Source organism: Sturnus vulgaris, chromosome 10, assembly GCF_052056855.1.
Source record: "Sturnus vulgaris isolate bStuVul1 chromosome 10, bStuVul1.hap1, whole genome shotgun sequence".
NCBI lineage: Eukaryota > Metazoa > Chordata > Aves > Passeriformes > Sturnidae > Sturnus > Sturnus vulgaris.
The window spans coordinates 6,511,093-6,725,781 of NC_142252.1; the positions used below are offsets into that span (position 1 = coordinate 6,511,093).

Consider the following 214,689-nt stretch of genomic DNA (forward strand, 5'->3'; position numbering starts at 1 on the left):
TCAACATGGCAGCAGAGCCACTCTCAAGATGGCGCCCGACTGGAGGACACAAAATGGCGCCGCGCGGGACCTTCTTGCTTTAGAAAGTGCCTGTTCTCCTACCTGAGGCTGCCCTCGCCTCTGCGTTTGCAGCGCGATCTCAAGCGGCGCTTTCTAGCCTGGGGACATTGGTGCTGGGGCTGGCAGTGCCGGAAGTGGGAGGACGGCGTCAGGCAGTGACGGGGCAGCCTCTGTCGCGGTCGCGGCGCGCCGCACAGTCGCGAGGGCCCCTGACGTAGCGCGGCGCCATGGCGGCTGTGGGGGCGCGGCCGCGGGCCCGGGCCTGGCTCTGAGGGGGCTCCCTCCGCCTCCGCCGCCTCCTCGCGCTCCCGCCGCCTCCCTGCTCCCCGCTCCGCCCGCCCCGGCCCGCTCCGTCCCTGCTGCCGCGGAGATGGCGTCGGGGCTGCGCGCCACCGGGTTCCCCCCTTGGAAGCGGCACATCGCGGAGGAGCTGCGGCGGCGGGACCGGCTGCAGCGCCAGGCTTTCGAGGAGATCATCGCCCAATGTAAGTGGGGCCCGGCGGGGGCGCGGCCGAAGTAGCGCTTCTCTTCTCCCTCACTGATGCCCATGAGTATTTGCAGGGAGACTCTGCTCAATGGGGAGGGTGTGGAGTCTTCCTCTCTGGAGGTATTCCAGAACTAGATTTTATCCGATGCCATGTGCTATGGGATAACACTGCTTGAGCAGGGAGCTGGGACCTGGTGACCCCCTGTGCTCCCTTCTAGCCCGAATCATTCTGAGATTCTTCCTCTTCTTCGAAATTGGGAAAGCCGTGGTGGCACAAGGTCCCCGAGCCGTTTTCTTGAGACTGTTTGGAACATGTCTGTAATGACAGGAAAGCTGTAATTTGTGCTTTATGGGGGAAAATACGTAGTTGTTTCAGTTCTCTCAGAGTCTGCAGCGCTTTGTGCTCTGGACAGTGATTGAATGTCTGAATTGTCTGCACAATTCCCGCCCAGTTGCTTGTGGAACCGAGAACAATGGTGCTATTGACCCTGCTCATGGTCTTTTGTAAAATTTGGAGCTATCCAGGGGCCAGCACTCTCTGTTCAGGGCTTTCCTGCCCGCTCCTCTCCTGCCTCTGGATGGAAGGGGGGGTCCCACACACTGTGGGGGAAAGCAGACGGCAGAGCTTGGTTTGGCCTCTCTGCCAGGCCTGTTCTCCTGGTTGCCGTCCTTTGGGGAGCTGTGAAGAGTAAACTTTGAACTCCTCTCTGTTTTAGGTGAAGATAGCAATGTACCTGAGCGCTTGCTCTCTCTTTCTCTATTAAGCTTTCATAAGACCAGTCCCACACAGGATCTGGATTAATGAGGAGTCCCTGGGGTTGTAGGTGGATGGTGCCTTAACCTGTTTAGATCAAAGAGGAGGAAGAACACGCTGATGTGGTGGAGGCTCATGTAGCATTTGGCTGTGTCAGAGTAATTAAAGGGTCTAAATCACAGCTAGTGGTCTAGGCAGGAGAAGATGGGAATCTGGATTTGGTTTCTGGTTGTCTTAAGTGCACTTTTTGCTCCTGCAGATAACAAGCTGCTGGAGAAGTCAGACCTCCATGCAGTGCTGGCTGATAAGCTTCAAGCAGAAAAATATGACATACAGAGCAGACATGAGATCAGGTATGTAACACTCCTTTTTTGTCAGCAGCTGTCTGTTGTACACCTTGTAACCTAAACCACTGTTTGATGCCTCACACAAACAGCTCCTGGATCTGTACAGTGATTTGGCACACAACAAACTGAAATTCTGTTGGACTAAATATAACTTAGAGCTGTGATAAAGTTACAGTATGTTTAAAGTATGCAGCACGGAAAGATCTGGCCAGGTTTGGGAAGGAAGCTGATTTAACATAAACTCATGGAACAGAAGTGGACCGCAATGAGCTGGTGCTCCTGGTCTGTTGGCCTTGTAGCATTTAGAGTGTTTGCCTGCTCTTTCTGATGAGTATGGGATGGTTTAATGACTTAGATTTTTTCATTCTGTATCATCACATGAAAGGAGAGAACAGAAATAAACCATGATTGTGAAGTGTGAGTCCTGAGTAAGCACCAGCTGCCGAAAGGAAGGGGTTTTGTGCCTGCTCTTTAATAGGTTTTCTTGGGAAGCAAGCTGGGAGCCAGCACTCGTGCTGAAGGCTGGGGTTATGCTGCTTGTTCTGCTGATGTTTGACTGCATAGCAAGCCCATGTGCCAGAAGTGTCCCTTGGACAGCCTGTCTGTTCCACAGGTGAAGGCTGGCCAGCTCTGCCTTCATTGTACCTGAAGAGAAGGCAGGGCTGAAGAGCTCAGAATTCCTACTTCTGTAAGAATTGCTTCCTCTGTTGAGGTTCTTTTTGCTCTTGTCCTGAAACCAGAACCTCTCTACAGCAGGGAACTGTGGGAGCCTGTCCAGTTGGGATACAAAAGAAATCAATATAGCAGAGAAGGAAGAACTGCTGGGTTTACGGGAATTGCAGGCAAAACTCCAGCAGGCTGGAGGTAACACCCATGTGAAAGTTTTCAAAAGCTTTCTGATGGCTATCGTTGTCTTGAACCATTTCAGGTTACGGGAATCGTGCTGTGGCTAAATGCCAGGTCTAAGAGATGAGGCTGGACTGAATGTGGATGGGAAGAAAGGCACAGAAGCAGCATCTGAAAGTGAATACTCAGCTGAACTCTGATGCTGTGCTCAATATATGACAGGTTTTTGAAACAGAATCACTTTTCTAATCCTAGATAGCCGAGGAAGTGTTTTTACTTCCCTCAAAGCCAAGGAGTAGTATCTAGTGCTGGCTGTAGGGGTATGCATGGCTGGAGCTATAGCATGTGTTGGATATTGCCACAGGACTTGGCTTCCTGTCTGTCTGCACACATTTTTTTGGAAATGCAGTAGTGCAGCATTAGTTCAGTGAAGGGTTGGTTGACTGTTTTTTGAGAAGAGCATTAGGTTACTGATAACACTGTGAGGCATTTGAATGGATTATCTGTTTCCCCTGGACTGTTACAACACAAAATGACTGCAGAAAGAGATGCAATTACCTTGTTCTGTTTGTCTGGTATAATAGTGTTGAAGTTAAAATTATGATTTTTAAAAAAGCTGTGATTCAAAATATAGCTGATAATATGCTCAGAGTCTGTGTGTGTTTATGCTTTTAAAAAAAGCTTGGTTTTCTCTGTTCCTGTCTCTGTGCTTTCAGAGACATGAGTGATAGTTGTTACACTCTATAGTTTGGGGCGGAGGGCGATACAAATGTTCTGATGTGTCAAAATTGAAGATTCTCACAGTAATAGTGTTGAAAAACACAATTAGTAACCACTTCAAAACTTACGCACTTAAAAAGAGTATAGTCAGGCCAATGGAGAAGTGACTTGTCACACCTGGGACTGGAAACCCAAGAGCTTGGAATACTCCCTTGGTTTCCTGGCTTTTAGTTCTGTACCCTCTCCAGACATCTTGCATCTTCAAGGTCCACCAGCTCCCTCCAGAACAAATCAGGGTGGTAAAATATTAGTAATTGTTCCAGAAGTTAGAGAGTGTACTGCTAAGACTCAGTCATCCTCATGCAAATTTAAACAAAGGCTAATTATCTTCCATTGGAGTTTGAATTCTGGTTTAGAAGTGTACAAAGAGTGAATGTAGTCCTCAGGAGATGTAATGTTCCAGTACTGTGTGATGGCCTTTTGGGTGGTAAAAAGCATGTGGTGTGGAAGCCAGCTGTGCCTTGGTTTGTTATGAACCACCTGTGTCCCTGGTGTACAAAGCATCCAAGAGAGGCAATGTCTGGACCCTGGCAAAGGCACAGAAACAACTGGATTCCAGTTTGGGACATCTCTTCCTCTTCTCTGTCCAATTGCAGCCCAGGACATGATAGCACATGGAACGATGCTCAGCTGCAGGAACTGGCCCAGCTGAAGATAAAGCACCAAGAGGAGCTGACTGAGCTGCACAAGAAACGTGGGGAGGTTGGAAAGTCCTCTTATGTTCTCTGTGGTCCATATGTGGCATTTTGGGAACCTGACCATGATTTTACCAGGCTCATTAATCATCATTTTTTCCTCCTTCCATCTAGAGCCTTTTTAAGCTTCCCCATTTTTTGATGATTAAAGTCAACCAGAGATGGGCTGGTCTGTAATTCTGTCACAGGAAATGAGAGCTTACATTGTCAGCATAGCATGATTTTTAAGTGCTGCATTTTCTGATTCATTAATAGGCATTTAGTTGTATTAGAGGAGGAATGAACTGATCTGGGCCACAAAGCTGTATATGACTACTAGTAACTTGAAAAAACTTAGAATGAGTGGGGCATAGGGGGCTGTGTGTGGTTTCAGTGGTCTCACTTTGCAGCACCACGTCTGTGTCAATGGACAAAGTAAACAAGCACCAGCCAAGGTTGAAAGAGCCATGGTGCTAGGCTGGAAAGGGAGTGCTTGCTCAGAGCCCAGGAGTTCTGTAACAATGACACTTAGGTCTGGAAGAGAGGAAAAGCCATGGGGTCTTGGATTTATGATTTGGGTTTGGTTTTTTTTCCCAGGAGATAGGGAATTTCAGTAGCAGAATTGGGTTTTTAAAAGCATAGCAGTGCGCTGAATGAGTCTGGAAGCTGAATGGGACTGCACACTTTCATAAGGAAAAGGTGTGAATGGCCTGGAAAATGCTATCACCTCCTTTGATCACATCCCACTGGAGGTGGGGAGATGCTCCAGTGTCAGCAATTCGGAGCTTTCCAAAGAGGAGAATGTTTTCTATAGAAGGTGTGCACCAAGTGCTTAGGGCACAGAATACTTTATTTGCTCCCAACCTGATGTCCTAAAACCACTTACACAGGCAGGTCCTTTTCCTGAAAATCAGTCTTCCTTCTTCCTGGGCAGCTGAGGCTGTGCTGCTGGGTAAGCTATGAGCTAGCAGCTGATGCTCGGCAGCACTGGCCTCTGCCTCTCTGTTCCCTGTGCTTTGCAGGCACTCCACCGGCAACATTCTCTGTGAGAAAACTCTTGGTGGCTACCTGTGTTCACAGTGTGAGCTGTGTGTCTCCTTAAATGGCTGTCCTGGCCATAACAGGGCGATTTGTTTTTCGTTTGTCACTACGCATTTGTTGTTTACTTACTTGACAATTTTTAGTTTCTGTATTGATTTTTCCACTACTAAAATTTCTTCCTAATATACTTTCTGTTTGATCTGACTATTAATGAAATTTTATGGGGGAACAGAGTGAGACATCAAAGGACAGCAGCTTTTTGACAATTTATTTTTGAAAGTGGATTCTCTGATTTAATGACCTGTGTACCAGATCGGCATAGAAAGCTGGGGTAAAAAAGACCTGAAATGTGTGATCCATGCTTTTAATGCTAGGTTAGTCTGTGCTTGCACTGAAGGCTGCTCAGTGTGTTATCCACTGACACCCCTGCAGTTTGTAATGCATTTTTTCCCCTCTCCCCAGCTCGCCCAGTCTGTAATTGATTTGAACAACCAAATGCAGCAGAAGGACAAAGAGATGCAGATGAACGAAGCCAAGTGAGTAAGAACTGTTTTGTCTGTGACCAGACTTCTGATGGAGTTGTTTATTGGAGTTATAATATTCTCTAGGAGTCTTAGCCCAGGGCTAAAAATGCTTTTGTGAGGCATTGTGCAAACATGACAAGGAAGATGGCACAGGTCCCAAAGGAAGTCCTCATGGTTTTGTATGTTTTGTTGCCATTCCAGGATTGCAGAGTATTTGCAAAGGATTTCTGAACTGGAAACAGAGTGCCAGGAATTGCGTAGCAAACTGCAAGATCTTGAGCGGGCTAATCAGACACTGAAAGATGAATATGATGCTCTCCAGATCACCTTCAATGCCTTGGAGGAGAAACTAAGGAAAACTACTGAAGACAACCAGGAGCTGGTCTCACGTTGGATGGCAGAGAAAGCACAAGAAGCCAATCGTTTGAATGCAGAAAATGAGAAGGATTCAAGGTGAGATCCATGACCTCTGCTTGATAAAACGGATACATTTTTCAGTTATGAGTGCATAGGATAAAACCAGATTTAGTTTTGACCTCTGAGGTCTCTGTTCTTACACAACACGGTGAGAGTCCAGAATGTTCTTTTTCCAGCCAACATAGACTGACACTTTGTGAAATCATTCCTGTCTTTTAAATTAATAAAACATCATCTTTTGTTTCTTCAGCAACATTTAGCTGTGTGCTGAAGATCATAAATCAGATAGAAACTGTGGAGTTTTGCTGGTATTAGATTTGGACTTCTCTTGTTCATATTGCATCTAATGCTGGTCCTAGTTTTATGCTTTTCTGACTTGACTGAGTTCAGTGTTTTTTGGATTCCTCTAGATTGAGCATCTGCCATAAGACTGAGCTGTGTAAAACTTACTGCAATAGTAGTTTGTGTGGCTTTTTTTCCTTGAGAAATAATTTTTGTTCTGAATTGTTTCATCTTACTTGCAAGCAAATGATACTGGAGACTGACCTATATTACAGTAGCTGGAAGTTTTGTATTAACTTCACTAACATAATCATTATTTCGGCAAGTTCTTGTCCTCCAAGCTAATGCATATTCGTATGGATCATAAAGGGCCATAGGTTCACTTTGCTTCATTGCCTCACTTGAGTGATCTCGTCCTTTGCTACTCACAGCAAGAAAACTGCCTCTCCTGCTCGGAGCATCTTGAAAATCAGGAAAAAATTAGAGCAGGGGACTGATTTTTAAATTATTTTTTAATCTTATGAAGCCAATCAAAACCGTGCAGGGTTGCCTTTGGAATGGGATTAAGGAAATGTTGTTTTTCTTTTTTAATAACCTTGAGTTCTCTTTCTTAGGAGACGCCAGGCCAGGCTGCAGAAGGAGCTGGCAGAAGCTGCCAAAGAGCCCTTGCCTGTTGAACCGTAAGCAGTCTTGATTTATATTTTCTTATATGAAAGGATCTCTTTCATCAGTTTGTGCCTCAGGTTTATGCAGATGCATGATAAATGGATCCTGAGTTGGGTGATGCAGAGGAGTGTTTGAACTTCTCATGTAAAGTCAGAAATGTGCAGTAAGTCTCCCTACCTGAACTTACAGAAGAAGGAGCTCTTTTAGTACTGAAAATAGATGCTTGGACTGAAAGTCCCACGAAGGGTTCATATGGTCAAGAGATGTTGTTATAAAGCATGTTTTAATGCTGAGATATCTGCCTTTGATCTTTAAGACAGTTTTTCATGAAATAGTGAAGTCATGAAACAATTACCCTGGAGGTGCCTGGATTTTAAAATGTTAGACTAGAAACGTGCTCAAGGATTTCCTGTAGGAACAGGTACTGAGTGGTTTAACCTGGGTGAAAATACGTGGCTTCCATACTGGCAGGGATTTATTGTCTAAGGGAAAAGCAGTGGAGTATTTTACCTGGTAAGCTGAAGAGAAATCCCTTGTTCTTGCCCTGCTGTATCTGCTCTGGGTAGTGTTGGATCAGGTGGCTGCAATGGGCAGTGGGAGCTCTGGGTGCTCTGAGCTGGGCTGATCAGGGTGGTTGTGTTTGCCCGATCCAGAACAGCTACATCTGATGCTGTGTTCCTGGGCCCTGCTGAGTGGTGCCACAGCAGCCTGCAGGCTTTATCTAGAGATCTTTTCGCTTTATGTTCACATCACAGAGTCACATTGAGTGCTATGCTGGAAGCCCTTGTGGGGGACAAGCACTGCATCCCTCTGGAAGAGGGTCTGTGCAAAGGGCTGGGAGAGGGAGGAAGGGCATGTGGAAAGGGAGTATGAGACACCCTATGGCATAATGACTTCTGTATACTACTCTAACTCTGCTTCAGAGGTGGCTTTGATTTCTTCTTCATGACTTTCTAGCTTGAGAGGGTTCATGCTGTGTAAATGTGCTGCTTACTGAAGGGAAAAACTGCACCACTTCAGGGTGTGTGCCCTGGTGTTTATATTTACTTAAAAATACGTTGTTAACGTGGAAAGTTCTGCCATACATAGTTTTAATAGCAGAAATATTAGATTTTTAAGAATAAGTATTGGCAGAACTTGATAATGTTTTATTGAAACACCAACCTGATACAGGCAATCAGTGAATATATTTTATGTAGTCTTTTCATGTATACTCTTCTCCAAATCTTAGAATTGAAAGTGCAGCTATATTCTGAAATGAGAGATTACAAATGGTTTCGTCCTTTTTAAATGCTTTTGCAGCTGAGTGTTATCTGATGGTACAAATTGGTTATTTAAATGCTGAATTTAAACTTCTCTTCAGTCAAATGGCATTAGTTAGTAAAGTGTGTTTAAAAATAGTTTGTCCTGCAAAATCAGCAGTGGAGGAAAAATCATCATTGAAGGAAAAAATACTGGGCTGTCAGAGCCCATGGTGACTAATGGGGGAAAACCTTCAGCATTAGCTGACTCATTTATCTGGATTAATTTATTGTACATAGGTTGGAACCTCACACTTACATTCAGTTCACCACCAACACTTTAATGAGCGAGCAAAAACAGCTCTCACACTTAATGGTGCAGCACCTGAAGTACAACAGTGTAGAAAGTTTAAGGGTATCTTTGGTGCAGGTGAAGCAGGAAAATTCAGTCCACTTCTTGTGCTTTTTTTAACACTTGCTTGTTTTAAAACAGCAAAAAAGGTGCTGATGTCATCTATACTTGGGGTTGCTACAGCTCCATAAACCTGGGGTGCACTGGGCATGGACACTGATAGGCCCTGGAACAGTGCCATCCTGTCAGTTCATGTCAGTTCAGTGGCAGATTGAAAAGGAGGTGTTTTCTCTCACTTCAGCAGGGATGATGATATAGAAGTGCTTGCAGATGAAACCTCTGACACAGCTGAAGAAACCTCTCCAGTGCGAGCTGTCAGCCGGACGTCCAGGTTTGTGACCAAAAGATTCTTGTGGCATGTCACTGAGGAAGAACAAAGGGCACAGGTAGAGCTAGAAAAATGTTGGGAATGTAACTTGGGTTTCTAGTTCCTTTCGGTGGAACACAGTTCAGTGCTTCTGCCAGAGCAGTAGGAAACTCATGTGCTGTGTTCTCTGTTGCCATGCTTTAGATGTGCTGGTTTTCCTTTGCTGTTTTAACTAAATTACCCTAGTGCCTGAAAAATCTTTGTTTAATCTTTAAAACAAATGTTCAAAAACTATATAGTTAATAACATGGGTATTGCAATGCCTGTTGTTTTATTCCTCCATTACTCCACAAGATGTCAATGTGTCTTTGCAAATAGTTGGGTTTATCTGAAACACTGAAAATAATCTTCCCCTAGATTATATGCATCTTATTCTTTCTCTAAAATAGCAATGAGTGGAAAGTAAGAGGTAGTTACATGAGATCATGAATTAATTGGATTGAAACTTCAGACTTGGCACACTGTTCTATCTAAACCCAGCAAGTCACAGGGTGAGGTTGAGGGATGCTGAAGAAACTTCACCCATAAAATGTGTTCAGAGTTGTAGTTACTGATGACTTTTGCACTGCTGCCTGCCTTGGTGTTCTGTCTCTGGGCTGGGTGTGAGGGGAGGGAGTCTTTCCAGAGACATGTTGATATGAAATGTGTTTGTATTGATCTTTATGTGGAGAAGCTATTCACAAGGTTTAAACCTGTCCTCCCCTCCTTCAGTAAGCGACTCTCCCAGCCAGCTGGAGGCCTTCTGGACTCTATCAGTAATATCTTTGGGTAGGTTAGAACACTTTCACCTCCTTGTTTTGTTTATTGATTTCAATGTACACCAGAATCTTGGTGATGCAGGGAATGCGAACAAATATTTTCAGCCTTCCTTCTAGCTTCTGCCTTTTTTTTTTTCTTTTTTGTTCTCCTCAACTTCCTGTTTCTTCCATCTTGCCGTGTGCTGACCTCTGACCTTTCCCTCCAGTCTGTCTGAGTCTCCCCTTTTGGGACATCAGTCTTCTGATACTGCCAGGTGAAAACATTATCCACTCTTAGTCCAGCATGTGATTGTATTCCATTGAAATAACATGGAACCCAGCTGCATTGTGCTGATTAGATTCTGCAGTTTATACTCTGGTTAGAAGCTACAGTGACAGAGGCAATGACCCCCTCTTTGTGGAGAGAATACATGGGGTTTGCTCTTACTTTCCACTGCACTTTGCTCATTTAGTAGGGTTATTTAAAATAAGTCGTTGGTTTAGTATTCAGAGTGGAGCCAGTCCTGAGCTAAGCTCTGCAGTAGGTGGATGTCTTTGCATAAATGGAGCAGCCCAGGGGCTTTGGAACAGAGCATTTTGCTGCCTGGGATGTAGTGCTGAAATGGTGTTGAGTCTTCCTAGACATAATGATGGAGCTGCAGCCAGTCCCATGTTTTCATCCTATTGAAAACATTAAAACACTGCTCCAAAATGAGGTCAATAATCAGTTCAGGTAACTCATGTGGTGAACTCTGTAATATCTAATGCCACAAGTTACTATAGTGTTACATGACATATGTAATTTTTGTAAGATGGGATGAAAAGATGTTAAAAGCACCTTCCCCATTTTTAACTTTCTATACAGAGTAGTTAATTGACAGGTACAGATCAGGATGAACTCAAGATAAACGGTGTTCATTTCTCATTTTAAAATGTTTCTGCTTTGTTTCATCTCAGGAGGCGTTCTCTGTCCTCATTCCCTGCACCCCAGGATAATGCAGAGCCACATCCAGGTGCCAGTAAAGAAGTGAGAGTGCCCACTACTGCCATATGTGTCTTTGTGAGTACAGAAGGAAATCTCTACTCTGCCATTCTTTCTCCTGGTTTTGGAGGAAGAGAGTCCTCTATGTGGGAACTGATATCCTGAGACTCTTCCTATTAGCACTGTCAAACAGGAAGGAATTCTGGTTTGGTAGAAGCATTCATTCTATTTAATTCTTAGCCCAAATGTTTCTCAGAGCCAGTGTGCTCGTTGTCTGTCTTGCCGAGGTCGATGATGAAAAAGAAGTTTTCTGAGGGCACAGGGAAATTCCACCCCATTACCTCCTTGGCTCCCAGCAGTCCCTATTCTATCATGCCATAGTAGGGCTATGATTGAGGAAGCGATTGCTGACAGTTTGGGATTAATTCAGTTCCAGATCTCCACAGTAAAGGGAGTTGTGGCACCAAATGTAATCCAACAAACCTGATGAAGAGGAGCTCATGGTGATGGGGTGTCCTCATTTGCTGTGCATGATCAAAGGTTTTCAACCTGAGACCTCCTTTGTGTTCTTTGGCCTCACAAAGACAAACTTAAGTTTCTGTGAAGGGCATTGTCTTGTGACTGAAAGGATGTTGTCTTGTAATGCAGCTGCTTGTTTGGCCATGCCTCTGGAGCTTTCTTGGGCACTCCAGAGCTGGATGTGGATTTTTCATGGATATTAAATGACTTATTTTCTTCATCCAGAGTATCAGTGTGGCTCATTGCAGCAGAGAAGCATGTGCATTCTTGCCTGCCCCATTGTCATATTCTGTAGTGGAAGTTGTGGATGGAGGGAGTAGCAATATCACTTCATGTGAGAATAGAGTCATGACTGAAATGGCAGCTGGAGCTGGCTTGAATGGGGGGCATCAGGGGAGGAGGTGTTAGGCTTTAGCTCCAGTTTTTTGAGGTGGAGGGTCAAGACATGTCTAGGTCTGGCAGAACATTCCAGGAATTAATGCAAGGGCTCTGTGGCAGAGGTTTGGCAAATACAGGGAGCAGACTAGACTCACCTTTGGAGAGGAAAGTAGGATGTGTAAAAGGTAGACACTTCAGGAATCATTCCCAGGTGTAGCTTCTAGGCAAGGCCTTTTGCCAGTTTTCTTATGAATGGCTCCTCTGCGTTTGCAGAAAGATCAGATTTGAACTGTGATTAGCCTTAAATATGAGCTGGCAGACCACATTCAAGAAACAAGTTTCATAAAAATGCAAGTTTCCAGGAAAAGCTGGTTTTGAAAGAGCAGTTTCTGAAAATATTTAAAAAATAATTAAGATTGTGGTGGTAACACTGTGTGGGTAAGTAGTAAAAAGCTGTGAAATTAATAGAGGAATAAAAAAGGGATGAATCTTAAAATCCTCATAGGTTTTAAAATTCAAGAATTCAGAACATTAAGCTGTGAGAAACAGGGGTGTTGGGAGGGTCAGTGCATCTGGAGAGAGGAGGCACAGCTTAAGCCCAAGTCCTCTCTAAGCAGGTGCTGTCACACTGCATAATCACCATCTTTCCTAGCAGACCTGTTCACCTCAAGGCTGACTTGATTGTTCCATAGTTGCATGAACTGATTGGATTATGTTCCATAGCTGTCTCTAGATGGAGGAATGAAAAGTTACTTTCCTTCTATAGCACATCACCTCTTACTGTTTTTTGTCCTGTCCTTTCCTTATTTTTTTTTCTTGGTGTGACTTTAACAGCCTAAGCTTAGAAAGCATTATAAGGCTTTTGGTAGTTTGTTATCGCTGCTGAGTCCTTGCTGCTGTTTTTCTTGATGTGCCTTTGTTTTTTCTTCAGATAAGAATCAGTCTTTTTTGCTGTCTGTACATCACCAGCCACAGCAGAGTTTCAGTCTGTGGCTTTATTTTCCTATTCACTGCTGAAAGATGCACAGCTGTGGTTCTGTGTAACTTTTAAGTTCTGTAACTTTCTGATCTGTGGGTTATGGGTGTGTGCTAATTCCCTTTTGGGTGGCTGTTCTGTTCCTTCCCCTCCTCAGGATGCACATGATGGGGAGGTGAATGCGGTGCAGTTCAGCCCTGGCTCTCGGTTACTAGCAACAGGAGGCATGGACCGGAGGGTTAAGCTTTGGGAAGTATTGGGAGGTAAACCTTTTTGCTTTGGGGTATGGTGGGATGCTAAATAAACTTGTATTGAGTCACTTTGTGTCAACTTCTGTTCTAATCCGTTGCTCAAGTTTTTATTCATCTTTCTCTGTGCAGATAGATGTGAGCCCAAAGGTTCCCTCTCTGGCAGTAATGCTGGGATTACAAGCATAGAATTTGATAGTGCTGTGAGTATCTGTGCAATATCCACTGTTCATAATTGGGAATAAATTAATGGAATTATCTTATTCTCTGCTATTGTTTCCATTCTAATTGAAAAGTTACCTAAGAAATGAGTTAAAGCATGAAAGTAACTGAAAGTAGTTAAAATTGTGCAAAAGATCTTTATTGGATAAGATGCAGTCTGTAATTTTAATCCTTGCTTTACAATTCACATGATGATATGCAGCTCAGACATTGATTACAGATTTTTGTTTAAGAAATTAGCTTTCTGCTGAAGCTGGCATAACAGCACAGAAGAAGCAAATATACTGAGGCTTTATTTCTGTGACGGTTTTTTTCTGTAAGTGTTTACTGAGGTCTGTGATGAATAGTAAAAGGTCTGATTATCCCAAGACTTGCAGTTCCATGCCCTCTTCTCCCAGCAGTTTCTCCCCAGCCACAGCACAGCAATGGTGTGGCTGGCAGAGTGTTTGCTGACAGTGTGAGATGTGCTCAGGTCGTGATCACCTGGAGTTAGCGGAGACATGACTGGGATCAGCATCCAACAGTCCTGCTTGAAGGAGTTTGGGGTCTTGGATTGGTCTAACTGGATATGTGATCTGACTTTTCTGCTGAGACCTCTTCCACAGCACAAAGCTGATAAAATTTCTGCCATTTGATGATTCTATGTGCTAAATTATGGTACACACCCAAGAGGATCCTTCTTTTGGACACTGTCCAGCTCATTGGAGACTCTTAATGTCTGTTAATCTGTAAATGTGCTGTTAATCTGCAGGAGAAACTAATCCTGAGGTTTGGCAAGTTGCTTGAATACATTTGCAGTGAGAATTGCCTGGGTGAGATGCCAAAGGATTACAAGAATTCAGGAAAGTCTTTTGTGATGAACAGGAGAGAAAGCATAAATTTTGTGGTGGCCATTCTCCATCATGGTTGACTTGTAGGAGCCCTAAGCATAAAGCCATGAACAAGTCGATTTCTCTCTACTCAGGTGGATTTAATTTTTGAAATCTTAGCTTAAAGTGCTGGAATTTTAATGAAAATGGCAAGAATCAGGCTAATTCCACTCTGAGACCTTTCTATGCAGTGGGGTAGATGATGTAGGGCTTTTTTCCTCTGAGAAAAAAAACTCCAAACAAACAAAAAAGAGGAAAACAACGGCACAACAGATGAGGGTGAACTACAATGCATTTTCTCACTGCAGCAGAAGGGAAAGATTAATGTCCTTTTTCTGGTCTGGTTATTGTTATATTGGTATACATTATTCTTGTTATAATCTATAGCCATGATTCTACAAACCCTCTCATTTTGGTAACAAACAGGTGCCATAGCCCTTTGGGAAGGGCTACATTAGCTTTCCATACTGGCATTTGCTACTGTGGTTAGTTTATTTCTTTTCTCCTTTGACAAAATAGCACTACTATGATTTTAATGGTTTGTTGGAAAGATTTCAATTTGGTTTGCATATCGACCAGCAGAAGGAATTTTAAAGGAATCTTGTGTTCACAGGGTTCTTACCTCTTAGCAGCTTCAAATGACTTTGCCAGCAGAATCTGGACAGTTGATGACAATCGATTACGGGTGAGTCTTGTGAGGCAAAGCAGTGCACAGGTTGTTTCTGTCTTGTATTCCCAGTTTTGTCTAGTGGGGACATATCAATTTTGGAAGTTGGGCATTTACAGACACTTAAAATAGTTCTTTTTGTTGAGAGGCTCTTTATCTCTTGAAGGTTTTCACAGCAAGACCTAAAATAATACAGTGTTGATCTCCACACAGCCTTGCAGGAAGCTCCAGTGTGTATTTTCCCAATACAACCTCCCACCAGGAAAACCTTGCCACATAAAGTGTATGTACACTTTTGTGTACATCTCTGGGGACCTTCAAATTCTTCTTAGGATTTATGGAGAGCCACTTCAATGTTTCAGCCTCCCTCAAAGGACAGGCTGCTGAAAAGGCTTGGTGGAAGACAAAGAGGGACTTTTGTTTTAAATCAGGAGCAGCATTGTTGAAAAGGAGCCCTCTGCCTGGCTGTCCAAGGCAGCAAACCTCCATATGGTGGACGTCATCTTCAATGTCTTTTGAAAGGTTCCTCCTTTCCTCCCAAGTATTTTGTACTCATATTCTTCTCTAACACTTGGTTCTGATTTGAAAGTAATCCTTTGATAAACCAAAAGAAGTTTCACAGCTTTCCAAGAGGTTTTTTTGGTTGTAATTTCCTATGTACACTTTTCCTCAACTTTTTATTTTAGTAAGATGCTACTTACTAAATTACAGAAGATGTTTAAATCTTCTCACATTTCAGTGTTGGTTATAACCAACAGATGCACTGTAATTCATTGGGTAGCTCTCAGTGTGGAGATGTCATATCTCAGGAAAATGAAGAGTATCAGTTCTTTTGCACCTTATCCTTGGCTGCAAAACCTACTATTGGATGTGAATTATAGTGAATACAAGTTTAGCAGACACAGATTACTCACTGCAAAAGGTTAGTTACATCTACAGACATTCACACAATCTTCCTGTAATTGTTTGGAGGGCATTCATTGTTTCTGAAATGAAATTGTGCTCTCTGTTTCATGTGTGAGCACTGTGAACTTTTCATGGCTTGCACATAAGCAGGAGGTAATAAAGCTAAAATCACTGTAAAACTCCCTGCCTAAATACAGATACCTGTATGTGATGTCTGTGCAACAAGAGTGGAAGAGAGATGCACAATGGAAGACAGATCCTTCTTGCTGGAGTTTGTGTTCCTTTCTTAAGGAAAGGTGGTCTTTTTGGGATGATATTTTGTGTATCAGATTTGGGGTTTTCTCCCAAGCTTAGCTCCCATTTCTTTCCATTTTTAAGGGCTTTTATTTTGTGTTTCCCCAAGCCCAGATTGCTTTGTGTAATTTGATATTCCACTGAGTATTTTTTAAAAATCTATCTACAAAGATTTCTGTCTTGTTTTTCATAACTCTTACTTTAGTAATTCATTGTCTGTTTTGGATTTAGTATGTAAATGTTGAGCAATTCTAAGTGAATGTGGTTTATATTCTCAGCCCCAGAGAGCCTCCCTCTGCACTTAGAGAAGCTGCTGTAAGGAGTTTTTCTGAAATCCCTGGTTGTCTCAGCTTTCAGGCTTTAAGATGTAATAACAGTTGAGACTCGAAACCCTGTTGTGTCCTTGAGGGAAGCTCCACGTGAGAGCAGAAAGGCACAATTTCCATTTTCAGCACGCTTTAACCCCTTGTCATTGATTTGTCCTGCAAGGCTGTGTTGCAGTTGCCACCTGTCCATGAAATGTAGGTGTACAGAGTGTTGAGGAAGGAGCTGGCAGGTTCCTGAATAACAAGAAACTGCAGCAAAAGGTGACCTGTGTTTCCCAGGTCCAGAATGGACTCTGATAATTAACATTCCTATTCAATGGTGATCTCTGTTTAACTGCAATAAATGTTTTTTTCTGCCAAGCAATGCAGAGGACATGCAAATTACAATTTGAGCAAGTGGAAATACTCAGTTTCACCATCTCAATCTCCTTTCCCCAGCACACCCTGACAGGTCACAGTGGCAAAGTTCTGTCAGCCAAGTTCTTGCTGGACAATGCACGTATTGTTTCGGGAAGTCATGACAGGACCCTCAAGCTCTGGGACCTCCGCAGCAAAGTTTGTAAGGAAGCCTAACTTCTGCCTTTCCTCCATGTTTTGTGCTTCTGCTCAATGTTCCTGGCAGTCTGGTGTCAGATCAATTATTGAATCTTTTTGCCAGTATAAAAATAGAAAAAGCTAGCAGTCATGCCATTTTCTGTTATTCTTTAAGTAACTGAATTCTTTCTGCCTGTTACCTGGAATAAGAAATCCTGTGTGTGCAGGAAGCACTGTTAATGCTATTACACTGAGAGCAGCTGTTTTTGGGAGTGCTCTTTGTTTACCAAGTCTGGGTATGGGTATTTTAGTCTTCCACTAAAAACTTGGAGGCAGGCCAGGTTTTTAACCCTGAGGTGGATGCAAGTGTCTATTGGAAAAAAATTCAACATCTCAAATGAAGGATTTGCTAGGATTCAGGCCTTTCTCTGGGAGAAACACCTTATTTCCTTGGCTTTTCTCCTACTGGGGGCTCTTAAACCTGCTTGCACTGAGAGAGCATTTGAGATTCAAAGTTACCTTGATACCTGAATTGCAAACATAGGTCAAGGAGACAGATTAATGTTGTTTAACAGTAGCAAATTATAGCTGGCTAAATATGAAGTGGAAGTGAAACAGCTGTCATGGGAACATTTAAAGTCCCAGCAAAGGAGATTGAGAAGGGCAGAGAGGTTGAAGACTTAATCAGGATTATTTTAAGACAGTTTGCCCTGTGCCACTCCTTGGGCACTCCTCTGTGTGGCCACTCTATGAGTGGGATAGGGTTTAGGGATTGTTTTCTGTCTCAATTTTCACTAGTTTGGACAATGTGAATTTAAGTGTGTCACCATTGGTTTCTCCTTTTTAGGTATAAAAACAGTGTTTGCAGGATCTAGCTGCAATGACATCGTGTGTACCGAGCAGTGTGTAATGAGTGGACATTTTGATAAGAAAATTCGGTTCTGGGACATCAGGTAAAACTATTGTAGGAGAGCTTATGGTATAGGAGTGGTTATGGGCTTGCTGTCAGGTTAATCTGACGTAGAGAGCTCTGCTTCCTGAGTTTGGCAGCTGGGGAGACTGTTATAAAAGTGGCAAAAGGCCATTAAAGAGACTTGTTAGTACTTTTATGCAGTTTGGTGTTACAGGTTTAGGCTTTGGAGGGATTTTTTGGGGGGTGGGTTTGTTTTGGTTTTTTTTCGTATGCCATTTCTTTAAAGACAGCCTGCTTGCTGGTAAATACTTTTCATTGGTCAGTACTTGCTGTTCTAGAGTGAGGTTATGAGGAAAGTAGTGTCTTAACTGTTTGCTGGAAATGCTATCCACAAGGTGGGATCTAGCTTGGGAAAGAGACAAAATGTAAGAATAAACCAGTAAGTTTTGATGTACTGGTTTGGCTTCTGGACCCTAGTTCACCGCCTTCTGTTTTGTTTTGGGTTTTTTTTTCCTCTTTCTGTCTTTAGGACTGAAAGCATAGTAAAAGAACTGGAGTTGTTTGGAAGAATCACAGCTCTGGACCTGAACCCAGAGCGAACAGAGCTCCTGACCTGTTCCCGTGATGATCTACTCAAGATCATTGATCTGCGGGTCAGTGCTGTCAAGCAGACGTTCAGGTGAGTGCATTCTTCACAGGAGCACTGTGAATTTCAGGACCGTGTATTGTGGGTTGCCCTTAGTGCTGGAGTGGTTTTCAGGACCTCTGCGAAGAGAGCAGTCTCCTCTTTTTTCTTTTTTTTCTACATGGCAGAGTTCTCTAGAATGTCTAGAAACAGCAAAGATCTGCTCTAGTGGATCTTCTCACATTTCTCTTTAAAGAAGGCAGCTTGGCTTAGTCTGTGTTCTAAAGGAAAGAATTTCTTCAGGTGCTGTTGAGAAAAGGGTGTATGAGAAACATGAATTGGGATAAAGGAATGCTGGAGTTTATTCTGAACCATGCAGAAATTCTTAACATTGTCTTTAGTAAGTATCTCTTCTCATAAAGGAGTTAACAGTTATCTGATTCTAACTTTCCAGTGCCCAGGGATTCAAATGTGGCTCTGACTGGACGAGAGTTGTGTTCAGGTAAGGTCAGACATAAACAAGATACTTGATGAACCTTTCCCCAGCTAAACTGAGTGATTCCTGATGCTTGGCTGCACTGGTCCCCAGTTACAGCTGGAAAAACTGGGGCAGAGTTTGTAATTTGTTCAAGATCACCTCTTGGTCAATCCAGAGTATAAAATAAATATTGATCCAATGTCTTGGAAATGCTCTGATTTCAAAGTGCTTTCACCTCTTAGTATTAGCAGGTGATAACACATAACTCCTAAAAGAATATGTAATGCCAAGTTGCTTGCTTGGGAAGTTGTGGGTGGGATGATGTGTGCTGATAATTGCTGACTTGAAAATTGTTCTTTGCTTTCTGCACCTGGTCTGATCTCACAGCCCTGATGGTAACTATGTGGCTGCTGGCTCAGCTGATGGGGCCCTCTACATTTGGAATGTGCTTACTGGGAAATTGGAGAGGACGCTTGCGAAGCATCACAGGTGAGGGAAGTGGGTCATGCAGCCTAGGGTGGGAATCTGGTTTGTGGATCTTGCTGAGCTATCAAAAAGTGGAGTTGTACAGCTTTGCAATTTTTATTGGCATGTGAGAATTATTAATATGCAAAGTCTTAATGCATTCATGGCAGTATTCTTCTAGATTTAATTAGATTAGGTTTGTTGTTGTCTTGTTAAACTGAGATATGATTCTAATAAAGTGCATTCAATACATTTTGAAGAAATTGTACCTCCCTCAGACTTATTAAAAGCCCAAGTCTCTTGAGATGTGAGAAAGTGGGTTTTTTGTTATTGGTAATAAGAGTATTATAGTATTTCATTTTCAGCTTTCTTGTAAACTTACTCTTGCCTTCTCTTTCAGTTCTTCTATCAATGCAGTGACGTGGTCACCAGCGGGTGCCCACGTGGTCAGTGTGGACAAAGGAAACAAGGCTGTGCTGTGGTCTGAGTTTTGACTGATGGAGGGTGCAAGGCTGTGTGTGGTGGTGCTGGTCCGTGGCTGCACAGCATGGAGACCCGAGCCCAGATCCTTCCAGAGTCAGGATACTGACAAGCACATGGGCTTTGCTTTCCAGAGGGAAGTTCTACAGCAATGGAGAAAGGAGAGTCAGAGACTTCTCACGGCCATAACTGCACTGTGGTACTTGGACTCAGAATGGGATTAGCTGTTGTAGATGGAGAATGCTACTTAGTCATGCCTTTACTTGCAGTATCTATGCACCACGTGGAGCTGAAGATACTAGCGGGATTCCTCACCAGACAGCTGTGCCAAATATCCTGTCACACAAATGTATCTACAGCACTTCTGAGGTGGAAACTTTGGAAAGAAGTCATTGTTTATGCTGACTTAAAGCATGTCCTGTCTCCTGTGTTCTATTCTGGTGTCCTAGTTCAGGCATGTGGTGGGAAGATCTTGAAACACATCCTAGGCAGTTTGAAGTGTTGGAACAGTTTTTAAAATGAGTCTCTTATGGCTCTGACAGCTCTGCCTTTGAGTCATCAACTCAGTTTGGATCTATTCTGATCCTGGCACAGGCTCTCCAGCACTGTCATGTGAACTCTGTGTATCAGTTCTTTAGGCAATGGTCTGTTCTTTAGGACTTCTGCACCCTTATATTGAAATGCCCTTCAACAGCTTGGGCGTCACAGAATAGGCGATTTTTTAATCTTTTTATACCACAGGCAGTTTGGTTACTGGGTATGAGAAGAGAGTTAAGCTTGTTGAGGTTGTTGTAGAAGTTGTGCTACAGTGATGAGGAATGTAGTAATCCTGTGACTTCAGTCCTGGAATACAGATGTTTGGTCCCTTTTTCTGTTCATCCGTCCTGTCCTGGCGGCTGTCAGTACACAGGGGAGCAGTGGCATCAAATCCCAAATCCATTGTTTTGGTGCTGGCAATTCCAGGCCACTTGCCCCGTTCTTGAGCACACGTGCAATATTCCCATTTGTGCTGAACCCCTCTGTGGTATGGAGCAGTGTCTTAGCTCTGTCCTGTTCTGGCACTAAACCATGATGTGACTGAGTGTGAGCTACCTGGCATATCTTTACCCAGCCAAACCTTTCCACATCATCTGGGCCTCAAGACAAGCCACCAGCGTTTTATTGCCTTTTTATTTGCACTTTATTTTCTTCTTTCCCGATAGTGTTTTACCATGGAAGTGTGTTCTTTGGAGGGGCTGGGTTGGGGAAGCTGCTCTGACAGGCTCCCTCTAACCCAGCCTTTCTTTCAGACACTTCTGCAGAGGGGAATTAGAGTATATGGGGCAAAGTTTTTATTTATTCAGCTGCCCATAAGAACTTGATTGTAAATAAACCTGTGTTCTGCTTTTAAAACCCCACAATGCTCTGATTTATTTATTTGTTCATCTGTGTGTGAGATCTTGTTTGGAATGAGTGCAGAGGGGGACCTGAAATACCATTTTCCAGGTGAATAGTGAGATTTGGTGTAGAGGGGGAAAAGGAGAATGCTCTTAGCTTGGGGCTATATGTCCTGCAGGTGCAGCCTGGGCTTGCCCTGTCTCAGTCCTGCTTTGAGACTGAAGGAAGTTCTTGCCTCATTGAACAAGTGCCTCTGTCTCTGTCCTTGAAAGGTTGATGTATTGTTGAATGATTTAGATAAACTACTGAACAGAGGAAATCGGGATGTGTATTTCAAACACTGCTGAAAATAGGCGTCTTTTTCTGCTGTGAGACTTTGCTGCCTTGTCAAGTTTTTAATACAGGAATAAGAGTTGCACGTTCCTTTAAAAACACAAAAACCCTGTTGAAGATGTTGCTCTGGTTCCAGCTTCAGAGTAATGAAGTGGAGTCTTCAGCTCTTCAGTGTACAGATTTCATAACTAATAGCCATCACTGGCCACCCTCCTTTTTTCATAAGAAAGTAAGCTTTTATCTAGCTCATGGAAGTGAGAACTGTAGCAAAAATAGAAAGTTGGCATTCTGAACAGTTTCTAAAGATCTTTTTTCTTCTGCCTGTTGCAGTGGCAGATGGTCCTTGCAAAAGCACCTGCCACGAGTCCAGGTGACCTTGGTTACTGCAGGAAAGCAGATCATGAAGTGGCAAGTCAGCATAATGAAAGATTATTGGGAGATTAGCATAATAAAAACTGCAGGGTCTGTTGAGGAGGATCAGAGTGGGTTTAGGATGTTTATAATTTAGACTGCTACACTTAGGGTTTTCTACAGCATGGACACAGATCTTGCCCAAAGGGCTTTATTAGGCCCATTGGTGCTGTTATGAAGCAGGTTAATAATGTTGAAGGATTATGGCTAGCTAGCTAAGTCCTTAAGCATTTTTAGATTGAAATTCCTTAGCACCAAGGTATGTAATAAATTCTTATGAGCAATTTTAGCTTTCCTTTTTTTCTTGTATTTTGATCTATTTCCTCCTTTTCTGCTTCAGCCTGCAGAGGGAAGAAAAGCAAATGAAGGTACCTGCAGTACAGAGGTAGCTGTAGCAGTTTTGCTGCCAGAGGTGGAGCTGCCCTTCAGGTGGATTTGGGGGTGGGTTGGGCATCTTTCTCTGGATTAAGGGTGCACTCAGAACCTGAGCATATGGAGAAGCTGTTTCCAAGATCCCCTGAAGATGTTTGCAATGGTACGTGTACCAACAGGGATGCTCATCCTCTCCTGGAAAATTAATGACCCTGCAGTGGCTGCAGCACAGATTTGTATAAAACCGGCTTCCTCCCTTTTGCTTTTGCGAAGTGTGACTGAGATTCATCTCTGGGGTTTCTTCCCTAATTCGTGCAATAAGGACCTGACTTTGCTTCTGCAGCACAGGCACGTGTGAATTTCTGTGGTTCCAGCCTGGCTGGTTTGTGTTTGCCGGAGTTGATTAGACAGAGTAGTGATTAAGCTCTCCAAATAACACACCTCCAGTTAATAAAATGTTGCTTGAACCCTGAAAGAGCTGAGGAACATTGCTTCTGTCATTCATTTTTTTTTTTGAGTAATTTGTGTAGCCCTGGACACTATTCAGGCAAATATCAATGATTGTGAAAAACAAGCTTGATCTGTGACTGCAAGGTTGTTTGAGCTGGAGGGAGCTGTTAGGCTGGCAAGTGGACAGGCTATCATGTGATCCTTGTAAAATGAACAGATGCAGCCAGAGGAAAGCTACAGCTGTTCCTGCAGCTCACAAGCCAAAAGTTAACACATACTGTTATGCAAAATACCAGGGCCAAATTCACTGGTGGGGAGAAAGCTACTCTTGGAAGATTAAGGAACAGAAAAGCTGAAGTTAATTGAAGTATCTGTGTTTCTTGAATCTCAGATGTTGTGTTTTTGTAAGTAAATTAAGAAGGGGATTGTACAAACCAGCAGAGTATTGTTTTGCATCAGCATGTCAGTTGGATGCTGGTGAAGCAGTAATAGATAAATTGCTTAGTGATCATGAGAATAGTGCATTGTTCTTGGTGTTTGGCAGTCCATCAATATGGCATTTTAGTGTTTTATAAACTCCCTTTTCATAAATGGCTCTTGTGTGTTCAGTTTGTTACCAGGCTGGATGTCTTGCAGCCTGGAAGGAGGAGATAGAGCTTTAGAATAAATTGGTTTCAATCCTGTGCCACATAAGTCTGAAGTCTTTGCAAAACAGGTGAATAGGACATTGTACACCTCTTCACTGACTACATGAGTGTCCTTAGGTAATGCCTTGTTGTTGCTGACTTAACCACTTCCCAGCTGAATCTTATCCCAGGTACAATATTTGCTCTTGGAGAGGGATTAATTCCTGAAATCCTGGATGTGCGCAACTAGAGACGAGCTTTCAAATCCCCTACAAATTGTCTTCCTTGTTTGTGAAGAGGGCAGAATTTCCTTCTGGTAGATGCAGAGAAGCATAGGACACAGCTGCCTTGAAAAATTCATCTTTCTTCAATAATTTAGAAGTTCCTATCACTGTCCGTGGAAGCTCCTGTGCCATTTGGAACACAGCAAGGTATTTAATGTTATTTGCTGGTGTGATTCTTTGAATCTACAGCATGAGTATCATGTCTAGTCAGCAACAAATACTGGTGTGGGTTTGAAAAGCATACTTAATAAAAATAGAAATGCTTACATGTGTATGATCTGTTTCTAATATCTGTCTTAGATTTTTTTCAGCTTTCCAAGAAGCCAAGTGTTTCCTTTTTCTATGCTTTGTTGTCCGCAAATAGGCCCTAGAAGCTATTTCACTCTTGAAGCAGTTTTAAAATGGGAAAGCAAGCGGAGAAGTAGAATGGGAAAAAATGACAAAGACAGTCATACTCCATCAGAGCTGGGCTCTGTCTAACACAGTACTGTCATTCACACAGCTCTGGTGGTGAGGAGTGTAAGGACAGGATATTTGTGGACTCATCCTTTCCTGATGCTGCTCTTCTGTTTCAGAATCTTACAGGGTTAAGGTTGCTCCTGGATTCTTGGCCAGCAGTTGCCAAAAGCCTTTTTCCCTTCAATGTGTCTAATCCTGTGGTTCAGTTAATATTGGTGATTTCTAGAGCCACCTTGAATCTTCTGTTAACTGGGGAAATGCTTCATCTTACTACTTACAACAAAATGAAAAGCTAATGCCTCTGCTTTGTACCACTTAGGTTTTCTGGACTTCTCTATCTGGATATCTCTTGTGCCCTTGTGCCCTCCCCTTTCTCTACCCCTTAGGTGCAAGCTGTTCCCTACCTCTAAGTATGATTGAATTGTTGCCTCTCTGGGCAGGTGGCTGGACTGTTCTGTCCTTATAGTGCATTCTGGTTTGAGCTCAATGCTACTCTGCCCATAATGGGTTGCACTGGGTTCTTATTGAGGAAAATGCAACAGGACAGATGAGTTCTCCTTTGGAGGCTGGTCTGACTCCTTATCAACACAAACCACCTTTGTAGCTTTTAGACAGAGCCACCATTTGGATGTGTGAGGGGTTCTGAAACAGCACAGGTGTACAGGGCTTCATCTGCTGCTTTTATCTCATCCACCTGTTTTTCCCAGGCATCTGGTGCAGGACATTTTGGGACAGAAAAGCTTCTTTCACCCACAGTCACATCCCTGTCTTTGACCATGAGCTGCCCTGAGTCTCAAAAGACTAAGACTGGTGGGAAGAATGCTGATTCTCCTCAAAAACAAGTTATCTTCAGGAAAAGCACCCGTGACAAAGCTGTGAGTACAGTAATAATGGGGTTATTTAGGTTTGTTTTACCTGTAGTCAGACTGGAGACTTATTAGAAAGCTCTTTCCTGTCCCCTTAATTCTTTTTCTGAAGAAGGAGTGTGAGCCATATTACCACCAAGTTTGAGGAGATGATGTAAACAGTTTCTAGGGCAAAATTTTCATGTGTTATACAAGAGAAGGCAGCTCACCTCACTCTCCTCCCAGGTTTTACCTCTGCTGATAAATGTTTAAAACAAAGCTGATTTATTGTCTTTCCAACCCGACAGCACCAAAAATCTTGAAATCTACACTTCTTTGTCCCATGCATGAGTATTTGTGTTGTACCTTTGGGAGTTGGTCTTGATCAGGTCTTCAGTTCTGATGTCCTGAAGAATATGTATAATCCTGTTGAGTCTGGTGGAGGTTGCATGTTTGCTGGAAAAAAATAAATATGCCGTTTAAAATGGAATTGTTCTAATCTCTGCAAGATTTATAGCTCTCTGGTGTGTGTCCCCCTTCCCTCAACAACCACAAACATTTTATAGTTCAGCTGTGGCCATCCTCTCCCCACAGCTGACCATCTACCTGGGAAAGCGAGACTTCATTGACAACATAGGGAATGTGGAACCTGTGGGTAAGTCCACAAGGTTATGTGCTGCTCTTCCTGCTCTCAACTCTGCTTATCCTCTAAGTCTTGATTTTTCCCTTTCTTTCAGATGGTGTTGTATTGGTGGATCCTGCTATTATCAAGGGGAAAAAAGGTTTGAGTTTTTTTGCAGTGTATGTCTCAGAAGTTGTTTGTCTTTCTGAGTGGGATGCTAAGGTAGAACCTTTTTAATCTTTTAAGGGTACAAATGTAACTCTCTTCCCCTGTGAATGGGCTTCTTATCAATGCAATGTTGTTACACGTGGGATGAGTACTCACTGGGTTATGCAAGTGTTGAAATGAATTTCCATGTCTCCTTGAGGCAGGAGATGTGTGGCTTCACTGTCCCCCTGCTGCATGTTTCACCTGTCCCGTGCTTCTCCGCAGTGTTTGTGTCCCTGACCTGCGCGTTCCGCTATGGCCAGGAAGACATTGATGTGATTGGCCTCACCTTCCGCCGGGACCTGTTCTTCTCCAGGGTCCAGGTGTACCCTCCTGCTGACAAGCCAGAGTCTCTCACTCTCTTGCAGGAATCTCTGCTAAAAAAGCTGGGGAAAAATGCTTATCCCTTTTTTTTTACAGTAAGTATCTCAGAATAGCCTCTGATTCTCTTCTTGTTTGTACTTACCAGGCTGTTGAGGCTTGGTGATGGACTGAAGATGGGAATTAACAGTGAATTCATGTTCTGCAAGTTCCAATTTTGAGTGACAAGTGGTGTTTTTCTTTCTTCTTGCAATCCTGAGAGGTGAAGTGCAAGAAGATCCTAACTGTGCAGTGATCACAGCACTGTGAGAAGTGTTTTCTTAAAAAAGGCAAGGAATTTGCAATGGCTTTATGCTAGTAACAGCCCCATATATCCTTGCCTTCCCCTTCCTGAGGGGCTGGAATACTTTTTACCATTGCCCCAGTGCCAAATTCTTTTCCTTTAAAAACATTGTGGATCAAATGAGATGAAAAGGTCTTTACCAGATGTTGTCAGCAAATGACAGCTGACTGCCAAATTCTAACAGGAAATCCTTCCAGTGCTGTCAGTCATATGTCTGTCTTAGTGTTCCTGATGAACATTCATGCTGTGCATGGACTTCTTTCCTCTTTCTTGACTTTTAAAGTATTTTTGGAAGAGAGGGATTTGTTCATACAAAGCAAGTATACTAGCCAGAATTCCAAAGGGTTACTGCTTTAGAATGTGTGACCCCTTGTCTTCAGGACAGCTTTTGTGAGCAGTATGTTACCTAAAACCTCTGTGTACTATTGCTTTGGGGCCTTTCCTCTTCTTCCTCCTACAGTTTCCAGATTACCTGCCTTGCTCAGTCTGTCTGCAGCCTGCACCTCGTGATGTTGATAAGGTGAGGTCAATGGGACACTTGTGCTTATCATGGTTTAGGAAAGTTAGATGGAAAAAATTAATGTGAATTTGTTTAGGTTGAGAGTAGGACAAGGTGATACTGATTTTACTGTGCTGTGCCACAGATGTCAAGAACTAAGGGCGACAAGTACGTGCCACAGAATTGGAGTTGAAATCCTCCAAATAAGAAAGGGAATCCAAACAAATGGCAACAAGACTACAAAATCTGCAGTGCTGTAGATTCTTTAAGTCTATCACGTGATTTGTCAGTTGGCTGCACATAAAATGATTGTGGCTGTGAGGTTACATGAAAGGAAAGGAGACTGAGTGCCTAAAATCTCACAGATTGCTATAAATAACATGTGTTAAGACCTGCCCTAAATTAAATGCAGAGAAGAGATGGCTTGTACGTATGTGTAAAGAGAACAAAAACCCTGTAGCAAAAATCACTAAATATTATATGTTCTGCAAGGTTTCTGATACTGTTAAAAATATTCCTTTTATACTTGACTGGCTGCTTGTCTGGACAGCAGAACTAGGCAATCAGCCAGGCAAAGTGGGATGAGGGTCATGGAATCTAGTGCAAAAAGGATAACCTGTGCTTTATGCCAGAGAATGATATTCTAGCAAAAATGTCTCTATAGAGAATTACCTGGGACTCAAACAGGTGCCACATGACACTATAACCCTGTTAAAGCAAAGGTTAGGTTGGCATGGTCACTTCCACTCCTTAGGTGCTGGTTTTGGCACTACAAAGCCAATTCAGAAATTCAGTTCAGAAAACCAGGGTGGGCCAGAGAGCATGGTATAACCTTTCCAGTACTGGTATCACAGGAAGCCTTTCAGGAGCAGGGATGTCATCTTTCAGAGGCTGGGATTAAGCCTCATTTATCAGAAGCACTGTAGAGCAGGTGGATATGCCAACACCAGTTGTCATGGATGTCTGTGACAGTGGTGGGAGGCCAGAATAATTTGCAGCTGGCAGGAGTCTGCCGATTTCTTGTGTGCAGAAAGATACTGAAACATCTGCAGACGTTCCTGTCTTCTGATCCTGATTTCACACTGTCCTCTCTCTCTCTGGCAGACTTGTGGGGTGGACTTTGAGGTGAAAGCTTTCTCAACAGAAAATGTGGAAGAGAGAGTTCATAGGAGGTAACAGGATGTGTCTCTCTTCAGCTTTGCCTTAAAGGGGATGGGTGGTCCAGTGATGCACCTTGGTTGTCTGTTCAGCTTTGTCCCCTGATTGTCAGTGACCTCTTGGGTGTGAGCACATGGGAATGCAGAGCTCCTGTCCCTGCCAAGCACTGGGTGTCACCTGTCACGTTGTCATGTTGTCCTCTGCTGCTTCCCAGGAACTCTGCACGCCTGCTGATCCGTAAGGTGCAGTATGCTCCGGAGAAGCCAGGACCCCAGCCTTGTGCAGAGACCACCTGGCAGTTCTTCATGTCCAACAAGCCCCTGCACCTGAAAGCTTGCCTCAGTAAAGAGGTGAGGGGGCATTTGCCTTGGGGCTGGGGACATCGTGATAATCTGCAGGCCAGTGGGCATTTTGCTGCTTTCTCAGCTGACTTGTCCCAGCACTCAAGGGCTCTAATGTAATTTCTGTCAGTGGCTACTGCTAGGGCTGGCCGAAACCTTGTTGCCAAACACATTTGAAGTCATTGAAGGAAGGGTCATGAATTGCTGGGAGGGATCATCTTCCCCTGCCTGGTCTCTGTGAGGTGTAATCTGAGGGAACAAGAGGGGTTTAGAGCTTGCAAGAAGTCTCCTGGCTGGATTTCTGAGCATCACATTCCTTCTAGGTATACTACCATGGTGAGCCCATTCCAGTCACTGTCACCATCAACAACAGCACAGAGAAAACAGTGAAGAAGATCAAAGTCCAGGGTATGTTTTTACTGTTGCTTGGGATTCTTGGAGCACAATAGGACTGAAAAAAGACAGAATTTAGTGCTTGTAACAACTTAAGCAGGCAGTTGGGATATCAGGAATTTGTCCCTCCCCGTGTGTGTTGCTGTTTCTTTGCTGTTCATCAAATGAAGTGCTGTAGCTTTTTTCCTGATTCTTGTGGTTACTAGTACGTCTTAATTTCAGGCACCAGATTGTCCCCCCTAGAAAAAGAGAAAGGGTCTGGCTCCTGCAGTGGGCAATGCAAGTGTGGGAAAAGTGAGGGAAAGTCCACCCTTTTTGGGAGGTCAGTGGGAAGGGCTCCCTGTCAGTATGGTGCTCCTGCTAACTGTGAATGAGCCTAGATAGCATACAGCTTTGCCTGGCGTTCCAGAAACCTCTGGCAGTGTGAGAAGCAGCCACTCTGCCAGCAGCAGTGTCATTCCTCCTGAGGAAGCTGAGGGCAGGGGTTGAGCTTCATTGCTGTGCCAGTGTTTTATATGTGACACTACATGTTTTCATCCCACAAACTGCAGAGCTGGGGAAGACAGTCTGAAAGACAAAGGATGGGAAAGAGAAAAGAAGGCAGGGAGGGAACAAAATGTCTGAGGTTCCTACAGAACTGTAGCAGAGAAAGGTGTTTCAGTGCCAGTCTGGGATGTACTGTGATTCACAAATATTTTTAGGCTCTTTTTTATGCCTCTGCTAGGCTTAAAAAAATCTTGTTGGCCCCAGATGCTCTCCTCTTCAGTCAGAATTACCCTAGGATTTTTGTGCAGGATTGGAGGATATAAGCCATTTGTTACCACAGGCTCTGCACTGATGCTGTCTCCTGAATGCACGTGCATGGGCTGTAGGCACACAAGAGATATCAGGACCAGAGACAAAAGAGAAGGAAGAGGGACATCTTTATAATGGAAAGAGAGGATCTCAAGAGAAATTGTGGGTTATTGACTTGCTGTTGTCTTCAAGTCAAGGCCATGTGCCTTTCAGGGAGGACAGACTTCAGCCATTGGTGTGCTGTTGGTCTCTGTCCAGGTCAGGCTATCTGACCTGGTGGTCCCTTCAGGCTCTAAATGGATGGGGTTTTCTGCTGTCTTCACCATGTTTCCCATACTTGGGACTTGGGGTGGGGGCAGCTGTGTTGTTTGTGGTGCATGCACACACCTGAGTGATTGCTTTCTTCTTTCTCCCTCAGTGGAGCAGGTGGCCAATGTGGTGCTGTACTCCAGTGACTTCTATACCAAAGTGGTGGCTACTGAGGAAGCACAGTGAGTGAATGCTCCTGCTCCTTCACACTCTTTTGATTACCTTTGTCATCAAAAAGGCTTTTCCAACCTTAACTATTCTGTTATTCTGTGGTTTTGACCTACTTTTCTGCCTTAATGTGAAATCAAGAATTTTCTATAAGTGCTTGTGTTTCTCTGCTGATTATAACGGGAATTTTGCTGACTAGATTAGAGGTGGACATCTGTATTGTTGACAACTGAATTTGAACAGATAAATTCCTCTCCTTTTGGGCAGCTTTGTAATCTCCTAGTTGGGTATGTAACAAACCACAGTGCAGCACTTCCCTTTTTATTTTCAGGGAGAAGGTGCAGCCAAACAGCAGCCTGACCAAGACACTGACACTTTTGCCCTTGCTTGCAAATAACCGGGAGACACGGGAAATAGCTCTGGATGGAAAATTGAAGGATGAGGACACCAACTTGGCTTCTAGTACTATGTGAGTGGTCCCAGGTAGTGAGTGAGTAATAGAGAAGGGGGGGAAGATGAAGGAGACGCTTGCCTCACTATTTTATGTAAAGTTGTGCCCAGATGGATACATGTAGCACTATTACTAATGCCGTCGTGTTCGTGCAGGGTGGACAGTGATCACAGATCTGGAGAAGTACTGGCTGTACCTGAGGCTTGCCTGCCCTCCCACTTTCAGGATGTTCCCCTAGTTCTTGCTGCATGTGTGTGTTGTTGCTATACTGCTGTGCCACCTCACACTGCTCTCTGTTTTCTCTGGCAGCATTAAGGATGGAATAGACAAGACAGTGATGGGGATTCTGGTTTCCTACAAAGTCAAAGTGAAGCTCACTGTTCCAGGGTAAGTGTAACACACTTTTTGCTACATCTGCCTGGAGTTAAAGGAGAGGAGTGTGTTTATGTCATTGATGGGTGAGAAGAGACGAGAACAGTCCACCCCAAGAGAAGGGGCACATGTTATGGGATATGGGGCTCCCTATAACGCATAAATGACCTGGAAAACGATCTTGGCCTGTCCATAGAACTTGTCCTGAGCCAAAGGGTATGTATTACTCTCCTTAGATACCATGTAACTTTATGGTTGAAGTAGGAACCTCTGGTTTGCATTGCAATTTTTGTTTCGAAGCCATAACCAATTCTGTGGGAAGTTAGGTGAGACTTTGTGTGAACCTTTATGTTGGCATTGCTGTTCTCTCACAGCAGAAGGTGAAAACATCTGCCTGAGAGTCATAAATACTATAGCTCAGGTTCTGTACTCAGCTAGCTTTCTGGGTAAAGCTGATGTTATCAACATGAGCTAGATCCAGGATACAGTGCAAAAAAGACAAGGACAGTGACTCTCAGTTGATGCTAGTCACCGTTTACATTGGTATTTAATTCATCTGTCCTTCATTCTAGTATAAAAATACATCAAAGATCTGCCTAAAGCATGATAAAATACCTGCTGCCTTCTGTGGTCATTCACTTGCTTTTTGGCTCTTGGAAAATGGGCCATGCCTAACACTTGGTCAGGAGTTCAAAAACTTAGACTCTTTCTCTATGGGAGTGACATGAAAAAGTAAGACTACCTTTTTTAAAAACAAGTTCAGATTGTGGCAAGGTAGAGAACAGTACATTAGGAAAGTGATTTCAGTAGTCCACCATTTAAATAGCACTTGCTGGAGCACCAGAATAGAAAGGCATTAAATATTCTTTATTTTTCTCCTTGTTTTCTTTTGTAGCATGCTGGGAGACCTCACTTCCAGGTAAATGTCATCTTTCTTTTCAGACCATGCAGTCCTAGTTGTTAGTTCATCTTTTTATTCTCTTTCTTACTGCCATTCCCACCTCCCTAAAAAAAGGAACTGTCCCTTGAGATGTTAGAAGCAAGTAGTTTGTGGTGAAAATGAAGCTATTACAAAAATATATTTTGATTTTATATACATACAAGTACATTCAGCACACAATAAACCCAGTCTATGTATGTGAATATGCCTGGGATATTTGTGAATAAATTAGAGCTTTATTTTTTTTGAGAGGAAAATTATGATTAGAAAAGTATGAAAGAATGGGTGAAACTGGAGCTGAGGGCTCAGGCTGGCCTAAGGAGGAAGGAGTCTGAACCAGGCATGTGTGTGGAGCTGTGGGTCTGATGCATTCTTTCTTCTCCCCAAAGTGAAGTGGGCACAGAGCTGCCATTTCGTCTCATGCACCCTAAACCTGAGGAAAAGAACCCAGCAGGTCAGTTACACCTGGTTTTTGCCTTTGTTCATTAACAGGCTCTGGTGAAATCTCACCATTGTAAAGTTTAGAGTGATTTGTGCTACAGGAAACCTTCAGAGCCTACAAGGCTCCAGTATGGAGCTATTCTGTGTGTTTGTGTGTCTATATATATGTATGTGTGTGTATGTATGTATATATGCATGTATCAACCTCCAGGCACTAAATAACAGAGCAGGGATGCAAAGGTGGGAGAAAAGGGAAAAGAGTTGTGTTTCCTTTCATCTTTCATGTAGGGAATCACAGCTCAGAGAACAGGGGTTTGAGGAAGTTCTGCACAGTTAAATCTCATGACTGCAGTGCAAAATATCCTACATGAAGCTGTCAGCAAGTCCCAGCCAAATTGCAGTATAAGCAAAAAAGAAAAAAAATCTGACACATAAAATACCTAACACTCATGAGCATTGTAGAAAGAAAGCCAAGTACTCTTAAGCAAAGTGGTGATAAAACTTCTGATGAGTCTTTAGTCCCTGTTACCTTGATGTGGCATTTGCCATGGTGTCTGTGATGTGGCCTTCTTGTTCAGTAGCTATCCAAGACGAGCATCTCTTCTATCACTTCTCTGTGTGGCAGTGGGGGAACTCTGTAAGTGTGAGGATCAAGCCTTACCCAGGCATCTTGAGGCTTAGGATCAGCTGCCAAAACCACAGAAGCATCCTCCCATTTCCTCAGGCCCTGGCTGGCTCTGTTGGCCAGTGGTGAGCACCAGAGATTGCAAGGTGCTCACACTAAATCAGCAGCTCCTGTACAGCATCCAAAGCCTCTCTTGACCACCAGACACAGCAGCCTTTTCCTGCTGGGGCTGTTCCAGATGAGCCATCTTGTCCTACCCTCTATACTGGGACAAAGTTTAGTGGGCTTCAGATAAAATCCATGGCTGCTTTTGTGCTCCTTTTTCTTTCTTTTTATTTTTCCCTTTATGTCCAAACTAATCTAAAGCTGCTGTTTCTAAGAACCTGAAACTGGAAAGTGACAGTAGAACCTTTGAGAAGAGTTATCTGAGATAGATGCTTTGGGGAAGAGTGGAAACATTAGAAAGGGGTGACTTGAGTCCTTACTGTGTGAAATAGTTGGAGGAATCAAGTGTGAGCAATGAGAAGACAGCTCCACTCCACATTCAGATGCTCTGGTTGGGAATCAGGCTTTGCTAATTACTGATGTGCTGGAGTGGGCAAAGGTAGGTTTTATCTCTCCTGTAACAGTTGCACTACAGGAAACTCATTTTCCCTGGGAAAACCCCTGCTGTGAGCAGTGCCAGCACATTCTCTTGGCACAGAAGTGGTGGGGGCTGGGATGGTACTGGTGATCCCAGGAGTGTGGCTGGTGAGGGCCATCTAGTGCCTCTGGGCAGCTCAGGAGCTTTCATGGGCACCAAGGAAAGCTTGAAAACTTCTAATAAGGCCCATCCAAAGGTTTAGGCAACAGTAAAGAATTTTACATTTTTAGAGTGGTGTGATTTTTGTTTTTTTAAACATTACTTTTTTGGTGTTAAAAATACTGATACTCCCTTTTATTACTTTCTACTTCTGACGGAAGCATTTGTAATATGAGGAAAAATGGAAGTCAGGAAATTCTCCCTTCTAAGATCATTTCAAAGGAGGGATTATGTACTCCATTATACAGTGCACTCAAAAGGATGTGGGCAGAAGACATTACAAGGAAAATGGAGACCTGCAATATTTCTCAGATTGCTTCCCCCAGCACATCCTCTTACCAGAGGCACAGCCCACATGTTGTTTGCTACATCAAAGTCTTCTAGGAGCTTGCTGTCAGAAGTGTCAGCTATGCTCCATGCATTTTGTACAGATGGAAATACCAGGTTTCTTATAAACTGAAAAAAAAAATGCAGGTAATTTCAGGAGCTGTCCCATGGGAAAGCCCTGCAAATGGTTAACACAGGAAATAAGCGCTTTCTCTTAAAAAAAGATACTCTAACACAACAGAAAATTCCTCTGAAGCCTGAATAGCTGACTTGAAAACTCTGCTGGAATGTGGTGTTTGAGCTTATTATAGGGAATAATACAGTCTCCCATATGAAGCTGGTAAACTGAAACACTTCTCAGCTTTATTGCTTGGTAGTTTTCCATGCACTGTGCTTCATCGCTTTTCCCAGTTGTGAGTTCAGGCTTTTTAATTTTTTCTTCTACCACTTTAGCTCATGAACTCTGAGAAACACAATGTGTTTCATTAGTGAAATACCATCTAATTTGGAATCAAGCAAATCCAGGCTTAATTGCAGAGATGGAGCTTCAACAAACAGTGTTTGGACTCTCGAAGGTCCCAAAAGATGGAATTTTTCTTTGTTGTCTTGTTCAGCAGCCTCTGCAGTGGGTGTAGGCAGAGGTACATGCACAAGGAGTTTTGAGATCGCTCCTTATCTTCTTTTTCCATTCCCTTTTGTTTTTACTGACGAGTCAGTAGTGACAAGTTTGCCTACTGCACCTTCCTGCTCACTTGACTGACTTAAGGCATAGCTGGCAGAATAGAAAGAAATCAGAGCAACCATCTTATGGAGTTAAAGCTAGAATGGGATTAAAAAATGCCACATATTGTGATATATTTTGCAGTGGGGGAATATCCTTTTCTCTAGTCAAGGTGATTTATAGCAGAAGTAAAATGTGTAGCATCAATGCATTTAACCATGTGGGGCTGACCTGAGTACAGAGAACCTCAGAAACATTCATTTCCCAAGAACATGATGTAATTCTTTCAGGGCCAAGCTGGGGCAAGTGTGAGCAAGTGCTGTGTGCTCTGTTTCACAGCAGATGGCTTTGCCCTCTCTAGTTGTCAGTGAGCAAGCTCTGAAGCATTCATCACTCAGTAACCAGCAGGTCTGTCAGTGCATGGCTATTGCACATCGCTTGATCTTTTATCCCTGTGCCTGCAGGACACAAAAAAGAAGCAGCTTGCTACCTTTCCTTTCCTGTGTTTATTGCTTCCTTCTCTTGCTCTTCTGCTAGGCCAGGATTTGCATGTTTCATGTGTGCTGTTTTTACAACTGTTTTTGGACCCATGTGGTTCACATGTGGTTATTTTTAGGCAAAGCAGCTCCTGTCACATTGGCAGTCTGTTCCGCCTGTTGACAAAAAATGTGTAGGGATCTGTTTCTTTTAAAGATAGATTCAAACTGGGCTGTGTCTCTTCATGCTTCCAAGACCTTTCCTGGTCAGCAGTTGGCCCAGAAGTTCCTGCTGAATTTTCCTCAAGACTGTGGTCTCAGCATGAGTTCTTCGCTGTGGAGTTTTCCTGCCAATCTTCTGATGTTTTACGTTTTGTGGGCCTATGTCTTGGACACTGGCCTTTGGTTTGGCTGTTGTTCAACAAATGGTCATTTATCTGCTCCCTGATTAAACTTGCAAACTTGCACAAAAGGGCTGTTTTCAAGAAACCCAGGAATGCTTTGTCACTCTAACAGTAAAGCAATACTTTCCCTGTTTTGGTATTGTGACTTTCAGAAATTAGGACATTTTAAAGCATTGAATGTCTTGGAAAATAACAAAACCTACTTTCTTTTTCTTTTCTCCCCCATCAAGTTAAGAGAGGTTGAAAGCAAATTTATACTGAAAATTACCACATGCTATGACTTGAATTATATGTAATAATTTCTGTGTCTGCATAATAAAAGCTTCCAGAATACCCTCCCCTGAGAGGACAATGGTATTCATCATGGTATTGGGACCCTCATCAATCCCCCTCCCATTCCAACCCTCAAAACAATTGCTGGAATGCTAATTAAAAGAAGCAAAGGTCTACCCATTTTCTGAGAATTTTTCAATATTATAATAAGCCAGAGGACAGTCAGAAAACTCTGGAGTGGACCTAACTCCTGCTAGGGTGCAATTGTAGTATGTTGGAGATAGTGTTGCAGCCTGAAGTGGTGCATCTTTGAATGCAATATTCCATCTGAGGTTTATTATAAGCACTACTCTGCTGCCACACTCTGTGTATTGACTTGGTAATCTTTTATCTGACAGTTAAGTATATGCCCAATTGAAACAATATCTATTTCCCCCCTCACTCCATTTTGTAAAATAAGTTTCAAATCACTGGTGGGGATCTTGCTCACTTCACCCACATCACTGACATCACTGCTCCCATAGTAATGAAAGGACCTCCAAGAGGAGAAAGAGAGCAGACTAAAGAATAAAAAGTTGGAGAAAAAATAGAATGAAAATGATGCTTTATATGTTGGAAATTTTAGAAGTTCTAAATGTTTCATTTTAAATCCATTTCAATCAAGCATACATGCCCTGAGACTTTCCAGACTTCATGTTGGCTTTTGTCCTCGTCTGGAGAGATGCCATCAGGAGTGTCATTACATGAGCCACCCTTTGAGACATTTTGGCTGGAGTGCCCCCCAGCCCCCCTTTAGCACACTTTTAATGACTTTTCCAGCAGTGCTTGTTGCCCTTGATTGCAGTGTGTGTTGTGGATGGGAAATCTCCAGGTAGTGAGTTATCCAGTCACTGAAGTGCCCCAGATTGTTGCTGACTTCTGTAGCACAAGGATGCTTTGCTCCCTGACCCAAAGCCATGAGAAATAAGCCAGTGAAGTGATTATGCCTTGTTAAAATAAGTGTGAGAATAATAAAATCCCTGCAAATACAGTCTTCTGCTTATTTTAGGCTGTGCTGAAACAGCTTTCAAGGAATCTTGCTAATAAGCAGGATTTGTTATAGTGTGGTTAGCAAAGATCCTACTAAAGAAACACAAATGCCAAAGGTTTTGAAACCATTTTTAGGGCAAGATGAAATCAGGAGTGTTGCCCCAAAGGCCTTAACCCATCTGATGAGAGATGCCTGAGGTGTTTCTGTACTTTGACCTCTAATTTTAATACCTTCATGTTTATTGAACAAGAGCATCATTTTCTCTTCAGCTGACTTCTTCAATCACAGCACTGTCAGCTCAGAGTTCAGGTGTGTGCACAGATGTCTCCCACAGCTGTGACCATGAGCAAATGTAGATGGGAAAATCTGTTTTTGTTCCTCAGCCCTTCAGACAGCTTGGGCAGCATTGCTGGAAAGCTTTTCCTTTTGGGAGCTCGAGTTTAGCCTCGTCAGGTGTATGTATGCACATTTTGAGACTTTCTGGAATTCAACTTGTACTGCTGCAAGTCCTGCTTCTTGTCACTGCTCTGACTTGTCAAGTCTATACATTTTTTGCATTAAACATTTGCAAATGTTTTAGTATGTGCTGTTCTGACTACTCGGTGTGTCTTTTTTCTTCTCTTGCTGCATGCTCATGACTGCAGGGAAGGATGGGTAAGTTCCATTTAGTATTTCACATTCTAGCTACACTTGTGCATTGACTCTTTAAAAAAAACCTCTTCAAAACTATCCAAAAATCCTCAGCTTAAAATCCAAAGTGAGCAAGTTACTGTGGCCTGACAAATGACTGTTCAGGGTTAAACAGCAGTGACTGACCATGTGAAGATAGGTTAAGAGATCATGTTCTGCCTAACAGCTCTATTGTGGGAAGTGTAAGGAACTTAAGAGGTTTGACCATGTGCCTCATTTTTTGTATAGAAGGAGTAAGGATGAAATGTTTCACATTTTATTCCCAGACAAAGCCCCTTGCAGGCTCTAGGCTATTCAGCTAGCTGATAAGCATTTATCTGGAATGGACATGATTCAGTACAGATGAAAATATCCTCAGTTTGTGCCCTGACTTACTCAATCAACTGCTTTTCATTTTAGCTAGAATAGCACGAGTGAAGAGGGTGCCTGTGGGAAAGTGATCTAAATCCCTTTGGAGACAAAGGAAACACTACCAGTCTGCTGCAGGCTTCTCTTCTTCCTCCTGTGTGTTGCCTCTAGTCTGCTGCTGTAAAAATAAGGTAACATCATTTTGAAAGACCTGTATTTCTTTCATTGCAGTGAAGCAGAGCTGGTATTTGAGGAGTTTGCTCGTCAGCAGCTAAAAAATACACCTGATGAAGAGGACAAGAATTCACCCTCAACTGATGAGTGATTAAAAGAACAGGCTGACAGAGGAGCTCTGTTGTCTGGCTTCAATTACAAATGTAGGACCTAAGTTTCTAGTAATCTGCACGTTCTCAGTTCATGCATGGTCTTCCAGGGATCAGCCCTGAGGTCAGTGGACATGACATCAGGAATCTCCATTGCTTATTACAAGATTCACCTCTGGAGGAATGCAGCAAACAAAACACCTGGTTCTTACTCGAGCTAGCAGAGGAGGACAGGATGTCTGCCATGTCATGACTTCTGCTTTCAGGACTGCCTAATAAAAAGTTTGGTCTCTTTCAGCACTGGTGAGAGCTTAAATGAGGGTTTATGCAGCCTGCCTGGACTTATTCAGTGTCAGAGTCTGTGACTTTGAAGTGCCAGTGAACCAAATCCTAGCCTGGAAGGCTGGCTTGCAGCCACGAGTGATTCATCAAAGTTTCTCAGCAGACTGTACAAAACTGATTTTATTTCCTTTAGGTTGCTTTTGCGTTGATGCTTTACCAAATTCAGCCAGTGATTGTTTTCAGTACTTGAACTGTCCCCGTGTGGCTTTTACATCCACTTTCTGTACCGGTAAATATCTTGCAAGTTGTCTCCCACAGCATGCACAATGCTGATACACAGTATTAGCTTTCTAGCAATATATTTAATAACCATGTTATTAAAGTTGAGATAAATGTGCACTGTCCATGAATTGCTTAAAGTTCCCTATATACAATGCCAAACAGAAATACACGTCCAGACAGAGCCTGTATTTAATCTAGTTTCGTGTAGGCAACTGCTTCAAAAGAGGGTGCAGGAAAATTAAGGAGGAAATTGTGGTGCAGCCTTCCCTGAGGAACCTTCACCAACATCTGCCAGCAGTTGGTTTATGCTCTAAGAAATGAGATTGCTTTTTGCAAACTTTGTTTTCTCTTGGTGATCTGGATATTCTCATTATCCATGTAAATGTCGGATATTTTCCTGAATCTCACTTAGGTTTTTGCTCAAGGGAGTTGTATCAGCTAATTACATTTAGCATGTAAAACAACTGGTGTTTTATTTTTCTCATTTTTGCTTTAAATCTTCTTTTCAGTGTCCCTGATTTAAATTCTCCTGGAAAAACCTGAATGCAAGTTATTAATATAGACTTATTTATTAATATAGACTTCTGTTTCCCACCCTACACTCTGGAAAATAGAATTAAGAACTTCACACTTATGTTTGCTCCTGTAAACTTGTCTTGATTAAGATGCTGGAAGCAGTTAATTAAGATCGCAGCTGACTTCAGGGTTCCATCAGTGCTCTCCCTTAATACACCTGTTTCTCAGTGCTGTCCATTAGTCACAGGTGTCTCACCTTAGCTTGAATTGCAAGAGCCACAATGTTTGCTCTGCAGCTAAAGGAACCTGGCCAGTTCCAGGTGCTTGTGATCAGGATCATTTCTGTGTGATTTCAGCTTTGGGAGTGGGTCAGGACAGACATTTGCACCTGGATGTCTGGCAAGGCTTTTCCCTCGTATTTTTATTACTAATTTGTTGGTGGCTCAAGAACACACAGAACATACAGTAGGGCTGAACAAATTGCTGGTTGTGAATATACTGGTCTTGGAGAGCAGAAGTTCGGAAAATCTTTTAAAGATCTAAAAGAAGGAAGGGGAAGAGGATTCCCTGTCTTACTTCAAAGTGTATCTTTCTCCACAATGGTATTTCCTACAGTTTTTCTGGCTACTAGACCTATAAGTATGGGACCAGTAAACTCAGAGATCTGATTCTTCTTTTTTTTTTTTTTTTTTCCTTTTTTAAACACTTCTTTTATGTCAGCTTTGTGAGGGACCTCTGTCACTGCCTGACTTTCCTCTCAAATTCAGCTGGGGTGATGACTTCTGTAAGCTAAGTGTGACAAAATCACAGTGCACTCTGTTGTGCAGTGGGAAGGAAATGGTTGTTAAATGGTTATTAAATCTTCTTTTGTCTGGGCTTGGGAAAGCACTTTGAGACATTATTTGTTCAGCTCATGCTGGTCATTTGATCAGAGAGAAATGAGGGCTTTCCTGCAGTTCCCTGTCCTGCAGGACAAGCTGGACTTTTCTCCGGCCCTTCACTCAGTAGATGTTGACTTCTGTCAGTAGAAAATAGGTCTCTAGCTAGAACTGTTTGCCTTTTATCTTCTCTTTCTTCTGGTTCTGGTGTTATGTTGATCTACCGAGTCAGACCTGTGGCCTGCTCCTCCTGTTTACCGCTTGGTGAGAGCAGATCCAATTTCCTGACTTCGCGGCTTTGATGTGGTGGGACTCTAGAGAGCTCGCCAGCTCCCGGAGAGCGATGGGTTCGGGGAGCGATGGCATCTCTGGACGTGCTGTGTTTGAATACAGCTTGGAGCAAATAGATGACAGGACGAGTTTCGTGACAGACGCTTTCCCCTCGCACATCTCCGAGAGATCCCAGCAGGAGCACTGAACTGCCCGTAGCCGATGGGTGTTAGGGAGGCGAGGGGAGGTACCTGCGAATGTTTCCTGCATCCCTTGCCAATGGAGCGGAGCGGAGCGGGCCCGGGCCGGGGGTGCTCGCCTCAGCGGGGTCCGGCATCAGCGCCCCTGGAGTGCCCTTCGGGGCGGGGGCTGCACGGCAGGTGGAGCCTGGGCGGTATGCTGTGCTCCAGCGTTTCATTAAATCCTGGGAACACGGGGAGAGCTTTGGGAGGGGGTGTTCAGGGAGTACTCGTCCGTGGAGGTGTCCAAGGAACGACGGGACGTGGCACTCAGTGCTCTGCTATGGTTGACAAGGTGGTGTTCGGTTATAGGTTGGGCTCGATGATGTGAGAGATCTTTTCCAACCTGAGCGATTCTGTGCTGCAGTAGCCACGAAGAACGGGAAGGAACGGGGACTGCGGTCCGGGCTGTCGGGCTCGCCTCAGCGGGAAGGGCTGCCCTCAACACCTTTGTCCAGGCTCCAGGGAGCCGCGGCCCGGCCGTTGCGATCGGCGCTCGGGCGGTTCGCAGGGAGCCGCGGAGGGGCAGGGCAGCCGTGACCGTCCCGTGAGGGCGGCCGGGCCCTTCCCCGCCCCGGCCCCTCCCGCCCCGCCGCAGCCGCCGCCGCCATGCGACGCGGCCGCCGCTGGGGGGCGCCGCGCGCGCGGAGCCGGTAGGGGGCGCCGGGCGCGCCGCCGGTCCGTGCAGCATGGCGGCGGCGGGGGCTGAGCAGACACAGCCAGAGCCGGCCGCCGGCGCCGCGCCCGAGGAGTCGTCGGACAGCGAGCCGGAGCAGGAGCCCGGCTCCCTGCAGAAGCTCATCCGCAAAGTCTCGACGTCTGGGCAGATCCGCCAGAAGGTGCGTGCGGCGGGAGGGGGCCGCGGGCAGGGCCTCGGGCTCCTGGCGGCGCTGCGGCCGGCGCTGCCTCCGCGTTACGCTCGGTGCCGCCGCCTCTCCCTCCCGCCTGGCACGGTCCGCGCCGCCTCCAGCCCGGGCCGCCGCTTTGGGAGTTGCCAGAGACCCCCGAAGCTTTCCCCTGGGGCCTGCCGCCGAGCCCGTCCCTCAGGGAGCTGCCGGCGATCCCCCACACATCCCGCTCCGCTCCCCTCACAACGACCCCTCAAGGGTCTGCCTGTGACCACCTCACATCCGCTAAAGCGCCCCTCAGGGACTCGGCCGTTTCCCCCTTTCCCCCTGCTGGGAAAATCTTAAATTGTAACAAATAGTGTCTGTGTTAGAAACGTTTATTTATCCTGTCGTTTTCGGTGACAGCCCAACCATCCCTCCGATCCTGCTGGCGACCCCCAGTCCACACCGCAGAGACCCCCCTGACAACACCCCCAACAGCTTTCTAGCCACTTGTGAACCCAAAAATGCCCCTCAGAGATCCCCATAATGAACTGTTTCTCAAGTGCCCGTTAACAGCTGCCCCCTAAATGCCCTTCAGCGTCTTCCAGCGCCCCACAAACTGCTCTTAGGGGCTCCTGGAGTTGTCCCCGCTGCCTCTCTGAACCTCTCCAGTTCCCCTCCCCAGTAGCCCGGCTTAGGCCACCTTCGCAGTGCCCAGGTTCAGGCCTCCCAGGGAGCTCTACCCAGCTCAGTGATCAAGGAGCTTTAGCCAGCTCAGTGATCAGTGTACCCAGGCTCAGCAGGGTACACTGTATTCTTTCTTTCCTTACCGTCTTTCCCTGTAATATTTGCCTGGAGTCATGGAGGTCAGATTTGGGCTCCTACTCCCTAATGCTGCTCCATTTACCTGGTATTTGAGTCCTCAAGGGCATCCTCACCCCATGAAGCTGCATCTCCCCTTTTCTCTTCGTGTCACAGTTGCCACAGGCTTCTTCCTCCTCTTCATGCTTTCCGTGAGAGCCTCTGCATATCCTAGCTATAGCGCCCTGTCAGTGTTCCATTATCACTTTCCAGCACCTCCCTCCTCCGTGGTCCTGTTTTACTTGGCACAAGTCACTGTCTTATCTTCAGAGCTTTGCTCTGGAAGGTGCAGCCCTCGTTATTCCCTGCAGTCATTGTGTGTGCCTCCCTCAGCATCTTCCCATCCTTTTTGTGCATCCTAATTTTCCCTATCTTGCACTGTGCTGTTTTACATTTCTGTAGCCATATAGCAATATTTAGCTTTCTGTCTGGTGAAGCAGTGATCTTACAGCTGGTTAGTCTTTGTTGTCATCTTTCTCTGTCCTGCTTTGCCATCCTGGTAAGGTAACAGTCCTTTTCACCCAGATTTCCCTGGCCCAGTCATATTTTATCCCTCTGTGGCTCATCCTGAAACAGTAACACCATTTTTATGGGCAGTAACAGCATTCTGCAACTACAACCCCAACTGTAGTTCTGCTATATTGTTGCTGTAAAAGAAGATGTGAAGGTTTCATTCAACCTTAGACTGGGAACCATGAATAGAGAATTTCTCTTTTCTGTACTCTTTATTATAGCAGCATGATTTTTCTTTGTAGCCACTAAGCTCCTGTGTAACTCTTGGACTGTTGTGTCATGTGTTTCTGCTTAGAAATACCAGGTTAGTTACTTTGTCATTGCCTGCCTTGTGCTCACCTTGTCTCTGCAGCATGGGCAAGCATGGAGCAGCTGTGGGGATGCAAAAGCTCGCTCAGCACTGGTGCTGCAGCTCAGTGTTGCTTCTCTTGTACTCATAGCAAAGGAGAGTAAATGTCTCTGCATGGTGCAATGTGTGAAGCCTTGTTCAAAGGGCTCTTTTTTGTGCTGGCTGGTTTGCCCTGCTTTCAAACACAGGACCTGCCATCATTCTGCTGCACATCCTTGTTTGGCTGCATTGGTCCCAGTTATGAAACCCCTGTGACAAAGTGCAGTCATACGTGAGGACGATGACAGGGCTGCTTCCTCCATCTGTGAGGTGCTGCTGGCACTGCCACTGGCTTCTTGGGCTGAGGCACTGCAAGGCTGGCCTGTGAGATGGTTCTTTTGACCACACCAAGAAACTCTGGAGCCCTCTAAACCTGTTGATGTTTTGTAACAAGCAGACCTCAGCTGTGCTGTAGCACCGGGTGACTTAAGCTAGTTTGTTATTCTGCTGTGAAAAAAAATAAGCCTTTTGAGATATTTTCCTGTGTCCAGAGTACTGAATATTAAGAATTTGGCTTGCTGGAGATTGGATGAACCTTGGGATTTTTTAACACGACCTGTGGCAGGGGTCTCATGTGGAAAGGAAGGAAGGATGCTATAGTCTTGTGGCCGTGGTGGTTTGTGATGAGAGCAGGGATACAGAAACCTTTCAAGTGCTAGAGTGGGAACTCTTGCTTATAGCAGAATGTTAGAGGTGCTAAGTTGAAAGGTGCATTGGGTTGTATTTTTGTTTCACTATAGCAGAACATGTCCTCCTGTTCCTACTTAATCGTTTTCCCTGTTTTATATCACTTCTTGTGTCAGCATGGCTGGAAAAAGGTGAAACCAGCCACTTGTGTATGCAAACATAAGCATATTAAGAACAAGGATTATAAACAGGTATTGTCTACAGCTGTTAAGCCTTCTGTGTGTTAACCTGCCAAAAACCTTTGACTAAATAGTGTCAAATTTTCCAAGTAATCCCAGGTATTATGGTATTCAGGATTGATTTGTTCTATTGCTCGTTGATGTCATTGTCTTTTCTGCATGCTGCTGCATGTATACTCTTTCCTTGCCCTCAGGGCAAGGAGCAAAGGCCACTTTGTGGGGTAATCATGGTTTTGATGAGACTTTGAGGAGCTTATTTCCTTTGTAAAGGCAGACCTAATTCTGAATTTGTCTGTTGAATGATAGAGTGCAGACTGCTGTAAGCTGTAGAAGCTGTTGGACAGGTCTGTCAGTGACAGTAAGAGATCCAGGCAGACTTTTACTGTAGCCTGAGGATATAAATCTCTTCTGACCACATCTTTTGCTGCAGTTAGCTTAAGCCCATGCCTGTAAGTACAGCTAAATCACCATGGAAACTTACTGTTACCACAGCTTGAGTGCAAAATCTGTTGTGCCCATGGAATTCCTCAGAATTTACTTGTCACAGTTGCAAGCGCTTTGAAGGTATGTTTTCCTTCCTCTGGTCCTGGCATCTGTTTTCCTAAGGAATGCTGTAAAGTAAAGCTGCTTGCTTGCAAGACCATAAAACTTGAGTGAATTTGTCTCAAAGCCCAGAGATTGTCCAGCTGTGTTTGACTGCAGTAGCTTGGTGTGATAGTAGTGGAGCAGGTGGAATAATTTGGATGTTTAAGGACTGAGGTGTTGATGTGCAGGGTCTAAAGGCAAATCACAGGTAACATCTGTTCAGCTAAAAAACCTGTCCCTTGGGAGGCAGAGGGCAGGGGAAGAAGTGGTGAAAGGCTCAGTGTTTGGAAAGTGAAGTACTGTGTTCTAACATACTTACTTGCTTTTAGCTACACAGAATTTTTGAGGCGGAGAAGAGGTATAAGGCAAGCATGTTTAGCAGTGTTTTAATGATTATTATTATGGGGAAAGAATAAAGCCTCACATGGTCAGGTATATCAGGTAATGTGAGTGCTCTTGTCTCAGCTGGCTGAGAAGCAGAGGCTGATTTGTGTGCTTGATCAGCCATTTCGAGACCTGACTGACTTGTACCAGCATAAGGCTTCAGAGCACACTGCTTTTAGCTCCTCTCTGATCTCAGGCTGGTGTTGGTGCAGCTTCAGAAACTGTTGGTCAGCTAAGATTAGGTATTTTTGAATGGATAGGAATTAGGAAAGAGATGAAATGATCTAAGAGAAGGAAGATGTGTGTGAGGAGAGGCAACAGCAGGACCTTGCTCTCATCTCTTAAACAGTGCTGAGACCTCAGCTGGAACCAGCTGAAGTGGCAGTGTCATCTCATCACTCAGCATGGACGGAGGCACAGGAATATCCGAAGTGATCCTGGGAGCTGAGGGTGTGAAGCCAAGTAGCACAGCACCTTTTATAAGTTCTGACAGTGAAGTGTGCTTCTTCCTTTGAACTTGACCTTTCATTTCCAGCGTCATATTACAACCGTCAGAAAGCTGGAGGGTGGATGAACATGCCATCTTCCCATTTCATTCATCAGTTCTGTGGGATTTCCAGCCCGCTAGCTTTGGTATGCTGAACTCAGTTTGTTTACCAGACAGGATTTCAGCACCGTCCTTGGGTGGCATCAAGAGAACTTCTTGTTTAGACTAGTTCAGTGTAAGTTCTGTTTACTTTCACAAGCAATTTCTCTGTGATATTTTCATTTTTATAAGCATTTACCATTGCCTTGAACTTTTTTAAGACAAGTTTGCAGTGTATATTTCACCAGAGTTGCAAACAGAGCAAGCAGCTCTCCAAACTTTCTGGGAAGCTGTCTAGCTCTGGTAGCAGAGATATGTCAAGTTAATTTATATTCTGAAAAGCAGTACAGATGAACTGGTGTTGAGCTTTATGCTGCAGTGGACAGACAGTTCAGTATCTGAACTAGCACATTTCCCATCTCTGTGCTGTGTACCAGATATAGGTGATGCCTTTTGTGTTATGGGAAGTTGTGATTCTCTTTCTGACCAGCAGCCTTGAGGTCTCGTAGCTACCCTTCAGCATAAAGGCAGAAAAACAGGGGGAAGCAAAATGTTTCTCTGGTTTTTGTGCAAGTTTCCAGAGCATACTATGCTGAGTCCTCAGACATATGGTGGGCAGCATGGGCAACTGAAGAAAACTCATTTTGTTTCTTCTTGTATTGCCTATTAGGTAAAATGTCCATTTCATAGGTAAAGAAGTGTTCTTTTTATTTCTGGAGGGCAAATGTTTTAAGATTTCCTGAGATTGGAGTGAGGAAAATCAGAAGTTTTTTTAGTTTGAAATACAAGTATTGAAAGAAGTATTATGATAAGAAGTAAAGCGACATTGTGAGAGAAATAAGCAAAAAATGAGAAAAGAATTTTCAGGAATTCATTACTTAATTCATGTTCTGTCTATGGCATTTCCACTAAAACATATTAAAATATCTGTCTGGTTTTGTTTTGCTGCCTTCTGTGACAGGCTGTCTGAAAGAGGACATTTTAGGATCTTCATGTGTCATAAATTTTAGTGGCTTATGCTTTAATTCAGGTAGAAACCAGGAACTCTTCACCTAAAAAAGAGCAAGAGCTGTTGAAAATGGGAAGTTTTTGTGATTGAACTGAAACTGAACATATTGATCACAGGTTTAAGGGCATGAATTTTCTTGGATTAACAGCATGAACATATTAGTTTCTTCTCTGAACACCAAGACACAGGTAGGATTTTAGGCTGTAGGAATGTTTCTGTCCCTTAATCTACATTCTGTTTCATGTGCACTTCAGACTCATCTGTTCTGACACAATTTGGGAAGCCTCCCAGCACTATTTCCACTGATGTACTCTAAATTTGCCTTGCTGCTGGAGAGTTTTGGATGCTGTATGAAAGCAACAGCTGTTACTTCCTTCTTAAAAAAAAAACCAAACAAAAACCAACAAACCCAAACTAAAAAACCCTACCGCACAACAAAACAAAGCACAAAACCACACGCACTTGAAGTGTTTCTCATTCCTTCTAACTATAGATCAGGTTCCAAGAACTAAAGAACTAACATTAAACTTTTGCATGTTTTGAGAGCATGGATTTACTTTTACCACATCACTAAAAAGTTTCCAGGCTACTAGTTATTCTCTCTAATAAAATTAGAGACAAAAAAATAGGTATTAAATGTTTTGGTTTGATTGCTTGGTTTTTAAAAATGAAACTTAAGTAAAATATTTAGAGTATTTTCCTCTACCCAAAACCTCTAGTTACAGAAAAATTATTGAGTTTTTACTTTGGAGGAATACAGGATTGTAAATGAAAACTGTAAAATGTCTATCTCAAGATGACCTGATTAGGAAATCCAGTATACCATGTGAGACATTGCATAACTTTACCTTCTTTAATTACAAATCCAGTCTGATTCTTTCTGAAGTAGCAGCTATACCTGCATATGTAAGAGAAAGCACATGTGAGAGAGAGTTTTTCCCTACTCCTGGAAAGCTTAAGGTTTACCCTAGATATTGGCACAGCATCATTGGAAATTTTGCTGCACACTACTGTCCCGTGTGAACAAGTGTTCCTCTTGGAACATGTTTTTTAAGGTCTCAAATGTACCAACCGTTATTTAAAGGATATTTTATTAACTCTCCACTGAAACAGTTTGTTCCCTGCTTTTTCTTCACTAAGTGGTTATTGCTTCACTAAGAATTTATGTGTCTCTTAAAGAAAGAAGATGCTGCTGTTTAGTACTGCAGCCCCGTGGGACAGTCATCCAGGAGTAGTTGAGCTTCAGGCAGAATAGCTGAGGCAGCAGCACTGTTCCACAGCAGCTCCCATGGTTTGTGGTTCCTCCTCACACATTTCATATAAAACACTTCAGAAAGTAACGAGCTTATCGTGTGTGCCCTGTTCAGTAGTGCTTCCACAGGCTATGGAGCTTGCAGTCTGCAGGACCACACCTGAACATGAGAGCACTTACGTAGAGGAGGAGGAGGTTTAAAACTGGCTGCCCTCCTCTCATTCAGAGAGGAAAAAGTTGGCTTGATGGCTACAACATTACCACTTCAATTAGGCAATTGATTAGTACAGGATTGTTTCACTTGGTTTTAGAGGAGAACATTTTGTTTCCTCACTGCCTCATTGCTAAGTTGAAAAGTTTTACATCTGATCACTGTTCTGATGTTGTGGTTTGCCTTTTTTGAGAAAGGAAATGCCCTCTTGATCACATAATGTTTGTATAGAGCACATTGCACTTGAGACTTTCAAGCTTTGGTAAATGTATCCATGTAATTTTCTAGTGAGGAGAGGTGATACCACCTGCAGTTTCCTATAGGGAAAATGTAGATACATACTTCCTGTATCAAATGCAAGAAATCACCCAAGGCATCCCCAGACCTTAGAGCTGAGGTGGGTGATGCAAGCTCCAGGTAATGTCTTACCCTGTGGGACAGTTGCCTTCAGTGGTATTTGAACGACAGAAATGTGTCTGATAAAACAGGGAGGGAGAGTGAGCTGCCTGCTCTTGGAATTGCTCTCAGCTGAGGCAGGGCAGAGCAGTCTCTAGAATGTGTTGATCTATTATTGAGGTTTTATTAAAAATCTGTATTCTGGGAACTCGCTCCAGCCCCTTCAGTTCTGTTCAGCTGAAAGTTAACAAAACGGTGTTCCCAGGGCTGTGCTCATCTTTTTTGTTGTTACTGGTGCTGATCAAGAAGTCTTGGCATGGTCAAAGGTATTTGCAGGACATTAAAACAGGGAAAGTGGAAAAACAAATTAAAACTTTGCAGTATCCTTTAAAAACTATGTTAAATAGATGAGGGAAAAAAAAACTTAAAAGCATAGGTTGTTTAATACATAAATATGGAAAATCTGATTGCACCAGTTGTTACAGATGAGATAAAAATAAATTCTAAGATACCTAAGTATTAATTAAATGGCCGAAGGCCAAAAGCCGCTTTCTGCTCTCAACCTATTTGAATACCAGTTGGAGTAAGAGGATGAGGATTTGGCTCTGCATCTACCAGTCCCTACCAAACAAGGCTCCTTGCAGAATTCAGTAGCAGAAGTGATGGAAATCCAGACACAGTGACAGTGGCAGGAAGCTGTCTTTCTTTCAGCCTCCTCAACACAAGGCCAAAGGATTCTGTGTTCTTCCTCAAGGTATAACTTTCACTTTCCCATATCCTGAAGTTCTCTTACTGGTACTTGCTGCTGACTTTTCCTTCCTACTTGGCCAAGTTCTCCATGACGTTCAGCGCTGTGGGAAGGATGGGGTGGTTATGAGTGTGAGGATGAGATCCGCAGCTGTACGCTGCTTTCCCATACATTCGCTGATCTCTCCTCGCACTGGTTGCACTCTCCAGTCTGGTACTGGCATGTCAAATGGCCCTGACAGCCTACTATGGTGAGTGTCTGGCTTCTTCTACCTGCTGGTAAAGTGGATGGGGGGGCTTAGACACCTGTATTTTGGTAGTAAGTTGTTTCTCTGAATGAATTAGAGTGTGACTTAAGCTATGGGGGTACAGCCTGCAGCATTAGAGGGTGCTATGTATAAACCGTGATTGCAAATGAGGTTCTATTACTGTGCCTCAACAGCAGAGCCATGTGATCCTGAGTTCAGACAGGGGATTCTGTGGTGCTGGTGCATAGCTTGTGACAGGAATGTCTCAAGCCTGTTTTTCAAGGTTTTACAGTAGGTAGCATTTTGACATTAAAAAATGCCCAAGGAAGGGATGTAGTCATGTATATATAATTTTAGGTGGTAGGAAAAATAACAGTCAGTTTTTTTGTGTTTGTCCTTAAAAGTATAAATTTCACATTTAATTAGTACCTTTTACAAATTTCTTCCATTCCAGAATTTTCAGGTAGCTATTAAACTGTTGCCCTTTTGTCTTTAGTTGTCTCTGTGGATGGGTTTGAGCCCTTATCTTCCAGCTCTGCTATCGTTTGACTGGCGTTTTGTGCTCAGTTTCCCTCTTGTGATAAATGTGTTTGGGAAGGATGCCGGGAGCCTATGGAAAGCATCCTGAGGCTTAAGCAGTTATTGTGCCAGGAGTTGTCCAGCTCCTAACTCATCCTGAATCACTGTTCTGGTGTGTTTTTTATTCTCTCTTCTAAGTAGCTGACCAGAATATTCATCTGTTTTAGTACTTGGAGCTCTCTGACAGAGCTCATTTTACCAAGGAGCTGTGCATTGATATGCTGTATGTTGTATTTCCTTCCCTATGTACATTTTTGTGTGCTCTCAAATTGTTTTTCATTTGTGAAAATGAAATGTATTTTTCATTTTCATTAGGTCTGTGATTGTGCATCCCTTTTAGGAGAGTCGTTCATAATAGCAGCAGCTGAAGCTGGTATTGAAAGAAGCTGGTTCAAAGACCTGTTATTTTTTAATTGGCTGCAACATTAACTAATGAAGAATGAAGTGTTTGACCATTTATCTGTGCCCTTTCAGTATTTATTTGATACCAGCTCCTGTTTTTTGCTGCAGATCCAGAGAATGAGCTTGCATTACCTGTTTTAGTGACATCTCAGCTACTCCATGGATAGGTTGCTGTGCTCTGCTCTGGATTCTGCTTTCTTGGGAGCTGCAGGAAGGCTGTAGGAGAGCTGTCAGCCGTGCTTGCCTCAGTCTCTCACTTTGTGTGCTGAGTCCAGCTCATTCAGCAGGGCTGGAGGTTACAACAGAGGATAATTGGGAGGATGATTGTTAGGAGAGTTTTTTCTCAGGCTTTCCAATGTGGTTGTACAAAGGTCTGTACTGTAACCCCCTCCATCAGTTGTAGTGCTCAGCTCCTTGTAGTGGGCCTCTGACTCACTGCCCCAGCTTCTATTTTGACATTTGATTCCAGCTCTGATTTTCTTTTCTCCTTTTCTGGCGTAATTTTTTTGTAGTGAGTTCTCATAATGTCTTGCTCTTTTGATACCAGTGAAAGATACCTTAATGCAATTTTCACATTTTCAAGAACAAAGTGCATTTAATGTAGAATTCACAAGCAGTACTATGCAACCTGTAATTACCTTGAGCTCCTCTATATATCTGTATAGCTCTCTGTGTGTCCCATCATTAGAATTGCTTTACTGATCCAGATTTCCCCTCTCTAAGCTTCCTGGAGTTCATTTCCAGGGTGTGACCACTGTCTGGTGGAAGGATGTTGCTCTCAGATTAGCTTGTTAACCCCTACCCTTTTGACATTTCATGTCTTATTCTGTGGAGTTGGTTAGATTTATTCCTGTAGGGGTTTTTTGGTTGTGTTTGGTTTTTTTTTCCCTGGATTTACTGTGTCTTATTTGATTTCTAAATATTAATTAGTTTCATGTTTATGACCATGGAGAGCTTTTATGACACCAGCTACTAAAACTGTTTTACCCACAAGGTACAGTACTCAGATTTGTACCTGCCCTAGCATGGCAAGACTGTCTGGCCAGACAGACTGACTGGTTAAGTGCCTGCAGACCTACTCCTATCCTTTTTGCCATGGCTTACTCCAAATCAGTGACTAGATGAGGTTGTTTGGTCTCCCTGAGGTTCAGCTTCCCTGGTAAGCATCTATAAAGATAGCCCAGTTCTGCATATACTTTTAGATTTTGTTTTTTCCTCCCTGCATTTGGTGCTTTGTTCAATTATTTGTTGTTTGACATCAGTGTTTTATGGTGCATACAAATAAAAACTGTGTGTGTCCTAAAGTTTTTACATTCTGAAGACTCATGATAAACAGAGAAATCCACATGCTGGGGACTTTGGGTTTGGGATTCTTTAGTTGCTATTTAGATAGCTTTGTATCATTTTGCTCTTACCTCGTACATAGTTCTTTTTCTGCATTGGAAAGACGTGTCAGTGAAGCATAATTCTTGTTTTAGATTTGCTGTACTGATTAATTGCCCCTAAGAATGTGTTATGATCTCAGCAGTGAAATAAGTTTCATTGTTCTTCCTCTGTCTCTATCAAACATAGTTTGGAGCCTCCCTGTGCTGAGGGACACTTGCCAGCCTGACAGCTGGACACACTTGATAGTCACCCTCAGTCTGGTTAATAGGGCTTGTTTTCCAGATTAGGAAATTAGTTTTATCAAGAGCCCTACTTCCAAATGGGGCAATACATTTAAGCTTCAGGAAAGGACTGTCTTCTCCTGTTTCACTTAGTGAGCATGTGCAGAAGAAAAAGGGAAGCAGTCTGAAAGTAGCTGAAATCTGATGTGATCCTTCCTAACTTCTAGTAGAATCACTCGTGTTATCAGTGTAGAAAGCACTTAATCTGTGTAGGCTGTCTCTGACCTCCTGGCATGGGCTACTGGGTGCAGAGACACCTCAGATGAGCAGTGCTGCCAAAAACACGACTGTGTCTTGCTGGTTTTCTGAACAGCTCCTGTTAATCTTTTGGCTTCTTGTTCTTAAAAGGCCGGAAGGGGAAACAGTGAAGCACAAGACTCTCTTTTAAGTTCTTTTTTTAAGTCCTCTGAGTTGTTTGAAACCATTCCTATTGAGGTGAGTGGCAAAACTTTTCTTTTGTCAGTTCTGGATTAGGCCTGAACCCTGCACCCATTTTGACAGGAGAAATCTGAGAGCATATTATTGCTCTTCCTAAATGTTAAGTTTTGAAAGGGGATGAGCTGGGGGGAGGGTTGTGTATTGCTTGCCATAAACTGATTTTTTTCTGCAGGAAGTTGCTGTTCTTCAAGGCCAAAGATAAATACTAAAATGTTAGAAATTTCCTAGGCCTTGCCTTTCAGTTATCTAATCTTGTTCTTTTCAGCCTTCTTAAGAACTCTGCTATGTGCAGTGTTGTTTTAAATTGTCAGTTTGTTCAGTAACCTTTTTTGCACTGACTTTCAATATGATAAAAGGGGTCAGTGTTGAAACCAGTAGCACATCATTTTACACTTGATCTAAGAAGATAATTCATTTTTTTGTAGTGTTATCTGCCCATGGAATGCCATGCCACACAACACCACACTGAAAAGGGACTCAGCTGGGTGGAAAACAGTCTGCATAGTTCCATCGTGGACAATTTTAGTATTTATTCTGGATAGGATGTGCATAATTAAACCTCATAATGTTTCAGGGTAGTAGCTTTTCCCGTAGGATCCAATATATGATACTAAAAATAGATTTAACACTCTCTTTTCATTATGGGAGAAGCAGTTTCACTTTTATCTTGATAAATTACATGCCCAGTAATCTGATCAGAGTAGATCTTCTGTTAAAAATCTGCAGAGAGACTGGGGAGCAGAAGTAGCTGTTCATCTCCTCCCTTTTATTTCATTTGTGTCACTTTGCAGTCAGGTCAGTTCGTTTTCTGCAGCTGCATTCCTCTGCAAGTAACAAGTCCTTTGGCTGTAAAATCAGCATAGAGGAGGAGAAAAGCAGTGATGTCTACATCATTTCATAAAGTCATCTTGATCTTATCTCTGGCCCTTTCCGCCCAAACCCACCAAACTGTGCTGAGTGCCTATAAATAGCCCAGCTGCTCTCGTGCAGGGATGGGCAGTGCTGAACCAGAGGCGTGTTTGCTGTGAGCAGAACGAGCACTCCTGCTCTGGCCTTTCATGTCTGAGCTGGGTAACTGTGAGGTTTTCTATAGACAGAGCCTGGCAATGACAGAAACTGCTGCATAGAGCAGGGCAAGGTGACCTCTGCAAGTGTTGCCTTTTGGTAAAAAAAAAAAAAGGGTTTAAAAGAGGAATGGAGGAATTCATGTCTTGTGCAGAGGTGAGTGAGCCCAACTGAGGTGAGGGAGCAGGCGGGAGCGCTGGGAGCTGAGGGAAAGCAGAGGCATTGTTTTGCTAAGAGTTACTGTGCTGGTGGGCTGGGCAAGAGCTTGGCTAAGGTGATGCTGCCTGAGCCTGGGGTGTATAAAGGCTCAGGCTGACCCCAGTTTAACCATAGCTGCAAATAAGCATAGCTCTGAAATCTCCTCCTGCAAGTTGCTGTTTTTTGTTCAGCTTCCTGGATATCTCGATATCTTTGGGATTTTCATCCCAGGAGTCTTCCCCAGGGTTTTTAGTTCCTCTCTGATTTTGGTTCAGGCTTTGCAGAGTTCAGTAGGTGCTTTCTCTGTCTCATTTTTTGTTTATATGTGTTGTTTCCCAGGGAATGCAAAAATCACTCCATATTTCTGTCTTGAGCTGGAAAATCTACTGCCACTTTCCCATTTTCTTCCCTGTAAAAAAATGAGCTGCAGAAATGTATGATTTCTTTAGCGTGATAATTTGGATGCTGGTACTTTACATTTCTCTTACATACTCAGGTGCCAGAGGTTAAAATAACTTGTGAAAGAAATATATGTTTTAGTGGGTTTCCACAGAGTTGGCAAGTGCTGTTTGTTCCACTTGACGGATGAGGGATGGAGACACACAGAGTGACAATTGCTTTATTGGGAACTCATAAAAAGTCCATGGCAGAATGCATGAATGCACCTTTCCTGGTTCCAGGTGAGTGCCTTCAGCTCTGGCCTTGCCTGCAGGGTTGTTTCAGCGAGGGATGTTGTTTGGTCAGTCCTTGCACTCCATTTTCTCTTACGCTGACGCTTCAGCTAAGATAATGTCTGAGTTTTGGATTATTTATGTAACACCAGCTCTAAGGTGGTTTAACATTTTGTTTCTGGGTATTGCTATGGTGTGTTTAACTTCTGGACCCTAAAGCCACTCCCAGATGCTTTATGGTTTCTTAGAGTGTATTCCTATTGCTGTGTTCTGTGAAAACGAGTGCCAGGATGCCTTTCAGTGACTGCTTCAGAGCCGTGGGGAGCTGGTGTGGCAAACAGCCATTTTCTTATAGGAGCTTAATACTCAATTGCTGCTTTTTTGTTTTCTCTTTCTGCTGGCAGTTCTGTGGAGTTTGGCAGTTCCCAGTTGAAGCAGGCACACTAAGTTGGTGTTTGCCTGAGCACTGGCAGGTATTTCTTCCAGTGTGCAGGTGGCTTTGTGAAACAGACCACTGGGAAGCATTGAGGCTTGGGGTTTGCTAACCTTGAAGCTGGCCAGGGCCCAGCATCCAAGCTAGATTATGTTCTTCCAGGAAACAGAGGAGATCTCCCACTTTTCTGTTTCCCAACACAGTGGAGGAAGATTGTAGTGGCTTCTATATCCAACAGCTCTCTTTAGGGTCTGGTGGAATGTGGAGCCTGCTCTTTCCCAGCTGATTTGTGAGTAGAGGCTTCACCATGGTGGTCCAGACCCTGTGATCTCTTAGGCCATTTTGAGGATAGCTCAGTCTAGCAAAAGAGAAGCGTATATTGTCAGACGGATGTTTCTCCTTATAGTCAGCATTTTTTTCGAAGTGGTTTTTGAGGAAGCTCTGAGCTTGGCAAGGGCCAGTGTATGTGGAACGTATCAAAATCCACAGCTGTTCCAAAAATTAAAGACACACATTAGAAATATATATAGCATTTTAAAAGCAAGTTTAATGCCCTGGAAAGGAGTTCTAAAATGAACTAAACCCTGTGGATTAGTAAGAGTATTTGTTTTGTGTGCTGTAGTAGCCTGGCAGTGTCCATTTGGTGCTGTTTGTGAATTGATACTTAGCAGTGATCTGGCTGTTACAAACCTGAATTCCACCTCTAGTATCTTAAAGCTGTGTCATTTTCCTGATTCAAGATACAGAATAACCTGTCTTACAAGATTGTCAGACCATTTGTGTCCTGTTTTAACTGAGTGTTTATTGTGTTGGGCACTCTGCGACTCTTTCGGGGAGAGAAGGAGGTTTCTTGTGGTACCAAGCCATGACATAGCACTGCTTGTAGCTCCTAGGCAGTATTTACAAACAGGAATTTGAGGTTGGACATTCAGCCCTGACTTTTCTGCTTTTTGTCTTTCTGAACTGCAGTTTTTGAGATTATTTTCATGTAGCTGTTGGTATTCAAACCTGAATGAAGTGCATGTGGATTAAATCCATACTCCCACATATGCACAATATGTGAACGAGCATATGAGCCTGTGTATGCTGGTATGTCAGTCTAGTTATAAAGCAGTTAAAGAAAAAAAGTCAGTGTGCATAGACAGTTTTGGCACTGCAGCCCTGGGAAATGGCAGCTGGCCAGAGAGTACCGAGGCAGGGCCAAGATATCTGAAGAATACCAAATGCTGATGTTGGATATAGCCCCTTCTTTGCTCTGGTTTCACTCTTCACCCCCTTGCAGCTTGCCACCGCTGTGCCAGGTAGATGCTGATTCACAAGGCACAGCTGGAGGTAGAGACATATATCTTGGGTGTGTATGTGCTGGTAATCAGATGCCAATTAAATGAAAGGTGCAATTACCTGTGACTGAAATCCGACCTTGGTGAGTTTAACTGTTAGACTCCCCGACTCGCTGTTAGATTTGAAATGCTCATTCAGTTTTAAGTTATTTATCTTCTTGGTTATCGTGATAGCACTGGAGACAAGGGTTAAACCGCACCGCAGTGTGGGTTGTGTGTTCATGAGTTTTATCTTGTGAAGGCTGCTCAGTTTTGCTGAATTAATCTGTGAAATGCTTCCAGCAGAGGGCACTGAGGTTATTCGTCTCCCGCTCCAGTTGTTCCGCTATGGTGTGTGCTGGGGGAGTGGAAAACGTGCCTGTCAGTAGAACCTGTGCCTCACCCCTCTCCTCTGATGCTTTTGTAGACTGTCATAAAAGAGGGGATGCTGATGAAACAGACCAGCTCCTTCCAGCGCTGGAAGAGACGATACTTTAAGCTTCGAGGACGAACTCTCTACTATGCAAAAACTGCTAAGGTAAGGTCCTGACAGTTCCCGTGAAGCCAAGGAAGGAAGAAGAGGCAGATGGGTGTCAGTGGGAAGGCAGCCCTCAGCAGAGAAAAGAACTCTTTAGGCACTGGTCTTCAGGCTTTGTAGCCAGTAGAAGATCCTTGTGTTTTGCCTCACATTTGGAAATCCATGGTTTTGAAGTGAAGCATTGTGTGGACCCATAATACTGATTTTTTCCACATTTTTTCTCCCTTTGGTGCATGTTAGTAAGGAATAGACTCTGAACCAATAGAAAGAAGAGAATATGAATGAAAAGAGAGTGCAGTAGACAAGCAAGGCTAGAATTTATTAAATTAGAGCTGCTATGCATCTGGTTTAGAATGCTGATAGTCAACTAGATATAAAACTGTCTCACAAGGAAAAAACCTACAGTTATTTGGTGTTCTTTTAAAATAATCCTTCAATAAAAATAAAGTCATTGTTTTCACTGTCTGAAGACAGGCCAGAGTGATCCCCAGTGGGATGGAACTAGATTTCCAGGTTCTTGATGTTGTTGGTGCTGTGTCTTTCCTTCAAATCTTAAAAGGCTGTGATATGGAGCATGCCCGGCAGACTCCTTTTGAGTCTGCTGCTTATACACTGGATTCAAGAATTTATTGAGATTTTGAACTTTTTCTCTCCAGTCCATTATTTTTGATGAGGTGGATCTGACAGATGCCAGCGTGGCAGAATCCAGCACAAAGAATGTCAACAACAGCTTCACGGTAGGACTTTTTACGTTATTTTCTGGTCTTGCATCTTTTCCCCACATCCCATCTCTTTTGGAAAGTTGAAAAACACATAAACAATCTTCACAGCATCTTTAACAGAAAAAAAAAATTATTAAACTTACTTTTCTTTACAATATGATAACTCATATTTGTGCACATGAGAAATTCCCTCAGGGAAATACCTCAGGTTACTATGTATTGTGCTAAGACTTGGCATTCAGGGATTTTCTTCCCTATAAGCTAAGAGGGTTTGATACAACCTGTTTGTACAGTGGGACAGAAAAATTTGTTCTGCTGAGAGTTAGAGGTGATGTGCATGTTTATGCTGGAGATCTTACTGAAGGAATTTAGTTTTTCCCATAGGCATTAAAATATGTAAACTTCTTTCTCTGACTTTATTTGTGTGTATCTGTGTGTGTGTTTATCTATGCATGCTATATATAGTGGGAAAGCAAAAGGAGGAGCAGAAAGAAATAGCACAGAAATAACTGTGGGATTGGTTCAGGCTCATTAGATGTGGAACGTGTGCTAAGTAGTTGCAGTCTGGAAACGTAGTGTCCCTGCTTCATTTTCTCTAGGCTGAGAAACTAGGAGGAAAATTGATTTCTAAGGTGCAGGTGTTCTTCAAGCTCCAATTTGGAGGAGCACCTGGTGTGCAGAAAAAAAAGCCATTAAGGTCAGCCCTGCAGGGTGAATGTCGAGCTGGTGAACAGCAACAGACCTCCACACAGCTCCTGAGGGGCTCAGAACAGAGGAGGAAGAGGCCTGGGGAAAGGAAATGTTGCTCTAAGGCAAGGTGAAGGGGGGAGCAATCCAGGTGGAGGGAGGAATCTCTCCTGGTCCTGCAGATGGTGATCAACACTGAGCAGTGTGCCATGTGCTGCAGCAGGAGTGATCTGCTGCTTTAAGCAGCTGCCAAAGGGCATTTCTGTTGTGTAGCTGTAGCTGTAGCTTTTGCCTTTGCAGTGCCTCTGTCCAGCTAAAACCCCAACACCTTCCCAAAGCTTAAAACCACTTTCTACATCCATAGTTGGACCGGTAGGAGGCACATCTGGGTATGGTAAGTAAATAATGATATCAAGTGTCAATGTGAGAGTACAGAGAGAAGGTTTATGCAGTGAGTTGAGTAGGAGGTATGTTTTCAAGAATGTGATGTTATTTACCTGTTAATAAAGCATTTTATCTTGGATCTTGCTTTAGTTTTCTCAAATATAAATAAGAACTGATTTGTCAGATAAGTTTACTGGTATTATGCTGCCTACTGTTGTAGTTGGGAGAAATCTAATATCCATTAGGAAGACTGTGTTAGGGACAGAAGGAAGTAGTGTGTTTACTCTCTCAGATTGCCCCATTCGAGTCAAACTGTGAAAAGTTATTTCCAAGACTCTGATATCAGGTTCTGCCAGTCACTGCCTTCTCTAAGTGATAAAAGGTAAAGGCTTGAAATTCAAGCAGGTACAGTTTGCACTGTCTCCTGCTGAGCAGTGTATCATGGTGCTTAGGTAAATTGAAGAAAAACATTTTTCCTCTTAATTTCTATCTGTTGTATCATGGCTTGTGGAGGTGCTTGACTCGTTTACCTTGAGCTCTAAAAACAGGAAACCAGGCCTAGTCTTGCTGTTACATCATTACTGTCAATGCTTTGGATTCCTTCCAGTCATGCAGTTTTTTGTCAGTTTTCTTTGAGACCACTCTGCTTCCCCTCTGTATCTTCCTTTCTAAATTTCAGAGTTCTTTGATGCATTTTTTTTTCCCTGTTTCAAATCAGTGGGTCATATGATTTGAGTTTTTCTCCTAAATTGAAAGTATGTAATGTTTGGTGCTGTAAGCAGAGTTTTAGATGTTCTGGTTTTCTTTTAGGTTTTCTGTTTTCTTCAATGGAGACTGGTACTTGTGGATTTATAAAAGAATGGTTTCTTTCTGAGAAAACTCAGCCCTTGTCCAGGCATCTGTACTGCCTAATGTATAGATTCTGCAGGTCAGGTTGCCTGAATGACACCCGTAAGTTCCTGACATAAAGACAAGCAGCAAAAACATCAGATAAACCACTTGGAGAAACAATGTTTATCCAAAACAAAGAGGTAAACAAAGACTGGCTCAGCAGTCAGAAGAGCAGCTGTTGAAAGTACATTGAGGAGCATGGTGAGGCAGCATCATGAGAGGAGAAAACCAGAGCATAAAGCCAGCAAAGGTTGTGCTGCATATATAGAGAGGAGTAAGGTTAAAAAATAGCTGCTAGTAAACCTTTGACATAGGACATGATTGACAGGTAATTTGTTTGCTCTCAGCAGAAAGGAGAGCAAGAAAAGTGAGTTTTAGGACACAGACTTCTTCCTCTAAAAAAAGTGTGTAATAACAAATTCCACTCTCATTACTCGGTTGTTCTTGCATAGATTTCCTCAGTAAGTATATCCTGTTTGCAATGGGGACAGTTTTCAGGACTGCTACCCAGAGTTAATGGATAGATGACTATAGAATGGGCTGGGAGCATGTGACATGGGGCATTTTTGAGCTTATGATGTTGTACAGCTCCATTCCCTGATGTGTAACGAAAAGCTTTATGCTTAGCTTTGTTCCTTTAGGTCAGGCAGTGTGGCTGCAGAGGTATTTAACAGGAAGCCTCTGGGAACAAATCATGTAGCAGCCCCATGCCAGAGCTCTCTTCTCTCATTAGGCCTCTAGGTGTGGTATTTGCTGGTTCTGTCACATCTCTGCCATCTCTGTCCTTGGGAGTCAGTTGTCTACAAGATAAATTCTTCTAGGCCGTGATAGATGCTTTCCATGTATGATCCCTTGGTACATGATGCACAGATCTCTTCCCTAGTGCCTTTTCCTAGCGTTGCTGTCTTGCACAGGGCCTTAGAGAATATCTGCTGTGGCACAAATGCAGTGATAAATGTGTTGTCCTGGTAGTTCAGGACCCTTTATTTCAAAGAGAGCCAGTCAAGTTTTAGCCTCAGCATTGGATGGGTCAGAGCCTGGCCCTGATTTTTGAGCAGCACTTTCTAGCCATACCCTCAAAACCTCTTGTGATTTCTAAACAGCAGATGATTTGTGATCACACTGGGTGCATTGGGTCTTCCCACTGAGACTTTAGCTCTTTCCATTAACAGCTTTTCTTGGACAGTGCAGTTTTGCCATAATGTGATTTGTTAAGGTGCCCACATGATGGACTAACTTGTAGTTCAGTGAGGAGCATTAAAACAAAATCTGCAGTGAGGATGACTTCCATACTTTAATCTGGGATAGTGATGCTGGGAAGCCTAGGTTTTACTTATCTCTGTCTCAAAATGATCTGCTTTACCTGTGTCATGGACTTGAGCCGTCCATAATACCTGTTCTCCCCTGCGACACCTGCAGGGTCTGGGGGACACCAGTCACTCTCTTGCCTGTTGCTCAGGTCAATACTTTTCCACCACAGCTGTCCCCTTGAAAGTCTTTGAAAAGACTTTGGATTGTCTTCTTTGGCTGGTTTTGTAAATGTTTGTGTGGTGAACAAATTCCTCCTCAGACTGGTGTGAGGGCTGTAGATCTGCGCTTTTCTGGAAGGTAACAACTGAATTAAGGCTGCTGCCTTCAGTGTAGTTGGTACAGTTAAAGAAGTAGTTCATTGACCCTTTCCTGCTTTGTGAAGGATTTGTATAAAGATAAGGTATAAATTCTTTAATACTAGTCAAAAATACCTGTCATCGTCAGGGCCTGGAAAGGACATCATATCTTCCCAGGTACGTATTTTGTGTTCCAGTATGATTCTCACATGGTGGTTTGGTAAATGTTTTCCAGTTATTGCTACCAAATGGTGGTGTGGACTTTCACCCTCATTCACATAACATGAATTGCATCTGATTCAGAACTTTGAGATCCCATAGGAGAAATATCCTCTGTGTGGAGAGGGAATTTTGTGTAGCTTGGTTCTTCTTTCTGGTGTTTTGGTGAAATGGAAGCTGGTTCAGAGCGCGTTTTTGCATGCCAGGAACCATGCTAGTGACCCCTCCTCCTTGGTTAAAGGCTCTTCGCTGGAAGAGGTGGAGCTTGAGCTCCTGAGCTCCTGCAAACCCTTTTTTGTTGGGAAGTACCTCTCAGCTCAGCCGCAGACAGGAAACAGCATATTATTACAGTCAGCGCCTGCCCCTCCACTTCATTGCCGTCAGAAGGAAACTTATCCCAGCTCCTCCTTAAGCAGGCAGCTAATCAGCTTCTGGCAAGTGGTACGTAGCTCAGAGAGACTGACCACAGACGAGACTAATCCTTGCATGTCAAGCAATCTGTTCAGGTGCTTTTCTGAGGGAGTAGGCTGCTCTGGACACTAGTTTAGAGGAAGATTGAACGTGAAAGGTAAGAGCAGGAGTGTGAGTTTTCTGGACTGAGCACTGGGAAACATGGCACCTGTGCCAGAATAACAGGTATCAGAAGCTCAGGTTCTTTGGAATACGTTTGCTACGAGCTCTTGCTGTTCAGGTGTTCCCTCCTGGGTGGATTTATGTGGATGTTTTCTCTAGAAGAGGAGTAAAGGGAAATGTGCCTGTGGTGCTGTTGGAAGTGCTGCACCCAGTTAAGAAATACTGTTTATTAACTGATGATTCACCCTGACCAATGTCCCAGGAGAGAGGAAGTATTCAGGTTAGAATAATACTTCTCTTACAGAGCACTTGCATGACTGGAGGCAACAGTGCTTGTGGTAGGCTGAGGAGCAGGGAGTTGCTGGTGCCCCTGAATGAAAGAGTGCAGTCATCTCTGAGAAGGAGTATGGATGTCATTCTCCAGCTGTATGGAAGCCTGAGGTGTGCTACAATTTTTTCATATTATAACCTTGTTACTTAGTACTGACTATTCAGCAGCAAAGTTGCCAGTTTCTGTCTTGTGAATTTTTACATTACTGATCTCTTCCAGGGCTTGCTGTGGAGAGATAGCATAAATTTTCATTTCTGAGTTAGTAACCCCTCTATAAACAGAGGGAAAAGTGTTTGAATTTGGGTAAAAAATAAAAATGCTGGACAGTCCGTCCTGGTTGGGAGAGTATGTTGTTGATGTTTGCAGTTCATTCACAATGAAGTGAAAGTGTCTTTGCCTCTTCATGATCTTGTGTCATATTGAGTTGTGTAGGTGCTTTTAAATTAAAATATATCATTTTCAGCAGAGAAGGCAGTAAACTCTTCTCTGAAGAGTTTGTTTTTGAAAGAAAATAGAGCTACTGAAACTACAGAAAGTTTGCTGCCTCTGCCTAGCACAGTAGCTGTGTGCCTGTAAGGCACTGTTGGAACAAGAGGAACCCAGATCAGCCAGATCAGAGGTTGGTTGTGATGGTTTGAAATACAGGCTTCGAGAAGGAGCATATCACTTATTTTTGTGAAGAGAAAGAATATAAGAACTTTTGTTGTGAGCTGTTTGCAGGAAGTACATAGTTGGACTTCAAGCTTTGGCTGATAAGGATCAGGAGAAATCTGTGTGGTTTGTCACTTGCACAGATTCCCCAAACTGCCCTGTGTAGCCTCAGCCTTCTGAAGAAAATGGAGTTGAACATATGCTCCAGGGAGTCACTGGGCTTCCTAGCAAGGGAGAGGATTTTCTTCCCCTGCTTTCTCAATAGGGGGGGTAAAGGCACCCGGAGAAAAGGGCTGGGTAAAAAGACTGATTGATCAACTGGCAAAAAGTCTGATTGATCCGGGTGACATGGTGACACAGGCCAGTCCCAGGTGTCCTGATTTCTTACACAGTCATGGATTGCCCTGTTAATGTTTGGAAAAGGGAAAGATTAGAAAAGAGGGACTTCTAAACCGGATGGTTCTTTCTTCCTTGTTTTTAAAATCTCGTCTCTAAACTGGGCAAAATTGGAGCACATGTTGGAAATTCAGTTTTTGCTGGGGGTTGTTGTCTTTTCCACACCCATGTGTGTACATGTTCAGGAACTGTGCACTCTTTGCTAGTGCTTGTACTCTGTTTATATTGGCAGCTGTCAGAATTTCCTTTAAAAGCAAGTGAAAAGATGAGTAGATGAGTAGATGTCTAGAATCACTCTGCTGGTTTTCCACCTTCCTTCATTAATGCAGTTCAGTCCCCATTTCCTGTCAGAACTGCTGCAGTTTCAAAATACTTTGCTATTTTAGTAGTTTGTAATGCAGACTTTAGTGCAGTTTTTTTTTCTCCTTGAGAAAAAGCCCTCTGGTAAACAGACCATTCTGAGTCACTGTTAGTCAGTGAAAATAGTAATTTAAAATCCTTTCATGTCAAGGATTTTTGGGACTCTTAATCCAGCCTCCTGTGGGAGCTGGTTATTAGTCTGCTGTCACGAAAGAAAGAAAAATCTGGAGAAAAACTACCAAAAAGAAGATGAACATGGAAGAAGAGTTAGAGAGTCTGGAAGAAGTTGCTGTGGGTGGAGAGATCTGGCGATTGCTACTGTACGTTACAGAGTGACTCAAAAATATGCGGGAGGTTTTGAGAGAGGTGAAACTACTGTAAGAAGTCAGAGCTTTAATTGTTTTACTGTGGGACAGGATAGACAGGGAGCTGAAAAGTGAAGGAGACTGAAGATCTTTTGCTTTCCTAGAGGGAAGTTTATAGCTTTGAAATCATGTCTGCCCTTGTGCCTGAACACTGGAAGCTTTTGTTTGATAATCTCTTTGCTCTTTGTAACGGTCATGATGAACTGGGGTTTCACCTACCTTTCTGAGCAAGACTGCAGATTTCAGCTTCTTCTCCCCTTCCAGGTGAGGGCACAAAGGCAGAACAATGTGTGATCATTTGAGAGCATGTTCAGCTTTACATGGAAACTGCTCTAGAAGGAAAAAGCTCCTTTTTATGCAAGGAGAGGCTTGCTAGCATTACTTGCAGAAATGCTGCCTCTCTATTTGTGGTGTTTGTGATAGTGCATGAACAGGACTTGTCTAAGTCTGGTGGCCCAGTGTGGAATGCTCCTGGGTTCATCAAGCTGTTGAAAGCTATTAATTTCCTTTTGTGCTAGCTACCAGCCTCCGTTCAACACTGCTGAAGTTAGGGGGCTATGAGGAGCTGCTACTAATAATAAACTCTCAGTAACAGGTAATTTTCCTACCACTGATAAGAATCTTTTGTTGCCCAGTGCTGTGACTTACTGGGTGCTCGCCTTGCCATGTGTGAGCCCACTGAGACAGCAGCTCCACCACTGGGGAACAGTCCTGCCCCTCTGTTCTTTATGGGTTTACTTCTGTTTGAGTGAGTAGGAAGCTTTCTCTGAAATATCATTTACCTTCCTAAATGGGCTGCCCTTTCTGAACAGAGTGGTTCTGTTTAGGAACTCTTCCTGGCAGGATTGTCCTTTGGAAAACAGGTAAAGGGATGCATGTGCATCTGCTGCATGAGGTGGGTGGGTGTGTGGGTAATGGGGCTGTGCTAATACTCTTTGCCACTTGGTACAGCCACCCTATCCACTCCCATTGGGTACTGCTCCATCCTTGGAGATCTCTAGGGATTAACTGGCCTGAACTACCAGGATAGTTGCTTTTCTCACCTTCTGACAGTGGCAAAGACCTTGCATGCTCTAGCTTTTGACATCTGTTAAGTTGTTGCTAAAGTCTTAAAATTCTCTTCTTGTCTGTGCTCCTCTTACCGATTGCCAAGAACAGGAATGTGTCTTGTTTAGGAACAGTTTCCAGAAGCCTGTAGGAATGTGACCCTGGTATGAGAGATGATAATTTTCCCAGGGATAACGCTGTGACTGGTCTAGTTTCCCGCTGCAGCATGGGGGAGGATAGAGACTGGGAGAAATCCCAGATGGAGGGTCAGCACGAGTTGAACTTGACCTGCGGCACAGCAGAGCGCAATAAGTGCCAGTGCTAATGCTCAGAGAAGATGCACTGCTGCCCTGGCTCAGGAGGGACAGACTGTAAGGTATGTGAACCTAATAATGTAAAAATGGTCCTAAAAAGACCACAATGCAAGCTGGACCTGCTTTCCTATGGAAGTGAGCGGTCCTGGATTTTATAGGTTGAAAATAAAGGTGAAACAGCCACATGGAAGTTGGGAATAAAATAGCTGGTGTATTGTGAACAGAGATTTGGGCACTTACGGCTTTGAGGAAAATCTTGTTATCGCTATTTAAAAAAAAAGGAGAAAGGAATTTGGCACAGCTATAAGAACATTTATGACTTCTTTCATTTGGTGGAAATGAGAGTTTCCATAGGTGGAAGATGGTAATTTTAGCAGGAAATTAAGATCTTGCACTATTAAAAAACCATACAAAACTGGTGCATTTTCCAGTGTTATATAAAAAGCTACTATTTCTTTCCTTTTTTTTTTCTTTCTTTTTCTTTTTCATGCAGGTTTTGGGGGAAGAGAATTGGTGCAGTTCTAGAGAGCTCTAACTGACGTCTGCAGTGAGTTAATGGGACTGGATTGGCAAAACTGGGTGAAAGATGAATTGCAAAACAGAATAGGACTGTAATCTGTGGAGGAAGGCAAGCCTTGGACCCTCATGAGTCTTTGATACTCATATTATTGTTCTCTTCCAAACTGTAGAGACCTACTAAAGTCATACTGACTCACTGCCTAAGGCTTTGCTCCCTTGATGCTGAGCTACAGATTGTTTCAGAAAAAAACATCATTCAGACAGACATTAAAGATTTTAACTGTTTTGGATCTCAAATTTGTGTTTTCTTCTCCCTTTATCAGTCTTCTTTTTTGTGTATTTGCTGAGGGAGTAGCACTTGTTAATCCACACTTAATCTATTTTGTCCTGTGTGAGTTCAGTAATAGTGATTGAAACACAGTAGATTGCTGGTTTGTGAACCTTGCTGATGAATACAGGTGAGGTGTCTTTCTGCATTCCAGTGTTCATTTCACTACTGCTGTCACTAAAACAGGAGCTGAAGTGGAGGAATGGCTGGATCCTCATTACAATCTCATCCAGTTTTCCTTCCTGAGTCTTGAGCTCTCAGGATGCCAAGATTGTTCTCCACCATACAGAGCAGACATAGCAGTTAGCTATAGATGGGAAATGTTTTCCCTACATTTGCCATATGTGATCAAACTGAAGGTTTTGCAGCTTTTAATTTTTTTTCTAGTTTCTAGGTCTCTAGAGCTCCAGAAATTCATGTTGTCTCTGTACTCAAGTCATTAACTGTTTGGAATAATGCAGGATCTCTTAGGGGGATTTATGGCTAACACCTCTGAATGTAAGTCTATATTGGAACAGGATATGAGTAAAAGGAAACAGTCAGAATGAGCAGGTGTTCTCATACCCCCACATTTGGCCATGAGAAATACACACATCAGGAAAATTATATTTAGCAAAGTTCAATGTCCCCCATTTCCCCCCACAGCATTTCTTCTGTCAGCTCTGTGATTGGGCCAGTGTGATCTTAACTTGTTTTGCCATCTTTTGTGGTCACTGAGCTCGCCAGATGTACTCTGATAACAAACAGTCCCAGGGCATGCTTGGCTAGACTGTCATTTTCTTGCTGAGAAGTTTCTGGGCAGCCAGAAAATGCCCCAGCTGAACAGAGATAATAAAGTTGTCTTGGGAGGCAGCAAGATAAGAGGATGAAGTTTATGCTCCACTGTTGGGGAGGGGAAGGTTGCTCAGTACAGCAAAGGGTGAAGTATATCAGATTTCTGTTTAAAATTTGGTCTAATATAGGAGTCTTTTTTGGACTGCCTTTTGAATCTTATTATTCACAGCTGTTCATCAGGGAAGGATATCCAGGGACATTAGTCCATTTTTAGAACGTGAAATGAGGAGTTTTCTTTGGTTGGCTCTGTTGTTTGTTAGCTGGCTGGATTTGAAATGTCAGTAAACTGGTGTTAGTTTTGGAGAGAGGAGTGTGGGTAAACATGAGAGGTGGGGATTAACAGCTGGTAAGAGGGAATGGGCCATGTGAGAGAGAGCTAGAGGAGATAAAGCTAAATTTTCAGTGTTAAGAGTGTCTGTCTGTGTTTGCACAAGATAGCCAATGAAGGCATGGTTATTTTCACATTTAGGTTTTGGAGTGGGCACGCTTGAAAATTGAGAATTTCTCTAACAGACTTGAGATGACTCATGGAGGGCACATAACTACTTGCTGGGGACCTGATTATCACCCCCATTTCTGCAAAATGTATTTCAGGGGTTTCATATGCAGTGATAAGTTCATAATTAACTGGTATCCTGATTTGCAATGTCTTTAACCCTTCTTGCCATTCCCATGAGTCCTTATGACTCTCTAGGAGTGATTAGAGGCATTGGCAGACTTTTTTCCCCCATGACTGTGGAGATCTTTTTCTGGTCAGGATTAGATGTCAGTCATATCACCATGTGATGAGTGCTGGGCACCCAGTTTCTACTAATGAGCAAAATCTAAAGAATCACACCTAGAAGTTCAGTAGCATTTAAGATCAAAAAAGTTTTTTAATATTCACTTTTTAGGCAGAACAAGCACTTAATTTGCATAATTGCTCATATCTAGATACAGTTCTGAGCTGTTTTGGGGCAGGAATGCTCAGAGTTCTGCCAATCCCCAAACAGGCCAAAAATCTATGAGATTAAAAATAAATCTGAAGACTTTTATTTTTTTTTTTGTTTTTTAAACTCATAGTAATGCAGCCCTCATCCTAACTCAGAAGCAATCAGATTGTTGTTTTCATGCTCTCCATTTATGAGAACAAGAGGTCACTGGATGACATTACTGCTTTGTAAATTTAGAACAAATAAAAGGAAATGCTACTTCACCTAGTGCGTCGTCATCCTGTGGAATATACTGTTCCAGGATGTTAGTCAAAAGCTGGAGCCGGAGCATAAAAAAAATTGCTGGACCATGCTCGTTTGTAGCCATGTTCACCAACAGGGATGACCAAGACTTGTGTTCCAGAGTGTTGGCTCATTGCAGCTGTAGCTGAGAGTGAATTCCCTGGACTCCTGGCTGGGAAAGCACAGCTTTCCAGGGGGAAGATTGGCGTGGCTTCTTTTGAGATGACAAGAATGATTTTATTTTTGTGCAAGATGTTAAATTGATCATCGCTCTTGCCTGGGCAGCGCAGTGTATGTAACAGCCTTTGTCAGTATCCTTCAGCAGGTGGATGTTTGGAGCTGAAATAGCTGGTTCAAGGAAAGGGAGGGAGCAGTGGCAGGAGGAGTGTGAATGAGAGCTTCTGTTGCTCAGCCCAGTGCTGTAGCACACGTGCTGCCCACCAGGCTGCACAGGAAGGAGCCGGCAGCTGCTGTGCTACAGGGCAGGCACGAGGGGCTGATGCTCGCCAGGTACCCGGGCTGGGCTGGGCTGGGCTGGGCTGGGAGGTGTGGGGGTGAACAGCAGAACTGCTGAGCTTCTCTGCAAGGGAAGGGGCCCTATTAACACATTTCTGGATTCCTCATTATCCTTGTTAAGTTGTTTAACTGTAATACTGCTGCATATTAATCAGAGAAACAAGTCTGTATGATTTCTTCATTTCCCTAAATAATTGCTGTACTGGTACATTAAAATCTTGTCTGTCCTTAATAGTGAAGTCTGAATTGTCCCAGTTTTTTCTCCTTAGGAGCAAGGTTTTTAAAGTGGCTTATTCTTTTATTTCCCGTCTCTAGTGATCGCAATAAATCCCAGTGCAAATGTTGCTTTTGTACTGACTAATGGGGAATGCTCTTCATATATTTATCCTGCACAGTTACATTTTTATTTGCAGTTTTGTAATTACACAATAGACCCTTTATTTTAATTCTGTGACTCTTTGTTTGGATGATTCATGTATGAAAATCTTTTGATCTTTTTATTTATCTTCTTGTCTTATAAACTTCGACTTTGTTCTTTGAACAGAGGGTTGTCTGACACTGAATGTGGGGATTTTTGAGATGATGCAGTAGGTGACTTAAGAAGGAATTAGTTGTTTTCTGTATTGGATGTTCTATCCAATGATCCAGGAAGTCAGTAGCCTCAGAAATTAATTCTTATCAAAGGAATGTCTGTATTTCTGTATTTTATGTCAATATTTTAAATTTCTTGTCTTCTAGTGTGATTAAAAATGATGCTATAGTTTGCATTTTCCTTCTGTCCTCCCAAAAAGGCAGAAAAATAGGAAAAGGGGACAGCACTGAGTAGGAGTGTTCTGAAGCTGTTCTGCCCCAGTGCTCCAAAGCATGCCAGTGATTCAAAATGAACCGGTAGTTTCTTACAGAATTTGCCTGGTTTTACAGCCATGAAAGGTCCTTGGATGCTTCATCCTGGGATGTTTGGACTTTTTATGTGCTACTGTTGTATGTATGTAACTATAGATGTTCTTGGCCTTATTACCAGGAAGAAAGTGAGGCCCAGTGGTGCCTGAACAAATTAGTTAACCTTGGTTTTACTTCCAGGGAAAAAGCTGCTTCCTCTTAGCCCCTTATTCTTCTCTAACTTCACAATAATTTATGCATCAGTGGTTTCATGCTCTGGAAAAAGTTTTCTAGGGCAGCCATTCTTATATAGCAGAGTTTTTGATGGAAATACATTTCGCTGAACACTTTCCTGCTTTCCCAAGGAAGAAGAAACATTCCTGTGATTACCTTCTTTGGAAATAATTTTTTTGAAAGCTGGAAATGTTTAAAGGAAAGTGAGGGAAAAGAGAAGGAGTTCTTCAAAGTTTTATTTTTAGAATAGTGTAAATATTTACTTCTGTGTGCTACAGTTGATACAGATCAGGTCATTTTGTCCAAGATAGAATGCTCCAAATGCTAAAACAGTCTTTCTAATATGAATGGCCAGTCCTTTCTTTAAAAAGGGATTTAGCTCCTTTCATTGCCTAAGTAATGTGTCTGTAACACTGGTTTCTAGGTATTGGTTGTCCCTCTGGGTAAGGTGGTGTTATTGCAGGTGAATCTGCAGTCTGTCAATGGAAGGGTATACAGTTTGAAAATTGAAGACCTTAAAATAAAGCAGAACTTTGCAGGTGTATCTTTTTTGTTGACATTACATCCACATTTCTTGGCAGATGCTTTGAGGCACTTCAACGTCAACTAAAAGTTTGGTGTTCAACTTCAGAGGCTTTTATTTTCAATTTGTTTTATGAATGATGATGAAAGAAGTGAGAAACAGACTGGAAAACAGGAATATCATGTATTGGGATGATGTGTATGGGTGTTGCAGTGTTCATTAACAAAACTTTGGCTAAATGGTTGGGCCTCAACCCAACACAATCCTAGTTTATTTTAATCCATTCTTTCAATCCTAGTTTATTTTAAAACATTCTTTCAGATGTTAGGTACAATTTGCTTGAAAAGCAGATGATGTAGACAAGCTTTTTCATGTACAGTATGTAGAGGGGTGCAGGAGAGTCCGGACTGCTGGAAATTTTTAGAGTTGACATAAAAGGGAACCTTTTGGTTTTTGTTAACAGCGCTCAATCTTAATGTAGCATTTCTTAAATCCAAGTCTTGCAAACACTTCAGTATTGGTCTAATTTAAGTCAGCTTGATGGAGATCAGTACAGAGGTATGCACAAAGAGACAGTGAGGTTACTACACTGTGGGGAAGAAAGACTTCTGTCTTAGGAAGAATAAAGTTTGATATATATAGTCAAGTCTGGACTCCAGCTGAATGGGCAGCCCTGAGAACAGTGGACATGGCCCTCTGGAAAGCAGAGAGCTTTTATTTCTCTCTGCTGCCACCAGCTGACTGAAGGACAGGGAGGTGGTGGTAGAGGACACAGGGGCTTGGTGCCTCCCTGGACAGAGGGGAGCTTTGGCCACCCTGCACATCTTCTGCTGATTTGTTAAAATATGGTTTATTTAACACAGGGCAACTAATGCATGGGAATTAGTCCAGGATACAAACAAACTGAGGACAGGATTGTTACAGGGAGGCAAACTCACCACTGCCTCAGCCTGGTAGGGGAACATTTGTTAGAATATCTTTCAGGTATGTAGAACAAGCCCTCAGGAAACACGTGGGTTCGAATTGCTTGTTTTGTTTTATTTTTCCCCTCATGAGGGAGGCTAAACAAATTGTCATGACTAAACAAAATTTTAGTATGATATTGTAGAGTATGTTATCTAATTCATTAATTGCTAGAAACTGGTATACTATGCTATTAACAAAATGTCTTAATGTTCTTACCAGTTTTAAAAGTACAGTAAGTCCCTTAAAAAGACTTATGCAAGGTCTGCACATAATTAATCCTGCTACTCTGTGTTTGTTTTGTGTTGTGCTGTTATTTAGGTATGAGAGATTTCTTTACTCAGTTCAGTATTGGGAATGACAGCTAAAATCTCAGTGGTTCTGTACATTAAGGAAGAAGTAAAGATGTGTTGTGATAGAAGAGAAACATGGTTCAGAGGTGCAAATAACTCTGATTGTGCAGCTCTGAAAATAGCTTCAACAGACTGCACTAGCTGGTAAGGTGTTCTCTTGCTGTCTCTCACTGACACGTCCACTCCTTATTTTCTCTCTCTTCAGATTATCACTCCGTGTCGGAAGCTCATCCTTTGTGCTGATAACAGAAAAGAGATGGAAGACTGGATTGCAGCACTGAAGACTGTACAAAACCGTGAACATTTTGAGGTAATAGGAAAATGTGTTCCTTTGTATTCTGTGCTTCCTCTGCTAAATCACAGCTTGTTTTGAGAGTCAGCTTCCAGTGAAGTTAATAGAAGTAATTTTATTGACTATAATGGGTAATAGTTTTAGCACCTTCTGTAAAATTGATCCCAAATACATTGAAGTGATTCTCCAAAGAATGTTTGGCTTTGTATATGCTCCCTTGGGAGTTTGGAGAGAATTTTCAGAACATGGATAGGTTATGAAGCAAAGTTTTCCTCCCACTGTCTTTTAATTTTTCAATTATCCTCCCTGTCCTAGTTCACATCTTGCCTGCTTGGTATTCTGCCAGCTTCAGTCCATCTGCCTGCTTCCTGAGGCTGAGAGAGACCAGCACTGTCACCACAAAAAGCTGTCTTGTGTTTGCCCCACTCTGGTGCTTGCCTCTCTTACGCTGGCACAAGCATTTCTCTGCTACACAGTGAGCTAGGTTGGGGAACTGATCTTGGTGAAAACTTAATCCAATAAAATGGGGATAAATTCTCCAGCAGATAAATTCTCCAGTTCATTTCCCTAGACACACTTGTAGTAAGACAAGGATGAGAGGTGGTACAGGAGCTGTAATGAAGGTGTGGCTTCTTCATGTAGTCTCTTTTGCCTTAGACACCTTCTTGAGTTTCTGCTAATGTGTATAAACTGCATGTGACCCACTCTTTCATAGTAACTAAGTGTTCTGTTTCTGCTTTTTCTGACTGCTTCGTGCAAGTCTTCAGAGAAAAAAATGTCTTGTTGCTCTACTTTAGACCTTGCTGTAATACATTTGTATCATCAGTCTACCCAGTACAGCATGGACCATTTCTCAGGGATGCATAACTGGTACGCCTGCTCCCATGCCCGGCCAACCTACTGCAACGTGTGTCGGGAGGCCTTGTCTGGGGTCACATCACATGGGCTGTCCTGTGAAGGTGAGTGTGCCCTTGTCTTTTGCCTGGGGAGAAACAGCCTCATTTTATTTTTGTTTTTGCCCATATACCCAAACACTGCCATCCCTTATTAAAGTCATGTGTCTGCAATGAACAGATACACACTTCTGAGGTATCTGAGAGAATATTCATAAGAAGACTCCTATTTGCAAGAATAATTGTATTTGTAAGAGCATCCTTGTTAAATGTTTGAGTGTCAGGAGGTTATTCTTTCTCAGCTTTGGCTTAGCAGAAATGCCTGGCTGTGCACAGCTCATGCTTCTAATGAATGTGGTGACACCTATGCTGTGTAAAACGATGGAGGAGTGTGCGACTATGTAAATCATGTTAAATTTAACAAGGTGATCGCTAAGCTTTGCACAAACAACTGGCAAAAATGACAAGGCAAGAATTAATAACTAGATCAGAACACTTACAACTGATCATTTTGGTGGTGCTAAAAAGGATAGAGTGTTGTCCATGCTTTCTTCTGGAGCCAGAAACACACTGCCACATTAGACCTCCTGAGGCAGGATTAATTACATTCTTCTCTTCCTCCCTAGTGTGCAAGTTTAAAGCACACAAGCGCTGTGCTGTGCGAGCAACCAACAATTGCAAGTGGACAACTCTGGCCTCGATCGGGAAGGATATCATTGAGGATGAAGATGGGGTAGGTGTTAGTCAGAACTTTTCCAGCCTTACCTTGATATGGAAGCACTGCCTTGTGTTCTATAGCTTTTTTCACTTCATAAATAGCAAATTCTGGCTTTCCATGGAAAAGATTTCTACTGTCAGAACATGAGATTCTGTGTGAAAATCCAGCCAGGATAGCAAGGGACTCCTTTGTGGGAATCAAGTGCTATGGGCTGAGGGAGTTGAGATTAAATAATTGGAGGCATGGGGAACTTGAGCTAGGTTTCAGCAAAAGAAAAATAAACGAGAGTTTGGAACACCACCTTAGCATATTGGGATTTCTGATGCAAGTCAGTGTTTCCTGGGTAGCCTGGGGTGAGTCACCTAGACTCTTTGTGCTTGAGCATGATGTAAAATGCCAGAATTGGTCCTCAGGTGTTTTCTAGAAATTCCCTTTGCTATCCTTAAACAGTGCATATAAAGAATTACTTGTATATGTATCTGAGAGTCATGATACCTCCTGTACCTTTAAGATTCTGTCCCACTGTACCTTGTGCAGATCTCAATGCCACATCAGTGGCTGGAAGGAAACCTGCCCGTGAGTGCCAAATGCACTGTGTGTGATAAAACCTGTGGCAGTGTCCTGCGTTTGCAAGACTGGCGCTGCCTGTGGTGCAAAGCCATGGTGAGTTGAATAAATCTGATCATTTCAGTAAAAGGACAGTTCTTGAGCAGCTCTGTGGTATGTTCTTTTAATGACACTTGCTTAGAATAAAATCTCTAATCAGGCTATCAGTGTTTGCCATGAAGGACTTTATTGTACTGCAATAAATAGAAATTTAAGTTGTGCTCAAAAGTGGTGCTGTGATACATAAAAGCGAGACCTGAAAAAAGCATCCAGCTTCTAGCCAAACTAATTTTATTTTGGGAGTGAGCTTTCATAGAAGAATCTAATTACAGTAGACATGAATCAAAGCTTCAGTCATGCACTACATTGGATTTTAAGGAGCCATTATTTGTTATTTCTACAGGTTGAAAAAGTGCAACAAACTATAAAGAATACTCAGCCATTTTAATAATAGCAATTTCCTTCCATTGCAATAGATTGCTCTTGCCTAACCACTGAAGTGATGTAGATCTTGCTGTGTTTCCAGTTGTCTATAATACTAGTAATAGAAGTATCACGAAATATGTTTTTAGAATGGGGGGCTCAAATGCCAAGCAAATCCTCTATCTTGCAGTCTTTATGTACCAAAAAAGCTCTACTCTACTTTGTATTTCCTTTTTTGGGTGGCTTCATCTTCTTCACTTACCTCTTATGTCCCTCATATCTTCCTGCTTTGTGTTTTGCTTCTTTCTTCTCTTGAGTTCCCAGCTTCTTCTTTTGTTGCTACTTTAGATCTCTCAGCTGAGTCTGAGGATTTTGAAAGCAGAATGCCTGAAGGCTCCTAAAGCCTTCAGATATCTGGTTCTCTCAGCACTCAAAGTCCTGGTCTCAGAAATTCAAATGATAGGAAAGTCCATACTAATGAAGAGAATTTGTTGAAGGCTGTGATTAGATAATTTTAAAAATAACTTTATCAATAAATTAATCAATTGACATATTTTGATGATTTCACCCTCTCCACTTTTCTTCCTCTTAAAACTTCTTCTGGGTGGTTTTAGGAGTTACACCACAGTGTCCAAAAGAGTCTGAATTATTCTTTTTTGGCGTTGTTTCCAGGTACACACAGCATGTAAAGAGTTGTTACCAAACAAGTGCCCTCTTGGGCTCTGCAAAGTGTCTGTCATTCCTCCTACTGCGCTTAACAGCATTGATTCAGATGGTAAGTATTCCTAGTAAGTAGCACTTCTTTCTTTTCCTCACAGCCACTTCAGCTGGCACTATTAATGTCAGGCTGTGTCAGCTGAAAATTCTGCTTTTGCTGTTGCAGAAACTCGCCACTGGAAGCCATTGCTAATTCTGGCAGTGAACTGTTTGCTTTGCTTTTGCATTCAGTTTATCTCCCTGTAGTATCAATGTTTGCTGAATTGCACTGATTAAATTTATTGACAATAACTATATTGCAGGCAGAAGCAATTTGAGAAGGTTGGGGAAGCTGAAAATTTTGGCATACTGCTACAAGATAACTGTGACATTTGGCAGCATGAGGTGTGGTTCATGCTGGATTCAGGGCTGTGCACATTTGGCATTCACTGAGTGAGTGCCATAAGCCCAAGGAAAATATTAGCTGCTTCATAGCTGGGCTGGGGTGTGGGCTGGTGGTTTTTCTCTCCATCCATCACCATGGGCAGCTTCACATCTCTTAGCTTTTCCTCCCTCTCCTCCCTTTGCCCCAACAGGTTTCTGGAAAGCTACTTGTCCCCCTTCTTGCACAAGCCCTTTGTTGGTCTTTGTCAACTCAAAAAGTGGAGACAACCAAGGTGTAAAATTTCTACGAAGATTCAAACAACTGCTGAATCCAGCCCAGGTCTTTGATCTCATGAATGGAGGACCTCACCTTGGGTAGGCAGATATTCTATGGAAACAAGAAGTCCTTTGTACCCACGAAGTATGAGGGATTTATTTGATTAAGCTCATCCTCAAATGTAACAGGGAACCTGTTCCTCAGAGAAGACTAAACACCTGAGGTTTGGAGAGGTTTTCCTTGTTCTGTGTTAAATGTTATTGATTAGCTAAAACCAAAAATGTTGTCAAAAAGGTTTTTATATCCATTCAACAGTAATAGCAGGACAGCTTGAGGCATTTTGGGGGAATTCCAGAAACACTCCTCTGGAAGAAGACCAAGCATGGAAAGCTTGAATCCATAAGAAAACTTGTCAGCAAACAGTGTTTTGACAGGCATCATGATGTACTGCTAAGAAGAGTTAATTTCAGTTAACTCAAGTGAACAGACAGATGTCATGGATAGCAAATTAATATTGTCAAGATGAGATTTATTGAGAAATAACTTACCCGAGAAGTCTGTGAAACTTCCATCCCTCAAAGACTTTGTGGTGATATTGTGGAAAGACTCTTATGAGTGTGTTTGGTAAAGCTGGTTCTGCTCTTGGATCTAAGTTACATTTCGGACTTTTTGCGAAATTATGCTAGAAAATCTGTGGATATAAATTTATTTTGTGTATTAATGCAACTCTCACTTTAAAAAAGTTCAGTCTTTAGTTTCTCCACTTCCAAATGTTTTTCTATTGCATCAGATTTAAGTAACTTGTGTCATTAATTGGTGCTCCTTATAATAAGAGCCAACACAAGGTAAATTTACCTCATCTTTTTTTCACAGTGACTCCAAGTCTTTGACTAGAGCTGTAGGTGCAGGGGTATAGATCTGGGAGTGTCCATTCCTGGATAAGTGATCACTGGGTTCTGCTCTGCAGAGAGAGCTGTTGTGGTTCTATGAAATAGCTTATTGCAAAACACTGGGCATTTAAAACTGCAGTGTTTTGTCGAGGGGATGTGTTTGGCTCAAAAATAATTTATAAAAGGCTTGTAAAATTAAATAGTTTTCTTGTTCCCCTCCCCAGCTGGACTGACTGTCATAAGGAATTTTGCTTTTAAGCAGAAATGGAAAGGAGGGAATCAGTTACCTTCTTGAGCTGTGGTACACACTTCTAAAACAGCTGCTCTTATATATTCAGTTTAAAAGGAACTGGTGGTACAGGGTAAAGCCTGCTTCTTGATAATTTGAATATTTTCAGCTGATGATAGTCAGATTTGTACCATAAGATGTTGTCATTTCTGATACTAATCTTTTGTGTGTCAGCAGCACTTGATAAAATAAGGATTTTCGTGTACTACAGCAAATCCCGTTTAGGTAATAATAGTAAAAAAACATACATACAAAGCCAAAATAAAAACAGCAGCAGATCTCAAGAATGTTCAGTAGGAAGCACAGTTTCAAATAGGAGAGGTTGTTTTTATTCTGGAAAGGGTGAATGGAGAAATTCACACTGGTGAGCTGTTTGCCTGCCTATGGGACAGACAAGGCACCAGAGCAGTGATTTATGTTACTTTCCCTGAAGGACTAAAGCTTGTGATGTTTTACATCCTCTTGCAGTTGTCTCATGGCTGATTGACTGCATGAACATCCCAGTCTTGAAGTTTTGCTTTAATTGGTGGGGCCGTGAGTGTGAAGGCAGTGACATCAGAGCACTTCGAACTGTGACAAATAACTAGTGTTAGGCTGGATGCAGCAAGGCTGCAAGAAGGAGTTAATTAAATGGACAATCAGCTATCACATGCTTGTCTCCTCTTCTGTAGAGACAAAAGTGCCCTGCTTTAGTAGACGAGTATGTCTTGGGAGATATTTCTGTAGTGAACAGCTCTTGTAAATTGCTAAGCTGTATTTATAATCCCTTAATTATAAACATTTTAATTCATCTATAATCTGGCAATGACCCATATTCATTGCAAAATCAGTGCCTCTTTTAAGCAACACTGCCATGTTTTATTACCTGGATAGGAATTATCATTTCTTTCTGTAACAGCTGATTGTTTTTCCCTCTTGTTTTTTCCTTTCTCTTCTCTGTAGTTTACGCTTATTCCAGAAATTTGACACTTTCCGGATCCTAGTTTGTGGTGGGGACGGAAGTGTTGGCTGGGTTCTCTCTGAAATTGATAGCCTCAACCTTCACAAGCAGGTACCTGCCCCAAGAGCTTGGTTGGATGAAGGAATGGAGTAACAACAGCATGGGCTGAGGAGGACTTTCCTTGGTCTTGCAGATGTCATTTGCCCCGGGACTGAAGCTGCTGAAAGCTTACCATAGCAGTGCTCTTGCACCAGTTTCCTTTAAGAAATTAATCCAGTAATGGGGGCTTAATTAATGGGATTAATTCTTTATGCCTGTCTCCAGTGTTTCTCCACAAGATCCAGCTTTTGGAGTAGCTCTGAGTATTCCTGTTCTATCTCCAGCAGACACATGCTCTGAAAGGGCTGTGTTTAGAAAACTTGGGAGTTCCACATGGGTTGTGCTCTGTTCCCTTTAATTCTCGTGGTGTAGTATCTGAGTCTTGGGGATAGGCAGAAATTTCACTGGGGTGGAGATATCATACAGTCTTTTGCCTGGGAGCTGTCTGTGCTAATTTTACAGAAACACAATGGCACCACCTGATGGCTAAATATAAACCTCTAGGAGATTTACTACAGGGAGGTGCTCCTTGAGATGGCAGGTGTAAAATGCTCCTCTCCCAATTCATAACCAAAAGTAGAGGAAATTTTTTCCTTAATTGTATGCTTTTCTGGCTGTTTTCCCCATCCAGTTACTTTCTCCCACCAGGGTGGGATTAGCTGTTTCACAGTGACTGGTGTGTGAAGGAATCAGTCATGTTACCCATGGCTTTTCCTGGCTTGTGTTTCCCCATTTGAATATCACTTTTGTTTTCCTTTTCTCTAATGCAGTGCCAGCTGGGAGTGCTGCCCTTGGGAACAGGGAATGACCTTGCCCGTGTTTTAGGCTGGGGTTCTGCTTGTGATGATGACACCCAGCTCCCACAGATTCTGGAGAAGCTGGAGAGGGCCAGTACCAAAATGCTGGACAGGTGAGTAACCATCACTAATATCATCTGCTCTTCAGGAGTTGTGTGAAGATATCCTTCCAAGTAGAACAGGGCAGTCCTGACTCTGCCAAGCTTCTGGACCTCTTGCTAATGCCAGATAACTTTTTGTCATTGAGAATCTGCTGTCACCCTCTAGCAAGAGAAAGTGCTCTGGCTTTCCATGTCTCTGCTGCAAAACAGTAACAAGTGAAACTACCTGGATTCCAGTGTCCTCTCTTCTGTCTCAGAGTTCTCATCAATTGAATTTATCAGCCTTTGTACTAGTTTGGAAATAAACTTCTGTTGTAACTTAAGACAGCCTTAAAGTAATGACTTTTTTTTTAAAGCAATTTCTTCTTGGTAAATTGAAACTAATTTATCTTGAGCTTGGCTTAGAAATGAAAGCCAAATGCAGAAGTGGATGTCAACCTTTGGTGTTGATGTGTCCTGTATATATCTTTGTACATATAAAACTGTCTCATGTCTTTAGAGCTGCATCTTGGCACCTCTTATGTTAAATCAAGTAATGCCAATGGAATTTTTTTGGAGAGGGAAGGAATATAGGGATGTTCCCTGTGCTGTAGAGTACTTGTTCATAGTATCATCCTTCCTTCTTCCCCAGTTTAGCCCTTCTGTATTTAGTTTTAGCCTTTCTGTATTTCTGCCACTCTATGGCTTGTTTATATCAGTGATGGCTTCCCAAAGTGCAGTTTGTTCTGCTTTGAAGTTCTAACCTGTTACGTTTGTATAACAGAGGAAACCATCTGCATTGTAGTGACAAGTATGATTTTCAACAGGTGGAGCATCATGGTGTATGAAACCAAACTCCCTCGCCAGGCCTCCACTTCCACCGTCACTGAAGATTGCAGTGAGAATTCAGAGGTACCTCTCAGGAGGGGCAGGGGACTGGAGCACCAGCCTTGGATCACACAAGATAGGAGGCAGTGGCTGAGCTCCAGTGGAGCAGAGCTGAGCCATGGGTGTAGCCAGAGCTGCAAAGATCCAGGGCTTTAAGTCAGTGTAGTATTATAGAAAAAGATGGAGGTTGGGTTACCAGAGTCAACAAGCATAATGAGGGATGAGGAGAAGATACTTTGTAATGGAACAGAAATTAAATGACTGCCTTTTATTTGCTTCATGATGTCAAGTTGTTGAAATGGTGGCAAGCTGCATAGCAGTCATGAAAAACCCCAGTGCTTTTAGGTTTGCAGTTGATCAGAGACTCTAAGAACTTAATTGCTGATGATTTTTAGGTTTAGAATTAGTTTCTTCATGAGATTCAGGTCTTCAGTGAGTAACAGCCCTGGACTGTGGAACTTTCTCAGGGCAAAAAGAATCTGTAGAGTGATAAGTACTCTCAGAGGAGCCAGGATTTCACAGCGTATGTTGTAATGCTGGGAAGCAGCACCCCAGTGGCTTCTTTCTGACTGTCAACAGGTGCAAAAAATTCTCTGCTATGAAGATTCTGTGGCTGCTCATTTGTCCAAAATTTTGACTTCTGACCAACACTCAGTGGTGATCTCCTCAGCCAAGTGAGTACTTCGAGGACAACTGCTCTAAATTGCACTGTGAAAATCCTGCGACAATCCTTGCATGATTTTGTTTTCCTCCTTTGTCTAGAGTGCTTTGTGAGACAGTGAAGGATTTTGTGGCTCGAGTAGGGAAAGCCTACGAGAAGGCAACAGAAAGCTCAGAGGAGTCAGAGGTCATGGCCAGGAAGGTAAAATTTGAAAAAAATGTTTGGGTTTCTACTTCTGAACTGTAAAACTGCTCTGTTTGCAGAGAACTGGGATAGCAGCAGTTCAGTTAGCACTAAAAGAATGAGCTACCCAGGCAACTGTTGGTTCTACTCAAATGTTGTTCTTCTTCATGTAGTGTTCTGTCCTGAAGGAGAAACTGGACTCATTGCTGAAGACACTGAATGATGAATCTCAAGCGTCTTCCTCTCTGCCCAACCCTCCTCCCACCATTGCAGAGGAGACAGAGGACGGGGATGGGTCAGGCAGTGCTGGTGACTCTTCAAGTGAGCTTTCAGTGGGCTCAGCATGCACTGCACGGCCCCAGATATTCCGTCCTCGAGAGCAGCTCATGCTGAGAGCCAACAGCTTGAAAAAAGCCATTCGCCAGATAATAGAGCATGCAGAGAAAGGTAAACTGTCAGGAGTCCTGCTTGTCACTTCCTGCAGCCTCTTAAGAAGTATACATTTCCTTTATTCTGGGGGGCAGCACGCTTCGTTATTGGAAGCAGCTTCTTTATTTCCTGAGCAAGAGGAGCTATTCAGTAAGCCTGGCCATTTAGTTTCAGTATCATCTCTGCCAAGCCCACCTTTTGGAAATATTGCTTGGTAAATGAGTCTGAAGTTCAAGGTGTGTTCTCTTCCAGCAGGCTGGTTTAGGAAGTTCCTACCCTCCCACACTGTTAATTTGCATTTCCTGTCTGTCCCCACCCATACCGCAATTGTGTCAGTGCAGCTCTTTGTGTGGCGTGGTAAAACAGATCTGAAAATGTTTGGGGAAAAGGGATTTTAAGTATTTTAATTGTTTCAATCTCTTTATAGCAGAGCCCAGCAAAACATTGCTGTGGTACAACTGCAGGAGAGGGCAGGAACTTCTTCAATGAGCTTTGTCCCTGGGAAAAACTTATAATATTGCACTTTGGTGCAAGTCAGTTCTGTTCTGACGTTAACTTCCTAGGCAGGTGACCCTCTTCTCCATATCTTTACCCTTGTCTCTCTCCAGGCACACATCCCCAATGCTCCAAGGCATTGAAAGGCATCAGTCTCCAAGTGTTAGTCATAAAGTCAGGGGTTAACTGAGACCAAAGGAAGTACTTAACAGATTGTTGCTGGAGATAAAGCAGTGAAGTTGCAGATGTAACATCCATGCACACCCAGGTGTGCGCTCTGAACAGCTGTGTAGTAAGTTACAAATCATTGAAATGTTTGGATTTCCAGCACTGCAGCATTGTATATACCATTTGTTGATGGTAAATAGTGGAAGTCCAGCAAACATGCTGCTTCTGGTGAAGTAGGAGGCCTGGACCTCACTGCTCCCTCACTTTGCTGCTGCTTACCTTAGGCCAGCTGATGTTTATGGAGTTCTTTTGGAGCCCAAGCAATTTGCTTAATCCAGCCAGAACTGGAGAACTGTTCCTGTTTCTGCTATGTGAGTGGGTTGAACTGCTTCGTGGGCAGTTCTGATGAACTACAGGGTCAGCAGAAGGGACGGGAACAAACTGAAAGAAGCGAGTGAGCTGGTAGAACAGCTGAGGGCATTCACAGCTGTGCCCTGGCAGGGGCTGCTGGGGAAGAATGCTTTGATTGCATGCAAAGGAAATCTTGGTTTCTTTAGGCAGTGTGCTAGCGTTCAAATCTTACCAGCTTTTGAGCAAACTCCAGTTACGTTTCAGATGTATTTGTTCAACTTTTCCAAACTGTTTTTTTTCTTCCAGAGTGTGCAGGCTGATTCTTTCCTCTGGTTGTATTGGTTTTTACCGACTCCTATTTTCTTTCTTTTTGATTATATGTGTCTAAGTTCCCTTTTTAAGTGCCTTATGTTATTGCACCACTACAGATTAAACAAACAGGAAATTCATTAATTCTTTCATGTCTGTCTGGTTAGAATTCCTGGCAACATCTAAGTGCAAATAAATGGAAGCCCATCACCTCTAGCACACTTTGCATCTCAGGATGCCTGAGTACCTGTGGCATTAAAAATAGACACTTCTATTTAGAGCCTCAGCTAAAGAGCTCAGCAAAGTAAACAAGGAGGCTAAGCCAGCCTGGTTCTGAAAGCTCTCCAGAGCAGAGCTGAAACAAATGATAAAGGAAAGCTTTGTGTTGTTCCTGTTCTTTCCTTTAAGGAATTGGGAATTTAGGGTCTCATCCTGTTGTTATTGACGTGAGTGGAAGGTATTCCTTGCCAGAAGAGCTGTGAGGCACTCACCTACTTTATCTCTTCATACAGCTGTAGATGAGCAGAATGCCCAGACCCAGGAGCAAGAGGGCTTCCTCCTTAGTCTCTCAGCCTCTGAGGAGGGCAAGGAACTGAGGAACGAGGATAAGATTTCCATGCAGTCATCACACAGCAGCAGCTATGGAGTGTCCAAGGGGAGGAGCCAGAGGAAAGGTACTGCTCTGGGGCTGCCACCATGCAAGTCTTGCCTGTAGATTACAATTCTGTTAGTTGTAAAAAGGGAAGGAGGTGTTATGTGTATTACCTTCTGTCCTCTCAAGTTTTTGCATGTTTGCTCTTCAGGCCTTGCACACTTCTCTGTTCTAGCATATGTATTATACACCTCATTTTTTGCTACATCGTTTATGGCTGGTCCATGATCTTAGCATATGAAGCCTAGGATTCAGAAATTTTCTTGCACCTTAACAGTAATCTGGATTCTCTTGACTTTCAGTGCTTGGACAAGGACAGTCTTGAGCACTTTTCATGTTGTCCTTTGCAGATGACAGAGAACAGCAGCCAGTTTGCTTTAATAACTGTGTTATGTGAGTAATTTGTTTGAGACCCCTGATCACTGCAGATACATTTGGAACTTCCCCTGCGTATTGATTTGCAGCCACATACCCTGTCTGTTGTGCTGCTGGCACCAGCTTTTTCTCATCTCCATTTCTAATATTTTTCTTGTGGCATTTTGGTACTTCCAATCAGCAGCACATATGTGACACCTCTGTCTCTTAATGACTGGTTCTGTCAATTCTTTGTTTTCTAGGGGCTCAAGTGTTTTGCTGTTGAGTGATTCCTAACCCAGTCTTGCTGCTTGGCCTGTGCTGGTCTGAATCACAGCACTATGTTTGTCAATAGCCAAGTTTGTGTTGTGTTTTACAGCCTCCAAGTCTCCTTGTGAAAGACTAATAAACAAAGGAAGTTTGTCGCTGGGCAGCTCTGCATCCCTTCCTCCCCAGACAGGAAGCCGGGACAACTTGCCAATGCTGAACACAAAAATCCTCTACCCAAGTAAGTGTAACACCCACCACTTCCCACCAAGGCAGCCAACTGGAGCATGGGTGACTGCAGCACAGGCTACAGTCCCCATGTGAAAACACGAGATTGTCCTGCCAGATGCCCTTTCATGCAGGGCCAACCATGAGAGAAATCCCTTTGTGGATAACTGCAAGCTGAGGCTTCGAATGAGCTGTAGTGGTTTCCAGTTTGTAGCTAAGACTTGGACACAGATTTTTATTAATTTCATGAAATGGCAGAATTTTGATGCCGATTGCAAGGAGATACTTACCTCAAAGTAACCATGAGAAGGGGGAGATGATGCTGTTGGGAAAGGTTTCTGAGGAATGGCAGCCATAGGTTGGGAGCAGCAGTTCCTTTATGTGAAGCTGAAGTGACTGGAAGTGCACAGACCCAGCAGAATTCCCACCTGCCACATGATGTGCAGCAACTTCTCCCCATCACTGTAGCAGTATCTTTCCATCTCTTCACCTAAATTACTTGTTCAAATTGCTCCTTCTGGAAGCAGATTTCCTTTCTCTCTGACAAACCTAAGATTTGTGGGTCACCAGTTAATAATTTAAGAAGCAGAAGACAATTCTTGAACAACTCGATCATAGCTTCAGTCCAGCTCCTTTCTCTCTTACCACTCTCTCAGGGATATTGCATGTCTCACTCTGGAACATAAAAGCCGCTGCAGAGAGTACTCTCCTATTTCCCTTTTCCATGTTTCTATATATGTGTGCTGCTAGCCTTAGGCAGAAATCCTTTCTGTCAGGCAGAAACCCTGCAGGCAGCCCTAGAAACCCTTCTTGTCAAAAGAACTAACCTTTGGAGTGAAAGCAAGCACTAAGGCTATTTGCTTTTTTCATGAATGACAGGGAAGAATGTATCAACTCTTATCTTGTCTGTGAGACTTACCTGTTCTCTGTTTATTATTAATCATTCTCTTCTCTGTGGTCAATTTTCCTACAGATATCCGTCCTGGCATGTCAGGTTCTTTGCCTGGGAGCTCTGTCATCAGCCGATTGTTGATCCATGCTGATCCCTTTAACTCTGAGCCTGAAAATCTGTGAGTATGCTCAAGAGCTTGAAGGGAGGAAGTGGGCATTTGCAAATGGACCTCAGCAGAGAGGGGCATTAGTTTATGGACCAAAGTAATGGACTACAGCAGCTTGGAGTTACATAAATGGATCCATACGCTGGACTCTATGGCTTAAGGATCAGCTTATGGAGTTACACATGCAGTGACATATCTGATAAAGTTGGGCTTGGTGGTCTTTTCCAATCTAAATGATTCTATGTGAGATATGCACCAAATGGTACTGAGACTTATGAATGGAAGCTTTGTTCTTCTGTTTGGCAGTGAATGTTACACAGAGAAGTGTGTCATGAATAATTACTTTGGAATTGGACTGGATGCAAAGATTTCTTTGGACTTCAACAACAAACGTGATGAGCACCCAGAGAAATGCAGGTGGGTTTGGTTTTAAATGGCCTTTGGATTGATGCCAAAAATTACTGACCCACTTCATGCTTCTTTGTGGTTTTGAAGCTGATTGTGTACAATGTGCTGAATAGGTGTATTGTCTACATAATGCTCCTTCAAGGTTTGAAATCATGATGGAAGAGATAAGTTGCTGATTTTTTACTGATTCATAATGCTTTAAGGTATTTAAGTTGCCACACTGGTGCAGATTTAGCACATTGGTTCTATTTATGTCATCTCACCTACAGATTTTTCTCCTGTGCTTGCTATTTAGCTATGAGAGAAGCACATCTCAATTCTAAATGTGACAGAGGCTGGTTTTGGCGTTGATCCTGACTCAATACAAACCAGAGGTTTGGTCTTTTGAATAGCTGAGCAACTACAGGATGCTTTGTGTAGCCTGGGATTGGCTACATTTGCTGTATATGAGCTAATAGAGCTGATGTCCTGGTGTATGAGATAGACAAGTTCTGTGCCAGGGCAGTCTGTGTATGTTTCTGGTAGCGTCTGCTACTCATGCTTAATTCCTACCTGACGTTTACTTAAAGGAAGTAGTTTCCTAGCACAGTGACCACTTGGAGCAATCGACCCTTTTGGAAGCAAAGCACCTTTGTGGTTTAGGATGTAGCAGGTAGCATTTCAGTGTGAAGTTTTTATTCCTTCTTAGTGAAAAGATAAATGTCTGTGCTGACTTTTTCTCTTTTTGTTTGCCTCCTTAGAAGTCGTACTAAGAACATGATGTGGTATGGAGTATTGGGGACCAAGGAGCTGCTGCACAGAACATATAAAAACCTGGAGCAGAAAGTCTTGCTAGAGGTGAGGAATTAGCTGTTTTTCTGTTCCTAAGACTGGGATGCCTAATTCCATCTCTTTCAGGCACCGTGATTTGGCATGGTGATTTGGTGACATTTGCCTGAAACAATGTACTTGGCTATATGTCACCCTGAGCTAACTAAAAGTGGCTTTTCCTGGTTCTGGAACATAACTTGTATTCTCAGCTCATAAAGGAAGAAGTATCATCCTGCTGGAAAGTATTTGCTGTTTCCAATTCAGTGTTCAGCATGGATAAGATTGTTATGTTCCATGTGGTATCTCATGTGAACACATCATTTTAGATGGTGGGTACAATGGAGAGCTCTGAATTTAATTGTGCTATAATGTGCATCCAATTGGAAAAGAAATATTTTTGTATAGGTTATCTACAGCATAAACAGGTAGCTTGCAGGAGAAGACCTCATCACATGGATGTTTCAGGAGTTTTATTCCACTTTCTAGAGAAATAAATCAAGAGGCTTTGCCAAGCCTCTAGGGTGTGCCCTGTTCCTGTTAGAGGAAAGAAGCAAGAGTATCTCTCTAAAATCCGTGTTTGCCAGAAGATGTTGCTTGTGAAGCTTGAGTGGATACCTTCTACTGTTCTAGGCCAAGAATGAACAGGAAGAAACCTGAATTAATGTATTACTAAGATGATGCTGGCTGTTTTCTGTTCGCAGAGCATGTGCTCTGGCAGGAGGGTCTCTCTCCTGCTGGGCTGAGAGTAGTGTTGCCTTCATTTCTGTGCAGTGCGATGGGAGGCCAATCCCTCTGCCCAGTCTCCAGGGGATTGCTGTACTCAACATTCCCAGCTATGCAGGAGGCACCAACTTTTGGGGGGGAACCAAGGAAGATGATGTGAGTATTCTCTAAGACCGTACAGGAAATGTTTCTACTTACTGTTGCTTTTGAGGTCACAGCCTCTGGAAATTGTGCTTGGAAGAAGAGGGCAGGGGGCCTGTCTGCATGCACTTTCTGTTGGATGTGGCTGAGATACTGAAATCCAACCTTGATCAGCTTTCATACCCAGCCAGTCTATAATGATTCAGAATAAAACATCACCAGAGCATTTGGACCTGCAGAATGCTCTTTAGATTGACCTTGTCTCCACAGAGAAGTAAAGAGAAGTAAAGGCAGCTAGATTCACGCAGAAAAATTGTATTTTTTGGAAATGGAGGCCCTACTCGCAAAAGAAAAATTATTGCTTTGTGGCCTACAGCCTTCATATCTGCATTATACTTTAGCCATAGGAAGTCTCCTTTTTCTCCCTCCTAGCTCATTCCAGATCTTCACCTTGTTGTTGATTTTATACAGATTAAAGAGCACAATTGAAAGCCAACCCCCAGGTTGGCACCAGTAAGGGTTAAAGGAAACCTCTTCAACAGAGCTGTGCCTCAGCCAAATTCTCTCTCCCTTGTGTGTGGCAGACATTTACAGCCCCTTCCTTTGATGACAAGATTTTGGAGGTGGTAGCCGTGTTTGGTAGCATGCAGATGGCAGTGTCACGTGTGATAAACCTACAGCATCACCGGATTGCACAGGTATCAGCTGCTTTTGTGAGCTCTTCCGGCCTGCCCTCTCTCCAGCTGGTGACTTTGTAAAGCCCTTCTTTCTGCTCTCTCTGGTCCATGGAAAGAGCATCCACCAGGGCTGGAAATGGACATGCTCAGGGGCAATTTGTATATGGAATTGTTTGCTAGTATTCATTGTAGTAGGAGTTAGACCAACAACTCAAATACAGATTAGTCCAAAGACAAAGCCGGTGTTCCCCACTCCTCAAGGGTGACGTGTGTCCTGCTGCCCAGACATGTGTGCCTCAATTAGCACCAAAGCTGCAGCACCTGGGGAGGGGGCTTTGGAAAGACAGAGATGGCTTATGCTTTTGGAAAATCAACATTTTAGAGCTTTTCTGATCCAGTCACTCCTTGCAGTGCCGGACAGTAAAGATAGCAATCCTTGGAGAAGAGGGAGTTCCTGTGCAAGTGGATGGAGAAGCCTGGATCCAGCCTCCAGGTTACATCTGGATTGTTCATAAGAACAGAGCACAGACCCTCACCCGAGACAGGGTAAGAGCATCCTGAATTCCCTGTGCAATACACACGTGTTTCGATGGCACATATTTCTGGAGAGCATGGCAAGGACCACACATGAACATTATGTTTGTGAATGCAAGAAGCATATTTTAGTACACTCCATAGACCTTCTGGGAAATAATGTGATTAAACTTGAATTCATCACTTGGGAAATGGCATAAATAAGGTTGTTTATGCAAGCTTATTTTACTTCCTTTTCTAGGTGCCTTGTGACAGTGTTTCTTAACATTGCTTGCATGCTGTTTTTTCCACAGGATGCCTGCCTCGCCAAGTGCTGTGGATTGTCTAGATTCAGACGGTCAATGTTTTAATTTCCCATTATTGTTCAGTATGTGACTTATACCTCATTGACCATGTAAAACAATGTCTTATGCCTTGTTCAGAAGTGCGTGTCGGTCTCATCTCATAATTTTCAAATATATCTGATGAGTACCAGCAGACAAGGAAGCCTCCTTGCTCTTTTGCTGTATGATTGAGCAGTGGTCAGACAAAGGAAGGGATAAAGACCCTTCTGTGGCACAGATAGACTTTATGATTTCTCCCAACTCTGTGACTGTCCATGCATAAACAGTTCAGTTGATAGCAGGTGTTCATACTTTTCAGCATAACACCCCTTTACCCAGCTTCCAGAGAAAATCAAAGTCCTCTGCAATGGACTCATCTGCTGAATAATAAGGAATATCACAAAGGGGAAAATGGAAAGAAGCGTGATATAGGCCTGAGGTACATTGCCTAGCAGGGAGTTAAAAATATGACAGTGTGAAAAGAAAGCAAAGGTGGCCATACAAAGCCCCTGTCATGGTAGAATGGGGCACCAGAGACCTCTTACCTGCGAGAGCAGTGGGTGTTGATCATAGAACCACAAAATGGTTTGGATTTGAAGGGACTTTAAAGGTCATCTAATCCAAGCCCCTGCCTTGGGGAGGGACACCTTCTGCCTGGTTGCTTTAAGCACCAGGTGGCTTAAAGCCCCGTCCAGCCTGTGGTATAAATGTTGCCAGAGATGGGGCATCCACCACTCCTCTGGGCAACCTGTGCCAGTATTTCATCCCCCTTATTGTATAAAATCCTTCCTTGTATCTAGCTGAATCTATCCTCTTTTGAGTTCAAAGAATGTCCTGTCAGCTCTGATGTGAATGTTGTGGAGAGGAGACAGGAATAGTGCACACAATCTTTTGTGAAGGGTAAGAGAGCATCTGAAGCATCACACTGACACTTGGAGGGAGACTGAAGGAGATAGCACAGAGAGCAAGAGAGAACAGGATTGCTGCTGTAAAGGTAAAGGGAGGGGAAAAAAGGAGAGGTAGCCTATGTGTGGGCACGATGGGAAAGGTGGCATGAAGCACAAAAGATGGAGAGGATGAAGTAGTCCCTTGTGAGTGTGCTGTGTGTTGGGCCATCAGAAGCCATAGCTATGATTGTGCCAGCCCATTCCTAGTTGCCTACCAACTTGGTTTTGCAGTCATGGAATTGCTTCTGAGGAAGAGGTTCGTTTTGCAGTTGCACACTCAACTTTGTCTCAACTTATCCTTGTTTTTCCTACTGTCCTTTTAAAAGTCATTGCATGCCCCTTCTTTCACAGAGCAAACCTGTCCTATTCAGTTGAGGTGGGGTCCTCCCTTCATGCATATGACCCTGTACATTTGGTAACATTTTTCAAATGTGATTTGGGATATATAGTTTCCTAAACTGAAGATGGAAAAACTCAAATTCCTTTATTTGGCCTCATTTGGACCACTGAAGACTCATCAGCAAGAGTGAGATCAGCAGGTAGCTTGCACTGAGCTGGCAGAGCCTGGTTTTCCAATATCAAGGGCCATAGGGGAGGGGAGTGCTTTACCATAGGCCTCCATAGTTTTCATTTTCACCATGTTCAATATTGATCCTTCTACACTGGATCTGTTTTGCTTCTTCCCATATCACTAGCTGCTGCCCACAGGAATATCAGTAAGGTTGTGAATGGGTCAGGTCCTAGCTCTGAGTTCAGCTGCTTGGCCTACCAGTTCCTAGGGAAGCCTAGTTTACTTCCAGATAAGGAGGAGCCTTGAACATTTTTACTTTCAAGCTCTGAAGTGTCACAGTAATACTGAAGTCTAAAGGTGATACAGCTGCTCAAAGAAAAGGCTGCTACCAGTAGGGAATTCGTTGGATTTTGTAAGTCTGGCCCTCAGAACTGCCCAGTAATTTTGACTAAAATGATGCTTAAGCAGAAATTCAGCCAGGGCAAGCATGTGGTACGGAAAACTTCATCCCAGACAGCTAGTTAGTGAAGTTATAAGCAACTTAACTACTGGGCCCTGCAGTAAAATGTGCCTGCACCAGATCTACATATTTTACAGGCATAGGCACAGTCACTAGGTTTTTAAAGGAGCTTTACAAGGTGCCTTATAGTTTGCTTGCTGTGTTTTCAGGCATTTGAGAGCACCCTGAAGTCTTGGGAGGACAAACAGAAGTGTGAGTTGTCACGACCCTCCTCTTTCTCTCTGCAACCAGAGATCATGTCTGAAGAAGAATCCACCCAGATCATCCAGTTTGGTCAAGCTGCAGGTGCTCTGATCCACAGGTGTGACTTAACTTGCTTTTGGTGAATAGAGCCTCCTTTAGGGCCTGAAGTTCTTGTCTTGCTTCCTGTGTCTGGAGATTTTCCTATTCAGTCTTACCTACTGCATTGCTGGTCCCATGTCACTGGGAGTAGCATCATTCATCATTCAATGTCCCCGCTTAACAAGAACTGAAGCTGAATAAGCTTTCTTAGGCCATTTTGAACAAAAAATGTTACTTTTGTGAGCAAACATGGATCCTTTAATCCCGCAAGAACCTGTTACCTTTGAATACAAAGTAGTTTTTTTCAGAAAAGAAACAAAAACCTCTCAAGGAGCTCAGATGACAGCCTGGATTCTTGTAACCCTGATGCCCAGCAGAAATTTTTGTACAATGCCCAGAATGTATGCTTACCTGCTCATCCTTTAGTCAGGCATTCCTTTGGGCTTCTGAGAGAAAATTCCCAGTCATTAGAGAAGGTTGCTATAAGTGCAGCTGCCTTTCACATCACCCTGGTTATACTAAAGTATCTGGGTTGTATTTCAAACTGATCCCAGTTTGTGTGCAGAATTGAACATCTTGTGCCTGCAAGAGCTGCATTTCCTTGCCTGTGCATGCTCAGTGTGGCAGGAGAAGTGCCCTGCTTTGCCAGAGGCTGCGCCTCTGCCATAATCCTGGCTCAGCTTGTCACTTGGGAGGTGTTAAAATGGGGTACCCAGTCAGGAGAGATCTCCTGCTTTGAGCATATGCTAATACAATCTGTAATTCTCTCTTTAGCATTCGGGAAATAGCTCAGTCCTATCAGGACATGGAACAGGAGCTTGCCCATGCTGTCAATGCCAGCTCCAAGTCTATGGACAAAGTCTACGCTAAATCCAAGTCTACAGAGGTACTGCTACTGTTCACTTCGCATCTCCCATTTTGTCCTTGCTCCAGAGCTCTTGGTTTTCCATTCTGACTGACCAGAAGTAGGCCTTGCTATTCTAAGACTTCCCTTTTGACTGCTTAGACCTCTGCACTTCCAAGCTTAACTTGTACATTAATTGCTTCCCTTCAGGGTCTGAACTGCAGCCTTGTTGTAGAGATGGTGAATAATGTCAAAGCCCTGCACAATGAGACAGAGCTGCTGCTGGCAGGCAAGATGGCACTGGTAAGGAGCACAAAGCAGGAGGAAAAAGCAGCCTCACTTCCTCCCCTCTCCTCCTGTTGCCTTAGCCTAGCATTTTGCTGGTCTTGGACTCTTTATGTCAGTTTAGATGTTATCATCCAGGAGTCATTTGCCACAGAAAATTTTGCTACATGAGTGTGCTGTGGAGCTTGGAGCTCAGAAAATATAAGAATTATTGACTTGGTCTGGGCAGAGTACCTGCTCTGCACTTCCTTTCAAAAGGAGGAACTGCTATGTTAGCTAGGAATTTCAAGGCAAGGGCCTGGCTGTGTGTTCTACCATGAGGCTTTTAACTCTGCCTTCCTTCTATTCCTGATCCAGCAATTAGATCCTCCACAGAAGGAGCAGCTCCAGGCAGCCCTGGCAGACATGGACCTCCAGCTGAGGAAACTGGCAGACATCCCTTGGCTGTGGCAGCTTATGGAGCCCTGTGATGAGGAGGTGAGGAGGACAGAGGCCATTTCCCTAGCCATTCTCTTTTTCCCTAGTTGGCTCTGTGTGTTTGGCTTCCTGTTACTATATGACTGATGTGAGAAAAAATATTAAGAAAGAAACTTGACTCGCTAGGGCTAAAGAAAGTAATTTCTTGCTAAGATCCCTTGCCTAACATGACATCAACTTTCTCTTTCTCTTCCTTTTCTGTCTTGAGCAGAATGAGTTTAGAATTTTTCTTCCTTTCTTACAAGATCATGGAGCTGAGCTGATAGTGATTGTTGCTCTTAGTCCATTCCAATCAGTTTATGACTGTGTGCTTGATTTTCCCTTTCTGTTCTTGCAGAACCAGATGCTGGATTATTCTAAACGCAGCCGCAGTGGCAAATTCCGCCTGGTAACCAAGTTTAAGAAGGAGAAGAACAACAAAAATAAGGAGACTCACAGTAGCATGGGATTGCCGGGTACCAAGTCTGCTCGTTCATTGTGTCTTTTTGTCACATCAGTGTGGTCACACCATTACCTGGTCCTGGTCTGTTTCCTCACACATCCTCTCCTCCTGTTTCACCTGCATCTGCCTCTTGCAGGTCTAGTCCATCTTTTTCATGTGGAAAAATAACTTATTGCTCCCTTGTGAGTCATGGTCCCCCTGTACCATGCAAACATTCTTGAGCAGGAACAAGAGGTACCCTCTGAAGAATTCTTCCCTACAGTGTACAGATTTTCAGGGATAGTTCAGAGGGTGCTTAGGGAAGTGAATTTGAGAATTTTGGCATTTTAAGTATAAAAATGACTGCGGGGCCCAAGTCCGTGTAACTCCAGTCTTTTCACTGCTTGTTCTCTATGATACAATAAATGATATTTTTCTCATTGATTCACCTTCAGGCTTTAATCAAGTTTCGTCTAATTGGCTAGGGATCAGCATCACTACAGGTGCTCCCTGACCTTTAATCAGTATTGGTCAGTAGATAAAAACTGGCCATGAATCAACAAATTGAAATTCAAGACACTTTCTCTCTAAATTGATCTTGTTGATTGTTGGTTTGTGCTCTCCTTATGAAGGCTTTCTTCCAAAATTCAGAAGTATGGCCTGTTCTATTGGCTCTTGGGTCCTGTCCTATGCCATGGTCTTGTGGGTACAGTCTCCTGTCTGACAGGCTGGTGTTCATTCACTGCCTCCCAAAAAAACTGGGACACTTTCTTATTCTCTTATTTAGAGACTGTGCAAGAAGGTGGAAGTCTAAACCCTTCCTCTCTCTCTCAGACTTGGGGGAGAGAGGTTGCCATTTTGTTTACTGAGCACAAGTGGTTGTACATAATAATGTGCAAACTAATCTGTGCTGTGATTCTCCATCATATGTTTTATTAATCTGTTGTTTTGTACACAGAATTTACACAATGAATTTACTCTTCTTAAACTTGGGGGTAAATTTGAAAAAAGTTATGCCCATCAAAACAAATATGCACTTCCTCCTGGCTGTACTGCAGCACGCCTCTTCTTAAGAGAAGATCTCTTACCTTTTTTTGCCCTACCTCCTTCATTCAAGATTGAAGGTTGTGCTGCCCTCCCTTTAGTTAGAGGCTGTGGTCCTGCTTGCCCTCCTCCTCCTCTGGCACTGAGTGCTGTGGTGTCCTCATCTCTCCCTGTCTCCTGGGGTTCTGGGTACTCAATGCACTCCTGCTTTTCCATCTCTAACAGTTCACCTCTGGGGAACGGAGGAGGTTGCGGCGTGGCTTGAGCACCTCAGTCTTTGTGAGTATAAGGATATCTTCATCCGCCATGACGTCCGGGGCTCTGAGCTCCTGCACCTTGAACGGAGGGACCTCAAGGTATTTTCACGGTCGGCTCATGAGAAATAGCCAGCTGCATCTGCATGACCTCCTGTGCTGAATGTGCTTGGAAGTGGTCTGCCTGCTGTTCATTCCAGGTGCCTTGGCAAGATGAACAGGTTGACTACAGCCTAGTTTTATTTTCTCACCGTTTTGGTTCACCTGGTTTTTAATAGCAGGGAAGTAGAAGAGCTGGTTGAGGGATCACCTGTCCAGTTCTGCCACAGCTTCCTGGAGATGTGGTACAGTCCAGCACACAGATTGCCAATAGTGTTCTTGAGAGTCTGCTTTTAATGGTGGAAGTTTTTCTCAGCTACTCTACCATCTTTGCAGAAGGTGCTGTACTTGGGAAGATTTGGTTCTTACCATGCAGTGACTGGACAAATAGATCATCACATTTCTTTGTTACAAAAAAAAAGTGATTGTGCACTTTGATGAGGCTTATGGATGGAGAGAATCTGTTTTAAGAGGGCTTAACAACGACATCACACAACTTTTCATCTCCTCACCAGGAGACATTGTTTCTACTGGGAAATTGAAAGTGATGGTTCTTTGCCTGTGCAAGAGACTTGTGTTATCATTCTGGTGACTTGCATAGAGCAGGAAAACACTGGGTTTTTTGAAGTAGTGTGTGGCATTTGTTCAATGCCCCTTGAATCTTTATTTATCATTTTGACCATCTTCCCATGGTGAGGTTTGCTGTAACCTGTGTAGTTGACCGTCTGCACGTCATCCACCTACAGCCTGTGTTTGTTGCATGGTACCCAGCTATCATATGTGACTGGTTAGATCTTCCTGCATGTTTTGGCTACTAGCTTAGGTCCTTGACATCGTGTGCTCTTTCTGTTCTCACAGCCTTTGACAGCCAAAGTAATTTGTGTTTCTGACTAACAGTCTGCAGTTGTTCCTCTGCATTGCTCTGTGCCTGCACTGCATTCCTTAGTAGCTTTTTGACATGTGGTTTGAGGCTCTATATATAACCCTCAGGTTTGGAATTTTTCTGGTTGGTTTCCTCCTCTCTTTGTAACTGGCTGACTAGTTTGTAACTGTTGCTTGGCCACCAAAAGGAATTTCTCTCTGCCTTTCTCTGAAAGTAAGGTTTTCTTTTTTCTTCCAGGACCTGGGTGTGACCAAAGTGGGTCACATGAAGAGGATATTGCACGGGATCAAGGAGCTGAGCCGGAGTACTCCTGCCAGCGAGGCTTAGCCTCTGTTTTCACAGCCTGTGTCTACCATTCTCCCTAACTGCACAGCAGTCACCTCACAAAGCAGATGTGCTCACAACTATCTCTGCTGAACAGCCAAATTTTAGCTGTTCAGAGCTCATATCAACCAAGCATGGTGCTACTTTTTCCTGTGGGGTATGGCTATATCCACTGGAGAGGCGCTTCCTCTGCCGTTGGCAGAACCTCCTGGAGAGAACTCAATCGCTGTTTGAAGAGCCATGTCCTGTATCGTGGGAAGTTCTGGTACCAGGGACAGTGCAGGATTCCTGAGAACTGCAACACAGATACCTTTACTGGATAACTTCATCACAGTAGAATCATTCAGGGCAAAAGATGTATTGGCCAGTCTTAGTTCAGAAGCATCTGACAGTCTTTTCAGACACAAAATGTTCCTTCTCATCTGTGTGTCACACCTGTATTTAGCATATTTAAGTGGGATAAAACTTCTGCTTCTTACTAATCCCTTTTGAATGTATCTGTAGTTGTGTGCAATTTGCATTTGAAATTCGAAGCCAGTGCAGACCTCTTCCAACCAATATCCAGTGATTCTCATTCACTCACACTTTTGCAACAGACAGGGTTTGCACCAGCTGGTGGGGCCTTCTGCTGGGCCTGCTCTCCTCTTCCAGCCAGGGGCAATGGTACAACCTTTAGGTTTTCACAAAAAATGTGGTGCTGAGTCATGGACAATTGTTCAGAAATTCCTGGCAGTAAGAAAAGAAAATTCTGGAGAGCCAAATGATTACAGGAGATCAGCTCTGACATTCCTTCTTCTGAATTCATCTTTGGGAGAACAGATAAAAGGGAGAGGAAAGCTAATGAGCTGTTTGGACTGCACAAGAAAAGAGATACAGGACAACTTGCTTCATCCTGGGGGTGGGGGTGCAGCATGAGTGGCAGTGGCCAGGTGTAGTTTAGTGCCACTTTTGTGGCTACAAACATGAGAGCTGTTTCTTTACTTCAGCTTGCAGTGTAGAAAACTATTTCTGTCACAAAATACGTGATTTAAGTCTAGTACTTGTATCTTTTCACCTGTCTTGGTTTCAGTAGCTTTTCCGTCTTGTTTCTCTTTCTTCCTGCCTTGCTTCTTCACTCCAGGGTGATACAAAAGATGAGAGTAGCTCACTTCTCCTGGGCTGTACCCCGAAGAGATTCCTTATGCTATCAAACATTGGGGCTGTAAGAGCACTGAGACAAAGAGAATTGTTACCGAGCAAATGAGCATCATAATGAAAACTGGAATATGTTGATAAATTGCCTTTGGAACCAGCAACGGTGGAGCATGGAAAAATTAGTGCCTCTGAATTAGAGTTTCTAGATGGCTGACTCCAGTTAGGTAACTGTTAAAGCCTAAGACCAGCATGCATAGTTATATCACCATCTTTATTTCTGCAAAGGGAATTTGGCAACAGTCAGTGCTGTAAAACTTGAGAGACAACAGAAATTTTTAATTACTCATAATTTTCTGTGTATTTTTTTTTTTTAATTATTACAGAGTGGCACCTGTCTGACAATGGCAGCAGACAGAAAAGCTCACATACACAGTGGCATAAAAGATAATTTGCTGAGGACATAATTCTTCTTTTTTTTACTTGTAAGGATTTTTATCAAATTGATATCACTTCTCTAGTCTAAAAAAATCAGTCAAGTTAGTTTATGTAAAGATTTGTCAGCTTATAAAGGCTCAGGGCTGATTTCGTTTCAGCTGGACAAAGTCCATTGAATTCCCTAGTATTTCACCAAGAGTTATTCTGACTCTACCTGTCTGTTCTAACAGACACATTCACCCATGTGTCTCATCAGCCTGGTGAGTGACAGGTTTTGCTCATGAAAAGATAAAAGACTAAACGTGCTTGATCCAGCTAGAAGCACTTATGGTATAAATATTGTGGGACCTGAGCAGGAAATATGTCCAAACTTAGCCCTGAATGTATTTCTCCTATGTATATGTTGGCAATTGCTTCCATAGCTGTATTTTTTATTTATCAGTACAAACTCCTCCTAATTATATTGAATTCCTGAGGTATCAGGTAAGTAAGAATTGCAAACATACTGTATTGTTCCACTTGCTTGTTGAGGCACAGAGCTGTGTCTGGATGAACATAAGGAGAAATCTCCTTTGGAGAGCCCCAGGAAATACAGCCATCCTCAGTGATGGTGCAGTGACCTCACAGTCTATGCATCCTACTGTCTATCCCAGAAATGTGTGTGGCTGGGACATCCATGTGCCTTCCCAGGAGAGAGCAGTGGGGGGCTGAGGCACGTCATAACTTCAGAGGAGAGGTGAGGTCTGTGTTTGTTCCTGTGTGTAGTGAAGGAGCTGTTCTGTGAACTTTCCCCAGGCAGCCTTATGGTTAGAGATGCATAAACAATAAGCACTTGCCTTGCATAATCTTTGAGGGATTAAATTCTTGCTTCCATATAAACAGCTCCTCTCTCCTCTTCTGCCCGGAGCAACAGAGGAATCCAAAGAGTTTTTATATTCAGGTGTGTTCCTTAATTCATCCCATATCTATCAAGATCTGATGGCCATTAGCCATTTGCATGAGTGATGAGGCCTGCACAGATCCATCTTCATTTCTTCTGCTTTTATGATCTGCGTGTCAATGCCTTCAGATCCTTTTTGTGCATGTGCACATTTATCAAAGCATTGACAGCCACTGTATTTCTGTCTGTTACTTATCAGAGGCAGGGAGGGAGTTCTGCCTTCTTTTAAGAGCTAGAAAACAGGATCTGCGTTTAACCTGAGTGCCTTTGAATATTTATTAAGGTATAGATCTAAAAAACCCCAAAGGGGTGTAGTTCTGTGTGTCTCACCAGGAACAGTGCAGTTGGCGAGATTTTTGTGAACAGAAGAAGACAATTTGTGTTAACAACAGTGAGCGCTATCTGCAGAGTAGGGAGCAGGTAGAATTCTGGGCTACATTATTCTGAGTTTCTCTTCTGACATCTGATGATTTTTTGTAGGAGAAAGGAAAAGATAAGGAAAGATAATTAGTAAAAAATGTGCTGCTTTGTCAAAAAGAGACTGTCCAGCAGTCTCAGGAGCACCAGCCTGAGAGAAGCTAGAACTGCACATATCACACAGGTCCCTGAAGAAGTGCAACTCCTGTGAAAGCCATGTGGCACCTTCTGTTCACATCCCTCACCCCTGGCAGTGGCTGCAGTGAGCTGGGCACGGGGTTTCTTCTGCTTGGAAGAGGCTTCAGTCCATTCTCTGAAATTCTGGCACCATCCTGGATATTTAATGGCAGATTCTGGGGAATGATGGTTGGGGCTAAGTAAGATTGCATGCAGTGGAGACTGGAGGGAGATTTGGCTGTTGGCAGTGCCCTTGAGGGCTGGTACAGCCTCTCTGTTGTAGCTTGTGGGATGTCAGCAGGAGCCAGCATGGTGGCCAAGGGGAGCTGTGGCACTGGGTGCCTGGAGGTGCTGGCCTGGTACCTGGCAGCCTCCAGCTCTGCCGAGGCCTTCAGTGCCAGTGCTACGACTGCTTCTGCACCCAAATTGTATGGAAAGCTTTGTTTGTTGTTTTAGTGTTATTTAAAAATGTGCATAATAGCGATGTGATTTATAAAACAGACTGTTTACAAGACATATTTTGTATCTTAAGATGTGTGTACTGTAAAAAAAAAAGGAAAGGATGAAAAATTATGTTTTTCTACAACTATCAGCAGTGACTGCATGTCTGTATCATTGTCCACCAACTGTTGTTCCTCAGGGGTCACCCCACCATTCCTGTAATCCTGTCAAAAGCATCAGGAAGCAAGTGAATCCCTGTACAGTCTTGGGAAGAAGGTTTTGTGCCTTAAGAATGGGACCTGCTTCCCTCCTATTTATTTTGTTAATTTATACAGTGATTACCATGGAAATGTCTCTTGGGTTGTTGTTTTGTTTTTGGTTTTTTTGTACATAGTTTACTTGTTGTAAATACATTTTTTCTTGTATATAAAGTAAACATGTTTCTGAGCTTCCAGTAAGGATTCTCTGCTACTGATTTCATTGTGAGAGCGCTGCTGTGCCCCTTGGGTGGGAACCAGCTAATAAAACCCCGTGCTGTGATTAAATGGTTTTATCCCAGCTTGCATCAGAAGTTCAGAGCTGTTCCTTAGAGAGGAGTGAAACGGTAAATGTAAGTGCTGTAGACTAATTTTGTAGCATTTTTTGTGTTGGTTTAATTGACATGGAGTAGAAGACATCAAGTAGTTTAATTTTTTAGCTATGTCTTACAGTGAACAAAAGTGTCCTGAATTTCCAATCTTATTTCTGAGACTATACCAAATCTTAGAAACAAACATGTATTCAAAACCACATAACCTACATAGTAGCAACTAGCCAGGTCAGCTACAAACATGAATAATACATGTATTACAGGGTACTACCTGTGTTTCTATTTAGGTTTCCTATTTTAAGTTTCCTGTCTTCAGGTGTGTTTCATAAACTTAATTTGCAGCAAAAATCTATTGTTATTAATCTCAGCTGAAGTTTTCTTGTTGAAACTGAGGATAAAGAACATACCAGTAGAGCTTTGCAGTGCACACACCTTCCCTAGCTGGGAAATGGATGCAGCAATCTTTTTAGCTGAAGTCCCAAATGGATGAACTTCGTTTAAAGAGAACTTGTCTTCAAGCAAGTCCATGGACAAATTTGTGAGGGAAAAAGAAAGTGAAAGTTTTATAAGCAGTCAGAGCTCTCCTAATCAGTGTCATGGGATGGGAGCTGAGATTCCAGGGGGAGCCATCTTTTCCTAACCTCTGGTGGCACTTACCCTGATGTGCACAGGTAATTTGCATGAAGATGTCATGAAAGAATGCAGGAAGAATTTCTTCCTGCAAAAGGTGGTCTAGCATTGGAAGGGGCTGCCCAGGGAGGTTTGGAGTTCCCATTCGTGGAGGTGTTCAAGGAATGACTGGATGTGGCACCCAGTGCTCTGGTCTGGGAGACAAGGTGGGGATCGGTCACAGGTTAGGCTCAATGGTCTTGGAGGTCTTTTACAACCTGAGTGACTCTGGAATTCTGCTGCACAGCTCCCAGAGGTGCCACTGCAGACACTGTTCTCAGAGAACTGGGACATGCTGGTTCCTACCACCTCCAAGGCAAGAGAACTTTTGAAAAGGATCGGAGGTTTTCTCTAAATGCTTGGTGTTCAGAATTCAATAGAGTATTTTGTTCTCATGAGAGCTAACCCAGGACATCAGAAGATGCAACATGCTGGTACAAGCATCTGGTATCTGCTCATGGCTATCAGGGGGGTTAGTTCCCTTGGCTATTTTGTGAAATAGAAAGTGAAGTGGGAAGACTTAAAAATTGCAATATGTGTCTCTTTTGGGTGATTGTGTGCTGTGAGAATAGGGCAGGATCTTTAAAGAGACCTCAGCACTGGGTATGTACACTTGCAAACTATATATAACCATTTCTTCTTACCAGAGAATCAAAAGGAAAAAAAAAAGGTTTGAGAAAGGCAGAGTAGGTGCCTCAGCTATTTTACTTCTTCCCTGTATGCAGGTAAATGGTCAAGCTCTCCCTGAGCTCTCTGTTTGCTTAACAACTAAAAAGAAAGCACTTCATGTCACTCCAAAGAGTAAATATCTGAAGTTATGGATTAACTAAGTTCCAGCAGAGCTCATGGAGGAGGAACAGATCACGCTGATTCCCACTGAATAAAGTAGTAAGTGCTTCAAAAGTATATCCTTTGAGATTTCCAAGTACAGCTTGCTTTAATGGAGCATGAAGCTTGTAAAAAATGTCCAGTGACAAGGGGAAGATGTCAGGACAGGCCAGAAGTATTCTGGGAGAGCTGTTGATATATTAAAGGGAATGAGCAAACCAGTCTGGAGGGAATCTCTAGCGAATGGCTGCTCCAGAGAGGAGCATTCAGCAGGGAAGCTGCTCTCTGAAAAGCAAGTGAGCGAGCTGGCTGAGCTGGATTGGTGGGAACTGTCTGCAGCAGGGTCTTGTGCCACTGCAATGTGTTCTTGACACCTGCCTTCTCCTCAGGTGACTTCTGCTGCAGGATGTGGAAGCTCCTCACCGTAGGGCTGCTGCTGGCTGCCTGCTCTTCACGGAGCTGCGGCACCTCAAGTAAGTGTTCTTTTTGAGAGATGGCCTTCAGCCTTTCCCAGTCACTGCAATTGCTTTTCCTGCTCCTCTGTTAGTCAGAGGGAGTGGCTGAAATCATTCCCATTAGGGGGGTTTGACTTCCTCTGGCAAAGACTCACAGCCAGTGCCGGGGCCATGGCAGCTGCCTGGTCAGAGCCCTGCTGAGCCCCATGAGCTGTCAGAGTACCACAGGGCAGAGGCTGGAGCTTGCTTCTACAGCACAGCACAGACAGCACACGGTGTCTAGGGCAGCCACTCTTGCTGTACTGGAGAGAGTCTGTTGCTCTCATAAGTGTCCCTTGGGAAGCACCACTACCAGTTTTCAGCCAGCCCTTTGCTTGTGCTTTCACCTTTTTGCTTGCAGTATTTTACAACAGTAAAGAGGCAAACCAAGTCCTGAGAATCCAGAAGCGGGCAAACACTTTCCTGGAGGAGCTTAAGCCAGGCTCTTTGGAGCGTGAGTGTGTTGAAGAGCACTGTGACTTTGAGGAGGCCAGTGAGATATTTGAAACCAAGGAAGCAACAGTAAGTTGTTTTTTTAAGGATGAGTGGAAAATTTAGCCAATCAATTATTTTCTTAAAATATTGCAATCCAGGGCAAAGGAGATCGTGCTGTCAGTACTGAACAGGATGTCTCCTGGCTCCTCCGGTGAAGGCATGGTATTGAGTGTCACTGTGTTACAGTGATTGTCAAGTTACCCCTCTATGGGCCACAAAGCTTGGCTACTCAAGCATGTCCCACCTAACCCACTCTGATGACGTTTAGGTCCCAGACAGTTAATTCCAATCCTTGCTTGACCCCATTGGCTATTCTTGCTGCTACTGAGTTTTTCCTAGTCCTTCCAGACTTTCCCTTTTGTTGTCCATTCACCAGTCCTGGCTGCTTTTCAGTGTATCTCCCAAGACTCCCAGTTATGATTTATCTTATCACTATGTTCTCTCTCTCCTCCAGACTCCTATTTTGAATTGGACACTATGTTTACTGTCTGCTGATTCCTGCCCCTTTCCACACTCAATTGTTGTGTTGGGTTGGACTCTATGTTGCTGTTTTGAGCAGAGCAGGCTCAAAGCATAGGATGACCCAGTCCTTGCTATCCCTCAGACCCCAGAGGAGAGAGGGGCTGTCCTTAGAATGCCCGTGCTTTGTCTAACTGGGCTCAAGTGAACTCAGGTGACTTACTGGCAGTAAGTGCCAAGAAAATAGCCTGCAAGCAGAGCAAGGGGGGGGCTATGCTTAGAACAGACAGTACAGGAGGGTCACTGGCTGGTTTTCTTGCTTTGTAGTGCCAGTCACTACATTGCCAAGAAGAATGAGACTGATGTTACTGCTATGTCCTGTTGGCCAAGACCACAAAACATTTTAAATCCCTCACCTGTTAAAAATAGTTTACTCGCTGTAATACAAGTTTTGTTTCTCCACAGCTAGATTTTTGGAGCAAGTATGTAGGTAAGTAAAGACTCCTAATCACTTCTCTGTGCTTCCTCAGGAGTTACTAGTACTCAACCTTCCTCCTGCCATGTGTCCTACACCAAGTCAAATTCTCATTCTCTCTCGTAAGGGGTGTGTAGAGGATGTTTTCCTGTTCTATCATACAAGCAACCTTCCTAAAACACTTGAGGTGCATCTGTATCTATCATCAATTATTTTCCTAGAATTAAGGAATGAGTGAAAAATGCTTTGATTCTCTAACCATGCCTGACGTGGTCCAGCAGTAACCTGCTGCTGCCCTGCCTGCCTCAGGCTTTACTCTTTCCTCCCCTTCTGCCCACTCCACTCACTCTGCGGATGGAATTGAGAACTCAAACTGATGGCCCTGCCTCTGGCTGAGTGCCACAGAGGTGTCAGCATTAAGTGCCAGAAACATGGCTGATACTTGGGAGTTTGGGGGGGGGGGGGGGGGGGTGTCTGTTCGTGTTGAAATGACCCTCTGTGAGCTCTGTATGGTTCAGAGACTAAGTTTTCCTACCTCTGTTTCAGATGGAGATCAGTGTGAGAAACAACCTTGTTCCAACGGGATCTGCAAGGACAATATTGGAAAATTTTCCTGCATCTGTAACAAAGGCTGGGAGGGCGTTTTGTGCAGTTATGGTAACACTGCATTTAACCCACTATAAAGTAACATCCTTTGGGACAGGGATGTCTGTGTGATAGGGATGGAGACTTCAGTCATTGCACAGCATATTTTTTCTTTACTAATGTGATTTCTCTCTTGCTTCTGGATGTGGTAAGAGGTTTATCTGTGCTTATCTAAAGCAAAATTAACTTTGTGTTACCAGAGGAGAATTTTAGAGAAATATCTAAATTTTGGACAATACTGTAAATAACTGTGCAAAGCAGAGGTTTACCTTAGAATTGTCAGCACAGGTATTATGGTGAGATTTTTAAATATAGGGGAAAATCCAGTTGACTGTAAATATTTTATTACTATGATGATTTCTTCTTTAGACAAAAGCTGGATACCATATTTAGGGATGAGCATTGTATGTCATGTATCATCAACAGTTTTCACTGTGTGACTTGGCACATAGTGACAGGGAATTTTCTGTTCTCCAGTCTACCTGACAGTATTCTGTTTCCTCCATCTCCCCACTGCCTGATTCTGGAACTAGGTCTGTTTGCTAAGGGCCTGAGTGTCATTGAAGCCCACTCTCATTCCAAATCCATTGTCAGCTGTTACCCAGTTGAAACACGATGTCACTTTGCCACCTTACCTTTCTGTGACTCTTGACTTCCCAACTCCACATCTCTCTTGCTGTTTGTTTTCTCTACAGAGGCCAAATACAGCAACTGTTCCTTGGATAACGGGGGCTGTGAACATTTCTGCAGGGAGGACCCTGCCGAGCAGCAGCGCTTGTGCAGCTGCGCATCGGGGTATCAGCTCAGGGATGACCACACCACCTGTGAGCCTGTAGGTAAGAGCAGGATGTTTGTAGTCCAGCTTTGACAGAGGATTATTCAGACTGATGTAAAAGAGTTTTACGGGAAATTTATCTGCAGTGCGCTTTGTACTCATTTTCAAAACATCTAGTCCATGAAGACTAACTCTGCCTGTATTTCCCAGCTCCATACCCACTTTATGGCCCTTAATCCATATTTGCCTTATGGAGATATAGAGGGGAATCAGGAGACTGCCTCCTCTGCCGAGCATTGAGGGACTTCCATGAAGCCTTTGAACAATTTTGCCTAGGTTAGACAGAGGAAATCCTCTAGAAGGAGGATTGGGTGATCTGGGCTTTGCTACTGAACTTCTCTGCATCTTCTGCAGTGGAGTTCCCCTGTGGAAGAGTGAAGTCGGACTACATTGAAGCCAAAGCAGACTTCAATATTCGGCTCATTGATGGAACAGTTGGAAGAAGGGGAGGCAGCCCTTGGCAGGTAAGGAGAAAGAGATTCTTTGCCACAAAAAGTTCAGGCTCTTTCTGAGCTGCTCTCCTGCCTCTCTGCTCCAGAAAGGCTCTTGCATTGGTTCTGGTGGTGTCATATGAAGCTAAGAGTCCCTTAGCTTTTTCAAAAGCATCCCAAAGGTTGGAGTAGCAGGAAAAAAATAATTAAGTATCTGTGAGTATTCTTGACCCTGTTGCTGTTGTCAAGTTTTTGATCTACTGTGCCAACACTACCAAAAGAGGATGGTGATGGCACTCACCTGCTCTGTTGCTCCATCCTGGGGAACTCATGGTGTGTGATGTGTGCTGCAGCTCCTGCAACAGCCTTCTAGTGGGAGGTGATCTTCCTGCCCTTTCTTATAAGTCTTGTCTGTCATAAATTCAAGTTTGCAGATTTAATCAGCAAAATATGCCATGGCAGGTTGGGTTATTGCAGAGAAAAGGGAGACCTCACAGATCTTGCCATGGAACTAATGAAGGCAAATAATTAGGGCCCGGTTCCCTTTGATATGAAAGGGCTTTTGACACCATAGTGTGAGATGTACAGCCTGAGATGATGTGCTGTGTCTGGTGTGGGACACACTCCTCATTTGTGCTCTGTAATTCAAAGCTTTGAGTACAAAGTGCTTCTTTGCAGTGACCAGCATCACCCTATGCTTATTTGGCTGAAGCCAGCCCTCATTCAGGAAGTTCAAAAATTTTTTTTAGGTATTTCACAGAGACTCTATTCATAGATCTTTTGTCCCCCTGTAGAGCTTTGGCTTCAGTGAATGTGACATGCTTTGGTGCTTGATGAGTCTGGGTATTTGGCAGCATCCAAGAAGAATGAGTACAGTACTCTGTGAGCTGTGCTTCATGCAGTGTCACACCTCCCTTGTCTTGTTTCAGATTATGCTGCAAAATACCGAAGGGATGTTTCTGTGTGGGGGTGTTCTCATCCATCCAGCTTGGGTCCTAACAGCAGCACACTGCCTTGAGGAACACAAGAGGTTCAGAATTAAACTTGGTACGGAAAATCATCTGTCCCTGTATTTTTTTAAATATAACTGTTTAATTCCTAACATTTATCATCTCAAGGAAAAGACTAGCAGGTTCTGAAGACAAAAGTCCTTGGCTGTAGGAGTGGTCTATCTAGGCAGTATTTAATATGTACCTTAGCTTAGAACAAAGTTCAGTAAAAGTCTGATTTCATTTGAGCCATTATCAGCCTTACTCTGGAAGTGAGCTGATGGCTCCTGAGCACTGCTGCTGGTGCTTGCAAGTAGAAAGCCTTGGTCTCTTCTGCCTGTGTTTTTCTGATGATGAAAATATTTAAAGGCCATCCCAATACTGATAAAAAGTCTTGATCCCAGAAGGAGAATGTCACAGGTCTCTTCCTGCCTTTTCATGTATTTAAACACTATTGCTTATGACTGTTTCACTGGAGAAGTGCTGCAGAATGGCAGCACTGCCTTTACTTGCTCTGCTGCTCTGGAGCATGAGAAAATGTCACTATGTCAAGTAAGTGCTTCTTCTGAATTAACAGACAAAAATAATTAGTGTTTCATTCACGCTTACATCGGGGTTTTTTTTTGAGCAGTATTTTCTATCTACCATTGGTGCTGAGGCATAACAGCTCAACTGCTTGCTTTCCATTAGTGAAAGGACAGATTATTCCCAGTATTTGTGAAGAGTCCTGCCAATGCATTATCTGTGAATACAGCTTTAAAAATAGATGGTCTGCGTGCATGTTCTGTACACAGTATGGATGTGCAGGTTCTTCAGAGCAGAAACAATAAGTTTATGTACATCCAACATAAAGAATTAATCGAAAAGTGCGTGCTGTAGCCTTGGGTCCTCTTAGTGCCAGAATATTCACCTTTTCACAGAGAGACGTCTGTCACCATAAAGGCAGTTCTCATCAGAAAAACCCAGAGACATCTGTGAGGGACAAGGAGGAAAGTTTTGGATTAAGACATTGCCATGTCCATGGAGACAGCCAGGAAAGTGTTTGTACTGAGCCTGCACAAGTGGTAGTCAACCTGTGTCTGTCAGGCTGGGATCTCCCACACGCTTCTGGATTTGCCCCACTGCTGCTTGCCACCCACAGGAGCAAAACTGGAGGGGGAACTTCCATCTGAGTTTACACTCAGCTTGGGGAGAAGTCTTGTAGCAGTGCTCATGTGGCTTTTTAGTATCTGAAAGTTAGTTCTCAGAGTAGCTGAAGTTTTGGAGGATGGATTTGAGAATAACACATTATTCCTGTTTGTAGTCTGGTTCCTGCATCACCAGCCTAAGAGCATCCAGAAGTATGTTCAGAACTCCAAGAAGATAGAGCAGATAGGTGGATGTAATGATTACATTCAAAATACTGTTTCTGCCTTCACAGTTAATATTTTTGTGCCAGCAGCAAGATTATGATGGTCCTTATTGTGTAGAAGGAGCTGAATGTGTTTCCGCAGCCTCTGGGTTCAGTACCTCCAGGTGTACATCCAGGATTTCTGGAATTTAAACCACCAGAAGTCAAAGGGTGTTCCCCTGGGGGTGAGGGAACCTGTCACTGCAGTGTGAAAGGTGTCACCCTTGGTTGATGGGTGCCTCAGGATGGAGACAGTTGGTGGCTGTGCTGATGTACAGAGCATGTGACCCCGTAGGAAGTGTGTTCCTGCAAAGCAACTCTGCCTTCCTCAGAGGAGATGGGCTTGAGTCCAGAGTTATTTCTGAGGCCTAAAGCAGAGTTTGTATCTGTGAAGGCAGAAATAAAGCTCTGCCAGCCAGCCCCCAGCCACGGTGGCTTCACACTGCCTCAGGGATGTGGACACTGTCACTGCAAAGAAAAGAGATTGTGATAGGAGAGAAAAACCAGTTTGTGATTGTTGGCTCAATACTAGCAAATCCATCAGGGGCTGGTGCCCTCAGTAAAAGACATCAGAGCAGTTTCAGCTGCCTGCTCTGGCCATGTGTGAACTGTCCATTGTCTGTCTGCAGAGGAGCAAGAAGAGAGATTCAGAAATAAACGGTCTGGAAGACCAAGATCCAAAGCTAGATTTAAGGGATCTTTTGAGAATATATTTCTGTAACTACTGTGGCTTCTAAGTCCCTGTGTTTGGAGAACTTGCAGGACCCCATTGACAGCCTGCCAGAAAACCTAGCTCTGCCTTTGCTATTGCAATGCATCACAAATGCATTTCTGGCCCCTTTCAATATAGTTTTTTGCTTGCTGTTCCATAACTGCTTGGCCTACAAAGTTGCTATGATCCTGTAGCACAAATAGCAACTGAAGAGAGTTAAGCAGTGAAAAATTCCTTAAAATACAGATGTAAGATTTCAGAAAGGAATCATTTTCCCCGTTAGTCAACTTTTTCTTACAAATCCTGACATTCAGCTGTCCAGGCCCTGGCTACGCAACATAAAGCTCATGTCCTGTTGTAAATGTCCTTTTTGTGGTGTGCTTGCTCTCCCAGCTTTTAATGCTGGCTCCAAGAAGGTTGTTTTCCTCCTGAAGGTGACCCACATCACATAAGTATAATGAAATATGAACACCACAGGGCAATTTGGTTTCTCAGCTGATGACCAGAGCTCTAGAGCTCTATAGGTATTAATGATTTCCATAAATATGAAAAGTTTAGAGATTTGTCCATCTGTTAAGAACACTGTTAACTTATGACATAAACAGTTGTATTACAAGAGAAGTTAAAACATGTAGTGCAGTCCTAATGTGTGGTGTAATCCAGATGCTTTGGTCTTCAAAGTAAAGGAAGCTTTGACAGTATCTGTCATCTTGTTTGCTCTTCCAGGTAAATTCCGTTTCCGTTCTGAGGCAGACGAGCAAACCATTTGGGTTGATAAATGGGTGATCCATGAAAATTACACCAAGAAGACCTCAGATAATGACATAGCCATGCTGCACTTGGCGGAGCACGTGATGTATTACAAATACGCGCTGCCAATCTGCCTTCCCACCCGCAACCTGGCAGAGCAGGAGCTGATGAGGAGTGGGAAGCAGGTGGTGGTGACGGGCTGGGGCAGCAAGAGCGAGCACAACAACAGCTACGCTGCTTTCCTCAGGTACATCGAAATCCCCATCGTGCCCCGCAACGAGTGCGCCCAGGTGATGAGCTCCCACATCTCTGACAACATGCTGTGTGCTGGGAGCCTGGGAGACAGGAAAGATTCCTGCAGGGGGGACAGCGGAGGCCCGATGTTCACTAGATACAAGGATACTTGGTTTTTGGTAGGACTGGTGAGCTGGGGTGAAGGCTGTGGAAGAAGGGGGAAATTTGGAGTCTACACCAAAGTTAGTCAGTACCTGGAGTGGATTCATCACCACATAGATATGTCAGCTCCTTTGAAGGGTTGATTCTGATCCAGAGTCTGAAATGTGGCTCTGTGCTAGTGACAGTATGCAATATAATGTACTGACAGATCTTCAGTATTAAATATTATGTGTTAACCTTGTGTGCTGTCTTCATTGTTATCTATTTTTTCCTCGTTTTTTTTTTTCCTCCTTCTCATTAGTTTGTTGCAGGTTATGTTGTTTATTTGTGGTATGGTCCTACTTTGGCCTTACAGGCAAGAAAATATCCTGTTAGCTGAAATGCTGTACATACAGCACTGTAGAAAATAAGGTTGTCCATGGTCAGACAACTCATCTTTGAAATAAAAATGGCAATTGTGTAAAGTGTCTTAACTGGTTGGGGTGGAGGGGACAGAGAAAAGTGTTTTGCAAATAACCCTAGTGACGCAGTTCTGTCATTTCACATGTACTGTAAGGTATTATCCACAGTAATTGTTTTGGTTTGCTCAGTGTTTGTATAATTTTCCATTCAACCCAGTGAAATTTTTATTATGTCTTTACTACCTCCAGTTCTTTACACCTTACTCTAGTGTTCACAGATTGTTGATTCAGCAGGTGACTGGAACTTATCTGTATTTACCATTCTTTGCATACTTGGTGGTGGATTTTACCCTCCCAAATTTCCTTAAAAGGGAATGGGAACTCTCTTCAGTGTTATTCACAAAAACAAACAAACAAAAAGCAACAAAAAAAACCCCCCAAAACAAAAAATCTTTAATTCCAAGCTTTTGCAGGCTCTATTTATCATGAAGTCTATAATTCTCTTCTAACTAACAAGCAAGCAAACACTTCTGTTCATTCCTGTTCTGGTGGATGCAGCAGGCTGCAGGCTGTGTTAGCATTGCCAATGCTCTTAGTGATAAATACATGTTTGTTTGCATCTCTGTCTGTGTGTATATCAGTAAATAAAATAAAGACATACAGCACAAATAAGTCCATAGGAAGTAGCAATAGTCCAAGTGAAATTTAATATCACAATTTATACTTTTTTCTAATTTTAGTACTTGAGACTTGTTAAACATAATTAATCTTGTAGAAAGAAAAAGGAAAACTATCTCTGCTGTAGTGATGTTTTCAACATCTCAACGGTCTTGGATGCATGTTTGGATCAGTGAAGAACTTTGGTCTGCTCTTGTGATGAGACTGTTAACAGGTACAATGAAATTTTATTAGAGTTTGTAAGAAATTTAATATATCAGTAAGGAGGCTTAATACCTCTTAAATTCGTTCCCTCAGAAGCTGTCTGTGCTTATTACCCAAGTGAGGCTTTTGAGTCATGCACTGAAGAAGTAGCAGTCAAGCCAAGGGCTTCTGTGTCACTTGCTGGCTCTGTCCCTCTCCTCTCTTCCTCTTTTTGCCTTGGGACAGGATTTAGGGATGGACTAATGTTAAAGAATAATGCTTTGAACAGCAGCTTTCCCACCATGCCTGGACTGGGAAGAGGGAACCTGTAACACTGACTTGCAGGGAAAAACAAAGTTGTGTCCAAAGCCAGTAAAGCACAGGTCTGAGTAATGGCAGAAATTGTCATGTCGGAGTGGCTGTGACTGTGACAAGGCAATATTTGCCTGCCTGCCAGTGACTGCTGTGAATCCTCCTGCACACTCCCAGCTCTGCATATTTCAGCAGAGGTTTACAGAGCAGCTTGTGTGTTTTCCAAATCAGTTGGTCTTACCTGTTGGAAGGTGATGGAGTGTCAGAAATCTGCTCTCAGAATCTCCATATTTTCCTGAATAAATCTGTTGCAAAAGATGTCTTTTATTACTGAAGGATATTTTTAAAGACCTTTTGATTCTCTTTTTAATGCACCTGTGTAGTATATGTGTGGAAACACACATGCAGTTTTCTTCTGATTTTGGGTTTCTAATGTGTTTGATAGAATCCAGGTTGTCTCTCCTCTGTCAATATTTGTGATGGGTTAATGATCAACCTCTTGACCTCATGGCTGTTCCTGGTGTACATCCAAATCTCTTTCCTGTCTTCCTCTAAAAAATAAAGAAAAATGTGAGTGTAATTACATGGTTCTGTGGGAGGTGAACTCATTCTGGATCCTGTGTTTTTGAAAACATGCTGCAGGTAACAGAGGGGTACGTGCTGTTGAATCCTGGTAACTCATTCCGTGTGGGAAAGTCATGCCAAGAAATCCAAACTTCTTTTACCTGTGACTCCTAGGTAGCTGGTGGTTGTGGAACTGTAAGAGGGGGTTCCTTCTGTTTTCCTGTGAGATTCTGGCAGATGTTTTCCTACTTTCCTTGATGCAATGGTAGCTCTGGGAGCTGCCTGGAGCCCGTGTGCAGCTATGAGTGCGCAGTGCCCGTGTTTCCTGGCCTGGTACAAGAACGGCGGCTGCTGGCAGCACTGCAGGGACGGCGACAGCGCCTTCCACGAGCTGTGTCCCTGCTCCAGGACTACGCCCTGCACGAGGATGGGGAGAGATGCGTGCGGGCAGGTAAAGCAGAGGCAAAGGGCAGCGACTTCTCCGTCACTAACTGCAGAAGAGCTGCAAACGCTGCAGCTACCGCAGCTTGCACTTAGTGTGTGAAAAGATCTCTTACGTTTACCTCTTTTAAATGTTAAGGTTCTTCTCTATCACGTGTCTGTAATCCAATGCCCCTGTGAGCATGTACAGGGTCAAGGAGCAGCAGGACAGTCAGTTCTGGCTCTGTTCTTTCTGCATCCAAGCAGGACACATGATGCTGAAGTGCCAGTGAGAGGCAAGGGGACAGGACAGGGGCTTTAAAACTGGTTGTTATGGCAGGCAGGAAGGGAGCACTGGGCTTGCATTCTGTCCTGATGGGGGCCCTGGGCAGGCTGCTCCTGGCTGATGTCGGTGACTTAGAGCAGGCACAGCCATGGGCCTTTTTCTGGGCAATGAGTCAGCTGGGTGGTGGCCAATGGCTTTTGGACATTACGATGTCAAGAGTTGTTTCTGGGCTCTTACTTGAAGGTTGAGTTCCATCCTTGGACAAGAAAAGCACTGTGTTGAGTTCAACATGACACCACATGTCCTAAGATCAAGTCTTTGTTTCTGTCATTGCCCCCTCCAGCACCATTTCCCTGTGGCCCAATCAAAGCTAGGTGGGCTCTGGAGGAATAGTGGCTTGGGTTGAAATAGCTCTGCAGGGGCCAGTGGGAGCACAGGGATGTTGTGCCCAAGTGGAATGGGAGCACAGAGGGCACAGTTAGAGCTGGAACAAGGGGAAAAGGAGACTTTAAAGGATGCTTTTGGACAGAGTATGTGCACAAAGGGTGACGCTGGACAAATGGGTATGGCAGGAAATGTTTTCAGCTGGAACATGACACAGGTGGCTCTGTGACCCAGAAGCCACTGTGGGACAGTGCTGCAGGGCAAGAGCTGGATGTCCCTGAGCACCATGAGGCAGTGGAGGAGACCACAGGCCTGGCAGGCCTAGGGGAGCCTCAGCTGCCCAAGGTGAGCCAGCCCAGGGTCCTGCAGGGCAGAAGGAGACCACAGCACTTGCAGCCAGGCGGGAAGAACAGTAGGAAATGCAACCGGGCCAAACCAGCGATGGGAGGGCTCTGGCTGGAATGGAACGGGAGCTGTTCAATGTGGGAATGAGGGGCTGCATCAGGACAGTGACTGGGGAGGTGTTTTGGACACACCTCAGCCCATCCAAACAGCAGCTCTGCTTTGGAGCAGTATGACTCCAGGCTAACGGGAGTGGACATTGCCCTGGCAGGTAATACTTTACTTCCAGTCTCACAATAAACACCACACCTAAATGCTTTCTTACTTTGTCATCACTGGGTCCATAAGGAGAAGCGAGTTCATCAAGCCATAATAAAGTTGTTTTTCCAGGTCAAAAGCAATAGAACGACACATTATTTCTCAGTCTTCTTTTTGATAATAGGGACCTTAAATACCTTTATCATTCTTCCCCTATCTTGCTTTTGGATTGGAATGTTAATACCCTCTCTATTAAGTCAGATCATCTGTGCTGTGATTCAGGTTGCATCTGCATGTCCTTGGGGAAAAGCCAAGTATTGCCTCCTTTTGGAAGACTGAAGACTAATTTTTACAAGGCAAGTTCCACGGCCAGGTAAGGTTCCTTAGAATGCTGAGCATGGTAGAGGCAAAACTGAGGGCTCAAAGGTGAAGGCAAGTGCATGTGGCAGACAGGGACAACTGAAGTGTTTGTTTCCATTGTCTTGTTTTGGATTCTAAATCATGGTTTGGGGCATTTTTTGTGGGTGTCCTTATTTGTAACTAATTTTCACTCTATTGTCTCTCTTTGGTCTGTGTCCTAGTGTTGTGTGGGGGCTTGCACACAAATTCTGATCTAAAAAAACCCCATGTTACCCTCAGTCTCTTTTACTGCTGTCATACAAGTGGATTTCCCAATTCCACATGTCAGGAAGTACTTACAGGTAGAAAAATCCAGGATGAGCATGGCTGGACTGTACATTCATTGTGGACTTTGACAAGTGAAAATGTCACCATTAGCTGAGTTTAGGCGAGCCTGATTCTGGGTTGGTAGATGGGAATTTTCTTTGAATGCTGCCAAACCTGTATATTTTCTTTTTGAAATTAAGTGTTACCATTAAGGAAGTTGAGGAAGTTTTGAATTTTCATTATGCAGGCAATTTGTATTTTAATCTTGTATATGTGTGTGTATATATACAGCTATGTATATTCATTCTATTTTTTAAAGAGTTTTTTTAAACCATTTGCATTCTAGTTTTTCATAACCTAAGACAGCATTCTGTGGTAATTGTTTTTTGCTACTTTTCAGTGTTTGTTTCTAGCACTACTGAACAGAATTAAAAGCATCACTAGGATATAGAATTAAGTCAAAATGGATCATGTAAAACTCCAGGAGCTGGACCATGACAGGAGGCCAGACCGTGTCACACCCCTTTCCCCTCTTTGATTATTAACAGCACTGGGTGCTCACGGCCACAGTGCCTGACCTCGTCAGCCCCCAGCACGTCCCTGGGTGAGCACAGGGCACCTCTGACTGAGCTGTGCTTTGTGTGACACAACAGGGCAGGGCTGAGACAGGCCCAGCCTCTCTGGGATTTCGGGCACGGTGCTGAGGGGCTGGAGCTCTGCCAGCAGGAGGCCCTGCACTGTGTCCCACTGCAAGACTTCGTTCCTCCTGGGCACTGCCAGCTGGGGTGAGGCTGTGCCAAGCAAGGGAAATAGGGTGTATACACCAGAGTATCCAACTACAGCCGCTGGGTCAAAGAGGTGGTTAAAAGTGTAGCAGATTCAGAACATTTTTCTATTGACTTATCTTAATATCACCTCTAAGAACACGATCAATTCTATTATTACAGTGTTTCAATCTATGACACTATGCCTTCTCCCATCCTTAATGAAGTAAAATCAACTTACCCTCAAAGAAACTTTGAAATGCGTATATTGCTCATTTAAGTATTGCTGAGTAAAGTACTTGTGTATAATGAAGATCTACCTGCAAGTAACAAAGGAGGTGATAACCCTTCTTAATGTGGGTAAAAAATAAAACAACATTGTTTTGTTTTATAGAAAGCAGGCGCTTTCCATCTCTCAAGCCTACCTGTGTTATGACAGGCCCACAGCCTTGTGTGAATTCAGTGCTCACTGTAGCAAGTGCAGTTGTGGCAACTGTCAGGAGACAATGCTGAACACAGAGAGGGAGCTCTGAAGTTCTGGCACCAAGTACAACCTCAAGTACAAATCAGTTACATATCTCTATTTACAAATCTGTATTTGTATATAAATTTGTATTGTATATTACAATTACAGATGTTTTCCAATACAAAAACCGATGTCTGTATGGACTTGTGTATAAACTGAGCAGGAACTGACCTAGCTGCAGGATAAAGGGATTTTGTGGTAGGAATCGGAACAGGTGACCTTTGTGTTTCATGTTGATACAAGTTTTGATTTTCTGACCTTTTCTTACAATTGACTATGAAGTTGCAATTACAAACCCCCAGCACTTCTGAAAGTCCATTCTTACTGTTCCACAACGGAACCTTTGTTTTCCTGACAGAACAAGCAGTGCCGCACTATTATGAATAATTTTGACTGGAATTATTTGTATTAGGCCTTGCAAAAGACCACCAAGTTCAGTACTTCAGTACTAAACCGCTGAAGGGCTCAGCATGCTAAAACACACACCAGAGGTGGTTACTGAATTATACACATACCTGGAGAAAGCAGGAACAAAGCTCTTTAGTGCCCCAGCCAGCACAGGGGTCTTCAGTTCTTGCTTCAAGCTTCTGTCCCAGCACAAAGCTCTGTTACTGTCATTCCCTCCACACTCCCACAGGCCAATTTAAGATGTGACCCTTACACACACTTGCAAACTCTTCATGGCTGGTGCCAGCAGTAACTCAGTCATTTTCAGAAGCAAAGAAGCCACAGACTACCAGATGTTATTCTGCTGTCAGTCTGTAGCAGCAGGAACAAAAACAGCATTATCCCCCCTAACACAAGGTTCTCCTTCCCACTGGTAAAACAGACTTTCTCAAAGTAACTCTTAAGCTACCGTGATATTTTAGCTGGAAGCTGCTGGAATTTTAAGTGGTCAATCTGCTGGCTTTCTCTCAAACTTTTCATTGGTCTTCATGAAAAGAAAATCCTTTGCATGGAAGATGATCAATACTTCTAAATCAAAAGTAACAGATGCAGATCTCCAAAGACACAACAACTGATTAATAAAGCAATGAATAAAGAGAAAATGGACAAAGTTGAACAAAAAATTAACCCCTCAGTTTTTCCACATCCCAGGTGGTCTGTGAATACCTTCACCTGAGCAATGAACAGGCAGTCCCCTCCCAAAAAAAACCTAGATGTTTTATTTTTAAAGTGTTGCAATACAACAAATACATGATCTGTACAAAGGACACATTAGGGCCAGTTTAAATACAATCAGGAGAAAGGAGTCCCCATATTCACAGTCCTCAGACAACATCTTCTACCAGAACCTGAACCAACAATTTAAGGATTCACTTAAAAAACAAACTAAAAAACCAAACCCACCCCAAACAAGTTAAAAAATTTAAAGGTCTCCAAAGAGTCTGTGGGTGTATTGTCTTACAGCAGAGCTCATGGGGCATTCTGTGAAGGGTCACAATGGCATCTTATTGCCCTCAATGCTGATTTTCACTGCATGGGCCGATCTGCTTTTTTTCCTGATATCTGTGAATTTCCGCATCTGTTTGTCCAGTCGACTCACCCCTTTCTTAGAGGTCCCCTGGAACTTAAAAAATAAAACTAATAATTACCACTGAAAAAAAGCAGACGCCCCAGAAGTCCAAGGCAAGCGGCACATGCGAGGTTGCACCTGGGCAAGGAGCTGGGGGAGCCACTGGGCCCAGCTGGTCTGTCTGTTCTCTTCCAGAAAGGGAAAGCTTCCCCCAGTCCCTGCAAGGCCCAGGTGGAGGCAGTGGCACTCAGCCACCACAGTGCAGGGTCAATACTGTGCAGCTAGATACCATTTGGAAGTTTAGTATCTATTGGCTGGAGCTATGGCAGAACCACAGGGCACCAGTGTCACCACTGTGGACTTCCTGCAGCAGTTAGACACAGTTACACTGTGACTAAGGCTGACACATCAATTCCACGCTGGAACTGGCCAATTCAATGGCCAATTTCAGTGCCATTTATTTTAAAGGTCACGGATTAGTATTTAGAAAGCAAGGGATTACTGAACAAAGGCAGTGTAGGGGGTAGCAAAAAGAAATGCCTAAGCTGCCCATACAAGCTACTATAAGTTATTGCATTTCATCTCTGTATTTGAACTGCAAATGAAAACCAGGTGGTGCAACAATTATTCCACACAGATTAATACAGAGATGGTGTGCTGAAACACCACTGAAGACGAACAGCAAGGACCTTCCAAGCCACAGCCAGTGCTTCCTAGACGGCTATTTTCCTGAACTAGACAACAGAAACATTAAGTGATGGAAACATGACACCTTTAAGTTTGGGAGAAACAGTGATATCCAAAACATGCTACTTAGTAACTAAAAAACACATCCATTAGAAACTTGTTCCCATGGCTAAGAAAGGTGCTCCTGACATGCTGATTTTAAATAAGCTTTATTCATAAATCTGTTCACTATTCATTGAAATGATAGCTAAAATTTCACAGTGATGTTTAAGAAAATATCTTTTTAAAAACAAATAAATATGAAGCTTAATATGAACTCAACAGTTTTATCTAAGACTTGTGCTCACCTCTTCCTGTCACTGTTAGCTAGTGGCAGCCCTGCTTCACAGCACTGAAATGCAGACCAGGAATCGTCAAAACAATTCCTACTCATGCATGTTCTCCCAACCCATACTCAGCAGAGGATTCTTCTCCCCCTAGTCTCATTCTGTAGCTCCCATCAACCATCCCTACTGTCTCACATCATTCTAGTTCCTTGAAGGAGCAGGTGTGAAAAACACCTCACTGTGCCCCAGTCAGAGTCAGCCACAGACGCCGGCGTGCAGTGACACGAGATCCTGTACCAAGGGCTAAGAATTCCCATGTGTCGCTTCAGGTGAATCTGGAAAACCTAATTGTGTCAGAACAGCATTCAAAACCACAGGTGGTGCAAAGCTGGTTTTGAGCACAAAGCTGGTATTTTCACTGAACTCCTGTCATTCAGGTACCCTGAAGCTGTGCAGGCAGGAGCCATGGCAGATGTTATGTGCTAGAGCTTGTTTTTCTCCTGTACAAGTTCCCTTGTAGGTCACAGTACAGACACGAGAGAATTCAAGGAGAGTTTTCCAGGTTTAAGTTAGGGTGTACACACTCCTGTCCTGCATGTGCAAACTGCCAACAGCTGGAGCACATGCACTGTTCACACCTCCCTCGAGGGATACCTCTCCAACTTGGGAAGGCAGTGGTATGGCTACAGGGGCATCCTGTTGCCTTCAATGCTGAACTTGATGGCCCGATGCACTTTGCTGAGTCGTTTCTGTTCAGCAAACCGTCTCTTGTGCTTTTCCAAGCGACTAATACCTCTCTTAATAGTCCCGGGCTAGAAACAACATCTCAATTAATGGACAGAAGGAGAAAGAACAGCAGACAGCACAGCAATTGTTACTTCTTCCACTTACACATATTCTACCACATACACCCCTTTTAAATGAAACCATGAGTAGATGGATGAAGACAGAGCAACACAAAGGCCTCCATTGAAGATGTTCATGCTTACCAAAACCTCAAAGGTTTCCCAAACTGGAATATTATCAGACCATGATACAAAAGCTGGGAGAGGTATAAAAACATCAGTGCAGTGACACAGGGCCTGAACTGCAGCCTTAGCTCAAAATGCTTTAAAGCAAGAGGCCTGTAATCAGATTCTTACCTAAGAGAGAAATTCTAGAAAAGTTAACTCAAAAATCTCTTTTTGGTCAGAGATGTTTTCCTGTGAAAACATGTGATGAGATTTGAGCAGCCTACTTATCAGAGAATTTACTGTCCACACTCACTACAAGAGGCCCTTAAAAGAACTACCCTCCTGTACAGGAACCACAGTGATACGGTGACAGAATCCCAGGCTTAGGAACAGTCACCAGGACACTGCCAGTGCTTACCCTGGAGGACTCCATCTCCACATTCCACTTGGGCCTGACGACATAGTCTTTGTTGGAGGGCATTGGCACCCTGGCACGGGCACAGAACCCAGGGTCCCCGGGCCTGAGAGCCCTGTGGAAGAAAAGGATGTGACTGTTATGGACAAATCTTACCCAGAAAGAAGCCAGCCAATGTGCTCTCCTCTGAAACACACTGCATACCACTGCCTCCAAAACCTCTATACAAGTTCCACAGTGGTAGTGCCACCAAAACTCTTCACTCAATTAAGAAAAAAGAAAAAAACAAACAAAAAAAACCACCAAAAAATCAATCCAACCTACTTTTCTTCTCCTGTTAACACTTTCTCCAGGTCCCTACGGGGAGTCTGACCACCAGAGCTGCAAGAAGAAGAAATATTTATAGGCATCTATACACAGGGAGAGAAATTTTAAAAGACAATCAAGTATGTTAAAAGAAAGGAAAGACCATAACTTATTACCCTTTATTCCCTTTAGTATTTACACACTACTTGGTTTCCCTTGATGGAGTCATAGAAGAATTTCATATTTCTGCCTGCTACTCTTACCTGCTCATCTTCCTTCGATGAGGCATCTGTTCCAAATCTCTCTGTTCCCTCTCTTCTCTGGTCATACCTTTGTAGTTTGAGGTAAGGCCGAAGATGGGTCGAGACCATTCATCTATTAAAAAATAATCAGTTAACAAAGACTAGACCTTTGTTTTTCTCAAACTACTCTGGTGATCAAGTACAGCTTTGAAAGTTTATGGCAAGTATTTATGCTTTCTTCCAACCAATCACTTTTTGAGTTCTCAGTATTTAATAGAAAACCAAAACAGAAAGCAAGAGCTTTCATCCCCCAAGTCTCTTTGTTGCCTGCTCTTTTAGAACACCTCCAAGCTCTGAGCACTCAGTGTCAGGAGCTCCTGCACAACCCAGGAAGGTTATTTTAGAAATATGCAGAAAAGTTTCGAAAGAACGTAAGTTTATCATCAATCTGCAGCCACTCTGGATGGAATGCACTCCACATGGAGTACAGCTGGTTGAATAGTAAACATTCAGTCAGCCAAGTTCTCTCTGAAGTCCAAGGAATAAGCAGTCCTCTGGCAGCACCTTCCTTCCTTTGCAGCATATATACACAAGATCTGGACAATGAGCCAAGACAGAATTGGGGCAAAACAAATGCCATCCTCTGGTTTAAGACAATGAAACAGGTGCATGCAGTAACAGTGTTTGTTAAAAGCTCTGCAAAGTTAGGAAACAGATCAGTGAGGTTCCTACATTGCAGAATCTATTCTACGACTACAGCAGTGCGTCAGAAGCTGACGCAGAAGTTCCAATCAGCACCAGTGCAATGTCAGGCCAGGCACAGGCAGGTTTACGTACTGATCAGCTTCCCAGCCATGTCCTTGTTCGGCCTCGACTCCTTGGGGTGTTTGTACAGGTACATCACAGCCCGTCCGATGCCGCTGTGCTTCAGTGTCTCTTGGCTTACACTGGGCAGCTGCAGAGAAAAGGAGAAGTCTGAAAACAGCAATAAATTATGTCTGAACATTAATGGTGTCACTTAACTTTACAAAACTCATCTTTCACTTAAATCAGCTTGGAAAAATTAATGTTTTCATTGTCCCACTAGGAATTGTTAAAAGTATCAAACACCAAAATCTAGAAATTTGCCCTAACATTCTTGGGTTTATATACAAAATTAGGTAGCTTTCTATAACTTTTTGCTACAAGTGCTCTTTAGCTTATATTACTCCAAAACTGTGCTACTGCCTTCAAATCATTCATTCTGTAAAGATAAAAACTTAGGTGGCAAAGATACTCAAACAATCAGCTTAGCCACAGACACTGAAAGCCTACACTGAGTATCAGAGGCCTTCCCATGCACTACATATTTTAAAAGAACAGAAAAGAGAAGGGACCACAAGGGAAGAAAATTCAGGGATGCACAGCAACAACTCTTCACTTAAATTTGGATATAAACCTGAAACAGGCAGGCAGGGCCAAATCATCTAAATTCTTTTACATAAGCACATCTGTTGTGCAGGTCGCTTCCTTGTGTGTTTTACTGCACAGCCCAGATGCAGCTCATTTATTACCTCACACTTCCCTAAGGCATATGACCTTGGGAAAGTAAAACTGTGGAGAAGCCTCAAATCAAATGTGGTTAAAAGTCAGTTCCAAACCTCTTGCAGGATCTTCAGAAGCTCCTCTCTTATCTTCAGTGCTGGCAGACTTCGGTCTGGAAGAGGAGAAAGCCACTCTTTGATGGCAGACATAACACCACTATCGATGAAAGTTTCTTTGAGATCCTGCCTAAAAGGTTTAAAGAGAAGCCCAAAAGTCATGTAATATAGCAAAATCTTAAGATGTGATGTTCCTTCAGGAAAATAGCACATTTGAGTTTGTTTAATGTTAAATTAAGAGGGAAAATGATGTATAATTTTCGATTTTTGATGTCACCTAACTTCAGCATTTACTTGAAATAAAAAGTTTTACTGCATATTCAGTACAGCTGTAGCGTAACTCCACGAAATCTTACAAATTCTGACTATTGCCCAAGGTCACAGTTTACTGAAAGAATGACAACTCACTTTTTAAGATGCATAACTACAGTTGGAAGCAAAGTTAATTTCTTTAGTGCGGGTTTCTTTTGTGTATTCAGCTGACGATCCTCCTGTGGAGAGTTGAAAAAGCAGCCCAAGTTAATCAAAGAAAGAAATCAGCAACCCCCATTTTCTTCCTGCACCTTTATTTCAAACTTTGCCACCTCAATCAAAACATCTGGCTGTCATCTTGTCTGAGAAAGGCTTTCTTGTCAAGTGCAAGAAGTTTCACTTGCTTTCTCACTGTCCCCATCTTTCTGAACTCATTATCCTTCTGATCTTGTTCTCAGGAAGATTTTTTTGTCGTTGCTACTTGCAAAGCTCCTCTTTCTGAAGTCTTATATATCCTTCAATTGGTTTTAATGTGTTTTATTGTGCTCTTTATTAATTTCATTGCTACTCCAACAAAACAGAAAACATCTGACAAAATGCAAGACCCAAAAACACCTTCCACAGTAACATATTAAACATTTCTCCTAGGAAAAGGCAGGCTGCCATGACAGAAAGTCCCATGAATCTGTTACTCTGATATCATTACCACAGCACTGTCATTCAAACAGTTTGGAAAAGGGCTCTTCTCAGGAACAAATATCAAAGTATAACACATGCCATAACACTATAATGAAATTAAAGCATAGTCCCTTTCTCAGTATTTAACATACTTCTAGGTAGTTTATAGAGCACCTATATACAGAAGAACTTTTAATAAAAGTTGACCTCGGCTCATCAAAGTTTTGCAATTTAACTAATTTTTATTTTTAAAATTAGTATTTTATCAAAATTTCGCAGAATAAATGTTTTTATTTAGAACAGCAAATAACATTTAAAGGGTTACATAGACATTAGAAGCTTTCCACAGTGTAGAGATTACTCCTGCTGAATACAAGCCAGAGTTTTGTATCTTATTAATCACACGATTTTCCTATAGAAAGGAACTGAATTTTAAGGTATTTTTGAAGCCTGGAAAACTCACCTCAGCAGCTTCATTCATCTTCACAATCATGGCACTGACCACATCATCTGCATCACTGATGAAAGTTCCCCCATCACGGTTCCGCCTGCGCTTGCCGCTCATGCTCTTCTTCCGCTGCAGCATCATGTCAAAATCTGACATGAAGTCCATGCTGAAACACAACCACAGTGTTAACTGATGGTCCTTGGCAGGAAATCATTTTGTGTTTCTGTAGTGTACAAACACTGTATCTCAAGGTCCCTGCGAGATAACTGATTATCCTCAGTATGCAAAACACAGAACTCGTAAACAGCTCCAATGGCTCCCAGACACCCTCAGACCTTGCTGTTAATACCCAACATTTGCACATCTGCAATACCCAAGGTCCATAATGCCCTTTCACCAAAACCTGGCATTAAGAAATGAATGTGTAACACAGTGACTTACTGCTTCCCTCTTTTGATGTTATCATCAGAGTCTGATTCATCTGCTGTCTCCTTCATGTCTACATCACCTTTCTCTTCCTCCAAATCCTCCTGGTTAAAACCCTGATAAGTACAGATAGTGCATATCAGTGTATGGATCAGGACTGAGCATCTACTCAGGTACCTGACACTGACACTAAAAAAGCATCAGGTATGTCTCCAAAGGATCTAGAAAGATCAACAGAGTCTTTTTAATTCCACCTGTGACTACTGCCACACCAACAACTCTCCCAAAAGATGAGCTGTGTCATTTAACCCAAAGACTACCCAAGTGAGTCTGGCAGATACAAAACTGACCTGATGCAGCACATACATTCCCTTCAGACCTATCAAGTCAACAGGAGACATCCACAGTGACACTTACTGTAAATTCCTCCTCTTCCTCATCACCAGATTCTCCAAATATATCTGCAATCAGGTTCCTGTGAAGGAAACAGCAACATTTATCTATTTGGACTACAATGAGATGTGCCTTTTCTGCAAAATCTCTAATGACTGTTGTGTCTCCTTCTACTGACCTTTCTCTTCATGCCACCAATGAAGGTGAACAGTCATTCTCTGGTTGGGATTTATCGGTTTTCCATTCACCACCACTCCCACTGTCTGCAACCCCTAAAGAATTCATATTCTTTTGCACTTACTCTTGTTCATTTCCAGATTCACTGTCACTGCCAAACAGATCTTTCCCTTTTTTCTTCTCAGCATTCTCTTTTCCTTCTTCTTCTTCCTCCTCTTCACTATCAGATACAGCATTTTTCTTCCTTTTGTCAGATTTCTCTGAAGCAGCATCACTATCTGATTCTTCAGCATCAGAAAGGATCCGTACCTTTTTTGTAGCTGCCAGCAGAAAGGAGCATTACTACATGTCCCAGTAACAAAGGGACAACTGTTACTCTCAGATTATTCTCTGACTAGTCTGCCTACACCAGACCATTGCTATTTCTTAAAAAGCATATCCATTCTGAAGTGTTTTATTAAATCAGCAACTAGAGCTTCCATACACCATATCTGTCCATTAAAAAAAAATTTAATTTCAAATCTCTCCCCCTCAGTATATGAAAAAAATGCACAGGAAAAAATTACTAGAGAAACAGCAACAAAGTACATAAATAACAAACTACCATGTCAACAGACGCCAGTTAGATCCCTACAGTCTTCTGTTAGACCTACTTACTACTCAGAAGTATTAAATACACATTCACACAGCAAAGCAGTCAGAGCAATGGCCTCTACGGATGCAGTTCTGTTCCAAAACCAAATGTGATTTATGGTTTCTCATTTAGATGTTTTATTCACATAAAAGCAATGATTTAACTTTCACACCACTGCCTGTCACAGCACGTTTTCACAGTATAGTTTCTTACGTGTTTTCTCATTGTCATCCTCACTATCAGAAAGGATGGCTGTTTTCCTCTTCACCGTCTTTTCTTCCTCTTTCTCATCTTCATCACTGTCTGATATTTTACGTCTCTTAGGAGCTTCGTCTTCACTGTCAGAGCCCTGAAATTCTTTCCTTACATGTTCATTATCTGAATGATGGGAGTCATTCTGCACCTTTTCCTTCCTGTCCTCCCCATCGCTATCTTCAGACTCTATCTGCTTGTGTCTGGACACATCCTCACTCTCCGACTCGCTGGCTGGCTGCTTCTGGAGCTCCTCGCTCTCGGAGTCGCTGGCTGGAGGCTTCTGGAGCTCTTCACTTTCAGAGTCACTGGCTGGAGGCTTCTGGAGCTCCTCGCTCTCTGAGTCGCTGGCTGGCTGCTTGTGTGATTCCTCATTTTCAAAATCACTGCTGTGATCCCTTGGAGGTTCTCCATTTTCAGAGTCACTCGCTCGATGATTTAAGGAATCTTCATTTTCAGAGTCACTTAAATGCCGGTTTGGACGGTCCTCAGTATCAGAATCACTGTCTTTCCCTCCATGAGTTGCTTCATTTTCTGAATCACTTACATTGTGATTTGGGGGCTCCTCATTATCTGAGTCACTTTCTTTTTGCCTTGGGATATCTTCATTTTCAGAGTCTGTCATATGAGGCTCTCCCACTTGCCCTTCATCTTCTCCATCACTGTGTTCATTCTGAAACAGAAAAATAATCTCAGGCAACTAAGCAAAAACACCTTAAAAAGTAAAGATAAAAAGTTCTGAGTTTTGTCCTTCCTCCAATTTGATTACCCAAGGTGCTGCAAACTGAAATAACATCCATGTAGAAATAATTAGACAATTTGCATCAAAAGACTATCAAATACTTTACATCAAGAAAAGTATTAAGAGATCAATGGAAGTATGTTCATCCTATAGCTCCATGGTATTTTGAAAACAGTAACAGAATTCATAGAATGCTTAAACAAGCATGTTTAAGAAAGGTCCAGTTGGTGAAGGGTAAAGGCTTAGTACTTTTGTTTTAATGGGTCAGGCCTTCAAAGTGGTTTAGTTGAAATTCCCAGTAACAAAGCAAGAAAGAGTATCCTGCATTTGTCATTTTATTTTCCTGAAGATCTCAAATAGATGTGTTCTGTGTGAAATACATCTTACTGAAACAGCACATGCATTATGCTCCAAATGAAGCTAGCACCTGCTCCTTCTTTGTCCAGGAAACCTATTTAAGAATAACTCAAGACCAAAAGTCTAGCAAAAAACAAGAATAAAGTTTTAGTCAGACCTTTCAGAGCATTATTGTTAACCAGTTTTGTGTTTCTATGTGCAAGAACAGATTCAACAATTCTCTTCCCTATGCTGACAGCTCCCATGCTTATCCACACACTCAAGACAACCCATACACAAACACATCCAACAACTTTAGAACTGAAACAATCCTTTGAATCTTCTACATAGCAAAAAATACTGACCCACATGCTCCATTTTTAAGAAAACCTCTCACAAGCCACCTTGCTAAGTATAATTACTTACAGCATCATCTTTTATCTTTCCAACATCTAATTCCTACTTGGGAAAAAAAAAAATCTCAATTGAGAATATAAATCTCAATCTCAACCTGAGAATATAAAATTAGATTCTTGAACACTCACTCCATTAATTCAGCTCTCACAGCTACCACCATAATCCTGTTTTCAGCTGAAAACAACAACATAGTACAAGGAACTTCTCTTCTGCATACTTAACTCAAAGCCTCAGTCAGGCTTACCTCAGTCATTTTGTCTCAGCTATAAAGTTTTTCTACTTGCAAACTGAGTATTTATTGTCCTAGGAGATGCTTTTAAGACCTGTATATCCTGAAGTTTCCAAATCTCTTTTTTTCAGCAATTTAGTTTTCTTGGAAACAGACTTTCTATCTAATTTTATCTTCTGTAGTCATTCTACTCCCTCATTCAGAGCCATAAGAAAAATGTAGGTGTAGCTATCTTACACCTACAACAAAGAATACGATACATCTTTAAAATGTATGATGAAGGAAGAATTTTTAAAAAAGTTAAGTTCAATTGCTTATAGGAACTACCTCCTCCATAATTATTCTAAGTGGCAAAGAGCATTGCTTTTTAAGACTTTGGACTTTATACACTTATTCCTTTGGCTAGCACTTGATAAAGATCTTCTAAATTACTGCAGAATGACTAACAAAGTTACTGAACAATGAAAAAAACCCCAGGACCATACCATGCAATTTTAAAACAGGCACTTCAAATACTACTTCACTATTTCTATGTTACTTAATGCTAAGTACAAACAGCTGCCGTGACAATCTTAGTTGTTTTCTCTCTGGTGATTGCTCCTGTCTCTACAGTGATGCGTCTTTTGAATCTTTCCCATCCAGTAATTCTTATCTCTCCTCACAGAAAGGAAACATGGTTCTGTTAAAACCTGAATCTGCAATTTTAAAGAATTAAGTATTTCTATTAGGAAGTGACAGAATTGACGATGTACACTCAACTGCTCTCGGTGTGTTATTACTTTTTTCCTTACCAAAAAATCACTTTGATTGCCCTTCTCCTACCTAGTATGTCCCACATAAACCAACCACACGTGTATGTGACAGATCATCCCTGACTGTATTACTTTAGTCTAAAGAAAACAGAACAGAAAGCAGATTCACAGCAGTTACAGATAAGGTCATTGAGAAACACTGAAATCAAACTGGTATCTACAGTAACAAAAATGATTTAATCCTTGTTTTCTACCATTTTATTTTTGTGGGTTTTTCTGTCTTCTCTCAATGTCAGATGGTGAATGCTGAATAGTACTGATAATTATGTTAGCAGTAATAAAGGATTTTGCTAAACAAACACAAGGAAATTAACAAAACCACTCCTCTTTAAGATACTAGGACCTTCATATTTCCAGCTTCCAGTTCAGAATTTCTTTGGTGAACAAATAAACAAAATTAAGAACCAACAAGAATCAGTAATGATTCTTAATATTTCTAAGGTCAGAAGTGTGGCTGCAGGTTATATATGCAGCTGTTCAGAATTAATCACTAAATTACAAAGAACTTCTTATTCAAAAGCCCGGTGAGAAGACACTATAATCGTAAAGCATTATTACTGAAGATTATGACAAGATCCCAAACGTTTAATCTGTTACTGCAAACTGACAATCACTGCTGAGAATGAAGATGTTTGGCGAGGGAGAGCAGACTCACAACTGGCAGACTCACCCAGTGCCCACCTGGAGAAGCAGCACCCGAGGTAACACAGGTGTCCCTGCACACCCTGGGCACACAGGCACCACCTCCTCTAGCCTGCTGTGGGAAGCTGAGCCAGGCAGCAGCACCGTGCCAGGGAGTGCAGCACTGCCCCAGAGTCCCACTCAGCACCAGGAAACTCCTCCTGCAGCAGAGCTGAGACGCTGCACAGGGCAGGACCTGCCCACAGCCCCCAGCACAAGAGGCTTCTGCACACAATTATTGAATCTGCGTGGTTCGGAATATAACTGATACAAAAAGTGACCAACTTCCCAGTAAAATGATGAAATGCTGCTGGATATGTCTGATAGTCTTCACATTCCCTCTTTATTAATTAATCTCTAAAAAATTGTTTTCAAAGGAATGAAGTGTGTAATTTTTGAGTTTTCTAGCTTTCCTTTTCCGAATGCTTGACTGAAAGATCAGATATCCTCAAAACTGAGTAGGTCTCAGGTAATTGCTACTGCATTTTTCTCTAATTCCTTTGCTTTCTTTTCTTCCTCCTCTTTATCTATAAACATTTTGAGATGTCCTTATTTTTTTTTTAATAAAAGAGTTCTATAACATGAGGCTTTAGTACAGTATAAAATAAGGAATATATCAAAATCAAATTTACAGTGTTACACTTCTACATAAAAATCACAGCTACCAAGCTGTTTATTGGATCAACATGCAGCCACTTTTAAGAGCTACTTCTTTGATAATTTAGTAACTTCAACAAAATTGAACCCACTCACTACAATCTCACGAAAGATGAGTGTTAAACTAAGACCTACACAACCATCATGGGCAGATCAGCAAGTTCTTCCTTTTTTTCAGAAGTGTCACATATTTGTGTTTGTTAAAAGTCACAGTCTAACCACAACTTAATTCGTGAAACAGCAGCAACTTGGTGGAAGTGTAAGAACTAAGTTATTACAGATTTCTGTATGAGCCTGACTTGGACAAACACTGTAAACATGATTTCAGATTCATTACTGTACTAAAACTAATTCTAATTGTCTAAAGCAGAATCAGTAAGGACATCAAGGAGAACATTTATAGATAAAGTGGGACTGGGGGAAGGAAAGCCAGAAAAGAATTGTGGAAAAGAAAAACCCACATACCTGAGACCTACATAAGTAATTCCTCAGGATTCCCCTTTTCTTTAAAGTTAAGAACCTGAAAGAAAAGTTTGAAATTTTAAAACTTCAGTTCTTTATATCTGAATTATAAATTAGAGACAAAATAGTAATTAAATACACTTAACTGATTAGGCTGTCTCAAAGGTTTTATTACCTTTGAGTGTCATTTCTCCCACATACTCCTAAAGATGAAGAAAATAAGAGGATGAGAGAATATTGAGAGTAAATAATACGACAAATGTCTGAAAGCTACTCCTTTCAGAGATGATTTCTCCACATTACTGCCTTTTGAGTGCAAAGTGAACTCAATGGAGGGAAAGAAAAATTAAGACTTCATAGCAAAACAAAATATTCAAATTTTGGTTTGAGCTGAATCAAATAAAGCATTAAGGCTTGACAGTTCACATTTAGCATTGGTCAGAAAGATGGCTTGGCTCTTTTTTAAAAATTGACTTTCTGAAGTATTTTATCTACAGAGGAATATTTGCCATCACAGAACAAAGTCTATAAAATAATGCAGCACTTGAAGAGAACTATAACCAGATAACTGGTACTTTCTGCACACCTATATCTGAAGAAGACATGCTGCAGATGCAAGCAACAGTCAACTTCCTTGCCACAGTAAGTAAAATTAAAACCTCAGAGAAGTACAGAAAAATAAGAACCAATGATCAAGCATAAACCAATGACATAGCAAAAAAAGTTTAATATTATTATAGCAGCATCATGTCTCCTCATACACTCATCACACTTTTCTTTCATTAAAACAAAAGTACTAAATCCCTCTGGACAGATCGCTATTCTTCCCAGCCTGAGAAATGTGTTTCCTGCCACACTGAAATTGTAATTATCACAATGGGAGATGCAGCCTCACACTAAATCTATTTCTTGCCTTGGAAATATCAACACCTTTCCAAAAAAAAAGAAAATTCCCTATGTGAATTTTACAATTAAGTTCAAATTCATGGGAAGAACTTTCATTTTATAAAAATACAAAACCTTCATCCACTTTCTAACTCTGAGGGAAATATGAATTCAATAAAGGCAGAGGAAAAAAAGGAAAAAAAAAAAAAAGGATTGCAAGTTATGGCACAGTAGAGTCAAGCCTTCTCTCACATCAACCTTTGTCTCATTTTAAGCAATTTCTAAAATGTGTAACACTGAAAACTCAGAGTAAATCCTGATCTTTACATAAAATACAGTAGAATACACAGAACACTATGAAATGGCTTTGATTGCAATTTGTATAAGTATCAGAAAGTTCTCTGTAACTCTGCTGGCAGAAGAACCGAGTTCACAGGCCAAAATCATTCCATCCCACCGAGATCTCATGTAGCTCTATTGTGAGTCAAACAATTCTTGAAAATTACATCTTAGCTCCCAAACCGTCCTAATCTAAAGAGAGCCTTCTCTTTTACCAGAATCTCTTCTCAACCCAGTCAATCCACAAATGAAGTGACTCTGCCCCAGAAACAATCCTGAACCAAAGCCTTTCCATGCTGAATGCTTCTCCAAGTGGGAACCACTTCAGAGGAAAAACAGGTCCCATTTGGGAACCTTAACCTGCTCACTTGCACACGTGCTCCTCTGTGAGTGACAAGGTGAAAACCAGCACAAAGCAGATGCAAGAGTCAGTGCCCCCATCTGATATGGAAGCTGGGAAAGCATTTATTCTGTCAAGGAAATCTGCACCTCCAAAGCATGCGAGTTTGTGTCACTGTGCAGAATTTCAGGTACAACTTCAAATTCCTCATAACCAATCTCTTAGATTTTCAAACCCCAAAATTTTATGTGAAAACGAGGCTAATCTAGCACAACTTCTTCGAGTTCAGAACACTGTGTGCTATCATAACGCTTAAGAAAAAGGCCCCAAAACCTAGCCAATATACTTGTCAAGAGACTATCCAATGCTTTTTTAATGGAAATAAAGTTCTGCCCGATGGAACCCTTAAGAGGAACTGAATAAACACGTACGTCTCGGTTAAGAGAGAATGTCACTTTAAACAACAACACTCAGAGAAGAATAACCTTTATGTAGATAAAGCTCCCTTAGTACCTCTGAATGGTGCCCTACACTTCCATTCTCCGAGCCAGAATGTTGTTCATTTCCTTCATCTTCCACATCAGATCCTGAGTCTCGCTCGTCTTGCACTGGAGTAGCTCCTCCATCATCTATTCCGAAATTAAAAAAAGAAAGTAAGACTCAGTGTTTAAAGGAACCGCACAGGAGACGGGCGGGCTCCCGCTCTAACGGGGCAGGGAAACGGGGCTGTCCGAACAAACCACCACCACCTCCGGGACAGCACAAAACCTCCCATACCAGGCGGGCAGCCACTGACGGACTGCCCGACACCGGACTATTGAAGCAATTAAGGCCGGGCTGCCCTCAGGCCAAAGCCCCGCCGCTGTCCCCCCGAATCCGCGGGCCCTGCGGTGCCCGACACCCTCCCCTGCGGGTCCTGCGCCCCGTGCGTCTACCTGACTGCTCCCCGCCGTAATAGTGGGTGTCCATGCCGCGCCCCGCAGTGGCGGCGGGCGCTACCCCGAGCGCTCCCTCAGCGCGGGCCCGGCCCGGCTCCGCCGCCTCGCACAGGAACAAGATGGCGCCTCCCCGCCCAGCAGCGCCCCCGCCCCGCGCGCACGGCGCGCCGGATCTCGCGAGACTGCCGGGACAGCGGCCGCCAGGGGGCGTTGCACGGCGGCAGCCGGCCCCGCCCCGAGGGCTGGTGGTCAAGCACAGCAAAGGCCGAAGGTTTTGCGTCTCTTTTGTGCTTCCCTGGCACCCCGCCACAACACCCTCAAAATATCGCTTCATTTCAGCTTCACAGCTGAAGTGCTGGGGAAACTGAAGGAGCCTTGGAGCATAAAAGGCTGTTTGTAGCCCCTAGGTGACCACGGCTGTGCTCAGCTGCACGGTGACGTAGCTGTGATCCTGGCAAAGGTGTTGCCTTGTCTGAGCCCTGCGAGGATTTCCATGAGTTCACACCAAGCCCTGACACTGTTAATGGCTGCTCGGAACCACAGCCCTGAGCGACGAGAGAGTTGCCAACATCTCCCTTCTGCCAGACCGAAGGGCACCTGGTGCGATGCTTCCCACAGTGATTACTTAAGGGTGGGAGATGGGGAGTGTGATCTAGAGCAGACAAGATTGTGCTATTTAAATAAGTAAATTTTTCTGCTCTTTACAAGCCAGGTCAGCAAGATTAACGTGCATCTCCACAAGAAGGTGGCAAAGCAGAGCCAGAGCTCAGGCACACGCACACAAGTGGGCTCTGATGCTGCAAGGGAATTGGCAATGTTCGTGTCTGCAGCTGGCTGGAAGGGGACCCACCGTGGCCATGGAAAGGAGGGACAGGTTCTCTCAGCAAATTCAGGCCTGACTGTCCTGGCTGAAGCTCCAGTTCAATCTAGTTCATGTGTGGGTGGCTCCTCCAGATTTAGCCTTTCAGGATTGACTGAAAGTTCACCCTGAGCTGCTGGGGGACGGTGACTTCCGGAGTAAACGTGGGCAAGACAAAACAATGCTCGTATATTTTAGGGGTTGTTGTGTTCTGTTTCAATAGCCCCTATCCTCTGAGTAATAGCATTACCCAAGTATTTGATATGCCCATGATATGCTACTTCAGGATTATTAGGGATGGCTGCTGTCATTCATGCAGCATTTCAAAATGATGGCTCTAATAAATCCATATGGTGCTGGTGTCCTGCCCCTCAGTCTGTCATAACAACACCTTCGTTTTCTAGAGAAATACAGGTCAGTATGAGACAGATAGAAAACTGCCACACATGTCATTTGGTATATTTCTGAACAACAGTGACTTACAATTCTGCATGCTCCACCCTTGTTCAGAGTCATCAAAATCTAGTAAGTTGAGTAGTCAGGGCAAAATGAGTCTATTTCTTCTGTGCTAGAGGCACCTTGGAGTGGATGGCAGAGAGATTAAGCCACTATTAACCAACACTTCCCATCCAGTAGCAAGCAGTTTCATGCAGGGAGTTCAGTGTACCAGGCTAAACACAGCTGAACTCTCAGAACTGAGTCATTACTCAACATGTTTTACAGTGAAACACTTAGGAGAAACTGGCAGTGGAGTCAGATGTTAGTTGGATATAATCCTAAATTCTTAGCAAAAATCAGAAAACCTTTTTTCCCCCTGAAAGCAGCTTCCATAGAACACAGATAATGTCTGGTTGTTTATAGCTCTACTGGTCTTTTCCAGATAGCCACAAAGATCCTTAAGTGAGTCTTAGGACCACACTCTTAATGGTATCATGTCCTTTTTTCCTGCTCCTATATGATTTTTACTTCTTTTAGGTCTTTGCACTGTGTGGTTTCACTGACATCTTCATTGGAAGGAGCAGGCACATGTGGCAATATGTGATGGGAGGCTCATGTCATTGCACTTCTCTGATGTCCATAAAAAAATGGAAAGACTTTACACAACTGACTAAATAGAAGACAAGATTACAACTTTACAACACAACAAATAAAGGAATAAGGAAATAACTTGGTAGTAGTGTAACAGAAAATAATGGTCGAGGGAAAACATAAATAGAAACAGCCAAAAAAAAAAACCCCAAAATCCCTGTTGAATAATGTTTACCAAGGTACCTGGAAATTGTACCAAGGTGTCTAGAAAACACAGAAATCTATTCCATACTGAAGTTCCAAGAGGATCAGAGTACGATGATAGTCTGCCTTGGAAATTAATCCTTTATAGATATGTATCAGTGATGGTGAACCACTGTCCCAAATTCCAGATACACTGAGGCAGCACTGATGAAAAAATAGAGATTTTGTGCATTTACTGAGAGTGGAAGGAGGCACAGTGGTTTCTACCTAATCGTTATGAATTCCCTTCTTTCTGAAATGAAACCTCCTAACCTACTTGTGACATGCCATGTGCATCACACAGGGGAGAGAGAACTGTGTCTGAACCAAGCTCACCCCATCAATGCTGAATAACTGGGCATCCATTCCAGCCCTCGTTCTGCAGGTAACGTGTGTGTGCACACTAACGTGCACATGCCTTTGTTCCTCATGAGCCAGAGCCTGGCAGATAGCAGTCTGTAATATACTCTTGTAATACCATCCTGGCTGCTTCCCAAAAGGAAGGATGGAGTGACAGTCAGACCATAATGAGATTGCACAGTGGGGGAGAGTGACCTGTCTTCTACCAAGCAGCGTAAGCAGCGCCCACTTGGCATGTGTGAAGGTGTGTAATGACACAGATCCCAGAGCCCTGCCAGTCTGCCTCACTGTGCAACTCCATGAACAGGCTGGAATGAAATAACCCTTTCCCTGAGGAACAGAATGATCAAGAAAATCATGCGATGCACTTGGAAATCCTTTAATGGTATGTACTTCTTATTTAGTTCACTTTGTTCCCTGCACTGGCCCTTTCAGAGTTAACAGACATCAGTGACTTAGAGCTACAAATCTGCTTAGAGGACGGGAAGGAGGTTAGTGTAGGCAAGAGGACTGCTGAGTGAACAGTTCAAATTGCAAACTGTTACACTCGATCCACTTAGCTTCAGAAACCTCAGAGAAATAACTAGATTAACATAAAATGATGTTTGGTATCCAGGACTTGGTGATGCAGAAATGACAAGGCCACTTTGATTTAGCTGGAGATAAAATACGAAAGGTAGTGCCATGTGCAAATTAAACCCTTTGATCCTGACATCAATCTCTTAATTAGGAAAGTGTCAGGAAGAGGCAGTTTTGTTAACACATGTCTATCTGGACAGACCTATTGCTTTGAACAACAGCAGGATTAAATTCACCAAGGTTCATCCAATTTTATTTTGTTGCTTTTCTTGGTGTGAATCACAGAATGGTTTGGATTGGAAGGGACCTTAAAGCTCATCCAGTTCCACCATAGCAGGGGTGCCTTCCACTATCCCAGGTTGCTCCAAGGCCTGTCCAACCTAGCCTTGGACACTTCCAGGGATGGGGCAGCCACAGCTTCTCTGGGCAGCCTGTACCACTGTCTTGCTACATACTAAATAATTTTTTGAGCTTTATTACTTAAGATGTGACATCACAGTCTTCAGCATCAGCAATTTGCTTAAAGGAAAGGTCACAACAATTCATCAGCATAGACCATGCTACAGATTACCCCTAATTACCACTACAAATGTTCCTGTGCCCTGCACAGTCCCTCACCAAACTCTGTGTTCAGTAGTACATCGTGTTGTTCATTTCTGGCAAGTTCCTCTCCTGTCCTTCCCTGTCTGCACAGCTTAGTGCCTGCCCAAACCTGAGCTGCCCCTGTGCACTCACAGGCCCTTCTCTGTAGGCACCTTTAGCCTGCTCATCTCTCATTAGCTGCATGTGCTGCACAGAGCATCTTGAGTGCTTCCCCTTGGTATATCAAGTCCCTGCTCCCTCAGCTTTTATTTTCTACCTCTTGAGTATGTCAGCTGTGGAAATCAATCTCCCTTCTACTACATATTTCAATTGTACAATAAGTTGTACTTTTCTTTCAAATTACTTCGATTTCCCTATGATTCCATCTAGTACAGTGTCTATAGAACATAAATCCTGTACTTCTCTCTGAAGTAGCACAGGCACTGTGTCTTGGGCACAACTGTTAACAACGTAGTTAATTTTAGAATGAGATTCTCTGTCCCCAAATAGGCTCCATTTGGAATTTCAGCAGGTATGTTTTGTCTGCTGAAGGAATATGCATGGCATTTTTTTTGTCCAATTATACAAGAAGCTTTGGGTTTAGATATCTTCCTTGGTAGTATAAAGGTATGTACTTTGATTTCTTTGCCACTATTTGACCTTTACCTAATAAAATCAGTACTTGGAATTTTGTTAATCACATAGAGCATATAGATGTCTAAAAACTGTATCAAAAGTAAGTCTGCTGAAGAACTACTTTGGGGAAAAATCTTTGAGTAGGAATGATTTGCCAGAGTTAGAAACTTGAAGAAAGCTTTCTGTGGCTTTCTTGTTCTCTCCAAAAATCTCTGAGCCCTGAAGGGCCTACATTTTATTTCTCTACCTCTATCTGCTGCTGTAAGACTTAAAAACGCAGGTAAGGAGACTGACATTAAAACACAAATATGTGATGTTGATAAACACATGCTACTCCCAACTATTTATTGCCAGGCTTGAATACTTACCTCTGATTTGGACATGGAGCTTCAGCAGGGTCCCATTATACAGTGCAGCCACACTGAACCTAGGAAACAAGAAAATAAGAATTAGGGTATCAGGTACATACTCCCAATTATTGCACATTTAAATTTGCCTGTTTAATAGTGGGTACACAGACTAGTGCACAGTGTTGCACACAGAGCCCTGGAGAAAGGTGACACGGCTGGGTTAAGGTACATGGAAAAAAATCTCATCTTCACTGTTTGGGCTCATCATAAGGTTTGCAATGTGCTTGACTCCTGAGTTCTTGATTTGGCTGGAGAAACCTTGTATCTGCCTCTCTACAGATGTACTACACTTCTGTTTCTTTCCCATACTGGAATTTAAACAGATTTGCAAAGACACAGGGAGTACATAGGGAGCCAACAGAAAGAGGAAAGCTCTTGGCCATCCTGTCCTATTTTGGGAAGAGAGAAATGTACAAATAGGAAGTTAACATGCACCTAAATTCTGGAACACAGGGACAGAGTGTTTGTTGAGAGATAAATTAATGGTAGTGAAACCAGGACATTTTGTCCCATTATATGGGTGTGTGTATGAATTTCAGTTAAATGTGATGAGTTAATCTTGGTCTGAGCTCTAGGTACTGTAAAACAGACCAGACAGGACACAGACTGATGGATATTTTCTTGCAGAAAAGAGCTATAGAAAACCAAGGGGAGGTTTTGATGAAGAGATGAGGGTCTGATTTTCTTAATACATAACAGGGTGAGCGACAGTCCTAGGGAAGTCAGTCCTGTTGGAGCAGGATAAGACCAGATGCTAAAGGGAATCTGAAAGGATACAGGCCCAGTGGAGAGACTGAAGTTTAAGGTTCACTCAGGCAAGAATTAGCCTTCGAGCTCACTGGAACACCTGACCTGGAAATGACATATACACTGAACTGAGAGCAAAGTCCTGTAATAAATAACCGTGCCTCAGTCATTTCCTCCTTTGTGCAGTGAAGAACTGGCACTTAATGGCACCAGGGCCAGTTTCATCTTCTTTTCCCTTCTTACTCCTATGCTTATGAAAAAGAGGGACCTGAGCTGCAAAAGCCACACAGTGAAGATTTCTTCTGGAGAGGTAAATTCCCATCCTGTGGGGTGCGATTTGATTTATGGTGCAGCATGACTTTGTCGAGAGGAGCAGCAGAGAGAGCCTGGCTTGGCCAGGAAGTCGCCATGCAACCAGGTGCAGGGGGTGGCCACTTACAGCTTCTCTGGGAAGAAGAATTTTAAATGTTGGAACTGATATCCCTGATATCCTGGGATTCTAGGGTATCTCCTCCCTACACGGCCGCTCTTGGCTGCAGTCAGACCGGATCTGGGGCCAGCTGTCCCTTAGATGTGACACTGTATGGCTGTCTCTGTGCTTGCATCTGCCACTGCCTCCTTGTTCGGGGTCAACAGTTCTGCTCTTTTGCCACATTCTGGTTTCTGGTGCAGGTGAAAACGTGCTTGTCAGTTTGAATCACTGACTGTGGCCCATCTTTAGCCTGTTTGCCAAGGACTGTGCTTCTGTGCCACCCTGCACCACTCACAGCAACAGGCCATCTCAGTGCTGAAGTTGATACGTAGGTCCTGCCTCTGAGTCCTGAATAAGAACATGAGGACTTTGCCATAAGAATAACAGAATATGAAAGACCAGCTGGCAAATCATCCTAGTCATGGAATCACTCCCAAAATCCAGCTCTGTGGGACAGAAAGTTTCTTTGAAAACTTTAGTTTCTTGGTTAGGACAGCCTAAACTGCATCATCCCTTAATTAAAGCACTGCTGTAGATTTTTGGCCACTGATATTTTGTCTGTTATCTTCTTGATAGTGAGTCCCTAATTTTCTTGTGGTTTCCTCCAGTCCCTTGTTTTGCTGTTCATGCCTTGATTGCAATCCTTCCCATTCCAGCCAAGGAAGGTGAATTCTAGGCCTCCATTACTGTTTGGTGGTGGGTTCAAGCTGGAGGTCTGAGGGAACTTAGCTGAGAAAGTATGAATTAAACTTGTGTCACTGGCATAGCCACTGAACTGCTGGGTCAGTGGACCAGCTCAAGGTAACTCTATTGTGCATCAAATCACAATGCACCGTGGAGTCATTTTATCAGTGAGCCAACCTTGAAGTTCAGACAATAATTGTGCCTAGCACTTGACAGAGAGAACTATTTGGTATGAAAATGTACAGTGAAATCTTTAGGGCTGAGAGCATCTCCAGGGTTATGTTGTAGAGCTCGGAGCACCACCCCAGTGCTGCAGGTTATTTGCTTTGTGTAGATGGTCATTGTTTCTACTCTGGATGTGTCTTACTCTGATCTCTTCTGCTTTAACAAAATTATTTTAAGACATTTTACTGTTATTTTTTTTTGCAAGGAAATCCAGCTGTCTGTTCTCATCAAAGCCCTTTTCTGACCTAACATTATGTTCTTGGCATGCAGGTTGCATACAGTGATCTGAAGCATAATGGTGGTTTTCAGAAAGGTAAGTTCTATTCTTTGCTCTGATTGAGTGGTTAGCCTGAGGCCCAAATAGAAGAAAATTACCTTACCACCATGGTTCAATCAAAATAAAGTAGCAATAACCCAGTATCAAAAAGGTATAAAATAATTTCAGCTTAGACTAGGGAAGCAGGTGTCCTGCCTCATCAGGCTATGCTCTTGTTGAACAGGTGACCTCTGTCATAAGGTGTGGCACTGAAACTACACAAGTTACCTTTGGAGTTTTATTCAACACAAATGAGAGCTGTTAGTCTATAACATTCTTCATAATCTTGTACAATGTTTATGGATGCTTTACATTGATTGTTTGGTTTTAAATGTAAGCCACAAAGTGTTTTGATAAGAAAAAGAAATTTTTTTTCAGTAAAAACATTGAAACTATGACAATCAATGCTGTGGTGTGTAACAAAAGTTTTATATGACAAGACACAGCTAGAAAGTCTACTGATCTACAACTCTCTTCAGTTTTTATTCTGTCTTTCTGTTTGAATCTGCATTAGAGGCTGGAGCAAGAGAAGGTGTTCCCGAGGGCCTGGAGTAGGGAAATATAACCAGGACATTGGTACAGGCAACACCAAGATATTGCTCATTTCTAGGAAAGGGCAGCTGTGGCTTACCCCTTCCTCCAGGGACAGCAGAGCAGGTTCTTGCTTGCTCTGCAGAGGTACCAGATGTTGACAAGCCTCTACATATGTGAAGAGAAGAACTGGATAAAGAATGTTGGTGGGTTTTTTTCTCCTAAGAGAGATCTTGGATGCACTCACATTTCAGCTATAGCAGGAAAAATTAATATCTAAAATTTCTCACAACAGACGCCTCTACATTTCCAGGCATCCAGTATATACATCTGTTTGTTTGGTTTTCTCTTTCCTGATAAAGTCTATGTTCTCAAGAATCTCTTCTGAGAGAATATTATAGCTCATATGAGGCTGCCAAGCCAGTTCCCCAGCATTCACTGTGCCCCCAGCCAGCCTCTGAGAGGTAGTAGAGCTACATTATTGCTGTCCTTGGGAAAAGTGTTGCCTTATTTCCTCTTATGAGACAGTTGGGTTTGATGACTTGTCCAAAGTCATGTTCCAGATCAGCTGTGGAGTTGGGAGTAGAATTCAGAGGTCTGTAAATGTACTTCCTGCAAGCAGTAAGAACTTACCCAGTTAAACACTGCTAAAGAAATCAAATAACTTAAAAAGCAAGACCAAGGGGTGTTTGCCTGTGAGCTACATGGCATCAAGTATCACAGTGTACTTGACAGGAGCTTTTTTCTCCCCAGGGTGATCATGTGTGGCTGGACACTCAACCAAACAGTGAATTTAATGTCCCTATTGGAGCAGTTGTAAAGGAATCTGACTCAGGACGGATCTTGCTGGAGGATGATGAAGGCAAGGTGGGCTGTGCTATAACCTTCTGTAAAAGATAAAATGTAAAAATGCAAAGTACAAAAGGATATACTGAAAGAAAGACTATAGAAATAAGGCAAGTATAAGATGGTCATCCAGCATCTCCAGCTCCAAGCACTAGGAAGATTGAGAGCTTCGTAAGATAGAGGTTATATCTACATGGTTATGAAAAGGAAATGGATGGGCTCCAGTCCCTAAATCTGGTGAAGTTTCAGGTGGAAACATCATCCCACTGAAATCAGTTCATCTCTACCTCATACAATGTTCTGCCTGTGATGAGAGAGTTGCACTCTGAACAGTGTTAAAATTGGTGTTGTTCAGAACCCACCAGAATGGCTTCATTCAGTGTTTTAAATCATCTCATCCTGGGGAGCAGCAAACCAGTTAATTCCTGTAGGCCAGTCACTTGTGTGTTAGCACATGCTTGCTTGAGCATGTATTATGCTGAAGCTCACTCTAGTCTAACCCAGCTCTCCTTTGTCTGCCTCTGAGCCACAGCATCACACATTAAAGTCCATGCCTTTCCTTTGTCAGGAGCACTGGATCACGGCTCGGAACATGCACATGGTGAGCCTGATGCACCCGTCCTCTGTCCAGGGGGTAGAGGACATGATCCGCCTCGGGGATCTCCATGAAGCTGGCATGGTGCACAACCTCCTCATCCGACACCAGGAGCACAAAATCTATGTGAGTGCTGCAGTCGCTGCCAGGAACAGCCTCTACATTTAGCAAGTGATTTCTGCATCCTGTGAGCCTTTCACACATGGGGCCCTCTGACTTCTTTAATGACTGAGGGTGCGAGGAGACATGACAGAGTTTTTCTCTTCTTTCACTCGAGTACTTTGGCTGTGAAGAAGACAGCTACCAGCAACCCCTCAGTCACAGTGCTGGTACAGGTAGTGACTCCACTTACTTTCTTCCAGAGCAATCACTGCCACCAGCCACTGACAGTGAACTAAATCCAGCCCGTGTTACAGCTTAGTGCTGGTTTTACCTGAAGATCAGCCTAACTAGTATGTAGTGACATTTCAATTGTCCCACAGTCCAAGCCAACATTTACTTGATTTTGATGTAATAGGATGGCTAATGAATAAATTTGGATATTTTGTCCATTACAGGTTTTATCTGTAACTGGGAAATTTGACATTCTTATTTTATTTTTTCCTTAGTTTCCAATTTGTAATATTATAATTCATATTCAGGTTTTTCCATGCTTTGCCTCCCATATTATATACAGTACTGGAGAGAAGCTGCCTCTTACAACATAGGTATGATGATATTTAGTGTAAAAAAAAAGGACTGATTTTATAAATCCTACAGTTATAACTTCAGAGGTGTGTGTATAGACCTGTTATATTAAACTCTAGCAGCCTGCAGTTGTTTCATGTAGTTTTTGAATAATATTATTGCCTTGCATCTCCACAGCCTTCAACAGCCTCCTTCATTTCACTGGTGGTGGTATATACAAATGTTTCTAAATCACTATATGAATAGCACAACCATAACTTGGTCCATTAACAAAGTTCAGCTACATCTGCACTAGAACACAGAAGTGGCTTAACAAAACACTGCAAAACACTTTATGATAACATCAAAGTGCCAAGTCAAATTGCACTCCCCATGTACTTCATCCTGAGACAGAGAACTGAGATGTCATTTGGCAAAGAGATTACACCAGCATTCTTCCTTGGGCAAAACCCTCCTTATCCTGGGATGTTTAACAGCAACTGATAGTGAAGAACTGGGCTTTCAGCCTCACCCAAGTGCTGTTATGATCTCCCAGGCTTCCCTCCTTCCTGTGTTTATATTTATCTTGCAAGTGGCTTTGGTTGTATTCTTGTTTGCAGGTATGCTGTAGCCATAATACTCACAACTGTTTTCCAGACTTACACAGGATCAATCCTTGTAGCAGTGAATCCATACCAGCTGCTGCCTCTCTACACAGTGGATCAGATCAGACTGTACTGTAACAAGAGGATTGGAGAGCTTCCACCTCATGTCTTTGCCATTGCAGACAACTGTTACTTCAATATGAAGAGGAATAAGAGAGACCAGTGCTGTGTGATCAGGTGAATGGACTCAGAGAGGACAAAGAGCAGAAACCAAATCTGGCATGGTTTGGGGCACCTTGTGGACACAAGAGACCTTCCAAATGGAAGGGCACAGATAAAACTAGAGACAACAGGAAGGAAATATTTTTTCCCTGCTCCTTTATTTTCAGTTAGGGCTGCAAAAGGTAAAACATAAGCAAAGGATTTCTGAAGTCTGTTGTTTTCCCCCAGAATCTTTGGATGTGGTTGTATGTTCTGCACGTGGTCACTACATACAGAAACATAACACCTGAGCATGTGTGATATAGGGCTATCTTTACCTTGGAGACAGGATATTTATATTACATGTAGTTTCTGAGGCTAGACATTTCCTCTAGAGAAATAACCTCTGCTAACTCAAAGATGGATGGAAGCTTTCTTCGTCCTAGGAAGAATCCATTTTCTGTTTGTCATCAGTGTGAAGAATCAGATAGTGACATTGCAATAGTAGCTGATTATAGCTGAGTCAACTCGGTTGTTGTGCTAGCACTAGCATTAGCAATCTGGTAATGCTATAAAGAAGAAAAGGAAGTGGTCATTTAATCTGCACAGGTACAGAATATCTTCCATGGATTTGCTTGTTTTTAATTGGTGGGAGAATTTAGTTTTCAGCCTAAGTCTGAAAAACAACTTAAATTTGAGTAGACAAGATGATGAAAGACTCAAATTTTCCAGCCCTGTATGAAAGACAGTGCCATTTACAGGGTAAACTTAAGTGGGATTGCTTTTTTTTAACTTGGTCTGCCATGTTACCAAAAATAGAAAGGGAGCCTAATGATCTTTTTTTCTTACTGCAGTGGAGAATCTGGAGCTGGTAAAACGGAAAGTACAAAGCTTATACTACAGTTTTTGGCAGCTGTCAGTGGCCAGCATTCCTGGATAGAGCAGCAAGTTCTAGAGGCCAACCCCATTCTGGAAGGTGGGTTACTTAGCAAACATGGCTGATTTACCACACTTATCTCAGGATAAAAAAAATCAGAAACAGATCTTTGAACCATTGTATCTGCTTAACTAGTAACACCCCTGAAACACTGGTGGTGCACTGTAGATGTTCTCTATACTTTTCTACCATGTTCCCATGCAGTCCACAGCAGCTTTGCTCTCAGGCTGTAGGAGGAGGTGCCACTGTAATGTATACCCTGGAACTGCCAGGAGCACAAGAGTCCTTGGGACTGCAGAGCCCAAGGCAAAGCTCCCTGGTTTGGCATTTGCCCTAGACAGTGACAAAATGACTGGCCAAGCACAGATGTATCTGTAGGGGAGCTCCCTGAGCCACCCATCTTTCTCTATACTGGGATCAATGTGTTCCCAGTAAATCCTACTGGAGGTCTTCAGACTTGCCCAGATCTCTTGGCTGGCCAGATATGGACCACATTTGGATCATCTGAATATGTCTTTTAGGGCCCAGTTATCTGGGTGCACAGTTATCTGCTCCCCTCTTCAGGAGGAAGACTGAGACAAGACATTCTCCAGTGCTTCTCAGCACTGTCATTTGGAACACAATGTGTTAAACACTAGCAGCAAAGTAGAAGGGGAAAAAATAGGCTTGATGTTCATGAACTGCAATAATACAGATACTATCTCTGTCCCTTGCCCATCAGCTTTTGGAAATGCCAAGACAATTCGAAATGACAATTCAAGCCGCTTTGGGAAATACATTGATATTCACTTCAACAAAAGTGGTGTGATAGAAGGAGCCCGGATAGAACAGTTTCTCCTGGAGAAGTCCCGGGTTTGCCGGCAGGTGAGGGCACTGGCAGGTGTACATTCTGCCTGTTCTTGTGTTAGAAGCTTATCCTGACAAGGCTGTCAATTGGCCTATTTCTTTTCTTTTTAGGCTCCCGAGGAGAGGAACTATCACATCTTCTATTGCATGCTAATGGGGATGAATACAGAGCAGAAAAAGATGCTGAATCTGGGCACTGCTTCAGAGTACACTTATCTCACTATGGTAATAGTCTCTGCTTTATTCTCCATTATCCCTCTGCCATTCTCTTCTTCCAGTGAGCAATTACAATCACTAGGAGCTGCAGATGGTAGTTACCAACATGAACAGTCCTTCCCTTAGAGTACCAGAAGCGATAACACCAAAAGTGCTGTAAGCATCGGTTTCAGACACCTACTGTATTGTCCACCAGTGGGAAGCAGCTTGTGGCAGGTCAAAACTTTCTGTCAAAGTCAGACTTAACAAACATAAAAGACCTCGTAAAACAGAATGTGGACAACATCTCTCATTTTCCCAGACACTCAGATTTCAAAGGAATGTAAGAGATCTTCTGCCAGGGAGAACAGTAATCACATATGTGTAACTTAGAGGAAAATTCATGAGAATCCTAGTCCTTATATCTAATAAATAAATCTTATATATATAATGCAGGCAGCTGGCATTCAGTGTAACCTCCCACAATTGACATTAATGACCACGGGTTATGATGCCATTGTGACAGAAGTGGGATCTTCATAGATGGGGTTTTTGAAAATAGCTAATTGAGTGGTTTAGGACATGAAAGCCATGATGAAAAAAAAAAATTCTAGTGAAATTAGCTGGAGCTGGGCATCTAATTTCTTGGAAATGAAAACAAGCCTGTTTCTGGAGTCTCAAAAGCAAAACCATTAAAGTTGTGGAGATTTTTTCAAATGTAATGTTTTTGAAATAGCAGCGATCTTGCAGCAAGGCTGATGAGTACATTAGTGCAATTAACCCGTTGGCCATTCCATAAAAAGGTCCCTGGGTCAGCAGTAGGTCAATGGGATACTGAAATAGAAGAATTGGATTACAGGAGAATATATCCATGGTTTTGTAAAGGTCAACTGTTGGCACACACTAGCATGTTTACATGCTGTAAACTGAAATGTCTAGGAATATTTAATTTTTGTAATCATCACATTATCTTGTCAGAAATAGCAAGGGTGAAAAAGGCATTTTCCCATCTTAATTATGGCTGAAAAGAGTTTCTGTCAGGAACAGCATCCTAGGAAATACTGTGCAGACTTTGATGAAAGTTCTTCTGATGCTGCCTTGGATGCTTCCATTTGCCTTCCACTAGGACCTAATATTTTTATTTTGAGATCTGCCTTCTACTACTTATCCAACCCGACCCACTTTGGTTTGGAATGAGGGCTCTTAATTTTCTATTGACAAGGCAGAGAGAGGAAACCAAAGAAACAGGCATGGCTTTGTAAATGCAGGTAATCTTGTCAAAGCTTCCTGTCCTTCTATGCTTCTATGATGGGAAGAGCAGCCTTCCCATCAGCTTTCCCTTTTGGCTTCCCCAGCATTCAGTGTAGCCCTGGAGAAATGCATTATTGAGCCCTGTGTTAATGCATTCTTTTTGAGAGAAAAGATGAAGGAAGATACAATCACGGGAAGAGGATATAGAATGTCTGAATAGGGTTTTACCTTGCATCCTTGTGGACTCACAGGACAGCCACTCTGTGTACAAAGGTTTGTCAGTCTGCACATGCTTTCTTCCTTGTCTGGGTAGCAGGAGGGTTTTCCTTACCTGTTGGTGTGGTGCTTGCAGGGTAACTGCACGTCCTGTGACAGCCGCAATGACGCCAAGGATTATGCCCACATCCGCTCGGCTATGAAGATCCTCATGTTCTCAGACTCGGAGCACTGGGACATCAGCAAGCTGCTGGCTGCCATCCTGCACCTAGGGAATGTAGAGTTCCAAGGTAAATTCAGCATTGCCTGTGCCTTCCTTTCTTCAGACTTGATGGTAAAGGTACTTCCTTTGGGTGCTTCCTGATTAGATTATGCTGCTCTGACCTGTATTAACAGGTGAATAGAGTTGCAAGGGCAGGCAGATAAGCACTATGAAATTCTGATTTGTGACTCCACTGCCCTGTGTTTTTGAAAAACAGCATCTTATTATTATTTTGTCACACTGTCAGGTCTCCATGGTTGTAAATAGGCCCTTATCACACAAAATGAGTATTAATGCCATGTTACATTTACTGATTGCTGTTCTACACAGGCCAGAGGACACAGGTGTGATGTTTGCATTGGAGATATAGCAGTCATTCTCCTGCTTAAGTCTGCTGAACACTCACCTGCATAGGTGCACTTCTGGTATGGACAGGCACAGTGTGACAGTGAGACCCACCAGCACATGCCAGAAGCTTTCATATTTTAGAAAAGAACTTACTTTGTGATACAGCTGGCCCGATACAGAGATGCCAGGTGGATTTTTTGGATTAATGCTGACTACTAAAATTAGGGATTTCTTTTATTCCTCTTTGTTGTCTAAATTTCCCACAAGCCAGATACACAGGAAAAATATTTCCAGAAAAACATTTTCTGGAGTCAGATATTACTTCCATAGATCCCCAGTAGTTACTATTTTAAATGAATAACCTTGTCAGTTTGGCTGCTGTTTTTAGCCTGATGTTCTAGACATGAGAGAGCCCTGTAGATCCCAGGATCCAGCTGAAATCAGGACCCTCCTGGGTAAAATCACCAACCCTGTCAGTTTCAAATGAGAACTGAGTACCTTGCCACATCCCCAGCACTGTGGGGTCACAGAAATGCAGCTACATTAACAACCGTGATGGTTCCCCCTGAGACTGGCTGTTTCTTCCTTGCAGCGGCCGTGTATGACAACCTGGACTGCTCTGATGTGATAGACTCACCACACTTCTCCATTGCCACCAAATTGCTCGAGGTAATGGACTCTCATCTTCTCCTGCTGGTTCTTCCTTCTCCCTTGTTCTGTGAGCACACTGGCAGAGCATGTCTCTGGAGTTTATGTAAGAATGAACATTAACAGGCATGTCGCCTCTGTCCTGCTGACACTCCAGTCATGCTTTGCTGGGAGACCTTTAAATGGGACAGCAAGTTGCCAGTGGATGCTTCTGGACAAGCAGTTTGTCATAGCAAACTCCTCCTGACACAAACTTTGCTAGATCTCCTTTATTCACCTGGAATGACCAGGTTGCCATGACTGTTTCTCCAGGTGGACTACAGTGAACTCCAGAACAGCCTCACAAACCTCTCCATCATTGTCCGAGGAGAAAGTGTGTCCAGGCCTCTCAATGTGGTTCAAGCTGCCAATGGGAGGGATGCCTTTGTGAAGGTACTGGTGCTCACAGCTTCCCTGTTTAAAGACTGGGGATGCTTTCAGAGCTGTCTTTCTTCCTGGCTGAGGATCCCTATGTGACAAACATTGACCCAGAGGGCTCCAGGCCCTTGCAGTTCTCAGGCATAGCTTGACAGCACAATAGCAAGCAGTAAGTTACATCCAAAGTCTTCAATGATTCTAATTCTTTCTTTTTTTTTTTTTCCTCAGGGTATATATGGACGGATTTTCTTATGGATCGTGAACAAAATCAACTCAGCCATTTTCAACCCAGCTTCTCAGAAGCCTAAAGACAGACATCAATCCATTGGACTGCTGGACATTTTTGGGTTTGAAAACTTCAGCAACAACAGGTAGGAAACTCCAGATGCATTGCAATAGGAAGCTGAATGGAAGCTGATGTAAAGGGAAACAATGAAATAAACAAAGAGACACATGCTCTTTCATATCATCCTGATTCTCAGAAAAATGGTGAAAATTCCATTACTGGATTTTTCCAATTATGATCATGCAGATTCCATTTTTCTTCAGTCTTGATCATATTTCTGCCTCCTTCCCCAGCCTTCATTTCTGTGCAGCCATTGCATGTCTATTCCAGAACCTGAGGAATTTTCTATGGAGAGGTGGTTATGGAGCTCCTATGGCAGGCAGCCACTATGTGAGGATGTAATATATCCCTGTGTCTCTCTACCAAACTTTCCTGTTCCATAGCATTTTATGGTATCTTTTGGGATACATTTGGCATGTAGTACAAAGGAGACTGTATTGTGTTTCCCATTTCAGCTCATGCTTACATCCTTCTCAGTGTTCTCCCATCTTTTTTATTTATTTTTTTTTAATTTTTGGGTGTGTTTTTTTTTGTTTGTTTGTTTTTTTGTTGGTGATGGTTTGGGGTTTTGTTTGTTTTTCGTTTGCTTGGGGGGTTGTTTGTTTGTTTGTTGACTGCTTCATTTCTCTACTTCTAAGGGCAGGTCAGCAAAGTCCCTGGTCAGCACGCCATTGTGTCACTGCATGTCACTGCTGTCTCTTCCACTGGCGTTTCCATTGCCAAAGCAGCATTTCTGCTTGCCCTTCTCTCTGGGGGGAGCAGCAGCTTTCTCAGTTGTCAGGTACCATCAGCTCTCCACAAACCATCAGCACATACTCTGCAATCTTTTGCAATTTATTTCAACTGATGCCTCTTCCCTTCAGCCAGATAATATTCCTCAGTGACTTTTGGAACAGAATCTAGGATCTCTACAGTCTGTCTTCTGTCTTTTGTGTTCTCTCCTGTTATTTTGTGCTGTTTCCAAGATCTGCAGAAAATGCCTCCCTTGTATTGCTAAGATTGGCAACATGCAGTGATGGTGGTCCCCAGCACTCTGGAATATGGCAGTGGTGTATCTGCATTTAATGCAGAGGCTAAATAAATAGCAGAGAGCAGTGCAGCACTGGCCAAGAATGACCACGGGCTTTCATCTTGTTCTTCCCCAGCTTTGAACAGCTCTGCATTAACATTGCAAATGAGCACCTTCAGCAGTTCTTTGTGCACCATGTGTTCAAGCTGGAGCAAGAGGAATACATTGCAGAGCACATTGTCTGGAACAACATTGACTTCACTGATAACCACCAGGCTCTGGAAGTCATTGCACTCAAGCCCATGAATATAATCTCCCTCATTGATGAAGAGAGCAGGTTTCCAAAGGTAAATTTCTGGTTTCATTTGTAATACCTGGCTTTGCACAGAGCATCCCTTACAGCTTCTTGGGTAGAAGGGCATGAGGAGGTTGGTGGGGGCATTTTGCTTGTGAGGTCCAAAATTGTCAGCCCACCTGGTGATGTTAGTGGTGTTCTGGGGTTTGTGTATAGCCCTAGAACACCAGGCCCTGTGCTTGATGGTGTGTTCTGTCATGATGCTTGACACAGGGGTCTGTGTAAAAGGGAAGATACTTTTGGCAAGATCTTTCTCCAGATCTACTACACACATAAGGGCAGAATTTGAACTTTTGTTATCTCTAAGCACCACTTCGGTTTGTTTGCTGAGCACAGGCCAGTGCTGGGGACAATCTGCTTAACCATCATTTTTTACCTATATCTGTTTCTAGGGCACAGATGCCACCATGCTTGTCAAAATCAATTCCCTCCATGGTAAAAGTAAAGTCTACATCCCACCTAAGAGTGTTCATGATACCAAGTTTGGCATCAATCACTTTGCTGGGGTTGTCTTTTACGAATCAAAAGGTGAGCCTATCTCTGCTGGATACAGAGGGTGAAGGGAAGGGCACGACCTGCCCTGGATATGTGGCTTTCCAGGACAGTGTTGATCTGAAGTTGATGAGGAGGTCAGAAGGATTACTATAAACCAATCTGCAAGTTACTGTAAATTAAGTGGATTTTAGGTAGGCAGAGTGGCGCTAGAGCCAGCAGGCTGCAGAGGTGACAGGCTAATTTTGTTTCCATCCTACAGATTTCCTGGAGAAAAATCGTGACACACTGAGTGCTAATGTAATGCAAGTGGTCCATTCCTCCAAAAACAAATTCCTGAGAGAGATTTTCCAGGTGGAAACAACCCCACCTAGTTTGGGACGTGGGACCATTCGGCATCTTGGATCTGACCACGTCTACAAGGTTGGCTTACTGGCACTGTCTTGCAGAAACCACTAATTTCTCCTGCCTTCCATAAACCTCTGCCTGTCTTGATCTCCTCTTTCTTTTGCACTGTCTCTGCAAATCCCTATCTCTTTCATTCAAATTGTTTCTGCCAAGGGAGCTGCAGGAAAAGTCAGGGCCTGGTGTTCATGCTGTAAACAAGTGCAATGTCAGCCCTGCCTCCCAGGTCTGCACCCTGGACATCTGTGTAGCCATGCCTGCAGTTGCCTCAGAACCACGAGTCGTGATGCCTCCCCACATGTTACCATCGACTGGACATCACTGAGTGACAAAGTTCATGATGGGTCATTATCACAGACTCCACTGTGCCTGTTGTGTCCGTGCCTAGTAAAAATAAGGGTGTGAAGTGCAGTGGACTAAAAAACAGTGTGAAGCACAGTTCAGGTTCTCTGTCCTGCTCCAGCTTCCACATACCTTGATTTCTGAACATTTAGCTATGTCGTGTCACCAGTATGTGAAGGTACTTTTTGCTTGTTTACATCTTTGACTTTTCCTGTCAGGATACAGAACAATCAGCTTGCTATCTTACCTGTTATCTGTCTATTCTCCTGGCATTGTTTTCTGATCTTGTCCTTTCTTCCTCTGTCTTTGTCCCAGTGTGGCTTTCTGCTGTCCAGAACACCTGGCCATGGACAGGTAAACATCCTGGGGGCAAAGAATGTCAGAAGTGGTAATAGCAGCAACAGATAACTGGCTTAGCATCTCTTAAATGCTATTAATACCTCCAGATTAAATATCAGCTGTATTTACATTGCTCTAATGCCCTAATGGGTCTTGTCCCTATAAATAAGGCTGTGTTATTGAAAAAAAAAAGGTACAGCAGCATGTCAAGAAAGGAAATATCAAATGTGGGCTACCTTATGTCAAAATGCACAGAAATTAGCTGTTGATGTTCAAATAAATGGGACCACCACTGGGAAGCCTAAGAAGCAGGCTACAGAAAAGAATAATAAATGATGTGCCAGAAAACACTTTTTTGTCCTGAGGTCTCAGAGCTCCTTGCCTGACAGCCACAACAGAAAAGTCACCATTGACTCAACAACAAACTCAGCTTTAACAATGTTGCATGTGGGAGATCATTAGGGCATGGGTTGGGCCTTGTGTGGCCGTTCCACTGATGGTACAGCAGAAAGGCCTCTAAAGTCTGAGAGAGAAATCACTTACAGATAAAATATCTATATGCTGTTATTGTGCCCACTTCGGGTGCTTGCTGGCCCTAAGATGCATCAGAGCTGCGATGAGACATTCCCAGGAGCTGTTTTCCAAAGACACGAACGACTGATCACTGGAGGGCAGCCTTGCCCTGTAGCTAAATCAGAGGGTGGAAATCTGAGTATTAAAAAGGGCACTTTACACTTAAGAACAGCAGGATGGGGCACCCTAAAGATCATGGAAGCGAAGGGAGACACTGAACTTTAAATTATTTACTTTGAAAAAATTCCAACAACCCCACAACGGGCCAAACCCCCCAAACAAACTAACAAACAAACCAGCCGTGTTGTGCTGCAATGATCAGCTCATTGCCTGCATGTAAAAGGCCAGTGGAGTCCTTTTGTTACTTGGAATCTGTACTGTTGTCACTGTACTTTAATGTGCCCATACTGAGATGCAGAAACTTAGGCCTAATGCTATGATTTGTGTGAAAAAGACAGGTGGAACAGTTTCTGACAGGTGCCAGGCTGAGGAAGTCTGGAGTACCTCATACCTTATAGTCCAGTAAAAGTTTGCCTTTTCCATGCTTACTGTAGTATTAATGAGCAAGGTGATCAGTCGTCCTAATCCCTAAGGAATGCATCTTTAGCATTCCTAGTTATGATGGCAGCAAAATATCTGGCTTGGAGTTTATTCCTGCTTGGGAGTGGCTGTTTCTCACTAAGCTTTCAGGCACACTTCCAGGAATCACAGCTTGGCACCCAGGCCCAGCACAAAACACAGCCTTGGTTGGAAGAGACAGGTGCATGTGGGCTCCTTTTGGTGGAATTACTTCTACCACAGCCAGCTCTACTGCTAGAACTTGAGCCTAAGTAGGTAAAAGCACTTAGTGGGGGGTTTCTTTACAAGAATAAACCCAAATTAATAAGGTGCAAATGGCCCATGTAGCTCCCATGTAGGTAAACAATTTTTTTTCTGGTGCTTGTGTGATAGTGTCACATTGTACAAAAATACAAGGGTTTATTAATTGGCCTCTGAGAGTGAATGATGTTGCAGTCAGCATGTGCTTTCTCTTGCCAGGGCATGGATACCACCAAGAGGCTCTCGACACTAGGAGGACAGTTCAAGCAATCCCTGGAAAAACTAATGAAAATCCTTGAGCAGTGCCAGCCATACTTCATCCGCTGCATCAAGCCAAATGACTACAAGAAACCACTGGTAATGTTCTAACAATATAAAGTCTTGCCTCTGGTAAAGTTTGATGAGAAAAGGCTCTCAGTTGCTGTGTAACATTTTACAGCTGTATTGGCTGCATCCAGTAACTGCTGGAATACAGGGTATTCCTGCAAGAAACATAGTAGGAGGATATAGCATAGCTAATTTACAAAAGCATCTCAAAAAAGCACCATAGAATAATGGATAGCAAAAAAGCACACGTGTATTCCTGAGTAGAGTTACAGACACCTTTTCAGTAAAGATAGAGACAAAACAGAAAAGTCTGTAGCCCCTCAACACAGGAACAAAAAACTTTAGGATCAACAGTGATCACACCATGAAATAGCCTGAGAGAGAATAGGAGAGCTGTGGGAGTTTGTGAGAGGGGTGACTTGGCTTAATCTGACACACCAGGAGGAGTCAGTTTGTCATTAGGACGCATGGCTGGAACTCAGGGGATATTGACCCAGTCCTACTCTAAAACCTTGTATAGTGTAGGTCAAGCAATTTAAAATTTTTTGAAGCACTGCATGTGGCTTAGTGAGTCAGTTTTTAATCTCAGATAAGATTAAACAATAATAATAAGAGCAGCATGCCTGCTGTACTTTGCATGGTATGCCCAAAGACCTAAGCTGCTAATGCATCTATTCACACCTGCAAAGTTATATGATCAATTCACTGAAATTATGATCAGTTCATCTGAAATTGCAGTTCTAGAATGAAAAACGGTAGCCAGACTGAAGTTAACAGACTGTTACTACTGCTGACAGACACAAAATTGAAGACCCTTTGCAGTGACTTGTTTATGCTTGTAATTAATTAATTTAGTGCACTGAAGAAAAATACAATTTAAAAAATCACAGTAGACCATTTTGCAGACCCTCTGAGGCTGGAGGTTAATAGTCAAGTTCTGAGGGATACTGCAAGTGTATCAGTGCTAAGTCTCCTCCTTGTCTGCTTTCCCTTTCAGCTGTTTGATCGGGAACTATGTATCAAACAGCTGCGATATTCAGGGATGCTGGAGACCATTCAGATCAGGAAATCTGGGTACCCAATTCGCTACAGCTTTGAGGAGTTCTTTGAGAGATACAGATTTCTTCTGCCATGGTCTCTGCGACAAAAGGTGTGTAAGCAAAAACATGGTTTAAGGCTAATCTAACTTTTCCTTAGGCTTTAGTCTTTCCCACAGTAGAAAGTTCTTGAATTACTGCTGGCAGAGTTGAGAGAACTGTCAGCACCGGAGATGTCATCAGGAACTGTTATCACAGCTAAACACAGCTAAATAATTAAATACTCCCTTCGACCTTAGCTGAAAATGTAGTTGCTTTGAGGTCCAACTGTCCTTAGCCTGCTCCACACAGACATCCCAGGCAGGGTAACATCCTCATTCCTATTGCCCTCAGATGTTTTTTTATTGTGATCACACATTCCTCAGGTCTCTGACATCCTCCTCACACCTTGACTTTGGAATGCTTGGTCATGCAATCACGTTCCTCCTCTTCCTGACCATTTGAGCTGAACCATTTTCATTCATTGTACTGTCAGCCCAGAGGTCTGCAAGGCCTCATCTGTTTCTGTTCTTCACCCTTTGGAATGCAGGGCAGTAGATCCTTGCATAGTAGAGCTGCTGTGTTTCACAGCCAAGCCCTAACATCATGATGCTTTTGCACATCAGCTGAAGAACGATATTCGACAGAGCTGCATCAGCATCTCCGAAGCAGTGCTGGGCAAGGATGAAAGCTGGCAAGTTGGAAGGACCAAGATGTTCCTTAAGGTAAGTAAAAAGGACAGTTTATTGTCTTTTCTCATGAAAAACTGGATGCTTCACAGTACAGCTTGGCCTGCTTGTGAAAGACTGGTGACCAAGGAGGACAGGGCTGTCTTACAAACTCTCTCTTGAATCCGAGGGTGGATCTTTGTTCTTGAAAGCCAGATAATTCAGTGGAGAGGGTTTGGTGTAGGAGAGGCTGATCCTGTTTTTGAGCTACAGTGTTGCAGCTGAAACAGCACTATGCAATGTATTGGAGCATAAAAAAGAACAGGATACCAGTGCACTGTTGCAGAGGACCACCTTACCTGTAGCATATCCAGCTAAAAACAGTCTTGCTGCAGGCAGATTCTTGCTTGTTTATGGCCATAGCTAGACTAAGTCTGGTCAGGTGGTATGCACTCTTCCTACTGCAGTTCCATAAATGCATTTTAGTCACATTATACTACATCATGCTGATTTTGGGTCTCTTTCAGATCCAGAGGTTGTAGGTATGTCTGCTAAGATGGCATATCCACACTTTCTTTTAACAGGATCATCATGACACTGTCTTGGAGCTGCAACGCCAAAATGTACTTACAGATAAGGTTCTTCTTATCCAGAAGGTGATGAGAGGATTGAAGGACAGGTCAGTGATCTTACAGAAGGGAATTTGCTTTATTTTGAAGCAGTTAATCTTTGTGGTGCAGCTTAACACACTCTGAGCAGCATTTTTGAGTATGAAATGTATCATTCTCTATCCTCCACCAGCCTTAAATTTCATGCTCATCATGTAACAATACACAGTATATCCAGGCAGATGTTGGACAAAAATTTTTTTTGCTCAATTTTGTTATTTTTGTGATTTTTTCAAAATGCAGGGCTGTGGCATGTATGAAAAGGAAGGTTTGAAAGGAGGACTTGCTCTTAATATTTTTAGTAGACTTCTAGAAAGCAAGAAATCCCCATGGAATCTGTGCCCTTTTCAGAGCTACAAGAATTCTCTTATTTACAATGCTTCGATACAAGACATTGATAAGAACCAGACAAACTAACTAGTCCTTCTCTTTGCCAAAGATGCCTAATTCTTGCATTGTGTTTAGTTTGAAATATCTTCAAACTTTCAGAAGTGAAATTTAGTCACTGTCAAATAAATGTTTGTCCTCATTTAATGCTTTACATCATGATTTGTACTCATGGATCTTGTATCCCCTCAATCAGAACCATGACATAGGGCTGAGTCTTGGTTTCATTTAGAAATACTCTTGACCATAGTGAAGGAAGAGCTGAAAGATATGACACAAATGCCCCAAAACTTCCCTCTTTTTTTTTTTTTCAGACTCTGCCTGCTATCCAACAGAGTATCCAAACCAAAAGCCTCACCTTGCTTTTACTTTTAACCCATCAGAGCTGTGTGCTGCTTTTTCAGCTGCAGTGTGACAGTTTGTACCATGGGAGGTTCATTTGGCTCAGATGTGCTCCTTGCCCTGGCAGCAAAACACTGGGGAGAATGAGGTTACTAGATGGGGAAGCTAACTTGTCCAGTCTTGATGTGAGGGGTTTTCAGTTCTTACAGAGCTCTCTGACCATAGCAATTAATTCGATCCGTAGTTCCTATGAGTATTTTTGCAGCAAACGAGGCTGACATCAGACTGTGGACATCCCATAAAAGGGAACAAAAAGCCACCTTATTCTTTACTACTCTAAGAAGCAACAGAGGATAACCTACTGTTTGTCACCTCACATGTCTGTCTGCTTAGGAAGCAGTTCCTGAAACAGAGGAAGTCTGCTGTAGCCATTCAGTCAGCCTGGAGAGGCTACTGCTGCCGGAAGGAATTCAGAATGGTAAGATGAAGGTGTACCAACTAATATATATTTGTGTGTGTTTATATATTATGCCCTGCCAGACTGACTGGAGTATTACGAATTAAGATATCCTCAACTGAAGGGAGAATAGACAAGATGACAGGGTGTAAAGGAAGGTGTAAATTCCAAGGAGGGCTCTGGGACCTCTCAGGGTTTGCTGAACCTGTGACATTTCTGCTTTTTGTTGAAATAGGAACTCAATTCCCTTTGGTAGGCCTGGCTCCAGAGCCTGACATATAAGTGGTCCCACACTTTTTATAGTCAGAAACACAAGCTTAGCCTTTGTGCATCATCATCATGCTATGAGCAAAGTGTCTTCCACAACTGCTGCAGGAAAACAGGGAATTTGTAAAAAATTACCAGAAAAGTCATTATATCAATCTCACATTATTAAAAATTTTGCCAGAGGAGGTTCAGATTCAGATGAGATATGAGGAAAACATTTTCACTGAAAGAGTGGTCAGGCTGGAATAAGTTGCCCAGGGTGGTGGTGGTCACCATATTGGGACGTGTTGAAAAGGCATCTGAATGTGGCACCTGTGGCTATGGTTTAGGGGTAGTTATGGTGATACTGGGCTGACAATTGGACTAGATAATTTTGAAAGTTTCTTCCAGCTTTGATGATTCTGTGTGATTCTCTGTGAAAAATATTGGCTGATCTTCTATAGGTGGTGAATTTTCAGGGTGAGAAAAACTGGGTGCACTCACAGATTGTGTATTTGTGTGGCAGGGATTACTATTATTATTATATCTCACACATCCCATTTGAGATGGGCAGGAGAAACTGCCAGTTTCAGTCAGAAACATTCTATATTCTACATCAATAATGAAATTCCTGTCTGATTGTTTGTTTCCAATCACATTTCTGCTCTTTTCTTTGTCTTGTAATCTCAGGCTACCACTGTCACTTTCTGGAGCCACTCCCTAGAACAGATCCCCCAAATTACTCTATATACTAGTTTTAAAGGCCTATTACTGGTAGAAAACAAAGCATAAAGGGTAATATTACATTAGCCACTTCCAGTGTCTTTATCCAGTTACCGAATTTTGTTGTCTTCTGCTCATCCCAATTGGTCTCGATGGTTTGGAACCATAATGACTTCTTTCTGCACCACCCACAGGTGCTGCTGGGCTTCGGGCGCCTGCAGGCTCTGTACCGCAGCCGGCAGCTGGCTCAGCAGTACGAGGCCACCCGGGCTCGCATCATCAGGTTCCAGGCTGTGTGCCGGGGTTATCTGCTGCGCCAGAAGGTGGCAGAGCAGAAGAAAGCTGCCTGTGTCATACAGGCGTATGCAAGGGGCATGCTCGCTCGCCAAACCTACCGGAGCATAAGGGGAGAGGTAATGCTCACGGATACCTTGTGAACACATTGTTTCTATGAAACGCCCTTAGAGATTTTATCACCAGCAAGTGTTGCCTTAACTTAGCATTGGGTGTGGATACTAATTTTTGGGTATTTTATTTTGAACTCTTGCCAAGTACAAAAGCAGAGTGTTAAGCAGACTGATCTTATTTACATTTGCTTTATGTGATTGTTATCATGGATCAAAGCGTCACTGACACAGCTGCAGTGGCTTTGACAGAAGGGAGGAAAGATAAGATCTGTGTGTATCAGCCAGTCCTGCATGGGGAGATCAGTTTCTACAGCAGGATCTGATAATGGCACTCAGGGATCCCTTCAGAAGGGAATCCCAACTCAGTGTGTCTTGGTAGGTGCTACCAGCCCTTGGCAGTCCACAGCACATGAGAGGCCTCTCCCTGATTTCCTTTCTGTACTAATGCTGTACAAACAGGACAAAGCCAGTTTGCAGATTTCTGCCTGTGGCCTGTTCCCTAAAATGTCAAATCTTGAACCTAAGCCTCTGTTGGGACAAAGTCCTGGTGTGGAGAGTTTGTTAAAGGCAGAAGGGACTTGGCTCAGCAGTTGTATAAACAGTCATAGAATAGTCCTGTTGTCCACAGAACAAGCTGGATGCAAGGAATATCCACTTCAAAGAAGAGAAACATCTCGTCCCAGTCCTGGGACCACTGAAAGGAAGGGAAGAAGCTGAGAGATTACAAAAGGTAGGTATGCTGGTGGAGGAACACTGGCCAGCATTAGCCAGCTCACACCTGCAGACTTGCTCAAACCTCTGAGCACTGCTATGTTTAAAGAAAGAGAAGACAGTTGTAACCCCATTTGTAATGATGCTTTGAAAATATAACAAGGCAAACACATACACATTTCTGATTGCAGTATAAGCTGGCATTTAGCCAAATATGCCCAGTGCTACTACAAGTCTCCTGACACAAAACATTTTAAAATTTTAAATATTGTAGGGTTTTCTGTTGTTAGAAATTCTGTGTTTTCCCTGTATTATCTCTTGTTGATTAAATTCTTGAATAATTGCACATCATTATCAACAAGCCCCAACAGTCCACAAAGATATCTGTAAGAGCAGGGCCCTGCTGCTGATGTGCCAGGTCTTTGTGACTGCTTGACACAAGCAACATTGGACTTCCTGTTTCAACACTGCACTGGCAGAGCTGGACCTCACAGTCACACACCTTTGTAAAAGGGTTTCATCTTCATACCCCTTCACTCTAACAGAATGATGTTCATTCATGATGTTCAAGTCATGCCTATTTCTGTGTTTAAAGGAATACCTGTCAACTGAGGAGGCAGAAGCAAGGCAAAGGAGGAACGTGCTTGCCAATAAACCAACAAATCATGATGTTATCAGCGACCAAGAAATGGTGGACAAAATTTTTGGGTTTTTACCTTCTGTGATTGGAGGCCAAGAAGGACAGGCTCCTCTGGGTTTTGAGGTACAGAGCTGCAGACTGGTAATGGGTCATGCTTATCCCTTGTGCAAGCCCATTGATTGTTGGAATTCCATCAGTGGTCAGTTCTGTTTAATGAACTTCTGTACAGTGAAAGAATCCCCCGAATTAGTCATCAAGTCACTAAGGCATCTCTTGCAGATGTGAGTTCCCAAAAGTTCTTGTAGTTTAGGGACCACAGAGCTTCAAACTTTGCATTTGTTTCTTTGGCCCAGCCAAACAGTGCCACCCTCTGCACCAACATCATGCTCTGCTGACAGTGCTGCCAGTGATTTTCTGCCTGAAAAAAGTTGAAAGTTCATGACTCAAGTTATACCATATTCTTGAAAGCAAAATTTGGGATATACTTGTCCTGATAGCTGTGGAGGTTGGAATTTTGTAGGAAGAGGTGGGCAGAATAGAATGGTATGGATAAGCACAGGATGTGAACAGCAACACCTGGATTTTCCATCAGCAATATTCTTGCTGAGGACCAAGATAGGAAGATCGTATGGAATGGATGCATCTCAGAAGGGCAAGCTCTGAGTCCAAATGATCTGTTGGTAGCAGCTGTAAATGGCTTTGGGGTTAGCTGGAAAGGCAAATTCTGGAAGACCTATTTCCAAGGGGGAAAAAAAAAAAAGCAAAACTAAACATAAGAATATCAGAGTTCAGTAAAAGAAAATATGCTTCTTCCTCATGTTCTGCACAGGACTTGGAAACAAAGCCTAACAAACTGGAGGAAGTGGACCTGGACATGGTTCCCATGAGTGTGGAGCTAGAAGAGGAAGCACATGGTTTGGAAGAGTACACCTTCCCCAAGTTTGCAGCTACTTATTTCCAGGGGTCTTCTACACATACACATATCCGGAGACAGCTGCGGCACCCACTACTCTACCACGATGACAAGGACAACGTCCTGGTATCTTACTCCTTCTTGTTCATTGAACCTGCTCTCTCCACAGCCCTGGCTTTACAGCTCCCATCATCCTTCGGTCCTGGCTCTGGCACAGTCCTGGGAACCAGACACTCCAGAGCCAAGGAAATAGTCCTGAGCCATGGTATTGAAAGCAGAGGTTCCCATCAGCATTTTTTGGCATTTTGCTGGCAGGCACTTCACACAAACACCTGCCCAATGCAGGATTTCTAGTCACCTTTGTTCTTACCTCAAGACCGAACTCAGAGGTGTGTTTTGACTTCTCCAGACACCCTCTGGGTACAAAAATAGACTGGAGAGAAGAAGCATGAGAGCTTATCCATCTCTCTGCTCTTGTTAGGGTTGCTGGTCTGTGAGACAGGACAGAAGGGGGAGGGCCAGGCCTCCAGTATCCCGTTGAACCAGAGGGGGATTGAGGAGGGTGTTTTCCTTGATTCTAAGCAGCCTGGCAGAATGGAGGACCCCATGCATCAAGAACTTTGCTATTACTTGGCTTTCTAGTTCTGAGCATGAAGGGCTCTGGCAGACTCCACTCCACTGCTTATCTGTCCAGGTCAGCAAATGCAGAGTGCAATTCAGCCAAGGCTTCCCCACCTCCCTCGAGCCACAGCACACCTCCAAGGTGCCAGTAAAGGGAATGTTGAGGGCTCAGCAATCACAGAGGAAATCTGACCTTCCCACCAGAGCTGTACCCTCTTCCTTTAGCAGGAAAGTGTTGTGTGTTGCTGTCTTGTTTGGTATGAAACTAAACTCTTTGTGTAGGTAGCTAGAGGAAATGGGAATTTTAACAATTTGGACAGGGTAAAGGAAGAAAATGCTCTTAATCTAAACAGGCAGAAATGGCATAGAGCCATTGATCCTGTTGGCAGTGTCTGACTCTGCTTTCTACTACTATAGGCTTCTCTAGCTGTGTGGGTGATCATCCTGAGGTTCATGGGAGACCTGCCAGAGCCACCAATGTTTGCCAAGACTGCCACCACCAAGAGCAGCTCTGTGATGACACAGATATATGACACACTTGGCAGGAAAAACCAGGTCCAGCTGAGGAATGACAGCCCAAATATGGTGAGACAAGCAGGCTATGTTTATGTTTTCTTTTGCTTTCCTTGGTTTCTGTGCTATTCTTCCAAGAGTGATAAAAGTAAAGAACTCTTTCATGCTAGTGTACTTGAAAAGCCACAAGTGCAAAAGGGCACCAGTCAGTCCTGGCAGAACACCAGCTCCTTCTGACAGGAGAGGAAAAAACAAAAACATCTTCACTTGAGCATCTTTCTGTCCCTAATCAATCATCCTTGCTGTGCATTAAACTGATTTCCTATAATGGTAATGTGTATTGCAGAGAGAAGGCAGAAGGGATTACAAGATTTCTAAGGGGATTTCATCCCTGAAACTGAAACGCTCATCCAAGCTGACAGCGAAGGTAAGAGGTGGAAATAAATTGCTTCCCTTTCTTCTTGCCTGAAACCCTGTCTTCCCCATCTGACAGATGTTATGTGAGCAACCTCCCAGGTGAGAACTTGCTCCTCTGCCAAGCCAGGGCAGCCCTTTGTGGGATGCCTGGTTCAGTGTTCTTTGGAAACGATCCCCATGTGCACTGATGTCATCTGTTCTCTGGCAGAGATCACAGGGAGAAATTTATTACTGAGAATTGTTGGCATTACAGAACAGCTTGCCCAGAGGCTGAGCAGACTGAGAATCATATGGTTAGGGCTGTACAGGAGAGTACAAAAAGTCTCCTAGCCAGAGATAGTGCTGTAACAGCACACTTAATGAGTTACCTTGAGAGGGAAGGGGGCAATATGGCCTGGCTCTGCTGCACTAAGCAGGAAGAGTTTTAGCCAGAAAGATAGAGAAGCAATGTCTCTCATTTATGGGAGAGCTGCCTGCTAAGAGGGGAGATTTCTACAGTACTCTGGGGTTCTACTCTGTTTCTTTCAGGTGACAGATCAGCTACGAAGTGGAGAAGATGCTTTCCAAGAGGATGTCTCGATCTCTCAGAGACCTATGTCCAACCTAGAAAAAGTACATTTCATTATTGGCAATGCAATTCTGCGTCCTGCCATCAGGTAGGAAGTTTGTACCTCTTTCCTAGGGCCAGCTGCCCATTACACCAAGGAAATCCAGCATCCTTTTTCCACAGTCCTGGAGAATGACTCCCTTACTGCCTTTTCTGGTATTTTCATGTTGCAGTTTAGGCCAGCTGCCTCCATGTATGGCTTTCTGAATACCCCACAGGTATGGAAAGGGGCAGAGCTCAGGGTTGTGACTCAAATATACTTGAAGGTGGAACACTGCCCTAAATGAGGGAGAGTAGTCACTCAGAGGAGTAAGAAATATGGAATTAATGTATACTAGCTGGATGAAATGTTTCCCAATAGCCTCAAGCTATTTTTGAGCACTCAAGCAATGTCTCCACATTGGAGATGGTCAAAGGTCTGGATTGCTGAGTGTATCAGACACTAAGGAGAAATCCTGACCCCAAGCAGTGTGAGGCTGGACCTTAGGCCAAGCATAGTGTGAGCATAAGGCAGAAGCTCATTGATTCTGACCTGACCCCATGAATCCTCTCCTTTGTTTCTTCCTAAGCACTTTTCTGTAACAGAGCCCACAGACACAGGCTGTGCCTTGACCTCAGTCATGGGCTGCATTCCTTTCTTCACAGTCACTTTGTTTCAGTCAAGACACTCCCTAAAGCAGATTCTCAACTGGAAAAAACGGCATTCAATCCATATATTATAATAAACACAGGCTAAGTACCTATACCCTCAGTTTGTGTTTCATCAGATGTACTATTAGGGAACAAAAACTCATCCAACTTATGTTCTCTCACATCAGATTTGATAAATGTGTGTTCCAATAGTCTAGAAAAAACTATTTTAGTAACATTTTTTTAGTAACAGTTTTATTTGTATGCAGATTTTTGCATCTGTTTCCCTTAGGTCCTTGCTGCAGGTAACCTGCATTTTCAGAAGCTTACTCTGAAGCACTTCTTTCTCCATTTCTGTACATGATTCACTCCAAGTTTGTATATTAATATAAATAATACATATAAATATACAAAATATACAAATATATGTAAATATATAAATGTATAGCTATAAAATTAAGCAGGGTATCCCCCATCCTTATCCCCAAATCCACTTACAAGCAGACAGACAAGAGCCATGAGCTACAACTCACATGCTGTAGAGAGTTCAGAGCAAGTTACACATCTAGACTCTTGGACAGCAATGCCATTTCACAGCTGTGTGACCCGCAGTTGTTTTTCCTGCACAGCCCCCTGCTTCTCACAGAAGTTAATTCAGCATGGGAATTGCACTTGAGCTGCTTGAGAAAGAAGGGGTGATAAAAGGCCCTAAGCATGCCTGGAGCCTTTTCATAACAAAACTTCCTGTGGTGCATTTCAGGTGCTAACCTAGCTATTGTGGTTGAACCTAGCTCAGATCCATTTCATCATGCTGCAATCCTGCCAAGCTTGCAGTCAAAGCGTAGCCAGAGACAGTTCTCACAGTGAATTATCTGTTGCTCTTACATGTTTCGTTACAGAGATGAGATTTATTGCCAGATTTGCAAACAACTCACTGAAAACAGCAACAGGAGCAGCTATGCTCGTGGCTGGATCCTTCTGTCACTTTGCCTTGGCTGCTTTCCTCCTTCAGACACGTTTGTGAAGGTACATTGCTAACCCTTCCTACAGCAGCTCACACGCCTCAGCTGAGCTGGTGTCTTGTGTATTTTGATGTTTTGATGCTGACAGCCACATAAAATGTTTGGCTTTCAGAGCAGCTGGTGCTGTGGTTTCAGCAGAAACTTTCTCATCTCATATGCTTATCTGAGAATCTAAACACATTACTGCTGCATTCCCATTTAGTTTTTTTCATTACACGTCATACAGTCTGGACTCCTTTGTTCATCACAGCTCTTATTTTAGATCTATAATCTGCAAGGGACCTGGCAGATTTTAACTTCTCCAATTCTGCCTTTCCAGCCAAAGACAACCAAAAAGTGTCTCCAGTTACAACCCTAGTGATTAGATATATTCAGGAGGCCAGTAAAAAATCACATCCTCAAGTTTTATGAGTCCTTATCCTGTATCTCTAAGCCCTAAAAAGTTCAACAGATATTTAGATTTTTAAATTATTTATTAATTTCCAAGTTTAAAAGGATGATAAATCCACTTCACCACAGGATAAAAACTCAACCTGTGGTTCCAACTTGACACCAGTCTTCCTCCTAGATCTGAGAGGCAAACAGGATCTGTGGATGTGCATGAAACTTCAGCCTTGCTTTACTAACACCCCAGTTCAAATGATCAATCTAATCATAAATGCTGCTAAATGGACACTATTTGGAACAAACCAGTCACAAGCCATAGGCATATTTTGACACCAGTCTTCATCCAAAGACTTGGAACCATGCAAAACTCATGAAAGACATGACCATACCCTACCTCTAGGAATATTCTTAATCATTAAAATAACCAGGTGAATGACCCATGCTTGCACTAAATAGAGATATGTAAATACAAGTCTGTGTCATCCAGGAGCCATACAGCCTCCAAAAGCTCAGTTTATCCCATTAATCTCTTCAAATGTCCAGTCTTAATCATGGACTTGAGTGGATATTGTCAGAGAACTTGGTAAAACTAAAAGTATTGATCATTATTAAACCTAATCTGCCATTAGCCCTCTTCCCAGCTCTTCCATTTGTACAGCATGTCATAAGACTTCAGGCTCTTGGGTTGAAAACACTTAACTCTTGCTCTAACCTAACCATAAGAATAAAGTCTCCACTACTCATGTAGTTAAACATGGTGGATAGAGTGACACAAGTCTTCTCTCACTTTAGACTGAAAGTTCTGAAGAATGAGTGAAAACTAAGTGTCTCAAGCCTCCTTTTTGAAGACATTAATTCCAACCCTAATCTTTAATATTTTCTGATGACCTGAAAGCTAATGGATCACTCTAATCTAGTGTATCAGCTGCAGAAGGTTTTTCACGTTTTCTGAGGATTAATGTTTCCTAACTCCTTCTCCTGCTCTGTGCATGTAGTACCTGTTGAATTTCATCCACCACGGGCCCACAGGCTACGCTCCGTACTGTGCCGAGCGTCTGAGACGCACCTACACCAACGGGGCCAGGACTGAACCCCCCAGCTGGCTGGAACTTCAGGTAGCAACTCCCTTTTGGCTTAATTGTATTGATCTGGGATATTTTATACTGGTTTTTGTAAGTATACTACTTGCTTTGTGGTTATACTACATTCACTAACCTGCAATAGCAGACGCTCCTAAATCAAATCATGGAAATCAATTGCACAAGGGGATTGAAGACCAGCCACCTTGGTCTGGGCAGTTTCTTGAATACACCTCTTCTGGCTGTTCAGTTACCCTAAATGCAGAAGAGTATGTAAGCAGCAGCAGATTTGAAGGGAGATTCCTCCATCCACTCAGGAACCACAGGCCAGAAATAATCTCCTGAGGAAAGCTCTATAACTTTTGGAAAGAACTGAGCTTATGCCTTTAAAATGAAGGGAAGAAGGGAGTATAATGGTGCCATATTGTCCTCCACTTCCTTTAAATCTATCAGTTGGCACTGTTATGTGATTATCAGCTCTCCTGAGCTGTGAGGAGGAGAAAAATTGAATCCAGTGGTGCTCCAGGGATGTAATTTATATTTATGATTCACCATGCTTTGAATAAACTACGTGGGTGTTGGAGATTGACTTAAAGATTGTTGACCAGGTTGTATAGGGTGTGGAGCTCTTAAATCTAAATGCCTTCTTCATTCTTCAGAAGATAGTAAGGTTTGCCCATAATTTTTTTCTCTCATTTAACTCTGACTTACAGGCAACAAAGCAGAAGAAACCCATTATGTTTAATGTCACCCTGATGAATGGCCAAAGCATCACTATCCCTGCAGACTCTGCTTCCACTGCCAAAGAGATCTGTCAGTTCATAGCAGATAAAATCAAACTGAAGGATGTCTTTGGGTTTTCGCTCTACATTGCTGTGTTTGATAAGGTAAAGTGTAGAAAAATAGAATGAAAGCTCCCTTCTCTTTCTGTGGAGTTGCTGCTGCCCATTCAGCCTCACTGAGGACTCCTGAATTCTGAAACACCTTCAACCCAGTCCTGCACTGAAACCAAATCAGTTCTGAATTCCGGCTGGATCTCAAGACCTGATAGTCCCATTCTGCCTTTCTCTTGGCTCATCACTCAGCAATTGTCACTGCAATCCTGTAAGGTTTCCTTTGCCACACAACTCACTAGTAAAAACACCTCCACTTACCACATACAACTTGCATACTCATCTGCTTACCTTTTTTCTTGCTGTCAGGAGACCAGGAGCTTTGTGTTTATTGTCCTTCAGGCAGAGCCAGGGCAGGCATGGCAGTAATGCAGTGTCCCTCTGTGGCAGGTGTGGTCGCTGGGCGGGGGCCGAGACCATGTCCTGGATGCCATCTCTCAGTGCGAGCAGCTGGTGAAGGAGCGCGGCACACACGAGCGCCACGCGCCCTGGCGCCTCTACTTCCGCAAGGAAATCTTCACCCCCTGGCACAACTCCCACGAGGATCCTGTCAGCACTGATCTCATTTACCACCAAGTCATCCGTGGCATTCGATTTGGAGAGTACCGCTGTGAGAAGGTGGGTCTCCTGAGTCCCACCTCAAAATCCTCCTAAAGAGACAAAACCCTATTGATGCTTCTCACGTTAAAAAGCAGAAATGTGAACTGAGTTTGTAGTGGATGTGAACAACCCTTCCCTTCTTAATGAATAATTCCTGTCCAGGTAGTTGAGTTGTCACACTGGCACAATTTTTTCCTTCTCTGAAACTTTCAGTTCACATGGGAGCTTGGAGGCATGTCCAAAGGGGCAAATTGGGTCGTACTTTAAAATACCTTTGCTAATAATCTCTCTGAAGTTATGACTGTGTGAAGTTCATCCTTCCTTATGCTCGGTGACTATGAAGAGTTACCAGACAAAAGTTGAGAAAACCCCATTCCTAAATGGTTCAAAGGTTGAAAGGGGCTGTCTAGCCTTTGTGACATCCTTCTAGGCCACTTTTAATGGATTAATTGTTTCAGGAGGAAGATTTGGTGGAGATAGGTGCAAAATATTGTTATATCCAGTTTGGAGATACCATCCACAATGAACTTGTGCAGAAGGTGCTCCATGACTGTATTCCAGTAAAACAGCTGAAGTCCAAGCCCCTGGAAAAGTGGGTGAGCCTTATAACCTATGCACATGCCAAGGTAAGAGGTTTGTCAGGCACTGCTGGGTAACCACTCTTGAGCAACAGCTTTTGCTTCTTTCACCATTTTCATTTATGAATAGTCTGCAGGGGAGAAAGGAAAATCAGCTCAGTTTGTAGATCCCAAATAGCTCATTAGGTCTGGGGAGCAGAAAACTTTTCCACTCACACTTCCATATGAAGGACAAGGAGGAAGAATGAAAATACATTTGAATCTCTGAATAGAGTAGCTTTTAAGGCTCTATTTTTCATCTGACAACCAAGTCAGGATGGGCATGGGATGAAATATTGGTTTTGATCTGGAAATGGATTACCTGAATTATTTCCATGGCATCCAAGGTGTGTTAGACTGTGTGTGAGCAGGTTAGTGGGGATTTGAGGGAAATTTGGAATCCAGATGCCTGTAGGCACTCTTAGCTGCAGGTGGGTCCCTGGAGACTGTTCCTGATTTACTTTCTCTAAGTTCTCTTGACACCAGTAACAGCAGAGGATTGTTGGGATCTCTGGGCTTGTTATTTATTTTCTGGAGATTGTGCAAACCAGATTTTACTGAGAAAACCTTGGGTATGTTTTTTCTCCTGCAGGCTCCGTATACACAGGACCATCTCTCCTCTCAGACTGTGAAGGAGCAACTTGTAGATTTTGCTCGCTTCCAGTGGCCTTTGCTTTTTTCCAGATTCTTTGAAGTCACTAAGTTTTCAGGTAATGCCTGGAGCCCAGGAGTAGAGGACAGATATAAGATCAATAGGAGAAGATTTGTATAGCACTGATAAGAAGTTTTGTCTGTATTTTCAGGACCCAGCTTGCCTAAGAACCACTTCATTGTTGCCATAAATTGGAAAGGCATCTGCTTCTTGGATGAGTCAGAAAAGCGTCTCCTTGAGCTGACCTTCCCAGAGATAACTGGCATTCACACCAACAGGTGAGGGCCCAGAAAGACAAGATCTGAAGATGGCATCTCTTCCATACTCAGAAAGGGTGTGCCTTCTCTGCCATCTCCTTAGGTAATCTGATCTGTGCCTGGAAAGGTGGTTTAGCCTAGGTCTGGGAAACAGAAAGGGAAAACTTCTGAGCAGCCTGTAAAGGAAATACTGAAAGGACTGGATCCTTCCAGCTGGTGTAAAGTGTTCCTGTTCAGTCAGAAAGGTGTAAGGAAGCACAGACAGGCATTGAAACAAGAATGGCTGACACAGTTAAGCCATTGTCTGTTGTGCATCCTGGGAGTTCACATACTTCTTGGGTGTCATGGACCAGAGCAGGATCACTGAGAAAAGCAGTTAACCACTGCTTGCTCATGGCACACATCCTTGCACCAGGTCACTCGGAGAAAAGTACACAAAAAAGCCTCCTGTGAGGACTGCCAGAGATTTAATTAGTTGTCAAGTTACTCCAAAAGAAGGATATTCTTTTGTCTCTGTGGAAGTACTTTTGTACAAAACATGGTGGAGTCCAGAGCAAAGCTGAACAACTTCAGTCCTTCACACCTACCAGCTCATGGGAAGGCAAATTAGGAACTATCAATATTCACTGTAAGGGAGTTATCTGCAAGGAGGTGTGGGTGCCTTGGCTGTATTTACAGATGGGTCTGTAAATTTTTCAGATGCTCTGGTAACAAATTGTTCAATAATACACAGGGCAGTGAAGTCATTTGGACAGAGTTGCACTCTCATCACTCTTCGTGCCGAGGAGTTTGTTCTGACATCTGTAAACAGCGTTGTCATTGCTGAACTGGTGGTGATGTTCCTGGAAGAACTGAAGAAAAGATCACGATTTGCTGTGGCAATGCATGAGAAAAAATCCCAGGGTAAGTCTCGTAACTTTTCTAGAGGGTGGGGAAGAAATCATGAGATAATGCACAGCACTTGTTTGAAGGTGCTCAAAGAGGAGAGGGAGAACATCATCAAGAGTCCCTTTGCTCCTGGGGGGATGCATCAGCACAGCAATGCCAAGCATAAGGCAATGGGATTCAGTACCTTTGCACACAAATAACATTTTATTCCTCCTTCTCCTTCTTTACATATTTTATTTAGATAGTATAGTGTCCAGGAACTCCATTTGGTTATAGTAGGAAGTTTGATCTGGGCTCTCTGGAAATACTTTGCAGAATTTCACAGAGGCAGTAAACTGAAATTTTCTGTGGAATACAGGTGGCTCAAACAGACATACATGTTTAAAATGTAAACATTAACTTCAGCTACTTACAACTACTGAGTTCCTTTCCATGCTTTGCTGCCAGTCTAGACACAAAATCAGCATTCATGTGAATCGAGTCCTGCCATTACCCTCAGTGGATCAAAGTTAGGGTGTCAGAGGACACAGAAGTGATTTCTCTGAAGTGTTACTGGAAAATTAGCCATATTTAAACAAATCACTGCTAATTGAATTCAGGCCTTCAAAATACAATTCCCTTGTCTTTCACATTGCAGTCCCTTTGCATTTTCTCAGACTGTCAAGCCTAAACAGTACCCCCTTGTTCTGTTTTCCAGAAGATCCTAACATCCTGTCCTTCAAGAAGGGAGACTTGCTAATCTTCACAGAAGACAAAAGGCTGGATGCAGACTCTGGCTGGATCTGTGCCCAGAATGAAAGGACAGGCAAAACAGGGAATGTATTTTTGGAAGACATCTACATCATTCCTTCCCTCACAAAACCCTCTAGTCAAGTGGTGGTAAGGAAAGCTAAGCGCTCCCTGAAAAAACTGGAAGAAGATAAAAATGTTAATATGCTTCAATTAATAACTGGAAGATAATTGTCCCTCCAAAGTCAGACAAGTTCTACACCTCCCATTGAAACAAAGCATTTACTTCTGTCCTCTCTGAAAACAAAACTAAACCTATCCCAGACTCTAAGGAGAAGACTGCAGCTGCACAAAAGCAATGACTCAAAAAAATCCCCAAAATCCAGTCTATTCACCATGGGAGATTGCAGTGCCTGGAACTGGTAGCAATTAATGAGTATGGATGTGCAGTTGAATTTTCCTACATTCACTCAGGGCTTGAGTGGTGATCACATTATGCCTCAAGAGAATCTCTGAGTGCAGCAGGTTGCTTAAAGAGAATATAGTCTTTAAGGGAGCCAGGGTTTCTTATTAATGCCTCTGCTAATAATTTGTCTTCAGTTTGGAGGATTCATTATATTGGATCCTATGCTAACAGATAAAAAGCAGAAAAACTAGAGAGAAGCAAGTGCATTGTAAAACATGTGTTGTGCTTTGGATAATCACATACATTTAAATGTCCACTACTGTTATGTCTGTGTAAATTACTTCGAGTCAACTGTACCTAGGTCTTTCTTGAGTCTCTGGAGATGCTGCTTTTGAGACAGAAGGTCTCGGGCAGCACACAGGACTACCTGCACATAAATGCTGAGTAATACCTGACAGTGTGTGCAGAGACCATGTGACATCTCTATGTGGCTGTGTGATTCCAGAGTTTGCTGATGATGTCTCCAGACCAGAGGAGGACAGCTTCACAGAACTCCTTCATGGAGGAACCTGATGAAGAGGATATCAAGGTGAAGCCTTACACCCTGGAGGAGTTCTCCTACGAACACTTCAGGTGAAGCTCTCTGTGTAGAGTATGCCCTAGAAAAGTTCTTGTTGATCAGTAATCCTTAAAGCCTATTATGTAATGGCATCTCTCACTCTGACTGGGTTTCTTCTTTTTGTTCCCTATAATTGTGTCTTTGGATATACAGATTCTGGCACGTGGCCTATTGTATCTTAAGTCTGCAGGAATGCAAAGGCGAGGGTAGAAGAACCCTGGCTGGACTGACTTCTTCCAGCAGGCCCTATTCTTACTTCTCACCCCTTCTTCAGCTCTTACCAGCTAGTGACCATATACAACATCTCAGGCTTCAGAAAATAAGGGGGAAATTAGTTTTCTAAAAATCCCTCTTCTTTTTGCAAGCCTCCTACCTTCTGGATATACACGAAACTACATTTCCCTGCTCTTGTTGACCTACAGAATCAAAGGAGATCTGAGATCACTGTCTTGTGAAAAAACAGGTCTAAAGATATGACTTTGTGATAATGATCTCCTTTGTTCATAACAATAGTGATCCAGTAATTTTGTATTGCTTGCACTTGTCTTCATTCAGGGCTCCTGAGAAGGAATCCATCAGCAAAGCTGTTCTCCAGAAATCTCGTGGGCACAGTCAACTGTGGGCACATTCTAAGGAGCCTCTGAAACAGCCATTGCTGAAGAAAGCATGCACAGACCCTGATCTTCGGGATTTGGCCTGTCAGGCCTTCATTGATATCCTTTCTCTCCTCTCTTTGGCGTCTGAGAACACTAAGGAGAAGGAAAAGTTAGCTAGGTCCACTAAACTACCTCTGTTGAGATACCTCAGCCACCTTACAGGGAATACAGTTGCATAAAGATGGAGCAGGTCAAATCTGTTTCCCTTGTCTACACAGGAAATGTTCTTATTTCCTCCCAGTACTCCACGGCTACTGATGGCTCACTTAACTAATAATGTGGCTTTAGGAGTGAGAGAGATTTACTGCATATGCCCAGAGAAGGCAGCTATAGCACAGTACAAATCACAGCCAAGCAGCAACTGCTGCATAGTGAAAGGCGGTAGGGGACAGGCATGGAACACGCTCCAGACCTTCCTCCCAGTATTTGCCACTTAGACATCAACAAAGTCACTAACATGTTAGGACCCAGATGAAACTTCCCATTTGACTTCCAAATTTGGCCTGCTTTTCTCCTTAACAGCACATTCACCCATCATGAAATTCATGGGAGACTACCCCTCAAAACAGGCACACTCTTCCATTGAAGTCACTGACCAGATATTTGTGCCAGCTATCCAGGAGGAGGTCCTGCGGGATGAGATTTACTGTCAGATTATGAAGCAACTGACTGAGAACAGAAACAGGTATTACCTGGGTGCAAACACCCTGCTCCTGCAGAGCCAGGCCTCAAGTGCAGGGGGCATCAGGAACCCCTGATGCGTTTGTGTGAGAGCAGGGGGAAGGATAAACAAATGTTGGAGGAACAACATCTCCTTTTTGCCAGGCAGTGCTGTGGGGCTCACCTTTGTAGAGTGCTCAGGACCACTCCTAGGGAGGGAGAGGGCAGAGAGCATCACCAACCATCTCCCCGGAGCTGCTGCTTTGCTCCCATCAGCATTCCATGCTCATCTCCTTGTGGTGTGAGGCAGGCAAGGTGTCACTGAGGCTCTCCTCCTCCCGAAGCAGTCTGTAGGGGAAACACTACATAGTCCTTCCATCCCTTCAGTGACTGCCCTGACGACTCTCAATTTAAATTTCCCAATGGCAGCAATCCCCTCTCACAAAAACATAGTTTACACTGGATTTTTACCACCAGGGAATAAATACTTTTGAGTAGTTATATTAATTAGATTACATAACTACCTAGCAGAACAGATTGGTTACAGAGGCACCTGCCCACATAAAAGTCTCTGAAACAGGCTGGTACTTTCTTCCCCACTCACAAAATGATAATTTGATTTACTTCCATGAAAACTGAATTGCAAAAAGCAGCTTAAAATAGTATTAATTATTAACAAAATTGTTTGTCTCTTTCTGGATGCATTGTGATTATTTATTTATTTTCTATCTTACTGTTCCAGAAGACTTACATGTAGTGGAACTTTCATCATGGGTGTTGAATGGTAAATTCCCTTGCAAGCAGTGAACTTACAGGCTATTTAATGCATAGTCTGTAACCATGGTGTCAGTGCCAGTGCCATGCCTGATGTATCCCACCAATTTACTAGCTTTTGTGAGCAGGATCACTGATGTGGAAAAACAATGCTTGAAAGGTGGCTATTTCCATATACTTTCATTAGAACAGCCAGAGCAACAAATTTTTCATCCTTCCCAGGCTGCTGTGTTGTGGACCATGTCCTGCTTTCACATAGACACAAACATCACTGATCTATAGAGTATAAATGGGATTAAAATAGTCTGTCTTCATCTACAAAATTAGAACAGTAAGTGGAAATAAAGAAGCCAGAACCTCTTTATTCAGCCAAGTCTGATGTCCTTTCAGAGCCAGCCATGCTGACTTTCCCAACCAAAACCACTTCACACAGTGAGCATTTCAGAGCAATCCTTGGACACAGCTGAAGTGTGTTCTGCTTCTGGCTTTGAGGCAGAGTCACTGACCACCTTAAGGCTGCAGAGCCCTTCTTAATGGTGAGGGCAAAGTGCCAGAAGAGCTTCAACTGGCAGATTTCACCGATGCAGAGGCTGGAAGAACTGGATTTCTGTCTGAAAAATAGTACCAGATTGATCGGGAGCATTTAAGAACTGCATCTACCTCACTTCATAATGCTATCAACATGTTCATTTTTCAGAACAGAACAGGAGTACATTCCAGGGGAAGCCAGAGCATGAAAAGTGCTCCTGCCCTGAGCAAAGCTGGCCAGTGCAGAGGGCAGGTGAATACATCCATTGACAAACCACAATCTGAATACATGTGAGCTTGAACACCAAATCAACAGTGGCGTTCCAAGAGAATGGAACCAGGGTCCCTGCTGCTAAGGTGTTTGCTAAACTGGAATTTATATTAATTCATGAGGTTTGCATCTGTCATGAATATTTCTCATGCAGGACTTGGCATTGTCTTCACATGCAGGCTATGGTTGTTGCACAGAAAATTAATGCCAGAGCCTCAGTGAAGGCTCTGTTGATTTGCAGCTCTCTGCAGAATGGGACCATGATGGGAGTGTATTTCTCTTCCCTGAAGCTGGTGTGTGGTCAAACAGAGAATTACATGTGGCTGTAGCAGAACTGCTGGCTTTGTGTTCACAGGTACAGCGAGACCAAGGGTTGGCAGCTCCTCTGGCTCTGCACTGGCCTCTTCCCACCCAGCAAGTCACTGCTCAAACATGCCCAGAAGTTCATAGAGACACGTCAGAAAGAAACACTGGCCCCAGGCTGCCGTCGGAGGATTCAGACAGTAATGAGGTAAATAATCTGGCATATAACCAGCTCAAAGTGTTCAAATATCAATAATCAGGTCCCAAAAACCACATGGGCTAAAACAGTATGACTGTCACTTTCCTTATCCTCTTTACATCTTGTTTAAGTGATCATTATTTTTAACTTTCTTTATGGACTTTGAACCATTAAAGAGAGGTCTGTGTCACAGTTTCACTATTTTCTTCCACAGTTAGGAGCATTTTAAAAAGTTCACCACTTGACTCCCAGAGCTGGGTATTTCAAACATACTAAAGGGCATGCAGCTTGGAATGATGTCACTGATGATATCCTCACCTTGCTTTTCTTTGGTGAGGCACCATGACCTTGTTGAAAGGATCAGTACAATCAATTCCTATTCTTTGAAAAAACCCAAATGAACAAAGCCCTGACTGCTACCTGGCTGCTCAGAGCAAGGCACTTCTCCATCTCCTTGGCATTACCCCAGGCTGAAGCAACAAGACCCCCAAACCACAGTGCTTCCTGAGCTTCTGAGTGCATTGTCATTCTAAGGGACATGACACAACCAGAATGAGGGAAAGGGCTAACAGGATTTCAGGAAGGATCAGAGGAACTGTAGGGGAAAGGTTTCCCTAGATTCCTCCAAGCATTGGAATAACCCAGCTTGCCCCTCTGAGAGCAAAGCTTTGGCATCTAAGTTGACTCCAGCCTTCTCCCTTTTGATGGTGCTGTGATTTACCACTTGCGTGCCACAGACCTCCTGAGTAAAGAATCTGCCCAATTATTTCTCCTCCCAGCTCCTCCATCTTCCCCTTTTTCTCAGGCTGGGCTGCATGTTTGGTCTGTGAGCCCCATGGGTCAGGCTCTAGGGGAACACTAACACAGTGGATATCCCTCTTGCAGTGGATGGGATTTGGCACTGCTGGGGAAATGTCATCACACATTGAACTTGCTTTTGAAGTGTCTGAAAAACGCATGGCAAGGAATGCTATTCAGTGTTTATTTCTATGGAGAAGACTTAAAAATTCCTGCCTCCCTATATCATGTGCTATTCATGCTCTAAGCCCTGTTGAGCTGTAAAGAGCTTCTTTAGAGAAAGCAAATAGGGAGGGGAAAGATGAATGGACTGTTTGGAAGGAGAATTTTATCTGCTAAACTGCCCCAGTTCTGGAGCCAAGGGAATGGGAAGTGGAACAAAGACAAATCTTGTCTTCTAGGAGTGGTTCTTTTCCTAAGATTAAACTTGCATCTGCTTAGAATAGAACAGAATAAACTATTTCAGTTGGAAGGGATCTTCAATGATCATCTAGTCCAATTTCTCCCTGTAAGTAACCTGGTCTCTTTGGAAAGGGTAGAGCAGGCAACTCAAAGGACTAACCTACAATGCATACAGGGGAAACCAACTGAGCCCTTGTGTACACATCTTTTCCTCCATAAACCACTTTACAGCTTTGTCCCCAGAATCCTGGCCAGGGAACCACCCTGATGGGTGTTAAGCAGATCTCACCTTGGCAGTGAATTCCTAGCTCAGGCTGCAAGGAGAGGTGGGGAGCCTCTTGCTGTTAATACACTGAATTTGCACTGGGGTAGAGGTCCATTGGAGCCCGCCCCATTGCACAGTACTGGCATTTTGGAGGGTGTCTGCTGTTTTGCTGGAATACAGTCGTTCATTTCCTCAATGATTAAACTGATCTCCCTTATGATGGTGGTGGCATTTTCCAGGAGTGGCTGCAGGAAGTGGGCACCTCATCCTGTGGAGGTTGAGGCCATCTTACAGAACAACACTAAGATCTCACACAAGATTTGCTTCCCCAATGAAACAGAACAGGTGAGCACTTACTTGTTTTCCCAGCCTTGACCTTATTTCCAGCCATGATGTGCTCATCCAGGAGCATATGTGGAGACATTCAATACTCTTATTTTTTCCTCTCCTCTGTGTAACAAGAGTCTTGTTATCTCATAGACATTTGATGTGGGAACAAACACCAAAATCCAGACGCTGTGTCAGAACATTGCTTCCAAATTGCAGCTGCAGTCCTGGGAAGGTTTCAGTCTCTTTGTGAAGATTGCAGACAAGGTAACTCCTTCTTGACTCTGGCAAGGCAGCCAGACTGCCCCTCCTCTCTTATTTGCCCCACCTTATGCCCCACCTAAACAACCATACAAAGCCAAGGACCAGAGCAGGTGATTACTGCTTCTGTCTTACTGAGGGGATACAACCTAAACTTGAACTTTTAACACCTGACAATTATTCTCAGTATCTTGAAGGAGCTGGATGGAGATGCAGTTTCTGTCATTCTGCCAGTACCCAGGTGGCACTAAAAGCAGAGATGCAGGCTTTCTGGCAGCTGCTAGGATGGTTGTATACTGCTGGATTCACCCTTTATCACTCAGGCTTTGCTCTCTACATGTGCTGCACATGTACAGTGCCCACTATGATTAGGGAAAGCAGGGGTAACCAGCACCAGTTAATTACTCTCTGGTTTGTTGGGAGCCTGCCTTGCCTGAGCTGAAGCCTGGGCTGGCTGTCATGCTGAGAGGTGCCTTCTCTCTGAAACTGTGATCAAGGCAAAAGCAGCACTGAGCCCTAGCACAGGGAGTTTCTGGTGTGCTGCTTTCCTGAAAAGAGAAACCCACTATGTAACAACACTTTACAAAGAGAAGAAGACTGGGAATAAGGCAGGCATCTTCAGCTTGACTTCAACAAGTAACCTGGAAAGCAAGAAGCAACAGAAGATATTTCATATGGGGACCTTTATTGCATGAGTAAATGGAGCCTTCCTCCTCCTATTTTTCTACTTCTTTCCTACTGTAATTCTGCCCTCTCACTGTAGACAGGGAAAGATAATTCAGTCAGATACTTGGGTATGTGGCACAGGCACTATTTTATACGATGTGCTAACCCCTCCTTTCTCTCCTTCATTGCTTGGCCTCTGCAGGTGATCAGTCAGAATGAAGCAGACTACTTCTTTGACTCGCTAAGGCAGGTGACAGACTGGAACAGAAGGAACAAACCAGGAAAAGATGGTAAGGAGAATGCCAGCATGACAAGAATCTGCATGAGATGCTGTGTTGAACTGGAAAGCAGCTGTTCCATCCAGTAGGATTCACTCCATCTTTAGAAGTATTTAGCAGAGTCTTGTATCATTTTTGTTTGTACATGCATGGTTATTGCCTGCACGAGCAGCAAGATCCAGTGACCTGATGCAGCCAAGCACTGGCTATCAAAAACACCAGAACATTCCTGGGGCGGGGGGGAACTCCCCAGGCAGCTGTCATGAGCACCAATAACAAACACACAGTGGTCGTCCCTCAACTTCTCCATCTGATCGTTGCATGAGCAGTGTCCAGGAACTGAAAACTAATAATTTCTTCTGTCATCTAATATGGCTTCTTGTGTTGTTTTGTTAATAACTTTATTACTATTACAACCGTAATTACTTTGCTGAAGAAATTCACAAGCAATTTAAAAACTGTAGAACTGTGAGTGAGACAGAGACACTAACAAGATCTGATCTCCTTAGGGGCTGCTCTGTCCGTGGCATATGAGGTGTACTTCATGAGAAAGCTGTGGCTGAATGTCACTCCTGGCAAGGATCTGAAAGCAGATACCATTTTCCATTACCACCAGGTAAGAAGCTCCCTAAGGCAGAGGTGTTGTGTGATCCAACAAATACTCCTGAGAAATTAAGTCTGTAGGAGTATGACTGTCTCCCTCTCAAAAGCCTGGAGCCTATTAGAGCCTCCAGAGGAATACCTCCTCCAGAGGGGTCACAGCTCAACCTCAGAACATACTTCTCACAGTGCTCACACCTTAGCTATACTGAACATGTTAAGAGTACAGCTCCTTTACCTTACTGTGAAAATGCTCATCTTGCTCCATAAATCAGTGAATCACAGAAAGTTTCAGGTTGGAAAGGATATTTAAAGATCATCCAGAGAACCTTCAGAAGGAGCCAAAAGTTCTTGAGATGTCCTTGGACCGTCTTTGGCAAGACTTGTGTCCTGACCTCACAAATTCAGAATGTTTAAGTCAGTGTTTGCTTTAGCCCATTCTGCCTGGATTCAGAGCTGGTCTCTTCCAGGAGTTGCCAAAATACCTCAGAGGCTACCACAAGTGTTCCAAGGATGAAGCTGTGCAGCTGGCAGGGCTGATTTATAAAGCACGCTTCAACAACGACCGCGCACAGCTGGCAGCCATCCCCAAAATCCTGAAGGAACTGGTGCCAGACAATCTGCTCCGAGCAGTGTCACCAGATGAATGGAAGAAGGTAAGAACATCAGCTTTCATTTGTCATATTACATATACAGAGCTTTAGTAGAGAAAACACATTAAGCCACACTATATTTTTGATCTGATGGTCTTTGAAAGTACTGTGGAGGGATGGTATCGGATATTGATGGATTTGCCTCTTCCAATCCAGATTTTACATACTCTCCAAAATTCTGAAAGATATCTGCAGGCCTGGATGGCTTTTCTGCAAGTGTGCATCTTTCTTGGAGAGAATAATCTATTTCCAGTGCCCATAAAAAGACTTAGAGATAGGAGAGTCAGTGATGGGACTCTGAAGTTGAGGATACTGGACAGAAATAGAAAATTAAGGTGTCTCGTATTTCTTGGCAGCAAATCCATCTCCTTGCACCATGTCCATGCTACTTACAGCAAAAGGCTCTTTTATCCACAAAAAGGCAAGGAAGTTTCAGCAGGTACTTATCACTTAGTCTGCTGAGGAAAACACAGGACATTCTTTCAAATACAAAGGGAAAATTCATTTTTCAACCAAATATGTAGTTCGTGTCTGTGGGTGTTGAACACTGGCTGAGTTTTATCTCACATTGTCCCTCTGCTCTGAAGTCCATTTCATCGGGCTGCTGGGCTTCCTTCACCCAGCAGAGGAATAAGGAACACTGGAGGGCTCTGCCTTCACCTTGCCCCATGGCATGGCAGCTGTTTTCATTTTCAGTTTTCTGCTGCTGGGGCAAAAAGCCTGATCGTGGTGATCAGCTGATGCTCTCTTTAGTGCTAAGGCATTGGAAACCTGCCTGTCTCCAACTCAACTGGCTTTGTATCCTCTTTTCTTAAACAGAGCATTAGTGCAGCATACAGTAAACATGAAGGAAAAACTGTGGATGAGGCCAAGATTGCTTTCTTGAAAATGATACACCGGTGGCCAACATTTGGATCAGCCTTTTTTGAGGTGAAGGTAGGTTTGAAGGCCTGTGTGAGTGGATTTGCTAGTAGATCAGTACCAAGGGATACAGACTGACTATAATTCCATATCTGAAAGTAAAAATATGTTATAAAGCTGAATTCCTGTAATCTACTGAGGAAAACTCTGTTCCTTCCAAGTTGGGAAATGGATTCTTTATCCATTCTGAACTGTGCTTGTTGTTTACTGGCAACGTTGTTGCTCTAGTTGTAATACCTCTACTACAATTGTGTAGTATCTGTAGGGGGCTAAATTGTCTTGTCACTACTCTCCACAAGAAAATGCTGCCAAATCTTACCTCTTTGGTGACTCTTCCCTCAGATGATACCGGTACTAATCCTCTCATTCTGGAGTGGATATCACCCAAGAATTATTTCCCATGTGTTACCTTGAATTTCTCCTCACTATGCTCTTAAATGGCTTGCAATCAATCATTAAGCCTGTTATCAGACAGCATAGTAAATAATGGACTTGTTTCTGCTGTCATGCAGCATTTGTTCAAGTCACCAATATATGGCCAAAATGTTTCAGTGTTTATTTGAGAAAGAGAACAAGAAGCACTGGACACTGTCAAAGGTCACTGGGCCCCTGCTACAGCTAATTTCTCTATTTTCTGCTTATCTTGCTATATTACTCATTTACAGCAAGCCTCGGAGCCCAATTTCCCAGAGATTGTACTGATTGCAATCAACAAGCAAGGAGTCTCACTGATACATCAGAAGACAAAGGTAACAACTGCTTCTCACAAGTCCATCTAAGGAAGGATTGAATGGACCTTGCTAATTTAGGGACAGACATAGGACCTTGCCCAGGAATGGGAGGAGAGGATAGAGGCTCTCTATTAATTTTCTTTGTGAAACTGAAGAAAATGTTACTGCCTCAAATCACTTCTTTGCAGTTTCTACACTGGAAAGGAATAGGATAGAGCATCTCTGAAAAAAGACATGGGACTCATGATAGACCTGGCAAGATAGGAAGATCAGGAGGATGGATGGGCAGTGCACCCAGGAACCTACTTCAGAAAAATGCTTTGCAGGAAGCCCCAGCTGTCTAAAAGATCAGGCTGAATTGCCATGTTTAGCTGCAGGCTAACCCCAACAGTCTGGTCTTACAAAGTTCTCAGGAAAAGGGAGTATCACTATTTGCTTTCAATAATGGAACAAATTAAAAGATAGGTTTAGATTATTGTAATTCTAACGGCAGTGTGCCAAGGCAAAGATCAATATATAATGAAAGGAAGTCTCATTAGTGCAATTAAGATTTACCCATTTGGTGACAATACAATATACCACTAATCTGGATGCAAGAACTACCTTGATCCACTATTTTTATAAATGAAGTGGGAAAGAATTCTCTGGCTCCACAGGTTTTCTTATGTAACAGCCTGTTTTCATTTGAGAAATGTTCTACAGATCAGTTTGTTTTCCCTTACAGGATATTTTAGTAGTCTATCCCTTCAATAAAATCTCCAACTGGAGCAGTGGGAGCACATATTTTCACATGACAATAGGGAACCTGGTACGAGGAAACCGGCTCTTATGTGAGACATCTCTGGTAAGAAGAGTTTTGCCAACTTAGACACAAAAACCCCTTAATTTTTCCTTTCCAACCAGGATTGCTACAGATGAGGGTGCCAAAACAGATAAATACCAGTGCAGATACAAAAAGCATTCACAGCTGTACGGAATAAAACTGCCATTTGGAACTGGTTCAGTTAATATATAATTCTATCTGATGCAAAAATACATGACACAGGAAACAAGGAAAAATAGTAATTTCCCAAATTCTTCCCATACATCAAAATTCTATCCATCTGAGAAGTTAAGACTGCAAAGCTACCTAAGAAGCTTTTTGTCTTGCTGTCTACCTCCAGTTATGTAGTAATACCAGCCCTGTAAGGCTTCATATTTTCCAGGCAGTGGTGCCACCTTTTTAATAACTGATTTCAGACTATTCAGAGTCTCAGAGAAGCATCACTGTATTAATATTTAAAGGTAGGTTTGTAAAGATAACAAAAACATTTAAAGGCTAATTGCTCTGACAGAAAAGCTTGGATTCTTAAATACAAGTCAAGCTACAGAGTGAATACCAAAGAGACAGTAGAGCTATGCTCTGTAAAGTTTTGGAAGTCTACAAAAAGCAGAGGGAGGAATGGATAAATTATAACTAAAACAGTGACAGATGTTGAAAGAAAAGATGCTCATGCAAGGAAGAACCTGAGAAGATGATAAACTAGGGAGGAAATGATAATTATTTTTGCTTCTGGATCTCTCTTAGAGATTTAAGACTTTTTTCTTTCCTGACAGGGTTACAAAATGGATGACCTGTTAACATCCTACGTACGCCTGCTCATGAATGCTGTAAACAAGCAAAAGAACCTCCCAGCCTGAGAGTGGAAATAGAGCCCATGACCTATACTTGTGCCAAACTACCTGTAATTTCATATCCCAGAAGAAATGCCATTTAAAAATATAAATCTTGATGATCGATCTTTTGATCAAGCACTGAATGAACTGAGTTGTTGAAATACTACTACAAGAGAAGCTCAAGTCAGCATGTGCTTTCAGATATCTGTAACACTTCTGTCTTAGATGTAGTATGAGAATTTCATTCAGATATTGGATTTAGAGAAAGTTTAGATGGACTTTAACGTTCTATGGGAGTGGGAAACCCTGTGAGGGCCCCTTCTAATTACCTGAATCTCCTCCATTTAAAGACAGACACACATTAAGAGCTGTCTTTCTTTTGAAAAGAAAATGCCCCTTATTGAATGTGCTCTTACCAAATGCATAAAAGCCAAGAGTCTTTGGAAACAAAGGTAATGTAATTTTTTTCCTCCTATTGGCAATTCTAAGAGTGGAGAGATGCCATTTAGTACTAGATAACTGGACACTTTGAAAGTAAGATGCTGGGTTTCATCCTCTGGTCCATAGGTTACATACTGCAAATTACAGTAGACTGACAGCTAATTACTGTCAGAATGTAACTGTCCTTTCTGCATGCTGCTAAACTTGTGAGCTGTCCCCTGACTTACCACAGCCTTGCTTAAATTAAATAGTCTTCTTTCTTCCACATGTTATAAATGTTACTTGGAAAGTAACACCACTTTCTACTGTGCAGTTTCTAGTAAGCTCTGAAATTAGTCTGGGGTTTGGGTCCATCACTTTTAGTTGCTCCTATTTCAAGATACAGATGAGTTACTCAGTGCAAATCAGAATGGAAGAACTCAGTCTAACAAAGGTCTGTTGAAAAGAGACTTTTCTGCTCTACAAAAATGTTCTGTTTGGAGTTATGCAGACATTCCTTCATGAGACAAGCATAATAGCTTTAATTTTTCCTGATCTTTTCTGCTTCCTGTTTAGCAGACAGTTTGAGTGGTAAAATTTGATTCAGTATTTGTTCATCTCTAAGAGCTTTGTAGAAACACAGCTTTGGTGCCACAGGAACCAGAGTATGCTCCAAGTGTGTAAAGCAGATACAGACTGTGGTGGGAGTAAGCTTAGCTGCTTCCCCCGCAGAACAAATACTCCTCCCTCATTCCCAGTGAACCATGAACATGTCTTAAAGCATTTACACCAAGTTCCTTGAGACACAATCTGGCAGTGCTGGAAAAGCAGCTCTGTCTGATCTCTCAACTTTGCCAATGGATGCACAATGGTTCTCTTGTTCCCTCTGACATGTATGTGCAAAATTCAAATGCTAGTGGGAGTTTTGTATATGGGTGGCAGGGAAGAGCCCCACTCTCTTTGTGCATCTAAATGAGTGCCACACCTGTCAGAATAGCTGACCTTTTTGCAAGTGATTAGATGCTCCTGCCGTAATGTCCATTGCTGGCAATGGAAACGCTGGAGTCTAATTACCCAGAGTGGTTTTGTCACCCAGTGTCTGATCTAACTAACTAGCTATAAGTGAGAAACGTTCAATATTTCACCTGTACAAACAGAAATTTTGCAGCCAAACTGTATTGTTTCCGGTTTTTAAATAAAGACTGCAGAAAATAAACCATAATGTCTTTTTTTAACCAAGAAAAGTGAATGTTTGCTCTAGATCCATATAACCTAAATCTACCGAATATCCACTGTATCCTCTAAATGATCATAGCATCCCATCTGCTCATTACATACACAACACAATTTGTACAGCACAGCCACTAAAAGGATGATATCCCTTTCTGCACATCCTCATCAACCAACACATCACCACAGAAGCAGCACAGGTCCAAAACGTGAATTCACCACAACAGTGCCTCAGGTTTCGGCAATCCCAGAGTTCCCTGGAGTGGGTAACAGTCTCTGGCTAAGCATGGAAAATATGGTATTAACTGTACACTATACAATTTTTTTTCCCATTTTTTTTGTGTAAAGATTCAAAATGTATTACAGTTAACTTTAATACAAGAACATACAAAGGCACAGCATTTCAATTACAATCATGTGTTTTGGTTAGACAGCTCAAACAATGTGTGATAAAGTGAGAGCTCTACACAATGCAGAACCTGTCAAGGCCTGAACCAAGGCAGGGAGCTGCTAATTCTTTTGTCAGACTAATAACCTCAGCACTTAACAGTGCTTTACAGGCTAGTACAAACACGTTTATTACATGCTTGCCTGCAATCTATTCCTTCCCCATCCAATAACTTCTGAAAGACTGTCAGTCATATAATCTAATACCAACCATGCCACATCAGGAATTCTCTATAGAAAGGCTGACCAGTGTTTGCCAGCATTGCACAGACTGCTGTAAAAACACCAGGATGCAAATTTTAGAGAGCAGATTAGTGCCATAAAGACTGCAAGTGATAAGCATACTCTGAATAAAAACAAGCTTCACATACCATGCTTTCTAAAAGCAAAACCATTTTCAAGTGTACTCAGTGAGTGTTAGTGATTTTAATTAGGTATAAATATGAATGTAAACTATAAATGTATAGTATGAGACAACATCTTTTAGTAAGTGTAGATTTTTGAGCCAAGTTCAACCTTCATATAAATCTCTACTCTCCAGTGGCGTGATGCTTAGGAAGAATTTGGCCAGCAGGTCTACTTACAGCAATGGAAACAAGCATGCAGCTTATTTCTTGCTGACATCTTGACTATATTCATTAAAAATAAACAAAACCCAACTTGTCAGCCTACCAAGGCACTTAGGAAAACTTGTAAGTTTGCGCTATATTCTGCTTGGTTTTTAAAAAGTAGACTGACAGAAGTAGAGGAAGATGCATTTTTTAAAGCCACTTATAGTTATTTCTTCTACTCCTTTCAACTCCTCTCTCACACAAAAGGTACACTGGTAATATAAACTACTGTAACTGCACATTGCAGGCTATGGGGAGCAGAAATATAAGAAAAAGGATTGTGAAAAATTAATAATTTCAGAGAATATCCCCCTCCATTAGAGATCAGGGACTACAATTATTTTTTTCACCAATTAATTTCATGAAATGTCCTGAAGATAGGACATATTCCAAATCCTAGAGAACTGAACAGCTTATCAAAGAGAATGATATCAACTCTCCTTTGAACTATGAAGCTTTCTAGGTCTGCCAAATTTCTAACATGAGACAAAATAAAAGCACACACTAAATCTTTACTAGCAGCACAGAAGTAATGCCATTCACCTTCACACACATGCATTTTCCATTGCTGAATGTGAGAGTGGCTGCTGAAAGAATATTGGCTGCTAGTCACTTAGTCCTTTCATATTTATCAGGAATGTGTGGCTGTGTGCTCCTCCACCCCAGGAGGCTGGGGATACACAGCTGCTCAGATTCAGCCTTAGACAGGCCTGTGACTGAGATTACAGGGACAGACTGGAATGTTTTATGCTGAGAAGAATCTGCATAACATACTGAGCTCACCTAGGTCAGAACTTCAAGTGTTTTATGCTGTGACAAAATGCCAAACAACAGGTTTAATTGTAAATGGGTGTCCTTTCAGGGCCATGCTACTGCACCAAAAGACATGCTGTTCTTTGTGCCCTTAACTAAAAAACCATTTTAAGGCTGGTGAGAAAACAGTGAATAGCCACGTGTTCTCCTAAAGCAGTGATACAAGCAGCCACTGTTACTGGAATCTACCGTGCAAACTGGTCAGGAAAAGATAAAAGAGTTTACTGTTAAAATCGGGCCTATCCCCTCATCATTGTTAGAGTGGATACTCTATAATCCAGTTAAAAGATTACAGTAACTTGCAGCAACAAAAAGCAGAGCAGCTGAGGGAAACTGAGTTAGCAAAGGCAGTGAACATCTAAGAGATGGTCTCACACCTGGGATTCTGATCAGTTTTCCAGGATTTCCCACCACTGCTTTGGTATCACTGGTGCAGTTCCATGGGTATTGATCCAGCAAGCATGGTAACACAATTCTAAGGCAGACTACTGCCCCAATCTAACTGCTGCTCACACATACAAGAAGTGGGGAAGCTTTAACTTCTTGCTACCTAATTCACCCGTGGCTGCAGGGTGTTGTCCAGGCCCAACTGCTGTGTTCAACTGAATGACTAAAGCAGCCACTTTTTGGAAGATTGAAATCATGCAAAGGACAGTTGTCCTGCAGTGCTTGTTGACTGTCCAAAGGGGCAGGCACAGTCTCACAACTGTTCATGGAAAGGGATTTTCAGGCTGCTCAGCTTAGTCCAGCACAAGGAAGTAAGGGAGCCACCTCTGGGGGACTCAGAATCTCACTGGGATCATACATTGTGTGGGTGGGCTCAGGAACAGCGCTGTTGATGGCTCACCTCTAAAGAAGTATTGAGAATATCCAAAACCAGTAAATTGCTTAGCACCTTGGGTTGTGGTAGCAGATACAGTAGGACCAGTGAAACCTCCTCACTGGTGACAGGCAAAATTACAGAGGAGGACTATATGCTCGAGATATTAGCATCATGTCTGAGATCCTCTCCTTAAGTACACTCAGGTCTCAAAAAGTAAGATGAATGGGATTCTTATTTGGGTAAAAATTTTAAGAACAATGGATTTTTTCTGCATAATACCACATTTGCTATAAACTGTAAACATTAGAAACTCCTTCATATAATTGGACCTTCTGGAGCATGACCAACAAGCATATACTTGGCTGGCAAATAAAGTGAGAATGGGAAAACTGAAGTGCTTAAATTGGTACTATATTATTGATTCGATTTCCTTATGCAAAAGAGTAATCAGTGATCCAGCCACACTGTCTCAATAAATATCAGTTATGCCAATGGACAGGACAGGCTTTGTGTCGACCAGTAGAAGCTCTACCAGCCATGCAGTAATAGAGAACAGAGAAAATTAGTGTCAGTTCCAATAAAATGTTTAGTTTCCCATAGCCACCTTCTCCTTAAGGAGAGCCCAACTATTCTGAAGAGGCTCACATGGCCTTGACAGCTGAAATCTCCTTAGTACTGAGCACAGGAGCAACAAAGGAAACTTCTTAGCTGCCTTAACACTGGGCCTAAGTGGGCAGTGCAGATGCCATAGCTACTGCTTCCTGGGCTTGTCCAGTAAACCTACAAACCAGAAGGACTAGGATATGGGATAGGGCACCCATATGTTCTCTGTAGGAATCTGGAGAAAGACCAGAACTTTTCGCACGTAGTAAAGAATGACAACTTTCAGACTATTTGCCTATATATTAAAAAGCCCAAAAATTGCTTCACCCAGTGTAAGAAGAACAACTCTTAATACTCTGATTGAAAAAGAGTAAATCTGACATTTCTTCCAGCCCTACATTTAACCACTTTTTCCAAATTCCTTAGACTAGAGGAGTGGAAAGAGTAGTAAAATTCAAATGAGGAAGGAAAGACTGTGTATAACTCCACAAAGGCAAAATGCAATGTTAGTAGCAAATTAATAATCAGCCTGCGTGCTGCTCAAGCAGAACTCGTACTCCTCTTGCTGCCAGTGTTAATAAACAATTGCTTGAGAAAAAGGATAGTCTAGATGCAAGAGACATCACCAGAAGCAGGGGAAGGTACTACTTATCTTTGGTTCCACTTCTTAGTAACTGCTTCTGTAATCAAAAGCTGCAGTGAGCAGCAGCTTGTGTTAAGAGTTCAGTCAGGAGACTGACAGACCTGTTTGCTTTAAGCAGAGTTTAAATCTAAAGCTTTAGGATGGATCTTCTTGGATGCCAGCTCGGACAACTTCTTCAGACGTTTCTTCAGCTCCAGAGGGAATTTCTCATAGCACTTCTTGCACACAGGCTTCATGTCAAACTCGACGAATTTATTCCTTTAACACAAAGAACAGTTATTAATATGGTATTTGCAAAATGGCATATGCTTCACTAATTAAAATCTCCATGCATCTACATCAGTGTTGTTGCAAGCGTTCTATTCCATTTATAAAACAACTAATTTCCTTATCTGGTGCTGCAAGTACAGAAATTGGATTCTTATCAGTGAACTGAGGTCTTTAGTATCGCTAAGTGAATAAGGAGCAAGATTTTGCTATATATATGCATGTAACAGTCTAGAATAATAATTTTGTTACTGTAGAATGCAAGTGTCGCTTCAGAGGTCTCCTCTGGGATGAATTAGAGCTCCTTCATATGGCCAGCAAAGCCAACCCAGCAGAGTGGGAAAAAGGTTTGAACGTGAGAAAGCAAAAATGTAGGATTTCTTTTTTTTTCTGTCCCTCTTCTAGATATTTGAGGTAAATAGCACAGTATTTTATTTCAAAATAATCTATGCAATAGCAAATATTGCCATTGAGGGGAGCAACCACAGTAAAGGAGACAGTAAAGGAGGCTGCAGGTTGCTCAGGACAGGAAGTTCCTCAAAGTTTAGAGTCTTCCCTCTGTACTGCTGAAGAAGTCCCCCTCTTACCCAACCTCCTTACAGAACAGATTAATGAAGGAAAATAAATCAGAGAGGATGTGGAGTGTCAGCTCCCTTTCAGTGCTGAAATCAGTGAAATTATAAGCACCTGCTCCCACAGAGAAAAGGTATATTGGCCTTCAGAGAGGCAGTGGCTCATGGCTCCTCCAGGCTGATATCCTGCCTTAGGGGCAAATGTCTCACATGGTCCAAAATATAAACACTGACTTACTTCAGTGTGAGCCTGACGTTGCAGGTGGAGCAGGAGAAGCAATTCACACACCAGGCCTTGTTAAGAGCTGATACCACTGCAAAAGTAAAAGCACCGAGTAAGAGGAAACTGACGGATTATTTGAATTCAGATTTATATCCAAATTCAAATGAGGCCAGATGTGAAAACAAACACTGTCGTCTTGCAACTGTGGGACTGCAACAGCTGCACTAACAAATGAAACGAGGACAGCAACCCAAAACAAGGAGAGAACAAATCTTACCATCTCCCTCTATCACGTGGCTGCAGTTGTAGCAAACATCTCCAAAGAGCTGCACAGAAAAAAAAAAAAAAAAGAATGGGAACTCATGTTGCTGACTACTCACGGTCCCCAAATTACACAGCTGGTGTGAACATTAAATACTAATAACCAAAGAATTCCCAGATACAGCAGTGGTCCCCAAATATACCAATTTAAATCTTCTGAATAACTTCTCATACACTTGCCAAATAGTCTATGTTCCTTTGGATCTCACACCAGTAAATACTACAAAACCTTTTTTGTTGATGCCTCACACTCTAGTACTGTTATGGGATCTTAAAGTCCTGTATATGTGGAGAAGAAAGGATGGGTAGAATATGATGCTTAGTGTAGACAAAAATCTCCTGATGCTCAACTACAAATACCAAAATAGAACTATTGCTAAAATAGAAATTCTCAGAACAGCAACACATACCTCTTATGAGAGAGAGTCATTTATGTTACAGAAGGAAATACCAAACCAAAAAGTTGTTCAGTTGAATCACACAGAGTTTGATTCATTTTTCTGTTTTTTCTAAATTTATTTACTTTTCTGTGTTTAAGACAACATAACAGTTGCCTCAGGCGCACAGAACAAGTAACTATCAAAGGAGCCCATACAAATATATTAGAAGTAAAATTACAAGGATTTTAATCTCAACCCACAGTCAATGATTTTCTGTCAGTGGCACAAATGAAAATCAGCGTCCCCAAGACATTTCTATTCTGTTTTCAGCATCACTTTTCTGACAAGAAAAAAAGATTATTTTTCTGTTAAATCTGACTAATTTCTTATTATTTCGTTGCTTCTGCAAGTTCAGATTATGCAAAATCTGAATAGCTTTGCATGTTTAAAACATGGAAAAGCATTTGCCAGACACAACAAGTACCTACAGTAGAGATGGCTGAATTTACCTGATTATAGTGAGTCTCACAATAGGCCAGCCCTTTCTTTTCATAGTGTCGGTGCCCCAGGAATGGCTTCTCACATTTGGCACAAACAAAATGCTGTAAAAGAAAAAAACCAAAACATTCCATGCCAGGCTCAACAACTTTCCCATCACCAGGGAAAAACATGGCAATAAATCGTAGCTCAATGTATGACACTTGATCACAGAACAGTTTGAGCTGGAAGGGACCTTAAGGCTCATCTCATTCAAAGCTGGTCTTGGACACTTTCAGGGATGGGGCATCCACAGCTTCTCTGAGAAGCCTGTGCTTCCCAATATCTAATCTAAATCTACCTCTTTCCATTTACAGCTGCTACCTCTTAGTGCTTTAATGAAACACAGACAGGAAAAATCTTCATGGAAGCAAAAAAAAAAAAGGAGATATTTAGTCTATTTATAGTAATTAAGATTTGTATTAAAAATAGGTTGAAGACCAACTGGAAGGGGAATCACCTTGTGTCTATCCTGATAGACTTGTTTCAGGGAAGAGAAGCAGGAACATAAACACAGTTGGTATGAATACACCTCAAATGAGTAGCAGCATCTCTCTCAGGTCAAGCCCTAGGAGGTGTAAATGACTGAAACAAAGATGACTAAAAATCTTGAGAGTAAGATGTGATGACTCAGCTGAAAGTTATAGAAACAATGAGCTGAAAAGGCTTAAAAATCAAGAATTGCTCAGCTTTCAGTAAAAATTCCAATGTTGTTGTGTGCCTGGTAACTCAAATTGGAGAGGATGTATCTAGATAGTAAATCATATAAAATATGTACATTTATTAGTAAGTAAATGCTTTTCAGTCAACCCTACTCTACAAGGATCTTCACATATTTTAAAATTAAGGTTATTACAGTTGTGAAAACAGCTTTCTTAGGAACCCTGATGGCCCTGCTGTAAGTCCTTCACTCACAAGAGGTGAAGACAATCTGAAACATAAGCAATTGGGTTTTGTCTGACAATATTACAGACCACTTGCATGTCTACAGCTTCCAAGCAGCACTAGTCCTCTTCCAAAGCAGCCCTTGAAGGAAGTTTCATATGCAGAGAGGCCTCACCTCAACATGCCATTGCTTGCCCAGGGCGTTGACCACGCGGCCCTCGATGGGCCGGCGGCACGCTCCGCAGATGGGGATGCCCATCTTGTCGTGGCACGGCAGGCAGTACAGCTCCCCCTTCAGCTCCCGGGCCTCGGCTGTCAGCTCCTTCCTGGGAACACACACATGGCCCTGAGCATGTAACAGCACTCAGGGAAACCCCACAATGCCCAGGAGGAAGTTCTGGAAGACTAAACTTGAAAGTTAACTTAGGCAACATTCACACTACAAATGCAGTCATTAAGGTTAGCTAGTGAAACACGGTTATTGTCAACTCATCTTTGTAAAATTGCTTTCTCAGTTTGCCAGACAAGAACATATGTGGAACATCATGTCTGCAGCTGGATATTCTCACAGGCATACGAGGTGCACTTACATGGACATCTACAGTGTTATGCTGAGACTCGAGGTACCTTTGAATGGGAGAGCTCAGGTACAAGAACCATCCTAGCAGTGCTCAACACTGAGACATTTACTCACACTGTTACCCATTCTGGGGCAGTACTGTGCCCACTTAAAATGCCTTCATGGTAAGTAATTCAGGTCAGACAGGTATCAGCGTGGCAATGGACAGTGCCACAAGACTGACACACTCATCAAGCCATCTTTTTTTTTTTCTATCCAAGAATTCAAAGTGAAACTATTTTGGACAGCCTTCCTGTCTTTGGAAAACTCTGCTTTGGTAATCTGCATACAGCCTTTCAGATAAGTTCATGCCACTGAACTATTTTCACTTTCATTATAAACTAGCATTATCCAATGTTTGAATAAGAGAACACTGAATGAAAAATAGAACTAAAATTTCTTTAGTTTTTCCAAACTTATTTCAGTTTCTCCTCACACAATTTCTCAACTATATGAAGGTTGTAAAGTTTAGACCTTGGGAAGGACTGCACTGCTGACTCAACTGTTTGTCTCTCTCCTTTTTTGCCAGAGTTTACAGTATGGCAACATACCCACAGTGGGTGCAGTTGAAGTGATCTGGATGGTAGGAATCATTCCTGAACATCAGGGGCTGCTCATCAATTATCAAGTGGCACTTCTGACAGATGTACTTGCCCAGTCCCTTAGCTTTTTCACGGTTGTGGCATGGCCTGCAAAGGTGCCTGGTTGAACAAAGTAAAGGAAAGAAAATATTAAAAAACTCTTTCTCCTAAAACAACATATACTACATACTGTAGGAAGTACTTTATGTAACAGAACTGTCTTCTGAGGTCAGACTAAACATAATTCAGTTTGGTATCCAGTGTTTCACACCAGTTGCACAGAGAATATGAGTATAAAGCAGTCACACAGTTGTTTATTTCCTTAGAAAACTACTCCAACATTCACTGAATTATATGCCATCAGGGGTATCACCCACTCATTCTTCTAGGGATCCTTTCCAACTCTCTAGATATTTTCTGATAGCTGGGCAAGGAAGGCAGCAACACCCTCTATCTATATCTAATGGATCCAACCATAATAGAGGCATTACATCACTAAGAGGGAGTCAAGGAGAGAGAATAAAATGTATCAAACCAAAGTGCATTGCTGGAATGCCTTTTACCATGGCTGGATTCCTTCGTCTTCAATATCTAGGAAAAACAAGAGACCTCTTCTTTCCTACAAATTGATTTTACTCCTAAGTTAAAGAAAATTAAGAACTATGCAATTTTATGTGGTAAAAGCAGCTGTATTCCTAGCACATGTTCTTGAACACATTACAAGTACACTTCTAAACAGGCAGATAACCCAAATTTCTGGTAGAAATGCTCAGGCAAAGGCATAAAAAAACTTGTGAAGGCTGGTGGGAGCCACCAGTTTTATCCGAAGATTTAGGAGCACTGAGGAGAAGCTGTTCAGTTCACTTGCCTATTACCTATCCCTCTAGCTGCAACGCTGTGAGCTGAAGAATTTATGATTAAAAAGAAAAACAGAGAATGAATTATGTGGGTTGCTTTTTCCTAAAACCAATAAGTCTGCCTAATTCCTTTCACTGTATCACTATGTCAAACACTCACTGAGATTTACAGGTCTTCCTCAAAACACATCAGACAAAAGAAAAAGTTCAAATGGAAAGGGCAGATTCATGGACTAAGTAGCAGGTTCTCCCCAGAGCCCCTCCTAAAATTCTACCATGATACATTACTTACCCTTATATCTGTGAAATGGGGATAAGAATACAACACATGTTGTTGTGAGGCCTCAAACATTTATGACTCTCAGCTGGCAGGTGCCTGTCTAAGTGCTAAGTATCATTATTATTCTCTCCAAATCTGAGCCCTTCTGTCACCAAGTGTCTCTGTCCAGGGCTGGAAGTACTGCCCGCCCAGACGGAGTCCAGAAAAAGCAGACAGCACCCCATTATAAGGAAAAATGCAGCTGTGCTCATCTCAGCATAAAGGCATCAATTTTATTCAGCACTGTCAAATGCAGAGTAATTATACAGGGCTGGACATGGGGACCCCGAAGCAAGAGTCCTGAAAGAGACCCCTCTCATTCAGCTGAATGAGATGCCTTCAGCCATTTGCACTGATAAACCATTATCAACCCCCTCCCCAGTCACAAACCCTCTGCCCTCCCACAGACCCTCTCTATGGGAAGCAAAGGGAAGTGTTGGACAGGCTAAGCTGTTACCATAGCAGCCTCCCCTCTCCCTCACCCTCTCCCACCACCCCCCCTTCCCCACCATTATGGAATTATCCCATTCTGAAGTGTCCTGTTGTGTCTGTTAATACTAGATTTCCCCCAAACAATGCATCTCTCCACCCTCCTAAAATAATCAGGGGACTCCAAGGATTTTATGTTTAGGGCTGGGGGCTCAGTAGCAGCCTTCAGTAAGCACCATGAACACTGGCATATTCATGCAGGATACTCATATCTACACCAGCAGCCCCAGTGCCAAGAGCTCAGCTGAGATGAAGACTGCTCCTCAGTGCTGGGGTGTCCTCTCCCCTGCTCTGCTGTGTGACTGAGCTGATAATGTGCTATCAGAGCAAGGAGGACACTATATAGAGGGGCTCCCCTCTCTGCTCTCAGCAACTCTGCACTCCCTTGGAATCATCTTGTTTGCTCTGCTGTTTCTACCTAGTTTGCTGTCATCAGAAGGAGTTCATTGAGATATTCCCCAAAAGGATCCTACACTCCACCCACAGGACTGCATTATAAAGAGGTAAGAGACCAACTTTTGATAGCAGGGGCTTTAGGAGCTTTTTTTTTTTTTAAGGAGCTTTGCTAATGGCATTAATTTTAGCTGGTGCCAGTAAGTAGCAGAACACATACTGAGGTGGATGAATATAATGGGAATGCCTGAATCTAAGAATAGGCAGCATTTTCTGAACTTCAAAGATTAATTTCCTTGCCTTTCTTTACGCCATTCCTTCAAAACAAAAAAGGTTTTCAAACTTTTGTACCTAATGTATACCTATTTGTGCTAATTGTATGGTATGTCTAGTGCTCTCTGACACTGCTCTGATGCTGACAAAAACCAAGTATTTCAGTTGAAATACAAGCTCAGAAGAGAGTGATTTTCAGGAGAATAACTTCAGTCAGAAACAGACTATTTCCAATGAAGAGTACTTTGAGTGAAAGATGGGAGACACTCATTTGACAAGACACTAAACTCATAATCATAAAAAGGCACAAACCAGTATACCAGAAACTGCTCTAGCTGAAACCAAGAAGTGCAATTTCTGATACTTACCACAAACTCTAACATATAGGTCAGTTTATCTGCAGCAGGCAAACAAAAGCACCAAACAAGCCAGGTAACTGTGCACAAAAAGCTAAAGATTTCTCCTGCTAGTTCTTTCATTAATGACAGAGCGTCTGCTGAAAGAGTGATTGTGTCCATACTGACAGCCTTGTGGACTGTTCTCTTGCTCATTTCTGAGCAGAAGAGAAACAGGGCATGAAATATGGTCAGTGTGCATGCATGTATTTCAAATGAGCAGCGACATCCCCATTACAGCTCAGCCCTGGGAGGCCTGGGATAATGGCTCGTTCCAGAACAGTGCTCTGTTTAGCAATACGTAAATCACTAAACATTCACACAACACCAAGAGTGCAGTCCAAGCAGAAATTACTGGATAATGAGCCAGACTCCTAAAGGAGTTTTCTGTCTGTGGAATGAAAGCCTCTGGCTCCATATAGCTTAACACAGACTACACATTCTAGGTCACTTGTGAAGATCTGTAGTTTGCTCTTAGCATTTATACAGACTACAGGAATCCCAGTGCTTTGCCTGTAAGCATAAAAATATCTAAACACATTTATTTTAAATTTATATAATATAAATAATTTCTATTATTTAGGATAAACCCAGGGAGACTAAAAGTAGAATTGCAAATAACTGCAAAGGGCTTTCAACACCTTCTAGAGAACACACTGTCAGAGAATTATTTCTTTTCTAAAGCTGTAGAATTTTGCTGAAAACATGTAAAGTCTAAAAATAAGCCAAACAATTATTTCTAGTGATATGTTGTTTTTTTTCTGAACCTACTCAAGTGCTACACCACTATTTTCACCCAATAACTAGAATTACAAAAAAAAAAACCATTAAAGCTGTAATTAAAATTTCCTTTTAACTTAAAACATAAGCAAAATTAGAAAGAGGACCACTTCACTTTTTTATAACGTCTAACCAGACAATGAAAAACATCTCCATTCACCTTGCTCTAAAAAGTATGAGGGATGTCATCTATTTCAATTTTATCATTCTAAGCCTCTCTCCCTGACACTGACATGCTGGACTTCCAGACAGCTCTGACCTTCTCATTTCTACTCTACACCACAGCATTTTGCACTAAAAGCACGTCTGTATAGAATCCACAGCAGACTCAATGCTGTCATCAGTGAGGATAAAGATCTCAGCTTTGCCAATTTTAAGTCTGGCACTGACATGCAGCTGAATCTGAATTTCCAAGATCTGTCTTAGGAAATCAATTCAAATAGAATTGGTTCAGTGTATCAGGCTGTTAAACCCCTAATAATTAGCTTGTAAACTAAAAACTAAAACTGAAAAGTCTGCTTACTCCTTCACTTCGGGAACTGATTTAAAGCATTATCAATAAGACCAGAGCCATCCCAGTCTGTTCCATCAGACAATCCTGGTTTCTGCTTTTTCAGCTGCCAAGCCAATGTTTACTGCTTGCTCAGATGCCACAACCATGGATAGAGCAATGTTTAGCCATAAGACCATCCTATCCCTAGCAGGTGTGTACATAAAGATTACCCAATTTACACTTTTGCAGATGAAAAGCATAATTAAATGATGGGCCTGACATAAAAAAAAAAAAAAAGGCTTAATAGCTAGAACATGATAAGCACCACCATAAATTAACAGCCAGTAAAAGGGCATGGTCTCATGTATTTCTCTTTTAGTATGCAACAGAAAAATACATATTTAAACTAATTCCATCCAGGGAGAACAAGTATGTGAGTCAATGTTACCATCTCATACAAACTCTAAACTTGTGTTCAAGAATACTTACTTTGTAAGGGACAAATGAATAATATGAACAAAAAATTGCGTCCTCCTCTGTAAACTTGTGACCTGCACATGAATAAAACCACAGCAGGGAATTTTCCTTTTGTATGTGAAAGCACAATTTCACAAGTATTTTTATAAAGACAAAAGGACTGTACAGTCTTCCTTGCACATGCAATTGCAAGTAATGGCAAGATGGCAACTTGCTATAAATACTCAAATTCAGAAGGGTATCCAGGCAATGCATGAAGTAAGAAGGGCCCTCTGTGGCCACAGGAAGAACTTCCAGTTTCTGAATTTAATTCAGTCTCCCTGCTGTTGACTTTGTCTCTCCAACTGTGAACCAAACAGAAGTGATCCAGCACATTAATCTCCAGCTATTCCAGTTTTCTGTTCACCTTAAAGTAACAGCAGCCAAACTGAAGCTATTAATTACCTTGGAATTTCCTTACATTTTCCAATATATTTGTTTGTCCTTAATCCCATTTTAGTTGTCTATGATCCCAACATTTTTAGACAATGAGTTCTGTTGGGGAGCTGGACGCAGTGGATAATGGATGTATTTAATGGTGTATTGAATATTATGGAGAAATGGTCTGTCAGTACAAAACACAACGGTGAGAAAAACTGAGGTATCACTGCACATACTGTAACACTTCTGAGGAATCCAAGTAATAGAGGCAATGCTGGAATTTCAGACCACCTGCATTTCCCTACCATCTACATCCACAGACAAGCAATATATAAAAAGCCGTGAGTAGGTGCTCAGAAAATCCTATCACACTTCTTGATGCTGTTCAGGACATTGCAAACAAGAGACTGGCAAAGATAAGCTCAATTTAACTAAGCTTCTACTTGGAAATGGCCCTGGATAAGCTAGAGTGAAGCTCAGGCTCTTGAGGAAAGAAAAAAGAGAGCTGTGGTGGAAGATAAAACCTACAGGGAAAGATGACACTTTGAGAGGTGACTGACAGCATGGATATTATTTTAAATCTTCCTTGAGTCAATTCAGTGTCAAAAGAGATGTGGCTACCCATCTGAAAAGTTTCCTCCTATATGGGAACTAGATGCATTTGCCTTAAACACAGGACTTTAAAATAATGCTCAAAGGTTTTGGTTTTTTTTGTGGATTTTTAATAACAGTAATATTTGATCTGTCTTTTACCTCTTTTAAGAACAAGACAGATACTCTAATCTAGATCACCTTACAACAGATACCTGTGCTCAGAAAAGCTGACTCATCAGGAACTCCTCAGTCCTGAATCAGGCTTTCAAATTGAAACATGGCAAATATTTTCTAGTTAGATATACAGAACTCACTCCTACTCCTCTTAACTGGACACACAAGCATCTCACTACTTGGCTGTACAACTGACCTCAGCACAGGCTGGAAACAAGCTCATCACCAGCTAGCCAGCTTTTTACTGGGGTTCCTTCCACAGGAATTACTGCTCTGGTAAAACCAGCTGAGCAGAGAGTATTCAGAATTCTAATATAAGGTATAAGGTTCAAATTCAGACTGATGTGTCATGCTAAACACTGATGCTAGCAAACAGGAGACATCGCTGACTTTCATGTGTGGGTTTTTGGGTGGTTTTTGCTGTTTTTTTTTTTGTTGTTGTTGTTGGTTTGTTTTCCACTAACCCAGGCTCTTTCGTAATATGCTGTCTTAATTCTTTCACATTTAGGGCTTTTTTTTCTTCAGAACTGTGGGGAAAAATGAATGGGCCAGCAGCTTCAAGCCTGCTCTTCAACTGCTCAAATCAATCAAATTTCGCTTTGGAAACATCAGAGCAATGTGGCAAAGAGACACACCTTGAGAACATGATTTTTGCTGCCTTCTACTTTCTGGACTTCATCCTGGCTTTTGCTGGCAATGCCCTGGCTCTTTGGCTCTTCATCCGGGACCAAAAGTCAGGCACACCTGCCAACGTTTTCCTGATGCACCTTGCTGTGGCTGACCTGTCCTTTGTGCTGGTACTTCCCACCCGGCTGGTGTACCATTTTTCTGGTAACCACTGGCCATTTGGTGAGATCCCATGCAGACTCACGGGCTTCCTTTTTTACCTCAACATGTATGCCAGTATCTATTTCCTGATGTGCATCAGTGTTGACCGTTTCCTGGCCATTGTGCACCCGGTCAAGTCCATCAAGCTGCGCAGGTCCCGCTATGCCCATGTGGCATGTGTCTTCCTGTGGGTCATCGTTGGTGTGGCAATGGCACCTCTGCTGCTCAGTGTACAGACAGTCCAGATGAAAAACACAACTGTCTGCCTGCAGCTCTACAGAGAAAAGGCCTCACGTCATGCCCTCGTGTCCTTAGCAGTGGCATTCACCTTCCCCTTTGTTACTACTGTGACTTGCTACTTACTCATCATCCAGAGCCTGAAGAGTGGGAACAGAGTGGAGAAACATCTGAAGGAAAAAGCTGTCAAAATGATCATCATGGTTGTGATGATCTTTCTAATTTGCTTTGTGCCTTATCATGTCAATCGCTACATTTATATTCTCCATTACAATGGGACCAAAGCTTCCTGTGAAACACAGCGGGCCCTGGCCCTCAGCAACCGCATCACCTCCTGCCTCACCAGCCTCAACGGCGCCTTTGACCCCATCATGTATTTTTTTGTAGCTGAGAAATTCCGTGAGGCTTTGTGCAATCTGTTTTGTATTAAAAAGACCATAATGTTGCCCCAAACTTATGAGGGTAAGACAAATGAAAGCTCACTGAGTGCTAAATCTGAACTGTGAACATGACTCTTGTCAGTGCCAGTGCTTCGTCTTAAGAACGCTCTTCCACCAAAATCAGCTGAGAGCACAAATATGCAGCAAGACAGTCCACCCAGAGTCAAACTCACCTTGAGAAGGGAAGTTGTGTTGTTTTTATAGGGCTGCCATTAACAAGAACCCCTCTGACCATAGAGAACACATGCACCTGTATTGCTGAAACTGCAAACAGGAAGACAGTTCTACTGGTTTCCAAAAAATGAAACTGAGGACTGAGCACTTAGGAATAAGGAAAGGGGACAATGAGAGAAATGGACCCTTGTATTTTTTATTTCTTTTTAAAGAACATAGTTCCCAAAGCACTCAGTGCCTCCTCTGCACAATGCATACAGCCTGATTGTATGCATTGATTGTGCCAGCAGTAGAGATCCACTCCTGAGATAAACCTCCCTGATGAAAAAACTCCCACACTTGCACATCTTGTTCAAGTTTCTGAATTCAAAGTGTTTATATGCAATAAAGAGAAAATTGGTACTAAATGGTGACAAGAAAAAAAAAGACCTTAATGAAGCAATGAACCCAGCCTGGGTAGGAATTAAGACAGGAAAGACTCCTAGCTTTAAGATGGTTTACAGTCCTTTTTTGTGACTTATCTAGCAAGACTATTCCTTCACTATGGATAAAGTAGGAATTATCTTTATTCTCACTGATACAAACTGCATCTAGCAGAAGATGCCTGGAAGTGACAGGCAGACTAGGGTAGACCAGGTACAATGGAAAGAGAAATAAAGAACACAAGAGTTTCCAATAATATTTTCTAAGAGACTGCTTTTCAATGCTATAGAGATAAATATTATAGGAAATCATGTGACAGGTGAAGCATATTATTACATAAATACACACACCTATCTCTCTGCTATGCTTTTGGGAACGAGTCCCTTACCATTTTAGATTAGGTCCATGACTTACAAAATCAAACATACTTTATCTTGCGTGAACTGCTTTTATCCTGACTGCTTCCCCAAAACACCCTAAGTGCTATTCCAACAGCCTATTCTAGCAAGATGAGGTGCCAAAAGAAAATCAGTTATGCCCAGCTCAAAAAGCTAAGGCACAGAGGTTGCATGCAGTATGAAAAGGAAGAAGGAGTCAAGAGAACTCCCTGCTGGACAGGTACATGCATATGACCTTCTCTTCCTTCCTTCACCATTTAGTTAGTGAAATATAAACTCTAGGAAATTACTAGGCTTTGCTCATTACATACAAAAGTCTAAAATTAACTCTGAATTGTGCAAAACTGTCTGCTAACTGCTAGATTATTTTATTTTCTTATAATGGTATGCTTTTGTATAAGTTCTCTTTTGTTTTTATTTGTTATTTCTGAATTAAATGCATTAATCGGCCTCTAGGATTCATTTGTATATTTCTGCTTTTAAAATGTATGATTTCTGAAGACCAGTGGAATCACAGGCTGAAAAGACTTTGCTGTAATCATTGTGCTGTTCTTTTGGCCTTTTGCTACATTTTAATTTCCTGCTCAGAAGCTTACTTGCTAAACAGCCTGCCTGAGATCATGTAATCTCTTTTTCTCACTTATTATGCAGCCTTCTGCCTGAAATCCCTTTCTTTTCCACAACACATTCACTAGCCACTAAAACTTGAGTTTCTGCATGTTTCATTGGATGCAGAATTTCCCATCTACGAGGTTATTCCTAAAGTTTTTCTGTACATTGTCAAGCTTTCCTTCTCAGTATAAAACCAACTGACCACCCTCAGCATTTCACAGCTGTATCAATAACACACTGATAAAACTTTCTGACCTCCTGCTCCATCTTACCTGCCAGCATTCTTCACAAATCCCAGGTCAGCAAGGGTTACATCGCAGAGCTCACAGCGGAAACATTCTGGGTGCCAGTTGTTGTTCATTGCCTTGATAACACGCCCAGTAATGAACTCACCTGCAAAAGGAAAGCATGAGATGCATGCAGAAAACAGTATTATAAAAAAATCTATGGTGCTTCATAGTCCTTCCATTTTCATTCCATAACTAATATTACAATCTAACTGATAAAAACCCTAATTATTCCCACAACCAGGGTACCCCAAAATCACTGCCAGTATCATGCTTTGTTCTCACCCAGAGCTCCTGACTCCTTAAAATGACCCCAACAACCCCAGCCCAAGGTGACATGTCACAGCAATGCTGCCAGGTTTGCACAGCCCTGCAGTTGTTAAGCCATTTCTTACCACATTCCCCGCAGCAAGGAGCAAACAGCATCTGGAAGTCATGCTCACAGTACTTCCTACCTTCAAACTGCAAACAAAACAAGAGAGAAGGAGCCCTCATTAATAACTAAACTATTTTACATCTTGACAGTTCGGCATTGATACGACCATTTAGTCAAGGTCAGTCAAGTTTTCCAGTTCTAGCCCCCTACACACCTGTTTTTCAACTCCTAAAGGTTCTTCTTAGAGAAATACCCACATATGGCTTCAGCCTCATGGTGAATTTGCACAACTAAATTAATAGCAATGCTGCTACAAGACAGTAAAAATCCTGACTACTCCAATCCTTTTCCTATAGCTGCCTTTAATTTCATTTTTGCTTTAGTTTAGTTCATAACTACTAGTCCTCCTACACGAGGCTAAAACTCATGTCAAAACAAAATACAGCAAGTTTAAAACAATGTGTTATTCAAAATACGTGACTGTGAATATTCTGTAAAAAAATTCAACCTAGCTTTTAAATGGGTTTAGTTACTCCAGTTGCCCAACTGGAACAGCTTGGTAAAATATGTCTAAAAATAAAGGCAAAAATTCACTTTTGTCTAGCGAAATATTAAGGCCAGGCTGGACAGTGCTTTGAGCAACCTGGTCCGGTAGAAAGTGGCCCTGCCAATGGCAGGGTTTGGAATGTGACAATTTGTAAGGTCCCTTCTAACCCAAACCATTTTGTGATTCTGTGATGATTAACAAAACACCTTTTATTTTCTTTTTAAAATGTGTCTTACCCAAAGAGCAGCTTTTGCTTTTACTGAAGGAATACGTGAGAAGAAAAAAACCGGGAAATTAAGTTGAAAATTCCTCAAAAAAAGGCAACAAATATTTAGGGCCAAGAAATTAAACATGCAAGAAAGATGAGAATTCCTTGCATTTTGCCACAACTGTTTCTCTTCTCTTGCAAGCAGTGTGAGAACTCACCTCATAGAAGAGTCCCTCAGGGAACTGCCGAAAGCACTGGGCACAGACGAAGCAGTTCTCGTGGTACAGCTCCCCATTGCTGTTCACAATCCTCTCGGCAGGGTCGAACCGCGTCTGGCAGCGCTCGCACACGGCGTTCGCCAGAGCATCAGACATGTTACTGCAATAAGGACAGGAGCAAGAACACTATTTATAAACACAGCATTCCAGCTGCTTCAAACTCCCTTCTACATGAAAGAAAAAAAAAAAACGATCAATGAGTCACTGACATTGGTTAGAAATAAGGTTCTGACAATTCATATGTGGCAGATGAGGTCAAGTAGCAGGTGCACCTATTGCACACTTGTGGTACTTCACAATATTTCACCCCATTACATCATCCTGCTAATAGCTCATAGCAAATACCCCCAATTTTTCACAAACCAGCAGTTTGGAGAGCAGCAAACCAAATGATCCTGACTTCTTGGTCCTTCTGGTCTCAGGATGTGGATTTTCTGACGTGTAATAAGCACTAATACCCCACTGCACTCTCCCCTTCATGGTCAGCAGTAACAAAGCACTTCCTCCTCTACAGGCCCCTGTCCTCCTGACAAATTAGTTCAAACTGTGAAAAGTTTTTGTCAAAGCTATGGGCAGGGAGAAGTCCCTCTGGCTGGCCTGTCCAATGCCTCAGCTTCATTTCCTCAGAATGTGAGGCTAAACCCACCCAAGCTACACTTACAAATCACATAAAGAACATTTCTTCTATCCTAAAATGAGGACTCACTCTAACTTCTTTCACAAAATTTTCATGCTTGCAATAATGCTAATCTAAGTTAATACAGTTTTAAAATGTATATCATATGAGCAAACCAGGATGGAAAAATTATCAGGTACATCTCAGTTTCTTGTTGCAGTGTGATTTTTCTTTTAACCACCAGACTATCCAACAGTATAAAACCTCAATATTATTACACTTTTAGATATAGAAAAACTTTTTCATGCCTTCTGGACAGCTTTTGAATTCTATGATTGGAAAGACTGCAGTTTTATAGGTGGAAGTATAAAAATTGCCACCATATTAAAAGAATCTCCAAACTATTTCTATAGTACTTTTGCTGAGGTAGGTAATGTATGCACAAAATAAAGACAGCTTGCTTTACACGGCTTTTTTCTTTCTTTTTAAATTCAAAGTTACTCTGAACTGATTATCCGTTGTTAGTGTTACTCAACAACCCAACATGCTACTTTCCCCACCTCTTCACGGAGAACAGCAATTCAAGAAGCTTTTCCACGAGCAGAAAATTCTCCTTCCTCTGGTCAGAGACATTCCCCTCAAAAACAGGGCACTGTCTGTATTCCAGGGCTCCGTGCCCTGAGCACAGCTGCGATGAGCATGGAGCAGCCTCACACCCCTGAGGTAACACAACCAGCCCTGCATTCCAGCTGGCTGAGCTGAGCCAATGTCTGCCCTCTGCAGACTGCACTAACATCCCAGGCTGCGACCTAGAGACACCTCGCAGTAAAAACAGACTTTCTACTACTGCAATTCCAAGGGAGGCAACAACTAAGAGAGACCACAATAGTTTCAAGAATGGAGCACCAATTTAGCAAACGTTTGTTACAACTTGTTTCCTTCTAGCAGTACAAAGGATACGTAAAAAAACAGACAAGGAGTGGAATTATGGACAAGAGGAAATCCTGTCATTTCATAAACTAGAGATTATAGGTTAAATAAATGTTTTTTATCCTGACACAGCACCAAGGGAATAGGTCAGCACAAAACCATCAGTGTTTGCAGCAAAGCCAACACCTAATCAGCTTGGTTTTCAGTCTCCAGCAGTAGTCTTCCAGCTACACCACACAAATCTGTACCAGGACTTGAAAGTACAATCTTCCCTTCAAGTACTTTTTCCCTGTTGAAAAATTCAGTTCCTAAATTCCAAGACTTGAGCTAGCCAACAGCCAAGATTAATAAAGACTGATGTCATCATAGTGAAAAATCTCATCTGGGAAAGAAACCAGGCAAACCAGCAAGTATTGCACGCTAGACACTAACAGTAAAGCATCATCTTATGTTGTGTTTGTTGGGGTTTTTTTCTTCATAAACATGAAATCAACATTTAGAAAAAAGGAAGATAATTAGGATTTTTACATTCTCCAAAGGTACCCACCAGTGCCAATATTAACATTCAGGGTGAACTCTGCTAGACCAGAACGGGCACCTCCACAACACCAAAGCCTGCACCTGCTCACCACATTCCTGCATGAAACACAGTGCAGCTGTGACACTGCACACCAGACACTCTGCTGAGATTCCCACACAAGTCCCAGGGCTGTCCTGGCAAGAAATATAAGGGACCCCCTTGTGATGCTGCTGCTGACGAGTTTTCCTCAAAGGCATAAGAAATATGCTCATGATACAGCCTGAGCTGTCCATGCAAATCAGCTAATGAGCATGACTCATTATGCAGATGAGAGCAACTATCAGTTCAGGAAAATATAAATGAATGAACCACTACAAAAAATAATTCAGTTCTCTGCCTCAGCTAAAACTCAATTGAAACTTTTGGGAGAGCCAGACTACCAGGAGTCAACTGAACTACATCAGCTCCTGACCAGTGTATTTCCAGAAATGCAAACCAGCAGCTGTGGCTCTCGACAATTCACAGCAAGAGTTTTGCATCCTTGTTCTTCCTCCATTTATAACTCTGCATCCGTTTTCACTTAAGACATTTTATTGTTTTGCACTCAAGCTACAATTTGCCACTTCAGCATTGCCCTGAAGATATGACTCTGCACTTATTCAAAAGTTTTACTTTAACATTTGCCAATTTCTTAATTTCCCCCAAGTACACAACCGTGCGCCCTCTTGCTTATACAAAACCAAGCACTTTTTCAACTAGCTCAAGGTTAAAATTAACCAAAGCTGGAAGGAAGAGGCAGCACCGTGCTAATTTTATGATTCAGTTTACTACACTGCTGCAAAAGCACTTCTGCTGGCAGAAGGGAAGGATAACACCACAACCATCCTTTTGAAAGCAGTACCAGGAGTAACCACAAAAGTTTGATTTGCTGTGCCACTATCAGATATTTACACCTAAATCTTTCCCACAAAGGACAGTCCCCAATATAGAGTGCTTCTTCTATTCCGTTTGCTCATTTTTTGCTATTCAATAAAATAAAGAATCTTCCTCTGTTTTAACAATAAGCTGGTGACACAAAGACAGGAAAGGCTGTTAAAACACAATGAGATCAGCATCCTGAAGTTATCCTGTCCTGCACAAACCAAAAAAATACCAGCATACAAACAATGCTTTTCCCAATCTTTCATCATTACGTGCTCTATCTTTAACAAATTATCTTCGACACAGTACCTGACTTACAGAAATTATGTTTTTACCATTATAACTACGTTTCTCATGCTTTGACTTCTCAGAAATATTTACTATAAAGTACCGGCATAGGTACTTTTCAAATGGAAAAAAAAATAAACAAAAAAACCAAAAATTCCTTCTTTAAAAGAAGTGGACATTATCTAGGAGACCCATTCTGTGCCACGGGAACAGACACTATTGGAATTATTTAAAAGCATTTGAAAACATTTACCTTCTATCACTGAAGTCAATATTACCTCAGTTTAAAAACATTTGTTTGCGGGGATCTACCACTGGTGACAGATTAAGGAAAAAGAAGCAAATATAATAATTCCACTGCTAAGAGATTAGGAGATCCAGCCTTCACCATCACATTTGCAGATTTCACTATGTTAAACGTGGCTGCAAGACAAAAATGAACCAGACAACTGGACAATCAGGAGAACAGATGAACAGTCTCAGATTTTGCCTAAGAATGAAAGGAACTGCAGGAGCGAGGAGTGCTTCTGCCAGAAAATCCCAGTTTAAAAAAAGTTTTCTTTAATTGGTTTTGCAAGCTTTTTGATTTCAGTGTCAGAGTTCTCCTTCATCACAATGCTGAATGAAGAATTGCTTTAATAGTGACCCAAAATCTTGCAGACACTACAAAAAGAAAGCAAAACAATACTGCGAGATACAGGGCATTATCCAAACCTCAGCACAGAGCAAAACCTATGCTGGGGAACCCTAAAAACGTATTTTCTGCTCATTCTGTGCCAGTAAGAGCAAGTGTATACAGAAAATATCACAACATGATCACATTTCTAGTATGTATGAACAGACAGACACAATAGTGAAACATCAAAACTGGAAGAGCTATCACCACTTGTGTGTGTCACAGGTGTCAGCAGCCAGGATAAAAATGAGAGCACTCCAGGAGAGGGGCTGGTTCCCATCCCCATAGCATGGCTGAGAATTAGTGCCTTCAAGTCCCCAGTGTTGACACAGATACAAATGAAATCTGCTGGGACAATAGCAGACTCTATGATTAATTTCACAGATAATGACTAATGCAAAGACAAAAGAAAGAGGAAGGGTGTCAGTTCATGAACTAGTTCTGAAAAACAGCCCTCAACTACTGTTATCATTCCAAAATCTCTCTGCTGCAATTGACTTACCTGGACAATTTTCCCAAACTGAACTAACTGCTTTAGTGTTGTTATTATTAAACTTGTCATAAAATGTTGGAAAAAACTAATTCCCCATATATTTAATGTATGATTTGTTGTACATTTGTTAAACTATGTGTGTAGCTTAACATTTTCAGCATTACTCCTGCTGCTTGCATTGAATTTTCAGTCCATGCTAAGTATTTTTTCACTGGCTAAATAAAAAATGAATAGTGTTTCTCTCAGTATATCTTCCTTGATCATGCAGCCCCCAAACTCTCAGTGAAATAAACATTTTTCTTTCTTATTTAGAATACAGGGATAACCAAAATTAAGAAAAACGTACAAATGCAACTTACGGTCACAATATGGAAAAAACAATCTCTCCATGGGCCTACCAGCAACAGCAATTTGCAATTAGTAGAAACTGGAGGGGTTTTAAAAAGAAATTTTTAAAAAATTGCACATACTGCAGCTGAGTACAACATCCATATGGCTGACCTGCAGGAAGCTGCAATCAGCCAGACCTTTGAGAGCAGCAGCAGTGGAAGCCTCTTGGTATTCACACAGAAAAAAAGCCTGTGCTATGGATACTTGGGAGTCCCTCTCAACACCAAGACATACTTACTGCCAGTAAACCATGATCAATTACTTTAAAAGACACACAATTAGCAGTGTTCACTCAGCCCAGGCAAGTATCAACAACATACACAAATGTATAGGCTTTAAATAAATGACTCCTCTTACACAGGAAAACCACCCTTTTATTATCAAGCATGTACTACTCCATCCAGAATGCCTATTTGATAAAAAACTCCTATGCACATTAAATCTTTCTCCACTTCCACTATCTCAAAGGAACTTAAATGTGATGTTTGTTTACCAGCACTGACAACACAAATCATTCCCCACACGTACTCATCAATTATCACCAGCTAGCAGCAGCACTACTATTGGATTACTCTCCTTTGCCTGAAGAAAAGACATAAACTATCAGGGCTTATCAGAAGGAGGAAAAAAATTATCATCACTAGCTCAAAACCCATGGATAAAATACAATCATTCAGGAGAGAAATATCTCAAGGGGATTAAAATTTTCAGCACTGACACCTGCTCAATAAAAATAAAATATATTGGCTCTATGTTTACTTTGCTTCAAGAACTATGATGTGAAAAATGTACTCAATTTACCTGTACATCTGCTTTTTCAGTGCTTCTCTTTCCTCTCACAGGTCTCTTCCACGCTTCTCACTTATCCTGAACAGCATTGTCTCCACTCAATGGCATCACCATTTCCTCCACTACCTTGTTAATCCCTCTCCTCAGTAAATTCTCTTACATTCACACCCACAGATTAATGTAGGAAAAATAAAAAAAATACCAACTAAGAGCTATTGGCTAAAAGGAAAAGAACAGGAAGAGGAGCGTTTTAGTGAGGGATGCACAATTTATATTGAGAGGCCAAACTAATTCCTCATTTCCAGGTAAGCATCAGGCCTAATTCCTGCTAAGAAAAGTCTCAAATTCAGAACTCCTGACTGCTGGAAAAAGAAAATCACCTCTCCTGGATGCTCAATGCTCTCTCCAGTGACACAGACTTCAGAACCCATATTGCTACTGCAGCTCACAGTTCTCCCAAATGCAGAAAACTAAGTTTTATTTAATTCCTGTTAATTTACCCCCTACACAAAACTAACTAATGAAAACTCAGAAATAAAATTTTAATGTGAGGCATGGAAAAAGTAATGATCATATCAAGCAATGGAATTGTCTGGACAGATTTAAGAAGCTCTGGTTTTGATTTTCTTTTTAAATAATTCTAATTGGCCCAGCCTTGGCCATGTCCATCTTCAGAGCCATCATGGATTGGCTTTGCTGGACATGGTGGAAGCTTCCAGCAGCTTCTCACAGGAACCACCTCTGTGGCCCCCCTGCTACCAAAAACCAGGCCATGCAAAACCAACACAAGCACTAATGCTGGTTCTGAACAGTCTAGCACAGAGCTCAATGGGAAAGGTTCTCCATTGTTGCTTTCCTGTTATTGTTAAAAACTGAAAGCTTTCTCATCAGGCAAGTCCTTTCCTTCTTCATCTACTTGAAAAGGAAAACAGACCTCATCCCCTCTGGCTGTGTGCTAACAATTCTCACTTTAAATAAATAAAACAGCCCCACCACCAGAACCGAAAATCTATCAAATCCTGGAAAAAGCTTTAACAGTGCCATTCCCTTCCTCTTGGAGACATACCCAGGAATCCCAGGTGCCGTGCCTGTCCTGCTGCTCAGCAGTGACCCAGTGCCACTGAGCCGATCCTGCCGGCGCTGGTAAAGCTTGGAGGCTGCCAGCCCCCGGAGCCTCAGGCCGGCCATGGCACCCAGGGCCCCTCTGCAGGGGAATGCAGGGACACAACTGGAGCGACACCGGCAGCACCGATACTAATGAGTCACCTTCCTTTAGGGAGTTGCGTTTACATTTCAGGAGAGCTAGAGCAGGATGCAGACACCCGATCAAGCACTGTTTCTTACAACCTCTCTGCCATTTTGCCATATTCTTACAGATCTGACAACCTCTTTCCTGTATGCCACTAGTCATCATCTACTTAATGCAGCACACTAGGAACTACATCAGCACCTTATTCTTTCCTAGCCTCGCAAAATGCATCTGAAAAACATCACAAGTGAGGTAAAAAAAATAAATCCCGAGTCTTCACGTAATTAAAATACTTAAATCAAGAAAACTTTCTGATCAAAGCACAGAGGAATGCAGAAAGGCAAAGCAGATTACTAGAGCTCTTGACAGCAAACACTGCAGTTCACTGCAGATCAGTACCTGATTCTGGCATCTCCGAGTACAGAGCCCTGCAGGCTGCTGTACCACACCATGTCCTAAGGATACTGTAAACCACAGAGCTGCTCCTTCCATTTGGACAAAGCACATTCTAAGAAACAAAGTTTCAGAGACTTCTGCTCCCCGGACTCACTGCAGCCGGCAGCAGCCATACACAGCAGAGGCAGGAAGCAGGGAGGGAAGAACATACTTGGCATTCCAGCCTCCAGAACTCTCTGGCCTTCAAGCATTACCATGAAAAATATCTCAAGAGTCATTACCAACAAGAAAGGAAGGGAAAGGGAAAGGGAAAGGGAAAGGGAAAGGGAAAGGGAAAGGGAAAGGGAAAGGGAAAGGGAAAGGGAAAGGGAAAGGATTTTTGTAGCATGAGCATGAAATACAGCTTGGCAATCTATAGAGGAAAAAGAATGAGAGGACTGATGACTTCATGAGTTCTAAACAAATATTAATGAGCACGAATCCCTTCTGATACTTAAAGAAAAATAGAAGGGTTTGCTGGGGCCCAGTAGGACAGGCATGAATAAAGAACAAAGTACTTTTAAAGTCACAAATCAGCAACCTTAAAATCTATGATGCACCCCACATTTCCTTAGGAGTTTCAGCTCCTGACCTGACAGCAATCTGCCACTACCATTTCTTTTCAGACTGTAAAAGCGTAGTTTATCCATTTCAATTTCAGAATATAAATGAAATAAAGAAAAATGTCCTCCATACTGGGTGTCTCTGCTGACCTTTGAAATTTTAGAGCAATAAACCATTTTTAAAATGTAATATTAAATCACCTTTTTACTTCTAGCACAAAGCAAAATATTAAATCACCACAACATTAATGTCCCTTACCCATAAGCAATGTGACAAAAACCCTCCTTCTCTCTCAAACACTTAAGCTTTTACCTGACTTACATGACATGATTCTATTGGTTTTCAAATTATCACTCTTGCATGGAAACTGTGACTCTTCTTCAAAAGGGAAGATGAGGGGATTAAAGAAAAAAAACCCCAAATCTCAACAGCAAACATCTTGTCTTCCTATCCCTCAACAGAAGCTCGCTCACTCACTCCTCTCTTACCACCCTACACGTAAAGAATGAAAATGCACTGGGTTTTTTTTTTCCTTTCTCTCTTGATAGATTGCTTTCAAGAGACAGGGCTGATACCAAACTCTTACAAGTGGTTACTTTCTGGGCCAAAGCAGAGAAGGAAGCAACCAGACTTCTTTCAGGTATTTTCAGGTTCCTTATCAGAGAAGCACCTCTATGGCCCCAGAACAGACTAAGGACCTTCCTATCTAGAGAGCAAATTTAGATTGAAAGATTAAGATTGAAACCACATTTTCAACCCAGAAGAGCAGAAATGTCTGCTTCTAACTCAGAGAGACAAGACACCTTTTATTTAATGCAGGTACTGTCTACTCGGCACCAAGAACCTTTTGTAATATTGTCCTTTATACTCCCTCCTCTTTAAAACCATTTTATTTGCAACTGCTTCATGTAAAGCACCAGCAGCTCTCTACTGAATTAAAAAAGCATCTAACCAGCTAGCCTAATTCAAAATAGTATACTGTTATTTCTTACCTTCACTGGATTAGGAACCATCAATAAGCATATCTGTAAATGCAGCTGCTCTTCTTTTGTTGACTACAGGAAGTACATAGGCGTATCCAGATCCCAATTTGACCAAGTATAGTGATAACAAAAATTTCTTATGAAGATAATTATGCTCTGAAACATGCACTTGGGGAATACTTTTTTCTTAGGCCTTGCATTAAATTAATTTCTAAAAGCAACACAAAACAGCCCAGGCATTTTTCCCCTTTGGTTTTCTAATCAAGACCACAGCAGCAAAGTCTTAAAGGAAACTCTCTTCCATCCTTGTTTAGTTTCTACTTTGGGCATTTGACAACGTTTTGCTCACTGGTCATTCACAGATCCTCTTTCTTAAGAATAAACCCATAACGAAGACAAAGAAAAATAAGACAACAAAATCCAGCTAACCAAACAAAAATAAACAACCTCACCCTAAACTCCAACAATACTCAAAAAGGCAAAAGTCAAAATGAACAGATGGACTAAATACATCAAATACAATTATAGAAGCGGTCTTCCCTTATTTACTGGTAAGGCAGTACCATAGTTAGTTTCTAAATGCTCCAAAATCACACCAACTATATTTAAAATCACTGAAAGACTGCTTAGAAACATACTGGTTTTACACCTAACACACTATCTCCTATAAAGAATTTGTCTTCAAACATAGTTAAAACAACATGTAAGCTCATAAAACTAAAGTGTGGCCAGCAGGTCAGGGAGGTAGCTCTCCTCTATTTCCCCAACAGCCCAGCTCACACCTGGCAGTCACAGATAGTATTTCTAAAATCCAATTATCTAGTTACCAGTTTTCTCTGGCAAAATACAATCCTCACACTGTAAAAACGTAACTGGTGATATGTTTAAGAGTTGCACTTAATTTGCTAAATAGTCATTTAATTTTGGTAATTTTTTACTATGAGTACACAAAAAGAAAAATGTGTGCTTCTTTTTCCTGGACTTATATTTTCCCCTAGAGCTAAAATTCAATAAATCAAATCACCACAGTTTTTTTTTAATTCAGGAGATGCCCTCTGCAGCCAAATGAGACAGAACACAGTGAAAATGGAGTTATTTTTCATGTATTTTAATACTAATAATGCATCTGTAATCAGAGTATCTAGAAGAGAGTCCTTTCCTATTTCTACTTTATGAGAAAAGTGAAGTGAAAAAGAATACTGTTTCAGCACCTCATTTTTCCCAGTCTTCTTCACTTTAGAACACTGTAAAACAACACAATCATTCCCTGTGTCAAAGGTTTCAAGACCAAAGGGACATTTATGTCCCGTTCCTGCCTCAGGAAGGTGCCCACTGATGGATATTGTCGGGATGCTCCAGCTGTGAAGCAGTTCATCTCCTCCCAGAACCCTGAAAATCCCATATCCCAAAAGCTGCAGAACATCTGAGTACATAATGTCAGCAGACTTGAAGAACTACCAGATAACAAACATGGAACAATATCTGGGTACCAGTCAGCAGAGTGACCTGTAGCTGTATCTAAGGAAGGACATTCTCAATGCTGAATTCTTTCCAACGTCATAGGAGTCTGTCCCAGCCTGAAAAGCAACACTGAACATGGTGCTTGTCAAAGGCATCAGTAAGGCAAGGTGCTGAGCAGTGCAACGTTACAGACACTGTAAAGCTTTGCTGGGAAACTACTACCCTAAATGGATGATACTAACAAGGAAATGGATGATATTAACAAGGAAACAGCCAGCTCAGTGACAGCTGTGACAAACAGCTTGGAAAGAACAGTTAATTGTCCAGTCCCGGGAACCACAGCAGACAGAACTTTAGAAATGTTCATAGACAACAAACTTCCCAGAACATTTCTGAAAACGTTAAGTAACACCCGTATCCACTTTTCACCAGCTATAGCCAAGACCTGCTCATTTTAACAGCCCTCTGAAGTAAACCCAAGGAAAAGGGAACAGAAGTCCTGCATTGCTTTGACCTGCACACTGCGGCGTCTCAGCTACCCTGGAATTGCTCACGTCAGAGCTTCCAATGAACAATGCTGCACTTTAACGGGCAAGTTTCAGAGGAAGCATGGAGAGAAGACAAGGCTTATTGTCCACTGGCACTTCCCACTTGCCTCCTGAGTGACTTCACCTGAGGAAAGCCTGTCATTCTAAACAGTACCATGCCACACCTCTGAAAAAATAGAATCAGCTGCGTTCATACAGCCACAGCTCTTTCCAAGTCCTCTCCATCATTTCTCCATTTAAGAGCTGGATGGGTACTCATGACCTATGAACATTTAAGGCACCTGAGTCTTCCTCTAGCTGTAAGAAAATGAACGTAAACTTATAAATACACACCTGTTTCACATATCAGAAAAATTAAAAAGGGACCATTAAAGACATGAGGCAAAACCCAGAAGAGTTTTGAGCATGTATAATCACCCAAGAACATCAATTTGTCACCAGAGAGACCAAAAAGAATACCTTCCCAAATCACAGATAAGCATACAAAATTATTCAGCAGGTTCTCACACCCAACAACCCGCTAATCAGGAAAAGCTGCAAAATACAAGCATCAAGACTTGACACAAAAGGAAAGTGGATACTTATACACAAAGTGCTCTGAATCCATCTCAGTATTCCTAATCATGAAAAACAATGCTTCAGAGCTACAGTAAGATAGCAGGACTCATGAGGATGAGTATCCTAAAAAAGGTACCTTGCTAATTGTAGTACTTTTCATTGTGAAAGTACTTCGTGCTTTTCATCTCCAAGACATTTCATAAAAGCAAGCTTACTTTCACGAACTGCTTATAAAGTCTGGGTTTTATTTATGGGAGAAAAAAAGTAACATTAAAGCACTTGTGCAAATACTCGCAAAATGCCTGGAAATGCCTTCCCTGCTCCTGTTCTCATTTGCAACTGTCAAGTTGTTTCAAAGCGTTCTCCACTGTCAGATAGCATGAGATGAGAAACAAGCTCCAGATTTAAACAGCTCCTGGAACATGTTAGCTCCAAGGCCAGCAGTGAATCTTGGGCAGAGGGGCTGTGCGTAGATCAGTGACAAGGGCCCTGATGGAGCCGCGGTGCGGGGCACGCCGGGCGCAGGCGGCCGGCCTGGGTCACGCCAAGCGGCCACAGAGAGGCCAGCTGCTGCTCCGGCACAGCCCGCACCTACAGCAGTTCCAGCACAGCCCGCACCTACAGCAGCTGCTCCGGCACGGCCCGTACCTACAGCTGCTGCTCCGGCACAGCCCACACCGACGGCTGCTCCCACCCCACTCTGCCCATCTCTGCCCTCCGCCATGTCCCCAGGCAGGGCTCAGGCACAGCGGAGCAGCTCTGCGCTCGCACTCCCGGCCGGAGCGTATCCAGCCCAGCCTCACAACAGCAAAGCCTTGTCCCCTGACCCTTCCCATCAGTCCCTCACGGCGTTACCCAGGACGAGAAGGAGCTGGTCCGGACAGGGTACGGCCGGGCCTCCACCCAGGGCAGTGAAGGCTGGCACGGCCCCGACCCCCGCCCGGCTCCCGTGTGCCCGGTCTCACCTGCCCGTCATGGCGGCGAGCTCCGCGCTGAGGCCGAGGGGCTGCGGGGCGGGACACGCGGCTCGGCCGCACCGCTGCGGGCCCGGCGGGCAGCGCTGACCCCGCCCCGGCCCCTGCGGCGGGGGCGGGCACGCAGCCCTCGGTGACTCAGGGCAGCCCCCCCGGACCTGCGCATACTTTTCCTATAAAGGGAAAGAAATACGGAATAGCGAAGCGGAAGGAGGGGGGAGGTGGCGTAGGCACACAGACGCGGCATTTTCCCCTGCCCCGCCGCCGAAGCTGCTTCGTCCCACCTGGTAGTGGACACATGGCCGCCGCTGTGAGTGCGGGGCGCAGGGGGCAGCGCTGCCACACACACCGCACTGCCGTGACTTTGTGCCTGACATCAAAGCAGCCGCGCTCCCAGCTGCGGGCTGCTCGTCCCTGCACACCCCCCCGAGGCCAGGGGAAGTGGCTGTGGGTGCAGAAGACAGGTCTGGAAGGCTTCTAGAAAGTAGTTTGGAGAAGGAGATTGAGTGCACCTTCAGTAAATTTGTAGACAAAATTGAGGGGAGTGTGTATCTGCTGGAGTTTGGGAAGGCTCTGCAGAAGGATCTGGACAGGCTGGATCGATGGGCTGAAGCCAATGGTTTGAGGCTCAACAAGATGAATTGCTGAGTCCTGTGCTCATGTCACACCCAAGTCCTTGGGACACTCTGGTCTGGGGCAGAGTGGCTGGAAAGTGGCTGGAGGGGAAGGACTGGGGGATGCTGTCTGACAATAGATGAGCATGAACCTAGGTGTGCCCAGGTGGGCAAGAAG

General features: G+C 42.8%; 8 protein-coding genes, 2 non-coding genes and 1 pseudogene across 30 annotated transcripts; 9 read left to right on the plus strand and 2 right to left on the minus strand.

Annotated features, from left to right (window-relative positions):
• The first annotated feature begins 267 nt into the window (after positions 1 to 267).
• On the plus strand, positions 268 to 20,917 carry ATG16L1 (autophagy related 16 like 1). Of its 4 annotated transcripts, none has more exons than XM_088170676.1 (19): positions 268 to 545; positions 1,561 to 1,654; positions 3,871 to 3,976; positions 5,452 to 5,525; positions 5,715 to 5,966; positions 6,827 to 6,892; positions 8,773 to 8,862; positions 9,610 to 9,666; positions 9,863 to 9,910; positions 10,593 to 10,695; positions 12,648 to 12,753; positions 12,871 to 12,941; positions 14,443 to 14,514; positions 16,461 to 16,581; positions 17,404 to 17,509; positions 17,999 to 18,148; positions 18,549 to 18,596; positions 18,960 to 19,061; positions 19,438 to 20,917. In XM_088170676.1, the coding sequence occupies exons 1-19, from the start codon at positions 431 to 433 to the stop codon at positions 19,529 to 19,531; spliced, it is 1,875 nt and encodes a 624-aa protein (XP_088026802.1). In that variant the 5' UTR covers positions 268 to 430; the 3' UTR covers positions 19,532 to 20,917. The 4 variants fall into 4 exon arrangements, with proteins under 4 accessions (XP_088026802.1, XP_014735052.1, XP_088026801.1 ...); XM_088170675.1 differs by having other exon boundaries at positions 283 to 545; positions 8,776 to 8,862; XM_014879566.2 differs by lacking the exon at positions 9,863 to 9,910 and having other exon boundaries at positions 269 to 545.
• Positions 10,904 to 11,174, plus strand: LOC148222596 (small Cajal body-specific RNA 6). Its single transcript, XR_015805907.1, has one exon.
• Positions 13,292 to 13,555, plus strand: LOC148222597 (small Cajal body-specific RNA 6). The gene has a single exon (XR_015805906.1).
• A 2,462-nt stretch (positions 20,918 to 23,379) lies between the features above and the next one.
• On the plus strand, positions 23,380 to 38,144 carry SAG (S-antigen visual arrestin). 3 transcript variants are annotated; one of them, XM_088170677.1, is made up of 15 exons: positions 23,380 to 23,517; positions 24,537 to 24,704; positions 25,269 to 25,329; positions 25,412 to 25,456; positions 25,729 to 25,922; positions 26,628 to 26,687; positions 27,771 to 27,838; positions 28,039 to 28,174; positions 28,489 to 28,573; positions 29,772 to 29,844; positions 30,162 to 30,299; positions 30,591 to 30,668; positions 31,549 to 31,572; positions 31,983 to 32,047; positions 37,962 to 38,144. In XM_088170677.1, exons 2-15 carry the CDS (start codon positions 24,606 to 24,608, stop codon positions 38,003 to 38,005), a joined length of 1,170 nt encoding a protein of 389 aa, XP_088026803.1. In that variant the 5' UTR covers positions 23,380 to 23,517; positions 24,537 to 24,605; the 3' UTR covers positions 38,006 to 38,144. The 3 variants fall into 3 exon arrangements, with proteins under 3 accessions (XP_088026803.1, XP_014735056.1, XP_088026804.1); XM_014879570.2 differs by lacking the exon at positions 23,380 to 23,517 and having other exon boundaries at positions 24,353 to 24,704; XM_088170678.1 differs by lacking the exons at positions 23,380 to 23,517; positions 37,962 to 38,144 and adding an exon at positions 34,800 to 35,008 and having other exon boundaries at positions 24,353 to 24,704.
• A 3,065-nt stretch (positions 38,145 to 41,209) lies between these two features.
• Positions 41,210 to 96,589, plus strand: DGKD (diacylglycerol kinase delta). Of its 6 annotated transcripts, XM_088170683.1 has the most exons (31): positions 41,236 to 41,359; positions 42,967 to 43,028; positions 56,596 to 56,706; positions 57,363 to 57,443; positions 71,822 to 71,926; positions 72,735 to 72,867; positions 73,428 to 73,534; positions 74,057 to 74,182; positions 75,221 to 75,323; positions 75,841 to 76,003; positions 78,027 to 78,135; positions 78,894 to 79,033; positions 79,828 to 79,912; positions 80,468 to 80,562; positions 80,651 to 80,750; positions 80,906 to 81,179; positions 82,997 to 83,158; positions 83,870 to 83,998; positions 84,959 to 85,055; positions 85,350 to 85,460; positions 86,192 to 86,288; positions 87,033 to 87,140; positions 87,710 to 87,823; positions 88,214 to 88,348; positions 90,787 to 90,938; positions 91,694 to 91,805; positions 91,974 to 92,066; positions 92,406 to 92,525; positions 92,863 to 92,980; positions 94,216 to 94,346; positions 95,464 to 96,589. In XM_088170683.1, exons 3-31 carry the CDS (start codon positions 56,614 to 56,616, stop codon positions 95,551 to 95,553), a joined length of 3,483 nt encoding a protein of 1,160 aa, XP_088026809.1. In that variant the 5' UTR covers positions 41,236 to 41,359; positions 42,967 to 43,028; positions 56,596 to 56,613; the 3' UTR covers positions 95,554 to 96,589. The 6 variants fall into 6 exon arrangements, with proteins under 6 accessions (XP_088026808.1, XP_088026809.1, XP_088026813.1 ...); XM_088170682.1 differs by lacking the exon at positions 42,967 to 43,028 and having other exon boundaries at positions 41,210 to 41,359; XM_088170686.1 differs by lacking the exons at positions 41,236 to 41,359; positions 42,967 to 43,028; positions 56,596 to 56,706; positions 57,363 to 57,443 and adding exons at positions 61,670 to 61,784; positions 62,094 to 62,230.
• Positions 96,590 to 97,825: 1,236 nt separating this feature from the next.
• PROC (protein C, inactivator of coagulation factors Va and VIIIa) lies at positions 97,826 to 109,492 on the plus strand. Of its 2 annotated transcripts, XM_014879533.2 has the most exons (9): positions 97,826 to 101,240; positions 101,570 to 101,653; positions 102,036 to 102,196; positions 103,094 to 103,118; positions 103,650 to 103,760; positions 104,444 to 104,584; positions 104,938 to 105,047; positions 105,944 to 106,061; positions 108,832 to 109,492. In XM_014879533.2, exons 2-9 carry the CDS (start codon positions 101,587 to 101,589, stop codon positions 109,392 to 109,394), a joined length of 1,296 nt encoding a protein of 431 aa, XP_014735019.2. In that variant the 5' UTR covers positions 97,826 to 101,240; positions 101,570 to 101,586; the 3' UTR covers positions 109,395 to 109,492. The 2 variants fall into 2 exon arrangements, with proteins under 2 accessions (XP_014735019.2, XP_088026820.1); XM_088170694.1 differs by having other exon boundaries at positions 97,826 to 101,653.
• A 1,966-nt stretch (positions 109,493 to 111,458) lies between these two features.
• Positions 111,459 to 115,077, plus strand: LOC148222598 (uncharacterized; annotated as a pseudogene).
• A 1,101-nt stretch (positions 115,078 to 116,178) lies between these two features.
• Positions 116,179 to 165,771, minus strand: IWS1 (interacts with SUPT6H, CTD assembly factor 1). 8 transcript variants are annotated; one of them, XM_088170692.1, is made up of 18 exons: positions 165,630 to 165,771; positions 150,121 to 150,236; positions 145,365 to 145,517; positions 135,875 to 135,933; positions 130,794 to 130,909; positions 128,720 to 128,774; positions 124,342 to 125,053; positions 123,619 to 123,814; positions 123,342 to 123,399; positions 122,940 to 123,040; positions 122,514 to 122,664; positions 121,529 to 121,611; positions 121,121 to 121,250; positions 120,318 to 120,435; positions 119,502 to 119,613; positions 119,257 to 119,313; positions 118,936 to 119,047; positions 116,179 to 118,376 (listed from the first exon to the last, which is right to left on the minus strand). In XM_088170692.1, exons 7-18 carry the CDS (start codon positions 125,003 to 125,005, stop codon positions 118,248 to 118,250), a joined length of 1,911 nt encoding a protein of 636 aa, XP_088026818.1. In that variant the 5' UTR covers positions 125,006 to 125,053; positions 128,720 to 128,774; positions 130,794 to 130,909; positions 135,875 to 135,933; positions 145,365 to 145,517; positions 150,121 to 150,236; positions 165,630 to 165,771; the 3' UTR covers positions 116,179 to 118,247. The 8 variants fall into 8 exon arrangements, with proteins under 8 accessions (XP_088026818.1, XP_088026816.1, XP_088026815.1 ...); XM_088170690.1 differs by having other exon boundaries at positions 116,179 to 116,605; positions 165,630 to 165,769; XM_088170689.1 differs by lacking the exon at positions 128,720 to 128,774 and having other exon boundaries at positions 116,179 to 116,605; positions 165,630 to 165,769.
• MYO7B (myosin VIIB) lies at positions 138,340 to 182,635 on the plus strand. 2 transcript variants are annotated; one of them, XM_088170680.1, is made up of 49 exons: positions 138,340 to 138,357; positions 139,645 to 139,758; positions 140,306 to 140,458; positions 141,656 to 141,840; positions 142,659 to 142,780; positions 143,463 to 143,605; positions 143,699 to 143,812; positions 145,386 to 145,539; positions 146,452 to 146,528; positions 146,820 to 146,939; positions 147,153 to 147,295; positions 148,416 to 148,626; positions 149,027 to 149,162; positions 149,389 to 149,548; positions 150,176 to 150,227; positions 151,824 to 151,961; positions 152,929 to 153,081; positions 153,634 to 153,732; positions 154,260 to 154,354; positions 155,466 to 155,550; positions 156,693 to 156,911; positions 157,534 to 157,635; positions 158,212 to 158,379; positions 159,086 to 159,295; positions 160,208 to 160,375; positions 160,650 to 160,730; positions 161,249 to 161,376; positions 162,857 to 162,983; positions 164,362 to 164,481; positions 165,159 to 165,332; positions 165,729 to 165,956; positions 166,397 to 166,564; positions 167,148 to 167,265; positions 167,359 to 167,485; positions 168,198 to 168,367; positions 169,050 to 169,231; positions 169,993 to 170,120; positions 170,662 to 170,819; positions 171,294 to 171,447; positions 173,351 to 173,506; positions 175,202 to 175,307; positions 175,443 to 175,556; positions 176,419 to 176,506; positions 177,004 to 177,110; positions 177,565 to 177,750; positions 178,567 to 178,683; positions 179,334 to 179,417; positions 180,124 to 180,243; positions 180,996 to 182,635. In XM_088170680.1, exons 1-49 carry the CDS (start codon positions 138,340 to 138,342, stop codon positions 181,077 to 181,079), a joined length of 6,564 nt encoding a protein of 2,187 aa, XP_088026806.1. In that variant the 3' UTR covers positions 181,080 to 182,635. The 2 variants fall into 2 exon arrangements, with proteins under 2 accessions (XP_088026806.1, XP_088026807.1); XM_088170681.1 differs by lacking the exon at positions 157,534 to 157,635 and having other exon boundaries at positions 149,389 to 149,549; positions 150,189 to 150,227; positions 160,208 to 160,384.
• Positions 182,636 to 183,063: 428 nt separating this feature from the next.
• LIMS2 (LIM zinc finger domain containing 2) lies at positions 183,064 to 213,984 on the minus strand. The gene is made up of 10 exons (XM_014879542.2): positions 213,889 to 213,984; positions 201,443 to 201,602; positions 200,489 to 200,555; positions 200,079 to 200,199; positions 191,001 to 191,150; positions 190,006 to 190,156; positions 188,918 to 189,010; positions 187,985 to 188,033; positions 187,723 to 187,798; positions 183,064 to 186,903 (listed from the first exon to the last, which is right to left on the minus strand). Exons 1-10 carry the CDS (start codon positions 213,897 to 213,899, stop codon positions 186,756 to 186,758), a joined length of 1,026 nt encoding a protein of 341 aa, XP_014735028.1. The 5' UTR covers positions 213,900 to 213,984; the 3' UTR covers positions 183,064 to 186,755.
• On the plus strand, positions 192,854 to 199,644 carry GPR17 (G protein-coupled receptor 17). Of its 2 annotated transcripts, none has more exons than XM_088170696.1 (2): positions 192,854 to 193,198; positions 197,220 to 199,644. In XM_088170696.1, exon 2 carries the CDS (start codon positions 197,234 to 197,236, stop codon positions 198,263 to 198,265), a length of 1,032 nt encoding a protein of 343 aa, XP_088026822.1. In that variant the 5' UTR covers positions 192,854 to 193,198; positions 197,220 to 197,233; the 3' UTR covers positions 198,266 to 199,644. The 2 variants fall into 2 exon arrangements, with proteins under 2 accessions (XP_088026822.1, XP_014735031.1); XM_014879545.2 differs by having other exon boundaries at positions 192,855 to 193,198; positions 197,203 to 199,644.
• Positions 213,985 to 214,689: the final 705 nt, after the last annotated feature.

Coding starts and splice junctions, on each gene's coding strand:
- GPR17 (XM_088170696.1), top strand. CDS start 197,234: ATGAATGGGCCAGCAGCTTCAAGCCTGCTCTTCAACTGCTCAAATCAA.
- LIMS2 (XM_014879542.2), bottom strand. Junction 189,011..190,005: donor GCAAGCAATGGCATGTTGAG/GTGAGGCCTCTC, acceptor TTTCTTTTACAG/CATTTTGTTTGTGCCAAATG. Junction 187,799..187,984: donor CCACGTGATAGAGGGAGATG/GTAAGATTTGTT, acceptor TTACTTTTGCAG/TGGTATCAGCTCTTAACAAG.
- ATG16L1 (XM_088170676.1), top strand. CDS start 431: ATGGCGTCGGGGCTGCGCGCCACCGGGTTCCCCCCTTGGAAGCGGCAC. Junction 546..1,560: donor CGAGGAGATCATCGCCCAAT/GTAAGTGGGGCC, acceptor TTGCTCCTGCAG/ATAACAAGCTGCTGGAGAAG. Junction 3,977..5,451: donor TGCACAAGAAACGTGGGGAG/GTTGGAAAGTCC, acceptor CCCTCTCCCCAG/CTCGCCCAGTCTGTAATTGA.
- IWS1 (XM_014879536.2), bottom strand. CDS start 131,249: ATGGACACCCACTATTACGGCGGGGAGCAGTCAG. Junction 125,054..130,793: donor GTGTAGGGCACCATTCAGAG/GTACTAAGGGAG, acceptor TTTCTGTTTCAG/AATGAACACAGTGATGGAGA. Junction 123,400..123,618: donor GAATCTGGAAATGAACAAGA/GTAAGTGCAAAA, acceptor TTTCCTTCACAG/GAACCTGATTGCAGATATAT.
- PROC (XM_088170694.1), top strand. CDS start 101,587: ATGTGGAAGCTCCTCACCGTAGGGCTGCTGCTGGCTGCCTGCTCTTCA. Junction 103,761..104,443: donor GGGCGTTTTGTGCAGTTATG/GTAACACTGCAT, acceptor TTTTCTCTACAG/AGGCCAAATACAGCAACTGT. Junction 105,048..105,943: donor GGGGAGGCAGCCCTTGGCAG/GTAAGGAGAAAG, acceptor GTCTTGTTTCAG/ATTATGCTGCAAAATACCGA.
- SAG (XM_088170678.1), top strand. CDS start 24,606: ATGAGCTGCCCTGAGTCTCAAAAGACTAAGACTGGTGGGAAGAATGCT. Junction 31,573..31,982: donor CTGGGAGACCTCACTTCCAG/GTAAATGTCATC, acceptor TTCTCCCCAAAG/TGAAGTGGGCACAGAGCTGC. Junction 32,048..34,799: donor TGAGGAAAAGAACCCAGCAG/GTCAGTTACACC, acceptor TAATTCTTTCAG/GGCCAAGCTGGGGCAAGTGT.
- DGKD (XM_088170682.1), top strand. CDS start 41,210: ATGGCGGCGGCGGGGGCTGAGCAGACACAGCCAGAGCCGGCCGCCGGC. Junction 92,981..94,215: donor CAGTAGCATGGGATTGCCGG/GTACCAAGTCTG, acceptor CATCTCTAACAG/TTCACCTCTGGGGAACGGAG. Junction 94,347..95,463: donor TTGAACGGAGGGACCTCAAG/GTATTTTCACGG, acceptor TTTTTCTTCCAG/GACCTGGGTGTGACCAAAGT.
- MYO7B (XM_088170680.1), top strand. Junction 139,759..140,305: donor TGGAGGATGATGAAGGCAAG/GTGGGCTGTGCT, acceptor TTCCTTTGTCAG/GAGCACTGGATCACGGCTCG. Junction 165,333..165,728: donor ACATTGCTGTGTTTGATAAG/GTAAAGTGTAGA, acceptor CCTCTGTGGCAG/GTGTGGTCGCTGGGCGGGGG.